Here is a 280,146-nt window from a genome sequence, read left to right on the forward strand (position 1 = left end):
CTGCCCTCACACCCTGCCCTCGGCTCCTACCGGAGGAAGCGATCCTTAAAGGAAGAATCGAGTCAGGAAAGAAGACACTGGACCCAGGAGAAAGGGATCCGACCCAGAGAGACATTGATGGGGGGGGAGGGGGGTTAGTGCTGCACAGGAGGCTCCCAATGGGAGCAGGTCAGAACGTTCCAGAAGAGACTCATTCAAGAAGATAAAATTGAGGGCAGCCTCATACGTTGGACTGTCTTGCGATGTACGCAGCCGTGGGACAGCTGAGTGCGTGCGGTGGCGACCGTGAGGAGAGTGGCACTCCGGAAAACCTGCGGTGGATCTGGAATCCTCACGTGCCGACAGAACATGCCGTTGGAATACTGATCTGACCAACATCCCGGCATAAATGCACCGAGGGGAAGGAGGTAGGTGTGCACTTAGTGTGAGGACGGGCTGCGGGGGTGTGGGTCTAGAGATGAGGAGCCCAGATGTCCGGCGCGCGCGGGTTCAGTGGTGGCTCAAAGGACCTGGTGCGAGTGTCTGTGGAGTTGAAAGGGCGGGGGCGGGGCTGTCCTTGTAACAATCCTGGTAGGAAGGTTTGGCTTGAAATCACGTGGGATGGATCTCCGGTACAAAATACTTAAACATCCTACAAGCCAGTGTTACTGTCTCTCGATAACTCAGTAGGAGAGAGCAAAAGACCAAAGTGGGCAACTCAAGGACAGAAAGTCCCTGCGTCCAGTGAGCGCGTTCGTCCCACCAGTGATAGGGGGAGGGAAGGGAGTGACCCGTGAGGTGCCATCTGGGCACCACGGCGGCCCGTTCAGGGCTCTTCTCTCGGCATGCGTTTACAGCCAGCTCGGAAGGCGACGTGGCAAATCCCAGAAAGCCGGGACACGCGGGCTCCGACCCACCGCTCCCTCCCACTGCACCCTGGCCCGCCCGAGTGCCCACTCCCAGAGGCCGTTTCGGGACTTTGGAGCCACATTGTCCATGGTGGGGCGGGGCCCCTGGGTGTCCACGTGGACCCATGACAACTGGGTGGCACCTCGAGGTCGGGACTGCAGCAGGATGGACGCTGAGAAGAAGGAGGCCGCAGGGATTCCCACCGTAGGTGCTGTTCACACAGACCGACAGTGTGTGAAGGGATGGTGAGGAGGAGGTGCGGGGAAATGGGGGAGCACCGTCACCTCTGGGACAGAGAAGGGAAAGACCTGGCATGAGGGGCCTCGGCTTCCCCTCGGCCGGTGGGCGGGACACATGTGTGAATCACTCTTTATTCCACTCTGTGTGTCCTAGCATCTCGGCGAGGCTTCCTTGCCCCTCCTGCAGCCCCCTCCCCAGAGACCAGGGGCATGGTCCTCCTGCTGGGTCCTCTCCACTGAGCACCCGTGTGTACAGGCGTGGGAACAAACGGAAGGCTGCTTGTGCGCCCCTGCACACCCCGCTTTGCTCCCCACTGGCGTCTCGTGGGGTCTCCCATCCGGGCACTTAGCAGCCTTTGGTTGTAGCAGCTGCACATTGCTTTCACCGCTTTCCTACTGGTGGGCAGTCCCTCATATTCTGCTTTTCCAAGATGAGGTGTCCTCAGTAGACGCCCTATGTGACAAGCCGGCCACCATATTCAAGTATGGATGGAGGTCCTAGCCGCGGCCGTCAGGTAGGAAACAGGAAGCATCCACGTTGGAAAGGAAGAAGCGAAACTCACTATTTTCGGATAACATGATAACCGTATATAGAAAACCCTAAAGTCTACACACGCACGCACGCGCACACACACACACACACACACCCCTGTTAAAGCTAATTAATTTCAGTAAAGTCACAGGATAATAACAAGCTGTCAGGGAAACTAAGAAACTCCCATTTATAATTGCATCACATACATAAATTGTGTAGGAATAAATTTAACCAAGGAAGCAGAAGACCTGTTCACTGCAAATGATAAGACATTGATGAGAGAACTTGAAGACAAATAAGCAGAAAGATACTTTGTCCTCACGGATGGGGTGAATTGCTATTGTTCAGAGGTCCGGACTACCCAAAGCAATCTGCAGATTCAGTGCAGTTCCTACCAAAATTCCAATGGCATTTTTCACAGAAATAGAACAAATCCTAATTTGTATGGAACCTCAAAAGACTAAGGAACCAGCACAATCTTGAGAAAAAAGAATAAAGCTAGAGGCATCGCCCTCCCTGATTTCTAACTATATGACAAAGCTGTAGTAAAACAGTAGGGCATCGGCATAAAAACAGACACATGGATCAATAGAACGCAATAAAGAGCCTAGAAATAAGCCCACAACTTAAATGGTCAATTAGTTTACAACAGAGGGGCTAAGAATACAATACAAAAATGAGAATACAATAGGGGAGGGACCGTCTCTTCAATAAATGGTTTGGGAATACGGGATAGCCTCTGGAGCCCTACCTCACACCATGCACAAAATTAACTCAGAATGGATTAAAGACTTGAAAGTAAAACATGAAACCGTAAAACTAGAAGAAAACACAGGCTGATAAGTCCCTGACATCACTCTTGGTGGGGATTTTTTGGATTTGACACCAAAAGCAAAAGCAAAAAAGTGGGACTACATCAAACAAAAAAGCCTCTGCTCGGCAAAGGAGACCATCAAGAAAAATGAAATGACAGCCTTATCTGATAAGGAGTTAATATCAAAAATATATAAATAACTGAGACAACTTAATAGAAAAAAGTTGCGGGGGGGTGGTGCCTCCTGGGTAGCTCGGTCAGTTAAGTGTCTGACTCTTGATTTCAACTCAGGTCATAATCTCATGGTTCGTGAGTTCAAGCCCCAAGTCAGGCTCTATGCTGACAACACGGAGCCTGCTTGAGATTCTCTCTCTCTCTCTCTCTCTCTCTGCCCCTCCCCTGTTCACACTCTCGCTCTCAAAAAGTAAATAAACATTAAAAAAGGAAAAAATTTTTCATTAAAAAACGGACAGAGGACCTAAATAGCCTTTCTTCCCCAAAGACCTACAGATGGCCAACAGACACGTGAAAAGATGCTCAACGTTACTCATCATCAGGGAAATGCAAATCACAACCACAACAAGAAATCCCTTTACACCTGCCTGAATGGATGTTGTAAAAAAGACCGGAAGTAACCTGTGTTGGCGGGGATGCAGGGAAAAGAGAGCCCTCGTGCACTGTTGGTGGGAATGTAAGTCGGTGCATCTGCTGTGGAAAACAGGATGGAGGTTCCTCAGATCTCAAAAAAGGAAAGAAGAGAGAAAAAGAAAGAAAAAGAAAGAAAGAAAAAGAAAGAAAGAGAAAAAGAAAGAAAGAAAGAAAGAAAGAAAGAAAGAAAGAAAGAAAGAAAGAAAGAAAGAAAGAAAGAAAGAAAGAAAAAGAAAGAAAGAAAGAAAAAGAAAGAACTACCACATGATCCAGCAATGACTCTTCTGGGTATTTATCCAAAGGAAACAAAAACACCAACTCAGATACCTGCCCCCCCATGTCCACTGCAGCATTAGCCCCTGTAGTCGAGGCACAGAAACAACCGAAGCGCTTAAGTGTCCTTTGATGGATGAGTGGGTTAAGATGGTAATGCGTGTGTGCGTGCACACACACACACACACACACACACGAATACCGTTCAACCATGAAAAAGGAAGTCCTGCCATTTGCAACAATGTGGATGGACCTGGAGGCCGTTATGTTAAGCGAAATAAGTCAGAAACGATGGATACCGTATGCTCTCACTCACACGTGGAATCTTGAAGAAACACCGCAGAGCTCATAGGTGCCGGAGGTGGGGCCGGGCACAACGCGTGAAGGGGGTCAAGAGGTACAAAGTTCCAGGTACGCAACGGTGGGGGGACGTGCACAGCACGGGAACCGCAGCTGACAACACTGTGTTGTATCTTTGAAAGTCGCTAAGGGAGGCAAAGGGAAATCTGGTAACTCTGCCGAGGTGGACGGTTAAGGATGGACGCACTGTGGTGACGCTTTCGCGGCACACACAAGTAGCGAAATCCGTGTTGTATCCGAAACAGATGCCAGGTTGTGCGTCCAAGACGATGAGGTCTCCCATCTGACACGGATGTCCCAGAGCTAAGACACTAAACCCAACCCGGCCTCCAGCTGCGCGCGCGATGCCACAGGGCCCCAGCCTGAGCCCGCAAAGGCCAGAGGGCACCCGAGGGCGCGACAGGGAGGTGGGGCAGGCTGCGGGGATCCGGGCCGGGGTCGTCTCTCACCTCTCCACAAAGGCGGGAGCCAGCCCTTCCCGGGCTCGAGTCGGGGTCCCGGTGAAAGTGGCAAACCAAAGCATTAATGGGACTGATCACAGCCGCGGCTTCTACCCAGACCTTTTCCTCCGCCTTCAGACTTCCCCCGACCCCCCTCCTTGGAGGAGGTGGATTCGAGGCTTGCCCCCCAACCGCCACCCCCTTCCCCCTTCACACCCCCTCCCTCCACTCCCGTCTCCTCCTTTGGCTGCCTCTTGAACAAACCCCTTTTCCTGCTGCAAACCTGACGTCTCAGAGATCGTCTCTGCTGTGTTTCCGGCAGATGAAACTTGGGTTCGGCTACACAGGGTCCCCCAAACCCCTCCAGGGCCACACAGTGGCCTGTGTACCTCGCCTTCTGGCAGCTGCAGCCGCTCTGCCGGATTGACCCCAGTCTTGGGCTCTGGCCACTGAGCGCCGTGCAGCCCTTCACGGCTCTGGAAGGACGGGGGGCTGTCCCCCTGCTCTGCTTGTGTGGCCGCCACAGCTGGCTGAGCCCCCCACACTCTGAGGCCTCCTGGGCTGGAGGGCGGTCACCCTTGGCCTTGGCTGAGGCCCTCCGTGCCAAAGCACACCTTCCTCACCCACGCTCATGGTGGCTGAGCCCCTCGGGGAGCTGTGAATGCCTAACACATCCATGACCCTGTTTCAGTGTCACAAAAACACAGCAGCCTTATTTCATTTTGAGTAACAGTGGACCCCAGACACCAACCACTCAAGGTTGCTGGTAAGGCCCAGGACCCCGAGTTGCCTGTCCCAGAGCTGATGTGTGTGGACATCTGAGCCCCTCTCACCCAGAGGGCAACCCCTCACTGCTGGAACCCTGGACCGCGGTGTGCAGGCCACGCTTCCGCTCCCCACCTTGTAATTTGAAAGGGACGTCTACCCCAGAATCTTGTTCAGGGCGTGCTAGTGGGGGCCTCTCAGGCTGACAGCCTGACTTGTTCACGGGATCAACCTTGAGGCCTTGGCATCCCGCCCAGGACATTTGCCCCTACAGGCTCAGGGCTGAGCCTCCTTCCTTCTGCCTTGACTCACAAGCTTCCCCGGCAGTCAGGTGTCAGCTCAGAAGACCGGGCGAGGAAAAGGGTGCTGGTGTTGGGAAACCCACCAACCCGAGGGATCTCAGCTGAGGAGGACATACGGAGTGTCACCCACATGCGCTACCCTTGTACTGGCTGGGCCCTTAGTGGACCAGGGGTGTGGTGGGGGGGAGGGATATGAATGGATGTGGATGAGTGACGAGTGATGGGTAATGGGTGGATAGACGGTGGATGGGTGATGGACAGATGATTGCATGATAGATGGGTGGTTGGTGGACAGAATGGATGGTGGGTGGATGGATGGATGATGGGTGGATGGATGGGAGGCATCTGAGGGGGCTATGGTGGAGACCCTGGTCAGGCAGAACAGAGCCCATCTCATCTCTGAGATGAGGGTCAGAGGGCCCAGCCCGGTGCTTCCCTTTCGTGCCTAAGGAGGAATGTCAGGAAGCCCCGGGAATGTCTGGAAACTTCCCAACACCCAGATGCCCATCGGCCAGTGGAGCCACGACCACCCCCTCCAGCTCTCTGAGCCCTGAAAATGCCACACAACTTCCCCAAGGCCCCAGGAACCACTGGGAGGAAACACCTATGGACGCCCCACCCAGACCCGCCAAGGTGGGGGGTAACCTCGGCCCTGAGCACCTGTGCTGTTTCAAGATGACAGAACCATGTCCAGGGTCAAGCAAAGCTACAGACACAGCACAAGAAAGAAGTCGCCTCATCCTTCAGGAAAATAATGTGCGTATTAAAAATAGAACATTAACAATTTTGAACTATTTACATGACTCACTGTAATGGGTCTTAAGAAGCCGTGCAGTCAGGTGACCACATGTGGGGGCCACGCGGGCAGCCTGACAGGTCTGAAGGTGGAACAGTCCTCCTGCCCCCAGCGCTCATTGGCGCCGTCACCCGGCACGGGACAGGGGTGACGCAGGAGTGGGCGCAGCTGGAGGCTGCTGCAGAGCGGGGGCAACCGGGGGGACGGCAGGATGCTCGGCATAGGCGGGGCCTGGTCTGGCCTTGCTGTGGCTTGGGGACACGTGTTTTCCGAGGACATGTCTGTCATCAGTCGGGTGGCCACCACGCCCGTGGAACGGGGGCAGTTTGCATCCCAGCGCCACGGAAACTGCTGTGCGATCCCCCGGCCCCCTCCGGCTGAGACGCGGCGCCGGCCCAGGTAACCAGCGGCAAGCTGGCACCTGGACGCATGGCCCTTCCTGACCTGCCTGAGCTCCGGCGTGCCTTACGGAGGCTGGGTCTGGGCGCCAGTGACCGCGGGGGCGGGGAGCGCGTGGGGTCGCGGCCAGGAGACCGCCGTCACGGAGCCCAGACCACCGGGGATGCGGCAAAGACGACGGGCCCCCCGCGCCCTCGCCTGCCGCCCGCAGGAGGGAGGCCTGCTCTGCGTGGAGCCGTCCTCACCGCGGGGCCCCCTTCCTCCTCTGCTCCAGCTCGGGCAGCCGCTCCTCCCGGGTCTGCGCGTGCTGGGCCCCCGCCCTGTGGGCCGCCTCGGTGGCCGTGATGTCGATCTGTGCGTAGCGGGAGGCGCCGGCCCCTGAAAGCAGCCCCGGCCTCCGGTCAGCCCCGCGGGGCCCACGCCTCCCGCAGAGGCCTCCGAACCGACGGCCCGGAAGGGGCGATGGGGGGCAGGGGGGCCAAGCTGGGAGGCAGGTGGGGTGACGCCCTCAGGGGACACAGTCAGCAGGAGCGTGGAGTTGGGGGCGTTGGGGGAGGAGCTCCCCCCGGAGGGGAAGGCCCCCCGGGGGGCGGGGGGGGGGGGCGGGTGGGACCCACCTCGGACCCCTGCACCGGCGCCCTGGAGCTCCAGGCCCATGTAGTGCAGCTGCGTCTTGGAGGAGGGGCTGACGGGGATGTTCACGTAGGGGGGCGCCTCGCCCCACGGTCTCTCAGGCCCCGCGGCTCCTGCGGGGAGAAAGGACAGTGAGTCTCCGGGGGCGGCCGAGGGCTGGGCTGACCCGGTAGACTATTCGGCAGAGAGCTCCCCACCCCCCACCCCCGGCACCCCTCCCGTCCTGCGCCCCGCCACCCAGAGAGCTCCCCACCCCCCCGCACCCCTCCCGTTCTGCGCCCCCCCCACCCCGAGAGCTCCCCACCCCCCCTCCGGCACCCCTCCCGTCCTGCGCCCCCCCCCACCCCGAGAGCTCCCCACCCCCCTCCGGCACCCCTCCCGTCCTGCGTCCCCCCACCCCGAGAGCTCCCCACCCCCCCTCCGGCACCCCTCCCGTCCTGCGTCCCCCCACCCCGAGAGCTCCCCACCCCCCTCCGGCACCCCTCCCGTCCTGCGTCCCCCCACCCCGAGAGCTCCCCACCCCCCCTCCGGCACCCCTCCCGTCCTGCGTCCCCCCACCCCGAGAGCTCCCCACCCCCCCTCCGGCACCCCTCCCGTCCTGTGCCCCCCCCACCCTGAGCCTGGGGGACCTCCTGGCCCCCCGTTCCTGGACTCCCCCAGAACTGCCCAGCACCCGCGTCCCTCCGGACCCAGCACCTCCTTTCTCTCTCCTTCACCACTGAGCTGGAAAGGGTGTGCCCCTCTCCCCGCGCCTCTGCACCTGCAGTGGGCTAATCACTGCTGAGTTGCCCCCGTGAATGTCCCCGTGGATGTCCCCGTGGATGCCCCTGTGGCCACTGCAGTCAAGTGACCCATCGTTCTATCTTCAGCCCCCCTGCCACCCACACTCAACCCCCTCGGCTGTCCTCCTGGGTCACTCCCTGGCTCCAGGCTTCAGAGACCCCCCTCTGTACCAGTGCATCTCCACAAAAAAATCCCTCTCCCATCCACAGCGACACTCCTCCGGGATGGCCCCAGCCACTTCAAGTCCTCCCTACCCAAGAATTGTGTCCCTGCTCCTCCCCCATTTCACTCTGCACCGCCGCCCCCCCCCCCCCCCACAGGGTGTTGGAGGGGCTGCGGCATGAGCCAGGGCACAAGGGAGTGCGGCCCCTTAGCGGGCTGCCAAGATGCACTTGACCTGGCCCCACGGCCCTGCACACTGGGCCACAAGGAAGGACCCCAGCCTCAGGGGACCCAGGGTGATGTCCTGTCAGGCTGTTGTCCAGCAGACTCCCCCACACTCCTGGCCTCAGGGTCCCCTCGGGGCACAGACACATGGGGTGGGCCGGCCAGCTCCCTGCTCCTCGGATAAAGGCGGTGGAAAGCCATCCTGTCTCTGAGCTGCTGTCCGCGGGTCAAGGGAGCCAAACCCAGGGCTGGGAGCTTCAGCTGGTAGACCCCGGGTGCCTTTCACCCTCTTGCCCTTTAACCGCCCCAGCAAGGCCAGGGGTGGGGGGCACAATACTGCCTGCTTGCTCCCAGCGGGGAGGTTGGGGCCACAGAGACCCTGAGCTCCGGCCAAGGCCAGGAGCACGTGGTAGCCAGACTGGGCCCAGCTGTGTGGGGTCACTCACCAGACTCCATGAGCCAAAGCAAGTCACACGGTTCCTGCCCCTCCTGGCCCCCCGAGGGTCCCCCCTTCTTGCAGTGCAGGGTGGGACCCCCTCGGGACGCTGCCCCCACTTTACTGATATAAAACACATTAACACTGATGCCCACGGCCCTCCAAGCCCCGAAAACTGCTCCCGTGTTCCTCTCACTGACCCTGCAGGGAGACCTCGGGTCCACACGCAGGTGGGGCTGCCCGTCAGTGCTGATGAGCAGGCCTGGAGGGCTTGGGGCTCCCAGGAGAGGCTCCAGACCCCCATGGAGGCCTGTACGTGGAGGGGGGGGGGCGGTGCGTGCAGGAGACTGGGAGCAGGGATGGGTCCCAGATGAGGAAGACCCACGACCCCGCCGCAGAGAAGGGGAGGGAGGGCCCGAGCATCAGGCAACGGCCATCACTGACTCTGGCTGCACCGAGCTGACCAGGTCCTCGAGGAGGGAAGGCAGGTTCCTGCTGGACGTGGGGTGGCCACCTTCCTGGTTTGGGCAAAGCGGGACGTGTTGATCCCGAGGAACAGGGAGAGGGCCCTCTGCACACTCAGCTTCTAAGCCAGGCTTAGGGCACTTGGTGCCCGGATCCGCTCGGGGCCCAGCGAGGTCATGTCACCAGGCCTGCTCTGTTTGGCGGTTTGAAGAGCGTGTGTGCCCTTATCAAGCGAAGAACGGGCTGTTTTCAGTCCCCGGAAGATCTCAGCTCTGACGTGAGGGGTTCGGTGGCCCTGCTGCATTCGTAGCACACAGAAACTACCACAGGTGAGGAAGCCTCCTCCTAGCAGACGGTGGCCTTGGCAGGTGGCTCAGGGCCAGGGCCCTCTCCCCTCGCGGGCACCAGGGAAGGGCCCAGCCACCCGTGTCCACGCGGGCTCTGCACACCAACAGTGTGGGACTCTCCCCCAGCCAGCCTGGGGGGAGGGGGCTGGCACACAGAGGGTCAGATGCAGACCCTCCCCCACGTAACCCGAGAGGACGGGGGAGACACCTAGACTAGTGAGGCCAGGAGAGATCAGGGCAGGCTGCCTGGAGAAGGAGGCATGTACCGAGGGATAGAGGACAAGAAGGAATAACAGGTGAAAGGCAGAGGCAAAGGCCTGGGTGGAGCTGGGAGAGCCCCTCGGGGGCTGAAAAGGGATCTGAGGGGAGACTAGGCAGGAAGCCCGGCCTCTGCACAGGGGCTCCTCGAAACCAAGAAGGGGGCTGGGCCTTGGCCCGAGGTCACGTGGACAAGTCCCTGAGACTCCGCAGCTACTTTTGGGGTTAGACTCATGTCTTCCCCAGTTCACAGTCTGCTGGGGGTAGGAAGCAGGAGAAGGGTGGAAAGTTCTAGAAAGCCCAGAACTGTTCTAGAAAGTCCTTGGCTGCTCCTTCCTGGCCTCAGCCTCTAACTGGTGTTTGTCAGGGACAGGGGGTGCTGTGCCCTACCCCCCCCCTGCAAACTGTGAGCTCCCCCCTGGTTCCCTGCTGCCCCCCACTCTGCCCCCATCTCATCCCCCTCACCCCCCGCCCCCCTCCTGCTCCTTGTGTTCAAGCCGCTCCCACCATCTCATAATCTCCTTAGATGCTTTCTGGAACAAAGCAGGTCATCAGTGAGTGCTGCCCTGCCCCCCCATCCCCCCGACCACACGGCAGGCCCAGTCCTGCCTGCCCTGGGCGCCCCCGCCGTCACCAAGGCTCTGGCCACACAACCCTGGGCCCAGTTCGTCTCTGTCCCTGCCAGACCCGGGGCCCCAGTCCCCAGCCCCTGGCCTCAGTGGGAAGGGCCCACATCCTCTAGCAGATCCTGACGCCTGTGCCCCCGGCCCCGCCTGCTGCTGCTGTGGGCACACCCTGTGCCTGGGTTACAGGCGGCCACAGGCTCCTATGAGGAGGCGGCTGGACAGCAGGGGAGGTGTCCAGGACGGTCTGTGAGTGGATGTCAGGGGACGGTATGGTCAGAGGTGGCCCCCCAGGACCCTATCCCCGCCCAGGGAGCCCCAAGGCCAGCTGGCGTGGGGCTTTCCCGTGGGCCCTGCTTGCCGATGGCCCTGCCCGCCCCCTCCTGCCCCCAGACGTCCCCTCCGGGTCAGCCTGCAGGCAACGGCCCCAACAGGTGTCCTGTATCTCCAAAGAAGGATGGAGAATCCAGGCTCATTAGGGTCCCCCAGCCCAGAGGCCCTGCCAAGAGCATGAGGTCAGGAGCCCTGACCTCCAGCTACCCCTCCCCACCCTGCCCGAGGCCAACCTTGCCCGAAGTTCAGCTTCCCCCAACTTCCCAGGCCTTTCCCGGAGTTAGAGCCTGTTTCTGCCCAGCGCTCACCTTCTAACTGTGCTTGGGGGACCCCAAGTCTTCCCCTCACTCCCTGCCCGTCACTGGGACCCCTCACCTCTGTTCTCCGTCACCTCAAGGACAGGGCTCCCTCCCGAAGGCTGAGGCTCCAAGGCGGCCGGGGCCTGCCCGCTCCATCCACACACACCCCCCCCCCCCCCCGGGCAATCTGGCCACACTTGGCCACGCCACCCTCCCCTCACTGCCCGGGCCTGCCCCCCGCTGGGGCCAGGGCCCCTTCTGGCTGCTCACTGCTGTCTCACCACCCACAGCCCCCTCCGGCCTGGCTCCCACCACTGCCCCTCTTCCACGTGCTGCCCCGTCGGGTGCGGTTTCTGGCCGGCCGTAGCCACAGCCACCGTGACCCTCACTTCCCCCGTCCCGAGGCGGTGCCAAGCTGGGGCCTACCTGATCGCGTCATCAGAAGCCCAGGGGGTGGGGCAGCCGCTCCCTGGACCAAAGAAAACATGTGTCAGTCTGTCCGTCCGGCTCGCACTCATCCTGCACCCAGCCCGAGAAGCAGGACGCTAACCCAAGTGTGACATGGGGTGCCAGGGTCGGGCCACCTACCGGGGACACAGGCCCAGACTCCTTATCTCCCTGGGACCTCAGCTGGCCCACCAGCCCCGACACCCGCTTGCCCTGTTCTGGGGAGAGGGGTTGGCGACTGTGGCCCCCAGGCCGAGTCCGGGCCGCCTGTTGTGATAAACACAGTCTTGCTTACGGCCTCTGCTCGGGGCTGTGCCGCAGGGCGTGAGGCCACCAGACGCGCAGGGGCTGGGACCCATACCCCCTCCAGACACCACCGGCCGGCTGCCAGCAGCAGCCGCCTGTGGAGGGGCCACGGAGGCCACGGGAGATGAGCCAGATCCCCCAGAACAGCTGAGGGGCCTCTTGGTGGCGCCTCATTCGACATGCGGGCCCGGGGGAGGAAGGGGCTTTGGTGGCCTCGGAGCTGAGGACAGGCTCTGACCGGGAGGGAGGGACAGCGGCCCACGACGGCACATCCATTGCCACCTGGGCTTCAATCTCCGGAAGCCCTCAAGGAACAAGCCCCCGCCAGGGCCAAGGGCAAGGGACCGAAAAGGGTCCAGCATCGCCAGCAGTCTGGGGATCACAACCCGACGGTGGGGCCTGGTGGGCAGCTGCGGATGGGAATGCGGGTGCGGAGGCCCGAAACGCCGCTCCCGGGGACACAGCTGGGTGCCACAGACTCGAGACGCGGCACCCCAACCCTGGTCCTGGGCCAGGCTCGAGGACCCCTGAGCACGCTGAGCTGGTCTGACCTGTCACCTGGTGTTAAGGAACCCTTGTGCAGGCCTGGAGCTTGGGCAGGACGCGTCTGACCTCCAGCACTGCGACGGGAGGCCAGCTGCCCCCCAGGAGTCCCCACACACCGCCCTCCGACGTAGGAGGCCAGCCGTCTGCCCACAGGAGGCCAGGATCAGTGGCTAAGTGCCGACAGCCCCACCCGCGTCCAGGGGCCAGACCCGCAGGTACAGCCTCAAACCCAGCCCCAGGCATGGGCGGGACGCGACGAGCACCGTGGAAAATGAACAAATGACGACCTACCTCCCCCTCCTTGGGGGCCAGGACCCCTCACCCCCTGGTGCACACGGCCCCAGAGAGACCAGGAGAAAGGGCTCCTGGTCCGCATCTGCCCTCTCTGGTTGCTTCCAGCCCCACCGGGTAAGGCCCCTGTGCCCCCACACACAGGACCACCCGGGGTGCGGGGTGGCCGACGCACACGACTGTGGAGGGCCCGGCCCTGCTCCCCGCCCTGCGTCACCCCATCACACCAGATGCCTGAGCCGCCACCGGCCCAGGCCACGCCCCCGGCCAAAGCCCCACCCCTGGGCGACCCGGCTCAGCCTGCCTCTCCTGCCTGGCCCCCCAAACGGATTTCCCCTGAAGTCCCAGCGGTCTCAGTCGAGGAAACCGGAGTCCGGAGCTAGGATGCCCGCAAGGGGCAGGTGTGGTGGGGAGGGGCCGAATCTTTCCACCACTGGGGCCTCTGTCTGTTCTGGGCGGAGGGATGCCTGTCCAGCCTGGCCGTCGGGGGGCAGCAGGCCCGAGCCCGGACGACGAGGGGCCCTGGCAGGAACAGACACCAGTCACAGCCTTATTTGTCCTGCAGCAAGACTGGCCGGGGAGCCTCGGGGGCGGGGGGGACGATGGGGTGTCTGGTGACAGCTCCCCTCAACAGGCACCTACTGCACACTTGTGTCTGTCACCTCGTTGGACCCTCTCCGTGTGCCCAGGGGAGGAGGGACTGTTGTCCCCATCCATGGAGGAGGAAACTGAGGCTCAGAAAGGTGTAGTCACTGGCCTGAGGCGGCCCAGCTGGCGGGGCGGGGTGCCGCTCAGCCCCCAAAGCCTGGCCTTGCTCGCACTGTGGTGCGGCGGGAACCCCGGCCAGAACTCCCAGCTCGGCCTCCACGGGGACCTGGGTCCTCCCGGCTCCCCTCGCGGAGCTGCCCCCCCTCCCCCCGCCAACAGGGTGGTGAGCAAGGGCGGAGATGGGGGTGCCAGAGCAGGGCGTGCAGGCGTGAGATGGGGTCCCCGGAGCTCTGCCACCAAAGGGGGGAGACGGCAGGGGGTGGGGGCCCCAGGCTCGGAGCCGGGACTCACTAGACCAGAAAGCCCTCACTTGGACACAGGGAGCCACTGCCTGAGCCCGCGTGACCACCGAGGCCCTCACTGTGGTCGCGAGTGGACAGAGGAACATGCACACACATCACACAGACCACACCCGTGTGCATCACACATCGCACACAAACATCACACCACACACGACGCATGTGTGCGCGTGAACACACACACGTGCACACGCTCCACACCAGACGTGCAAACGCCATGCACACACACGCATGCAAATGTACGCAGCACACTTACCACACATGCACACGCGCTGCACGTGCACAACACACACACGTGCAAATGCATGCACACACACACACACACACACACAGACGGCTGTCGGGAGCCGCCTTTCCTTTTTCAGGTCTCTGGTGCGTTCAGACTTGAGGCCACTACAAGGCGCGGCCTCATGCTGCTCCCTGTGACCCACAGGCCCCCAGATTTCAGAGCAGGGGCCCCGCCGGGAGGGCCGGGGCGCGAGGTGGAGAGGATGGGCAGACGGAAAAGAACGAGACCGTAAGAAAAGAAAATTTTATTTCCAGTCTAAGGATGTATTACAAACAGCGTCAGATTCAAAAATGTAAAAGAGCGACAAACGTCTTCAGCCGACGGTGAAGGTACAAAGCCACGTATTTACAGGTGAGCTGTTTGCCCCCCGATGGGGGTGACTCCGGACAGCGCGGGACGGCGCCAACCGGAGCCTGGAGCGGCACAGGCCCCGCCTCTCGCAGGCGCACGAAGCCGCAGAGCGATGGGCAAACCAGGCAACGCAGCCGCACCCCATGCAGGCGAGCAGACAGACGCGGAGGGCGCCCACGCGCCCTCCGGATGCCAAGGGACGGGCCCCGGAGGCCCGAGCTCAGCCAGGGGGTGGACGAGCTTCCACAGGGGCCCCCTGGCAAGCTGGCCCTGCCGGGCTAGCCGGTGGAAGGGACATCACCACCCCGCCCCCCTGCTCCAGGGGCTGCGGCCGCGCCCGCCGGCCCAGCCCTCACCCCGGAGGCCGCAGGTTCAGGGAAAGGCTGGCGGGTGAGCCGTGGACACCCAGACCCTACAAGCCCCTGTACCTCCTGAGCCTCAGTTTCCTCCCCTGGTGGACGGGCCAGCAGTGGTGCTGCCTTGCAGAGGAGGGGCGGGGCGGGGCAGATCGGTAAAGCTCTCGTACGCACGACGTGCCGTGCTCCTGGCCCGGCAACCGGGGGTCTGCGGCGGCTGCAGGGGGACCTAACTTTTGTCGGGCGGGGTGACTGTGCACTGGAGGGGACGGATCTGAGGCGTGAGAGTGGCCGTCCAGCAGGCAGGCAGTGGCACAGGCTGGCGAGGGGCGCCCCCAGCCTTGCTCACCCCGAGGGCACGGCTTGAGCCACCTAGGACACAGCACCCTCCTGTGCCCCCAGCACCTGATCCTCGGGCTCTGGGACTCTGCCAGCCCCCGGCCTGCCCCGCTTTTCCAGAACGTACTTCCGGCCGCATCCCGGTCAGTCCCGTGGGCCCCCCCACTGCAGGCCTCACGCCCAGAGAGGAGGCGGCTCTGGGGTTGTCGCCGCTGTGCCCTCCCCACCGCGCCACACAGCGGCTGGCTCCGCCAGCAGCACAAAGGGTGCCCCCTCCCCTCCTGTCGGGAGAGACGAACCAGCCCCCCGCAGCAGCGGGCCTGGGCCACGGCTCTCAGGGAGGGGGGTTTACCTTGAGTCCTCCACAGACGGGACAAGTGGAAAAGAAAGCCGGAGGAAGCCCCGCGTGGGGACTGCCTGCTTCCCAGGCCCCGCCGGGGGCCTCGCTGCCCAGGGCCTCCGCCGCCTGTCCCCGCCGCCTCACGCCCAGCCAGCCGGAGGGACACCCCGCGGACGCCTGGCCACCCAAGTCCCCGGCCCCTCCGTCGTCGGGGCTGCCTTGTGCGGTGGCGGTCTGGTCCCTGGCGTCCCGGCACAGGCTGCGTGGCGTGTCATAATGTGGCCGCAGGGCAGCGGGCACTTGGTACTCGGCCGTCCCTGGCGGGCAGGCGCACAGGCTGGGGTCGGGCACCCCGGCCGCGGGTGGCAGGCTGAGTGAGGACCCGAACTCGTCTCCCGCGCGCCACACGTCCAGGCTGCTGCCCGCGCAGGACGAGAAGCTGCCCGAGTAGGAGGAGTGGCTGCCCGTGGCGATGCCGCTGTCCGACGAGCTCTGGCGGCCGACCTCCTGCAGCTGCCGCGGCCGCAGGGGCTTAGGTGGCGGCCTCGAGGCGCCCGGCGTGGCCTCCCCGGGGGCCTGGGCGGCTGCCAGCCCCGGGCCCTCCTGCGACGTGCCGGCCGAGGACGAGGACTGCTCGGGCCACGCCGTGAGCCGGCTGCCGGCACTGACGTCCGAGTGGCTGGCCTCCGAGGACGAGCTGGACAGGCTGCGGTCATCCCCTGAGACAGAGGGCAGGGGCGGGGCTGTCGAGGCTGCTCCGGGGCTCGGGGCCTGGGGGCGACGGCAGGCAGCACCCCCTCTCCGGGCTCCCCCTCTGCCCGGAGGCTCACGCGGGTCAGGCCGCTGCCCACAACAGGCCCCTCACCTCCTCCAGCCCCCTCTACAACCTGAGCCCTCCTCCCGCCCCCTTGGCCACCACCCTCCGGGAACCGACACGAGCCGCCGTAAGGTCGCTGCTCGGTACAGACTGAGACTCTGCCTCCGGGGGCAGGCCTGGACGGGAAGGGGGGGCCCCGGTCCTCCCGGTGCCCGGCATGGGACTGGCAGCAGTCAGAGAGGACAGACGGGCTCCCCACCCCCACCCCCACCCCCAGGCAGGCCCCTGGCCGGCTGCCAGCCCCTTCTGTCTGTTTTTCCGAAAACCAAGAGTCGCCGGGAGCTGAGAAGGGGCCCTTCTGTCTCAGCACGAATGGTAAAGCTAAGGCAGGAGAGGCCACGGCCTCGTCAGGCCACGTGGCTGGTGGCCGGCAGGGATTCAGACCCAGCTCTCACCGGCTCTCAGGCAGCACCACGCCTCTGCTCAGGGCCCAGGCTGGCAGGTGGTGTGTGTGGCATCACAAGCAAGGAACAAATGAGTGAGCACAGCAGAAGGAATGAATGAATGAATGAGCACAGGGGAGGAACAAACAGGAGCCCGGAGGTCGACCCCTTCCCCGCGGCAGGTGCGGCCCACCTACCTCCGCTCCCCGGCCGGACCACATGGGAGAGGAGGCTGAGCCGCTTCTCCAGCTTCAGGGCCTCCAGGGCCTCCTGGGCCACTCGCTCCTCCGCGGTGGGGGTCCCCCCAGGGCTCGGGTCTGCGGCAGAGGGAGAGTCAGCAGAGACGCGGCTTCAGCCCCATCCCCACGGGACCCCCAGCCGCAGGCTGCACGCTGTCCAGGACATCACGCGGGACCAGCACCGCCGGGGCCACGCTTGTGCTGATTCTGCCCCGAGGCCACAGCAGGGCCACAGGTGACCCCCAGGAGTCCCAGCTTCTCCCTACACCTACTCGCCAGCTACTGGACCCCAGTCTCAGGGCACCCGACCTGCCCCCTCCAGGCCCCCCGGCCACCAGCCTGTGTCCCGTGCCCGGAGCGGGCAGGCCCCTACAGGGGGCATGGGTCCTGGCAACGCCCGGGGCGGGGATGCCTGCGTGTCCTCCTGACCACTTCCTGTCTGGCAGCCATTGGGGCAGCAAGACACTGGCATCAGACGGGCTCCCCGAGCCCCTCGTCCACGTCTGCAAAGTGGGACCGGGCCAGGAACGCGCAGGGTATACTCAGGGTGGGGCGGACCCTGCCCTCCCCTCCCGACTGTCAGCATGAGGAGGCCAGCCTCCCTGGGTCTTGGTGTCCACGTGGCTCCGACCGAGCAGGGTCAAGGCAAGAGGACCCTGGACAGCCCGGAGCCTGAGCTGCGGACACAGTGGAGACTGCATGTCAGGAGAGCCTGGTGATCGCCAGACGCACAGGGCAGACCCCACCGGTCCGTCCACACCACCCGCCCGCACTGTCCTGTGCACACCTCACTGTCCACACCGCCCATCCACACTGTCCTGTCCACACCCTGCTGTCCACACTGCCCGTCCACACTGTCCTGTCTACACTATCCTGTCCACACCGCCCGTCCACACCTCGCTGTCCACACCGCCCGTCCGCACTGTCCTGTCCACACCCCATGTCCACACTGCCCATCCACAGTCCTGTCCACACCCGCCCATCCACATCCATCGTCTACGCCACACCTGTGGTTGCAAGGCAGGAGGGTGCCAGCAGAGGGCGCCACCACACCATCCAGCGGAGCCCAGACTGTGGAGGTTCAGGCCACAGGAGCTACCCCCTGGGTCCCCAGCCCATCCCCGCTGGGCCTGTGTGGGGTGTGGAGGTGGGATGAGGGGCCGCACCCTGGCTGTGCTGCCCACACAAGGAGGCCACAGATGTGAGCTCACTGACCACGTGCTGCACGGCCAGGGGCTGTTGTCTCCCACCTGGACAGCGGGACAAGTGCCACCTCACGGGGCTGCGGGGAGCACCAGCTATCCTGTTTACGTGCCACCCGGTGTGGCCTCGGGGACCAGCCTCTGCCCCTCCCGCGGCAGCTGGGCTCAGGCCTCCACACCGGCCCCGAGGGGAGGGCAGACCTTCCTCCAGTGGGAGAGAGGGGCCAGAACCTAGGGGTCCAGCCCTGCTCTGAGCCCCCCCAGTGCCTGGGGCAGCCTGGCCCTTCTGGGCTCTGGCTCCGCCCCGGCCCAGGGCTCGTGACGAACGCGCCCCAGCCTCACCCCCCCCCCCCCCCGTTGAGACTCCGCACACCAGGCAACCTCACAAAGCAGCCTCCGCTCCAGCTCGGACCCGGCCCGTCCTGACCTCAACCTACAGCACCTACAGCCGTGTGGGGTCAGGCCCCACCCCAGTCTGGCCCGGAAGGGCAGCGGGGATGCGAGCAGTCGCCCTGGGAGTCCGGCAGCATGAGCCCTCCCCGAGGTCAGCCCACCGGACCCGGCGTCCCCCCTCCGACCCAGGCCACCCTCCCACACGCACCTGGGAGAAGCGGCCGCAGCCCAAAGGGGCCCTTGGTCGGGGAGATGCCGCGGACGATACAGTCGAACAGGAAGCTGATCTGCTCTCCCTCGGCTGAGGACAGGAAGAAGACTCCGGCCCCTGCAGGGTGGGGACAGACCCTGCTGGCAGCCGGGCCCAGTGGCCGCCAGGAGGGACGGCGCGGGAGCCTGGAGCAGACCCGCAAGACGGCCACGCGGGGAGGGAGAGCCCCTGCCGGGCCCCGGCCAACCGCGCCCCGTCCTTCAAACCCACACGGCGCGTCCGGGCGGCCCCGGGGAACCTCGCTGCCTCTGTGCGCCCGGTCCCCCCTCTTTCTGCCAGCCTCCACGGGCCAGCAGGGAGAGCTGGGCTGCTTTGGGAGGATGTGGCCGCGGGAGGAAGCCCGTGAGGATGCCCCCGGTCACCGCAGGGGCAGGCGACAGGGCCGCCTGGGGCAGGGTCCACATCCCAGAACGCAGCCAGGAGACCTCCGCCTCGGCAGGTGCCCCCGTCCCGCTCTCCCGACCCAGGGCTGCTCTGAGGGGGAGGAAGATGTGAGAGCTGGGCCCGCCCCACAATCGAGGCGGCCACCGCCGCTGTGGCCGGTGACACGTCCCCCCACCGCACAGGCCCCCTTCCCGGCCGTGTTCTGGGGCAGGAAACCGGGCCACGGCGTGAGGGCTGGGGCTGAGGTCTTGCCCACGGGGCCCCTGCCAGCAGAGGGCAGGCCGCGTGAGTCAGCACAGCCTGCAGCCTAACCCCGCCAGGGTGAATGAAATCCCTCACCACCCGCCCAGTGAATGGGGACAGCGGGCCACGTGGACACTGGGCTGGTGTCACCGCACAGGAATCCCTCAGCCCCGCCCTCTGCCCGCCGCCCAAAGAAAGGCAGGCGTGCCCGTCCCTTGGCTACTGGCAGACCGGGGTGGGCAGGGGGATGCGTGGGCCGCCGGCCACCATCACGGCCTGCCTTCTCGGGCTCCCAGGGACGCAGTCCAGCCCCGACACGTGGCAGGGCCCCCGTGCCCCTCAGAGGCTGCACCAGGGCTGGGGGGGTGGGGGGGGGGGGGTGGGCGGGCAGCGCCCTCCAGCTGTGGGCGCTCCATCCGTCCGACACCCCTGGACCAGGTGACACGCCTGCTTTAACCATGAGGAAACTGAGGCCCAGAGAGGCCGCCGGGCCACCAGGGCACGTGCCGGCACCACGGGGCCTCGGGCCGGACGGATGGGCCCCCGAGCTGGGCCTTGCCAGCCGCCGGCTCGCGCCCCGCCAGTGGCTGAGGGGCCGGGGAGAGGAAGGCCGGGCCGCCGGCGCACAAAGGGCCGGGCCTCTAATCCCGAGCTTACAGTCAGCTGGCAGAGGTCACGGCACAGCCAGTCCCCCGACTATAAAAAACCACGTTACGAGGGGAGCGGAGCCGGCAGCCTTCCACCAGGCGTCTGCTGAGCGTCACGCTCCCCGAGGCGCAGCCGGTGAGGCCCGGGAGCCCGGCCGCTACCCCCACACACGCCAGCGAGCTGACGCCAGAGGTTCCCTGGGGACGGCACACGTCTCCCGCCCCCGAGGGAGGCGAGGCCTCCGGGACACAGCTCGCGGGGCGCGGACCGCTGGCTGGCGCTCGGGCTCCCCTCCCCCGCCCCAGGCTCTGGGACACCCGGAGCTCCCTGAAGTGGACGGCACACCTCCCTGTCCCTCAACACCCCCGGCCCCCTGTAATGCCACCTCACCTGTCGGGACCCTGCGTACCTAACGTTGCCTTTCCGGACCCCTGACCCCAGATCGCTCACTCGGGGCCGCTTTCGGGGAGCACCTCCTCTGGGGCGTCCCCTGTGACACCCCTTATCTGGGTGCCGTCCTGGCCGCCCAGCCTGGTGTCTTGCAGGCAGGGAACACTTCCAAGGCACTGGGCCCCAGTGTCCAGCCCAGGGGACCCCCAGCACTGGGGTGGGGGTGGAAAGAGGGAAGAAGAGGCAAACCGACCCCGCTCCCCCGACCCACGAAAGCGTTGCTTGAATCTCATTTGCTTGCCTGTTTGCAGGGCCGGAGGACGTAGGGCCACTCTGCCACCTGGTCACTACAGAGACAACCCCTGCTCCGCCTTCTGTCCCCATCCACAAAGCCCCACCCGAGGGTCCGTGTCTGCGACCATCCTGGGCCTTCCGGCCAGGGCCGCCCACCGAATGCCACTACCCGAGCGATCTGTCTGCCACACGGAGCAGGGACGAGCCACCCCACCCAGACCCCTGACCCACAGGGTCACCAGCAATGAAAGAACCACCGAGTTCTGGGGTGTCCCTTGCTCTGCAATAATCAACATAGGGAGACGGGGAGGAGAGTCTGCTGAGCGGGAGGCCAGCCCTTTGCTGTGGGCAGACGCTGTGGGCTCCAGAGGCCACAGGCAGACCTCACAGGCTTGGCAAATGCAATCACCCCCAGCCACGATCCCCAGTGGCATGGGTGTTGCACCCCACGGAAAGGGCCACCAGCTCCAAGGGGAAGAAAACACTCTTTCATCCAAACGTGCCATGTTCCCACTTCTGTGGGCTGATGCCCGTTGGAAGTTAGTCCTCAGATGACCTCCCATGTCCTGACTCTGCTAGCGGGTCAGTATCCCAGCTCCGCAGAGACAAGGACCACACGGTGAAGTCCCACCGGGGAGAGAGTGTTGAAAGCATCTGGAGGACTTCCGTGAGGAGAAGGTTCTAGAAAGCTCTGTCCAGGCAGCACCAGACCTGCCTGGAGTTAGACTTTCACCTGTGAGATACCCATGGCCTGTGAGTTTCCTAACAGAGTCAAACCTCTACTGATTAGAATTTCATTTTTCTCTGCCCTTGTTTTGGGAGGAAGGATCAAAGTTCAACTAAAGGAGTTAAGGAGTTCACTTGAAATCAAGTTGTAAAGTTCACCCGGTCATCTTGCCCACTAGGAAGACTGTGATTAAAAACAAAACAAAAACGGGGCGCCTGGGTGGCTCAGTCGGTTGAGCGGCCGACTTCGGCTCAGGTCGTGATCTCACGGTTCGTGGGTTTGAGCCCCGCGTCGGGCTCTGTGCTGACGGCTCAGAGCCTGTTTCAGATTCTGTGTCTCGCTCTCTCTCTGCCTCTCCCCTGCTCATGCTCTGTCTCTCTCTCTCTAAGATAAACATTTTTTAAAAATTTAAAACAGACAAACAAAAAAGAAGAAAACGGGCATTGACGAGGCGGAGTGGGGGACCCGGAAGCCCGTGCACCGCCAGCGGGAATGCACCCGTTTGGTGCAGCCCCTGCAGAAAACGGCGCGGAGGCGCCTCCGGAACTCAAACACAGAACCACCGTCCGGCCCAGCCATCCCACATCTGGGGGCCCCAAAAGGAGCTGCAAGCAGGATGTGAAAGAGGCACCCGACCCCCACGTGCACAGCGGCATTAGTCGCAAGAGACAAGGGAGGAAGAAACCAGCAGTCCACCGACAGAGGAAAGGACACACACGGCGTGGTCCAGCCACACAGTGGGATGTCAGCCTCGAGGAAGGACCCCCTGCCACCTGCCACCGCGGGGATGGGCCTGGAGGTCACGATGCTCACGAAGGCACAGATACCGCGTGGTCCCACTGCCCCGAGGAGGAGCCAGGTCATCGAGACAAAGTGGACGGTGGGCGTCAGGGGCCGGGGGAGGGGACACGGGGGTTAGCGCTCACTGGGGCCAGTGTCAGCCGGGGAAGACAGAAGACTTCTGGGATGGAGGGTGGGGACGGCCGCATGACCCCGAATGTACCTGATGCCTCTGAGCTGTCCACCTAACTATGGTTAAGATGGTAAATTCTGTGCTATGTATATTTTGCCCCAGTAAACAAACAGAACAAACCCCTCCTCCAGGAAGCAGGCTCTGTCCTGCCGGTGCCCAGGAGGCCCCCCGCACCCTCTTCACAGCCACCAGTGCAGGACGGAGCCCACACTGCAGGGCACTTAATGTCCTGGCAGCCACTCCCGCTAAGTGCCCGGCACGTGCCCCGATCACTGTGACAACCCGGCACACGCACATGCGCACACACGCACACACACACACACACGCGCGCACACACACACGTGCACACGCACACGCGCACACCCACATGCACGCACACACCCACGTGCATACATGCGCACACACACGTGCACACAACCACGTGCACATGCACACGCACGCACACCCACATGCATGCACACGCACACACGCACACACCCACGTGCATACATGCGCACACCCACGTGCACACACCCACACACACCCACGTGCATACATGCGCACACACACGTGCACACAACCATGTGCACATGCACACGCACACACGCGCACACCCACATGCATGCACACGCACACATGCACACACCCACGTGCATACATGCGCGCACACACACATGCACACACCCACGTGCATACATGCGCACACCCACGTGCACACACCCACGTGCACATGCACACGCGCACACATGCACACACACGTGCACACACCCACACCCACGTGCATACATGTGCACGCACACGCACATGCACACACGCACACACCCACGTGCACACACCCACGCATACTTGTCCCTGGGGCACAACGGCCCGGGCAGGACCCAGCACCACCTTGGGCAGAGTGTAGGGACATTGCCGGGTGAGCCGCGGCACTGGGCTCCGTCCCCGAGTAGGGGTGGCCTGTCTCCCTCGACGCCCAGCTTCCTGCGAGGTCCAGCTGAGGCCGCTCCTCGGTGACCCACCTTCCTCTCGGGCAGCCAGGCCCCCCTGGCCCCATGGCCACACTGGGTACCCAGGCACTCCCAGCTCAGGTAAGAGGCTCCTCAGGGCAGGTCTGGGATCTTCCACTTCTCTGCGTCTCCCCGGGGCCAGCTGAGGGCTCTGTCCATCAGCCCGTTCTCTTAAATGGTGTCCTGAGTGACCCAGCAGCCAGGAGGCCAGAGGCACCCTCCCAGCCTCCAGAGGCAGCCCCCGTGCCCCAGGTCCGGTGTTCAGGGCTGCTGTGGGAGGGCAGCAGAGGGCGTTGGCCAGCGTCCTCCCCATCCCTGCTGTGGGACACGGAGCTGAGCCGTGGGCCGGGAGCCTCGGGTGGAGACGCCAGCCCAGGCCCTGCTCTTTCCACGGAGCCCAGGGCCTCCCAGAGCCACGCCAAGGCTGGGAGACTCAGATTGACTCTCTGCCACCAGGAACATTGTGTCAACGGTGACCTGCTGACCCAGAGCCATCGGGGAAGGCGGGGCTGGTCCCATCGCCCCAGTCTATGCAGGGGGCCGGTCGGGCTTATCACAGGGATCTCCCCCTGAAAGAGCGGGACTCGGGGTCCCCTCTGGGGTGCTGGAATCTGTGCCCCACCCACAGCCGCCCTGGGGACTGGAAACGTCTCATACCTGTCTCATACGGGCTCTGAGTTCTCCCTGCCTGGCCACGTGCTCCCCAGCCCCAACCCCCACTTGGCTTGGAGAAGCCACCGAACACGTCCCTCCTCTGCCCACATTCCTGAGCTCAGAAACCAGGGTTCCAGCCAGCTCTGCCGGGACCACCCGGCATTCAGACCACCAGATGCCAGGGAGGCCGAGATGACGTATCAGCTGGACAGCACAGGTGCTTTGCAAGAGAGTTTCTCCCGGTTTAAGCCTTCGTCCTTTACTCGCTTGAAAGTCATTTAAAAATGCTCACTGTGCCCCAAGAGGCTGAAGCAGTGAGCTGGACCCAGAGAGCGGGGCAAACGAGCGGAGGAGGGGCAGCACGGACGGAGGACACTCCCAGGACATGGGCTGGGTGTTCCTGAGGGTCACCGTCCACGACGTGCCTCTGCCACAGGCTCGGGGACCTTTCTGCCACCTACTGAATTCCTCAGCTTCCAAGGACCCTGATCCTTTGCAAATGCAGCTGGCTCACGTGGATGTGGAAGTGCCCTCGAGATGCCCTTGACGGGGGTGGGGGCCGCCAATGCAGGGGACAGAGACCTCCTCTGGGCCCCTCCTGGACACTTCCACCGGCCTTCAGGCCCAGCTCTCATGCCCATCCCGGGCTCTGGGTGGCCCCCTTTCTCCCATTCCCTGTCACACCCCTAAGCCCTAACCACACACCGTGGGCCGTCCCCAGAGACAGAGAGGCCACACTGGGAGACCCTGGACTCCCAGCCAACAAGCCCACTCCCATCTGACTCCGAACAGGCCACTGCCCACATGCAGGCCACAGAGAGAAAATGCCCACCTGGAAGGTACCCAGAGCCACACGGAGCCCTCACGTAGCCGGCCTGATGCCCCCCTACGCCTACCAGGCCAGGACCCCACCTCCACACCCTCCAGGGTCCTGACCCCACCCCTGACAGTCACACCAAATGTCTCAGCTCTCTGAGAATTTCCTGCTCTCTGGAGAATTGTCTGTGGCCGAGGGCCAAGGGGGTGTGGTCCTGGGGGGTGCGGGGGCCGGGCTCGGGCTGTACCAGGGGAGGGAGATGATGTGAATTCCTTACACCCCAGACCTCCCAGGACCCCCCCATGATTCCAGCCCAGCTCTCTGTCCTCCAGACCAAATGCGCCCAGGGCCACGGGCCTGTCAGGATCCAAATTCTAAGGCCTTCACATCATGGGTTGAATGGTGTCCCCAAAGGTTAGTTACACCCGAAAATGTGTCACTTGACCCTATTTGAAAAAATGGCCTTTGCAGGCATAACCGAGAGAGGCGAGGCGAGGGCATCCTGGCTTGTCGGGTGGCCCTAAATCCGGTGACTCGTGTCCCATGGAGTCGGAAGAGAAGGCCCCGGGAGATGGCCAAGTGACGACAGAGGAGAGACTGGAGTCACGTGGCCACAAGCCCAGGGCCTCCTGCGGCCTCCAGGGGCCGGAAGAGGCAGGAGGGAGGCTCCCTGGAGCCTCTGGAGGGAGCCAGCCGGGCCCACACCCTGACTTGGGACAGAACTGTGAGGGAACCGTTTCCGTTGCTCTGAGGCTCCGGTTTGGGATAATTCGGTCCGGCGACCCCAGGACACCGACTCACGCCCCGCCCTGGACCTGAACTACCCTCCCTCCCCCCGGGACGCCCGGGCCCGAGTGGCCTGGTGGTCTGAGCACACGTGCAGGGGTGCGCAGTCCCTCTACCCGCAGCCCTGCATCAAGGACAGCGTAAAGCCCAGCTTACGTGGGCAGAGCCGTGAGAACTTGTCCCTGACAACAGAGCCGCACGCGACCTGTCCCCCCAGGCGTTTGGACGGCGGCCTCTGCAGAGCCGGGGGCAGCAGGGAAGCCTGAATCCCCAGAACGTCTGTGCTCCCGGGTCAGCGTCCCGCAGCGGGGCGGGCGTCCGGCCCGCCCGGGAACAGCATCAGGACGGCCCCAGAAGGGCTCCCACTGCATTGCCGGCAGCCCAGGGAAATCACAGCAGCCTCTGCCCACCAGAGCCAAGGCCCGACGTCTGGCGCTGTTGATCGGCAGGAGGGAGCCCACCCCGCTCTGAGGCCTCCGAGGGAAAACGTCAGTGCGTCCTATCACATGGCGGCTGGTCCCCCGGGCGGCGTGCACCCCGTCCTCAAAGCAGCCCCACATATAATGCCCCCTCCTCCAGGGGAGACCCAGCGCACCGTGGCCCCCGGCTCTGACCACCCACACAGCTGGGTGAGGGTCCCCTGCCCCCCGCGCCGCTCTAGACCCCAGAGCGCTGGGACCTCCACTGTGCCAGAACCAGGGGCCCCAAGGGCGCATCCAGCAGGGGGCACCAGCAGGTGTCTCACCCGTCCCCGATGCCGGCCCAGAGGAGGCTCCCCGGCAGCTGGGCCCACCCCGGGGCTGCAGGGGCCACCGCCCAAACTGCCCCAGCCCGCGGACCCGCCACAGCCAGTGACGGACGCCCTGCTGCCCCGAGCGAGGGCTCTGGCCTCACCTGCTCGTTGGTCTTCGAGGCTGACGACTTTTCTCCTGGACACAGGGCCCCGCGGGCCGCCTGCCACACAGGGCCGGCCCCCACCTCGAGACCCGCTGGGACACGGCCCCGGCCAGCCAGGTCCACCCTGCCCGCCCTTTGCAGAACGAGGGCCCAGCCGGCCGGCACGCACACGGCCTCAAGCACAGCCCCTCTACCGGGGGGATCCCGGCAGGACCCAGGTCCCAGAGCCCAGTGGACGCCACCCAAACCTGGCCGAACGCGTGTGCCAGACCCTGCTGTGAGCCCCTGCGGTTGTCACCCTCACGTGAGCCTGTGGGGTGGGGGACTGATACCCCTCTGTGGAGCACGCAAGGGAGCGGGCCCCAATCGCCGTCTGGGGGGGGTCCCAGGCTGAACGGAGATGGGGGCGCACAGCTCCCCCCGCCCCCAGCCCACCCGGCGGCCCTCGGGGCTCTGAGGGGGGCGCATCTGTAACATCGGGACAGCTTTTCACCTGCCCCGCCCCCGGGCATGGTGCGTCCACGGGGCATCCTTGGTCCACACGTGTCCCGGCATACCCCCCCCACACACACACGTTCATTCTTCCCCCCTTTTTGTTTCTCACTCAGTCCGAACACTGTGACTTCAGGCACAAGGCCATGCGTCGTGACAGGCAGGCCTGGCTGCAGGGGTGCGGGTGGGCTGCAGCCGGAGGGGCCGTCCTCCCTCCTCGGTGGCCTCAGCGCTGAGCACTGGGCTGTGAGACACCTGGCCTCGCCCACCACGTTTCCAAGACGCCAGCCAAGCGAGCACACGGGTGGGGCGGGCGGCTCCAGGCTGAGGGTCTTGGGGTGAAGCCGAACTCCGAGCGGCCCCGCATACTTACAGTACCCACACCTGGTCCCGCCTTCGAAGATGAATCCGCTGGGCACAGCCCCGTAGCGCCGGAGGTCAGACAGCTTCCACTGCCCCGTGACAGCCGGAGGGATGTCCCTGGCCAGGACGAGGACGTCGTTGCAGAGGTGAAGGGTGGCGGGGCCGCTCTCCAGCTTGGTGCCTGGAGCCACCGTCACGTGGAACCTGTGCACTGAGGGCAGGGCAGGGGCGAGAGGGCATGGCTGGGAGCAGAGGCCCGGCAGAGGGGGCAGCTCCCAGGCGTCCGTCCTGAAGGCGGGGTGCCCTCAGCTCCTGGCCCGGGCACCCGTCACCACCTCTGTTTGGAGGCAGGCAGGCCCTCGGGGGGGGGGGGGGCCGCCCTGCCCACGCCACTCCCCCCCCCCCCACCCCCGTCCTCACAAGCCGGACTCGGCCTCAGCCGGCTCCCGAGAGAGCCCCCTCCTCGGGCCCCCAATGCTCAGCGGCAGAGGCCAGTGAAACTGTAACGATTATTTTAAGCAAATAAAAATTAACGCAAAAGTCCGTGAGAAGCCAAGTATCAAAGGTTTGAATAAAGACGAGGCTGCTCAGGGTTTCGGGGTTGGGTCAGGAAGGAGGGGGAAGGGCCGTGCAGGCTTGCAACCTGTCCTCCCCCCAGATGTTGGTACTGTGTTCATCACGGGCTTGTGCGAGATCTTGACGTTTCTAAAGGCTGTGCTCCTTGGCGTCCGCTGTGAGGGCCACCCGCCCTCATCCGGGCCCTCCTCTGGGCCCGGCCTGGCCACCCCGCCTCCCTGGCTCAGGCGCCCCCAGCGGGGTGCAGCGGGACGCTGACTGTGGCCTCGCTCCCCCAGAACCTGGCTCCGGGCAGGGGAGGGGCCAAACGGCAGGCCTGTGGAAGCTCCCTCTGCTTGGCCAGCGCCCGCTGATGGGATCGAGTCAGGAGCTCGGAAGGTCCCGGGGCCCCAGCCGCTCCCCCCCCCACGCCCCTCCCCTCACAGGCCCCGAGCGCGACCACAGGCCCCAAGCGCAGAGCCTGGTTGGGGGGGGAGGGGCTGGTGCTCGGCAAACCCTCCCGCATCGCACCCTGGAGTCGCATCGCGGCCCCTGCGGCCTGTGGATGAGGGCCCCACGGGACGCGGGGTCTGTCGCCCTGGCCTCACTCACCCTCACCGAGCGCGTAGCGGATCCGGGCGTCCCAGGCGCACATGGCCTCGCGGCTGTCGAAGCCCAGCATGACGGCCTGGGACAGGCAGACGATGGCCAGCGTGTGGGCCAGGCCCTCGTAGGGCAGGCCGGGCTCCAGGCCGCAGATGTCCTCCAGCATCAGGCTGCTGCGCTCCCGCAGACCCTTGGCTCGCTCAGACTTGTCCTTGTAGGCCAGCATCAGGAGGCAGTCTGCGAGGGCGCCGGACGAGGCACGGTGGGCTGGCAACACCACGCCCCAAGCCCCCGGCGTCCCCCGCCCGGAGAGTCCCGGCTTTGAGGTACGACCCCAAGCGAGCCCCCCAGCCGCCCTGAGGAGGCACAGTCTCTTCATCTTCCAGGGGCGTCGCCCACCCTGCACGGCCCACGGGCCACAGGGGCAGAAGTGGGCCCAGGACATTGGGCCCGGCCCCATCCCCCACCCTGCCCCAGGCTCTGGGACCCACAGGGGCCACCCTCAGGGGCCGCCGGGCCCACGGGAGCTGTGGCCCGAGGCCTGCAGGGACGGGCCCCCTTCCCGTGCACCTCCTGGGTCTCTCGTCCTCCAGGGGGTACGCTGGACTCCAGCCCTCGGGGAGGAAGCCACTGCCCCCTCGGGCCCACTGCCGGACCCCATGCCAGCCCGCCCGCAGGACTGGCAGGTGCCACGCCTCGGTCCTAGAGTCCCCGTTTTCCCTCAGCATCATGGTCGCCGGCCCCGTCATCCCAGCGGGACAGCAAGCCAGAGCCGCTGAGGCCGCACGCGGCCCCGGGCGCAGCCCCCACGCCGTCCACCTGCACCAGTCCAGGCACGCCACAGAGGATCAGATGGCCCTGGGCCCCCCGCGGGCCTGCCTAACGGGGCGTCCCCACCTGTCTGGGCCCCGGCCACCCGTTCTTCTGTGAGGGTGGAGGGCTCGGGGGCCCGACGTGATGCCAAGGCACCTTTCAGTGTGAGACGCCCCAAATCCCACCAGAAAGCTGGAGGAATCAGGCCCCTGGCGAGAGCCAGAGAGGGTGGGGGAGGAAGCTGTGGGGACCCGCGGAAGGGGTGCGGTGACGTTCCCACTCTGGCCTCTGAGAGCAGGGCCCCCCCAACCCACGTGACCACCAAATCCCGCAAGGACTCGACACACACGGATCACTGCAGCCGAATCGGGGACAAGTCACGGTTGTGAGCCACGTGCTTCCTGCCGTGCGAGGCCCGGCAAACCACAGCAACGGCCCCTCCGAGGGCCCACGGGGGTCCACAGACCTCCCTGGTCAGGGCCAGAGGGCAGCGCCAGCCCCCGACGCACCTCTGTCCTTGCGGCATGAAGCGGCCGCAAAGTCGGGGGGACCGCGAGCCGGCTGCCCGTCCCGCTCGCAAACCCGTCCTTCGTGTCTGAGACGCTCACATCAGGAAAAAGCAAACACGTTCCCGTTTTGAGGGGGAAAAGCCCAGAAGCCACAGAAACCCACGTGCTCCCCTGAGCCTTCCGGTGTGTGTTCTCTCCCAGGACCAGCCCGGGAAGAGGCTGTGGCTTCGGCCCACTCCCTTTGGAAGCTCACAGCCGGGCCACAGAGAAATAAGGCACACGGGCTGCAAAGGACACGTGTCCCCTCACGTGTCACCAGAGAAGTCAGGCCCGGGAGCCAAGAAAGAGCCCGGGTAAGGGCCTCCGCACAGGACAAAGGGAGCCAGGGAGGGCTGCAGGGAGGAGGCAGCACATGTCAGGACAGCCCCGCCACCCGGCCCCCCACAGCCCCGCACACAGCGACAAACAGCTGCCACCCGGTCCCTGCAGCAGGCTCCGTGGTCGCTCACAGCACTTTTTCTAGCCAGGTCTGTGCCTTGTCCGTTTGCTGTCCCCACTCCCACCAGCCCCACAGGTGGGCTCTTGAAGGCAGGCCCACTTCTGCTTGTGCACAGTGACATCCCCGGTGCCCCGCATGAGGACTGCGCGGGGTGATCTGTCAAACGAAAGACTCACTTTAGGCCCGGCCCGACCTGCACGGCAGAGCGAGACTGTCACCTCCTTTGTTCTAGGAGTTATGCTCCCAGGAATATAGCCACAAGCAGGGTCAGCACACCTTCCTGTAAAGAGCCAGACAGTAACTGTTTGGCTTCATGGGCCACACAAGGTCCGTCGCGGCGGCCCGACTGTGAGGACAACAGAGTAACACGCGAGTGAGTGGCCGTGTTCCGATACAACTTTACTACAAGCGGCCCGCCGTGGCTCGGGGCTGTGGTTGGCCGACTCCGGGGCTAGAGTCGAGTCGGCTACAAGGGCCACGCCCTCCGGCTGCCTCCCGCGGCCGGGCGGGCGCCCCCATCCCAGACCTGCGCACCCGTGGGACGGGTTTTGGGGGCCCACGTGTGAGCGCCACACGTGTCCCCGAGCCTGTCCAATCTCCTCGGGCCTGAGCAGCCGCCATCCAGTCCCGTACGGACACAACCGCGGGCACCCTTGCCCATCCGCCGGGGGCCGATCAGGCCCCGGAAGACGCGTCCACGCCTGACCCCAGAGCGTGGGAGCACCACCTTATTGGTCAAGTTAAAGACCTCCAGGTGAGGTGGTCCCGGGTCGTCTGGGGAAGCCCAGATCTAACCACGAGTGTCCTCACAAGGCACAGGCCAGAGGACAGACGCAGAGAGGAGGAGGCCACGTGAGGACAGTCGCAAAGTGATGGGGCCGCAGGCGGAGCGCCTCAGCCACCAGGAGCTGGAAGAGGTGGGCGGGAGCCTCCCCAGGGCCTTGCGCGAGGAACGTGGCCCTGCCGACACCTTGATTTTGGACCTCCAGCCCCGGGGACCGTGAGAGAGCGGGTGTCTGCAGCCCAGGAAACTGGGACGTCCTCCAAGTCACTGCTCGCGTTTCTAAATGTGGACGGAAAGGCCGGGTACGGCCACGGCCACGGCCTGGTCTCGGCCAGAGCAGCTCGGGTCCACCCCATGCTTGGTGCTCTGAGCCCCCCAGCAGCTCGCCTGGGACCGTGGGGAGGGGGCTGGGTGGACGCAGTGACTGTGCGGCCCATGGGGCCCTGCGACTGCAGCTGCTCCCGCCACGTCCCCACCACGTCCCCGCCACGTCCCCGGGGGCAATGAGTTGGTCTTATTTTTAAAGCCCGCCCCCGGGGGGGAGTGCACCAGAGGAACAGAAATTCTCCCTTCCTGCCCGTGACAAAGCAGGGTCGGCCGGGGTGGGGGGGGGGCACTGACACTGCCTGCACCCCGCAGACACAGGGCTGAGGAACGTACGCCCCCCGCCAGACAGCCCCACGGGGCACCCCACGGCCGCGCCCCTCACAGGAAGCCCAGAGGGACGGGTCCTGCGGTGAGGCCTCCGGGTCAGCGGCCCAGGGAGCACACCGGGCCACCCACTGGAAGGGCCTCTATCCAGCTCCTGTCCACGCGGGCCGGGTGCACCCTGCTCACAGCAGGAGGGCCGAAGGGTCTCTGTGACGTGGCTCCAGGCGCGGGAGACAGAGCCGTCCACGAGCCAAGAGAGGGCGTGGCCCAGGGCAGCGGGCGGCTCCCTGGAGCATGTGGGGCCATCACGGTGAAAGGAGGCAGAGGAGGCAAGGAGGTAAACCAAGGCACCGAGGGCTGACAGGCGCACACACACGTGCACTCACCCACACAACACACACAGACATCCACGCACGCACACACTTACACGCACACCTCCACGTGACTGCTGTGGCCGCCGGGCCCCTCCCTGTGCACGGCTTCCGGGGTGGGAGGCTGGCTGACCCCGTCCACGACTGTCGACCCACCCCCAGCGCTCAGAGCCCCCGCTTTCCGCCCGCGGGATGGACGCCACCCACCGGGCCCAGGCCAGGTGCTAACACGGCCTCGCCACCCTGCCGGCGAGCTCAGGGTGGCCTGGCAGGGGACCTCAGCGCGGGCCTGGGACAGCCCCACAGCATCACTCGGCACTGGGGAGATGGCTCGCCCCTGGGTCCGCCCCTGTCCTCCAGCAACTTCCGCCTTGCCGGGACCCCTCAGCGCCTTCCCACACCTCCCACCCTGCGCCACAGGCTGGTGCGTCTCCCCAGAAGCCCTCGGCCCAGTTCATTGTGCTTGTGAGCAGACAGGGGACCCCGGGGGACAGAGCCCAGCCCTCACAGAGCTGACACCCAAGAGGGGACAGGGTCAAAGGAGGCCACCATGGGAAGTACTGTTGAGGGGACGGCAGTGGCTGCGGGGGCCCCAACGCGGGGCCGAGACTCTCCCAGAGGGCACAACAAAAATGACTCCCAAGTGATGCAAGGAGCCAGTGCAGCAGCCCTGCAGGGATCAGTGCTGTGCTACAGGGAACAGCCAGTGCAAAGGCCCAGAGGTAGGAACGCAGAGGGCCTGCGGGCAGGAGACGGAGGGAAGAGTGGCCCACGCTGTCTGCTGGTCAGGAGGGCCTGGTGAGCCCTGGGGGCTGTAGGCAATGGGGGCTCAGCCTGGCTGCGCCCGGAGAAGACGCCTGGGGTGAGAGCAGAAGACCCCAGGCTCCTGCGGCTGGTCAGGCAAGAGGTGCTATTGGCCCAGGCTGGGCGGGGAGAGGGGGCCAGGGGCAGGCTCTGCACTAACCATGATGACAGCCTGACGGGACCTTCCCCACAGGACTTCTCCGGGGGCAGGAAGAGCAGGCATCACACTGGATTGGGGGGGGGGGGCAGGGGACGCCCTGGGAGGGGGCTGCGGGGGCGGGGCTTGGGCCACTCCGTCCTGGACACGTGAGCTGGAGAGGCCCATCGGACACCGCACACGCAGGCGGCTGGACGTGGGCGTCTGGAGATGTAAAAATAACTGTGGGGTCATGAGCCCTCAGATGCGCTTGCGGCCAGGGCCGGAGAGCCTCGGGGAGGGCCGGCTGGGGACAGGCAAACCTCCGGGCCTCCAGGCTCAGGGAGAGGCCGGCCCAGAGGGTGGAGACGGAGGTGGACGCCCACGAGACGCGGCAGAAGCGGCTGCTGGATTCAGCCCTCGTGTCACGGTGACCTTGACACGGTGCCTTCAGCACAGCAGCTGGAAGAGCCCAAGGGGACCCCTGCTGAGGGGGCGGCAGCCTGGGGGCAGCTGGGAGCAGCCGGGAATGGGGCCGAAGCCGGGAGGGCCCTCGCTGAGCCTCAGGCGCAGGATGGAGTGTGGGCCCAGCCCGTCTGGGATCCGACCCAGGAAGGAAACAGTTCACGGTGCCGGAGGGGGTGGGGGGGGGGGCGTGCAGGTCTGTGCGGCTCACAAGGACGGGCCGCCCAGAGAGCACAGGCATCAGCGGGGACACGCAGGCTGTCGGTGCTCAGCCCTCCCGCCCGGTGGGCCGCACATGCGCCCTCAGCCGGGAGCACGGCGAGAGCCGCATCTGGACTGGTCCAGGTCACACGGTGCGTGCGGGCGGCACTGAGATCTGAGCTCGGGGTTCCCTAACTCCCGGTCCTGAACCCGGGGCTGTGGGGATCCCAGGCCCCTTCTTCGATGTCCCCACGGGGACAGGAAGGCTGGCCACCACTCACACTCTGTCCTGGGCTGCCTGTCCAGCCTGGGACTGAGCCCATTCCCGTGGGACACAGACCCTCCCTGTCACCAGCACCTGGTGCCTGGCCCACCTCAGAGAAGCTGCCAGCTGCACGGGGCACGTGCCGAGGCCCCGCTCCCGGTGAGTCTGCGTGGCCCCGGGTGTTGCCACGGCAGCTGGGCTCACAGCCCCCACCAGGCTGCCTCTGGCTGGCGATGCGGGGTCCTTGCCATCCAGGACTGCAGGCAGGGGTGGGGGTGGGGGGGGGCCATCCTGGGTTCAGGGACACGAGGTGATAGATGCACGGCTCAGAGGGGCGGGAGGGAGCCTACCTTCCATTGCCCCTAATCCCCTCCCACCCTGCCGGGGCTCAGGGGCTCTCCAACGCAAGGCCCCGCCTGGGGTGTCCTGCCCTCTCTCCTCCCACGGCCCCCCTCAAATCCAGAGCTGGCTCCTCTGCCGGAGGCTCCTCCCTCTCCACATCCTGAGGTGCTCTCCGCACCGGCCCCGCACTTCCTACCGCTCCTATGCACGTGGGAGAGCCCAGGCAAGGCACCATGGACACCAAGTCCTACAGACCCAGATTCTGGATGCCGGGGACCCCTGCACACTCCGCGCAGTGCAGAAGGACCCTCCCTCCTCAGGCAGACCCACGCCAGGCTCCAGCAGGAAGCTCTCTTGGATCCGGAGGTAAAATCCACCACCAGGGGCTGCAAATCACACCCTCCCACGTGAGAGAGGGAGGAAGGCCACAGAGACCACCTGTGGGGCTGCTCCTCAGGTGGGGCCGAGCAGGCCCTCCCTGCTCCTCCCCCATCCCACCAAGCAACCTGCCGCCAGCCCCCCACAGCCACGAGCCTCTTCAACGTTTCCGAGGGCCTCTGCCCCGCTGCCCTCAGCCTGGGCCTGCCTCTCCATTCCCTGCCTTCCAGGGGCCACTCGGTGTCCCCACCCCTATGCCTCCTCTACCGGGCCTCCCTGGAGCTTCCCCTGGACAAGACCCCCGGGGCACTAGGCACAGGGTCTTTGCATGAAGAACTGACTGGCTGTCAGTCAAGCCCAAGACCCCTTGGAGGGGAAGCTGAGGCCCAGGCAGGAAGAGGGTGTCCAGGACCAAAATCAGGCCCTCGTACTGCAACTGTGGGCAGGAGCAGGGCAGGGAAGGGGGAGGGGACCCGGGAGGGGGGACCAGGGAGGGCGCCCGGCCCCCACCCCCTTCCAGGGAAATGGCAGACACCCCAGGCGGCCCGGAAGACATTCCAGCAGTCCCACATGGGGGGAGGCAGCGTGCACTCACACCCCCAGCACCCCACACAGACCCCAGGGTGCTTGGGTCCGCTCCAGGGCACCTGTCTCCCCAGACAGCTGCAGCCACACGGCTGCCGATCCTCCCGAACGCACAAGAATGAGAAGCCCAAGTTCGGGGCTCTCCGCGCGGGCCTGGCCTTCCCCGCCCCCCCCCCCACCCCCAGAGCTGCTCCCCCCAGCCAGGGCAGACTTTTCTTTTCTCGGGCACAGAGGCAACACAGTTCCCACCTGGTGGCCCAGCCTCTGCCCACCTGGGGAAGGTGGGAGCGCCCCCGGGTCAGCGCCGCCGGCAGTGTCCACACTGGGTTCCGCGGCACCACTCGCCCCCCCCCCCCCCAGGGCGCACAAAGCCGGCCCCTCCCCCCCGGGGCTCCCTGCTGCGTGTTGGGGGAGGGGAGAGCACGCCCGCACCGGCACTCGTGACCCCTCCAGCCTCCGCTGCCCCGCAGGCCCCTCCCGGGGAGGTGCGGGCGCCGGCGGGTCCCGGCGTCGGGCAGGAGCAGGCCGAGGCGGCGGCGCTCTCCGGTTACAGCCCGCGCGGCGCCGCCGGCTATTTCGGGCGAGCTGGCCGCGCTCCGGGCCGGCGCCCGAGGCCGCGGCGCCCCGCGTCAGCCCCGCGCCCCGCGCCCGCGCCCCGCGCCCCGCTCACCTGCCACCGGCGACGGCTTGCGCAGCACCAGCCACCTAGTCTTCCACTGCGGGGACAGAGGGAGCGTAAGCGGCCGCCGCGCCCCGCGCCCGCCCCGCGCCCGCCGCGCGCCCCGACCTTCTTGCCGTCCCGCAGCTTGACCTGGCCCTCCACCAGCGCCGCCTCGGTCATCTTCTGTCATGGTTCCCGCGGCGCCCGCCGCGCCTCTCCCCGCCGCCCCGCGGCCGCCCGGCCCAGGGTCACTTTCAAAATAGCTCCGGGCGGGCCGAGCGCCGGGCGGCGGGGGCGGGCCGGCGGGGGCGGGGCGCGGGCGGGGCGCCGGTCTCCCCCTGCGCCGCCGGCCCCGCGGGGCACCTGCGGCCACCTGCGGCCCCGCCCTCCGGAACCCGGCCGCCTGGGTCGGACGCCGCGCCCCCACCGCCCGGATGGGGGCGCGGGGTGGGGGGTGGGGGTGGGGGCGGCTTCTCGTCCAAAAGCAGAGGCCGCGACCTGGCAACCGGAGACACGTTCACGGGGCGTCTTCCCCCCACCTGGCTTCTCCCTCCGGCACCTGCCCCTCCCACCGCCCCAGGGCTGTCACCAGACACCCCTGACAACCCACTGACCTGGGACGACTGGGGCCTAGGAGGCCGCCTCGCCCCCCCCCCCCCCCCCCCCCCCGGCCCTCCAGCCCCCTCGCCTCTCCCAGGCAGGGTAGTGGAGTGGAGGGGGAGTCCATTCAAGCCCCCTGGCGGCATGGACCCCAGTGCAGGTGGGACTGCTGGATTGCTGCGGGGGGAGGGGGGCGTCCGGGTCTCTGTGCGTGGTCTCCCCCACACCCGGCTCTACTGCTTGGTGGGAGACCCACCAGGAGCCCCCTTCACAGCAGGAGGTGGGGGGCTCTGGGCTTCTGGATTTTTCCTCCTCCACCCTGTAAACCCTGTCCAGCTGCCCTTGGTTCTTCCAGAGCCCAGGGAGTTTGGGGGGCTCGGCAGGCCTACACTTTGGACATCTGCCCCCATTTCTAAGATGGCTTCCAATGCCCATGCCTCCAGGAGCATCACAGGATGAGGGGGACAGCAGCAGAGGGGACGGGGCAGTGCCCTGGGAAAGCAAGGAAACGCAGGGTGTTCCCAGCCTCAGGGAGTTTATGTTCTGGCAGGGAGAGTGGGGAGGAATAAACACTGTTCCGTTGACTCCGATCGGCACGGGCAGGGAGGCCGGCGTTTGTGGGGCATGTATGCGAGCCTTCGCCCTGTGCAGGCCCCTTCGGGCTAGGGCCTCTCACTGAGGGGCATCTAATGTCAGAGCGGTGGGCAAGGGGTCTCGTGGCCAGGACTGAGCCGGTCAGCAGAGTCTGTAGCCGAGGGGGGAGTGGCAGGGAGGGCCTGGCAAGCCCTGGTTCGGAGTCCCCACTGAGCAGCCGCCATGCCGGGTGCAGAGAGCCAGGCTCACCCCCTTTGGGCACACGCTCCCGCTGCCCCTGGGGACCTGACAGGGTGGGTCCTCGGTGGGCCACGGGCTCGAATGTGGTGCCGGGGTGCCGTCTGGCTGGGGCCTGATGTGCAGCAGGGTCACACCAGGCCCCGAAGCGGCTCTGTTTCTCCCACGTCCCCCGGCTCCCCCACCCCCACATCACCTGTGCAGCCAGCAGCCGCCCTCTGTGGAGCAGTTGCCTAGCCACAGAGCCCCATTCATGCCCCCACACATCTCAGGCCCCCAGGGGCCGGCGTGGGACAGCCGGCGTGGAGCCGGATGGCGGCTGGGGGCTGTGGCCAGCAACACATCCGCCGCCCCAGGCGCCTGGCACTCGGTCATCCCTGCAGGGAGGGGCAGGGCCCTGCTGCATTCCCAAGCGCTGGCCGAGACCCAGGCTCCTGCCATGCCTGGCAGCTGCACCTGCTCCCGCACCGGCCGGAAAATGCGGGCTGGAGCAGGACAGACAGCCTCCTCCCCTCCACGTGGCCGCCGGGGCTGCAGAAGGGGGGAGAGCTTCCTGCCCGGCTCCTACTCCCAGACTTCGGGCCTCTCTGCTCCTCCGTCCCTGCTGTGGTCCACATGTTTGTGTCCCCCCAGATTCACGTGTTGAAGATCAAACCCCCGCTCGGTGGGATGGAGTTAGGAGGTCGGGCCTTTGGGACACGATTAGGTCATGAGGGTAGAGCTCCCATGACCCAATTACAGATGGTTCGACTTAGGATTTTTCAACTCCAGGACAGGGAGAAAGCAATCCACATCCCGTAGAAGCTGTACTTCAGATTCTGACTTTGGATCTTTTCCCAGGCCAGCAGTCTGTGAGGCACAGTCTGTAAGGCCCGAGGCCCCTGGCCAGCCGCTCCCGGCCAGCCACCCAGTCACCAGGGGAACAATCGGTGCACTGACAACCGTCTACACCCACAGAACCCTTTTCGCTTTCAATGAGACACGTGAGATGGTCGACACTGTTATAAAACAGACTTTGTGCTGGATGATTTTGCCCCACTGTGGGCTGATGTGAGTGTCCTGGGACAGGCAGGCCAGGCTGAGCCACCACGTTCGCTAGGGAGACGTATTCAGTGCATTTTGGACTTCTAGTATTTCCACGGTAAGCTCATCGTAAGTTGGGGAAGATCTGTAGTGTCCTTGTAGTGTCCTTGTAAGAAGAGACGCGAGGAGATGGTCTCTCCCCGCTGTGTGAGCGCGTAGCAGGAAGGCGGCCCTCCGCGGCCAGCAAGCGGCTCTCGCCAGAACCCGACACTGCCTGTGCCCTCATCTCGGACTCCTGGCCTCAGCACTGTGAGAAACAGCCCCCTGGCCTGCGGCATTCTGGTACAGCAGTCCGAGGGGACTGAGACAGTTTCTTCAGCTGCTCCAGCCCCTGTTGCTGGGTGAAACTGACTCTGGCCGCTGGAGCAGGAAGGAATTTGCTGGAAGAATGTCAGGCCTCTAGTAGAACCCAGGGGAGGCTGGAGAGCCAGCAGGAGCTTTGGGAGGCAGGGCGGTAGGGAAGCACAGCCACGTTCCTAACACCAGATGCCGCCCCGGCCCAGCACCACCACACAGCTGGACTCACGGCCACGGGGCATGGCTGGCCCCTCCCAAGAACCCCATGGCCGCTAGTGACGTTAATGACGTGTGGTCATCCCTGACTGACCACACGGCCGGGGGTGCTGCTGCTGGACATCACGGCCAGGGACACTGCCACTGCCACTGCCACAGACTTGGGCCACAGGACCTGGCTCCAGACACTGCACCTGCCACTCACTCACCACCCAAAGGAACTTTAACCGTCACGTGACCTCTCTGGTCTCCGTTTCCTCTTCTTGCCTCATATTATGATGATGAGCCCCTACGTGAGACTGTGTGTGTGAGGGTCTTTGAAAATGATCATGGGTTCACAAACACACAGCGACGATCGGGACCAGGGCCGGGCTGCCTCATCTGGGCTCTCCAGGGGCTCGGAACCGCCTCACAGGGGCAAACACCGTGCCCTGTGTCTACCCTTCCCTTGCGGATAGGTGGGGCTGCACGAAAGGGTCCTGGCCAGTGGAGTCTGGGCAGAAGAGATGAGCCCCACTTCCAGGCCCAGCTGAGGGCACCTGGCACCATCTCCCACACTCTACATTCACCCCACAATGAGGGGGTGTGACATGGCTGAATCATGTCCCCCAAAACACTTGGGTTGAAGCCCGAACCCCCCACGTGGCTGTATTTGGAGATACGGTCTTTACGGAAGCAGTTAAGGTTAAATGAGATCATAAGGGTGGGGTCCCAATCCCACAGGACTGTGGCCTTCCCAGCAGAGGGAGAGACACAGCAATGTCCCCTCTCTCAGAGCACGCGCAGAGCGGGAAGGTGGCCTCTGCAGCCTGGAAGGGAAGCCTCACTAGAAACCGGCCCTGACGGACCTTGATCTAGGACTTCAGCCTCCAGAACTGTGAGAAGTAAGTTCCTGTTGTCTAAGCCCTACCTAGCTGGTGGCAGTCTGAGCTGGGACAGACAATGTGGGAGATCGTTTGAACAAATGGCTGCAGTGACTCCTCCCACCACACCCGCACCCTGGAAGTGTGACCGTATACGTCCTCCCACTGAGGTTGGAATCTGTCTGTCCACCTGGAATATGGCTGGCTTCGACAAATGAAGCACAATGGAAATCCTCACATCCGCTCCTCTTTCTTTTGGAGCCCAGCCTCCACCACGCGAACAAGTCCAGGCTGACCCACTGGATGAGGAGCGACATGTGGCCTAGTCACCCCATGGCAGGAGCCAACAGCCAGGTGACTCCCAGAAGCAGAATAGCCCAAGACTTACTGATGCCTCCAGCTGTGAGAATGAGGCAGCCCCCGCCCAGAGAACCGGCCAGCCCCGCCCATGCCAGGTTGCCAGCCCCGCCCAGAGAGAACCAGCCAGCTCCGCCCACACTAGCCCCACCCAGAGAGCCACCCAGCCCCTCCCAGAAAACTGGTCAGCCCCGCCCAGAAAACTGGTCAGCCCCACCCAGAGAACCGGCCAGCTCCGCCCACACCAACCCCGCCCAGAGAGCCACCCAGCCCCCCCCCGAAAACTGGTCAGCCCCACCCAGAGAACCGGCCAGCCCCGCCCACGCCAGGTGGCCAGCCCCGCCCATGCCAAGTGGCCAGTCCCGCCCAGAGAACCAGCTAGCTCCGCCCACACCAACCCCGCCCAGAGAGCCACCCAGCCCCTCCCAGAAAACTGGTCAGCCCCACCCAGAGAACCGGCCAGCTCCGCCCACACCAACCCCGCCCAGAGAGCCACCCAGCCCCCCCCCGAAAACTGGTCAGCCCCACCCAGAGAACCGGCCAGCCCCGCCCACGCCAGGTGGCCAGCCCCGCCCATGCCAAGTGGCCAGTCCCGCCCAGAGAACCAGCTAGCTCCGCCCACACCAACCCCGCCCAGAGAGCCACCCAGCCCCTCCCAGAAAACTGGTCAGCCCCGCCCAGAAAACTGGTCAGCCCCGCCCAGAGAACCGGCCAGCCCCGCCCACGCCAGGTGGCCAGCCCCGCCCATGCCAAGTGGCCCGTTCCGCCCAGAGAACCAGCTAGCTCCGCCCACACCAGCCCCGCCCAGAGAACCAGCCAGCCCCTCCTAGAAAACTGGTCAGCCCCGCCCAGAGTACCGGCCAGCCCCGCCCACGCCAAGTTACCAGCCCACAGAATGGTGAGCTCAGTACATGACTGTCGGATCAGGACCCTGAGTTTCGAGGTCAGTGGTGACACAGAAAAAGTGTCTGGGGGTGGACTCCAAGCCTCACCGGACACCGGAAGCTCCAGATACAAGGAGGCTGGATCCCTGAGTCACCACCCAGGCAGGGTGCCAGCCACCTTCAAGCTGAGTGAGGTTCCAACAGACAGCAAGCAAGGTAGGAGACAGGGAGGAGCCCCACGTCGGGGAGAAGCCCGACGTCCTAAAAGCCACCAGAGGATGGAGGGCCCTTATGAAAGAACAATTGATGTAAAGCAGATTTCTCGACCTCAGCGCGGGAGGCCAGGAGGCAGCTGACGCAAAGGGTGGGCTCTGGTCCGTCTGAATTAAGTGACTGGGGACACCGTCAGCAACTCCACGGCCACAAATGTGACAATTTAGGCAGACAATTTCATAAAAGTGCAGCCTCCCATAACTGGTGCAAGAAAAAAACAGAATCCTCAGGGCAGCAACTACTGACATACTGAACCAGCAGTAAAGAAAACTCTGGACCCAGGGAATTTTATACAGGATTCTACCAAACTTTCAAAGATAGATCATTCCAGAGTCCTCCAGGGAACGATAAAAGAAGGGATACTCCTGAAGTCATTGTGTGAGTCAAGGAGTGTAAGAAAGGCCGATCTCACTCAGGAGCATAATAAAGTCCTAAAAAAAAAAAAATGAGAGTAAATCCCAAAAAGCTTGTAAAAAGTAAGGCAGCATGGATCAGCCAGGGTCCCAACAGGCTGGCACAGCATTAGGATAATCGGACAGGTGGTGTTGGAGGGGAGCCACCAAGGGTAACTCGGTGGCCCAGGGCTGGACGGGGGTGCGGTGGGGTCGATACTGCCTCTAGGCCAGAGGAAGAGGTCACCCCACGAAGGCAACGGTCATTCCCATCTTTGAAAGGAGCGGTGACCTTCAGTCAAGGGATCTGGGTGTGTCTGTCCTCTAGGGTCCTAGGACAAGGTGCCAGAGACAGGGCTGAAACAGCAGAAATCGATGGTCTCACAATTCTGGAGCCCAGAGTCCAAGATCGAGATAATTGTCAGGGCTGGTTCCTTCCGGGGCTGTGAAGGAGGGCCTGCCCCAAGCCTCTGCCCTTGGCCTGTCGAAGGCCACCTTCCACTGTGGCACTTCTGTGTGTGTGTGTGTATGTGTGTGTGTGTGTGTGTCCACCTTTCCCCTCCTTCTAGGGGCACAGTCATACTGGATCAGGGCCCACCCTGGTGACCTCATTTCTGATTGGTCACCTCTGTAAAGACCCTCCCTCCAAATAAGATCACATTCTGAGGTCCTGGGGGTTAGGACTTCAACATATGAATGTTAGGAGGACACAGTTCAACTTATAACATCGAGGTGGCCCCAAAAGGAGGGAGCCAGGGAAATCGATATCCCAGTCTCACTCTCCTCCCTCCTCTGAGCTGCTGCGGGGGCTCCCCCATGTCCTAAATAACCCAGCGGGCACAGGAGCCCTTTGATGCTGTCCAGGGGATCAGCTTCCTGGGACGGAGCTCCAGGTGGAGAAGGCGGAGAGTGAGTGCACATCTGGGAGTGTGTACAGCAAGCGGGAGATGCTGGCTCGCTCTGACTCAGCACAGTGCCCTCCAGGAATGCAAGGTCGGCTTCGTGCTAGACAGTCTATAATCGAGAGCCACCTCTTTAACAGATCCAGGCCAACACCCACAGGGGAGAAGGGGCGGGGGGGTTATGGTGGGGCGGAGCCAAGCACAGGTGCCGGAGGCCCCACATTCCCCACGCTTGGAGCTCCTGTGGCCGCGGCAACCAGACTCCGCGGCCCTGGGCTGGGACCAACACGTGGGGGCTTCAGCAGGGCACTTCGGCCAGCTGGAGGGGCCGTGGGGAGAGGGGCCAGGGCTCAGGACCGGGCTCTCTTCTCTGGTCTTGCTTAGAGCGGTGCGTGTCCATCGTGATGTGTCTGATCCAGTCATGACAACCCAGTCCCCTGCCGTCCCAGCCTCCTCTGCAGCTACGTGTGGCCTTGGGGCCCCATTCGGGCAAATGAGAGCTTAGCGCGAGAAGTCTCAGGGAAGGGGGCTCTGGGGCGTCTTCCTCTCTCGGTACAGGAACGGATCGCTGGCAAACCAATGTCAGCAAGAGGCCGAGCGCCGGACTGGGTCACAGGAGGAAGACAAAGCTGCCTTTGTTCCCGCTGTATCCGCCTATCCTCGGGACGCAGTCCTGACACAGGCTAAGAGCAGAGGCGGCTGGCAAAGCCCATGTCCTCTGCACCCACGTGCACACGTGAGGACGGGAACGGCTGGGGCAGGACCCGACTAGCCTGGCCTCTCAGGAGCAGCCTCCACGAGTAACCTGAGCTCCACCGAGTGAAAGGGGGAGGGGTGGCCTGGGAGAGAACATTCTAGAAGCAGTGGGAACAGCATGAGTGAGGGCTCCGGTCAGTTGCATGGACAGAGGGAGGCCAGAGTGGCCAGAGCACAGACTGGGGGGCGGGGCGGGGACAGAAGAGGGGTGGGAGGTAGGTGGGGTCAGGCCACAGGGATTAGGGGAGGTTCCGAGGTAGGAGGGCAGTGACATTCAGAAAGCCCTGGCCTGTCACTTCAGAGAGAGGTGGTGAGACCTGGTCCAAGGCGGGGGCTGTGGAGACGACAGGGGAGAAAGAGGCTTCGGGGGTCGAGGAGCAGGAGAGGTGGGTGGGGACTGCGTGGAGGACCGTGTGGAGGCACTGAATGTGGGGCCATCCCCCGGCCTCTCCCCGAGACCAGGGCCCCCGGCTCCCTGAGGCACACGCTGCTGGGCACCAGGGCTATGACGGCAGGGCTATGGGTCTGCTATGGGGCAGACCCAGGTCTCTCCCCCTGGCCACAGAGGTCTTTGCGTGTCCACCCTGCCGAAGCCCCGTCAGGGACCCCAGGGCACACCCCGTACCTCACTGCAGCCCACAGCAGCCCCCCATCCCTGCCTCCTCTGGTCTCCAACCACACTTCCTTATTTTGATTCAAACAAGCCACGTCCCCTGCCTCAGGACCTTTGCAGCTGCCGCTCTCTCTCTCTCTGCCTGGAATCCTGGGCTCTTCCCAGCAACTGTGAATCCTTTCCCAAGGTGTCCTGGCCAGCTGCTGCAGGAGCTTGGCTCCTGGAGGTACCTAGCAGTAGTGGTCCATTGCCCTGGACGCCCTTGGCGGTCTCTGGGCCTGCTGGTCTCCCTCAGAGGGAGTCCCTGGCCTTCCCCCTGGGGACAGCTGCAGTCAGGTTGCCCTCTTGAAGGAAAATGAGGGCCAGCAGCCATTCCAAACGAACCTGTCGTAAGTCTTAAGGTCCCATGCACTATTTGGCTTGGACTCCGCCCTGGGACAACGCGGGGAGCCTGGGCCCCAGCCCTACCTGCCTGGGGGTGGCCTGAGTGGGGTGGCTAGAGACAGCTCGGGCTCTGGACAGGCTCCAGACTAAGTCCCCTGCCCTGACCACCCCCCCACCCCAGGTCTTGGGGCCAGACCCCTCCTGGGGGGTTGCAGGCTTCCTTCTCCACTGAGCAAAGGAAGGTGGGGCCCTGGCTCCGGGAGCCCTGGCCCTCAGCCACGCCATCTACAGATGTGGGCCGGGGGTCAAGGCCCGGGACGGAGGGCTGAGCCGGGGGCAGAGGCACGGGCAGCGTGGGCCAGGTTCGCGGAGACATCTTTATTGCAGGAGTTTGGGAACGGTGAGAGGCGGGACGCCCACGCCAGGGGTGGGGTGCCTCAGGAAGGATCCGCAGGCCGCTTAGGGGGCCGGATGCGGTCGTTGATCCAGTCCACGTAATTGGCCACACGGGTGTAGACACCAGGTTTGTTAAGCCTCCCACAGCCGTCGCCCCAGCTGATGATGCCGTACAGGTAGGCCAGGCCGTTCTTCTCACAGGCCAGGGGTCCGCCTGAGTCCCCCTGCAGCAGAGGCAGGCCGGCTCAGCCCCTCAGCAGCACAGAGGTGCTCCCGTTCCCGCCTCCCGAGCCCCAGCCCCGAGAATGTCTCCAGAGGAGCCTGTGGTGAGGACTCCCGGGAGCTCCCGATGCAGACTTCCTACCGCGTGGGGGACAGAAGACAAGGGTGTTTCAGGTGGAGCACTGTCCCCCCTCCCCCAGCCTCCTAGACACGAGGTCACCGGGTTCCAGGGCCGCTGTGACCGCACCCGTGCCATGGATCCCTCTCAGCCCCACGCCCAGCAGTGGGCTCCTCAGTCGGGCTCCCGAGCCGGCCCGCCAGCACGTGCCCTGCACGGACCGGCGGGGGGGGGGGGGGGGGGTCCCCGTGTTCTGGCTCAGGCTCAGTCCCCCCCTTGAAATGCCCTCCCAGCCACCTGGCAGACTCCTATTCAGTCCTGCAAATGAGTGCAAATGCCCCCTCGTGCAGAAACCCATCCTGACTTCCCCCAAAGCTGCTCGTCCGATCGTGTGGTCCAGTGTCAAGGCCCCCCCACCCTGCCGCTCCTGAGCTGTGTGACCTGGGAAGAGTGACAGGACCTCTCTGAGCCTCAGTTTGTCCGTCTATAAAATGGCAAGTAAAGCTGTTCCTCCGTCTCGGGGTTGACGTGTAGCCTAAACAAGACAGTGCTCGCGGAGCCCTCGATAAATCAGCTCTGGGGACGGGCTCGTCGACTGAGCCCACCTGGAGGAACTCTGGACGAAAAGGGACTTGGCCTTTAGTGTCATGTGCCCACCTGTGGCTGGGCAACTGGGACACGTCCAGGCTTTGAGACCCTGCCCCTCCCTGGGCCTCAGCCTCCCCATCATATGAGAGGGACGCCCAGCCTGGGGGTGCGGGCCACTGACTGGGAGGGGCACGCTCTGCCCGGCTCCCCTGCTGGCTCTTCAAGTCAAGGTCCCTTTCGGGGCGGGGGGCCGGCATCCTTGAGAGCCCCGGCTCACCTGGCAGGCGTCAGACTTGCAGTCGAAGTAGCCAGCGCACAGCATGTGGGGGCTGATGTCGGCCCCATACACCTCGGGGCTGCTGCACTTGTGGTCTGCCACCAGGGGGACCAGCGCCTCCCGCAGGGAGCTGGAGTAGCCACTCACGTCTGCGGACAGGTGCCCTCAGGCTGGGTGACGCTTGCCGGGGCGGGCCGCCACACCCCTGGCCACGATGCTCCCACCCCCACTCACTCTCATCCTGGTGGCCCCAGCCGGCGATCTGGCACTTGTGTCCGGTGGGGAAGGGGCTGCTGGGGTCAGGCAGGCAGATGGGCTGGACAAACTGGGAGCGGACGGCACAGCGGTCCCCCTTCTTCTTCAGCCGGATCAGGACTGGGCAGGAGAGAGACCAGAGGTCAGCCTGGGGCACGGGGGGGCCCTGCCGGACAGAGGGTGGTGCCAGAGACGGAGGGGCCGTGCACTGGGAGACCCGGGTCCTCCTCCCACCAGGCCAAGGCCACTCTGCCGTCCCGGGCACCCTCGCTGCCCTGCACCCGACTCCCCTCCCCTCCCCCCTCCTCTCCCTCCCCTTCTCTCCATGCCCCTCTCCCCAGGTCGGCCTCGTGCCTACCCCTGCCCCTCTCCTGGCTCTGGCCTGTTGCACCCCAACGAGCCCCAAGCCTCACTTACCCAGGTCATGGTCACTGGGGTTGAACACTGAGTACATGGGGTAGGGGATGTACTTCTCGATGCCAAATGTCTGCGTTACGTCTGTTGTCTGGTTGAAGAAGTGTTGGCCTAGGACCACTAAGACACTTTCCCTGCGGGGGCTGTGCGACACGGCTGGTGACAGCAGGACCCGGGCCCTCCCCTCAGGCCCCTGAGGTTGGCTCTCCCCATGACCCATGATGGCTCAAGCATCCTGGAGATCCAGGACTGTGCAGGTCCCCTGCAGCCCTTGGGGGGCTGAGCAGGGGCAGGAGAGTGCTGGGCTCTGGCCACACACACACACACACACACACACAACCTTTAGTAATTCTGGGGACCTCACGCAGACGGGGGCATAGGGGCCGTGCTGATCGGGGCCTGAGTGGGTGGAGACCCCAGCCCTGCCTGGCAGCCCTGACCCAGCTTCTATCTAGCCTGTGGGGACCCCCAGATACAGCCCCTCACTCCTGCTGGGCACAGCCCTGGGCCCCCATGGTCAGCTTCTCGGTCCCCTCTCTGGGCCTCTGTTTTCCCATCTCCTGTGGAAGCGGTTAGCTCTCATGCTGGCTTGGCCCTCCTGCCTTGGACTCCAGCTCCAGGCCACTGTGGGTCCTTGGCCACTAGGCTGTCCCAGGCCGTAGGCCCTTCTGGAAGACGGGCTCCTGTGCCATGGGCAGCCAGCCAGATGCTCAGCACACAGTAGGGCTGGGTGCCTGGCCTCTGGACAAGGCCATCAACCCTATCCAAGGCCAGAGCTGGCCATTCTTGGGTCTTGCTCAGGTGGGCTCTCAGGGTGGATGGCCAGTGAACTGAGGGCTTGGAGCCCCCAGGCCTCCAGGGACAGGAGGAGGACCGGGCTGGCCCAAGTGCAGGGCAGGGAGGAGCGGGCTGTCTGCCAGCTCTGGGTGCCAGGTTCTGCCCTTTGCTAAAGGAGCATGCCCCTCCTGAGGGGCACCTGGGAGTCCAGGAACCCCCCTCTAACACCCCTGTCTACCTCACTGCCCCTGCCTGGCCCCTCCCCAGCCCTGCCATGGATGGGAGGAGTGGACCCCTGCTCTCCTGCCCCAGCTTTTTTTTGTTTTTAACATTTATCATATTGCTGAGAGACAGAGCATGAGCGAGGGAGGTGCAGAGAGAGAGGAAGACACAGAATCTGGACCAGGCTCTAGGATCTGAGCTGTCAGCACAGAGCCCCACACGGGGCTCGAAACCCACAAACCATGAAATCCTGACCTGAGCAGAAGCCGGAGGCTCAACCGACTGAGCCACCCAGGCGCACCCCCTGCCCCAGCCTCTTAAACCCTCGCCTGACTTGAACCCACTGCCCCCGACCCGTGCCATGGTCCCTGGCTGACTGAGGGGGGCTCAGTGCCAGACTCTCACACTGCCAAACCCCCCAGACCTCCCCCAGCCCCTAATCCCCGGGATGCCACCATCAGGCCCATCCCCTCCCACTGGCCTCCCCACCCAGGGGGGAGCCTCCCAGTCTGGACCCCCAGATGGGGAACCTTGTCCCCATCACAGCGGGTGGAAGCTGGGGAGGGGCTGGTCTTTCCCGCTCCTCCGGTGTGTGCCGGTGGGCCCCACGCCCTGGACCCCCACTGCCCAAGCGGCAGCCCGAGCCCCGGCCCGCCTGCAGGCTCACTGAGTGGGCGAGGCCTCCGCGGCCCGGAGGGAGGCGGGGTGGGCGGGGTCTGGGTCGGGGAGGGGCGGGATCTTCACAGAGAACGGCCCCGCCCATCGCCCTCTCGGCACCGGGCCACTCCTCCGAGAGCCGCCCCGCCCCACCCCCGACGCAGGACTGCCGGGGCTCCCCGGGGCGCAGGGGTGGGGCTGGTCTCTGCAGCTTCCACGCCCTGCACCGGGCTGATTGCCGAGTCCCTCCTGGGCCAGTGGGGCGACGGTCAGATGAGGGGCCAGACGTGGGGGTTACACGGGCAGGTGGGGAAACGTGGGGGCACTTGAGCGACGGGCGGCGTCAAGTGGGTGAGGACAGGCAGCCGGGTAGGTGGGAGGATGGGGGGTGAAGGGTGGACGGGCACACGGGCGGCAGCTGGCGAGCGCAGAGGCGTGGATGGACGGTGGCAGGGCGGCCGGGAGGGCGGAGTGTAGATGGTGGGAGGGGGACCGGTGGATGGGATGAAGCATGGAGTGGGGGGTCCTGGCCAGAGGCGCCCACCTGTTGGAGAAGCAGTGGGCCGCAGACACCACCCAGCAGGTGTGGACAAGACTCCCCGCGCAGAAGTCGTTCCCGATGTAGATGGCGGCCAGCCAGGGGTGGGAGCCGGGCAGTGAGGACGAGCCACCAATGATGCGTGGCCGGAGGAAGCTCCTTTTCTTGTGCCTCTTGCCACAGGTCTGGTGTCCCGTGGAGGCAGGCTCAGGCTGGCTCAGCAGGACCTCGGCGGGTAGGGGGTTAATTCTGGCCAGGGATTCTGGGAGCACAGGTCACTGGGTCGCACACCCCCGTCAGGCCCCCAGGCGGTTCCCCCCCGCCTCCCAGCCCACCCCAGGCAGCTCATCTGGAAGAGGGTCCGGGGCTCAGCCCAGCTCCGCCCTCGCAGGCACCCAGCTTTCCTCCTCTGCAGGAAGGGGAAATGACACCCAATCACAGGGTTTTGTGGGAACCAAGGTGGGAGGGAACCTGGCAGGTGTTCCTGTCCCTGCCAGCAGCCTGGGACCTGGGAGCCCAGGAGGGTCAGGCGGCCCTGGGGCACGGGGCCCCGTGCCCACTCCCAGGGGTGCCCGCTGGACCCCCTGTCCACAGTATGCACCCCTGCTCGGCACTTCCCTGTCTCTGGGGGCCACCCTCCCACAGCCCCGTTGAGGCTGAGTGGGAGCCACCCCAGGGGACCTGCTCTGACCCCTGGCCGCATGACCTTGGCCGCGCCCTGCTTCAGTGAGCCTCGGTGTCCCCATCTGCCAGATGGGGCAGTGGTCCTCCAAAGAGGGGAGGCCAGGCACGGGAGGGGAGCAGGGAGGCCCACGGGGGTCTCCACCCTCGCGCACCGCAGACGTCCAGGCGGCAGTACTCCCAGGAGAGCGTGCTGTCCTTCACCACGTAGCACCAGGGCCTCTGGTCCTCGTCTGGGTTTCTGGCGCGTGGAGAGGCGGGTGGGCGGGCGGTGAGGGGGGGTGGGAGGACCCGGCAGGGTGGGGCCCCTGACGCCCCCTCCCCAGCAGCGTTCCGCTTGGGGGTGGGCATAGCGGCCCTGGGCCCCGTGGGCCTGACCTCTGCCCCAGGACAGACCCCACCCACGTCTCATGCGGTGGTGGGGGGTGGGGCAGGCCAGTGCTGACCGGCAGTAGGCGTGGGGGCCCAGGCCGAGCAGGGCGGCGGCGCCCACCGAGTCCACATGCAGCTCCTGGTACAGCAGGTCGGAGTTCCAGGCCAGGCAGCCGAGACCCGAGGCCGCTGTGCTGGCCACGCCTCGGTACTCGGCACCACTCCCCACGAAGCAGTGCTGGCTGGGCACTGTGGGCAGCACGGTGGGCCATGAGCCCGGGGCCCCAGGCCGCGTCACCTCGACGCCGGCCCCGGGGCGCAGGCCACAGGCGGACGCACTCACCGATGTTGCAGAGCCGCCCAGCGTGGCCCGGGGGGCAGGCGCATACGGTGGTCCCGGTGGCCACGATCAGGTGGCAGGTGCCCCCGTTCAGGCACGGGCTGCTCAGGCAAGCTGGGGGGAGGGCTCAGAAGCTAGGCCTCAGGCCTTGAGGACGCTGTCCCTGGGGGACCCGGCGAGCCCCGCCCCCTGCCGTGGCCTACCTGTGTGGCGGGTGCCCTCGCAGCGGGTCTGGCCCCCCGCACACTCACACCGCTCCACTCGGCCCTGGCTCACTCGGGCCCAGCGATCGCCCGCCTCCAAGTGCTCATAGCGCGTCTCATCGAAGCATCTCTCTGGGGGTCGCAGAGTGCCCTGCACCCCACTGCACCCGGGCGGCCACCCTCCCACCGCCAGAAACCCTGGTGGCCCTGCTCACCTGTGCCACAGTTCTTGCCTGTGAAAGCCATGGGGCAGGTGCAGTGGTAGGACTCGGGGTCCTGGGTGTTGGAGCATGAGCCCCCGTTGAGGCATGGGCCAGAGGCACAGGGATCCGGGGCAGCTGGGGGGACGGGGGGAGGTGTAGGGGGCAGGTGTACCCCAAACCCTGTGACCCTCTCTGTTTGCCAAGGACTGCAGGGCCTTCATCGGACCCACCACCTTAAAGGTGCCCTTTCTGGGTTCCTTGGGTGCCCTTGTCCCGGGAAGGGGCGTAGACCTTCCCCCGTCTCCCAGCACCCCTGCCCAGCACTCAGACCCTGGGCAAGCGGGCCTCTGGCCCTGTACCGGTGTCCCGTCAGACAGCACCGTCCCCACCTGTGTGCCCTGGGACCCTTGTGCCCCGTCGACCCTACGGGCCCTCCTTTCTGTCCAGGACTCGGACTGTGCAGCTGCATGGTCCAGCCACACCACCAGGGGGCGCCTTGGTCCCAGCAATGACTGAGGCAGCACCGTGGCTCCGAGAAGGCAGGGTCCTGTCTGGGAGGGGTCCCACCTTCCGCACTCCTGCAGGCCCCTGGGCTGATGACTCCTCTGTCCCCTCCCAGCCCCCCCCCCCCCAGGGCTGCAGCGGGGTCAACCCCGAAGTCCCCTCACGTACTCCAAGCAAGCCCCCAGTTCCAGGTCAGCTCTGTCCCCTTGGCCCCTGCCCCATCGGCACGTTGCCCTAATAATGCTCCCCTGCGCTCACCGTCCCCAGCCCCCTCCTAGCCTGGGCTCAGGACCCCCCACCCCGTTCCCTGGGCACCCACCTGGGTCATCCCTGGGCGCTGAGGCCTGCGCACAGTAGCCCCAGGCCCTGTCGCGGTCATAGTTGTGAGTGGTGGCGCACCTGGGGGAGAGGAGGCACCTGGGTCCCCTGGGCCGGGGATCAGCCCGCCCCAGTGTGATGTCCACAGGGTGGCCCCTCTGACCGCCCTGGGGCTCGTTCCCTACACCTGCTGTGTGCCAGGCTGTCGGGGGGGGGGGGGGTGTGTGGAGGGCGGGAGGGTCTCCGGATTGGACAAGGGGCCGTGGGGACTGGGAGGAGGGGAGGCGGACGGTCTGTGCATGCGGGCCTTGTCCCCAGAGGCGACCCACCACTTTCTGTGGGCGCTCCCCTCCGAGGTGCAGGTGTGCAGCATACGGCCACCGTAGCGGAAGGGGAAACTACAGGGCTGCCCGTCCTCTGTGAGCACTGCAGGGGGAGGCGAGAGGGGTCGAGGGGCTCCCGTGCTGGGCACCTCCTGACCCCACACCGCACACCCCACTCTCCAGCAGTCCCCCGCGCCCCTCCCAGCCCGCCCATCCAGGTGCAGCCTCCCACCTCCGGGAGGTCTCCTGACCCACCTGGGCTCCCAGGGCTGCTGCTGGAGGGAGCCCTGGGCGGGGGGCTCAGCCCCCTACCACGGGGTCCCTGTGTCTCTGGAGCACTCGTGGCCAGGGTCACAGGGGTCACCGAGGTTACGGGGGCCGTGGGGGTCCCCGGGGTCACTGTGGCGTTAGGTTCTGGGGGTTCTGTAAGGTTCTGGGAAGGGCAAAGAGGGCTGAGATCGCGTCGGTGTGGGATGGGCGCCCCTCACACTCAGGCCCTGCTGGCTGGGCTGGTCGCAGTCCCCGGCCTGGTTTCCACATGGCGGCTCTCAAGTTTTAGAGGAGAAACCAAGGGGACACTGGCCGTCCTGAGTTCCTCAGCCCGGCCCCGTCCCCTTCCCTCCTGCCGAGCCCACAGGGTTAGACAGGGTGGGCTCGGCATCTGCCCAGGCTGGGGCACCCCTGCCTTCTGTTCTGGGGGATTAAAGAGCAGCCGTGAGGCCCTGAGAGGTCCCCCACCCAGTCCCCAAACAGTGGGACCCAAAGACAAGGCAGTGGCCCTGATGCCCCCGGGCGGGGGCCCAGCACGTCAGATCCCCAGGCCCCCAGGCCCCCTAGGCCAGCCAGCATGCCACCTCACCCGCCGAAGGCCAGCTTTCACCAAGTTGGAGCCCTCCCACGTTCCACAGCCCACCCCGGCCCCAGGACCCAGGGTGGGCACAGGGAGGCCGCGGCCACCGTGCCACGGGCTCAGCGCTCACCCTGCCAGCCTGGGGCTGGGCCCCGCAGGGCACCAGCAGCAGCAGCAGCAGGAGCAGGGCCATTCCGGGTAGGGGGCAAAGGCTGGGAACCCAGGCCCAGCGCCCTGTGGCTCCTGAGCTGGCGTGAGGGGCAGCGGGAGGCGGAAACAGAGAGGCCAGGGCAGGTGGGGGGTCAAGGCCACCTGGCAATGATTAACCTGGCTGTCTCCAGTGCCGGCCCCACGTGGTCCTCGTGTCTGCTGCCCCGCTCTCCCCACCTGGTCCAGCTGTCCCTCTGGCATCAGCCACGCTAGTCCTGGACCTGACAATATCCTCAGACTCCTGAGACACACAGCCAGCGGGGACCTGAACTCCTGGCCCCAGCATCCAGTCCCCGCCTCTCCGCAGGGCTGGTGGCGGTCTGTTAGTGAACTATCGATAACCAGAGTGGCCTCCAGTGCTGAGCCTCCCAGGCCTGGGGGGGCGGGTGCTAGCCCAGAGGAGGGTGTGTGCGCTGGGCTGAGTGTTGCGGGCAATGAGCCCAGGACAGGGGCCCCTGCTGTCCCCAGCACTCCAGCTTGGCCCCTCCCAGGATAAGCCTGGGGTGGGGGCTCTCATGGGAGTAGAGCTGGGGAGCCGGGCAGCACCAGAGCCGGCAGTCCCCCTGCCCTAACTCTGCAAGCTGCCCGGGGAATGTCTCCTCCCCCGCCTGGCCTGGACCCCCGGGGCACCTCCTCCAGGAAGCCTTCCCACCCCTGGACTCCCTGAGCCCTGGGCTTCCCCTTCACAGCTTAGCTGACGTGACGCTGTCCCCGTTTGTGTCTGGGTCTGCCCCCACCTCATCCTGAGCTCTGGCTGGGGCCAGCTATCTCTGGGTGGCTCAGGTCCCCAGAAGGGCCCCAGCCAGGCACCCAGGGCCCCCCAAGGCCACAGAGACACGGCCTAGGATCCTGCCCAGGTCTGCATGCGCCTCGCGCTCTCCATCGGGACCTGGGGCGGGCTGCCCCCTGGACACCATGGTAGTGGGTCCTCCCCACCCCTACGAGTCCCAGAACGCGTGACTGGAGGGCGCCAGACAGAGCCGCCCCGGGTTCCCTGTAGATTAGCTCAGTGGCCCACATGGGGAGGAGGTGAGGGCTGGCCCTCACTTTGGCCTAGGGATCAGCTGGGCACTGTGGCCACCTCGCTGTGTGCCCCCAGACCACTCTCTCTCTGGGCCCCATTTTGTCATCTGCACAAAAGGAGGGAGAGTGGAAACTGAGTGTGCACCCAGCCTGGTGCATGGTGGGGGTGGGGTTCAGGGGTGGGGGGAGCGTGGTGGGTGCCTGGGGGGGAGGGGAGAGGGGTGAGTGTTGGGGGGTGGGGGGGACATGGTGGGTGCTGGGCCCTGCTCTCCCTTCTGACCCCTCCCAAGGCCCCATCCAGAGCACTGCTCGCTGGGCGCTGCCCCCTACAAGCATCTGGAACCACCCCGGGGGCCTTGCTGAGTACTCGTGAGTTGGGCTCCTCCCAGCAACCCTGGAGGGAGGGGTGCCGGGCCCCTCAGCTGCTCCATGTTGGGGTTCCACTGAGGCAACCTGGGCCGATGACTGTCTCTACCTGCTTCAGCCAGCACCATACGGTGGCCCTGCCCGATGGCCTGGCCTGCCCCCCCCCACCCCCCCCCCCCCCACCCCCCCCATGAGGCTCAAGCCGCTCTGTAACCAAACTCACCACGGCCTCGGGCCGGCTGCGCCCAGGCCTTCTGGGCGGTCAGGTTTCCTCTCGGCGGTTCCTCCGCAGACGGCCCCGCCAGACCACCCCTCTGGGGCCAGGCGCAGGGGTTGAGGCGGGGCCGCCTGAAGAGTCCCCACTGCGCGTGGGAGCCACAGCAGCCCAGTGCCCCACCGTCTGTGGGTCTCCCAGGCTGAGCCCTGCCCCCACCGGTGGTGGCCCCAGAAGGAGCCCCGCACTGACCTGCAGGGCACGGTACAAAGCGGACGTGACCGGGAGCCCTGACCCAGAAGGGTCGCTTCCTCTCACGCTCCGGAGCACCACGACCTTGGGTCCCGTTAGGTTGCCTTCATTCTCTTTGCCCACCCTTGACCTCAGCACCAAGAGCCATTTTCTTCTCAACCCCTCCCCTGATAAGCCCCCGAGGCAAAGGCTTCCCGAGCGCAGGGTCTATGGCCCCCGCACCCAGCATGAGGCTGACACTCGGGCGGTCCCCAAAGTTGATTTATTGAGGGAAGGCCGGAGCCAAGGGGCAGCAGGGGACAGGGTCCGAGGAACCCACTGAGCCAGCTGTGGCCGGCATCCGAGGCCGGGCCCCCCTGCCCTCTCCTGGTTTGGCTCCCGAAGGTGTGGCGGCCAAGGTGGCCCCTCCAAGGCCCTCAAGATGATATGGGGCTGTCCCCACGAGATCATGGGCCTCTGCACACGTGTCCAGGTGGGGAAGCTCAGACGCGGGGTCGGGCCTCGGGGCAGCCTCAGACGAAGGTCGCGCGGTGTGGGCCGGCCTTGGGCTTGGCAGGCCCACCTGGGACGGGGCTCAGGCTAGGGAGGTCCGAGGTCAGGGGCCCACTGGCCCGTGACCTCTGGGGGCCCGTCCGCACCCTGGGGATGCTGCTGCCTGGCCCAGGTGCCAAGCCAGCAACGCGGTCCACGTCGATGATGGTGTTGACTGGGAGGCCCTGGCTGCCTCTCGCTCCGCCTCCTGTCACAGGGAGAAGAGAGAGACTGTCACCAGTCTGCCCTGCCCTGGGCTCTGGAGCCCGGCAGGAACCCAGGGCAGCAGACTGCACCACCCTCGTCACACAGGCACAGGTGATCCGTGACCCTGGGCGCCCTGGGCCTGGGGCAGAAGTGCCGGGAAGGTCTGCCCTGCAGACAGCTGTCTGCAGGGTGCCAACCTCAACCTCTTGTTAAGTAAGCACGCCCCCAGGCCCTCACGGGCCCCCCGCCACCCAGAATGGCGGGGGGCTCTCAGCAGATGTGTCGCATGGTGTGGAGGGCCCAGCCAGGGGGCTTGGGCCTGAGTCATAAGAGGCTGGTGCAGGGGGATGGCAAAGGTGGGGACCCTGGGTCGGGTCACCTGTGCCCTTCAGACACTCCCGTGGCCCTCCCGTGGCCCGACTGTGGCTTGAGAACAGAAGTCAGCTACCTGCCGAGGTCCCCAAACCCCTTAGCCCGAGTGAGTGTGGCCCCCTGATCCCTCCTGCTGGGGCTGTCTGCAGGGCTCACCCTCAGGCCGGGGTGGGTGGGGGGGGTCTCAGGGAAGTGGGGGGTGGGATGGGGCCCTTGGCCATGCAGGGGATTCCGGGCAGCAGCTCTCCCGAGGCTGGTGGGGGGGGGACGCAGCACTGGGTGGGGGCTGTTCCTCAGGCCAGGTGCTCCCGGCCTCCACCTGCGGACCTCAGTATGGGGCTTCTCCGCAGGCTGGGGCTCAGGCCAGAGTCGGGCAGGGGCCCAAGCCTGGCTCCTGGCCACCACCCCCCCCCCCCCCCCCGCCCTAAGCCCTCCCATCCTGGCCACCTGGTTGTCCTCCGGACTGCTGCTTCGGGGACACGTCTTCACCCTCACAAAGTCTGGTCCTTCCCAGCCTCTCCTCCAGGTCCTGGGCACCCCTTGTCACCTTCCTTCCACCCGACCCCTGCCCCCGGGCTGCCTGAAACCACCTCGGAAGCTTCTAGACCCTGGGGGGTGAGGGGGGGAGTCACGTCTCCCAGCAGGGCCACTGGAGGGCAGAAGTGTGTCTTCCGGATGGAGCCCCGGGGACCAGCCTGGGGCGGCCGTGGGTGTGCTTGGCCACACCCTCGGCCCCCCTCACCACGCTCCCGGCTCACCCTCGGGGTGGGACCAGCGGTGCCACCAGGGCTACTCGCGCAGGCAGGACTCTAGGGCCCTCGTCTGCCCAGGGACGGGCGGGAGTGCTGTCCTATCTGCAGGGGTGACCTTGGACCCTCAGGTGCCTGTGGGGGGCAGGGGGAGCCCTAGGCCCCAAGCCCCGGCCCACAGTGGACAGGCTGGAGAAGGAGTACAGCCCCCAGGGACACGGTGTCCTGCTCCACTGACTGCCCGTCCCTGGGCCTCAGTTTCCCCAGCCTTGCCGTGGAGGGGAAGACTGTTCCCTCCCTGGTTCTAAGGCCTACAAGCAAGAGTGGGGATGACTGTGGAGGTCAGGAGTCCGGGCTTACCAGCGGCCCTGTGGCCCCCAGCGTCACCCGACCCCACCGCACCCCACACCTCTGGAGGCGCCTCCGCGCCCCCCACCCTCACCCCGGGGCAAGTCCGGGCTACAGGCAGAGGCACGCACCCCCCCCCCCCCCCCCCACCGTGAGGGCGTCCAGCCCGACCTCTCAGCGACGAGTCAAGGAGGCGGAAGGAGGGCCTTTCACCTGGGCCTCCACGCATATCGGCATCAGGCGCCTGGCCCGCGTGGGTCACCCCCGACCCACAGAGGGCTGTCCAGTGGTGGCAGAGCAGTTGGGGGCCGGTGGAGCTCCAAAAAGCCTGCCCTCCAGAAGGTCCGAGGGTCCACACGCCACAGCCCTTCGGGTGTTCAACAGACACCCTGCCGGGGCCTGCTGGGATCTCCCCGTCCCGGCTCGTCACTGTGTTCCCACAGCCCTAGCACCAGGCTGCAGGGCCCGGGGATGATGAAGTTGCTCTTCTCCTGGGACTGGGGGCGTGCAGAGAGGCAGGGATTTGCCCCCCTTAATCATTTGCCCCCAGTGTGGGCATCTGTCCAGGGCATGAAAGGGCCTGTGGCCCCACACGGGCTCAGGAGCCCAGTCTTCTCCTGTCCGGCCCCATACAGACCCCCTGGGAACACAGGGAGCTTCGGGGGTGGCGGTCAGGTCTTGGCCGCGGGCCCCAGGGCAACTCAGTGGGCTCAGGATGGGGAGGAAGGAGTGACTGGTTCTGGAGACAGGGCAGTGGGGGGGGGGGGGGTGTCCACAGGTCAAGGGCACGAGTGTCACAGGGAGGGTGACAGCCCGCCCTGCTCAGATTTGCTGCCCTGAGGGAGGGGCGGCCCCGGGCCTGTGACTCAGGGCAGGACCCGGGGCCGTGCAGCAGGCTTCCCCGGCAGGGCCAGTGTGAGGACCCCACAGGGCCACACGGCGGCCATTTCCGAAGGGAACCTGGTTCTGCCCCGTGCGCGAGGCCCGCGCTTGGCGAGGCTCATGGAGGTCCTCTGTCCCGTGTCCCTCAAACACCCAACACCTGGTCTCCTGCTCACTCGGGCTGCTCTGCCGACCCCTCCTTTTCTCAGGGCACTGGAGACCCTGCCCCCTGGCTGACCCCTCCGAGCGTGACCCTGCTGGAGCTCCCCCTGCAATCTGGAATGCTGGGAGCTCTCCTGCCCCTCGCGTGCCGTCCGTGGGCCATCCGTCCCTGGGCCACCCCTCCGCTGTCCGCTGGCATTCTCTGTGCCAACAGAGTCAGGTCTGTTCTGATTCTCAAGGCTCTGAGTGAGGACACCGGGACAGCAGAGCCGGGCCCCTCCTCTCGGGGACAGCAGGGCACAGGGCTGTAGAGTGGGGCCGGACCCAGAGGCCTGGCTCGACCCCTCGGCCACCTCCAAGCTCTCCTTCGGGATCCAAGCCCAGCTGCCTGTCCCATGGCCCTCCCTGGCCAAGAGGAATCCTCTCTGTCCTGCAGAGCCTTTGCTGGGACTTCTGGTGCCCGTGCTCTGGATCACCTGTGAGGCTGCCCCCCAGAAGCTCCCACAGCCCGAGGAGGCGTGGGTGCTGCTGAACTAGCAAACTCAGGGGGGAGGGAGGAGACCTTGGCCCCTGGCCCTTCCCAGCCCTCTGCTGGCCCCGGGTTCCCTGTTCCACCACTTTCACAGAGGCTGACTGGGTCCCCAGGCCCACTGGACTACGTGATGTGCTGGGCGGGGAGGGGGTTACTGGTCTAAGGGTCTTCATTTAGCAAAAGCCTGTACCGAGCACCTGCACGTAGCAGCACGCAGTCGGGGGAGGGGATGACTTCAGGGAGAATGGGGGCCGTGCAGTCCCAGGGCCACGTGGGGTGCAGGCGTGGACATGGGGTCCTGGGGGGTGCCGCGGGCAGGTGCTCTGGCTGTGCCAACCCCAGGCGGCCCCTGGCGGCTTGTGGTTCCCACTCAGACCCAGAAGTCACGTGGAGCAGACCTATGCAGGCATGGCGGGAAGGATGCACAGAAAAGGCTGGTCACCGAGCATGGCTGCACCGCGGGGGTCCCAGGGCCATCTCGTCCTCAGCAGCCGGGAGGACGACGGACTTGTCACAGCCTGAGCTGGGGCTTGGGCGGGGGGGGGGGGGGGGGGGGGGGGGTGGGCAAACACAGTCGGCCCTGGGAAGCCTGCGGAGGCTTCCGCCCGGCATCCAGCTGGGGAAGGTCTGCTTGGGCCCACCCCAGCCAGAGCGGGGCCGGAGTGCCAGAATACTCCCCTGGAAAGGGGTGTTCTGGCGAGGTCCCCAGCAGAGGGCTCCCTCCGACTAGTGGCCTGAGGTTGGTGGCAGGCCCCCCGCACCGACGTATCCCTGAGAAAGCCAGTTGCCTCCATGCACGCCACAGTTTGTACTGGGGAGGTCTGGGCTGTCTGCCCCCCCAGGAGGCAGGTGTGCTCAGTGTGGGGGATCCCTTGGTCACCCGGACGGAAGGGACAGGCTTTTGCTGGAGAGAGCATTCAGAAAGAGTAAGCGCAGAGGTGGGGTGGGGTGGCGGGGGGGGGGGGAGGAGGGGGGAGGGTGAGACGGGGGGGGGGGGTGGGCCCTGGGACCATCCCAGGCCATGCCAGGCCTCCCTGTGGCTACCGTGGACACGGCTGGAGTAAGGCAGGGCTTCCACATCACCTGGGACTGAGCAGATGTGACCCATCAGGACTACGGCTGGGGAGGGGGAGGGGTCGACCACCGAGCAGCTATGTGCACACAGGCTCCCGGGGCCTGCAGCCGCGACAAGGGTTGTGGCGACCTTCATTGCCAAGGTCAAGGGCATGCGCCTCCCCCCCCCCCCCCCCCCCCCGCAAGTGCACAAGGCCTCTGATGAACTCTTCAGCTCGTTCCCATGGAAACCACATTACTGGGCCACAGCGACCCCCACTGGATGGGCTACGTGTTGGTGGACCGAGAGCTCCAGGTGTCCGCTGGTAAGTAAGCTGTGGGCCCCTGAGAGCTGTGTGCCTTTGGGGACCCCGGACACTGGAACAGTGGAGCAAGGTGTCCAAGTGAGACACTTGTGCCCCCCAGACTGCTCAGACGCTCACACCTGAGCCCCCCAGACTCCGGGCCGGAATGGCCAAGCAGGGCCCCCTTCCAGGGAGGGGTGCGTAGCCCCACTGGCCGTGCCCGTGTGGTCACCGAGGGGCCCCACAGTTGCTAAGGGCAGCTAGCTGGTGGTGTCCCCGGGAGCCTGGCCTCCTGAAAGGGGCCCGAAGGGGCTCAGCCAGGACCCTGACCCACACCCCCAATGCCAGCACGGCCAGACAGCGATGAGGAGGAAACCTGGGCTCCTCCCGTGACCGCCTGATGCCTGGGTGAGGGGTGGGGGCATGGGGCCCTCCTGGCCCGTCCGTCACTCAGACATGGGGGCAGATAGGGAGAGATTTCTCCCAGCCCAGACCATCAGGGAGCGGCTCCAGACGTCCCCTCGCAAAGACCTCTCCCGAATACCACACGGTCAAGCCCTGTTCCCTGGGGTTCCTGGCCACTGACCCTCTTCTCACGAGCGGACCCCAGCCAAGGGTCCAGCACCACCTGAGGGTGGGGGAGGGCTGAGGAGGGGCTGCTGGGGCTGCCAGTGCCCTGCCGGCTCTGAGCACTCTCACCGAAGATTCACTCCAACAGATCGTTTTGCTGACTAGGAAGCAGGTGCCCCACAGGGCACATCCCGACGCCCTCCATGAGGATGTGGACGTGGGCATCTTCTCAAACCAGCCAGAGGCCGGCACCACCCTGTGCACGGCCACGGAGGGCATACACTTGGAATCTGACTCTCCTGCTGGGACCCGAGGACACACAGCCCCCCGCTGGTCCTCTGCAGGACAGGAAGCGCCCAAGGGCGCCCACGAACTCCCGGGGCGTCTTTGGGAATTAGGCTCAAGGCAACCACAGACTTCATTTTCAGGCTGTGCCCAGGGCAGGGGCGCTTTGCACCGGGCTCCCTTCTCAGTGCACACGTCCTTTTGAACACTTCTATGCTTTGGCCACACAGGCGCGGACAGCCTCTTGGCGCAAGGGTGCTGGGGACTGTGGACCAGGGTGGGCGGGTGGTGTGGTCCTCAGAGGGACACCCCCCTTGCCTGGGGGTGTGTGGCTGGCAGCTGGCCGACCGGCTGGGTGGCCTGGATGTGGCCGTGAGCTGGGGAGCCTGGGCCGCGGGGGCATCAGCACACTCTGCGTCTCCCGCGCGGATCCACAGCGGCCACCGTGTAGCTAAAAGCATGTCACGGCGATTGTTAGAATCTGAGAGCGACTTGAGGCAGAACCTGTCCTCCGAGCTGAGAAAATTCAGTGCTTAGCGAGAGACGCTGTCCGCTCACTTGACGGAGGAATCTCGGGGGCGGGCTTCCTTCCATCGCAACAGGGAGGCGCCCGACACAGGCTTGTCGTGGGGCCGGAGATCCTCATGAACAGACAGCCCACGGACAGCCTAGCTCGGAGGCCCCCACGAGGCTGGCCCTCGTCAAGCTGGGTTGGCACGTGTCGCACAGAAGGAGGCCCGAGCCCCCTCCCGGCTGACAGGCTCATCGGCTCCAGGAAGACACGGGTGGCCGCAGACCCTTCACCACCCCTCGTGGCCCGTGTCCCTGCGGCCAGAGCCCTCCCTCTCAGCGGAGCCAAGAGCCGGGGGGGGGGGGGGGGGTGCTGGGGAGGCCTGGCTCCACAGGCCGGAGGCGCCCAGCACAGGGCAGCTGGGACATCCCGGGGGCCACGTCCGGGGCACGGAGGGCGCTGGCCCGGGTGCACTTCCCGAGCTGATGGTAGTTCTGTGGGAAAACCGCCCCCAGCGGGGCGAACCCTGCGGGCGGGACACCGCGAGGCGGCCTCGGAGCGCACAGCCCCACCCAGGGCCGGCCAGCCGGGCGGGCTCCAGGTGACTGACTACCACACGACGCCCGACTCGCGTCTCCTGGAGGTGACGGCAGACAGGGGAGGCCTCACTACCCACCGATGGCATCGGTGCTCTCGGGGAGAGGAGGCCCCTACCTGTCAGGCCACCGTGTGGCCGGGGAGCGGGGCCGGATCTCCCCGCGCCCGCCCCGAGGGGCCCTCATTCAAACTGCCCCCTCGCCATGCTCACCGCTAAACAGCTGTGTCTGTGGGTATACAGAAGGCGCTCAAGAGAATCGCCTGAGTGAGTGGCATCTTTATAAGCCACTGTACTAAGGCAAACCCACTGAAAGTGGAAAGAAACGTTCAAGAGAAAAAGAAGAGAGCTTTAAACCAGTCCGATGACAAGACCCAGAGTTTATTACTCTTGGAAGAACACAGACTCGGAACAAAGAGCAGAGAGGGAGAGTCAGCCGCAGCGCAGACGTGCGAAGGCGCGACACGGGGAGGGACCGGGCTTCTCCCGGTTTGGCGTCCGTGCGAAGTCCGTGCGAAGTCAGTGGGCAGGTGCCCGGCGAGCCTGCCCACGTGGCACGTGCCCTCCAAAGCGCCCCGATACGTACATATCTACAGAATGCACACGACAAGCGCTTCCCCGGCCCCCTGATCCCGCGGTACAAGTCGGACGGCCGTCGGCAAGGGGCCGGAGCAAAGGTTGGCATTCGTGTCACCCCCAACAGCCGACCGCAGCCCGTGTCCGCGCATCACAGAGCACACAGAGGAGAAAGGACAGCCACCAGTGGCCCTATCCCAGTGTCCACTGAAAAGGCTCCTCATCTACAGCACAGAGACGAGGGACGGGGGCCGGGGGCCGGTGACGCATGCACACACATCGGGACACCGGTTCCGAGCGGGGCGGAGCTGCTCCGAAGGCCAGGAGCCCTGCTTCATACACCTCACACTTGTGGCTCGCGGGCAGCCGTATCGCTCACCTCCACACCCGCTAACTCGAGCATCCGTCCGGAGGACACCTGTGCATGTTCCAGGCCCGGGAACCCCCAGGACTCCCGAGCCCCGGCCCGGCCACGCGGGGCCAGACACGGCTGCAGTCTCACGGCGTCGGGCGAGCGGGTGCAGCCCTCCCTACGGAGGACCTGGATGCCCTTCCGAATCACACGGGGCCTCACCACTTGCTCAAGACAAATGCTATTTGGTTTCCAGTCTCGAGACTAAAACACCAAAAGCGCCCGCTATGTGCGTTTTAAGAACAGCACGTACGTTTTCAGAAACTCCCCGGACCTTGCGCAGAGGCAGCAGGGGACCCGGGAGCGAGGAGGAGGCTGGCGGGAGAGCGCCCCAGGCGGGGGCCCCTCAGATGCATCACCACTTGCGGAGCATCGCGCGGCCTCGCCCGCTCGCCCTGAGCCCCTCCGTGACCCGTCCCGGACACACGCACACGTGCTCCTAAAGAAAAGGCAGAGGCGGCCGGCCCACGGGGACCGTGACGATAGCGGCCACGCCGGAACGCCTCATCAGCTAGAGGACTGGGGTAGAGGGTGACTTACCATAACTGTTTCTTTTTTTATTGGAAACTGAGTGGACAACAGCGGGCGGACAGCGGACTAGCAGAGACTCAAAGGTGAGGGGGGGGGTCAAACCTGGAGGTACCTGGTCTCGGAGGTCCGGCCGAGTCCTGCGGGGTGGGGGTTGGCGGCAATAAAGTGCTGTTGGGGCTGCTGATGTCCCCCTCCCCCGTGAGCGTCAGGTCGGCCACGTGCTCGCCCTCCATGGTCTGGACGCCCCCGGCCTCGGCTTCCTGGGCGTGGGGCGTGGGGGTCTGGGGGGCACTGAAAGGTGGGCTGTCGGCCGAGCTGGGGCTCGTCCCCGGGCTCTCGTGGCAGTCTCGGACGGGCCCCCATGGCTCCTGGGCCCGGGGAGCCTTTTCCTTGCCGTTGCTGGTGAAGCTTCTCTTGCCGAGGCCCTTAGCCGCGGCGGGCGGGGGGAGGGCCAGCTCCAAGGGGCCGGGGGGCAGACGCAGGAACTCGGGAAGAACCAGGTCCTCCTTCCTTAGCAGCCCGCGCTGGTCGTCTGCTCTGTTGCTCTGAGCTTTGGAAATGAGCTCAAAAAACTCTATTGGAAAAGAACCCGACAGCGACCCAGTCTTAGAGAGGTTCAGAGCTGGGCACGCACAGCAAAAAGTTCACCGTCTGGAAAGCTCTGGTCGTGGGCTGTCCCACTGCCCTGAACTCCAGGCCACGGGCTGACCGGGCGCCGCCCTCCATCACCACCTGCACCCTCAGAACTGCGGGGAGGCCCCCTCCCCAAAACTAAGTTGTGTGAAGTCCAGACCCGAACAGACCAAAGCACCTGCTGGACATGCTGTGTGCGGACGGCTTTGGTGATGTGTTTGTCGCCCACACTCTGATCACACTTGGAAGCCCGGACCCTCCTGATGATCGGGGGGTGGGGCACCGGAGGCACGAGTGAGCCCGCGGCCCCCCAAGACGGCAGCGTGTGAAAGCTGGGCCTCGAGGGGTCACCACCTTCTGGCAGAAGGTGGTCTGTCTCCTACCTTCCTGGGGGGGAGGCTGTGGACAGCCTGCCCTTTGCCCCTGGCCTCCTCCAGAGCTCCTGCCCTCTTACCTGGGCCTCCGCCAGCTGTCACTGGAGTTTACCGTTCAAAGTAGACAGAGTCTAAGCTGAGCTTTCTCCAGCATTTAAATTACACTCTTAGTTTTCAAAAAATGACCAGGAGTTTAAAATCTCAAATCGTAGTGACTCTCAGCAGTGAGCAGGCGTATGTCTTACTTCTGTCTCCTCGGTGGCCAATGGAGGCCGGAGGAGGCGGAGCGAGCAGGCTCAGGTTGGCCTTCATGGGGGAGCTAGCTGGGAGCCCAGCTGACTAGGAGGCCCTCCCTGGATCAAACTTCAGGCCGCTGTAACAGCTGTTAGATTTGATTCTGCTGTTACAGGCTTTCAGAAGAAAAAGAAGTTTCCATGAGAGATCACCTCTCCTAGGGTCTCTTGGACCACCCTTTCTCTCCCCTGCAGGCCCAGGGAGTACAGGGCATCCAGCCCAACAGGCTAAGGCACAGCCTTCCTCAGGGGCTCTGACAGGCAAGGTGAGCGAGCCCAGGGCCCTCCCAGCTGCCTCCTCCCCACCTGGCACCCGCCCTGCTGGTGGGGACTCTGGCCGGGGCCCTCTGACACTAGCTGAGCCCTCATACAAGTGGGGAGGGAGGGGTGCAGACAAATCCTGGGGGACCACTTGCTGTGCCCCTCAAGGGCAGTCCCTGGCTCCTCAGGGGCCTGATACTCAGTCTGAAAAGAGGGAAGAGTTACACCGAGAGCCACAGGCTGATGCAGGGGTAAGGCAGGACAGCATCCTTCTGATGTCACTAACTCAGAGAAAGTTCTAACGGTTGCCCTGGAAAACTGACATCGCATTCACTAGAAAACACGGAAGTTTTAAAAAGTACACATACCCTCTGCTTCGTCCAAATTAATTTTCTGATATTTTTTTTTCCCAATCTTTGCAATAGATTCTTCTCTCTTTGAAAGCCGGGGATCCCTAGCATTTTTTCCATTTTCTCCTTTTATTTTAATAGAATTAGACTTGCCTAGTGTTCTCTCCTCTCCCTGCATTAGAAGGAAAGTCAGAGTACACACAACCCATCAGTTAGAGACAGAAAGGACCCCTGAGACACATCGCGTCAACACACGCTTTACGTGCCTTGCGGAAAAAGCAGTCGCAATGATGAAGTTTACAAAAACACCCCACCCCCAACGCAGGGGAACAGAGAGCCGATGGCCCAGGGTCAGGGGGAGCCGGGCACCTGCAGGGGAGCAGGGGTGCGGGGCCGGCCCAAGCAGAGAGCTGGTGGGCATGAACGGGCGACAGACAGAGGGGCGTGAGGGGCCCGACCTGAGCTGCGCCAGCCAGGAGCGAGGTAACCGGGCGGACGAGGGCAGAGGGGAATTACCGTAGCCGAGTGATTTCTGGAACTGGAATTTACAGCTATATTCTGTTTGACTGGTGCACTTTTCTGTTTATCTGTGGATACCGAACACAATGAGATAAGCTTTGTAATTACAGTGAATCGTAAGTCCGCCTGAACGTTTAAACATAATCACATTTATATCTTTTCGAGAGAAAGCTGTCGAGAAGCCAAAGCTATTCAAGATACTTCACTTCGTATGCACACACAGGCCAAAATGCCGGTTCAGAACAAGGGACGAGAGACCACCGTCCCCCACCCACTGCGTCTGGGGCAAGATGGCGGGGTGGGGTGGGGGGCATGGCGGCTCCACCCTACAGTTATGGGGACTTCTTGGACGTGGTGAAAGAAAGGCTCGTTTCAGGTACTGTCTGGCATGAAAATTCTTTAGACAGCAGAAGATTCTCACATTTATGACCTATCTTCAAACATGGCTGTTGCCCCAAGTCAGGGCTACAGGCCAGCCTCTGCCGGCACCAGAGGTCCAAAGCCCACTCCGCTGGCCCGGAATCACCTAGAGGAATAACAGCGCTCCTGCCTGAGAGCAGCTTTGCAAACACGCTGGGTGCACCCGCCTGTAATGCCACCGTCACCCCACCCCACCCCGTCTGGCCACCAGGCCCCCGAAAGAGCGCAGCATTCTCTGGGACGGAGGGTGGGCCCGGAAGATCCCTCCTCCGCCACCAGGGGGCAGAGAGGAGCAGGACACTGCAGTCAGGGAGGCCACCCGGGGTGGGGGACGGAGACCTGTGAGCCCAGCTACATTTCAGAGCAGAACGCGCCCCCGCCGGGTGGGAGCCTAGGAAAGGGAAGACGCAGCCCTGAGTCGCGTCCGGCAGCTCCCTGCAAAGTATCTCTGTGCCCGGGGACTCAGCAGACGGTTCCGGAAAGCCCTCTCCAGGAGGCATGCTTCCTACTGCCCTGCGCCTAGGTGGGGGCTGGGTGTTCTGAGGAGAGCACAGGCCCCTGAGGCGTTGGGGCGAAGCGTGGAGGACTGACTGCTGACCCTGAGGCTGGGCACCCGGCTGTGGGGACCCAGCCTGTGACCCTCGGGCCCAGCACCTCAAGGCCTCCCGGGAGGGAGCACTCTAGCCAAAGCCCCGGACACGGGGCACGTTGGACCTGCGCAGCAATCCTGTGGGGCTCCTGGCAGGCCTGTCACCCGCCCCTCTTACAGCCGAGAGGACGTGTTCAGCTGTGCCAGCAGGCGCGTGGCTCCTAGAACGAGGCCCTCGTGCTCGCGGTCCCTGTTGTTGGCCTCCTGCCCGCGGTCAGGGCTGGACCAGGCTGGGGTTGGATCCTGCCCTGTGAGGCCCTAAATGAGACCACGGGGTAGCAGGGCTGGGGGCTTTCAGGAGGCAGAGCAAAGGGGACCCCAGCAGGCCGGGGACAGGGGCCTCGCTCACCTTTTCCTCTGGAGGGGTCCCTCTCCTCCAAGATGACCCGTTGCCCGTCCAGACTGGATATGGGGGCGCCGAGGTCCAGGGGCTCCTTCTCTCCACTCTAGAAGCAGAGATGGTGCAGGGAGTGACTCACCCGGGTCAGAACTTTTTGGAACGGCTGTGTGTGTTCCAGCCGCTGACGGGAAGGCCGTGCCGGGCCTGCTGGAGTCACGTGCCAGGTGCCCCCAGGCCCTATCACCTGGGCAGGGCTGCCTCAGAGGGCGCTCGGTAGGTGCCCAGCCAGCAACGCAGGGGACCGACCTGGGGCCGGCCACACACTGCCGACGTGGATAACACGGGTTCCGAGCAGTGGCTGGCCTTCGGGGAACACCTGCGGCCCGAGGGATGTGTGTGCACAGGGCTGCTGGCCTACAGCTCGTGGAACAAGATCCAAGATGGGGTGGCGGGGGGGGGGGATGGAGAGCGCTCGGGGAACGCAGCGGACATCTCAGTCCACAGACCCGGCGTCTTACACGTCGCATCCACTCCGCACACCTCTCCTCACCTGATGAGGCGAGCGTCAAAAGCCGCCTCCCTGACCCTCAGAGGCGGTTGGGGGGCGAAGGGCGAGAGCAAACTGTTTCCTCTGCAGACAGGCAGAGGCGACCGCTCGCAGAGCCACTTGAGGTCCCGGGCGGCACCCTCAGCTGTGGCCACGGGGCCCGCCCTTCTCTCCTCGGGGAACCACCCTGCTGCCCAGGCCACACCACTGTTCCAAGAAAGGAATCGGAACTGGCAGTTTGCCTTCCTAAGTTCCGTCGGTCGAGAGGACAATTAAAGTGACCAGATGCCAAGTCGGAGTGACTGGTGCCAGACCTGAGGAAAAGGACCGATGGCTGATGGGTCTGCCCCGCTCTCCATGTTCCCCGCCTAGGTGGCCCTATTCACTGGCGAGGCCACATCTGTCACAAGCCATGCCACAAGAACTGTCCGTGGCCGGAGCCCCAAGGCGGCTGACCCTCTCTTCCCAGTGAGGGTCTCAGCAGCCAGAAAGCAGCTCACCCAGCAAACAGGCCCATTCTACAGACAGGGAGACTGAGGCAGAGAGCAGTGAGGCGCTAGCTCAGGATCTCAGAGTGAGAGCAGGAGGCCGGGTGGCACCCAGTCCAAGTCCCTCTCCGTCCGGCACAGTCTAGACTCCGACGGCGGCCCTCCCTGCCGAGCTGGGGAAGCGGCCCCGGGCTAGCCTCAGGATCCCGGTGAACAACGTAACACGGCCCCCTCGTTCATTTCAAAGCTCTTGAACGATCTGGGGCCCAATTCAGAGACCATTAAAATCCTCAAAATACCCGAAATCGTAGATTGCTCTGATAAAGCTCCTTCTACGAAGCGAGAACACAGGGCAAACACTGTACCGTTAACCACCACGCTTCACGGTAAGCGGGCACAACGCGCCACAACACATCGGTGATTTCGGCACAGACCGGGTGGCGGGAGTGCCAGCCTCCTGCCCTAGGACGTCCCCGCGAAACCGTCTGGTCACAGGGGGAAAGGACCCTGCCCTGGTTCACTCCGGCTTCTTTGTCCCAATACCCCAGGGGCCCCTGCCTGGACACGGCAGATTTTTAGGTCTCAGGAAATGTAAACGAGAGGGCGCACCCAAGGCCGTCTGCCAAAGCCCGGCAGCTGCTCAGGGTGCGGGACGTACCCGTGCCCCTGGCTCCCTGCCAGCCCATCAGATCTGCAGACGGTGGGGAGATTCCAGGGTTTTTAGTGGTTGGTTTCTCATTTTTGTTTCTCTGGACCCAAACCACATCTCAGCTAATCACCCAGAGCTCCCTGGGAACCATCAAGGTGTAAAGAAACAGGGAGCATTTCCACTCACTAGGACACCTGCCCCCCAGGGCCTTGGCGTGCCCCCAGGTCACACACGCACGTACGTGGAGCTCCAGAGGCAGGCCTGCACGCCGCACCCCCTCCCTCCACCCCCCGCCCCAGCCCCAACCAAGGGCTCACACACCCGTGTGACGAGTGCCAGAGGCAAGCCACGGCAGCAAGCAGGCGCCGGGCAAGCCCCGTGGGGAACACAGCCGCAAGCCCCCCCGGGTCACTCACCAGCCTGGCCACCAGCTCATTCAGGTGCAGGCCGTACTTGGCCACCACGGGCCGCAGGACTTCCGTGACGGGCTTGGTGGGCTTGGCCTTGAGTCCCACCGACCGGTTGATCGGGACCAGATCCAGCCTGGTTGGAGGGGGAGGAACACGAACACATCTGCCGCAAATATACACTCAGATGTTCCTTCTCAAGGACGGGATGACGTGGCACCCACAGGCGACCCGCGGCACCTCGGGGCTCAGCAGCTCGTGCCAGGCTGGGGCCGAGGAGCACCCTCAGCACGAGAAGGAAGCCGGGAGGGGCGTCTCCGAGGTTTTCAGTGGGCTGTCATCCCGGGCAAAGAGGGGGCCCATCCTGGCGGATGGCCAGCACTGTGCTGTCCCGCCTGCCCACCCCTGGGGACACCTGTGAGGCAGGACAGACAGTGACCGGCTGCGGGCTCCTGGGGACTCGGTGCGGCCACCACCACCCCACCCTGCCCCGCCCCACAAAGCGGGTGCCTGCCTTCCCTTCCCAGCCGCGCACGCAGGGCTGGCAGGGACGCCCCCGGAGACGGACGTGTGGCCCGGGAACAGCAGCGGCGCTTTTCGTACCGAAACAAAGTCCGCTTTTCCAGCCGCAGGTCCCGAGACTCCAGGATGCTACTGTCTTGGTGCAGCACCAGAGGCTGTGCAACGCGTGGAAAGAACAGAGACCCGAGTCAGAGCGGGGGGCGGGCCAACGCCCCCAGGACGCGCCCCTGCGTCCCATGCGGCCGCTCAGAGAAGGCGGCCCCGCCCACAAGCTAAGTCACTAAGTCAGCGCCACGCGTTCCTGCGACCGGAGGGCCCAGGCGGCTCTGGCCAGCAAGACAGACAGACCCGCCGGCACCCCCGCCCCTGGGCAGACCCCGTGGCGAGGGCCCTGTACCTTGTCCCCGCCCACCAGGAAGAGGTCCACCGCCGCCCCGTTGAGGCTGTGTCGCTCACAGAGCCCAGCCAGGACCTCCTTGATGGACAGCCCCGCCTGGACCGCCACCACGCAGGATGTCCCGTCGGGGAGCTGGACGCTGCAGTGCCTGGCCGCCTTGTCCCGCTCTGGCACCGAGGTCCTGCAGGCGTCCGACTGGGGAGCCGGGAGACGAGCGTCACGACGGGTGCACAGGCACCCCGAGAAGCACCCCGAGAAGCACCCCCCGCCCCCCCCCCCCACCCCCACCCGGCCAGCACCAAGGAGCCGACCGAGTGGGCGGGGCTGCTAAGTACCGCGGGAGAAGGCAGCTGTCTCTCGTCCTTCCCGGCCTGTGACCCACTCACAAGGGCCGAGCTTAACGAGCCGCTGGGCTCTGAACGGGACGGGCCCTTCGCGTGTTGTTTTCAGGGGGCTTGTGTTGGCCCCGGCGCCGGAAGCAGACGGGGCCGCCCTGTGGAGGCCGCTCCTGCCTCGCAGACGGTCGCACTGGGGACCCACCAGGCGGGCCGGATGCACGCGGGGGGCCTGAGGCCCCGCCCGGTCTGGGAGGCCCCTCGGCTGCCCCCCCTTAGCCTTCTGGCCGTTCCCACCTGAGCCCCCACGACCAGAGGCCTCTGCCAGAGGACTGGACTGTGGACTGTGGAGGGCACGGGGGGCCCGGGGCCGGGGCCGGGGCCGGGGCAGGGAGCAGGGCAGCGTGGGCAAAGGCTCGCAGGCAGGAACACGCACCCGAGGGGTGACGACCCCTCCCGCGGACACCGGCCATCGGGTCAGAGAAGCCAGTGAGGGGCGTTGTGTCCTGACAGTCCCACACACTATGCAATGCTCAGCACGGGACGTGCAGGGGGCGGGGCTGTGAGGGGCACCGTAGGAGCCTCGGCTCCACCCTCCGTTAGCGGCTGGCAGATCACCCCTCGCCCCGGGCCAGTGTGAGGGACAGGACCGGGCCTCCTCGGGGGCCCTTTCGCCCAGAGGACGCTCGACACCCTCCCCGGGTGAGGACGTGGCCCCAGCCGGCCTGCCTGGCCCTCGGCAGCGAGACACCGGTGCGGAGGGGGGAGGTCGGGCGGGGAGAGGCGGGCTCCGGGGCACTGCGGGCCGAGGCTTTCGGAAACAGCAGTCTGTGATTTCATCGTCTGCGTTATTCACGGACTAAGTCGGGGGCTCGGGAAATGGCTACTCAGCACTCGGTCCCGGTACCAGGACCCACACCCGGACGTGGGGGCTCCCGAGCGGGCAGGACGTGCACGGGGGGCCAGCCCGTGGCCCTGTTCTCGCGGCAGACCTCAGGTCTATCCGTGACGTCTCCCCTGGTCTCTGCGGGTTAATGGCGCGTCCCGGCCGCCAATGGCTGCTGCGTGTGTCCTTCTACCGTGCCGCCTGCCTCGGCCGCCACTCTCCCGTGGCTGTCTCCTCCTGAAAATCTCTGTGGCCCTGACACCGCTTCAGAAAACGGAGTCCGTAGGTGGTAGGCTGATTATAAAATGGCCCCAGCTACTCCCTTCCCCCGGATGCAGGCGCAGTAAGGAAGGTTCTTTGTTTCTTAAGCTGGAGTTTGGGCGGTTTGCTGGCCCGCAGCAGTTCGCTGGCTCAACCCTCCCAGCTCTAAGTGTGGCACAGTGTCCCTGGAGAGGAGAGGATACTCTGCGAGCACAAGCCGGGAGGCTTTCCACGCCCGCTGTGAGACAAGAGCTGGCGGCCAGCAGGTGCCCCCAGCCGACTGACAGCAGGGTCACGACCAGCAGCCAGCCTGCCACACGGGCCGGGGTGAGGCCGGAGCGGGGGTCCCCTCAGGGTAGCCCCCGCGAGCAGAAGCACAGGTGCAAGGAGGCAGGAGGTGACGGGACGGTCACACGCGAGACCAACGGAAAGCTCTGTTGGCTCTTAGTGGGGCTCACACAACGGGAGCTGGATGAGAACAGACGTCAGCAATAAAGCCAGAAATAATCTAGTGCACAAGCAGCAGCCCTCCCCCGTGTCCCCACGCGCCCAGGAGCCCCGGCCCCACATCAGCGGCACCCGCGTTTGTTCGGCTTCACGAGTGGGGGCTTTGCGTGGCCAAACACGGAGGCGGATTTCACGAATCCGCTGTGGCCTTTGGGAGGGGGGAGGCGGTGACTTACCAGGTCCAGGCTCCCCGCGGAGGACACGGAGCCCTGTGACTCGCGGCGACCCAGGCCTCCGTTGGCGTGCAGGGGTTCTTGATGGGGAAACACAGTGACTCAGCACCGGAGGCCGGCTCTCCCCCTCTGCACGTGATACAGGGCCCGCCTTCCTCGGTCACATCCCCAACCTCACCCTTTCAGGCCAAGCAGACCAGGGACACGGAGAGGCCTCTCAGAGGCACCCCCCTCGGCTAGACTCCGCTCTGCCCTTGGCCGTACCCGGCCCCCAGACACACAAGGACACGCTCCTGGGGCGTGGAATTTTCACTTCGACACGTGGCTTCTGGGCCTAAATGGACAGTGGTAAGCACCCCAACCAGTGACCGCACCTCTACTCACGCCTGACTCCCATCTTCCCGCCAAGAGCTCAAGCGAGCCAACGACCGCCCCATCGCCCCCACCAACTGAACTCGCCGTGACCTCTGGCTAGTCTAGAGATCCCGAGAACTGACACACACCGGCCCCCCTCCCCAGTCACACGGCTGCGCCACAGCCAGCAGCTGCAGGCCAGGGCGCCAGGGGACCGCGGTCCCTGGTCCCACTGCCCTCCTGAACCACTGGCCCACCTGCCAAAGCAGCAGATCCCCAGACGACCAAGTCGGAATGCCTGGGGAGCGCCCTGCAGTCAGGGTTTAGAGGCTGTTCCAGACGGCTCTCTAAAGATCTGCCGGGCGCAGGGACCTCCAGCCTCCTGGGGGGGCAGCCCCTGCTGTCTCTAGGTTCTCAGGGGTCCCTAGCCCCATCTAACTACAGCTCCTGCCCCTGCGACGGTCTCTCGCTGGTTCAGTTCTGCAAGTCTGTCCGCCCACAGCATGACCCCAGGAACACTGGGGAGCCCGGGCCAAGCCCACAACCTTCCCAAGCTGCTGCAGTCTGTCAAATGGGCTCAAGAGGACTCAGTTCGCCGGCTGCTCTGAGAAGGACACAGAACGTACCCTACGCAGGCCGCCTGGCACGGCACGGGCCCCGTCCTGGGAGCTGCCACCGCCTGTCCCTCTCCAGCGCTCCCTGCCTGTGCTCCCTCCATAAACGCTGTTCCAGGGCCTTTCCGCCGCATGCCTGCCCTGCCCGTGTAAACTGTAGACTGCTCTCTGCCTCGTCAGAAGCTGCTTTCAACCCTCTGCCCCGCCTCCCAGGAGGAGCCTGTCCCTCTGTCACTGCTGAGCTACACGTAAGAAAGAAGCCAACGGAGAAAATATCTAGAATGGGCGACCTACAACATCTACAATAATACAGAGTTACAATTTTGAAAATCCGGGATACCCCAACTATGGTACTACATTTTTAAAAATTACAAAGGCTCACACACCCCTACACACACCTAGAAAGCCGCCCAGGCAGGAAACCAAGAGGCTGTCTGGGTGCAGAGAAGGCAGGACACTTGTCTCGTCTCCCCCATTTCCTACCGGGAGGGCCGGAGAGGATGTCACGCCAGGCCCACCCGCAGGGTGCCCTGGCCGAGTGGGGAGTGGGCCGGAACGCACCCTCACCCCCTTTTGCAAACGGCACCGAAGCCACCCTGTTTCACTCCGGCTGGCCTGCCCCCAAAGGGCGACGCCCGCGGACACAGAGCCGCGCTCTGCGTGTGCCCCGGACGTGCCCTTGCACACTGCCGGCAGACCCCGGCCAGGCCACCCCATCCGCCACCACACACCGTTTGCGTGGTCGCCGTGCTCCTTCTTCTTCTGCGACCGCCCGGTGCTCCTGGTCCTGGACCAGGAAAAGAACGCTCCTTTCCGTTTCTTTTCGCTGTCCTCGTCCCCCAGCTCTTCATTCAGGGATCTTCCTGATCTCGATTTTCCACTCAACTATCATCAAACAGAGACGTTAAAACAGCGTAACATTACTTAAACTTTTTAAAATGTGTACTTATCTTTGAGAGAGAGAGAGAGACAGAGACAGAGCATGAGCAGGGGAGGGGCAGAGAGAGGGAGATGCAGAATCCGAAGCAGCTCCAGGCTCTGAGCCATCAGCACAGAGCCCGATGCGGGGCTCGAACTCACGGACCGTGAGATCACGACATGAGCCGAAGTCGGACGCTCAACCGACTGAACCACCCAGGCGCCCCAGCATAACATTGTTTTAACGTTACGTCAAGTGTGCAGGGAAGCTGAAGAGGGCTGTAGGCGGGTCTGTGGGATGGCCCGGACCCTTCGACAGCCGGAGGGCAGCACTACCGCGAATGGAACCCCTGCCCCCTGCCCCCTGCCCCGGGCATAGGATGCATCCCAGGAGGGCTGGGTCCTAGCGATCTAGCGATGCGTGCTACCCCTTTCCCATCCTCCCCCCCCCCCCCCCCCCGGCACTCCCATCCGCCCAGAAGACGCGGCGGGCGCACGGGCACCTTCTTGGGCGTGGACACGCCGGAGTGCTCCGAGCTGACGCTGCCCTTGGAGGCCGGGCTGCTGGGCACCTGCTGTGCGTCCGGGAGCGAGCGGCCTTCCACCTCGGCCAGGATGCACTCTTGGTACAGCTGGGACTTGAGGAAGCGCGTGTAGCTGTCGAACTTCATCAGGTTGAAGATCTATGGAGCACACGCGGCACGCTGTAGCTTGACGAGCCACTGGAGCGCTCGGCCCCCGGGCCCACCTGCCGCGGCCGCCGCACGGGGTGCTCAGGCCACGCCAGCCTCTTCCTCACTCTCCAGCTCCGTGAACCCCAACCACTCATGGGAAGTCGGCACCAGGAGCAGACTCCGGGCATCTCCCGGGCAGTCCTGGACAGGCCCCGCTTTGTTAGATAAGAGTGAAGCCAGATGTAACTGGGAATCTGAAGGAAGCGAGAACTGCCTTGGAAACACTTTCCTTCCTCCACTACTTTCCACGCTATTCATACGATTTAGCAACAGGCGTGCTCCCTGAGGAGGCTGGTGGGTCATGCGCCCTGACAAACAACGTTCGTTATTGTGATAAATGACAGTGCACCCTTTTAACCACAGTGACATCCTGGAACTGAAAAAAACTCGGAACACGCACACACGTCGGCACCCGCGGACCTGAGATGTCACACAAAGGGGTGCGTCCGAGCGACCACAGACAGGGCTCGTGGCCGGTTATTTCACGGCCCCACCGATGCCCCCCACCCGTCCCCCCCAACCGAGACAAGCCTGGTGGGAGACACAGGGCTCCGCCCATCACATCCACCTCCGTGGGCACCCCTCCCCTCGGGCTGGCCGCCCGCTTGTGGGCACGCAGTCCCGCGGAGAGGACCCTGGCGAGGAGTCCCTGCGGGGAACCGAGGCATAGTTACCTGGAGCTGCTGCTCCTTGAACATGTCGGGGTGCGGAGCACTGAGGATGTCATCTGCCAGCTGGGCCTGGCTGTCGATGTTGACGGGGGTGGTGGCTTTGCTGCACAGGAACTTGCTGAAGATCTCGCGGGCCCTGTAGGAGAGCTGACAGGACACGGGTGTGGGCGGGAAGCGCGGGCCGTGGGCTCCCCCGACGTGCAAGCGTGCTGCTGGTCTCCACGTTCCAAACGCCCGACGCGGGCCCAGCGGTGCAGACGCACTTCCCCAGGGCCCAGTAAATACTGCCTGCTTGAGTAAACGAAGGTCAAGCCGGGAGGAAACCTTCCACCGAACAGGCTCCTCCCTGACTTTCTCCAGCGGGCGCTGCTGGGGCCCTGGGGCACCGAGGGGCCGTCCCGCACGTGGCGCTTCGCGCGTGTGGTCTCAGCAAGCGGGGACTCATCCGTGCCACACGGCGTGTGCCGGGCAGATAAGAGGCCTCATCCCCGGCGGGAAGGAGGGCCCCGCGCCGTGGACCAGGGCCGGCGCCCGCGGGGGCTTCTCTGGTGGCAGGTGAGGCGTGGGCAGGGGAGCCGCACGAACACACACGCTCAGGGCGTGCTCCTGCCCGGGGATCTAAGTCCCCTTCCAACACGGGGAGCGGCAGCACGTCCGCGGAAAGAAGTTTCACGGGCGCTTACGTCAACCACGTTCAGGCAAAATTAAACATCACGTGTATTGAGAAAGTTAGGCTGAAAAAGAAGCGTCTCTCAGTAACCCCATGAGAACACAGTCACGTCGACCTCAGACCGCCCTGGGGTCTAGCCCACGGCGAGAGCTTCCCATTCCCCAGGCGTGAGCAAACGTACCTCCTTCTTGTCGTGTGCAGGAACATGGTTAAAGTATTCACAGGCCTGCCAGAATAAAATGTTTTCTTCACTGAATTCCTTCCTTAGGAAATCCTAAGAAAAACACCACCAGTTAGCCTTCACGTGCGACCAGCCCGTCACCGGCATCCGCCCTCCTCCTGAGCTGTCGCCTCGCTCCCGCTCCTCGCTTTGGTTTGCCTTCCACAGACACCGGGGACAGAAGCGTCTCTCCCCAGCCTCCCCGAGGGCCGCGGACCACAGACTGAAAGCTGCCCGCACTTTAGGGACCGTGCTGGTGTTCGCCGCCGTTCCCTCAAAGGCAGGACACCCTTCCCAGCAGCCGCGCTCGCCACGTGGAGCTCCGCTAAGCATTGACAGGAGGCTCCGTGCTCGCCGCTGCGGGGAGACCCTCCACGCAGAGCCAGGGCTGAGCTGGGCAGAGGCCCCCTCCAGCCCCGGTCTCCCGTGCGACGAGCAGGGGGCCGGGGGGAGGCCCCCGCGGGAGGCCGCTCGGCCACTCCACCGCTGCTGACCTTGGGGTGTGCGCCCCAGGTCCTTCTTGAGGAGCCCCCGGCGGAGGGAGCAAACGGCCCCCGGGCCCCGTGACCACCCCCTACTCACAGAGAAGTAGCGGACGCCAAGAGGGTCCTGCAGAAGGCGCTCGAACGACACGGCCCAGCTGGCGGCCCTCCTCTCGCGCAGGCGCCTGCAGCTCTGGACGCTGGGGAGGCTGGCATTGCTGCTGAGGCTGTGGTCGCTCGCGCGGTCCTTCAGGTCGGCGCCGGCCAGCTCTGCGGGACCAGCACAGACCCCACCTGCACATGCATCCTCCACGCCGCCCGGCAGCGCCCGGCCCGGCCTTCCGGGCGGCCGCCAGGGGCTCTCCCCGGGCGTCTGCTCTAAAACACACACTCAGCCAACAAAACGCACCGAGCGCCTACAGTGTGCCCAGCGTTGGCCTGGGCACAGGGCACAGGGCACAGGGCACAGGGCGAGACGAACCCGGCCCTCATGCGGCCACACGCACACACACGGAGTGGGCGCACCAAGCCCACGCCGCAGACACAACAGGGCTCCCGGGCGACCCCGTCCGTGAGTTCGGGAGGTGCCGGGTCACCGTGGGCGAGCAGAGCGCAAGGGGTTCTGTGCCGGGGTGGGGGGGATGCGTGCCGTGGGCAAGCACACGCGTGTGTCCCGTCCTGCACACGGTCTCCCTGTAGACTGTGCGGCCTACCCTCCAAACGCACCATGACTCCGTGACCACGCGTGTTGTCGGGACGGCCAGTGAGAAGACGGCCCGGAGCAGAAAACACCACAGTTCCCGAGCGTCTACAAAGTAGCCCCGAACAGCCTGGGTTCCCTCACGCTTTACGCGAATCCCCGAATAGCCCGCTCCCTTCACAAAGGGCAGGGGAGTGTTTGGGGAGCCCCACGTCACCGTCTCCCACCTCACGTCAGCAGCGGGCTGGGCCTCCCCCCGACCCGGCAGTCCTGGTCGGCAAAACCCGAGGGGGCGGGTGCCGGCTGGCCGGGAGCAGGGCCAGACGCACACTGTGCCGCGGACGTGCTCCCTTCTGTGCGGACGGCTCGCCCCACGGTCCCACGCCGGGCTGCTCCCCCCACCCCCGGTCCCAACACCAAGGAGACCGGAGGCCGGGCCGCAGCCTGTGGACCCCAGATGACGCGGGAAAGGAGGGCACGAAGTCTAGAGGAGCACCCTGACTGATGCAACGGGGTTCGTGCGCTGCGCCCCGTGCCCCTCCCCGTGCTGCTGCGCACAGTCGGCCCCCGGGCTGGCGGCGGGAGGAGCCCAGGGGACCGGCCGGTCGGCTCCGGCTCTAAGCCCAGCAGTGCAAATGTACCTCCTTGCTGCCGAGGGGCCGGACACGGGGAGAGTGAGAGCCGGCGGGGCAGCGGGGAGCCGCCCTGAGTTCTGATGCCCACCGGCGGCCGCACGGGGAGCAGTGGGCACAGGCCGCGCCCGCGGGCGCCACAACACAACTGCAGCCCAGACGGCCTCGAGGAGGCCCAGAGGGCGGAGGGCCAAGAAGGCAACGCCCCGGGGTCGGTCAAATCGGACCCGCTTGGTGGCTCGGGGCCACTGGGGCAGGACATTCAAAGTTGAAGAAGCACCCGGATGGGAAAAGAAAAGAAAAACATAAAGTCAAAGAGTAATAACTTAAACTGCTATAGAAAACACGTCAATGAGATGAGATGGGACAAGGTCGGAAGAAAGACAGCTGGGATACTTCTCCGTGGCTCCGTAGAGCCGCACATGGGACGTGTGAGCCTCGTGGTGCAGTGCACGCACCGCTCTTCCGGACCTGAGGCAGGCCCGGAGCTCGCGTGCGAGACGTGAAGCTCACCCCAGGGCACGTGTGCACCACCTGCTACACTCTTAGCACGGCACGGCCAGCCGCGAGGGGTCCCGGCACGGCCCCCAGAGCACTCGGCAGCTCCACCGTCACCCTGGTAACCAGTCCCCGCGCACAGAACCGCCCCCTCCCCACCCCCACCCCCCCCACACACGCAGAAAACTGGCCGTTTTACACTCACGCGATACAGGCCACATAGACTCGCTGGCTCTGTTTGATTTGAGTCAAGTAACCACAGCGATGAGGGCAAGACCCACACGTGGTAACTCTCCCTAGATTAACATATCACCCCAATACATGTCCCAGTAGACGTTTATTAGAATAGGACAAGCTGAGGGGCGCCTGGGGGGCTCAGTCGGTTGAGCATCTGACTCTTGACTTTGGCTCAGGTCATGGTCTCACTGTTGTTGAGATCGAGCCCCGCCTTGGGCTCTGTGCTGACCACGGATCCTGCTTGGGGTTCTCTCTCTCTCCCCCTGTCCCCCCTGGCCCCTGCTCACACTCTGTCAACAACAACAACAAAAACAACAAAAAACCGAGCCAGATGAACTGAGTGTAAAAGTTCACATGGAAAACTACACGTGAAACGCTGGAAAAACAAACCAAAGCAGGGCCGGGTGGCGGGGCCAGCCCCTCCACCACCCCCGCCCTGCTGGCGGCCACACGGCTCGTCCTGGGACGACTGGAAAACCACCTGAAAAATAATCAAGTCGGATCCCTTCCGGCACACTGAAATCAATCTCACCTGGACCAAAGATTTACGCGTCAGAAAATCAAACTGGAGACACTGTGGACAAGAAGACACAGCCCGGAGTGGCGAGGGACGAGACGCATCCACAGACCGCGCAAAAACCGCGGACTGTGGCGACGGTGACGGGCGGTGAAGGGAGGTGAGGGGTCACAAGGTACAAGCTCCCAGTTACACAACAGTGCTGGGATGTCGTGCACAGCACAACGACCGCAGCTGAGAGCACCACGTTGTATCTCTGAAAGCGGTGAAGAGAGCAGATCTTAAAGGTTCCGTCACAAGAAAAGACTCTGGAACTGCAGGCGGTGACGACACCGTGGTGACCGTGCCACGACCCACGCACATGTGAAGTCACCACGTCGTACGCCTTCAACTACCATAATGTCGTGTGGGCTGGGCCTCGGTAAGAAATGAATGTGAAACAAACACCATAAACTAAGTCAAAAGACAAAGTGTGGGGAAATAGCCGTGATCCACTACACGAAGGACTGATCGTCTTCGTATTTGAGGGCACCTGCACATCAACACGACAAAGGCCAAAAGAGCAAAGAAAACCGGAAGGACCGTGTGGACAGTCACTGCGTAGGGGCTTGAGATGCTCACCACCACGTGCAGACGTGTCTGGTTTCACCCACAAGGGGCTAAAGCTGACGTTAAACCACAAGCCATCTTGTATCTAACTGGTTGGGTCTGAGGCGCCTTTCTGCTATATTTTATGTTCATAAATGAGGTGATTCTCACAAAATGAAGTAATTTTTGAAGCAGTCTAGGGGCGCCTGGGTGGCCCAGTCAGTTGAGCGTCTGACCTCGGCTCAGGTCATGATTTCGCAGTCCGTGAGTTCGAGCCCCGCGTCGGGCTCTGTGCTGACGGCTCGGAGCCTGGAGCCTGTTTCGGATTCTGTGTCTCCCTCTCTCTCTGACCCTCCCCTGTTCATGCTCTCTCTGTCTCTCAAAAATAAACATTAAAAGTTAAAAAAAAAAAACAACATAAGACAGTCTGTTAACGGGGCACCTATGTGGCCCAGGCGGTGAAGTGTCCGACTCTTGATTTCAGCTCAGGTCAGGATCCCAGGGTGGTGGTGAGTGTAGAGCCCGCTTAAGATTCTCTCTCTCGCCCTCCACCCCTCTCCCGCACTCATGCTCTCTCCCTCTCTAAACGATAAATTTTATTTTATTTTATTTTATTTTTTAATTTTTTTTTTCCAACGTTTTTTATTTATTTTTGGGACAGAGAGAGACAGAGCATGAACGGGGGAGGGGCAGAGAGAGAGGGAGACACAGAATCGGAAACAGGCTCCAGGCTCCGAGCCATCAGCCCAGAGCCTGACGCGGGGCTCGAACTCACGGACCGTGAGATCGTGACCTGGCTGAAGTCGGACGCTTAACCGACTGCGCCACCCAGGCGCCCCTAAACGATAAATTTTAAAAAGCCAGTCTGTTAAGTATGAGCACCAAAACACTCTTCCTCCAGCTTTTTTCCTTGAGGCAATAAGGGCTGAACTGGGAACGGAAGGGTGGACAGAGGTAACTGGCCTCAGGGGAGCTGGAAAAGCCTTTTGTGAGGGACCAGATGTGCAAAGGCCCTGGGGCAGAAGAGGCACGGCTCACAGCCCCACAGCTGGTATGTCTGGGCTTAGGGGAAATGTGCGAAGGCCAGGAAAGGCGGTAAGGCCACACAGTGTGAACCATACACCCTAGGGGGCAGTGAAAAATAAGAGAAGGTCAAGAGGGCACTTTTTTCCTTCACAGGTCCGTTGGCCCTGAGCTCGGTCCCTGGGAGGATGCAGGTAAACGGGGTCGTGAGGACAGGGCGGCAAAGAGGCAGACGAGCTGCAAACTGACAGAGCACCCGAACCCCATCCATCAAGGGTGTTGGCGCTTCTGCTCCTCAAATAAAAAAGGTGTCTGGGCTCCAGGCACGCAAGCAGCACTGATTTGGAACACCTGCCTTCCTTGCTCCCCAGACACGCGGACCGCAGGGAGGAGAGACGCCTGTCGCCGCGCCCTGGGCTGGGCTGCGGGCTGAAGGCGAGGGTGAACGAGTGAAGGACACTGCTGAACGAACAGAGTGACAGATGACCCGTATTTTGAGTAAGCTCATTTTTAGGAGACCCGGCCAATCCTCATTTTTTTAAGACTCACAGATCAACGACTGACACTGGAAAAGTCTAGCGGAGAAAGAAACTTGAAAATTAAAGGAAGGAAAATCCTGACGCCTGGCCAGCCCGCGTGTCACGCCCCACGAGGGGCTGGGCCGCTGCCCCGGCACACCTTGGGGTCGCCGGCAAGGACTGTCCCTTGAGAGGGAGGCCGGGAAGACTCATGTGCAGGAAATGAGGGGAAGAGTCATGGTGGCTGAAAACCCACTTCTGCAGGCACGCAGGCCCCGGGCCCCGGCTCTCACAGGACCCCGAAGAGCTGGGGAGAGCCATCCTGCCGCCAGGCTCCCCGCACCGCGGGACCGAAAGCTGAGGCCCCTTCTGTCTGTTCCTCATCGAAACAGCGCAAATGCCCGCTGGGCCTCAGCCCCAGCACCGGTGGAGCTCGGGGAGGGGACACGGGACACCACGACCCTGAAGGACGCTCCCGGTCACCCGCGGGGCAGGCCACATGCCGATGGAGGCCTGGACGTGCCCATTTCTCTCCTGACGGCCCGGTCTCGAGGAACACGCTTGCTCTGCAAAGTGGGGACAACCGCGGGCCACACAGAGCACGTCAAGGCCGAGTTCTCTACCCGAAAGATCTCCCAGAAGCTTGTGAGGAAGGCCGGCTGCGGCAGGAGTGCGCCGAGGCCCGGGGCCGGGGGGTGGGGGTGGGGGGGGCGGTGCCGGCACCCCGGAGCGTGGCCACGTTAGGTGCTGCTCACGCGGGCTGCAGGTGCCCGCACCATCCACGCGTCCCCACCACACAGGGCCAGGCACCTGGCCCTCTGCCTCGCCCTCAGATCGCCCCGGGACCGGTCTCGACACACGGAAAACAGGGCACAGTTCTGAAAGAACCCATCTCGAGAGCTGGCGCGAAAGCCCTGCCAGCCCCGGGCCAGACGGGAGGCGGGCAGAGCCAGCGCCGAACTCCCTGCCGGAGACTCTCTCCACGCTAACCAAAGGAGAAGGCGGGTCCACGGAGCCCCCTCCCCCCCCACCCCCCTCTCCGGGCTGGAGGGTCACGCTGGACAGCGTTTTCCGGGTCTGTTTTGTTTTTGTTTTTGCTGTTTTCCTCTGTCAGTGGACCAGGTGGAGCCGAAGAAACGCTTTCCTGGAGAGAAAGGTCTTTTGAAGTCCGTTTCATGCTGGCCAAAAGCTAGAAAAGCCACCACCTTCAAGCTGGCCGGGCAGTCGTGTCACAAACGGGGTCAACAGTGCCCTCGTACTAAAACTTCGTGGCCCATTCTGCCACACCAGGTTCTGGGAGCCACCTCGCCGCACGCCCGTCCAGACCGCGATCTCACACGCCTTAATGTATGTCCCTCGCAAGTCCGGGTCCGTGTGCGGGGTCACTGCCCCCGGCGACCCAGCCCCCTCCGCAGACATACCTGAAGGCTGTCAGCCAGCCCCCGACAAGAAGCCAAGGCGCGCAGACCAGAGGGACTTTACCTGGGTGGAGTCGATAAGAGCCACTGTGATGCCACTTAACCAAATACTTCCAACCATTCACCGCAAACCACCCCTCCGAATCCATACCAGGGTCAGGCGGCACGGCCCCTGGGGCCCCGGGCAAAGGCTCGGGCCACACACAGAGACATTGCTCCCAGCTCACGCTCCCCCAGGAGGCCGGTCAGCACACTCCCCAGCGACCCCAGGCCGCAGGCCGCAGGCCCACAGGGGCGCCTCTCCCCCTCCAGGCCCACGCAGAGGAAACCAATAGTGTCCTCGCACAAAGCAGCCCGAAGACGCATGCATAATTCACAGCGAGATGTTCGGCCCGCTGCTGCTCGCGGAACGTGAATTATTTAGTCTGCCCGAGCCCGGCTACAGAAGCTGTGTGCTGGGAGGGCCACGTGCCCACGGCAGGGCCCTCCGACAGGCGACAGGCTGCTCTCCTTCCGGGTTTGCGCTCTGTTAAACCGGCGGTGGTAAAGGGAACAAGTACCTGTAGAGTTTTATAATAATCATGAGGCTTTCGAGCTCGTATTTCCCGACGTATCTTGAAAGTTTTGGAAATCCCGTAAACAGACCGATCTTTTAAAAATGGGAAAGCGTTCAGCAAAAACTGCCTGGTACCGGTCGGGGAATGAAGGGCCGCACTTCTGGGTCAGAGCAGAGCGGGACTGCGTCGCTGGAGTTTCATCTGCACGACCCACAGGGGGCGGGACGTGGCTCCGGGCTGTGGTCCGCGGACGCTCCTGCGGATGCACCGGTGCACACACGGTCCCACCACACGGATGTCCAATCCCTCCCGACATCTCCAGGAGGGCACCGAGATGAAGCCTGCCACGGCTCCTGCCTCCCTCTCAACGTCCTTTGTGCCCTCACGTTTCCGAAGCCCATGGGGACGGGGACCGCCACAGCAGCTGGACTCTGCTCCTCTCCGGCCCCCGTGTCTCCGGGCCCCAGGCCCCCGTGTGCACCAGGCCAGCACAAGACGCCAGTGTCACTGAAGCCGCAGCGGGATGGGCCAGGCTCTGAAACTGCCCCTTTCTTAGGGCTCTACGTGCCGTCCTGGGGGGGGGGGGGAAACGTTTTATTTTCCTATAACTTCAAACTTGCACAAGGGTTACAAGAGCACACCCTTTACCCAGATTCACTGGACATCTGTGTACACTCTGCCCGTTTGCTAGATCATCCTGCCTCTCCTCCTTGTGCCCATCCTTTCTCTGAACACACGCACACACACGCACGCGCACACACGCACCCTCCGAGCTGTTGGAGATCCAGGTGGAGACAGCCCTTTACCCCTAACTACTTCAGTGTGAATTTCCAAAGAACAAGGACATTCTCTGTCACAACCACAGTGCAACTATCAACATTGGGAAGTGCGACACGGCCTCTATTCCAATGTCACCAACAGAGTCCTGTGCAGCTGTCTCCCCAGCTAAGGATCGAGTGCAGAACCACACAGCTGTCAGGTCTCTTTAAAAACTCCCAGCCGCCGCGTTTCCAGATCTCCACCGAGGCCAGTTATCTTGTAGGCTGTCCCTCAGTTGGGGCCGTCTGAGGTTTCCCCATCACTTGGCAGAAATCCTCAGGAAGTGACATATGTCCTTCTCGGGACTTCTCATCGGGAAGCACGTAATGTCAGTGTATTGCAACGCGGGTCACGTTTGGTTTGGGCACCAGGTTGCCCACCGCAGGGCTGCGGTCTCCCTTGGGACGAGATGCACACACCTTGTTCCCAGTCCAGCCTGTGGCCACCACCCCTCCCCCACCCCCAGCTGCCAACTCCACAGCAACAAAGAGCTGTCCTCCCCACGTTTACAAATTCATTTATCTCTACGAGTAGGCGTTCCGCGGAGTTTTATCTCATTCAATGACTTATAATCCACAAATATCTGAGTTTTTTTCTTTCCCTTCTCTCTGTCTCTCTTAATTCTCTGCCTCTCTTTAAGCCGGTATCTGTATCTTTCTGCTAAGTCCTCATCAGGAACTCAGTGTTGTTGTTGTTGTTGTTTTTTTAATTTTTTAAAAATGTTTATCCATTTTTGAGAGAGAGAGAGACAGAGACAGAGAGAGAGAGAGTGGGGGAGGGGCAGAGAGACAGAGGGAGTCACAGAATCCGAAGCAGGCTCCAGGCTCCGAGCTGTCGGCACAGAGCCCGATGTGGGGTTCGAACTCACTAACTGTGAGACCATGACCTGAGCCGAGGTCGGACACTTAACCACCCAGGCGCCTCAGCGTTTCCTTATTTTTAAGTCTAAAACAAACTAACAAACAGGGGCGCCTGGGTGACTCATTCGGTTAAGCATCCAACTCTTGATATCGGCTCAGGTCATGATCTCATGGTTCGTGGGTTCTAGCCCTGTGCTGGGCCTTGTGTTGAGTGTGGAACCTGCCTGGGATTCTCTGTCTCCCTCTCTCTCTGCCCCTCCCCTGCTCTCGCTCTCTCAAAATAAATAATATAAATATACTTTACATCAAACAAACAAAACCTTGGGCCAGGCTCACTGTACTTGCCCTGCTCCCGCCCAGCAACTGAGGCTTCGCTTCAAGGATCGCTGGCTCCTGGGGCACCTGGGTGGCTCAGTCGGCTAAGCGTCCGAGTTCAGCTCGAGTCATGATCTCACAGCTCATGGGCTTGAGCCCGCGTCGGCTTCTCTGCCGTCAGTGAGGAGTCCGCTTTAGTTCCTGTCTCCCTCTCTCTGCCCTTCCCCACCAGTCTGTGCTTTCTGTCTGTCTCAAAAATAAATAAAAACATCAAAAAAAAAAAAAAAAAAAAAGGACAGCTGGTTCCCTGTACCGAAGAGTGGTATTTAGGCACCAAGTTCTGCACACGAGGGGTACTCGCTTCCACTGGCAGGCTCACTGCTTCTAGAACTTTGCGGCGGACACACCTAGGGAACGGACCACACCTGCCCACACTGATATACAGGCGTCTCTGCCTTTATCTCTGCACCTATTAAAGCCGTGACTTCATACGGGCACCTCCAACTCTGACCCAACCCCGAGCACACTCTCCTTTCCTACACTTTACATATTTTATATACTATGTTCTATCCTCTCCCCAGCAGCAGGGGCTGGGCTCCCATTGTCCTGGACATATTCCTCATTTGCTCGGGCCCAGAATACACCTGCACTGTCTCTACAAGACAGTTCAAGAACGACTAACTCCTACCAGCGCAAAAACCAAACCCGCTTACTAGGGTCCCTCTTTGTTTGTAATCCTTTTTTACATAAACGATACGTCGAGTCAAATGCACAGTCTCAGGCGTAAGACTCACTGTGTTTTACGATCGGGTCGCCTGCCTTTTAAAGCCTGAGCTTGATCACCAAGTGAACTTGTCCATCTTCAAGCCACCAGGCCTTGAGAACGCCTGCCAGCAGGTCACTTATAACCGTGACATTCAGCTGCAGGGGGAAACCCGGGGGGAGCCTCGGGCCCCAGGACAGTCCTTCCGTCTCTGGGTGGCGGGATGGGGTAGACCGGATGGGCTCAGAGGCCTCTTGATTTTCTCCTTGGGGCAGAAACTAGCATTTGCAGGGTTTGGGGCCAAAGCACAAATCAAGGACTTTGTGTTGTGTATCTAAACATTGAAAACGCAGTGGAGCTGACATACTGTTAAATAAGCTATGTTCTATTAGCCCACTTCCAACAACACAAAAGACCAGCTTGAATTTAGAATTCTGGAACTTGTCTGACCTGTGCACGGAGACGTGGCAGCATGGTGGGGGGCTGCCTGCCTGCCCCCCGCCCTCTCTTCCCACCCTAGCTCCGTCCCCACCAGCCACACACCCCAGTCTGTCACATCATCCCCACCACAACGGCCACCCTGCAGACCTGGGTGTTCACTTCATTCCCCAGTTGCCAACAAATGTAGAGCAGCAGGGCCGTTTTTCTGAAAGAAACCGCATACAGAGTCCTCTTGGGTGGTCTGGCTTGGCCGAGGAAGGGAGAGGGCACAGAGGACAGCAGGTGGGGCAGACCCCAGGTAGGCCCCATTCTGCTCCGCCTGGCACAGCTCCTCTCCTTCAGGAAAACTCCTGCCGGTAACGACTGAGCCCTACTGATAATCAGAATAAAATGTTTCTGGAACCTACAGCGCTTCCTCAAGACATGTCTAGAAATCACTGCTCTAACTCAATCAGCCCATTTTACAAACAGAGTTGCTGAGGTCAGAAGACGCCCCGTGGCCCGCCTGACGGTGGCCGGTGACAGGGCCAAGACCACAGGCATGCCCTCCAACGGCAAGGCCCCCGTGCCTCCACAGCCAGATCGCACAGCCCCGCGATTCTTGTGGAACTTCAGGGGCATGAAGACACGTGGGCCTAGAGCCGAAATCTAAATTCTGAGTCTATCCTGGAGTCAGTACCCGAAGTCGGATTTATCACTTTCTGGCAGAGCAGAGCAGGCACACTTTCCACGTCTGAAATGACACAAGTCCTTCTGGAGAGTGAAATGCCAAGCAGATGGGGGGAAATGCTGGGAGAGCTCACGAGGCCACATGAGCGGGCAGAACAGTAACCGAAAAGGGTCAGTGTGGGAAGTGTGAGGCGACAGGCGGAGACGGGTGCCTCTTGTCACCCGTCACACTGAATTTTCAGGATTCCGGTCTCAGGGCCACCCGCGACGACCACACGTGGCTGGCAGACTGAAGGTGGCATCTGACCACAGGGAGCCTCCAGGACCCCCCAAAAAGGGACACGGGACATTTCCCAAAGATTAGCCCTAATCAAATGCATTTATTCCACTGGTTTCAACCTAAACCCTGTGCCTCACTCACTCACTCACTCGTTAATTCTCTGTGAAAGTAATTCCCTCCGTTCCAACGGGTAAGACACGTACACTGCGCGAAGGCAGCCTTCTCTCTCGCTCGCCCCAACGGCCACACATAAACTGCACACCTCCCGGCCACATCCTGTCCCTGTCTACAGCACACTGCCCAACGCAGAAGCCCAGGGACCCCCAATCTGGAGCTCGGTGAGGAAGACCCAAAATGCTGCTAAACTGTCCCCACAGCCAGGGTAGGGCCGCCCACACGGAATACTAAAGGCACCGCCAGGAGCCCCAAGCCTGCACCAAGGCGGTGCAGGTAGAGATGAGGCGAGGGTACCTCCCCCAACAGGCCTGGGGCTGGAGGGCTGGCCCTCAAGGAAGGAGAAGCCTCCAGCATACACAGTCATGAAGGAGGCTTGAGGCAGGAAATGTCCTTCATCAGAGGCAGCACCTAGGGACCGCTCCTGCGAGAGCAAGGAAGGCCATACGGAGACGAAGGAAACGTCCTACTTCATACGTCAGGCATAAACTGTGCGGCCATAGCTGGGGGTTTCCAGGGCAGTTATGATTTCACATCGCTTTGACGAAGGTGGCATGGCAGACGTGAAACTAAACACAATGTAATAGCCGTGCCTCTTCTATGGTTTCCAAAGAAAACAATCAAATACAATCACGAATGAAAGAGGAGAGATCACAACCACCACCGCAGAAATACGAACAATAATAGGAGAATATTATGGGCAAGTATACGCCAATAAAATGGGCAATCTGGAAGAAACGGACAAATTCCTAGAAACATATAAACTACCAAAACTGAAACAGGAGAAAATGGAAAATTTGAACGGGCCCATATCCAGTAAAGAAACTGAATCAGTAATCAAAACTCTCCCAACAAACACGAGTCGAGGGACGGATGGCTTTCCAGGGGAATTCTACCCAACATTTAAAGAAGAGTTAACACCTATTTTCTTGAAGCTCTTCCAAAAAATAGGAATGGAAGGAAAACTGCCAAACTCTTTCTATGAAGCCGGCATTACCTTGATTCCAAAACCAGACAAAGACCCCAATAAAAAGAAGAACTATAGACCAATATCCCTGATGAATCTTTGTAGATGCAAAAATTCTCAACAAGATACTGGCAAACCGGATCCAATAATACAGTAAAAGAACTATTCCCCACGACCACGTGGGATTTATTCCTGGGATGCAGGGCTGGTTCGATATCTGCAAATCAATCAATGTGATATATCACAGTAATAAAAGAAAGGATAAAAACCACATGATCCTCTCAATAGATGCAGAAAAAGCATTTGACAAAATACAGCATCCTTTCTTGATAAAAACCCTCAAGAAAGTAGGGATAGAAGGAGCATACCTCGAGATCATAAAAGCCATATATGAAAGACCCAATGCTAACATCATCCTCAGTGGGGAAAAACTGAGAGCTTTCCCCCTAAAGTCAGGAACAAGACAGGGATGTCCACTCTCACCACTGTTATTCAACATAGTATTTTTGAATTCTTAGCCTCAGCAATCAGACAACACAAAGAAATAAAAGGCATCCAAATCGGCCAGGAGGAGGTCAAACTTTCACTCTTCGCAGATGACACGATACTCTATGTGGAAAACCCAAAAGGTTCCACCAAAAAACTGCTAGAACTGATTCATGAATTCAGCAAAGTCTCAGGATATAAAATCAATGCACAGAAATCAGTTGCATTCCTATACACCAATAATGAAGCAGCAGAAAGAGAAATCAAGGACTCGATCCCATTTACAATTGCACCAAAACCTAAAATACCTAGGAATAAATCTAACCAAAGAGGTGAAAAATCTACACACTGAGAAGTATAGAAAGCTTATGAAAGAAACTGAAAAAGACACACACACACAAAAAGGAAAAACGTTCCACACTCATGGAATGGAAGAACAAATACCGTTAAAATGTCGATCCTACCCAAAGCAATCTACACATTCAATGTAATCCTTACCAAAGTAACACCAGCATTCTTCACGGAGCTAGAACAAACAATCCTAAAATTTGTATGCAACCAGAAAAGACTCCGAATAGCCAAAGCAATCTCGAAAAAGAAAACCAAAGCAGGAGGCATCACAATCCCAGACTTCAAGCTATACTACAAAGCTGTCATCATCAAGACAGCATGGTACTGGCACAAAAACAGATTAATGGAACAGAAGAGAGAACCCAGAAATGGACCCACAAACGTATGGCCAACTAAACTTTGACAAAGCAGGAATGAATATCCAATGGAATCAAGACAGTCTCCTCAGCAAGTGGTGCTGGGAAAACTGGACAGCGACATGCAGAAGAATGAACCTGGACCACTTTCTCACACCATACACAAAGATAAACTCAAAATGGATGAAAGACCTCAACGTAAGACAGGAAGCCATCAAAACCCTCGAGGAGAAAGCAGGAAAAAGCCTCTTTGATCTTGGTTGTAGCAACTTCTTACTCAACACGTCTCCAGAGGCAAGGGAAACAAAAGCAAACATGAACGGTTGGGACCTCATCAAGATAAAAAGCTTCTGCACAGCGAAGGAAGCAATCAGCAAACAAGGCAACCGACAGAATGGGAGAAGATATTTGCAAACAACACATCAGACAAAGGGTTAATATCCAAAATCTATAAACAACTTATGAAACTCAACACCCAAAAAACAAATAACCCAGTGAAGAAATGGGCCAAAGACATGAACAGACACTTCTCCAAAGAAGACATCCAGATGGCCAACAGACACATGAAAAGATGCTCAACATCATCCATCATCAGTGAACTACAAATCAAAGCCACAATGAGATACCACCTCACACCTGTCAGAATGGCTAACATTCACAACTCAGGCAACAACAGATGTTGGCAAGGATGCGGAGAAAGAGGATCTCTTTTGCACTGCTGGTGGGAATGCAAACTGGAAAACAGTGTGGAGGTTCCTCAAAAGACTAAAAATAGAACTACCCTACGACCCAGCAATTGCACTACTAGGCATTTATCCAAGGGATACAGGTGTGCTGTTTCAAAGGGACACATGCACTCCCATGTTTATAGCAGTGCTATTGACAATAGGCAAAGTATGGAAAGAGCCCAAATGTCCATCAAGAGATGGATAAAGAAGATGTGGTATATATATACAACGGAGTATTGCTCGGCAATCAAAAAGAATGAAATCTTGCCATTTGCAACTGTGGATGTGGATGGAACGGGAGGGTATCATGCTAAGCGAAATAAGTCAGTCAGAGAAAGACGAATACCATATGACTGCACTCATATGAGGAATTTAAGATAAAAAACAGATGAACATAAGGGAAGGGAAGCAAAAATAAGATAAAAACAGGGAGGCGGACGGGGCGCCTGGGTGGCGCAGTCGGTTAAGCGTCCGACTTCAGCCAGGTCACGATCTCGCGGTCCGTGAGTTCGAGCCCCGCGTCAGGCTCTGGGCTGATGGCTCGGAGCCTGGAGCCTGTTTCCGATTCTGTGTCTCCCTCTCTCTCTCTGCCCCTCCCCCGTTCATGCTCTGTCTCTCTCTGTCCCAAAAATAAATAAAAAACGTTGAAAAAAAAAAAAAAAAAAAAAAAAAAAAAAAAAAAACAGGGAGGCGGACAAAACATAAGAGACTCTTAAATACAGAGAAGAAACTGAGGTTGCTGGCGGGGTTGTGGGTGGGGGGATGGGCTAAATGGGGGATGGGCATTAAGGAGGGCGCTTGTTGGGATGAGCACTGGGTTTATATGTAGGGGATGAATCACTAAGTTCTATTCCTGAAATCACTATTACACTATATGTTAACTTGGATTTAAACTTTTTTAAAAAAGAAAAAGAAAACGATCAAACTTAAAAAGTCACTTGTCCAAAACTGCGTTCCCCAAACCCGGTCACCACGCTGGCCCCGTGTTCCCTGGGGGCCTTAGCAAGTCCACGCAGAGAAGGCCGGCGCTCCCCTGCCCCTCCTCCGCAGTAGGGACCGCTGATGGGCAGGGCCCCAGGGCTGCAGCAGCACTCTGTCTTCCAGCGGGTTGTGCTAAAGACTTGAGGGGCCCACCTCGCAGGCCGGCCATAGGGACCCGTGAAGCCTGACCCTCCTACGCAACGAGCAGATGATCAGGGCTCCACCATACGGGAGCCCACACTCTGCATTTTCTTCCCAAAGCCGGGTGGGGACAGCGAAGATGAACAGGAGGTAAATGGGCTGCCCCTGGTTCTCGCTCATTCAATAGATACTCGTTGGAGGCCCATGCTGTGGCAAGCTCTATCCTAGGAGCAGGGGCCTCCGACCCGGCGCCACCTGGCACAGGTGTGGTGGGGCACAGGGTGGTCCCTGGGCTCACGGTGCCCGGTTCCCAGCTTGGGCGAGGTGCTCACCTTGTGTGAAGCTGCGCTGAGAGCCATGTACTGACCGCAGGGATACTGGGAGAACGCCACTGCTGGCCGAGCATCGTGACGAGCAGGACCGGGCGCGCAGGAGGCACTCAGTAATACTGGCTGAATAAGTGGGTCGTGTGTCCCAAATATGAGCCTAGTGCTACGGTACAGGCTAAAAGGCACGTAACTTCCAATTACATACATCTTGCGGTTTTAATGCACGATTGATTTTCTCCTTTAAAAAATTTATAAACATAAATATAAAATCGCTGTTAATCATCACCTAAAATCCTGGGCCTAACTCCCCTCCCCAGAGAAAACCCATCTTATCAATTTGAGGTTGATTCCTCCCAATATTTTTAATGCTTTTACCAACATATACACATCCCCATAGAAACAATGTATATTGTTTAGGAAAGCTACTAGTTTTTATCTCTCTAACAGAAACTAATTCCATTAGTTCTAAAAGGTCTGGCCAAGCACATTGATGTGCTTTGGGTTTTCTAGTTGGATGCTAATATCGTCCGAGAATAATGATCATTTGGTTTCCTCCTCTCCAAGTCTTTTGACTTTATTTCCTCTTCTCGCCTAATCGTGTTGGCCGGAATCCCCAACACAATGCTACATAGTTGCTGAGACAGGGAACATCCTTGCCTTATTCCTGGCTCTAATGGGATGCTTCTGATGTTTAACTGTCAAGTGTAACTTTTAAAAATCCCAGTGGGCAATTCTATCAGATACTCTTCTAGCCTCTATTGTGATAGTCATATGGTTTGACTCCTTCACTCGATTACCACAGCCTACAGCGCGATCTGTTCCTGTGCCTGTGATGTTCCACCACCAAATGTAATTAAGCCCCACGAAGTCAGGGATCTTGTTTTGTTCACAAGTGTGTCCCCAGGGCTCAGAACAGGTCTTAGAGGAAGGCTGGAGAAAGGAAGAGCTCAAAATATAATTGCTAAATGAATGAATGGTTAGTTCTGCCTTATTATTTCCTTCACCTTCATTTCATTTCTTTTCTTTTCTGTTTTCCTCCCTTCTTATGCTGAAAGATTAGCTCCTGTACTTTCTAACTGTTCATTTTTACAATATATACATTTAACGCTAGGAAGTTTTCTCTGAAAACCACTCTGGCTACGTCCCACTGCTGTCAATATGGAGCACCACAATCTCCAGGCGGTTCTAAATTGTATTGTAATTTCCCTTTTAATTTTCTCCTCGACCCATGGATTATCTGGAAGTAAAATTTTGAACTTCCAAGTGTCTGGATTATTTTTTGTTGTCTTTTTGTGATTGACATCTTTTTAATTATACTGCTGTCAGTAGACGTGCTCTGTAGGCTATAAATATTTTTAAAATTCATAGCAACTACATTTCTGGCATAGGACACAGTCAACTTTGGTGACTATTTCACACACCTTCGCAAAAAAAGTATTTTTTTCTATCGGGTATAAAGTTCGACATATGCCCGTTAGATTTTATTTTCCATTTTCTCATTCAAATACTCTGTAGTCTTACTGTTTTGTTTTGTTTTGTTTTTTATTTAATCAGCTTAATCTCGTAGTTTCTAAAGGTATGTTACAGGCGCCCCCCTGGGAGCACTGTCCACTTGTATTGCGGTCCCATCTCAGTTTCCTTTATGAAGGAGATGCCCTATTTGTGGCGCACAGAGCCCCTCTTTGTTCTTCTTATATATTTTTTTCCACCTTGAATCATTTTGTCTGAGATTAATATTGTCATACCAGCTTTTTTCCCCTTAGTATCTGCCTGTTAGATCTTTCATTTAAGTATTTCAATCTGCCAGTGTTGTTTTAAAGGTGGACTTTTAACAAGCTAGGTGGAGAGCGGAGAGTGTGTGCCGTTTGAGGCTTTCTCTCCCACTGATCTCCCATCGTCTTCAGGACCTGTCCGAGGCTCCTCCTCTGCCCGGCCCCTCCGGGCAGTTTTGTCTCCTTCCAATGTTCAATGACCCTGAAATGCGATCCAAACGGCCACAGCAGCACTAACGAAGGCAGCTCCCGATGACACGCCGGGTGCTGCTCTAAGTGAGCCGCGTGCGTTAACTCCCCTGATGCTCACGAGAACTCTGTGAGATTGGTCCCAGGACCCCACTGTGCAGATGGGAGAACTGAGGCACACTGCCAGTGACAGGGGCCCGCTGCCTCTCACCCCTCCAGGCCCCACTCGGCCCAAAGCTTTGAGACCCTTCTTCCCTGCACCATCTTTAATTTTCCAAGCTTACCAAGGCATTCAATTCCACCATCACACCGGTGACCCCCAAATGTGTTTCCAGGCCCAGCTTTCCTGCAGTCTATACTCGCGTATCCAACTGTATACACAACATCTCCCCTTGGAAACTGATGAGCATCTCGAAAACCCCGGGTCCAAAGCAGAACCCTGGTTATCACCACCGCCCCCCCATCCGTTTCTCCCCATCCACTCCTTCCTGTCCCTGCAAATGCCATGGTCATCCCCGCGGGCACCCAAGCGGAAACCCAGGGGTCGGCTTTGGGACCCTCTCACCTCACTCCACTCCCCCTCCACGGTGGTCATTCTCTCAGGTTTCCCGCTGCTCCCAGCTGCCCCTTCTCAGCTTTTCCTGACTCCTCCTGTCTCCCCGAACCTGCACTAGGGCGAAGCCCAATTCAGGTTTCAGGCTCAGCTTTGCTTGGCCACACGACCTCTGGCTGGGCCGGGCCCCACACCCCTGCCTCCCCAACTGGCATCACACCTGACCACAGTTTGCCAGTTACCCAGAGGCAGGTATGGCCTTCCCACCGGCCTTCCTCTGATGTGACAGGTCACCTTACGTGCAAACCCTCGAAAGGTCACGAACATTGCAGACTTCTCCCTCACCTTCTTTTGGACAATGGAATCTATTTGAGGGTGACGCATTAGCCTGAAATCATCTCAATGAATCCTAGCTGTAGATATTCAAAGGGCCAGTCATCTAAAAGAAGTCGTTTTTAAAAGACAAATCAACCAAACCAGATTTAGTATTTATTGCCAGGGCAAAGCAGTAAGTGGCTACGTACTGAAGTTCACAAGTGGATAGTTGCAAAACAATTCTCTTAAGCCCAGCTGTCTTTCAACATTTTTTTTTTTATTTTTTATTTTTTTTTTATTTTTGGGACAGAGAGAGACAGAGCATGAACGGGGGAGGGGCAGAGAGAGAGGGAGACACAGAATCGGAAACAGGCTCCAGGCTCCGAGCCATCGGCCCAGAGCCCGATGCGGGGCTCGAACTCAGGGACCGCGAGATCGTGACCCGGCTGAAGTCGGACGCTTAACCGACTGCGCCACCCAGGCGCCCCAAGCCCAGCTGTCTTAATGTCAACGGCTGTCTGTGGCTTTCCAGTAACATTTCCAGCGAAAGCATCACACACAGACTCCCGAAGTGCTAGGTCCCAACCAGCTCGGACAGAAGTGAAGACGACCCCAAAACCAAGACCGTCAGTGGCTTACAGGTCGGCTCCAAACCCTGCAAGAACATGAGAAGGGCCTGGGAGAGCCACAGCAACCCCAGAGGCACGCAGAGACGAGACTACAACCCAGGTCTCAGAACGCACTGAGACGACAGTAATTACAGCAGGAAGCGTCAACCCAGTGACAGACAAAGAGGCCACTGGAACAAAAGGCAGGGGCCAGAAACGGACTCGCAGATACATGGTTACCTGATAAGGGTGCAGCTTCGGTTCAGTGAGGAGAGGAGCAGCGTGGCCACACGTGGGGCTGGGTCCTCTGAGTCTCGGGCAGGGGAGGAGTGTCGTCCCCTAGCTCGCACTGGGCACAAGGAAGGAACTGGTTCCCGGTGATCCGAGATTTCCGTGTGAAACACTAAAACAATGGTTTTACTCTCATGGTCAGGGGAAGGGCAAAGCCTGCTCTAAAAGGACAGAAAAAGCATCACCAGAAAGGAAAAATGATAAACTGGATATTACGATTAAAAACTTAAAAAATAGTTTTTTTAATTTTAATTTTTATCTATCTTTTTTTTTACATTTATTTATTTTTGAGAGAGAGAGAGAGAGAGAGAGACAGAGCACAAGTGTGGGGGGGGCGGGGCGGAGAGAGAGGGAGACACAGAAACCAAAGCAGGCTCCAGGCTCTGAGCTGTCAGCACAGAGCCCGACGTGGGGCTCGAACCCGCGAACTGTGAGATCATGACCTGAGCTGAAGTCGGACACTTAACCGACTGAGCCACCGAGGCGCCCCAAGATTAAATCCTTCCGGTCAGCGAAAAGACTCCGCTAGGGGAATGATCAGGTGCGTTGTGGAGAGGGGCTTCCCTGCACACGTAAACTCAACACAAAACGTATTTCTAGAATACATTTTTAAAATTTTTCTAGAAATCAATAAGGAAAGGCAGACAACCTGACAGGAGCTTCACAAAGAGGATATCCAAGCGGCCAAAAACGTGAAAGGTGCTCAATTCGTTAGTCACCAGGGAGCCACAAGCAGAAACCAACCCCGATCCGGTGCCTGTATCCCCGTTCAAGGGCTGAAATAAACAACGTGAAGCGTGGCGGGGGGTGGGGGGGAAACACCCAGAACCCCACACGTGCTGGTCAGCACACACGCCATAAAGTCGTCTGGGGACACCGTGTGTCCCGCCTGGTACGCACCAGCACCGCGACCCAGCCTGCCACGACACAAACGCCCCCCACCGCCGGGTGTCATCCGTGAGCCCTGCCCACGCAGGCGCGCCACAGCAGGGCCCCTGGCGGCAGCCAACAGTCAGAACCCGCTCGGGTACCACTGACGGTCCCGTGGGTGCGTGGACAGTGACGTGCTCGTAAGATAGCGCCACGCGGTGAGGAGAGCGCACAGCTATTGACACGCCCAACACGCACAAAACTCACGAACCTCAAGTTCAACGAAAGGAGCCGGGCGCTGGGGAGGGCGCAACGCGGGGATGCGTTGTGTTTAGGTTCAAAACAGGCGACGCTTCCCGAGGGGGCCAGCGGTGGAGCTAATGGTCCGCGCTGGGCACAGGGACTGAAAGGGGGCCCGAGGGGCCTCCGGGTGCTGGTGACACAGTGTGTTCACTTTGTGAAAAGTCCTCAGGCCACGACGCACCTGCAGCATGTGGCTGATTCTCCAACAGAAAGTTCTCACGGCTTAAAGAACAGTTGCCACAGAAACACATCCGAAGCGTCTGAATGAAACGAAATCACGAAGCGGGAGAAGAGAAGGAAAAGCGGACTTTCCCGATTAGTACCATTTAATGCAAAATGTAACTTGGTATGATGAAACAAATGATTCTCATTAGACTCTGTCATCGGCTTTCCTTTCTAGACTTGTTATCTACATTTAATATATTCAAATTGGCCAAGACTGAGTTTTGGGACTTGTTGTTAGGGGGGAAAAAAACGGGGAACTCTCATAGGTGACTGTCCTGTGTTGTGTTCCAAGCGGATGTTATCAGGCGGGGCGGGGGGGGGGGGCAGTAACCGTGCGTCTGTGCTTGGCGTGTCCCCAGCACCGGGGGACGGGACCGGCATACACGATCTGCGGGAGGGGACAGCGGTGCGCCCTGAAACAACACGGGTCTGAGGACGGGGAGGCCAAGCGTGAGCGAAGCTGGCAGAGAGGGCCGAGGGCACACCGGGCGCGGCACAGGGCAGGGGCCCTGGTTCCTCGCCTTCCTCTTCCGGCCAAACCCAACCTGGGGCAGACCCTTTCCTCCCAAATGACGGCCCCTCTCCACAGCGAATTCTTGAAGAGAAGTCACTGCTGCCTCAGTGGCCAGAGCTTGACTAACGTGAGCCAACTCGAAGGGAGGCCTGCGTAGAGCTGGGGAAACAGGACGTCGTGTCAGGACCGTCGGGTTCAGCTGCACTTAAAACATCCACAGGAGCCCGTCAGCACCAACAAACCGGGACAAGCGAGGGGCACACAGATTTGCTTCTAGCGCTAGGGACAGGCCGAGCGCCAACACACCTGAGCCGAAGCTACGGGACAACCCATCACGGGCCTCCTGTCCACACGCTGCTCCGCGGGCAAGTGCGAGCGCGGCCGCCAGACCTCCGCTCAGAGGAAGGGCGCCTCCCAGGGCCTCTGGGGTCCCCTGCGCTAATTCCTGGAGACAACTGGGTGCTGTTGGCCACAAAGGATGTCCCCCAAATGGGCGGCAGAGCCGAGTTATAAGGAGTTAGGACGGCCACAGGGGTCCCGCCGCGGTAGAGCCAGGGCACGGCTTCCTCATTCACGTCACTGGTTCACTCCGGTGCCGCTAAATTCTACCAGAATATTACACGCATGTGAAGCTAGCCAAAGCTTGCTGGATCCCAGAATTAGGTGCTCGCTCATTCACCGGCTGTTCCAAGTGCCCGAGACTGAGCCAGGTATTGGATACACCGGGGACAGGGCTGGGGTGATGACCGCCCGCTCGTTCTGGGTTGTGAGGGCAGCTGTTGCCCTACAGGTAATGGGAAATCACGGAAGTTCCTTGTGCAAGAAAGTGTCATGGTCTGAGTTCTGTTCCGAATTTTTAAGAGACCATCTTAAGAGACCACAGGGCTGGGGGATTTCCGAGTCCCAGCCAGTCCTTGTGGGATGCCTGCCCCTCGAAGGAGACCCCGCCTGTGTTAGGCTTCAGTCGTGTGGCTCACAGAGCCTACCATAAAAGCTACGTTGGACTTGCCCTAAAAAGCCTAAAAAGAGGCCTCAAAGGGATCAAACCAACCCACAAATAGCTTAACTGCCCATTACACAAACTTCCACACTCTTCAAAGGAAGACAACAAAACCCAGCACACAGCTGAAAATCTCTAGACAAGTGAAGACGCAGAAAAATGTGACCTGTAGCCAGGCAACAGGACAGACCTGGGAACGACAGTGATGCTGAGTCAGCAGCCAAGGACGTGAAGACACGTAGCCATATTGCAAACACGCTCAAGGGTGCTAGGAAAGCAGCGAGGAGAGAGATGATGGGCTGTAGGAGGGACAGGGGCGCTGCTGAGGCAAAGACACAGCCTCTGAAGCGGGTGGGTCACGGGATGGCATTAGCGTATATTAGACACCGTGGAAGAAGAGACCAGTGAGCTTAAAGACAGAGCTAAAGAATCTACAAAGGGTGAAGCATCGGAGAGAAAAAGAAGGGCTGAAAATGCACATGTCTCCACGGCAGTAGGAAAAGCTCAAGGGGCCAATGTTCTTCTGATTCAAGTAGGAAATACCTGATCCTCACGAATCCCCAAAAGCAGGTACACAAACAAAGCCAACTCAAGAATTATCCTAGTTAAATTGCTGAAAACCAGTGATAAAGAGAAAATCTTAAAAGCTTTCTAAGTGGTATGCCCAGAACCATACACTTTATATTCTTACAGTTTATCTACCACAGAGATAAGGGTTCTTTTCCCAATTTGCACAAAAACTACTCTACTAGGAGAGCCCCTGGGAAAAGGGCCCTCAGGGTCTACTTAAACTTTTTTTTTTAACGTTTATTATTTTTGAGAGACACAGAGAGACAGAGTGTGAGCAGGGGAGCGGCAGAGAGAGAGGGAGACACAGAATCGGAAGCAGGCTCCAGGCTCTGAGCCGTCAGCCCAGAGCCCGACGCGGGGCTCGAACTCACAAACTGAGATCGTGACCTGAGCCGAAGTTGGATGCTTAACTGACTGAGCGACCCGGGGGCCCCCAAAACTTTCCTCTACATTATTCTAGCGAAATTTCCGACCCAATCTATAAAATACTTTCTCTCAGCAACTTTATAAATATTCTGAGAGTGAGCATACTGGAATTTTTAGACCATTTTGAAAGTCCTTTGGTAAGAGCCCCTCCAGCATGTCAAACAATATTCTTCAGCAGACTCTTTATGAAAGTGTAGCACGCACAGAAAAATGCACAAATCGCAAGCGCACAGCCAGATCTGCACGAGGGAACGCAGCCCCAGCTCCCAGATCAAGAGGCAGAACAGCGGACTCACTGAACCGGTCCGGTCCGTACACTCCACTCTTTTCACACCGCAGATTCCTAAGAGAGGCGTTTTCCACCAAGAATCGAAGTAATCCATTTCCTTGGCGTAGGAAGGACACACGCCTGCTTCCAGGGAGGGCCTCTCGGGGAGGACGAGGAATGGATGGGTTGGGGGGGCGGGGAGGGGGCCTCCCCTGTGATTTTCATGCTTGAGAGAAAAGGTCTAAAGCAAATATGCCCAAATGGTGACATGTATCACTTCGGGGAGGCAGGTAGGTGCTCACTGGCTTTATTAACTTTGAACTTCTGTTCGCTGGGAAAAAAAAAAAAATCACAACAGAAATAATTACTAATAAAAAACGCTCTCCAAACATCTCGCAGAACTGAAGGCAACGAGCACACTGGAAGGCATCTCGGCAGAAAGCAGGTCCCCGTGCTTCCCCGAAACTAAAATCTACTGTCTGACTGGTGCTTACAAATACTTAGTACTTCGTACCCTATAAATACACTCTGTTATTCTGGGTATAATTTTTCAGTTCTAAAACAAACCATAAGGAATGTGATGTATTAAACCAAAATAAAGAACTCTGGTTAAAACAGCCCCTCTCGCACAGCAAATTACAAACTAACATTTCAGCTCTTCTATTTAGCAAACAGTTTTGAAAAATGTGCCATTAGGCTGCACCGCCTTTCTGATGAGGAAAGTGGGAATCCACCGAAACTGGACAAAAACACACGGCATCCCTCTGAAACCTTTTACATCTTTCTCGTCCATCATTTCATAGACCACAGTTCCCCTGGCCACAAACACTCAAGATTCCAGCACTCTGCTCGGAGGTTAGCCCCCAGTCACTCTATCGGCAGGGGTCACCTCCTGTCAGGGCTCGCAAGCAGCCTGACGCTCTGTGCCTGCACAGCGATCCCCCAGACGGCGGAGAAGACAGGACACAGACGGAGGGGACGTGCCCAGAGGGCGGCCTGGGAGCCGTGCGGCTCCACGCGGCAGGAGCCCAGGGAGCACCAGTCATGGGATCCAGACGCGTGTGGAGTTTCACAGAAGGCGCCACTTCTTTCCAGGAACAAGCACAAGCAACAGGGAGTCTGTCTGTGAGTTGCAGGGAGAGGTCAAAGCAGAGGCTCTCCAAATCCCAACACCCGAGACGGGAAGAGTCACTCCTGGACACCAAAGTTTACTATGAATGTGAAGCCGGTGGAACTCAGAGCCTCGAGGAAGAGCCACAAAGGAGAGCTGGAGGAAGGAGAGACCCCAGAGACGGGAAATGGGGGTGCTCCCTTGGGTCTGATCTAGGCCACACCCACCATCGTTCACTGGGTGTCCAGCCGGGATGAAGGAGGGGACAGAGCCTGGAAAGACACGGACAGCCCATGAGCTGTGATCAGCCCTCATCAGGTGTGTTCAAACTGTCAGGAGTGGGTGGGTCCCTCGCTGAGCCCTGGAGACAGAGTGGCCAGACCCAAGTCCCTCAGCACCCGTCCAGGGGAGCAGGTGAGAAGGAGGATTGTAAAACTCTCATCTATAGCAACCTACTTTCCTCTTTCATTTCCTAACTTTGTTCTATAGAACAAAGTTCTACTCAGAAACAAAACAAGCCTGCACAGGGCAGCTCCCCAGGGACGTATGGCACGTGGAACAGGCCCGCAGGCTCCCCTTTCCCACACACCTCCAGGGAGGGGTGGGGCAGCAGATTGAAAATCAGACACAAACTGAACAACAGCAACCAAAGGAGGAGGCAGTCTCCTGCCATGAGCTTCAAACAGGAGAAAGGAAAAAAGAAAAAAAAAAGGAGGGGTAAAAAAGCCAAGGAAAGATTAAAAAAGAAAAAAAAAAACCAAAACACTTGTGACAGGTTCTATGCCTGGCCCACCCTTGAGTGCCTAGCAGTTGTCCTGGGAAAGGAGGTGATTCAACAAGACCCCAAACATTCTCAGTAAGGCAGGATAACGGGGAACCTGGGGAAAGTCGAGCATAAACCGTTGGGGGTGGATTCCTCGCTGGCACCGAGGATCTTGCCTGGGCGGGGGGGGGGGGGGGGGGGGGGGGGGGGGGGCGGGGCGCGGGTAGGATACAGAGACTCAGTGCTGCAGCCTCTCTGGGCTTGAGAACGTCGTTGCCAGAAAACAGCGATCCAGGTCACGGGGGCCTGCTGACCTAAGTAGATGGGAAGATGAATTGACAGATGGGTAAATGGATGGGTGGGTGGAAAAACCAATGGATGGATGATGGATGGCTGAATGGCTGGATGGCTGGATGGATGGAAAGACAGATGGATATACGGGTGGGTGGGTGGATGGATGGAAAGACACATGGATGGCTGAGTGGATGGATGGATGGATGGATGGATGGATGGAAAGACACATGGATGGATGGATGGATGCATGGATGGATGGATGCATGGATGGATGGATGGATGGATGGATGGATGGATGGATGGATGGAAGGATGGAAAGACAGATGGATACACAGGTGGGTGGGTGGATGGATGGATGTGCCCAAGGATGAGGGAAGACATATAACATGCAAGAGACAGAGACAAAGTTTGGTCCGGAAGGAAACACGACCTAAACAATGTTAAAACTCTTCCTGTTCTATGAGAGAACAGAGAGAAAACACCACTGATAAAACAAATTGAGGACAAGAAGATCAAGAAATACTATTATAGAACCAATAAAAAGTAAAAAAGAGAAAAGTTATGCCTGAAAATCAAATTAATGTCATAGGAAAAAAGACTTTTGCAACCAAATTGCCTTTTAAGTATGGTGAGAACAGACTGATTCTCGATGAAGCAGAAACGTGAGGAAAAGAGAGCCTGTGGGCTCAGGAACCTGCCAGTGAGACCCAGTAAAAGAGTGACACTGAGAAGGCTGGGTGAAGGGCTGAGGGTGGGCCTCCTCTCTCCCCGTCCACACGGGACCCTCACTCCTCTCCCCCCCTCCACACGGGACCCTCACACCTCTCCCCCCCCCCCCCCCCGTCCACACAGGACCCTCACTCCTCTCCCCCCCTCCACACGGGACCCTCACTCCTCTCCCCCCCGCCCTGTCCACACAGGACCCTCACTCCTCTCCCCCCCTCCACACGGGACCCTCACACCTCTCCCCCCTCCCCCCTGGGACCCTCACTCCTCTCCCCCCCCCATCCACACACGGGACCCTCACACCTCTCCCCCTTCCCCCCGGGACCCTCACTCCTCTCCCCTCCCCCCCGTCCACACGGGACCCTCACTCCTCTCCCCCCCCCACCCCCGTCCACACGGGACCCTCACTCCTCTCCCCTCACTGTCCAAACGGGACCCTCACTCCTCTCCCCTTCCCCCTCCCCCCGGGACCCTCACTCCTCTCCCTCCTCCCATCCACACGGGACCCTCACTCCTCTCCCCCTGTCCATACAGGATCCACACACAACCGCAGCTCACAGCCACGGGCCCCAATTATGATATTATAGCTACGCATTCTGCCGGCGAAATGTACCCTGGGGCCAGGAACCCAGGAGAGGTGGGAACAGAGGAGGAGGGAGGGAGCTGCTAGCCGCGCCTCCCACGGGGTCTGAGCCACTGAGCAGCCTGAGCGCCCCCCGCCTGGGCCTGCCTGCCTGAAGGCACACCCCGGGAGAGCCCTGATCCGCCCTCGCGTCCTGGCGTGTCTGGCGCCCTGTCCACCTGCCTCAGCTGCTGTCTGTAGGGACACCCGTGGGGACACTCGCCTGTTTCAGGCTTGCCGGGTTTGGGTTGATCTTTCAAAACCGTTTTCTCCTTTGCTTTTCTTTTAATGACTTAACGTATTTATAATACACATGTCTCATTTTACCCCAAAAGGTCGTTTTCCTCAAGGATGGAACATGTAAAAATAAAGTGGGTATTAAATGCCAGGGGCTGGGAGGAGAGATGTGGCGTCGGAGTCGGGTACATCTGCTCCGTGCCGCGCGGCTGCCGTGATCCCACACGCGGTCCTCCCTCTTGGAGCCCCAGCTCTCCCAGCCTCTCCCCTAAATGGGTCGCCGTCTGTTTCCGGGGTCCGGCTTCCCTGGCGGAGCACCACCTGCGGCTCACCGGTGTCGAAGTGTGCAGCCGCAGGGGGGGTGATCTCAGGGCACGCGAGCGACTCACCTGTTCTGATGCACGTTTGCACCTGCCTAATGGGGCGGCCACCAAGACGGAAGCGGAACCGCGTGCACCGTGACAGGCACGGCTGACACACAGCGTGGCTCCCTGGGGACAGGCTCCTCGGCCCTCACCGTGCGCGGCTCCAGCCGGGCCGCCCCCTGGGCTCTTCCAGGCCCCGCGCCTCGCTCAGAAAATGCCAAGGCTGACGGTCTGATCCGCCCGGTGGTGGCCACGTGCTCACGAGCCCCTCCGCAGAAGACTCACAGACCACGGCCGGTAAAGGAGTCACAGCCAAAAAATACACGCAACTCTGGGGCGCCTGGGTGGCGCAGTCGGTTAAGCGTCCGGCTTCAGCCAGGTCACGATCTCGCGGTCCGTGAGTTCGAGCCCCGCGTCAGGCTCTGGGCCGATGGCTCGGAGCCTGGAGCCTGTTTCCGATTCTGTGTCTCCCTCTCTCTCTGCCCCTCCCCCGTTCATGCTCTGTCTCTCTCTGTCCCAAAAATAAAATAAAAAACGTTGAAAAAAAAAAAAATACACGCAACTCACGTGATTCAACAACAAAAGATCCAAACAACCGGAGAAAAAAGGACTTGCACAGACGCTTCTCCAAAGAAGAGCCGCCGACGGCCAACAGGTGCGTGAGAAGGTGCAGGACATCACTCATCATCAGGGAAACGCAAGTCAAAACGACGGCGAGGGATGACCTCACCCCCATCGGAGTGGCTATCATCAAAAAGACCAGAAGCCACAGGGGTCGGCGAGGATGCGGAGAAAGGGGACCCTCTTGCGCTGCCGGGGGGAGCGCGAACCGGTGCGGCCACTGTGGAGGACGGGATGGAGGACCCTCCGGCAATGAACTCTAGAGCCACCCCACCGCTGGGTACTTGTCCGAGGGACTGAAACCGGATGTCCGCGCCCCCACGTTCACTGAAGTGCTGCTCGCCGTGGTCAAGACACGGAAACAACTGTCTGTCCGCAGGCCAACCGCGCCCCTTCGAGGCAGGCGAAGAGATAAGGAAACGCTGGGGCATCCACACGGTGGAACGCCACCCGGCCCTGGAAAAAGAAGGACTTCTGCCTTTGAGACACACGGACGAGCCCAGAGGACATTACGCTGCGTGAGACGAGCCAGACACAGCCGCTGCGCGTTCTCCCTTGTGCGTGGATCTAAAATACAGCCGACGCCTGATGGGGCGCCGGGCTGGCTCAGTCGGTCAGGGGCCCGAGTCCTGGTTTCAGCTCGGGTTGTGAGTTCGAGCCTCACATCGGGCTCTGGGCGGACAGTGTGGAGCCTGTTTGAGATTCTCTCTCTCCCTTTCTCTCTGCCCCTCCCCAGCTTGCTAGCTCTCCAAGTAAACAAATAAACTTAAAAAAAAATAATAACATACACATGATGCTTGAACAGCATGGGGGTTGGGATGCCCTAACCCTAACCCCAATCCCCACATAGTCGAAAATCCGAAAATCCGCGCGTAACTTCCGACTCCTCAAAAAATTAACTAGTGACAGCCTACTGTTGACAGGAAGTCTCACCGATGACATAAACAATACACATTTCATATGTTGTATGTATGAGATGCGTATTCTTACAATAAAGTCAGCCACAGAAAAGAAACTGTTACTAAGAAAATCATAAGGAAGATATGCTCACAGGACTGTACTGTATTTATTGAGAAAAAAAAAACCTGTACCTAAGCAGGCCTGAGCGGTTCAAACCCACGCTGTCCAAGGCCCAGTGGAGTCCGAGGCACAGACATAAAAGGCAGAATGGTGGTGGGTGAGGGGACACGGGAGACGTTGGCCAAGGTTGACAGGGTTTCACTTAAAAGATGAGTAAGTTCTGGGAATCTAAGGCACAGACGGTGACCACACATCACAGGCTCGTATCGTCCACCTGAGAGTTGCTGAGAGAGTCAATCTTACGGTCCTCGCCCCCGCCCCCTGCCTGCCAACACACAGAGGGAACCACGTGAGGTGATGGGCAGGTTAATTATCTCGATTGTAACGGTCATTTCACCACATCGCACACCTTAAACACATACAATTTTTATTTGTCAACCATGCCTCGATAAAGCTGGGAAATATAAAAATGAGATAATTTTGGAAAGAAAAACAAGAAGCCCCTGAGCAGTGTGGGTACTGGTAACAGGGACGTGCCAGAACGCACACAGGCCAGGCACCCAGTGTGGCCGAGGACGTGAGGCCTGGCCTCCTTCCAGACGGCACCCTTCCCAAGGCCCAAGGTCCCTCCCATGTGTAACCCTAGTGACGGGCTAAAAATGGCACCTCTAGGGACGCCTGGGTGGCTCAGTCAGTTGAGGGTCCGAGTTCGGCTCAGGTCACGATCTCGCGGTTCGGGAGTTCGGGCCCTGCGTCGGGCTCTGTGCTGACAGCTCGGGGCCTGGAGCCTGCTTCGGATTCCGTGTCTCCCTCTCTCTGCCCCTCCCCCACTCGTGCTCTGTCTCTCTCTGCCTCTCAAAAATAAAGAAAAATAATAAAAAAAAAATTTTGTAATGGCACCTCTAACCGCACTCCACTCCGATTAGTTACTAAATGATCCTAACCTGCTGCACAGCCTCTTGGCCACCAGTGACAAAGGGACTAACCGGCAGGGGACATCGCCCCGTGTCCCCGCGACTGAGCTCCAAGGACTGAGGCAGGGCAGTTGGCGAAACCAAGGTCCGCGTCCCAGGGCAACAAAGCCCACTCAGTGCCATAGGCTCGGGCCACGTGGGGCCCCTCAGCGGCCTGGTGGCAAGGAGCTCGGTGCTCGGCCTTCCCTGCCACTCCGGGACACACCCGCTACCTTCCTGCTGCCCTATGGCTTGTCTTGCTTGGTGTGTGCTTGAACAGGGCGGACAGCAAAACAGGAAAGAGAGCAGGCTTAAAATCAAAGGCCATCTGCATTCAGAAAGCAAACAAGAATTAAAGATCACATGGCTTTCATCTGGTATTATTTCTGGTTTCAAAAAGGTTCCAGCTTCGATGTTAAGAGAATAACCAAAATTAGCAGAATTAACTGCTATTAGTTTACGGCATGGAGTTTACAAGTGACTTCAAAACTACGTGTCTTTGCGGGGGTGTCCGGGTGGCTCAGACGGTGAAGCGTCTCACTCTTGACTCCGGCTCAGGTCACGATCTCACGGTTCGTGGGATCGAGCCTGCATGGGATTCTCTCTCTCCCTCTCTCTCTCTGACCTTCCCCTGCTCGTGTTCTCTCTCAAAATAAGTAAATAACCTTAAAAAAAAAAAAGTGTGTCTTTGTCAGTAAGGGGTGACGGATGGCAGCTTCTGGACAAGGACAAAGGGGATGGCCCAGACCTGCCCCGTGTGGCCGGCGCCTGGGTAGGAGACGCCCACCAGCGCCAGGGAGGCCACAGCCTCTGCGTTCGCGTCTCTGCGTTCGCGTTCTATCGAACGGGGTTCTCCTGGCTTGTCTGCTTGTGTGACCGGAGGCTTTCGCCACGAAGGGAAAACTCTGAAAGCCACTGTTCCAACCCGGGCTCCGGCCCGCACCCGCGCGTCCTGTGAACGCCTTCCTTCAGACGCCCTCTGCACCGCCCGCCGTGCGTGGCACCGGGCCCACGGCGCGGAGGCCGCACGGTGACACAGGGGAGTGACCGGCACGACGGCCCTCGTCAGCAGTGCCGGGCGGCAAGGAAGCCCAGGCTGGTCTCACGGGGAGGCCGGCAGCGGCCCAGGCCTCTCGGAGGCACTGCCACGGGACCCGGCGTGCGCTGGCATACAAGGGGTCTGAGGGACACGTGAGACCGGGGCGGGAGGACGGGGTCACCACCACCCCAGCTCTGAGCAGGCAGAGAGCGGGGCCAGTGAGGTGTCAGGAGGGGAGCAGCCTCGAAGGGACGGCAGTTTAGGCGAAGGGGGTGCTGCCGCAGCCGCCCGGGGCCGGGATGCAGGGCAGGGACGAGAAGGCGGCAGGGGACATGCCCCCAAGGGGTCTCTGAGACTCTGGGACCAGCACGCTGGGAGAGGGGAGAAGTGGGAGGCTCGCGCCGGTGATGCAGCGAGCGAGTGAGCGAGCCCGCCGCGTGCCCGGGGTGGGGGCGCTCGCACGGCTCCCTCACACGCCGCGCCTCTCCACCGCGAAAGCACGTCTAGGGAGGGCAGAACGCGGTCTGACCTTCTGAGGATGTAGGAGTCGGGTGGGCGGGGACTCCTGGCAAAGCTGCTTGGTACAGAGCGAAAAAGAGAGAGAGAGAAAGCAGGAGAGCGAGCTTCTGTGACAATAAAGCCGCAGGGCTCCGTGGCCCAGGACGGGAGGCCCACGTGCCCCGCTCGCGTCTACACTGGAGGCCCGCGCATTCCCACCGGCCCACGGCCGCCACCTCTGCGCTTCTGCTCCTGGGCCGTGGGCCTCCTCTGTGAGCAAGTGTCTGAATAACTTCCCAAGGGGGGGGGGGGGGGTCATTACATTTTTAAGCCTCTCTTTTTTTTTTTTTTTCAACGTTTTTTTTTTTTTTTTTTTTTTTGGGACAGAGAGAGACAGAGCATGAACGGGGGAGGGGCAGAGAGAGAGGGAGACACAGAATCGGAAACAGGCTCCAGGCTCTGAGCCATCAGCCCAGAGTCCGACGCGGGGCTCGAACTCACGGACCACGAGATCGTGACCCGGCTGAAGTCGGACGTTAAGCCTCTCTTTAATGCTAGAATGTTCTTCCTTTCCTCGAGGCCAAATCTGCCCCCGGACTCACCCCGGGTCCTGGCGTGCCCTCCACGGAGGCTGGCCTCCATCCAGCCCTGCCTTCACAGGGCGGTCTCTGGCTGCCGGCAGCAATGAGCCCCTCTCCTTCCGAGAAAGTGGGTAACACTCAAGTTCCCAAAAGTCGCACAACAGCATTGTCCAACTTCCTCCAAATAAAGCCACACAGCTAGATGGTGAGAGGTTGTAAGACACAGGGAGACGCGGGGACACCGCGGGAGGCGGAAGGCAGCCGCGACTGCCGGTGCTTCCGAGTGAGTGACTCACCCGTCACCAGAGCCACGCGGGGTGTCCACGTGGACACCGTCCTAACCTGTGAACGGGGTGCTTTCCAGACCGGGTCCCCAGTCCCTGCCCCCCTCCCGTGGAGACTGTGGGGCTGGAGCTCCTAGAACTAGCCCGCGAGCGCAATGAGAAACGTTTTCTTCTTACGCTCGGAAGAGAATCGAAGATGGAAAAGTGATAAAAGTATGAAAAACTCAATAAAACACACACAGGCTGTCGGTGCAGTTCCTGAAATTCGGGGCGTGCTCAAGAAGTAGTGGGCCCTTCCCTACCCACCTCTGCCGCAGAGGGCCTCGCGGGGCACAGGGGCCATCCCCAGAGACGCTGGGGCCCACAGGGCCCAGAGAGGGGGCCCCCACCTGCCACCGCCAGGACACTGCTTCCTTAGCAAGGACACACTGGACCCCAAGTCAGGGGTTTCCCCCCGCCCCCCACGTGGGAGGCCTGGCTTCGTAAACACTGAGTGGACTTCAGGGCCCCCACACCCACTGCTCACGGGGGGAAAGTGTCCCAGCCTGATCAGGCCTCGTATTTACGGTTAAACTGAACTTCTCACGTTTGTAAGTTTCCTGCAGAAATGAGCATCTTCTACCGGGAAGGATAAACTGGAACAGCAGAAAGGGAATTTTATAAAAACCACTTTTATCCTGGATTTGGTTACCGGTCCTCTTTCTTTTCATTAAGGAAATGGTTCCCACTCCCAGCTGAAGACCGATTAAATGGCATGACTATCACCGTATGTGAAAAAGGGAACGTAATTCCTTTTATTAAAATGAATCAATCCCCAAACACAACCTTCAGGATCCATGGTCTCCACCTCAGGTATCAGCACGTTTGTAATTCAAGATGTGCTCCGCGTGTGCCCACGACCGGCGGCGGCTCCCGGCCCCACCTGCCCTCCGCGCCAGCAGCCCCGTCCAGGGCCCCCCACCCCACCAAAGCCAGCAGTTGTGGGACAACAGAAAGCGTCGAGAAAACCACGCTCCGTTTCTCTCTCCCGGGCCAAACCGGGGCAACCTCGGGCCCCACGGCCGTCCGGCTCCTGCCGCTCGCGTGCGTCAGACCTACGGCCAGCAAACAGCGAGAACACAGGGCTGAGACCTTTCGATAAGCTATAAATCCAACTCTCCAAAGACAGAAGAATAGATTCCTTAAAACATATAAAACACACACACACGGCTTGTGAGCATAAGGACTTTACGAGTATTACGAGCGACAGGGAACCACCACGGAGCAAAAATGATAAGGTCACAGCAGGGCAACTGCCAGTGGGAGGGGACATGCCCGGCCACCTCCTTTCTGGACGGAACCCGTGACAGAGCTCCCACACACTATTCAGAGGCGGGAAGAGGGCTCTCACCTCCTGTCCAGCCCGCAGGCCTGAACTCACCCACTAGGCTGTTCCTAAGAAGGGAACATATCGCACTTCAGTCTCACCCGAATTTCCAGAATTGCTCAAATTCGGCAAGAGCTTTGAAATCTTCACTTGCTGGTTAAAAAGACGGCGTGTTTTAACTTGTCAGCACAGGTGGGATGAGACGTGCTGCAGCCAACGCCCGGACGGCCGCAAGGGCTCCACCCGCTCAAGGTCAGGTTCCTAACATGTCTCTGCAATAAACGGCTTCCAGAACTCGTGTCTCGGTCACCAGGGAGCCATGGGAAGTTCCCCCAAGTCAGCCCTGACCAAAACCCTCCCCCAGAGGACGGGGAAAAGCAAGGAAAACATCTCTTCTGAGTGAATCAATGGCAAATACACTTTCACAATGTGAACAAACACTTGATAAAAATAATAAAAATATACATCAGAAATTGTGACTTACCACCATCAGATACAGTTGCAGACTGAAAGAAAAGAGAGAGAGACATGAGTTAATGAAGCCTCATGACCAAGTCGGGCAACAGCAGGCCTGTCGTCTGAGGAACAAGCCGCCAGGTCCTCCGGAGGGGCTCCCGGCTCCCAGTGTGGGCGTCCGAGGACGACCAGACACCTCAGTGAGTCAGGAGCTCTGCTCCCACTTCCTGGGTGAACCCCGCCCAAGCCGGGCAGGCCGGGGACACGGGGCTCTGCGGAAGTCATCATCCTTTTCATTCGAAAACAACAAATCCCGGCACGTCTGGCATCATTAATAACACGCTGGAGAAACCCGGTTTGGGAGCCCGTCGGTGTGCATCGCCCACAAGCCACACCGGCCCGCGCCAGGCCGCTCTGGCACCTCCACTTGCCGCGGGGACCGGGCCCCTCCCGGTGACGGTGACAGGTGCCCGGGTGACGGCACGGCAGGGGCCAGGAGGGCGCCCGCAGGGGGTGAGAGCGGAGGAGAGGAGGGGGGCCGCTCAAAGGCACCGGGGAAAAGACCCGACGAGTCGGGCAAGGGCAGAACAGGCCGGTAGGAAGGCAGCAGGAGGCTGTGAGGGGGGGGTCCCGGAACGACAGGCGGTCGGATGAACAGAACGGGCCCGTCGGAGGAGGGCTCCTGGGAGATGCAGGCAGGCGGGGAAGGAGGGAGGCGGGAGGAGCAGCTGAGGAAGGACAGGATCCGGGCGCGCGCGCACTGGAAGCCGGAAGGAGCCGACGAGGGCGGGACCGAGGAGCCCGCGGGGACACCCTACGACCCTGTGGGACGTCCCGGTCACAGCAGGGGCCCAGCTCCGGAGAGCAGGTGCAGGCCAGGCCCCACGGCACTGGTGCTGGGCCTCCCCCGGCCTCCACCACGCGCGGGACCAAACCCCGCAGCTCGGGTTGCGCGGCAGGATGAAGGCCGCACACGCTCCTCTCAGTAGCGGCCGCCGCCCTCCCTGGCTCAGTCCTGGGAGCCCAGCGCGGAGACAGACTTGCACTCGGGTCCTCTCTGCAGAGGCAGCCGAGACCTGAGCGCGGGACTCGAGGAAGCTCTTGCCAAAGGCGCGGCTGACGGCCCATCCCCAGTGCCAGGCCCCCCGAAACCTCACCCCCCAACCCGCGTGCAAGATGGGGGACCCCCTCCCATTCTGAGCCCCTCACCTCGTGGGTCTCAGACCTGGAAGGCTTGAGGGCCCAGCTAAGGGATGGATGGCCTTCTGCCCCAGAAAAAGGGCCTGTCCTCTGACAGCCCGGGGTTTTGGAATAGGGGCTTCTCGCTGTTTCAAACCATCGCGGGTCCTGGGGCAGAAACGCCCCAGAACTGTATCCTGGCACCTTATCGGTACGTTTCCGATAGTAAAACCACACACCGTTGTGTGTCCGGTTTTTACACGTCCGTCTTGCCAGACGGGCAGGCGAGCGCGGACTCTGGCAAACCGGCCTGGGCCGTCAGCCCTCGCCCCCCAAGGGCGTGACCTTCCTCACACAAGCCCCCTTCGCAGGCCGACACACCGCGGAGAGCCGTCCTTCCGTACTCACAGTAAAGCACCAGCAACCACGTCATAAAGGCAAATTATTCCCTTGAGATTATGAGAAGAAAACCACAAGGCCACACATAACGTCGGAAATGCTATCGATAATAATACTGGAAAAACGAATCCTGAAACGTAAACCTCAGAAATATGAAGGCCATGGCTGACTCCACGCTGTGCTCACGATGGAAAGTCAGTTCTGACATTAGCAGATGGAGCAAATGCGCTACAATCTCTACGTCCAGCCCCAAAATGAACTCGAGGCACGTCCCCGAAGCCAGAAGAGGCGGAAGAAGGTTGGACAAGAGAGGGGCGTCACGGAGCGTCGCAGGGCAGTGCGCACGGATCCAGGTAAAGCTCAACCAACGTGCTTTTCACAGAAGTGTATTTTAGGGGCTCCTGGGGGCTCAGTCGGTTGGGCATCCGACTCTGGGTTTCGGCTCAGGTCACGATCCCAGGGTCGTACCCACGGCGTGAAGCCTGCTTGGGATTCTCTCTCTCCCCGTCTCTGCCCCTCCCCTGCTTCCAAAATAAATAAATGCACTTAAAAAATATATACTCTTTTTCCAGAATAATTTTAGATTTACAGAAAAATTGTGCAGACGGTATAGAAACAGACATGCTTTCAACATACTGCTGCTCCGTAAACAGCAAAGGAGCCACTAGGCGGGACCGAGGGGCGGGCCGGGCATCGAGTGCAGGGCGCAGGCCACACGCCCCGGGACTCCTGGGCAAAGACGGCCAGCTCCCAAACCGCCTGGGAGGAGAGCGGCCCAACTGAGGCCCACAGGAGTTCCAAAAAGTGAGCCTGCCCCAGTAAAAGCTCACAATTCAAGAATCCCCCCAAACCCAAGGGAAGAACCCATGAGGAGAAAGAGCTCCCCGAAACAACTAGCAGATCCTCAGACGCTGGGAGGCTCTGACACAGAACGTCGAATAAAGATGAAATCGTGAATCAAAGTGGTGACGGAGGAAAAAGGAAGTGAGGCGGCAGACGTGACCAGTAACCCTTGACGAGATGCTCACAATGAAACTGCACTCGTTGAAACGCGACGCTCGGTGCAGAGATTAGCAGTGGTAGGGCTGAAAAGAAAATCTGGGAATTGGAAGACAGCCCTGGAAAAGGTCACACTTGTGGCAGCTCAGAGACCAGACCGGCCGGGAGGGTGCCACGGGGTGCCACGGGGGTGCCTGGGGGTGCCAGCCTGGACACGGGCCAGCAAAGTCAGAAAGGAGCGCTGTCCTGCGGGTGCGCACCCTCCATCCAGCCTGGAGAGCCACCCCCTCGGGCGCCCCTCGTGCACGTCCTCCGGGAGAGGGGCTCGGGCGCTCCGTGCGTCACCCTTGTTCACCAGGCTCCAGGAGGGACTCAGCATCTCTGAGCCACGGCCTCAAACGTGTGTTTCCTTCCCTTTCCCCAGTTTGGGGAGCTGTGCCCAAAGAGTACTTTCCAAGTTTAAAATGCTAAGGAAAGTTCTAGGCGTCTGGAAAGCCGGGGGCTAGTGGGCTCTGTGTGCTGAGGGTCCTCCCGGAGGGGCCTGTAAGGGCTCAGAGGTCACAGATGTCCCCCGCCCACCCCACATTTCGGAGAAACAGGTGACGACTTTTCCTGACCACATTATTTAATTTGTAAATAATGTACAATTACCATTAACCTAACTCTTCTGTTTACTGTCCAATGTTTATTCTACTTGTAAGCACACACCACCAGGGAGGGGCAGAGCTGGGCCATTACGTCAGCCGATCCCCGCTCGGCACCCCAAGTCCTCAGCCCCTGACATGGACACGGGAGCAGGCTGAGCACGGATCAGGGGCCTTCGCTCCAACAGCGGGGAGAGCCGAAAGAGGTGAAGCGGCCTGCCCACGGCGACAGGTGCCGGCGGGGAGGAGTCTGGGAGGTGCCCTGTGGGGAGCACAGGGCACAGCACTCAGTGCTCCGCATTGTGGGAGGGGGTGGGGAGGCCTAGGCAGACAACCTGCCAACAATGGGGCAGTGGGAAAGACGGGGAACCCCCAAATCATTTCTATTTGCCTCAGGACCATGACACGTCCGATTCTGACCCCTGCTACCCTTTTAAAGCCTGGAGTGCATTTTTTTTTTTTTTAGCACATCATGGCCGCTGGAGGGGGAGAGTAGTCCCAAATGGCAAAGCTTCAGAAACTCCCACAGAACATTCCCAGAGAGCAGCTCCCACAAAGGGGAAGCCAGCTGCTCAGTGTGACTGAAAGTCAGGCTTTCCCGATTTCTCGGCGTACGGAGACCCCGGGCCACCGTAAACATTTTTATGAATTACAACTTAACATTCCCAATGTTTGTTCTGTACAATTTGTGTTAAGAAGTTGATTTCATTTGCCCGCATTTTTGGGTTCTTCCCAAATTCCCATGCCTACATGTGATCCTTACAAAAGAAGCAGAATCGTAAAAAAACAAGCTTCCGGGGAAGAAAGGTCCCGGTAAGTCAGCACTTTTCCGAGTGCTGTGCCGTAATCGTATAGCTCTAAAGAGTTCCAGCACATTCCTGCAAGACTGGAATTCAGTCTGTTTTAAAGAGACTTATGAAGTATTTGAGATACGTGGTTTAAGTTCAAACAATCTCCACTCCTCGGGTCAGTCTCGTAAGCCCGATGGTTCAGTAGAAATCACGTTTATTCCCAGCAGGGAATGTGTCTGGACCACACATGGATATTTCATTTGGAATTAATGGTGTGCCAGTTTTAGACCATTTACACGAAGCATACTGGATGATGAGTCTAGCCTTTACCAAGGTTGAGCCTGCAAGCATTAAACTATATCATTTCCAAATCACTGTGATCTATAGTAACACACAATAACATCCGTTTTTCATGTTGAGTCACTGACAAAATTTCCCGTCTTAGACACAAAAAGCGTTAGACACCTGGTCGTATCTGAGTCCTAAAGAAGAGGCCAGGGCTGCAAGCTGCCCAAAGGCACCAAATGTTCTGAATACAGAGAGAATGTAAATAACCCAAATAATGAAAACCCCGAGGAATTGAACAAGTCTCCTTGCATCTAATATATGTTTATGTGACTTTTTAAAAACTTGATCGTTTCCGTTTTAAGTGAGCCCTCGCCGGGCCGAGTGCAGAGGAGAGCAGGCTCGTGTGGGGCCTGTTGGGCTCATGCCCTGACTCAGCTCCGAGGGCCCAGACGTCTTCACACCCAGCCACGACCCTCGGCGTTATCAGGTCAGGTCAGTGGCCACCAGCCACGGGTGCGGATGACGATGACGACGTAAGATGGACAGGAAAACGTGAAACCCAAGTGCTTCCCGGATCTATGCTGTGCGCGAGCCCGGCGTCAGAGTTGCACGTGTGCGCGCGCGGGTCCTGCCGTGTCTCCCTGACTCTGAGAGCCGCTGTGGGAAGCCCCCAGCCCCTGCTGTCCCCTCCCCTGGCCAGCCCACCTGCACCTTGTCAGGGAGGCCCTCCTCGCCAGGCCCCTGAGTGGGCCCGCACAGCCTCCATGTCGGCCCCTGCAGGCCGGCCCCCAGGTCCCTCGGTGGCGAGACGCCTTTGTGACCTCCCACAGACCTCGCAGCGGCCTGGCGAAAGGGCCAGGCTCAGAGCGCATCCCCTCGTGAGGATTCCATGGCGTTCCATCCCAACCCCGCCCTCTCCGTGCTCACACACGTGAGCACGCAAGCACACCCCCCCCCCCCCCCACACACACACACTACAGCTTTCCAGCAGGTTCCACCAAGAGACACCTGGGCAGAAGGCTCACATAACGGCGGGGGGGGGGGGGGGGGCACAATTTCTAAGGTTCAAACTATCACGTTCACGGTAAAGAAGTTCTGTGACCTAGGAGACAGGGATGACACACGGCACAGGCACTCGGGTGACAAACAGGACAGCTGGACACAGTCATGGGCGAGGGCGAGGGCACAGCCATCACGGCACGGCACACCACAGTTTGTGCAGCCCGACGGGGAGAGGCGCTGCAGCAGTGGGGGACCTTCAGTCGGCTCGCGGCTGAACCCGGGCCTCTCTCTCTAAAGTGTGTCTCAGAGCCACGCGTGTGCACACACATCCTGTGTGCGGGTCCTGATATGCACGTGTGTTTGCACGTGGGCACGTATGCACAGGTGTGTGCGACCCAAAGACTTCCTCGGCCTCCAATGAAATCACAAGAGACCAAATGAGGCCAAACCCACAATGACAGCATCCTCCCAAGGACTCAAGAGCGAATATTCCTGTCAAGCACTTGGTGAAGCCTGACATAGTTCCTTTTGCAAAAACCCTGACGAGCGAGCGGCACGCAGGCTCCACGCTCAGGCTAGGGGATTGATTCGGAGTGCACATCCGACCTCGCACAGAAACCCTCCGACCTTACTGCTGACTGAAGACTGCAAATCCCCCCTCGTGGCCGGCCGGCCCGGCTTAAGGGAGACAGGGTGGGAGGCGGCAGAGGGTCTGGGATGACGGCCACGACTCAGCAGGCCGACAGGACAGCACGGCCAGCGAAGCGGAGGGAAACTCGCCTCTGTGGAATGCTCTGTGGGGGCGGCAGCACTCAGTCTGGCTCTCAGACAGACACCGTCCCCGAGGAGCTCCTTCTGCGGGACTGGGACACGCAGGTACACGCTGGAGACCGGAATCCAAGCCCCACTCTCGGGCGAAGTCGAGGCCCAACCCCAGGGAAGCTCTTTCTCATCAAGGCCGAGATGCCTCAGGGGGTTCTCAAACCTCCACCCAACGGAGCGGAGCGGAGCCTCAAGCTGGAGCCGTCCGTGCATCCTTCCATCCACCCGGGCTAGCTCCATCAGCCCCGGCAGCCCCACCCTCAGGGTCAGGCAGGGCCTGGGAGTGGGGGGGATCCCGCTGAGGTCGCCTGCACTCACTGAACGCCTCCTGCACACGCGGGTGCGTGTGGCACGGCCGCACACCCAGAACGGGCAGCCCCGCCCCCAGGTGCTTATGCTGGGGGCTGGAGGTGAACCCAAGACGTCACGTCCCCGCTGCCTCGGCAAGTCGACATCACGTCCCCGCTGCCTGGGCAAGCCAAGTGCTATGGGAGCGCGTGGCGTGGAGAAGGGCACGCGCGGTGTCCCCTCGGGCTGGAGACGGGCTGACGCAGGGCAGAGCGCGCACCCCCAGGGCTGCAGGCAAGAGAGCGAGGTGGGGGCGAGGAAGTAAGGACGCAGGGACACACTTGGAGGGCTGAGTCCTCGGGCTTTGGCGACACGGGGCTCGAGGGATGGCCAGAGCGAAGGGCAGGGGACACCGAGGGAGAAGCCCGACTGGAACACTACTCCCTACCCGCCTCCTGCACATCCAGAGGGAGCTGGGAGCAGCGGGGTCCCTGCTGCCGCGACAGGCTGGAGGGCTGTCGCTCGGAGGCACCTGGGGAGAGAAGCCAGGGGGCGGGGTCCTGGGGTAACCGGGGTCCCCGGGAAAGCTGGTCAGGATGACCAGCACGACCGACGGGTGGTTCTGGGATGGAGGGTGCCAGGCGCCCCTCTCGGGATCACGGAGAAAGGAGCCCGCGTGCCGGCTGCACCCCAGGACCGAGGGCGGCAGCAGCCAGGGCACACGGTCAACAAGTCACCCAGCTGCCAGTTCAAGGCGACCGACGTCTTCACAGAAGGGAGGGGAGGACGTGCAGACAGAAGCTCGAGTCTCCCTCACACGTACCGGGAGGTCTTCTCACACAGATGGCCAGAACCAGAGCCTCAGAAAGCGAGAGAAGACTGTGCAGCCACCGAGTGGGATACACGCAGACCGCCCCCACGCAGCTGCGGCCCCCCCTCCACCCGCCGTCAGGGTCCAAGGAGGTCCGGGGCGAGGCACACGCGCGCTGAGGGACAGACAGCCCAGCAGGGCCGGCCCCGCGCAGAGGATGGAGCCCGCGTCCCCCCGCGAGTGGCACAGGCTGAGAGCGGAGACAGGCACTGAGCACCAGCCCGCTCGCCTGAGCTAAAGAAGGAAAAACCCAGGCAAAGGCAAAACAATCGCGTGCGGCCCACGCGAGCCAGCCGGGCGTCGGCCCACAGAAGGGCAGGCCTGTGCGCTCGCTCCCGTCCCACGGCCACCCTGGCAGCCGGGCCCGTGGCCGCACCCCGACACTGCCTCCGAGGCCCGCTCAGCCCCCCACGTGCGCCGGCCCGGGCCGAGGGGACCCCGCCCCTGCTCTCGGGTCGCCCCTCGCCGCCTCCGCTGCCCACCCGGCGGGCCCGCCAGGGGACCGGGACCGAGTCCTGGTCTGCGACAGGGGGAAGGAAGACCCGGCTGCCAGAGCTGCGGCCGGCCCTGCCTGTGGGGCCCGCTCTCCCTTCCTCCCCCTGCCTGCACCTCCCCAGGAGCAAACCCGGGGCGGCCCTCCTCACCGCCGGGGTCTGTCTTCCTCCAGCCTGTCCAGGCCTTTCTGCGGGGCTGGCTCGCCCTCCACGCACCTGCCACCGGGCGCTGTCACGGCCAAGTGGAGCCCTGAGTGTGGCCGCCCCCACCGCCGCCCCGAGCGCCTTCAACAGAACACGGGACTCTGTCTTCCCAGCGCAGCCCTTCCTGTTTTCAATCTTGCACGGGGCTCAGTGCACGGAGAGGTGGAAGCCCCTTGGTCTCTGGAAGGTTCTTTCTCTCATACTCTAGCAGCCTGAAGGCAGCTGCCTGGGCAGACAGACCTCACAACACATCTGTGACACGAGACATGCTTCCAGGCCACGGAACCACAGACCTCGGCCGAGCGCAGCCCAGTGCCATCTGTACTTTATGAGCGGGCAGGGGAGGACGAGCCGCAAGGGTGACTAACCTCCCGCGCAGCCCCGCCCATCGGCGTGGAAGCCTGGCGGGGCCGGGCACGGATCCCGTCACTCCTCCCGGACGGCCCGGCCCCGAGAAGGGCCACAGCGGCGGTGGGGTGACGGGTCCACGCGGGAAGCTTGTCGAAGCTTTCTTCTTGTGACAGTTCGCGTTCCTTCTAGGCTGTGGGTCTCCGTGTCTCCCCCCACCGCAGCTCACCAGCACCCACCTCTCACGCCCACCCCGACGCGGTCGGGGCTGATGGCTCGCTTTGTTGTGACAGAGGCGCATACCCACACGTGCAAAGCCTACTTATGCTGAACTTCACTTCGTAAACGACGGGAAGACTGTGATCTGCTCATGCGGCCAGTGGGAGCCTCACACTTTTTCAGGGCCAGCGCCCACCGGCTCTCCTTTGTGCGCCAACGGCCGTGGGAAATAGCTCTCCGCCTCCGGATAAAAGGCGCTCACGGAGCCCACGTGCGCCGCGGGTGGAGGCGGGCCTCCCCGGGCACCCCGCTTACAGGCCAGCAATTAGAGGCGCTAAGACAGCAGAGCTGGTGAGGTGTGGAGCCAGCCTTCCCACACGGTGCCCCCGAGTGTACCCCCTTCACACCGCGTGGCCGCAGGATCGCCCCCTCGCAGTGGCCCTCCTTCTGCCCTCTTCCCCACGGGCCCACTCTGAGCCAGGAAGAGCTGCGGTGCCCCCACCACTCGCCCACCGCCTTCTGACACCACCCTCGGCCCCGGGGAGGAGAGAGCTGCGCATTTTCTGCTGCTTAAAATACAACCCGCACGCCCAGATTTTAACACGCTCACGCGAACAACTTATTTGCCAGTTTGAGCACTTGCAAAAATTGCAAAAGGGATCCAAATCGTTTATACGGGCAAGTACAAAGGCAGCTTTTCAGAGACCTTTCTTCTCGCCCGGCATAAAAGCCAACATTTCCTAAAACTTGCCTTTATAGATCACTGGGATGAGAGCGTGGTGCGCGGGTATGTGCGGGTAACTAACTGGTCGATCGGTCCATTAAGGGCACGGTACACCCCAAATGCACTTTTCCATCAAGGACGAGGAACAGGGTCCTAGGAACACATCGGCGTTTCTGCACCAGGACAGCCGGGGGCGGCCACGCGGCAGGCACGCCCGTAAACATCAAAGCCACCCCCCCCACCCACCCCCCCCCCGGTGAGCTTTAGTAGTGCCTGGGCTTTTCAGACTACACACTGCGTGGTTTTAAAATAGATGAAAACGTGCACCGACCGCGTAAGGTTCCTCCCGGACCGACCCAGCTGACCTATTTCTAGCTTCCATTTAAAAGGGAGGATGAAGCCCCCTTTCCCTCCATTTCACTCCCAAACCGGTCACCTCTGAACCGGCTCGCCTGCAGCCGCCGCCCTGAGGTTCTACTTAGATATCACGAAAACCGCAAAATGAAACAGCCCTCAGAAAAGAACGAATTTAAAACTGGTACCCTGCAATCAGTGACATTTACATCAACACAGCCCAGCCACAAGAGGAAAATAAAAATTATTCTTTTTTTCAATCTCAAACCTTCCTTTTGCCTGGCTCCCCAAACCTTTTTTGAAAAAGTTTCCTAGTAAGTTCAACTTTATAAGCTCAGATAATAATCAATCATTCAATAGGATTACCAGTGGTTCCCCATGTACGCGTATGAAGCAAAATCAGTTCGTTACGTTTTAAAATATTAGATACAAAATAGTAATTTAAAGAAGATGATAGATTTGGATAATCCGGTTGAAACTTAATACTTCCCCCAAATTAGCTCCCTGGCTCCTCTTTAAAAGCTGTTAGAATTACCGCGGGAAGGACAAGATCGCTGCTGCTCTCTGTGGGGCTGACTTACGGCGCGAGCAGCCGGGGTGCCCCGGGGGCTGAGCTGGACCCCCCGCGACCGACCCACCGCCCAGCCTCGCTCCGGGTGTCCTGTGGTCCCAGAGCCGGGCATTCGCCGCCACAGGACTCAATTCAGCTCCATGATGGAGGCACGAGAAGAGCTTTCAAAGTTTACCCTGAAAATCTACCTTTTGCTGAATAGTCTGAAAACAAAGCAATAACTGAGATGCCAAGTTGTCTTAGAAGAATTCTGCCAAATGCCAAGAAACTTACCTGCTGATCGCTTAAAATGTGTGTTTCCTTGGACAACGCTTTGCCCAGATTCATCTTCAGACAAGGAGACTTCTGCCCCACACCAGGCACGCAGATCTAAACTATACGATTTGACCCAGTAGCATGCCTGTGCACGCCAGGGAAGTTTAAAGACATTTCAGATGAAGTTCCACTTGGCTCTCCTTGTAACCCATGGCAACAGGACACTGCAGGAAGCTGTGGTTTGCCAGGGATTCAGACTCCATCTCAATTGTCTCAGATTAAAAAAAAAAAAAAAAAAAAAAAGGCCGTTTACATAAGTCACGCTGTGAGATCATTTTTCAAGTATTTCCTCCACCAAATCAGAAGAATCAAACTTGAGCTGATAGGGGTAATTCTCAGTCAGTCCAACAGCTGCAGAGAATTTGTTTTTTTAGCAGCGTGGCGCAGTTCACAGCCTTAATTACAGTTGCTGACGGTTCTATTATAAGCCTCCATATGCACGAGTCTGTGTGGTGCCAACCTGAGGAATCGGCCGCGTTCCTAAAACCCGTCTCGGGCAGCTATCGCTGTTCTGTCTGCCTTGTCTGCCTTCAGACGCCTGACACAACCTCAAAGCGAGGGAACCGCGGCGGGTCCTCGTACGCACAGGGGGAAGAAGAGAAATAAGACACGGGTTCTAGAACCTAGGTACCACTGCGAAATTACCCGTCAACGTTCTGGAGACTCCAGGGTAAAGTGTTCACCACAAGGTGCTTCTCCACTGCCAAAACTCTACAGCCCTGGAGGTAGGGTCTCACGTGCACGGGCTCCAGCACTCAGCTCACCCTGGACCGTCAGATCGGAGCCGACCCCAGGAAGCAAACGCGATGCCCAAAGGGCCAAGAGGCTGGGACGCTGGCCCTCAGGTTTGGGGTCGGGCCATCAGCCGGCCACACTGACCATGCGGAGCCCATCCTTACTTCTGCTTTTCCGTGGGAGAGACGGGAGCATTCCCTGCGTAAGCGTGCAGTACAGAGAATCCGTAACACGGAGCACGTGACTCTGTGTTTCATGCACGACTGTACAAGACCTGCCCGAAAGGTGAAAATCTTACAGACCATGGGCATCAGCCCAAGCTTCTTCAGACTGCTTTTCTCTAGAGATCCACACACAATAAAAGTATGAACCGACAGCACAGGGCTAGGAAGGGGCAGAAGCCTCCAGGACCGTCCACACCACCACCGAGTGCAGGAAGCGCCTGGCCCGGCGCACGGGAGCCGCCGGGGCCCGCGAGGGAGACAGCACCACCCAGGACTACGGGGAAGGGGGTCCCAGTGAGAGGGGGGGACGGGAGCAGCGGCCTTCAGCCCGGGCCCCCAGGAGGTGGGCAGGGGCGCCCCGGGCTGCCCCACCTCCCCCCTGCTGCATGGGGCGGGGCAGGGGATGAGCCTCGGCCGAGAGAGCTCCCTCCAACCCCCCCACCCAGGGTTTCCTGGGCTCCCGCGGTTGCCCCGCCAAGCCTGGAGGGGCCTCATGTCCAAGTGCCACGGCCTGCCCACTCCACCTGTTCTCCGGGCCACAAGAGCAGGACTCATCGTCTTTCCCAAGCAGGCCAGCCAGCCAGTGTGAGGGAAAGCGGGGACCACGGCCTGCAAACAGGCCCTGCGGGCACACGGATGAGTCGCCTTTCCTGGGTATAAATCAAGTCTGGCAGACAAGGCCAGCAAGCCCACCTCCTTCCCCTGGCGGCCGGGAAGAGAGAAGAAGCCGCGCCCAGAGCACCGTGTGGTACAGACCGCAGGCTGGCAAGGCTGAGACAGGATCTGGCCCGGCCCAGTGGGTACAGGCCACACGCCACCCCCCCAAGCCGGACACGCATACCCTGATGTCACCCTCCAACACGCACACTCACACCCCATACCTGTGCATGCACAGACGCATGCACACACGCACCCATACATGTGCACCCATGCACCCACACGTGTACACACACCTATATATGTGTGCACACACACCCATACACGTGCACCCATACATGTGCACACACGCACACATGCACACACACTTTCAGAGAAAACACACTGGGAGGTTTTCATAGGTGGCCAGGCCAGCCGGTGACTCTGTGACCAGGTTATTGTCCTCACTGATCTCCCAGGGGCCTGTACTACTTGTAGGTTTGGGGAGAGGACAGTGGCCTCCAGGCCAGAGTGCAGGCCAGCAGCACCCGGGCCCGGAAGGCCTGCCAGACCCGGGACGACCACCAGCGACCACCGGAGACCACCGGAGACCGGAGCCGGACCGCGGGACTGGTAGGCCACACCCCAGGGCACGCGGCAGATCCCGAAACCCAGCACCCGGGCGCCGAGTCGTGCACGCCGCCGCTCGGGTGCCGGACCTGTTCTCACTCTCACCGCCTCAGACGGAAGCGCCCATACCCCACCAGAGGAAGCTGACCCCCACTCGTGCATGTGGCCGTCGTGTGTGGCCCACACAGCCGCCCGCCGCCATCCGGCTCCACACGGCACGCGCTCTCGTGTCCCCTTGGGGCCTTCTGTGTCTCCCCGTTTGCTGTCAGCCTGCCCTTCTCTGCCGTCCGCAGGGCAAGGAGAGGGAGGGGACGGGGGCAAGAGCCTGGGGACAACCCCCGCCCGTGCTGCACGGTGCCCTCGGCCCCCAGAGCCCGGCTCACCTCCGAGGGAAAGGAGGGGTTCCTGGCTGTCAAAGTGTCCAAGGGCTCCCGCAGGGCGCCAAACACGCCCGCCATCGCATCCTCCCTATTCTGACGAGCGTGCTGACTCACGGCCAACTGGGGACTAGCCCCTAATAAGACCAAGCGTGGGTCTGGGCACGACGGGAAACCCCGGGTGGCAGTGGCGGTGTGGCCTGGCACTGCACGGGTTGGGCTCGGCAGGACAGGGAGCTGCCCAGAGGCAGTGGGGAGAGGGCCAGCTGAGGTCGGAGCCGTCCTTGGCCCCCAACCCCAGGCCTGCCCGGCCGCGTGAGCTGCCGGCACTGGTCCACCCCAGCGGGAGAGCTGCGGGCCGTGGGGGAGGGTGCTCTGGCCCAGGAAGCCAGACAACAGGAAGCAGGTAGCAAGCAGCTACAGGCACGTCACCGGGCTGGAGGGAGCCCAGAGGGCCTTTGTGCCCTCTGCCCGAGCCTGCCCAGGGGTCTGTCCTGAGCTGAGAACGCAGTGCAAGCACTCGGGGACGGCAGCAGAGGGCCCGTGGGGGGCTGGGTCGGGGCAGCTCAGGGAGCGTGTCCGGGGAGGGTCCAGCCAGAGCACACAGATGGGGGGGGGGGGGGGGGGGAAGCAGCGGGCATCCCGGGGGAACACCGGCAAGCCAGGCAGAGAGGAGCCTCGTTCTCTAGACCCGGCCACCTAGAAAATTCTGGTGAACGAGCCCACCAAAGAGCTCCTCCCGTATCCTGGATCCCCTTGCAGTGGCCGCCGCCTCCCCAGGTGCCTCTCACTGGTTCCTGCCGCAGCCCCAAGCCAGTCTCGGGAGGGCGAGGGGCATCGTCCCCTAAATGCCCCGGACCCGTCATGCCTTCCCTGGTCTTCCGCCCATCCCGGGCACGGCTGGACCCAGAGGGAACACACGCACTCCTCTACAGGTTCAAGCGTGGCAGAGGGAGATGAGCGCAGACAGCAGCCCAGCCTCAGGTGCAGGGGCCGCTCCCACCCCCCACCCCCCACGGAGAAGTCTGGACAAGTTGGGAGGAAAATGCGTGGCCTCGGCGCCCCCTGCTGTCCAGGCCCTGAACTGCCAGTCCCTGCTAACCACAGCTGGGCCCTCTGCCAGCGGCCTTCCCCCCAGCACAGTGCTCCCGGGGGAGTGCGGTGGGGCCGGGGTGTCGTGAGAGCCAGAAGGAGCGGCGGGGAGCTCCCCGCGGGGCTCTGGCTCCAGCCAGAGAGGCCCCAGGGGCAGCAGGGCAGGTGGGCCTGGCTCTCAGCAGGGGGCCTGTCTAGAAAGGCCATGAACTGAAGGACCCCGCAGTCTAGAGAGCAGCCACGTTCCCTCCCCTCCCAGGGCCACAGCGAGCTTGGGCACCGTGGCTGTCACTAGGGTGCAGCCAGCTTGCTCGAGAATAAACATCCAGTCTGTGGGTCACTGTCTGCACCACCCAACTCTGCCACTGTCCCCAATAAAGCTTTACTCACAGGACAAGCCCATGGCCTGAGGGCCACGGGGTGCCGACTCCGGCCCTCACCACGGCCTTTCTGTCCGGCCCAGATCCCTCCCCTCTCCTGTGCCCCAGCTCCCAGGGCTCCTGCAGGGTCCCACCCCCGTGTTCTCCTGTCACTCAGACACTTAGGGGCTTCCTCCTGAAGCCCCCGGAGCTCCTGAGAGCTGGAGCAAGGCTGGGCTCCGTCCCTCCTGCCCTGCCACACGCCACGCCCCTCTCTCCCTCAGCTCCCTGTTGTGAATTTCGCCAGAAGCTTCCACCACACTTAGAATAACACCCAAGTCTCAGGCTGGCCCTCCCTCCCTCCCTTCTGTCCCCAGGGCAGCTGTGCCTGTCTCGAGACCTTCATGTGCGGGCCCCACACGTTGAGGGACTGTGAACATTTCCTCCTGAGAGGGGCCCATCTCTGGCCCACAAACCTATTCCAGCTCCCCCACCGCCATCACCTTGCCACCAATGTGCCGCGGCCACCATGCCTCCTTCCAGGATGTCCCAGTACCACATGCCTCACACCGGGTGCCCCCAAGTCCTTCTTCTTCACCCTACTGACCCTCGAGCCCCTCCCTGGGCCCTGGCCAAGCAGCTCAGTCCAGGAGCCTTCCTGCCATGCCTGCACCAAATCACAGGAACCGACGGTCCCAGAGCCACCTTTCTCCACTGACCTGTGCCCTGGGGGCTCGCGGGCCATGTCCAAGCCCCACCACGACAACTGTCACCGCCGTGCTGGACGAGCACCTTCCCCACGCGCTCTGCGGACCCCACACACTCACCCCCTGTCACACACGCAGTCTTGCACATTCTGTGCCATATAAAACTTCCTGGGTCACCGGTCATCTTGGGACTGTCTCACAAACGCCAACACCGTCGGTCCACTTCCTAAAAACCTAAACACCTGCCTAAACACCTAGAGGGCGGAGACGTCCCCGCTGTCCACGCTGGGCCAACAGTGCTGGCTGTTTTCTCCATGACCCGCCTCTCAGGCCACTGCCTCCTCGGTGACCGTCTGCCACGGTCAAGACTAAAACGGGCACCTTTTCAAAAACATATAAGACTCCCCTCTGACATTCCTATAGCCTGACTCATTCCCTGACCATCCCCCGCCCACCAGGACCTTGCCCCCTTCCCGCCATCTGTCAATAACTCCTCTCCCCGCTCGGAGGACAGGCCCTCCGCCCCTGCCTCCACGCGCCCCGGCTCCTGTCCAGCCTCCTCTCGAGGGCTCACCTGCACAGCCCCGGCCCGGTTCCTGCTGACACACGTCAGTCCTCACTGCAGCCCTCCCGGGGTGTTGACCTCACCACGGCCGTAACTGCACCTCCCTGATGATGAACAGGGCTGGAAACCTTCTCCCGTGTGACGTGCCATCAGGCCGTCTTCTGGTGAAACACCCGCCTGAATCTCCTGCCCACTCTTCTGGTGGGGCCTCCCCCCACCCCCTCCCCCATAATCTAGCAGTGGTGTATCTGCACGCATGAAGGGCCCTGACATTCTCCGGGTCTCAGCATCAGCCTTGGCCTCTATGGCTCACGCCCCAACACCATGAGGCTGTGAGCCCGCACTGCCCTCAGGTAATGCTCTTGTGCTGCCCTCCGCGTTATAGCTGGATTGAGCTGTGTTCGTAGGGCACGAGGACCTTCTTTCTTTCTTTCTTTTCCCGCGTGGATCTCTTATGCCAGCACCACTGAAAAGACCACACTCGGCCCTGCTCTGCACACAGCCCACGTCCACGGGCACGGGGTCTACCTCTGTGCACGCCCTCCTCCTACGGAGGAGGGCCAACACGGACCCTGTTTGGAGTTGCTTCCACTATAAAATGTTTCGACGGCGAATGGCGGACCTCCTCCTACCTATTGTCCTTCAAGAATATCCGGGCTGCTACGGGGCGCCTGGGGGCTCAGTCGGGTGAGCGTCCGACTCTGTTCTGGCTCCGGTCCTGATCTCAGTTTTGTGGGTTTGAGCCCCTTGTCAGGCTCTGTGCTGACAGCACAGACCCTGCTTGGGATTCTCTCTCTCGCCCTCTCTCCGCCCCTCCCCCACTCACGCTAGCTCCGTCTCTCTCCAAAAGAAGTAAATAGACTTGAAAAGTTGCACTGAACCTATATGCTATTTTCTAACCATACCCACAACTGATTATTGTATACCGACTATACCCAGCAACCTTGCTGGGTATTCATTAATTTTAATAATTAACCTCTAGATTCTTTTAGATTTCTTATGAATACCATATCATGTGAAAACAACATTTTCTCTAAAAAAACTTCTTTAAGTTTATTTATTTTGAGAGAAACAGAGACAGCATGAGCGGGGGCTGGGGGCAGAGAGAGAGGGGGAGAGAGAGAGAGAGGGAGAGAGAGAGAGAGAGAGAGAGAGAATCCCAAGCAGGCTCCACACCATCAGCAGAGCCTGATGTGGGGCTCGAACCCACGAAATCAGGAGATCATGACCTGAGCCAAAATCGAGAGGCAGACACTTGGCTGACCGAGCCACCCAGCCGCCCCTGAGGAGAACATTTTCGTCCTTCCTTTGTGGTCGTTAAATATCGATTGTTTTTACTCTCTTAGTAAACTCAGACTGGCAAGAAACATTTGAATAGAAATGGTAACAGCATCCATCCTTCTCTTGCTTCGATCTCGAGGGGAAAGCTTAAGTGTGCTGCCCGCTATGGGGACTTTTATGACCTCATCAGTTAAGGAAGTTCCCTGTAATGCCTATTTTGCTAAGTTTTGTTTTGCTTTGTTTTTGTTTTTCCCATGAACGGATGCCGACTTTTACCAAATGCTTTCCCTGCTTCTGTTGAGAGGATATATCATTTTTCCACTTTACTCTGTTACTGAGGTAAATTATATTGATCTTCAAGCGTTAAAAAAATATCCTGTCCTTGGAATAAACATGAACCTGCGCTCACGTCGTGATGTTAAGTGCTTCACCTGTGCTCACCTGTGGGCAGCCGGCCCCTCTCCTCCCCTCCCCCTCCTCCCCCCTCCTCTCCTCCCCCTCCTCCCCTCCCCCTCCTCCCCACCCTCCCCCTCCCCTCCCCCTCCTCCCCCTCCCCCTCCTCCCCATCCTCCCCTCCCCTCTCCTCTCCTCCTCCTCCCCTCCCCCTCCTCCCCCCTCCTCCCCTCCTCCCCTCTCCTCCCCTCCCCCCCCCTCCTCCCCTCCCCTCTCCTCCTCCTCCCCTCCCCCTCCTCCCCTCCCCCTCCTCCCCTCCCCCTCCTCCCTTCCTCCCCCTCCTCCCTTCCTCCCCCTCCTCCCCTCTCCTCCCCTCCCCCTCCTCTCCTCCTCCTCCCCTCCCCCTCCTCCCTTCCTCCCCTCCCCCTCCTCCCCTCCCCTCCCCCTCCCCTCCCCCTCCTCCCCTCCTCCTCCTCCCCCTCCTCCCCTCCCCCTCCTCCCTCCCCTCCCCCTCCTCCCCTCCCCCTCCTTCCCCTCTCCTCCCCTCCTCCCCCCTCCTCATCCTCCCCCTCCCCCTCCCCCCTCCCCCTCCCCCCTCCCCCTCCTCCCCCTCCCCCTCCTCCCCTCTCCTCCCCTCTCCTCCCCTCCCCCTCCTCCCCTCCCCTCCCCCTCCTCCCCTCCCCTCTCCTCTCTTCTCCTCTCAGTCCGCATCCGGTTTGGGGGTCAAGGTTCAGGGGCCTCATAAATTGAGCTGGGAGGTACCCCTCTTCGCGCATTCCTCTGCCCGTTTGGCCTGTTGGTTTCTGTGTCACCGACTTCTGCTTCTGCCCTCGTTTCTGCCAGCTTCCCCTTCCCGCGTGTCGTCTTTACGGCTCTTCTTCTCACCTCCAGACGACTTTCCACTTCCCTTCCCTTCTCGTACGGGCATCGTGACACCACAAACGTCGCCGCGGGCGCCCCGTACCCGCGCGCCACGGGTCAGAGGGGAGGCCCGCAGCGTCACTCCCGACCCCCACAGTGACTCTCCTTGGAGCGACGGGTCGCGTTCTCCCACATGCACGGGCACCGCCCGCTCGCCGCCGGTTTCTAGTACGCTGGCTGTGGCACAGGACACACTGTTGGAGGGTCCTCCGCGCCTACGCAGACCGGCTTCGTGGCCCAGCACGCGCTCAACGTTCAGACGGTCCGGGAGGGGTAGAGAGCGGGCCATCGGGTGCAACGCCGCACGTCCGTCCGGGAGGCCAAGTTGGGAGTCGTGCTGCTCAGATCCTCTCTCTTCCAGACTTCGATCCCCTGCTCCAGCCGCCAGCTGCGGGGCAGGGAGCGTACGAAACCTCCCGCCGTGTCAAGCAGTCCACTCCTTCTCCCGCTTCTACCCGGTTTTGCTTTAGGTACGTTGAGACCATGTTACTGAATGCACACAAGCTTCAGGACGAGAACCTCTCACTGCCTCTTACGATTCTGAAGGCTCCCTTTTCAGGTCCAGGGATGCTTTTTGCCCGAAAGGCCCCGCTGGCATTAATGCGACTGCCACTGTTCTGATTAGTACTGCTCAGTGTGTCCTTTTCCAGTTTTTTGTTTGCTTTCTGTGTCCTTAACTTTTGGATGTGTCTCTAGTAAAGAAAATAATCAGATTTTACATGCAGTCTGACAATCTTTTCTTTTTAACTGCTGTATCTGATTCATTTAAAATGGGTGTTCTTGGGGCGCCTGGGTGACTCGGTCAGTTGAACGTCCGACTTCGGCTCAGGTCACGATCTCGCAGTCTGTGAGTTCGAGCCCCGCGTCGGGCTCTGTGCTGACGGCTCAGAGCCTGGAGCCTGCTTCTGATTCTGTGTCTCCCTCTCTCTCTGTTCCTCCCCTGCTCTCACTCTCTCTCTCTCTCAAAAATAAAAAAAGATTAGGGGCGCCTGGGTGGCGCAGTCGGTTAAGCGTCCGACTTCAGCCAGGTCACGATCTCGCGGTCCGTGAGTTCGAGCCCCGCGTCAGGCTCTGGGCTGATGGCTCGGAGCCTGGAGCCTGTTTCTGATTCTGTGTCTCCCTCTCTCTCTGCCCCTCCCCCGTTCATGTTCTGTCTCTCTCTGTCCCAAAAATAAATTAAAAAAAAACGTTGAAAAAAAAAAAAAAAATTTAAAAAAAAAAATAAATAAAAATAAAAAAATAAAATAAAATAAAAAATAAAAAAAGATTAAAAAAAATTTTTTTTTCATAAAAAATAAAAGCGACGTTCTTGGGGCATGAGGGTGGCTCAGCTGGTTAAGAGTTCGACTCCTGGTTTTGGCTCAGGTCACGATCTCGCGGTTTTGTGGGTCCAGGCCCCGCGTCGGGCTCTGTGCCGACAGTGCGGGGTCTGTTTGGGATTCTCTCTCTTTCCCTCCCTCTCTGCCCCTTCCCCCCTCGTGCTGTCTCTGCGTTTCTCAAAATAAATAAATGTAAAAAAAAAAAAAATGAAATTGATGTTCCTACTGACATGTGGGGACTTCATCCCACGGCTCTACTCAGTGCTGCCTCCGTGGACAGCCCCCAGCTCTCCGCCCTCCTAGTGTCCCGTCTCTCCAATTTCTACCTTCTGCTGAGTTGACTGGTTTTTAAAATTCCATTTCTCCTCCCTGCGATCTAAAAGCTCTCTTTATTTTACTGTCTCAGGCTACCCTGGGGATGACAGCATGCGTTCTCACCTTATGAAAATCAAGGACGAACCACACCTTCACCCTCTTCCTGAGCACTGACATCACCTGGGGCTTGCAGTCCACTCACCTCCCAGCGCTCACACTCGTGGCCACGCTGTGATTTACTTGTATACATTTTAAACCAAACAAAAAAACAAAACAGTTATTCTCGTTTTATGCAGTCGCCACTCATTCGGACTGACTCACACGCGTACTGTTTCATCACCCCAGTTGACGTGGGTCCCCAGGCCTGCAGAGCTCTCCATCTGAGTCTCCCTCCGGGGAACCCAATCCGAGCTGCTGGTGTCCCGGACGAGGACGCGAGACAGGACTTACGCAGAGGAGCGGGGCTGCTGGTGGCCAGGGGGGCAGGGGCCCCTGGCGGGGTGCAATGAGAAGAGAATGTTCTGAGAGGCCCAGGATGATCAGGCACCACCTGAAGGCTGACGTGAAAGCCGGTGCCTCTGGGGAGGGGACCGTCCGAGGGTGCGAGGACCAAGAGGTCGGGGACGGCCTCCCAGGCTGCCGAGGACACCCGCTAAAGAGTAACAAAGAGAAGTACAGAGAGACAGTGTGTTCAACAAGCTTCCCTTAGAAACAGGCTGACCGGCAATGAGTGTTCAAGAAAGGTATTTGCAGCTTGTACATTTTGAAACCTTTAGGCAAAAAACAAAAAAAAAACCAAAAAAAACCCAAACTTAGCAAAGATTCACTCCTATGTCTCCAAGTGTACCATTTTAACAAAAGCGAGAGGTCCCACACGTGGTAGAAAGACCACGGCTTTGCAGCCTAGCGTGGCCTAGAAGCTGCTGTTGGAAGTCCCTGCGGCTCAGCTTCCTGACCTGTAAGACAGAGAGCACGACGGTCTCCTCGCGGAGCTGACCTGAAGGTCAGAGATCAAAGACTGAGCTGCCCGCTGCCCGCTGCCCTCGATCAAGGGCGCAGACACTGGTGCACACGCGGGCGGCGGGCGGCGGGCGGCAGGAGGGCCCAGCGCTCTCTCCTGGGCGAGGAGAAGTGAGCGGGAGCCACGGAGCCTGGAGGTCTGACCGCGGGCTGCCACCGCGAGCCAGGCTAGGGCCACTTCTCACCCCTGGGAGGCTCAGGCCCCTCCCACGAGCCTTCTCCCAGAAAAATGCAGCCAACGGCTGGCCAACAGGCTGACCCGAGAACGCGGGCTTCGCCGAGACCCCCTTCCCTGGGAGCCACACGGCTCCGAGGGCCCCCGCACTCGGCACACTCACCTCTCTCCTTCCACCCAGCGAGGGGCCGCACCGGAGCCACTTCTGACCGCTGCTGACCCAATGCGGCCTGCTGGCCTGCACTGCCCCCCAGTTACCACGACACCACGGGCAAGGTGGCCCCCCCAGCTCCAGCCTCCAGCCTGCGCCCCCCTCCTGCCTCTGTGACCCACCCCCAGACTCTGACGACCCTCCCACATCCAGCCTAGAAGACAGGGCGGCTTCAAAGACCCCTTCCGCCTCTAACATTCAAGCATCCCGGTTTCACATCAAAACACAAACGAACCTACTACTTGAAGCAACAATCAACCGAGGCCTGTTAGTTCCAGTTTATTGTCAATCAGTCTGTAAGAACTTATCTTATTTAGAATTAATTTTTAAGCTAGAACCAAACAGATGTTTGCATAACCGTGTTCACAGCGCCAAACGGTGGGAGAAACCTAAGTGCGCGTCGTCAGAGGGATGGATAAACACAACGTGCGATGTCCACACGACAGATCACGTGGATAAAAAGGAAGGACGTCTTGACGCCTGCCACGCCGTGGACAAGCCTGGAGGACGTTATGCTCAGTGAAACGCGCCAGACCCGGAAGCAGAGAGCCCATGTGATTCCATTCTCATAAGGACCCAGTGTCGTGAAACACTAGAGACGGAAAGTGTGGGGCTCCAGAGACCAAGGGAGGGGGTGGGGAGCCAGTGTTTCATGGGCACAGAGGTTCAGTGCTGGGGACGAAGGGTGGGCACGGCCACACAACACTGTGAATGTCCTTTTTTTAATGTTTATTTCTTTTGAAAGAGAGGGGGAGAGAGAGAGAGAGAGAGAGCTGGGAAGGAGCAGAAGGAAAGAGAGAGAATCCCAAGCAGCCTCCGTGCTGTCAGCACAGAGTCTCACATGGGGCTCGATCCAACGAACGGTGAGGTCATGACCTGAGCAGAAACTACGAGTCACAGGTGCCCTGACGCCGTGACTGCTCTTAATGGCGCTGAACTGGACACTTAAAAAGGGTGAATTAGACATATGTGTAACGAATGACACCCTGAACAAAGGTGGGAATAAGCCACAAAGATTTTTCCAAAACATTCACTGACAAAGGACTTGTGTCCAGTACACACACACACACACACACACACACACACACATATACGTACATACAAAATCTGAAACTAGGAAAGGATATGAATAGGCTAATGCAAAACGGAGAAAACTCGAACAGCCCAAGAGCCTCCCACAGACCACTCGGCCTCACGCACCATCAGTGAAATGCCGGGTAAGACCAGACGCCATTTCACTGAAATGGAAACTTCCCAGCCCGCCAGCACCAAGGGCGGAGAGGAGGGGTGACGGGCTCACACGCCGGTGACCCCAGCCTGCGTGAGAAGGGTCACCGAGACTGGCGCGTGGCCACGCCTATCACTGGCATTCTATGCCTGGGAAGCTCTCCCTCCCGCATGTGCCCACGGGGCCCCGGGCGCAGGTTTCCAGCTGCCCAGCGGGGGGCCGTCCACGGCGGGGCGGATGCGAGGCCGGGACGCTCACAACAGACGCCACAGCACGACACGACGGGACTAAAGCCTGCGGGTCAGGCGGCGTTTTAAGGGAGGCGGAACAAGACAGCCGGTGCCACGGCCCCTGTGCAGACTGCCAGGCCGAACGCACGGTGAACCGCAGAAGGGTCGGGGCCGCCACGGGTCCAGGGAGAAGGGAGGCGGCCTAGGCGGAGCACAGCGGTTTTCAGGGCCGCGAAACCCCGCCTGTGACACTGTGATGGAGGCGGCGTGACATCACACACCTGTCCACAGCCTGAGAACGGAGAGCACGGAGAGCGGCCTCTCACGCGAGCCGTGAACCTCACAGGGACACGTCCGCCCGGCCCGTCGGCCGACATGCGCCATGCCGGTGAGGGGGGGGAGCAGCCGGGGTCACGGGGGTTGGGGGGGTCGGGGGCTCTGCACCTTTCTGTGGTCCTAAAACCGCTCTGACAGCCAAGTCCATTCATCTCTTTAAGGAATATGGATAAAAGAAAAGAACTCGGTATCTGTGGATCGATACGCTGTCTTTAGAGGGGGGCGACGAGAGGCCCTCCCTCAGGATTCTTGTGAGGCCGAGTCAAGTTCACGTCTACCACGTTTACAGCAAGGCACGGTGATGTCCGCAGACTCGTGGGGCAAGAGGGGCAGCGATGAGACAGGAGACGGTCCGCAGACACGGGCGGGGGGCGGGGGGTGGGGGGGGCAGGGAAGGTCCGGATGTGCAGGAGAGGCCCCCCACACTTGAAGATCAGGGCGACAGCAGAAGAAGGAGGGAGGGGAATGGGTGAGGGTGGGATTCCAGGAAGATTCAGGTGTATCTGCACGACCGACGTTCATTTTTAAAAACCTGATGGAGAAAGAAAATAACTAAAATTCAATTACCTCAAGATCATCAAGGGAGCGAGTGATACTAAATCTCTTGGATCTTCCAAATGATCTCCGAGCAGAAGTGCGCTGAGAAGTCTGAGTGAGTCCAACTCCCCGCCCAAACTTTGAGCCCTAAACACAAAGAAAAAGTACATCACGTTACCTTCTCGGGAAGAGAGGCTGAGTTCTGCCTGACACCCTGCCGTGGAGACGAGAGGGTCGTCCCGGGTTAATCTCATGCTCTGTACGAATGACCCCGATCCAAAACCCAAAGCTGAAAATAAAAGTCACCCCAGGATCTCCACGCATCCGCTCTGCCCCTGAAGCTCGGCGCCCGGAGACAAGCCCCGGCTCACGCCTGCAAACCGCAAGGAGGGTTGTGCCGGCTGACCGGCCGCCAAAGGCTCTCACCAAAAGAGCAAATGAAGAACCACGGACGAATAACTGGGGAAACATAAAGGGTGTGGCCAGAGAAGTAACTATTAATGTAAACGTTATGCTTTTACATAATTTCACAGGCATCCGAGGAAACTGAAGACTCCCCAGATGGTCAGCTGGTGTCTAAAGACCAGACCAACTCAGGTGCACAGGACAACAGGCCATTAACATGTCTTGTTCTTTCTCTGGGAAATGACCAGAATTAATTCACTGTCATTATGGGATTGTCACTTCCCCAAATGCGATCTGGGTCCAACAAAGAAGGCCTCCCATTTTAAAGGTAAAAGGCCTCACAGCTGAAATCTCTGATATCCTGGGTACTCGAAACCCTAAAGTGACCAATTTCAGGCACAGAGGAAGTGAGCGTGTTTTCTGCAAACTGGGAGGCAGGCCCTGACCCCCTCTGCCCTCCTCCTGCACGAGAACCTCGGCCGTCCTGCAGGAAGGCGGCCTCGCCTCACCGCCTCGTACAGCTCTGGGGGCTGTCTCGGCACCAAGCCGTCCCCACACACGCCCTCGCTCCCCCCCGTCCCCGGACTGCACCTGCACCCGGGCCACTCGGCTGCCTAACACCGGGACCGCCGTCACCCGACGTTCCTGACACAGACTCGAGGGGCCCTCCAGCCACAGTGGCCTCCGAGGGGGCAGCGGCCCTGAGGCCACCGAGCCCTGGCTCTCCCTCCTTCCCCTCCCGGCCTCCCCCCGGCTCCTTCCAGCCACTGGCCGCTCCCCTCACGCTGTGCTGTGCTGACACCCAGAACCCGGCTTCTCACCCCTGCCCCCCAATCACTCAGGCCCGAACCAGAGAAACGAGCACCTTATTTTGAATCCTTTCATTTTTATTAAAAAGTCACATAGGTGTCGATAGCAACGGCCTTCATTTCGCCTACTCCGTGTGGCCACGGGGCTCTCCACAAGTGTCTCCAGCACGGTCGCGGGCACAGGAGCACGGGGCGCCCGGGAGGAGCACACGACAGGTCTCGGGCTCCAAGCAACTCCCCGTCTACAGGTCCCCCTGAGAGGCTACCCGTGGCTGCGGGCCACACTCTGGAAGAAACCAGAGGCCCCTGGAGGCTACACTGAGGACAGTGACTGCGGGTCAGGACAGCTGGGAGGCTGAGAAAGGGCCTCACTCCCAGGGAGAAGAGAAGGCCAGGCTGGCAGGAGCAGAGGCCAGGCTGGAACGCAGCGGCGGGACAGGCAGGGCAAGGCCACGCCGCACACGGCACTGGCACGGGACGCTTCAGCAAAGTCGTCCGAAATACAGCGCGTAAGCTCAGGAACCGGCAGCCTGTTGGCCACGGGGAGCAGAAGAACTGACCCAAGAAGCAGCGGCAGAAACAGCAAAACGGGGCAGAAGGGGAGGGAGAGAGAGAGAGAGAGACGGAGAGGGAGGGAGGGTGAGGGAGAGACAGGGAGGGAGGAAGAAAGAGGGAAAGAGGGACAGGGGAGGGAGGGGGAGGGAGGGGAAAGAAGGGAGGGGAGAAGGAGGGGGAAGGAGGGACGGTGGGGGTAGGAGGAAGAGAAAAAGAGGGAAGGGGAAGGACAGGAGTGGGGGAGGGAAGGGAGGAGGGAGGGAGATGGAGAGAAGGAGGGAGGGCAGGAAGGAGGACAGGAAGGAGAGAGAGAGGGAGGGAGGCAGAGGGAGGGAGGGAGGGAGGGACTGTCTCAGGGACAGCATAAAGGGCAGGTGTGAAGAGAAAGGGCAGGACATCCGAGGGTCGCACCTGCAGCCGCCGCCCGGAGTCCTCGGGACGAGTAATACAAGTACCTCGCGAGCCCTAACATCCCACCAAGAGCTCGAGAAGCCGTCTGTCTGCACGCTGTCACAGCAAAGGCACCTCTCCTTCTTCCTGTGCGCATAGCGGATGATGCTGTGCGCGGGGAGCAGGACAGCAGCTAAGTGTAACAAGGGACAACGTGTGCAGGAGCACAGAGAGGTGACCACGACACCCACACCCCCAGAGAGGAGCCCAGGGGACAGCAGGTGGAAAGCCGTCACCCTGAGCGGTTCCCCCGGTGAAGCTGTGCGAGCCGTGACGGGCCTCCCCCGTGGACCGTGCTGGAGCTCAGCCGGGAGCTCCCGCTGAGAAATCAAGTTGCACAGAAGATCCGCTCGTCCCCTGACAGGGCTGGGTGGAAGGCAGAACCCCACGGCCCAGGGTGCCAAACTGCCTCCGCAAGAGTGCAGCCACACTGAACCGTCCCACGGAGCCACCACTGTAAGTGGCTCATTTCAGCACAAGCAGTGACCTAGACCAGCCAGTCCAACCTCCTCAATCTCCCCGCAAGAAGGCGGGAGCCAGTGAGGCACCCGCTCAGGGTCGCCCAGCCGGAGGCCCGGGGTGAGCCGGGGACCTGCCGTGTTTCACTTACGATTACAACTAGAAATTCCGAACCCAGGGTCTAAACGCTAGACCATCAGCCCCAGTGGGGCCAGAGCTGTGTTTGCCCTGCTCGCATAACACCCCCCCACTTCCCACCGGGCCTGGTACACAGCAGGTGTCAGGAAGCACTTACCGAACAAGTAAACTCTCATAAAGGAGACTATTTCTCTTCCGTGTTTTATTTATGTGTTTTTGAGAGAGGGAGAGAAAGCACACAAGCAGAAGAGGGGCAGAAAGAGAGAGACGGAATCCGAAGCAGGCTCCGGGGTCTGAGCTGTCAGCACAAAGCCCAACGCGGGGCTCGAAGTCACAAACTGTGAAATCATGACCTGAGCCGAAGTCGGATGCTCAACCGACAGAGCCCCCCAGGCGTCCCTAAAAAGGAGACTATTTAGTTCAAAATGGAGACCAGATCCTCTGAAGGTTTTTCTAAAAAGAGGGAACATAGAGAATTTGAGAGGTAAGACTTCCAGCTGACATATTTACGGCTCCTGGCATATCAGGCAGCATCTAGGCAGACAGCAAGACCACACCACGTCTTTCAACAGGGACAACTTCATGGAAAGAACCTCTAACCAGGCGTCAGAGACCCGGAAAGGCAGAAAAAGATCCTAAGAGGTCAGGAGACGGCCGCCGTGGGAAAGGACTGCACCCCCAGGGACAGAGGAAGCAGTGATGTAAACTCAGCAGCCAGATGGGGGGAGGGAGGGGAGCGCTGGTGGGGGACCCATACCTCGGATGTGGCCACGTGGTGCCTGAAGGACTATGAGACTGGCCCAGGGGGAAGGGGGAGCTGAAAACTGGTCTCAGAGGCTACAGGAGGAAGAACTGCTGGGCAGGGGTGAGGAGCTGCAGGGAGCAGACAGGAAGGGTCTGGACCTTCCTCCTCCCTCCTGGCCACTCCCCCAGGACCTCTGGAGGCAGAGCCAGAGGGGACCCTGCTGGCCAGGGGAAGGGGACACAGACCCCAGTGTCCCGGAGCTGATTACAGAAAGGAAGCTCTAAAAATAAATCTAATTAAATAAATCTAATTTTTAAAAAAGGGAGTTATAGGGGCGCCTGGGTGGCTCAGTCGGTTAGGCGTCCGACTTCAGCTCAGGTCACGATCTCGCGGTCCGTGGGTTCGAGCCCCGCGTCGGGCTCTGGGCTGACGGCTCAGAGCCTGGAGCCTGCTTCCGATTCTGTGTCTCCCTCTCTCTCTCTGCCCTCCCCCGTTCACGCTCTGTCTCTCTCTGTCTCAAAAATAAATAAAACATTAAAAAATATATATATAAAAAAAGGGAGTTATAAAATTTTACTGAAAGAAAATGAAGCCTAAGTAAATGGAGACAAATACCAATTTCACGGATAGGAAAACTCAACATTCTAAGGATGTCAATTCTCCCATGGGTCTACAGATGAAAATACAATTGCAAAAATACGTCAGTGGCGTTTTGGAGAATTTACAAACTTACTGTAAAATCTTACATGAAACAGCAAGGCTCAGCATAGCCAAGATAAGGTAAGGAGATCTGGCACTTCGGATACAAAGACTCATTACCAAGCCTCAATTTCAAAAGTGAAGTATTGGTGGAGGTACGGACATGGGAAACAGAGCACACGTGAGTAACAGCAGCCCCACAGTCATCCGGAGAGAGAGGAAAAATCAGCTTGCCACCCACCTTATTCCATTCTTAAAGATCACCTCCAAGGGGCGCCTGGGTGGCGCAGTCGGTTAAGCGTCCGACTTCAGCCAGGTCACGATCTCGCGGTCCGTGAGTTCGAGCCCCGCGTCGGGCTCTGGGCTGATGGCTCGGAGCCTGGAGCCTGTTTCCGATTCTGTGTCTCCCTCTCTCTCTGCCCCTCCCCCGTTCATGCTATGTCTCTCTCGGTCCCAAAAATAAATTAAAAATGTTGAAAAAAAAAAAAAAAAAAAAAAAAAGATCACCTCCAAAACAATTTTAAGACAAAAAGAAGAATATTCCTGACCTCGGGATAGCGATGAGGTCAGGAATCAACACTGAAAATCGTGAGAAGACTGACAAGTTGGTTGACATTAAGGTCAAGAGCTTCTGTTCAGCAAGTCCCCACAGAGCAAGCGGAAAACACAAGCCACAAACGGAGTCAGTGTATGTGCGACACAATCGTCGCAGGATTAGCAGCCGGTATCTGTAGCTTCTACAAATCAAGAAAACAGACAACCCAACAGAAGTGGGCACAGGTGTGAGCAGCTCCCTCAGCAACGTCTTCATGGGCAAAGCCACGGTAGAGTGTCATCTCCCATCCACTAGACGGGCAGGAAAGTCAGAAGCCCGGCGGGCGAGTTCCGGCAAGGACGTGGCGCCGTCTGGCGCTCACACTAGCGGCCCGGGACCGTCGGGAAACCGAGCCGGAGAACCTGGACCCACAGTCTCCCGGTCTTGGACTCGGCCGCTAAATTACGAGGGAACAGACAGGGCAAACTCTGGGACAGATTCACCTCCCCGGGGCCAGTCCTTACATCTCAGGGATGAGGTGAGCATATCTGGGGAGGGGCCGGCCGTGTCCCCCTCCCTCCGGACACATCTGTCTACACTGCAAAGCGTAGGAGGGAAAACCCAGAGTCCTCCCTTCTGTCTCCAAGGTCACTTGCTCAAAGAGCCAGGGTCTCTGTCCCCTCTCAGCGTGCGTATAAGCTCCCCGATTCCTGTTTTCAGGTCTCCTCACCTACAGCACAACCCCGGTGCGTGCAGGGCGACACCCGACGTGGCTGCCGTTGCAACGGCCCAGGGGTAAGGATCGAGCGCCAGGAACGAGTGTGGTCGTTGTGAGTCACTTATTAAATCTGTCCCCGCTCCGGAGAGCCGGCGTCTCCTGTCAACGCGAACGAGGGCGGATACTAAAACCTGTGCGAAGGTGAGCAAGCACCGGAACGGCCCCCGGGGGCCTCCTCCGCCCGCACAGCCGGGGACGCAGGCGTGAGCAGGAAGCTCAGCAGCAGCACCGCCACGTCTCCGCCAGCTCAGTGCGCGTGCGAGTGTGTGCACTGCTGCGGTCACGGTGGAGACGAGGGAGCTGCCGACAGCGTCGCGGCTACAGCGGTGGAACGACACCAAACAAGTTGTCACCACTGTTTACAAAGCCCAGAGAGCAGCACAGCTACAAGCTACATAACCACCGCTGCGGGACTCGAACCCTGCTGACTCCCGCAGGAGCGCCGCGGCCGCTGAGCTCTCAAGGCGCTGGCCTTCCCCGGAAACCACATAAAACCACAGCAGGGCGGTAAGCGGTGTCTCTGTCCCTCAGCCCCCGGTCCTGCCTCCCCGAGAAGCTCCCCGGCACCTGACCCGCATCCCCACAGGGCCCCGATCCCCCCCCCCGCGGCGCTCCGCTGCTCCAAAGGGGCTCCTGGCGTGGAAGGGGTGCGCAGACCCGCGGAGGCTCCCCGCACTGTCGGGTTCGTGGGCACCGGCCACCCGCTGACTTTCCCGGCCCATCTGTTTGCTTCCCTTCCCTCCGATTTGGGGCGTTGTTTACACAGGGTAGGTAATGAGCAAAGCCGCTCTTTGCAGAAGGATTTAAATCGCGGAGCCTTAGTTGTGGCCTCTTCAGTATTCTCTGGAACTTTTATTTGCAATCTATTTTAAAACTTCCTCTCGGGGCGCCTGGGTGGCTCAGTCAGTTGAGCGTCCGACTTCGGCTCAGGTCACGATCTCACATGAGTTCGAGCCCCGCGTCGGGCTCTGTGCCGACAGCTCAGGGCCTGGAGCCTGCTTCCGGTTCTGTGTGTCCCTCGCTGTCTGCCCCTCCCCCGCTCACGCTTTGTGTCTCTCTCTCTCTCTCTCAAGTAAATAAACATTAAAAAAAATAAAAAAAACAAACAAAAAAACTTCCTCTCGTGCTGGGAAACTGCACAAGACCTGTCTGTCGGGCCCAGTCCCCTCCTGGCCTGACCCCTGCCGAACCCATCACTGGCTGGGCCACACGAACCCAGCCTCGGGCATCCAGTGCCAGGCCTCACACTCTGTTCTTAGGAAAAGAATGAAGAAAAATCATTTTTTTCTCCAAAGGAATTATTTTTAGCAGGTAAAATATGTTCGTATTCCCGTGATAAAAACTCAAAATAACAGAAGATAAAACAAAAATGTCCTGGACCCATCCCCAGTTTTGCCTTCCACCCCCGAGGTAGCTCCCACTATCGGTTTGGAGCACTTCCTTTGAATGTTTTCCCGTGTATTTATATATAAACATATGTACACTTTATTTTTTTAAACAGATGTATCCTGTAAAACATAGGTTTAGTTGAGGGGTGCTGAATTTTTTACACAAAAATGGGATTATGTTGACTGTGCGTATTTCTGTGGCCTTTTTCACCTCGTGTGCCGGGGGGAAGCCTCCCACAAGGTGATACGTGGACCCACCACGTGGGGCGGACGCCTGACACGCCACGGGAATCTTGCTGAGCGGCTAACGACTACCTTCCAGCCTCCCTGCAGCGGGGCTGTCCCGGGACTCGGCCGACCCACCCGGCACCGTGGGAACAGGAACACACTCCGGCCGTGGCTCCCTGCCCGCCGCAACGTGGGCATGACGCTATTTTTTTTTTTTAATTAATTTATTTATTTGAGAGAGACAGACTGAGTGGAGGAGGGGCAGAGAGAGAGGGAGAGGGGGCGACTCTCGCGAGCACGGGGCTCGAACTCACGACCCGAGATCATGACCGGAGCGGAAATCGAGGTGGATGCTTAACTGACGGAGCCCCCCCAGGTGCCCCCGCATGACACTGTCTTGTACCTGGAGTTTGGGTGAGGGTCACGGGCAGAGGATGGCAACACAACACAGAAGGAATGGGTCCTCGTAAAGGCGCGGCCTCTACGCCAGCGTGGCCTGCCCACACCTCCTCGTCACAGAGGACGCACTCCACACACAGCGTTTAGGACACTGTGACATTAGTCCTGCGGTAACAGTGCTGAAACTCCTATTACTTTAAACACTTTTTTAATGTTTTATTATTTATTTTCAAGAGAGAGAAAAAGACAGCGAGCAGGGGAGGGGCAGAGAGAGAGGGAGACACAGAATCTGAAGCAGCTCCAGGCTCCCGGCTGTCAGCACAGAGCCCAACAAGGGGTTCAAACCCACGAACCATGAGATTACGACCTGAGCCCAAGTCACATCCTTAACCGACAGCCCCCCAGGCACCCCTACTTTTAAATGAATCCATGAAGTTAACAGCATTTTTTTTCAGCATTTTTTCATCTTATTTGATCAGAAAGGTATTTTTTAGGCTCTCACCAACACTGCCAGTTTGGAAGGACTCAGCCCTAGCGGGGCCCTCCTGCAAAGCGGCAAGCCTCTCTGGGGCAGTGGTCCCCAAACACTGTGCTCCCAGGATGCCCCTCATACAAATCACTGAGGCCCCAAGAGCTTTTGTCTCCGTGGGCATCATCTATTGACAATTTCCATATTAAACCGATGTATTTAAAATTTTTTATTAATTCACTTCAAAATAACAACAATAAATCCTTTAGGTAGTATCAAAAAATAACATGTTTTCATTTAAAAATTTTCCAAAATCCATTATGTGCAAAGTTTAACAACGGATTTTGCTACTTAACCAGATACTTTAATTAATGTTAGTCTGAGGATATCAGTTTTCAAAGAAGCAGAATTAAACATCCTTAATTCGAGTTAAATGTAGCTGAATCATTTTGATGACACAGACAGCATTTCAGGGTCTTGGGTTTTCTCTTTCCCGTCAACCCCTCTCTCAGTCACACGTTCCCTTAGTGCATCCTGGCCACGGACACCCAGCAAAAAGAAAATCAGAGTAAACAGAGCGGGAAATCATCTACTTATAAACACCACTTAGCTCTCCCACAGTGTCACCGGCTCAGGCCCCACCTGCCCAGGCCCCACCTGCCCGGTCTGTGCCTCTGCCTCCCCTCTGGCCTCCCCACAGGAGGAAGAGTCAGAGCCCCCGGAGCTGGCACTCCTGCTGTTACCAGGACAGGAAGCCCCTTCCCCGTGGCTTGCTGGCCTCCAGGCTTCCGCTGGGCGGGGGGGGGGGGGGGGGTCCCCCAGGCCTCGAGGGAGGGAGGTGTCACAGTTCCAACAGGAGCTTGCTCTGGTTTTGGACGTCTTCCAGGCAGTGGTGAGCGGTGCTGTGCCGTTTTTCTTGGGGACAGCCACCCAGTCCTGCAGTGGCTCCGACGGGTTTCTACACTGTCTCCTGGGGACAGAGTGCTCGGTCAGCACCCAGAGGCGAGGCCCGGCAGCGTGGCCTTGAGGGGCAGCCTCCCAGCTTGCAGCCTCTCCCCTGCTGGCCTCTGCCTCGCCCCTGCTGTGGGGCCTGCCCCAGGGTCCCCGAGGGCTCTCCCTCCAGGCAGCTCACTGCCTTTGGTCTAGTCAACACTTGTCCACTCTGTTTCCCTGCTCCGATCCTGGTGTGTTTTCTGTCTCCGGGCTGCAGCCTAATTCTGCCAAGAAGCATGGGAGTAACTTGGGGCCCCCTCTGCGCGGCACCCCACTCCCAGCACCTCCCTGCCATTCCCAGTGCGGCTCCCTCTCGTCCCCACTTCCGGGCATGTCCCCATCCCGCCTCCCCCCCCCCCCCCCCCCCCGGCCCCATCCTGACAAGCCTCCAGGAAGGATGCCAGGAGACCGCCTCCCAGCCTCTGGAAGCTTCTGCTGCACAGCAAGGGAGGCTGTGGGATTAGGCTGAGCTAATGAAGGAGAAACCCTTGAGCAAGGTAGAAAGCAACTGATAACCTTCAAGAGATTATGGCAGAACCCAATAAAACACCATCATTAGCACTTATTTTGAGATGAACTGGGTGTCCCATCACCACTGCAGAGGAGACAGGTCACAAACCAGTCTATGCAGGACAGACCGCGAGCAGTCTCAGCGTGAGCACTTATTTGCACTGGAACTTGGGCAAATCCCCTGACGCATAAAAACCTGACTGTCCTTGGGGCGCCTGGGTGGCGCAGTCGGTTAAGCGTCCGACTTCAGCCAGGTCACGATCTCGCGGTCCGTGGGTTCGAGCCCCGCGTCGGGCTCTGGGCCGATGGCTCGGAGCCTGGAGCCTGTTTCCGATTCTGTGTCTCCCTCTCTCTCTGCCCCTCCCCCGTTCATGCTCTGTCTCTCTCTGTCCCAAAAATAAATAAAAAATGTTGAAAAAAAAAAAAAAATTAAAAAAAAAAAAAAACAAAAACCTGACTGTCCTTGTCAGTAAGATTTAAAGATAAAGACACCCAGCCTGACGAGCTCACAGAACCCTTCTCGGGTCAACTGGTGAGCGCCAGACTGTCATTTTCCAACAGGAGAAACACACCGATGCCACTGCGCTCTCTCAGCCTCTCGTCACGGCCCGAGCCACGACAGCCAGCACCTCACTGTCACCACGCTTGTGGTCAACGTGAGACATGGCTACCGAGCAGCCAGAGACCCTCACAGGGACACGCGCGGGTCTTGACAAAGGAGCGAAGGCAGCGGGGTCGACACACAGCGCCAGAACCCTGGGACGTCCACGTGCAGAAAAATGAACGTGGACACAGACCTTCCAGCCTTCGCAGCAATCAACCCCAATGGGGTCATTCACCTAAATGGGAAATAAAAAGCTATAAAACTCGAAGACGACACGGGAGAAAAGCTAGACGACCTTGGGGTGGATGGGGCCTGTTCAGAGACAGCACTGAAGGCACAATCCGTGAGCGAGAGCCGATCAGCTGGGCTGCGTCGAAATGGAAAGGTTCTGCTCTGGGAAAGACCACGTCAAGAGAACGAGACCAGCCTCAGGCTGCAAGCACAAGACAGGGGAGCATGGAGAAGGTGGTCAACGTCTTGGTCACCAAGGAAATGCAAATCAAAGTAACAGCATGACCCCCACTGCACACCCGTCCGAACAGCCAAATCCAGGACTCTACCCCCCCCCCCCCCCACACACACACACACACGTGGCGAGGACACAGAGCGACAGGAGCTGCCGGTCACGGCTGGCGGGAACTCAGAATCGCGGTGCGGCCGCTTCGGGAGATCGGCGGCGGTTCCTCACGGACGTAAACATCCGCCACCGGATCCCGCAATCGCGCTGCTTGGCGTTTACCCAAAGGAGCCGACGGCTTATGTCCACACCAAAAGCTGAGCTCGGGTGTGAAAGGCATCTTTATCCATAATCACCAAAACCCAGGAGTAACTAACGTGGCCTTAGCAGGTGACGGACGAATAAGCCGCGGTCCCTCCAGACGGCGGGATATTACCTGGCACTAGAAAGAGACGAGCCATCAAGCCGGCAAGAGACCCGGAGGAAGTGTGGACGCGCATGACTGAGGGCGAGCGGCCAGTCTGAAAAGGCCGCACGCCGTGTGGCCGACCATCCACGGGACATTCCGGAACAGGCAGGACGGCGGGGACGGTAAGATCAGCGGTGGCCGGGGGCTGGGGGCCGGGGAGGGCAGAACAGGTCGGGGCCCAGGGGTGTCGAGGGCAGTGGACCGCGCCGGGCGAGACCGTAACGGCGCGTCTGCCTGCCATCACACGTGCGTCCGAGCGCACGGAAGGCACACGCCGAGAGGGACCTTGACGCGAACTGGGGACTCTGGGTGATGACGACGCGGGGGTGGAGGTCCGTCAGTCGTAACGAGGCAGCTCTCTGGTGGGGGTGCTCACAGGGGGGAGGCTGTGCACGTGTCAGGGCAGAGGGTATGTGGGAAGTGTCAGCACTTTCTCAATTTTTATCGTAAGACTAAAACTGCTCTAACGACATTAAATCTTAAAAAAAAAAAAAAAAAAGCCCATGGTTTGAATCATGACCCTGCTTCGTCCTGTTAAACCTTAAACCTTAGAGAAGTCACTCAGCCCCTCGAGGACAAGTCACCTCACTTGCGGAACGGGGGCCACAGCACCCCTGCCCCACGGGTTCCCCGAGGTCAGAGCTGCACTGGGAGCGGTCTGAGATGGCGGGAGCTCCACAGCGTGTAGACAGGGCCTTCCCCTCGGACGAAGGGCGGGCGAGGGGGCACCCGGTCCACAGAGAGCCGCACAAATCCCATTTCTGTCCACCCGTGTGATCAGGCGCTGACACACCAGCAGTGGGGCTGGAGAGTGCATGCACTAGTAGGACACGTGCTCCAAGAGGTGCTGACGTGTCTGATTTCGGGAAACGGTTGCCACCTTCCGGGCCTCCGCTTCCCAGCTCACCCCAGCTGACAGGAGGCTCGGGTGGGAGAAGCCCACGCCACAGCCGGCTCGGCGGGGGCAGGTGGGAAGGAGCCGGGCGGGGGCGGCCGCGCCCCGAGAACACAGGCCCCGTGCGGTTCAGCCCCGGGGCGGCGGGGGGACGAGGGATGGGGTGTGCTTGTGGCAGAACCACAAGCGCCCGCAGTTTAGAAACAGGAGTCGAGGGGCACCTGGGTGGCGCCGTCGGTTAAGCGTCCGACTTCAGCCAGGTCACGATCTCGCGGTCCGTGAGTTCGAGCCCCGCGTCGGGCTCTGGGCTGACGGCTCGGAGCCTGGAGCCTGTTTCCGATTCTGTGTCTCCCTCTCTCTCTGCCCCTCCCCCGTTCATGCTCTGTCTCTCTCTGTCCCAAAAATAAAATAAAAAAATGTTGAAAAAAAAAATTTTAAGAAACAGGAGTCGAAAACCCACACGATCACAACTGTTTATAAAAACAAACATCCATCCTTAGATACGTGGAAATGTGGCCATGGCCTCCTGGAGGAGGTAAAGTTGGGGGGGAGTCTGTCCGTTCCTCCCGCTTTCTATTGTCTTTAACGTGTTTTAGGGTGAAAACTACGACACGGGAAGGGTGTGATTGCCAACAGAATATTCGCCAAGCCACCCCTCCCCTTTCCTCTGTCCCGGACCCTGCCCTCACCTGCCAGCCGCCCTCGGAGGGATTCGTTGTGACATTTTCCACTGTTGAGAACCAGGACGCGGACCCAAGCAGAAAAGGAATTTTACAATCACGAAAGTCCTCCGAGGAAAGTGCCTTGGAAACACCGCTCCACGGCTACAGCGACCGCCACACGGTGGCTCGGCCTGTCCCACCAGTGCCGCTGGCCACCCCCCTGCTGAGCAAAGTCCCTCACCTCACGCTGACTCCTGTCCTCGGGCTCCACACCGAGCTCCCGGGGGGGGGGGGGGGGGGGGGGGGCAGAGGGCCCCAAAGGGACACAGGCACGTTCAGGGCAGTGCTGGCCCCGGCGGGTCCCCCTGATGCTCATCTGTGGCGAGCAGGGAGCCGAGCCACCAGCCCACTGCTGAGTTCAGCTGCCACTTTTTTCACAGCAGGATTTTCCAGATGAAGGACACAGAGCAAGGATCCACACCCTGGGAAGCATCCTGTCCTGAAGTCAACAGTCTCTGTGCTTCAAGAATTTTCTCACCTCAGGGGCGCCTGGGTGGCTCAGTCCGTTAAGCATCTGGCTTCTGCTCAGGTCATGATCTCGCAGTTTATGAGTTCGAGCCCCACATCGGGCCTGCTGCTGTCAGCGCAGATCCCGCTTCAGATCCTCTGTCCCCCTCTCTCTGCCCTTCCCCCGCTTACGCTCTCTCTCTCAAAAAAATAAATAAGTGAATAAAACATTAACAACCAAAAAAAAAACAAAAACAAAAAAACTGTGTTCTCACCTCAAAAGGGCGTGCTGCCCGAGCCCACAGATGGCATCGGCTCCGAAGCGGCCAGGGACAGGACCATCCCAGGCACCGGCAGCAGGAAACGGCCCGAAGGAAGGAGGGCCTCAGCCCAGGCTGCGTCACCCGCCCCGCCCAGGTGTCCCGCCCAGGACCCGAGAGAGGGGGGCAGCACCCAGAGGGCTCCCCGGCAGGACAGAGCCTGCAGCACGTGACCAAACACACCCCGTGGTGGCGACAGAGGCACAGGGCAGCCCGACGGAGCCGGGACTGGAGACTCGGCCGTTAACACGCTCCGCTCCACCAGGGACAGACCGCGTCACAAAATCAAGCTCACGTGTGTAGACCGCGCCCAGCGGGCTTACCTTTTTGTCCTCCTTAGTCTTTCTAACTTGTCGATGGGGGCCGAAAAGGTTCTGCACCCCAAAGGCCTTCCTGGGCCAGTCCCTCTTCTGGGTGCTCAGCGGGGCCTGTGCCAAGCTGCCCTCCACCCGGTAGCGGTCCGCGGGAATCTTGCTCATGGGCGGGGGCAGCGTGCCGCAGTTGACGCTGGACCGCCCGTCGGTGGAGTCCGTGTACGACTCCTGGTCACTGGCGTGTCCGCACGGCCACTCCTGCAGGACGTGCACCGGAAGCCACCGCTGGCCATGGCCCGCGGCGCCCCTCTTGGAAGGGGGGACCGAGCTCCGCGAGGAGGCCGGGGGCAGCTCCACGTGAGCGGCGGGCCCTAGGTGCTTACCGAAGTCCCGGCACCTGTCCGCCTGCGGGGCGGCCTCGAACGGGGGGCCCCCCTCGGGGTCGAGGCAGAAGGCCCCGCTCCAGGGGGCGCCCCGGGGCTGGGAGCCCCTCCCGCCCGCGCCCTCCCAGCCGCCGCCGCTGCCGGGGCCGTGCCTGCCGGAGCCGGCACCCAGGTCGACCACCAGCACTCGGCTGCTCCTTTCCTCCTGGTGGAAGTTGCCGATGCCGCTGTCGCTGTTGCTGCTGGTGCTGGTGTTCTGGTGGGCGTCCGCGTCCCCGTCGGCAAAGGCCCGGGCCCGCACGCCCTCGATCAGCTCGCCCATGTCTCTGTACAGGACGGAGATGAACTGGAGGGCCGGCAGGCAGGATGCGGGGAACTCGAGGCAGCCGCCGGTGTCGGGGTCGGCCGTGCACTCCAGCCCAAACCGCCGAGCGATGCCCTGGTGGATCCTGTGATTGAACAGGTCTGGATCCACCATGAACACGTGGCAGGAAGTCCGCAAGGCGCCCTCGTCCTCGTGCGCCAGGCTCCCGTCGTCGCTCGTCTGCATGGTCACGAGCCCGAAGAGCCGCCGGTCGTCTGGGCACACGGCGCTGAAGGCCAACTTCTCGGCCGGGTACTCGGACAGGACGGCAGCCTGGTCGGTGCAGAGCCGCACGCGGTCGTGCAGGACCCTCATGGTCACCAGGGAGTGGATCTTCTGCTCCGCCCGCAGGCGCCGCAGGCAGCCACGGATGGCCTGTAAGCTGTCGGACTCCAGGCTGCAGCTCGTGGAAGGAAGTTCGATGGACCCCAAGTAGCCCACGACCATGGCCACGTTTAAAATACTCGCATCTAACGCAAAATCTTCGTGATTCTCGGGGCCGATACTGAAAACGGAATCGTCATTCATAACTTTTGATATTTCCTCCTTAGAAAGCAGGTTGGGATTCGGGTGATTTACGCTTTCACGTCCAAGGTCGAATCGCGCGGCAGCTGACTCCGAAAGGGATCTTTGTTTCAATTTCAAGGGCTCGGAACTGCTTGCACGGAGACTAGGATTTTCAAAGATCATGTTGAAAATCCCACCAGACTGCATTTCTTCCACGACTCTCTCGGCTCTGTTTATACCTAACGCTTTCGAATCGAGTTTGGGCTTGAGCCAGCCTTTTCCTTCGTAAAATCCAACCTCTTCATCACTGGAACAGGACTCCACGTGGCCGAGGCCCTCGCCAATCACCATGTGCAGGACACCAGAACATTTCCCGATTAATTTCACCACGTCCTCATGGGATGCTTTCTTCACGTTGATTTCGTTGACGGCAAATATCTGGTCTCCGGCCCGGAGGCCCACAAAGTCCGCGGGGCTCCCTCTCAGGACACAGCTGAGCACGCACGGCGCCTGGCCAGAGAGCGTGAAGCCGTACCCTGCCCGTCCTCTGGCCACCTCCACACTCCTCAGGCGAGGGGGCGCCGGCCCGTGAGGCGGACGCTGCACCGCGTCCCCTGCTCTATACATCTCGCCGGGCCTGCGACACCAGGGGCATAGCTCGTTAGTCCAGGGGCCGCGCTCAGGGAATGCCTGAGCCTACCGTGCTGCTTCTTGAAGTGACGCCCTGAGGAAGAGAACAAACGGCCTGTTATTAAACATCCCGTGTTCCCGTTGCTTACCGGTATCTCCTAATACCTGGGAGGTAAGAGTCACAAGAGAACACTTTATTTCTAAAAATGTAGCTCGTGACAAAAGCCACCACAGGAAGAGTCTCTGGTCACCACACAAATGTCCGAGTGAGAGAGAAGCAGCAGCCTGCACAGGGAACCTTCAGGTCAGCCTAAGAAACTTCCCACGAGCAGACAGCGTGTCTCCCGGAAGGGACGCCCGTCCAACCGTTCAGGGCCGAGGAACACAGGGCGGTGGCAGTGCCGCCTGCCCGGATGGGAAGTCCGAGGGCCGCCGCAGGGGAGGCTCCCAGCTCCTGCGCAGGCCCAGGCACCCCTCCCGGCCACCCCGACTGCGTCTTAACCGGAGGGGAGGAGCCAGAGCAAAAGGCAGCGTGGGCCACACACCTGGGGTAGAAAGGCACCTGGGTGACCTGGCCGACCCCCTTTGATCACAGCCCCTCCGTCACGACCAGTTCTCCCTCAGGGAAGAGTCAGCTTGTGTCTCTCATATCCCGCCACCTCCCTCGATTAATTGCCTTCGAACAAGATACCATGTGGGGGAAAATACGTCAGTCTGAAACCACCTCAGTCAACCACAGAGGCCACCAGACAGAACAGGTAAAACAAGAAAAAAGGGAATAGGAACCTTAATCCTTCCAGGGGATGACTTCATCATTAAAAGTACTGGTTGTCACAGAAAACACCTGCGTCAGGGTCCCAGGCCCAGCCCAGACCTGATGCCCCACGAGGAGGACACACAGGACGCGGCACAGTCATGCTCACGGCTGGGATTTACCCCGGTGAAATCGAGGCACAATTGGCACAGGGTGAAGGGGGGCAGGGGGGGCAAGTCCCGAGGAAGCAGGCGCCAGCTGCCCGCATCCTCTCCCGGGGCGTCAGGTGGGGCGCGTTGTGACAACACGTGCGGGGTCTCGGCTGCCAGGGGAGCGCGTTAGAGACGGAGCTGGAGAACAGAAAGGTTTGCTCCGAGGCGGCCCCACGGGCGGACGTGGCGACACAGAGAACGTGGTGTGCGGGACGCGAGTTTGAATAAAATCATCCTGGGAGGTAAGAGTCACAAGAGAACACTTTATTTCTAAATTGCCGTATCGCTTAATACCTAAGTGGCGATAAATTAATCATTTCAGGACTATGGACATCCAACTATTCGCTACTCGTCACTAGAAACGCGTATATTAAAGTTGGCCAAGAATAGTGTCTTAGGGTCTCTCATTGGGCCTCTTTCTTACAGGCCGAATGGTGCTCCCCCACCAGATATGCCCAACCCCCGACGCCCCCCTCCAGGAGCCGCCATCCAGGAGCTTATCCTGGATGATCCGGGCAGGCCCCAGGGTCACAGGGTCCTCACCAGAGGGAGGCAGGAGGCTCAGAGTCAGGGAGAGGCCGAGGTCAGAGCAGCAGGCTGTGAAGGCAGAGGAAGGGCCACAGAGCGCACAAACAGAGCGCCTCTAGAAGCCACAAAAGGTGAGGGGACAGACTCTCCCCTGCGGCCCCAGGACGAAGGGCCCTGCCCGCACTGTGACCGCAGCAGGTGACACTGATTTTGACCGGCCACCCCCAGAACTGAGGGAATAGAGGGAACAGAGTCGTGCCGCGGTCACTGTTCCGCAGCCACAGAGCCTGCGCTAAGGCAACCAGCCTAGTGCTGGGGGAGGGGGGCGCACAGGTGCAGGCAACAGCATGGGGGGGCGTGACCCCTCCCAGGACAGGGGTCAGCGAGCCCCTCCTGCCCTCCTCGGTGACAGAAGACCTCCCGGCCACCCGTCTGTAATCCCTCCACACGCCAGAGTCGTGGCACTGAGACGTGACCCAGGGTGACGGTCCTCTTTGTGGCCTGCCCAGATATTTCTGGTCGACTCGCACTGTCGTGTCCCGCTAACTCCTTCTAATTCATCCAAGTCATGTCTCCGTGCCTGCAACCACACTTTAGAAGCACAGCCTACACGTTAACTTTTCCCTAAACCGCATCAGCTCATAGTAGAACGAGCGGGGCAGACAGTGAAATCCAGAAGAAACCACAGGGCACAGTTGCCAATGCCCACGGGCATTTCTGCCATCTGGGCCACTCAGGTGCCTGTTCTGGGCCCCTTTCCTCCACCAGGAGATTCTGGGTTAGTGAGTCCAGCCGCCTGTTTTGACAAGGTCCCACCCCCACCCCACACACCTTCTGGGTGATTCTGACAGGTGGCAACACCTGGATGGGCTGCTGTGGGCTGAAGGCGTGTCCCCACTTCACAGGGTGTTGAAATGCTACCCCCTGGTGTCCTCGTAAAAGAGGAGAGAGGGACCTCGCCCCTCCCCCCGTGGTCCCTGCTCTCCGCCTCGTGACGACAGGAGAAGGTGACCATCCGGAACCAGGAAGTGTCCCCGCCACACACTGGCTCTGTGAGCACCTGGCCCTTGGTGACAAACAGGCTGTGGTTTAAGCTGCTCCGCACGCGGTGTCCTGCAGCAGGCCGAGCGGACAAAGACACCGTCCAGTCCGGCCTCCTCCTTGCACAGAAAAGGTGATCGAGGCCAGAAAGGAGCGACAGCTTCCCAGCAGCACAGACAGTAGGACACACGGTCCCCTTCTCACTGCGCCCACTACCAGGATCAGTCCCTTCGAGTGACAATGTCACTCCTTTACCGACTCATCCCTCAGACTGGAGGGACCTAGAAGTAAACACACACAGGCTGCCCGGATGTTTCCCCTCCTGCCCCCCAAGGTTGAGGTCGGGATACAACGGTCCCATGTGTGCCCAGCCCGGGCCGGCAGCGTCCCAGACCCAGAAGCCACAGACGGGCCGGGCCCTGAGCAGCCCACAGGCCCCAAGGAGGGAGGCGCAGGAAGAGGCAGACAGTCCCCAGACTGCGCTGTGTGCTCGGCGCCCGCAGGAGGACCAGCAGTCCCTCGCCCCACGGGTCGGCCCCCATCCCTCCCCGTGCAGGGGGGCGTTTTGTGAGGACGGCGCCCCGGCTCACCACGACTGCGCCACCAGAGTCACATTCGCGGTGCGACAGGCACTGAGCTGAGCACGGGGCCGAAAGGCCAAAGCCACACAGCACAGCACCCACGGTGCGCGGCGGCCGGAGGGAGACCGGGAACTACCGGGCGGGAGGAGCGGGGAGCTCGGGCACAGCACCGGGCGCGGAGGAAGCGCTCGCGGTCGGGGGCCTTCCAGGGCTGTTCCCGGGACTTTACACGTAGCAACACGCGTGTCCGCAAGCCACGGCGCCCTGACGTGGGTACGACTGTTCCCATTTTGCAGATGAGCAAATGGACACACGGAAAAGCCGAGTAACTTCCTACGGCTGCACAGCTAGTGAGCGTCACCGGTGGATTTGAACCCAGCTCTCTCCGTCTCCACACAGAGGGGTCCCTAGACGAGGCAGAGGCAGCCCTGGGGCTGGGACAGCAGGCGCTACCTTTACGCACAGCCCCTCCAACGCCCGATCTCTCGATCCCTCCGCGGCGGGAGCCTGGCGGCACCACGCCACGCCCTCCGACTGGGACCCTCCGGACAGCAGACCCCGCCCCTCGTACCCTCCCCCTAAGCCACCTCCAGCCATCGAACACCACCAGGCGCCACCTCCCCGCAACGTGCACGGGGACCCGACGCATCCCCCGCGCAGTCACACACCCCAGGACGCACGCTGACCGTCCCTGCATCCCGGCCTCACCCAGCCTGATCCATCCTCGCGGCCCACCGCCTGACTTCCGGAAAGCTCCCTAGAACCCAGGACACGCTCCCCGCCGTCCCCGAAACCTACACCAACCTGGGATCTGCCCTCCCCGGCACGGCAGGTCCCCAAAACGCCCGAGGATGAGCTGGTGGGGTCCTGGCTCACCAAGACCCCTCCGGGCCGTTAGCAGGCACCAACAACCAACGTCCCCGCTGACCTTTCACCCGTAAGGGGCCCTTCCCGTTGGCCTTGACCTGGCCCACCACCCACCCGATGCCTGTGCACAGCGAGGGCTCCAGCGGGACTGTGGGTGGGACCTGGGCAAGGCCAGGACTGCCACGTGAGGGAACGGGCCCTTCCTTGGAGGACCCCACGGCTCAGGGACAAGGGCACTGGGAGGCGCCCGCGGACTCGCCGGCTGCACACCTGCGGCTCAGGGAGCGCCTCCAAGTGACCCGAGGGCACAGCACACGCGGCAGGGACCCGAGGGCAGTCTCGGCCCCCACCCGCTGTGCCCCACAAAATGGTGCCACCAGCTCCATGCCCCTGTCCCTCCTCCCTCCAGGACCCCTTTCCTCTCTAGCTTCAAAGTCCTCCTCTCGTGGGTGGCCCTAAGGCCTAACAGCTGAGAGCCCTCCCCGCAGCTACAAACCCATTTCCCACACTCGGCCACCCACCACCTCCCTCTGCGCGACAAACACGCCTTTTGCTAGAAACACCTCCTCCCCCTCCCCCATACCCCCCTCCCCCTCCTCCCACTCCTCCTCTTTGGTCCCTGACTTCCACCTACCCCACCCCATCCATCTATGCACCTAGGACCGCACGCCTCCCCTGGGCCCAGGCCGCACCCTCCCCCAACCTACTGCCCCCTGCAGTCCACCAGCTGTGCCACCCCCAGCCCCCGCCATCCCTGGGCCTCCCCACCCCAAAGCCTCCTCCTCCTCGCCCTGGCCAGCCCTCTCAGGGCCACCTGTGTCCCGCCGGCTCCTCTCCGACCGTGGCCTCACCCCTGCTCCCTGGTGACCCCTGCCCTTCCCCCTCGGCCTCCCGTCCACCGGGAAAGAGCCCGCTCAGATCCTCGTCCCCGCTCACATCCTCTGCGCCCACCTGGGGACACCCCACCCCAGAGGAGCTGGCGGCGGGCTTTCTCCACAGCACGTGCTGTGGGGCCACGGTTGCCCGGGGGGCCTGGGCCCCGCCCCGAAGTCACGCTCCTCAGCCCCTGAGGGGTCCTGCTCCGCTCATGAGCACCCAGACCCACCCATCTTCGGCCCCCTGCTGCTCTCCTTTGCAGGGAACAGACAAGTCCCGCCAGCCCAGCGGCCACGCTGGGAGGCCGGTGTGCACAGCCTCCCCCCTCCCCCCCTGCGCACACCCTCCCGCTTCGGGTTGGCTTCTCCGCCTAGGCCTCCCCCCAGGCCCCCACTCTCTCAGGAAGCTGCCACGCCCGCTGCCCTTCTCCCCTGGCGTGACGTGGCTCCCTCTCAAGTGGGCCACCGCACAGCTTCTCACAGTCCCCGAGCCCCTCTGAACTGGAGAGGAGGAAAGCTCTCGCTGGACTCATCTTCCCGCAGCGCCTCTCCTCCCCTCGGCAGCGCCTCCAAGGCTTACCCTCCTGGGGTCTCCGCACCCCGCCTCCCACCCTCGCCCTCCCTCTGCAAACGGGCCTCCGGCCCCTCGTGCCCGCAAACACGCTCGCCTGGCCACCAACGAGCCCAGGGAGCCGCGTCCCACGGACTCTGCTGGGTCTGCATTCCCTGGCTTCTCAACAAACTCAACACGCTGCGCCTCCCCCTTCCGGGTCCTGCTCTGCTTGGCCTCGAGTGTGGGGGTCCCAGCTCGCTCCCTCCGCCCCGAGCGACTGGACCCCTCGAGGCCAGGGTCTCCCACATGCTGATCTCCCACCCACACCCTCCCGCAAGTCTGGGGGCACCTCAAACTTAACGGTCGAAACAAACTCTTCCTCAAAGCTGCTTCTGTCTCAGTGACCAGCCAGACACACGGGCGGAAGCGGACACAAGCGGGCTCCCAAAGAGACTCTCAGAACCCCAACCAGGACGCACACACGTGCACAAAGAGGCGGCCTCGGGAAAAGGCTACCACAAACAGAAGAACAAGTGAACAGAGTCTACAAAACCCCAAACACAGGGCAGCCTCTAGAGGGAGCAGGCGGACCAGGGGGACCAGGGGGACCAGGGGGACCAGGGGGACCAGGGGCAGGATCGGTCCAGAATAGGCTGGAGCAGGAAGCCGCCAAGGGGACAAGCGGGACTGGAGGGGAAGAAAACGTGGATAATTCGGTGATAAGTCTCTCTGTTCGTCTGTCGCTACATCACCCACAGAGGGCAGCCAGAAAGGGTTCCCCAGGTTTGTAGGGTGCATTTGAGTTGTAGGACTTAAATTGTACATTATGTGGAAAACAAAATTCTCTTCAGAGAATCTTGGAGACAGGTCCAGAGATTGGGGGGGGGGCATGGAAGTGATGGATGGATGGAGGGATTGGGGGAGGATAGATGGAGAGATGGATGGATGGATGGGTGGATGGATGGACAGATGGAGGAGGGAGGGAAGGACAGATGGATGGGGAGGGAGGGAGGGGTGGACAGATGGATGGGTGGGTGGGTGGGTGGATGGACAGACTGACTAAATTCATTAGTGGTAGTCAATGTTTACCCAATAAAACCTGGTTGGTTAGTCGGTCCAAAAATTAACGGACTCTTTTCCCGAGCTACAGACAAACGGGAACCTTCAAACAAAGTGGCCACCAAATGCTGCGTAGGCTAAGTGAAATGAGACCCATCAAACTGTCAGAGAGGGGCGCCTGGGGGGCTCAGTCGGTTGAGCGTCCGACTTCGGCTCAGGTCATGATCTCGCCATTTAGGAGTTTGAGCCCCGCGTCGGGCTCTGGGCTGACGGCTGGAAGCCCGGAGCCTGCTTCGGATTCTGTGTCTCCCTCTCTCTGCCCCTCCCCCGCTCATACTCTGTGTCTCACTCTGTCTCTCGAAAAATGAATAAACGTTAAAAAAATAAAATAAAATAAAAACTTTCAGAGAGAGAAGACAGGTCTTGTAGGAAGGAACAGAACCTGCCAGAAAACACCAGGGGACGGCAGAGCCCAGGGAGCTTCTGCGGCTCCCCACAGGCGGGCGGAAGAACAAACACGCGAGCGGGGAGAAGGCGGCTGACCGGCAGGCCCGGGTGTGGCGTCGCGGCAGGGTCACAGCGGCCGTGTCCCCGCGCTGTGTCCACAGGGCGCCCGCGGCCTGGCCACGCTCCCCACGTGCGGCCGCCCCCTCCAGCACTCGTGCGAGCAGCCGAGCCGTAAACCCGTCCCCGAGACTTCAAACCTGTGGCAGCTCCACAAGGGAAGGGTGGCCTGTCCCAACACGTCTGTGAGCGCGACGGTCAACGAACGGCAAGGGAGGCGCCCAACGAGGCATTCTGTGTGTGAGTCTGCCCGTGGCGGCGGCGGTCGCGATGAACTGCATGTCCCTTGTCTGGGAGCAGCCTCCCGTTTGTGCCGTTTGTTGGACTCGCCGGGCGCGTTTCTTTTTATTCACCCGTGGCGCAAGCTTGAGCCGGCGCGGGGCTGCCTTGGGGGGGTCCGGCCGCTGCCCCCACGTCCGCGTCGGCAGAGGCGCAGACCGAACTCACCCGAGCCAGCCGGCCGGGTGCGCGGCGGGCGATGCTCCCAGAGGACCCCACCAGCGTCCACGGCGCGGCCCTGACACGAAGAGCCCGAGAGACACCAGCAGTGCGTCGTCGACGAGCCCCCGGACGTCCTAGAGGGGTGGGCTCGCGCCCCCCACGGACCGGGCAAGGGAGATTTCCCGTGCCCTCCCTAAAAGACATCTTGGACTCGGGGGCGAAAGAAGGACATTCTTCTAAAATGGCTACTGGACGGCAGTACCTTCCGTGTGTACAATCTCACGCTTTCCCCTAAACACCCGAGGCCCTACAACGGCTCTGCTGATACAAAGGAGCAAGCTGGTGCCTGTCCGCATCCGTTCCACAAATACCGGGGACCCAGCCGGGCACCTGCACACCTGCCAGGCAGCACTGACGCACCGAGGACCCCTCGTGCCCTCGCACGCCCTCGTCAGCAGCAGGCGTGTCTGCAGCGGCCGTCCCACGCTCCGCTGTAGGTGGAGGGGCTGAGAGTGGCCTCCCCAGGTCAGGATGGGGAGCAGGGGCGCTCGGGGGGCTGTGCCCGGGAGCGACATCCAGGCCGCCGACCCACGCCTGGAGTCCGTCTACGTGGCGGGACTCGGGACTTGGAGCCGGCGCTGCCGTGGGAGGGTCTCGGGAGGAGTGTTCTGCACGTGGGGGGGACGGGGCTCACTGGGACCGGAGGCTGGACAGTGACAGAGCCCCCTGCCGCCTCTCTGTGTTTGTGATACAAGTCGATGGCACCCTCCTAGTCGTCCCGCCCTCGGCAGTCCCTCCCCATGGGATCCGGGCTGAACTTGGTGCCTCACCCCTAGTAAACAGGGCAGAAGGGAGGAGACGTCACTTCCTAGAGCACTACAGACACTGGTTTTTGTCTTCCTCAGCTTTCCCTCGCTCACGCCGAAGGAAGTCAGCTGCCGGGTCGCGAGCTGCCCTAAGAAGCAGCCCCCACGGCAAAGAACGATGTCTCAGGCCGCCAGCCGGCGAAGTCACGAGGCCTGCCGGTAGCTGTGTCACATCTTCCGGGGCCACCGCCCCCACGAGAGCCGAGCCCGGATGCAGACCGTCCCCCCCCTGCGGCCTGGCCACCACCGCGGGCACAGCCCTGGGACAAAGGACCCAACTAAGCCTCACAGTGCCGACCACAGAAGCTACAAGGTGAGAAACGCGGGTCATCCTCTGCCGCCACGTGCCAGGGACTATCTGTTACGCAGCAGCGGTGATGAGCAAAACCGTGAACGATTTCACTTGACTTGCTCTCACTCCTACTATCGACACAGAGCAGCCTGCATTTGTTTCCAGGCAGCAACGCATGCTTAACGCTCCGAAATACGTTCCCTCAAACCTAATCTGTGATGTGCTGAGTCAGGAAATCGTACCGTGCGCACCTGAGAGAAACGGACGACCGAGCGGAACACGCTGGCTGAGGGAAAGGGCCACCGGATGACTACCTCCCCGCTGGGACCTCGCAGGTCGCGCCAATGAGGAAAGCGAGGCTGCCCAGTCATGACTGAACACACTCGGCTAATTCCGCTTGGGCCCGTCGGCACGCCCCCAGCCGCCTCTCGCTTTGTGTCAGCACGTGAGACGCTGACCTCCCTTGAGGTTTTTCTACCGACAAAATTATTTACCTGGCCCTCAAAGAGTCTGTCTCGGTTCCTCGGTGGCCTCGTCCCCCAATGTGACGCCAATCCAACCTGGGGGGCAGCTCAGCAGCCACGGGGATGATTAGCGTGTGTGCTTGTTGGCTGATTTATAGAAGGCTGAACAGAAGAGCACAACACAGAAAATGCTCCGGCCCGGCATTTTGTGATTATGCAGCCTTTGTGCGTGGGGCTTTTTTTAATGCCGGTTCCTGAGGTTTCAACACTTCACGTCCAAAGAAACCAAGAGGTTTCTTTGGCCAAGAGGCCAAGCCGCAGGGACCTCGGATCTGAGAGCGCGACTTGTCTGCCCTCCTGGCCGGGCTCCCCACTCCCCAGGAAGAGGCTGCCCCTCGCTAAGCAGCCCCCCCAGCCCCCCCCACCCCCACGGGGATCAGCAGGGGAGACCAGAACTCACTCCAACAGCAAAGCAGCTCTCAGATCAGGAAACAGGGCGATTATAAGCAATCAGGAAAGAGGAGAAAGAAATAAGAAAAAGAGAGAAGAGCTTAAACACTGGCAACTTGAAGGTCTCGTCTCTCGGAACACATCAAAAAAACGTATGTACAGTTACTACCTGCAGCCTAATAGCATTAGGAATTCCGAAAACACCGAAAATACCGTGGAGTTGAAAAAAGAGTTATGCTAATGTCATACTGACTACATAAAGAAAGCTTGAGGGGCGCCTGGGTGGCGCAGTCGGTTAAGCGTCCGACTTCAGCCAGGTCACGATCTCGCGGTCCGTGAGTTCGAGCCCCGCGTCAGGCTCTGGGCTGATGGCTCGGAGCCTGGAGCCTGCTTCCGATTCTGTGTCTCCCTCTCTCTCTGCCCCTCCCCCGTTCATGCTCTCTCTCTGTCCCAAAAATAAATAAAAAACGTTGGGGAAAAAAAAAAAAAAAAAAAATTAAAAAAAAAAAAGAAAGCTTGAAACACTAGCCGGAAACTTCCCCAGCCTCCTCCTTCAGGAGAACTTTCGTGGCCCTGAGTGGGCGGTGGTGCGGGTGGGGGTGGGGGGGCGGCTGAGACCCCTCGGTCCCTGCTCCCCAGTCCTAGTCACAGGCCCCAGTCATGGCTCGGTGGCCGCACAGGGAGGCCCGCGACCACCGCAAGTGCCCAAAGCCCTCCAGACACAAGGGCCTGAGGGGACAGGATGGTGCCCAGCGGCACAGGTGTCCCCGGCCGGCTCCCGGTGTCCCACCTACAGGCCCCGGCCGGCTCCCAGCAGCAGTTCTAACCCAGCACTGGCCCCTTTCCTAGCGTGAGGAGGACAAAGTCTACATTCGGCAGAAAGAGTATCATTTAAATTACACAGGTCCGTTTTACTGGCTCAAAAACACTCATATATCTCCTGAGGGATTCTAATCTTTTGGGACATGAAGTTTACATCAAGCAAAATCTGTGGGCGAGCCCATCAAGAGGAGCAAACGTCACATGCTCTCTCATCTCAAAGAGAAATCAACACGTGAGACCTCGACCACTAGGGCAGTGCGCCCTGTCATACGGGGCTCACAGGGGCTCGGGGGTGGGGCAGTCTGCAGCCTGGGACGACACCAGGCATGGGCGTCCACATCCACAACCAGCGTCCCCCGAGCACACGCAGGGGCCCGGTCACTGGCCTGCCCCGCGGACTCTCCCCTGTCGTTCTGCACTCCCTCCGCCGTGCTGGACGGCACAAAGCTACTGAGGCGGGGGCACTGCGACGTGACTTCCTTTATTCACGTCACATGAAGGACGTTTTCCACACAAGAAGGAGTTTAAGAAAGACCTCGATTACGGAAGGAAGCTCGGCAGAAGGGAGGCGAGCCAGACCCCCAGCGCCCCGCAGCAGCCCGCCGTCACCTGGCCTCCGGGGCAGAGCTCAGCCCCGCGCCTTCTCCCGCTCACTCGGCACCTGCCCTGAAGCCACCAGGCTCGCCTCCACCTGCCCGCACCTTCCCTCGGGCTCATCTCCAACCAGTAACGCTGGCCCGCTTCTCTGGGGACCCAGCCTGCCTGCCGAGGCCAGCCCAAACCGCAGTGTGCCTGGCGGGCAGGCCTGTGGTCACCGCCTCAGGACCGTCCCGCGCCTGCCTCACCCGTGGGCGCCTTCATGCGTTCGGCGGCTGCGGACCGGCTCCTTCGGCAGCACAGGAAGACCGTTCTCAACAGTGACGGTGACGGCCTCGCCTCCGTCCCGGTGCCAGCCGCTGCTGGCGGACGGCACGGCCACCCACGGAAGGTCAGGGGGACGCACGGGAGACCACACAGCCCGACTCCTTCGGAGAATTCACTCCTCCCCATCCTTCACCTCTCCCCGGCTCAGCTCGGACCCCACTAACTCCTCCAATGCCCACCGATGCCCCAACTGTCCTGCGGACCGGCGGGCCCCACACGCCAGCCGCGTCTGCTGTCAGCCCAGGGGTGGCACTAGGTCACCTCCGACGTCCTTCTGAGGGAGCGGCACCCACACTCAGATCATGTGTGGGCATCGGGACCTATCTGCGAGCAGGGGAACGCGGGGCCAGGCAGGATCCGGATCCACTCAGGGTCCACCTGCCAGAGGTGAGGACACACCGAGGCCGTGAACTTCAGAAGTCCTAACGGAGGGGAAGCATCACGCCGACCAGGAGCTCAGAGGAGGGCCGGAAGCCGCAGCCCGCCCCCGCCCAGCCCCCACAGCCAGGACCCAGCAGGACCCAAAGGGCAGACTGAGGCCAACCTACCCCCGCAGCCAGCGGGCAGACCTCCCGGGAGCCCGGCTTGCTCTGGGCACCTGCCTGACCACTGCCGAGAGTCAGGAGCAGGCCAAGCGGGAACTGCGACCCTCCAGGATCTGTAGCTGATGGGCCTGGGGGTGCTATTCTCCATTCCAGAAACAAATTCTAGCTCAATATCTTGAAATACGGGGGCTAAGCCATCTCGATTTTCCCTTCCTGTTGTTAATTGACTTTCTTTTTTTAAATATTTATTTATTTACTTATTTCTTTTTAACGTTTTTTTTATTTTTTGAAGGAGAGAGAGAGAGACAGAGAATGAGTGGGGGAGGGGCAGAGAGGGGGGAGACACAGAATCCAAAGCAGGCTTGGGGCACCTGGGGGGCTCAGGCAGTTAAGCCTCCTACTTCAGCTCAGGTCATGATCTCGCGGTCCCTGAGTTTGAGCCCCACATCGGGTTCTGTGTTGACAGCTCAGAGCCTGGAGCCTGCTACGGATTTTGTGTCTCCCTCTCTCTCTGACCCTCCCCCACTCAGAAAAAAATAAACATAAAAAAAAAAAAAATTAAAAAAAAAAAAAAAGAATCCAAAGGAGGCTCCAGGCTCCAGGCTGTCAGCACAGAGCCTGACACGGGGCTCAAACCCACAAACCACGAGATCGTGACCTGAGCCACCCAGGTGCCCCCTGACTTTCCTTTCTTATCTCTACTCAATATTTATTGTTTGTGGTTTTTCAACCCGGGCACAGCGGGACTACGGAGTTGTCGGCTTTAGCGAGTTAAACATACAGGACACCCGGTGAAATGTGAATTTCAGGTAAAAAATGAGTAACTTTTTAGTCTAAATATGTCCCAAATACCGCACGGTGTTTTGTCTGACAAATCTAGCCGAAGGGATGGAGGAGGGGGAGGCCCTCATGGTGACTCAGTAGCCCTTGGTTCCTCTCTGCGGGAGCCCGGCCATCTCCCATTACCAGCACTCGGACTGTCACCTCCGTTCCTGCCCACTTCACCCTCCCCCTTCGCCCCCCTCCCCCCGCACCTCTCCCAACCCCTCACAGCCGCTTCCTTGGGCAGAGTGGACAGCGGCAGGCCAAGGACAGGAGGGGACGAGCCAACCCTGCGTCCACCTGCCCGCCGGCCCCCCTCACTCAATCCCCTGCCCTCACCTGCCTTGCCTCACCCCTGAACACCTATGAAAGGCTGAGAACGATTTTCCTCGTCAACAAATGGGCCTTATGTCAGGCCCCCCACGTGACATTCTCCTGCCCACATATAGTCTCGGCCATTCCCTACAGGAATCTGGAGGAACAGGCAGGGCTGACAGAAATCCTTCTGCTCTCCACATCTTTCTCTGTCACTCCCAGGAAGACAGGACAGGCCACAAACACGCCCAGTCCCGGTGCCCACGTCAGCGTGGGGAAGGCTGGGTCCTGCCCACGGGGAGGCTGAGGGCAGAACCCCATTTGGAAGCAATGGAGGAGGGGTGACCAGAGGGGGTCGCGCGGGCAGGAGGCCCCGCCCCCTGGCGACCCCACCTGGCTCCTCACCTCCCAGGTCCTGGCAGGGCGTCGTGGGCTGATGGTGGCCCCAAAGACATCAGGCCCTAATCCACAGAACTTGGAAACGACCCCCTTTGGAAACAGGGTCTTTGCGGGTGGGCTTACGTTAAGGATTCTGAGACAGGAGATGCTTCTGGATGATCTGGGCAGGCCCCGGACGCCATCCCAAGTGTCCTTATGAGAGGGAGGCGGAGGAGAGGTCCGACGCAGGCAGGGGAGAGGTCACGTGAACACGGAGGCAGAGACGGGGCGGTGTGGCCACAGCCCATGACCACCAGCGGCCCCCAGAAGAGCCCCGAAGGGAGCACAGCGCTGCCACCACCTGGATTTGGACTTCTGGCCCCCAGAACGGCAAGAGAACAAATTCCTGCTACTTGGAGCCCCCGGTTTGTGGGGCTTTGTTACCACAGCCGCAGGAGACTACCACGACAGACGGGCGCAGGGAGCCCTCCTCCCCCTGGGCCCCGGCCGCCCCGGCCTCTCAGCGAGGAAGCCGACGGGCTGCTGAATGCTGAACCTCACAGAACCGGCTGTGACTCTGAATCTGGCTGGACACAGAATCTGGCTGGACTCCAGGCAACTAGGGACGCAGGGCTCTGGGGAGCGGGTGGTCTGGGCACCTGCCCAGTACCTCCCAGGGAACATGTGTCCTGGGCTCAGCTCCTCTGACCGCGTTCAGAGAGGAGCCACAGGGGCGCCTGGTAGCTCGGTCAGTGAAGCGTCCGGCTCTTGATTTCGGTTCAGGGCACGATCTCATGGTTCGTGAGTTCGAGCCCCGCACTGGGCTCTCTGCTGTCAGCTCAGAGCCCACTTCGGATCCTCTGTTCCCCTCTCTCTGCACCCCACCCCGCCCCCCGCTCGTGCTCACTCACACACACTTTCTCTCTCTCTCTCTCTCTCAAAAATAAATGAACATTAAGAAAAAAAAAAAAAGATGTGCTCCACAAGGTCTGAGTCTCCCACCTGGGCACCTCCGGGGCACATCCACTCAGGCAACGACACCGCAAGCCCAGACGTGACGTCACTAACAGTCACCGACAAAAGTCCCCCATGTGAGACACACACACGCTATCCTAGCTAATCCTCACAGAGGCCCCATCCTTCACCTTACCTTCCGACGGAAACTGCGCACGGAAAGCATTTTGCCCCAGGTCTAACTAGACGGTGGGGTGGAGGACACGGTGCCTGAGCCAGTGGTCTGCGTCCTTCCGCTCCGGCCTCAGATGGAGCCCCACGCCCAGGCAACTCAAGCCGGGCCCCGGGGTCGCCAGCCCGAGAGGTCAGAGAAGAGCCAGCCCTGGGCTTTACGATATCCTGGGTTTGTTAAGGAAAAGCTTTTAGACTAGAGGCGCTCACTCCCTGGTTCCTGGATTCTCCTGACGAGAAACAAGTGAACCCAAAGATCGATGCCTGGCTACTCAGCAAAGCACAGGAGGTCTAGCAGTGAAGCAAAGAGCCTCACGCGTTCTCCTATGCTGCTAAATCAAGTTCCGGCCGGTTACAAGATACGAAAGCCAACCATCTGAAGGCACCTGAGAACGTGAAAAGCAGGTGGAAAGCAGAGGGGTCGTCCCCTAAAAGAACGGGTTGCCCTGGGTAAGACACGCGTTCGTACAGATGGCTGGAACTCTGGTGGAAGGCAGCAAGCCTCCTAGCTTCAAGGCCGAGAACAGAGTTTGGGCACGGCTGGAAGTGAGGGGGACACCTTAATGTCTCAGAAAGGAGGCAGCCTGGAAGACAGATAGCCCTGAGGTGGGTCTGTAAACTCGGCCCAGGCCCTCGGCCAGCCCCTGAGCTGCCCCAAGGAGCAGAGGCGAGGAGCTGGTAGGCCAAGTGCGCGAGGCAGAGACGAGAGCGGAGATCTCAGTTTGAGTCAAGACAAATTAACTTCCGGAACAAAACGCAAAACTCTCCAGAAGCGAGAATCACCACAGTGGACCGTCCACAACGCTCAGCACATGATCAAGGATTACCCGATGTTCACAGAAACGGGAGGATGACCCACAGTCAAGAGAAAAACGAGTCCACAGAAATTGATCCTGAGAAACCCAGGGGTTGAAATTAGCAGATAAGACCTTAAGGCAGCTAATATAAAGTGACAACTTTAATGCAAAATATGATCACAATAAACAGATGACATATCTCAGTAGAGAAACAGAAACTATAAATAAAAGTAGGCACCAGGCTGGCTTAGTCAGTACAGCATGTGGCTTGATCTCAGGGTCACGAGTTCAAGCCCCGCACTGGGTGTAAAGCTCACTTTAAAATTTAAAAAAAAAATTTTTTTTTTAAAGCAAGTGGAAATTCTAGAAATAAAAACTGCAGTAACTGAAATGTGGAAACTCACCAGATGGAATTAAGAACACACTGGAGGCAGAAGGAGGGGTGAGTTAACTTGAAGACAGACTAATAGAAACTACCCAATATGAAAACTGGCAAAAATGATTTTTAAAATGGACAGAGCCTGATGCCCAGTGGGACAACATCAAGCACCAACAATAAATGTAATAGGAACACCAAAAGGAGAGAATAAATGAGATAGAAAAAAATACTTGAAGAAACCATGAACGAATTTTCCCCAGACTTGGTGAAAAATTACAAACGTATAGATCCAAGAGGCTCAACAAAGCCAGGGCAGGATGAATACCAAGAAAACCGTCCCACGCATATCGCACTCAAGTGCCGAGAGATAGGGGTGCCGGGGGCTCCGTCAGTTAAACGTCCAGCTTTTGGTTTTGGCTCAGGTCGCGATCTCATGGTTCACGGGTCCGAGCCCTGTGTCGGGCTCGGTGCTGACGGCACGGGGCCTGCTTGGGAGTCTCTCTCCCTCTCAAAATAAATAAATAAACTTCGAAACACGAAACAAAACGGAAGCCCTGAAAGACAAAGACGAGAGCTGGAAAGCAGCATCGCCACCTAACACACGGGGCGCCACGGCTATGACAGGGTTTCATACAAATGCAGCAGCCAGAAGACGCTGGCAACCTGGAATTCTACATCCGGCAAAGAGATCCTTTAACACTGAAGGAAAATAAAGGCATTTCAGATAAATGAAAACCAGGAGGATTTGTCACTGAACAGGCAAGAAATGCTAAAGCGTTTCAAGTGGAAGAGAAAGGATACCGGACAGAGACACAAATCTGCAGGAAGGAAGGAAGCACACCAGAAGCGGTGGACGTGTAAGTAAATATTTTAAAATATTGGTGTTTCCCTCTTAATTTCTTTTCTGATGTTTTCTGTACATTTATTTATTTTTTGAGAGACAGAGGCAGAGCACAAGTCGGGGAGGGACAGAGGGAGAGGGAGACACAGAGTCCGAAGCAGGCTCCAGGCTCCAAGCCACCAGCACAGAGCCCGACGCGGGGCTCGAACTCACGAACTGTGAGATCGTGACCTGAGCTGAAGTCGGTCGCTTAACCGACTGAGCCACCCAGGCGCCCCCCCCCCTTAATTTTTTTCAAATACATGAGTTTTCAAAACAAAAATTATGGGGCACCTGGGTGACTCAGTCAGTTGAGCATCTGACTCTTGATTGCAGCTCAGGCCATGATCTCACAGTTCGTGAGTTCGAGCTGACAGCACAGAGCCTGCTTGGGCTTCTCTCTCTCTCTCTCTCTCTCTCTCTCTCAAAATAAATAAATTAAAAAAAATTTTTTAAGGGTATTCCAAATAGGGGTGCCTTGGTGGCTCTGTCGGCTAAGCGTCCGACTCTTGCTCTCAGCTCAGGTCTTGAGCTCAGGGTCGTGAGTTCAAGCCTCATGTTGGGCTCTGCTCTGGGCGTGAACCCTACTTTAAAAAAAAAAGGAATATTCCCAATATCATTTATTCCCCACCCCCAAGTTGCTTTGGAGGAATTTGTGTTTATTATTTATCAGCTAATAAAAAAATTCTTCAATTTGGGGGAGGGATATTTAAACACTGAAAAATGTAAATGGATAAAATGTTCACATTCAAAAGCCAACACTGTCAAACTGGATACATGATCGGGACTCAACCGTAGGTTTTATAAGAAGCTGACTCTGAACACAAGGACACAAACAGGCTGAGCACAAAAGAACGGAAGAGGTGTGCTGTGCAAACAGTAAGCGTGAGGAAGCTCAGAGGGCTGACTTAATATGAGACTTCAAGCCCCATTCATCAGCACAATCATCACCACAAACGTGTGCCAACTTAATAACAGATTCACACACATGAACCAAGTGTGAAGGAGCAAAAAGCGGAAACAGACAAATGCAGTCAGTGTTGGGAGATGCTGAAAACCTTTCTCAGCAACTGGTGGAAACCCCCCGAGTCCCTCCCACCCAACATCAGTAATGACACAGGACATGTGAACACTACGTGATATTTCTACGCGCCCGGCAGTTTTAGGTGTTTGAGATCAGCCATGAATGCTATTGAGGAAGAAACCCTGGTCTCATGGAAGAGATGGTCTTATGGTCTTAGGAAAAATGGGGGGGTGGGGGGGGAGAAGGAAAAAAGAAAACCAGAATAAAAACTTGAAGTATGTTTACTATCTTCCAGAAAAGAAGGTCCTAAATCTCTGAATAAAGAACAAGATGATATTTTTTTTTTTTAAAGAAAAGGGAAACCAAAACAGAACTCTTGAAAACGGAAAAGGATAATGGCGATAAAGGGACTAACAGAGGGCTGGGAGACAATGGGACACAATCTCCCGAGAGCTGAGCAAACGTCTCCCAGATCAACAAGAGGAGAAAAGAGATCAGGGGATTAGCAGGCCAGCCAGGAGATCCCAATTCCAGATACACGGAGTTCCAGAAAGAACTCAAGATTGAAAGCAGGAAATTCTCACGGGAGTAACAGAAAAGTCAGTTCCCAGGCCGAAGGGCCCCACCCCGTGCCCAGCACAGCGGCACAGCGTTGAGAACAAGCACCATCATGGGCTAGTTCGGGGCACGGGGGGAGCAAGGGAAGCCCCCGTGAGCTTCCTGGGGCCAGATCACAGACGGGACAACTGAAGTCAGAACGGCACCCGTGATGGAAATGGAAGACCACGAAGCTACATCTTCAAAAACCTGAGAAAATAGGGGCACCTGGGTGGCTCAGTCGGTTGAGCGTCCGACTTTGGCTGAGGTCATGATCTCACGGTTCCTGGGTTTGAGCCCCATGTCGGGCTCTGTGCTGACAGCTGGGAGCCTGGAACCTGCTTCTGATTCTGTGTCTCCCTCTCTCTGCCCTTTCCCTGCTCACACTCTGCCTCTCTCTCTTCCTCCCTCTCAAAAATAAATAAACATTAAAAAAAATTTTTTTTAAAAACTGAGAAAATATTTTTCAGTATTTTCAATATTCTATACCCAGCTAAACCAAAAGTAACTGAGGAGTAAAGATATTTTCAGAACCAAAGATGAGAGTAATATCTACGTAATGTCCCTTAGCTATCCAGAATACCTCCTTCAGCAAAACGAGGAGTGAGCCCAGGCGGAGAGAGGGGTCCAGAGTGCGGGGACCGACACAGAGGGACAGTGGCACAGGGGACGCTGGGCGACAGCCGTGCAGGGGCCTTCCCGGGACCAGAACAGACTGGGGCAGGACGCGGGACCCCGGGAGAAGACGCCCCAACAGCAGGCACCGCCACAATGGGGGTGTAAGGCAGGAGAGAGTTCTGGAATAGGCGGGTGGCAGGGCCGGGTGGGAAAGCTGCTGCACTCAGTGTCCTGGCCGGTCGGTGACAAACCATCCCTAGGGTCAGAGGTTTAACCAAAAGCTATGACTGTGGTGGGAGGTGGAGGGAGAGGAAGGGGTGGAGGGGCCTTGGGAGAGCAGAGGTTCCGCTGCACCTGTGGCAAAACGGAAAGCTCAGACGACACTGCAGGAGGCGCGGACAATCTGTCGTCTTGGCCCTTCACCCAGCGTCCTGGAGGGGTGATCACGACCCAGGTTGAGGGACAGCAAGATGCAGAAAAAGGTGAGTAGCACGGTGTGTGTGTGCACGCGTGTCTGGGGGTGCCTCTGTGTCTGTGGGAAGGTGTCTGTGTGTGCCTCTGTGGGGATCTGTGTGTGCGTGTGTACCTCTCAGTATCTGCGTGGGTGTCTTGTGTCTGTGTGGAGGGATAGGTCTGTGCGTGTGCGTCCGTGTGTGGGTGTGCCTGTGTGTGCACATCTGCGTGTGTGCGTGTGTGTCTATCTAGAAATGACCGTGTGAACAGGAACACAGCCGGGGAAGGGTGTACCTCGGGGGTCACCATGGTTAGAGGCTTGGGGACAGCCGAGCCACAGGATGGGAGACGGAAGACGGCCAGAAAGGACAAAGCACCTGTTGTCTGTGGGAAAAGCTCTAACACAAGAGCTCTCCGCCCGGTGCACAGGGACCAACGGATCAGGTGACCTTTTGAACGAGTGAAGCCAGAAATCACGGGTAAAAATCACATGGGCCTGTGTACAGAGAGCGCGTCTCAGGAGAGACTCCAGTTTTCATCAGACGGTCAAGGGAGCAGTGACCACGCCCCACCCCCCAAGCAGTAAGAACAAGTCACCTGAGGCCGATCTTCTGCCCGGGCCACCGGCCCCACCCCAGAAGGTGTGTGAGATGAAAGGTGGTCCTCCCAGACACCGGGTGCGGAGCACGGCGGGGGGCTGGACAGCGGTCCCGAGACTCAGGTCCCAGTTCCCGGACTGGGAACGCCACCGACAGGCAGCAGGGACTTGGAGGTGTGACAACGTGGAGGTGGGAGAGGCCCCGGGTCTGCAATCGCAGGGGCCCTTGTGGGAGGAAGGCAGGGAGCCGGGGAGCCGGGGACGCGGGGCCCAAGGACTGAGGACGGCCCCCAGAAGCTGAGAGGGGACGGAATGGGCTCTCCGGGAGGGAGGTGTCACTCAGTTTCGGCCCAGTGACACCCATCTCGGACTTCTGGCTTCCAATGCGGAAGCCCCGAAGTTTGTGGTGATTTGTTACAGCAGCCACAGGAAACTCTTTCAAGCGCTAATTCGAAAAAGAAATGTTTACAGGACTTCCACCGAGTCAAAGAAAAGGTAAAATGTAACAGGGCACCTGCTGCACCCACCGCCTGCCGCCCCGACACCCTGTTTTCTCCTGCGTCCTCACTGTCTGCCTGGCCCGGTTGGTTCTGACACAGACGGGGCAGGAGACCACACAATCGCAAAGTGAACCCCTGTCGTCTTCCCTGGGAGGGTGGGAGGGACGGCCGCCAGCACGCCTGTCCCTCCCGTCCCTCCCGTCCCTCCCACGTGCGTCCTGCAGCCTCAACCAGCCTCCCCCCTGCCCCTCCCCCCACTCGCCCCCCGGCATCCACAGCCAGCGCCCAGTCCCGGCCCTACAGCCTCATCTGCTCCCCGGCCCTCCCTTCCCAGCAGCCTTCATTCTAGAAAGTGGGAGCGAGGCCTGCCCTTGACCCTGGGGCTGCCAGCACCGGCAGCTGCCCTCTCTCTGCCGCGCAGGCCTGCTCGGTGCCCCTCTCCTCACCCCGACCCGCCCCACGACACAGCCACCACGGCCGCCCCGCACGTCCAGCCCAAGTCCACGGCCTTCCCTCTGGCCACCACAGCCTCCCTCGCCCCGCTGGTCCCCATGGCCCCAGAAGTGCCCACGTCCCTCACTGCCCGTCGGCCAGGGCCCTCGCTGTGGGCACCCAAGCACTGGGCCGTCCACCTGAGGAACGTCCCTCAAGTCCGGGTCCCGTGCCTGCGGTCTCTGGTCGTCAAACCCACCGGGTGGGGTGGCATTTTTATGAAGTTCACACGGTGACAATTATGTTTCCACAGTAAAACTTTAACCACACTCTACCCCCCCTCCCCTCCCCCACTGCCCGTTCCAGACGCCAGGACACCTCCCCGTGCGCTTCACCCCACGGCCAGGGTGGGGGTGCTGCCCCCTCCGCTGCGCCCCTCCTCTCCGGAGCCGGCCCCCTGCGGGACCGCCGGCCTCCCGCGGGCCCCTCCCACAGCACACGGTGACCACGGCATCACTGACACGGGCCGCTCCCAGGGCCCCGGACAGACCCCTCATGGCCAAGAGCGGCCTCCTGGCAGGCCACGTTCCCGAGCCATCCTCTAAGGGGAACTGAGGCACGAGTGGGCGGTCACCTGCCCAAGGCCTCATCCCAGGAAAGTGGCCGGGCGGGTGCCAGGCCAGGAGGCACACTCGGAAACCCCTGTCTGCACCCAACTCTGGGGCTGCTCTCCATCTACACCCTACAACTCTGGGCCGCTCTGTCCACACCCTACAACTCTGGGCCGCTCTGTCCGCACCCCACAACTCTGGGCCGCTCTGTCCGCACCCCACAACTCTGGGCCGCTCTGTCCGCACCCCACAACTCTGGGCCGCTCTGTCCGCACCCCACAACTCTGGGCCGCTCTGTCCGCACCCCACAACTCTGGGCCGCTCTGTCCGCACCCCACAACTCTGGGCCGCTCTGTCCGCACCCCACAACTCTGGGCCGCTCTGTCCGCACCCCACAACTCTGGGCCGCTCTGTCCGCACCCCACAACTCTGGGCCGCTCTGTCCGCACCCCACAACTCTGGGCCGCTCTGTCCGCACCCCACAACTCTGGGCCACTCTGTCCATACCCCACAACTCTGGGCCGCTCTGTCTACACCCCACAACTCTGGACGACTCTCTGTCTACACCCCACAACTCTGGGCTGCTCTGTCCGCACCCCACAACTCTGGACCACTCTCTGTCTATACCCCACAACTCTGGGCCGCTCTGCCTACACCCCACAACTCTGGGCCACTCTGTCCACACCCAACAACTCTGGGCCACTCTGTCCGCACCCCACAACTCTGGGCCGCTCTGTCCGCACCCCACAACTCTGGGCCGCTCTGTCCACACCCCACAACTCTGGGCCACTCTCTCTCTACATCCCACAACTCTGGGCCACTCTCTGTCCATACCCCACAACTCTGGGCCACTCTGTCCACACCCAAAAACTCTGGATCACTCTGTCCACACCCCACAACTCTGGGCCACTCTCTCTCTACATCCCACAACTCTGGGCCACTCTCTATACCCCACAACTCTGGGCCGCTCCGTCTACACCCCACAACTGTGGGCCACTCTGTCCACACCCCACAACTCTGGGCCGCTCTGTCTACACCCCACAACTCTGGACGACTCTCTGTCTACACCCCACAACTCTGGGCTGCTCTGTCCGCACCCCACAACTCTGGACCACTCTCTGTCTATACCCCACAACTCTGGGCCGCTCTGCCTACACCCCACAACTCTGGGCCACTCTGTCCACACCCAACAACTCTGGGCCACTCTGTCCGCACCCCACAACTCTGGGCCGCTCTGTCCGCACCCCACAACTCTGGGCCGCTCTGTCCACACCCCACAACTCTGGGCCACTCTCTCTCTACATCCCACAACTCTGGGCCACTCTCTGTCCATACCCCACAACTCTGGGCCACTCTGTCCACACCCAAAAACTCTGGATCACTCTGTCCACACCCCACAACTCTGGGCCACTCTCTCTCTACATCCCACAACTCTGGGCCACTCTCTATACCCCACAACTCTGGGCCGCTCCGTCTACACCCCACAACTGTGGGCCACTCTGTCCACACCCCACAACTCTGGACTGCTCTGTCAACAGCCCACAACTCTGGACCGCTCTGTCTACACCCCACAACTCTGGGCCGCTCTGTCTACACCCCACAACTCTGGGCCGCTCTGTCCACACCCCACAACTCTGGGCCGCTCTGTCCACACCCCACAACTCTGGGCCGCTCTGTCTACACCCCACAACTCTGGGCCACTCTCTATACCCCACAACTCTGGGCCGCTCTGTCTACACCCCACAACTCTGGAGCACTCTCTGTCTATACCCCACAACTCTGGGCCGCTCTGTCAACACCCCACAACTCTGGGCCGCTCTGTCCACACCCCACAACTCTGGATCACTCTCTGTCCATACCCCACAACTCTGGGCCGCTCTGTCCGCACCCCACAACTCTGGACCACTCTCTGTCCATACCCCACAACTCTGGGCCGCTCTGTCTACACCCCACAACCGGGAAACCCGCCCGGCCGCTGCACTGACGTTGCCACAGTTAATCGCTGGAGTTAGGGTCCCTGGAGACACCTCGACCCAAACAATGCGGCCGCCTGCTGGGGGCGACCAGGAAACTCCAGACCGGACGCAGACACGGGCCCCCGGGCTCCGGCCCAGGTCTGGGCGAGCGCGGTGGGCACGGCGGGCCCCGGTTCTCGGCCCATCCGCCGCCCCCCACCCCGACTCCGGCCCGGGACCCTCGGGTCCTGCCAAGGACCGGTCGGCCCCTCGGAGACCCCACAACCCAGGCTCCGGCGGGGTCCGCCCGCGCGGGCCCACGACAAAGTCCTCGGCGGAGGGCCCAGGAACAAAAGGAGAGCGGCGGGCGGCCGGGCGGCTCGGGGACGCGGGGACCCAGACGAGCGGGACGCCGGCCGCCCCCAGGACCCCTCGACCCTCGGCCTCGCTGGGCGGGGCCGGCGGCCGGGCCGCGGAGCGCGCGAGCGCGCGCCCAGAGAAGAAAGAAACGGAGGCGGGGCGACCCTGCGCCCGGCCCGCAACCTACCGGCCGCTCGCTCCGCCGGCCGCGATCCGCTCCGCCCGCGCGCGCAACGGTCGCTCCGCTGCTGCCGCCCGCCCGGGGGGCGGGAGCCCCGGTGGGCGGGGGACGGAGGGGCGTGGTCTGCGCGGGGGCGGGGCGGGTGGAAGGCGTGGTCTCTAAGGACGTGGGCGGGTCCAAGACCGAGCCAGAATCCTTGGCCTGTGGGGCGGGGCCTCGGTGACGGGGCGGAGCCGCCAGGGGCGGGGCGGGCCTACGGGGGCGGAGTCTACAGGGGTGAGGGACTGGGCGCGCGGCCAGGCTTCCAGGGGACGAGGGTAGAAAGAAATGAGGGGCGGGGCCTCAGCCGGAGGCGGGGCCTGCGCGGCGGATATGGGGGGGCGGAGCCTCCGGACCCGGGACAAGACTTCCGCTGCCCGCGCGGAGGTGGACGGAGACTCCCGCGGTGGAATCCTTCCAGATACCCCGCCCAGTCCTCTCTTTTCTGTAGGCCCCGATCCCCTCCCATTCTGGGGCTTTTCCTGCGCCTCCTCCCCGGGTTCCACCTTACACACCTGCCCAGGTCTCCTCCCATCTCCTCGGCCCCTCCTGCGCCCCCGCCAGGAGTCCCCTCCCGGCCCGCCCACCCGAGTCCCTTCCCATCTCCCCCGCCCCGGTTCCTCCACAGCTCGAGTCTCCTCTCGCGTCCCTGCCCCGGGTCTCCTCCCGACTCCCCCCTTCCCAGCCCGGGTTGCCTCGAGTCTCCTGGGCCCCGTATGCCCCCCAGCCTGGGTTCCCTCCTGCCCCACCACCCGGGTCCTCTCCCGATTCCCGAGTTACCCCCTCAGGGTTCCTTCTTGCCTCCTGGGCCCCCTATCCTCCCCGCCAGCCCGGGGTCCCAACTGCGCCCCCGCCCGGGCCCCCCTCGCGAGACCCCCACTCTGGCCCCGATTCCTCTCCAGCCCGGTTCCTGAAGGCGACTGGACGCTTCCTCCATGCCCCCGCCCAGAGTCTGGGATCCCGCACCCTCTCCAGAGGACCTTGATGTGCATCTAGACTGAATTCCACCTGGAAATAAGGGAGGGGAGCAGATAAGAAGTGTGTTGTCCCCCCAGGAGCACAATCATCCCCTAGTCCTTCCCACAGGTGCGAGAGCCAGGCAGGCTTTGCCCGGTTGCCCTGGAGGTCCCCAGGGGCACTGCTCCAACCCTCCCCTCCTGCCTGAGTCCCCCAGGAGACCCTCCAGGGTTACCTCTCCCCTGCCTCCTGTTGTCTTCTTCCTCAGTAATCACTGTTTCTTTGGAAATTACTTTCTCTGTAGTCATAATGACCAGCTAGAGTACTTTGGGGAAACAGTTCCCTGGGCATTTGCCCTACACTCTAAGTGGGGAAAAAAAATCAAGTGCAGGATTCCTGACTAGTTGGGTCCTGGCTTTCAATTACACAGCCAGCTCTCAGACCTGGCCGAAGCCTGCTGGGTTGTCTATTAAATCATCACGACAAATACACTAGCCATCATGCCTCCAGTCCCTCTGTTGAATGGAAAAACCGGAGAACTAAGCCACGTTTCATATTTCCTCCAGAGCTCCCAAAACGATACCAAGGGGGATTTTCCCCCTACAGCGTATTGTCAGTATGCGTCTTCCCCTTCTTGCAAATAAACCACCTAGCTGGACAGAGTTACAGAATGTGGAGCCGGCATGGTGGACGCGGACGGGCCACCAGGAGAGCTGCCACGGGGCCAGAAATGGGGAGCTCTGAGACGCTGGGGGCCCACTGTCTCCACAGCAGCACTGCCGTGGCCCGTGCGCCTGGGGAACTCATGTTGCGGCCTCGCCCCCAGTGCAGTGGTGTTGGGGATGAGGCCTCTGGGAGGTGATTGGGTCATGAGGGTGGAGCCCCCACAGATGGGATTCGTGCCTTATGAAAGAGACTCCGGTGAGCTCCCTCGTCCTTCGCCACCGGCTGGCTGTGAACCGGTGAAGCTCTCACCAGACACTCAATCTGCCGTTGCCTTGATCTTGGACTTCCAGCCTCAGGAGCTCTGTTGTTGATAAGTGTTCCCCTCACCAGTCTGTAGTATTTTTGTCATAGCAACCCAGGTGGACTGAGACGAGCACCCAAGCCTACCTCTGCTGTATGTGCAGGGACAGGTGCAGGAGAGCAGATGGGCAGTGTTCCGCCCAGTCACAGGCCTCAGCCCCTTCTGATCGTATCACGTATCCCTCCTGCCTCCTGAGATTCTGTCTTCCCTGCCTTGTCTCAGCTGTGTCTCAGCTGCCAGCTTAAGCCAGGGTCCCTTTTTCATCCTCTCGTTTCCTTTCACCAGCGCTGGGGCCCCTGCTCCTTCCGGCTTGCCCTGGACTCCTCCTCTTGTGCCTTCTTTCCCTTTGAAACAGGCCCCTCACTGCCTGTCCGTCCTCCACGCGCTTGTGTCCTGGACCCTGTGCAGCACCGTCCCTTCTCCCGTCTCCCTCTCTTCTGAATGTATCACCTGTCTTGTGTGGCTTCAGAAATACTTGTCTCCCCTCTCCATGCCTCCCCACCGCGTTTTCCTGGTTGGGATCTCCTCCTCATTAGGTCTTGTATTATTTGTTTCGGTCCCAGGAGGAAATTTGAGAAGAGTCTAACAAAGCCCCGGTTGGTAGGAAAGGCAGAGAGTGAGTGCAGAGCCAGGACCCACAGTGTGGAGGGAACAGGTGCCGCCTCCAGGGCTGAGGGAGCGTGGGGACAACCCAGAGAGACAGGGAGAGACGGAGCAGCCAGACAGGACCCAGGGGAATGGCTGCACACAGAGAAAGCTGGGAAATAAGCCCCACCCTCACCCTCCTCCCGCTTTCTCACCTTCTAGGCTCCTGCTGAGTCCCACCAGTGGAGGCTTCCGGAGCAGGGAGGAGGAGTGGAGAGCCGCCCTGGGAGGTGGGTGGTGCAGCAGGTCTCTCATTGCCTTCGTCTTGCTTCTCCGCACGTGTGTGCCGGGTCCACGCAGGCAGGCAGCATGCCTGGGAGAAGGGAGGGTGCTGATGCAGCAGGGGTGGGGCGGGGGAGCTGCTTCCGTGCTGGCCCATCCCTTCGGGGCACTCAGGACCCCTGGAAGTGGGGGAATGTCATGCTGAGAAGGGGCAGAAAAGGAAACTGAGTCTCTATTTGAGAAGACAGGTCTTATCGATCAAGTTCCCTCTACCAGTCAGGTGCTTTACAAGAGCCTCCGGCCAGGGGTGCCTGGGTGGCTCAGTGGGTTGAGCGTCTGACTCTTAATTTCAGATCAGGTCATGATCTCACAGTTCATGAGTTCGAGCCCCACGTCAGGCTCTCTCCGTCTCTGCCTGTTCCTCCCCCACTGTGCTCTCTCTCAAAAGAAATAAATAAGCTTTACAAAAACAGAAAAAAACAAGAATGTCTGGTCTTGGCCCTGGGACGCTGTTCCCACTCCCTGTGAAGCCTGACGCCCGCCTGACACGCCAGAAGTGACGTTTGGCCCGTGTCTGGGGGCCCCGGGATCCAGTCAAGCTGACTTCGAGTTCATCACAGGCACCCCTACGGCTCCGCCTGGCACACACCCGTGGTCTTCATTCTTTACCTGTGTTTTCTTTTTTTTAATGTTTGTTTTTATTTATTTCTGAGAGAGAGGAGGAGGAGCAGGGGGAGGGGCAGAGAGAGAGAGAGAAAGACCGAGAACCCCAAGCCGACTCCACACCATCAGCACAGAGATCAACGTAGGCCTCGACCCCACAAACTATGATATCATGACCTGAGCCGAAACTGAGTCAGACACTCAACCGACTGAGCCACCCTGCCGCCCCTATTTTTTTTTATTTTTTTTAATGTTTGTTTTTGAGACAGAGAGAGACAGAGCACAAGCAGAGGAGGGGCAGAGAGAGGAGGGGGGACAGAGGATCCGAAGCAGGCTTATAAATAGCTCCCCCTTTCTCTCTAGGAGTCCGTTTGGGGCGATAAATTATCTGGTCACCCAGCCTCAGAAATGTCCTCTGAGGAGCGCCTGCCCACAGGCTGTGGGCTGAGGCCCCGGGGGCGCAAGGGGGGAAGTGGGGGGCGCCTGAGTGAGCAGCCGGGTGGGGGCCGGACCGCGGGGCTCTGTGGCAAGCGGGCGCTAGAGGTTGGTTGGCTCCCACGATGGCAGAAGAGGAGAGCTGGTGGGCAGGAGGCTGCGGTGCCCCCCCCACCCCCGCCCCGTGGAAAGCCACGGCCATTTCCGTTCTGTTCCCGGGGCCCAGAGCCTGCCTGAGGGGAGGCGGGACCCCTCGGCGGGAGGACCCCTCATGCCAATGCGGGTCTGTACGGTAGACGTGTCTCCCGCCTCCAGGGTCGCTCTGTCCCCAAAAGAGGGCTGCCCGGACTTCATGAGAACTGTCCCTTTCAGGGTTTGAGCAGACACTGGCTCCAGGCCACCCCAAACCCCGTCCTGCCCTGAGGTTAGAGCCGGGCTGGCATGGAGGGGCCCAGTCCGTAGCACATGCGCCAGTGGGTCCGCAGCCCCCGTGGATGTCCCCCCTCGCCCCTAAATGTAAAATCGTACAGACGCTACCCGGCAGCTGGCGGGACCCCCCCCCCCCCAAGCAGTCCCCGGCCCTGTGGGTTCTGGGACCCCGCGGCTGTCCCCTCAGATGCAAAGCCATCCAGCAGAAGCCGAGCCACACTCCAAAGGACGGCGATGCAATCCGTGGTCCTCGCAGGGACACGGTGGCTGTGTGTGTCACATTCTACCCCTGCTCCCCGCTCTGTGCATTTTCCAATTTCCCGTGTCATTAAAAAGGGGGGCTTTCCTGCACAAAGCGGCTTCTCAGTCACTAAGAACACTGACCTAGGAAAGGAGGCACAGAGCCCTCCCACCCCCAGCTGGGTAGGCCCAGAGCTCGCTCACACCCTCACACCGATGGTCAATGCCACCAGGGGAGGAGGCCCCAAGGCCACCAGTGCGGGGTTTGCTGCGCTCCTGGAACTCACCTGCCAGTGACTACAGGGGAGTCGGGACACCGTTGGGGGGGGGTTCTAGGGGCTGAGTGCTGATCCCCCTTCCCCAGCTGGCCACCAGGCGGCTCACCAGTGGGAGTGACTTCCCGCAGCCTGTGGTCTCTGGGGACACGCCCCCTCCCTCCCCCGCCCCCCACCGCCCCCAGCAGGCATGGACTCCGGAGAGGAGGCCTGGGGCTTGTTCCTGGCCAGGCCCGTGGGTGGCTCCCCCTGGGGGCGGGGTGCCTGCCCCCTCCCCACTGGTCTGTTCCTCCCTGCGGTGGGACTTGCTACTGGGGGGTGGGGAGCGAGCCGCCCGCGTGGTCTCCTGCCAGCAGCGCCCCCCCCCCCCCCCACCGGCCTGCACCTCGCTCACCTTCCTTACTGTCCCCTGGGATGTAGGCAGCGCTGGGTCAACCCAGAGGAGAGGATGTGGCGCTCTGGGTCACCCATCTGGAGCCAGGTGGGCACATCCACCTCACCTGCTCTGAGAGCAGGAAGGATTCGCTGGGAACCCCATTGCCTTCTCCCACTGTCCCCGCACTGTCCCCTCACTGTCCCCCCACTATCTCCCGCCACTGTCGCCCATCACTGTCCTCCCTCACTGCCCCCTCACTGTCCTGCACGGTCCCCTCACTGTCTCATACTGTGACCTCACTGCCCCCTCACTGTCCTCCCTCACTGCCCCCTCACTGTCCCCATCACTGTCCCCCTCACTGTCCCCCCACTATCTCCCGCCACTGTCCCCCATCACTGTCTTCCCTCACTGCCCCCTCACTGCCCCCTCACTGTCCCACACGGTCCCCTCACTGTCTCACACTGTCACCTCAGTGCCCCCTCACTGTCCTGCCCTGCCCACCCCATCCTTCTGTACGTCTGGTCAGTGTGGTCTCTGCTGGTCCTCCCAGCACTCCATGCAGCCCGGTTGCCCCAGCTCCTGGGGCGGGGGTGGGGGGTGGGGGGTGGGTATTCTGTCCTTGACCTAGAAAGGCCTGGCCACATGAGCCCCTCCCTCAGACACACACCTCTGGTGTGGACGTCACCAGGTCAGCTTCCCTGGATCCCACCCTGCCCCTGACACCTGTTCCCCCCCCCTCGCTCCCCTGCACCCACCCCCTGAACCCATTCTGCAGGTGGAGACTGAGGCTGGAGCAGGGGCGGTAGCAAGTCAGGACTGGGTGACGGGGTTGGGATTTGATCCCAAAGCCTGACTCGGCCCCTCCCCTTGAGCCCTGGGCCACCGGCCCGAGGCAGGCCACACACATTGCCTGGTCCTGTTCACAGTCCCACGGCCTCGTCTTCTGCAGGACGAAAGCCGATTGTCCTCAACTGGCCCCTGTGTGCCTTCCAAGAAGTCATGAGACGGGACGTGGGGCCTCACAGCCGAAAGCCCTTGGTGCCAGGAGAGACGAGACTGGACCCGGTGCTTGTGGTCAAGTGCTACTGGACGGACTCAGCCTGGGCCCAGGGTGCCCTCCTCCTCCCCAGCCTGTGCTCCTCCTGCTTTCCTGTCCTCCGTGGGCCTGCTGGCGAGCCGCCCCGGGGGCTTCTTCCTCACCTGCCAGGGATCAACTCACCCCACACGCGCTGCCCGGGTGGAGACGAGGCCCATACACACACCTGTCTCCATCCTGCCATGCTGCACGGGCGTCAAGTTCACGTCTGTCCCACGGCCCCCACCCCGGAGCTCCTGGATAGAAAGGACCACAGCTGGCCATCGGCAGGGACACAATGTCCAGGGCAGGAGAGAGGAGGCTCCAGGAAGTCCAGGTGTGGTGGCCCAGCAGGGCCACTTCGGGAACCACACCCAGCAGGCTGGGCAGATCTGTTCCAGAAGAGCCCTTGGCTGTGTGGAGGAGGGGACAACAAAGGGCAGTGGCAGTCATGCACGGAATGGGGACAGTGGATCTGGGGGCCTGCGGTCAGCGGTGTGGGCCAGGGAGGGGTGCGGACCCCAAAACAAGAACCAAGGGGGCAGGCACGACCAGAGAAGGACAGACCCATGTGGAACCCAGAGGGTTTGGGCAGATGAGGGGTCACCAGGGAGATGGACGTGGGTCTCGGGGCCCCCAACCCAGCTCGACTCACACCCGCCCCCACCTGAAATGCTCTGGCTCCAGGCCCCCTCCTGAGGCCCTCCCTGACCTTCCTGGGGGGAAAGCCGCCCCTTCCCTGAACATCCACAAAACCGACCGGCTGCACCTCTGTGTTTTGGAATTCATTACGGTCAGTGCACAGGGGAAATACGTCAAATGAAGCATAATGGTTTTACCCAGAACACATGAAATTAATTAAATAGAGTACATGGCTACTAAATAGAACTTGTATTAATTAGGGATATTGTTACCAAATAGAACATGCAGTAATTAGATAGACCACATCGTTACCGAACAGAACATACACTAATTAACCGGAACACATTGTTCCTGCATGAAAAGTACTTGATTCTTCCTGGGGCTCCAGGGAGGATCGCGCTGGTGGCCAGGGACAGGGAGGCCCCACAGGCAGGGCAGCGTTGGGCAAGTCCACAAAGCAGGAAAGGGGGTCCCCCACGTGGTGTGAACATCACCCTCTTGTACAGACTCGACTTTGAAATGTCTCTTCCTATTTGGGGGAGATGTAGCTTAGGAGAGTGTCTCCCTTCCTCGGAAAATGAACATGAAATAAATCAGAAAGCATCATCTCAAAATAGGAAAACGACAGTGTAATACATTGCAGGCCTCCCCAGCCTCCCCATCCTCAGCCCGCACGTGCCCATTTACAGGTGTGGAGACTGAGCCCAGGAGACAGGTGCCGGCCGCGGACGTAGCCCTGCCCAGTGTCCTTGAGAGTGTGGCACCCCAACCTGGCCTCCAGCCCTCCCTGCGGCCCCTCTTGCCCCCCTGAGCTGGCTCTGAATGCTGCGGACCCACCGCAGGCCTGCAGTGTCCCCAGAGGAGTAGCCCAGCCAAGCCGTGTGGGCGGAGGAGGGCTGCTGGAGCTGTTAGAGGGGCCACCCGGTCTCGTGTGTGTCCTTCTCCGCCTGGGACCCACGGAGCGCCGAGTCTGGGGCGGGTGGGCAAGCACCGGAGGGCCCGAGCGGGAGACACTGGCCTCTGGAGGGTCAGGCCTCCCTCCCACCTCGGGGGCACAGAGATTGATAGGGTGGCATCGGGGCTCAGGGACCCTGGCGGCAGCACCAGAGACAGAGACAGCGCGGAAGGAGGAAGGAGCCCCCACACCCACCCCAGTGGCTGACCGAGCGGAGCTGAGGGGGCCCTTCCCACGCTTTCTATGGTGACACCTGGGGTACAGCGTGGGGAACCTGTGGGCGCTCCCCTGGTCACCCGGCCTCAGAAACCGGGCAGGACCAGTATGACCCCAATATTAAATGGTGAAAAGGAGCAATGTGTCCCCAACACCCCGCTGTCCCGCAGGCCAGAAGAGCCAGGCCCCCCCCAGCCGACCGTAGCAGGAGGCGGTCCCCCCCCCCCCCCCCCCCGCCCTGTCACTCGCAGAGGGCGAGGAGGGTTTGGGAGTTACTGGGGTGAAAGTGTGACCTTTCCCTTTCGCGGGGACCAACTGTCCCAGTGCCTGGGCCTTGCTGGGTTTTGGCGTGGGAAGTCCTGCATCCTCGGAACCCCCCAGCCGCAGGTCCCCCCACCTCCGGGCACCTGACGTGTAAGCAGGACGCCCGCCCTCCACACTTGAAGGAAGCCAGAACCTCCTCCACACCCCCAGTTCTCCTGCTCTTGGTAACACTGCCCCCACGTGCCACCGATGCGGCCGCCTGAGTGCTGACAGCAGGCCTGGAAGGGGCAGTGCCCTGACGACATTTCCCAGACGGGAACACACGGTCTCTGTGGCAGGAAAGCCCCCTTCTTCCTCCTGAGAGAACAGAGAACTCTACAAAGCCCTGCCCCAGCCCCACGTGCTCCCGAGGGAAGACCCCCAGACACGGTCTACATCACCCCCTTCAGTCCCGCTGTGACAGTGGGGTTCCAAGGATCTGCCCCCGGGCAGCAGGGCGACGCTGGGGCCAGTGCCACAGGAGGGGTGAGGCCTCGTGGCGAGGGCACTGCTGCTCCCTCGCTCAGAATCCACCCACCCAGCCACCCACAGCTCCTCCCAGGAGACCCCCGCTCCCCCTAGGCCTGGTCCCAAACTGAAGAAAGTTTCCAGTAAAATATCGCCCAGACAAAAATTCCTATAAAACAACAAAACTGAAAAGCAGAGGTAAAGCGATGAGGTCTTTCCCCCCATTTTGTTTAACGTAATAAAACAGACACACGAAATCTGCTGTCTCGACCACTGTTACGTGTCCAGTTCAGTGGCATTAAGCACATTCGTAACACACAGCCGAGCCCACCCTGCATCCCGCAACCCTTCGTCCCGCACAACTGAACCTCCCAGCCCACGAACGCCGACTCCCTGCCCCTCCCGCCCCTGGTGCCCCCATCCGCTTCCTGTCCCTGCCGCTTCCCTGCGGGAGGCCTCCTGTGAGCAGCCACCCAGCGTTTGTCCCTCGGTGTCTGGCCCAATTCACCGATCCTAACCTGTGCTCGAGATTCATCTGTGTGGTGGCAGGCGGCAGGATTTCTTTCCTTTTTTAAGGCTGAGTACCATTCCGTTGTGTGGCCGGCCCACGCTGTGTCTATCCGTCCATCGGTCCGCGGACACTGGGTACCTTCCACACTTTCACCATCGCGAACGGTGATGCTGCGAATACAGGTGCATCCGCATCCGCTCTGGTCCCTGCTCCCACTCCGTTGTGGACACACCCGGACGTGGCATTGCTGGAGCATCCGGTAGCTCTGTGTTTAATTTTCTAAGAAGCCTGCACGCTGTTTTCCGCAGTGGCTGCACCAGTTTACGTTCCCACCACAGTGCACAGGCTCCCAGTTTCCCCACATCCTCGCCAACACGCGTTATTTTCTGGGTTTTTTCGAAAGGATCCATCCTTCCAGGTGTGAGGCGGCATATCATTGTGGTTTTGATTTGCATTTCCCTGATGGTTAACGAGGTTGAGCACCTTTTTGTGCACGGACTGGCCATCTGTATGTCTTCTAAAGCTATGCTTTGGAGGTGACCACACAACAGCAGAATACCAAAACCGTTTTGTTGCTTATGTCTAGAGACCGTTAATGGTCAACTGTGACCAGATGGGTAATAACAGACACACAAAATTCGTAACTGCTTACACACTTATTCCAGAAAGTACCTTTTCTTGTGTTCATTTCTGCAACATCTATAATTAGCTTGTTATGATCCAGATTTCCACATAATTTGTGTTGTATTTTCAATTTGGTGAAACTTTCTTCCACGGAGGCAGAAGCCACCAGGGCCATCCATAAAATTCTTAGAGCAAATATTTATAGTGGGAAAAGAATCACAGATTTCATGTATTATGTTCAAACATTGTGATGGGGTTGCATATGAAACGTTATCACAGAAAATAGGGCCAGATACTTTAATTTAATTATAGAAATCACCATAAGAGCAAGATTTTCAGGGTGCCCGGGTGGCTCAGTTAAACATCCGACTTGATTTTGGTGCAGGTGATGATCTCACAGTTCATGAGTTCAAGCCCTGTGTCAGGCTCTGTGCTGATAGCATGGAGCCTGCTTGGGATTCTCTCTCTCTCTCTCTCTCTCTCTCTCTCTCTCTCTCTCTCCCTTCTTCTGTTTGGCTCCTCCCTGGTTCTCTCTCTCTCAAAATAAACACATTTATTTTTTAAAACTTTAAAATTTAAAAAAAAAGCAAGATTTTCACCATACCTTAAAGCAATAGCTAAATTAATGCAGGAGGATTTCTGAAGTTCTTCTTCCAAATTTGTTAACACTGAGACATTATTTCACAAATACCAAAATGTTTTTCAGTTTACTCAAATTTCTCTTCAATCTAGATCATGTCTTCATCTAAACTGACGGTAACTAATCTCTACAGAATTAACGTTATTTTTATATGAATCGACTTCATCTTCGTGCAAATATCTTCATTTCCTTGTTCTGATTTCCTTACATTTACTAGAATGCCATTGTCGTTTATTTCACATGCAAGTGTTTTTTATTTGTTGTGGAGAAAAGCTATTTTCTCTCCAATTAAAAAAAGGCTTAATTTTTTTAACATTTATATATTATTGAGAGATAGAGACAGAGCATGAACAAGGGAGGGGCAGAGAGAGAGGGAGACACAGAATCCGAAGCAGGCTCCAGGCTCTGAGCCGTCAGCACAGGACCTGATGTGGGGCTTGAACCCACGAGCCGCGAGATCATGACCTGAGCCGAGGTCAGACGCTTAACCGGCTGAGCCACCTGGGCGCCCCTACTCTTTTCTTTTTTAGCAAGCTTTCCTAATATTCTCAGCAACCAACACACCAAATGGCTGCAAGAGAGCACACGTGAAATCAGTTTCACTTTCCTCCCAAGACCATGATTCCTCTTTGTCTGAGGATGTTCTATTTCACTTTTCTATGCAGCTTGAGTCTTGTATAAATTAAATCTAATTGTTTTGACAGCATCTAGTTGACATTCTGTTTGCATTTCTGAGGGTGATTATAAGGTCAAATATGATGCATGTTTCATCAGGATGCTCCATCTTTGGGCAGATGCAGAAAATATCAAATGTCATCCTTGAATTATTCCAAAGCGTATCATCACCGCTGGCATCCTCAAAGCCACGTCTCCCGATAACACACTCGGACCCTGTGCCACAGTTGGCACAGAGAAGGCTTCTGGGTTTTCGGCCAAAATTCTGGCTTGTTTCCCTATTCCTTTACCCGCTGTGATGGCATTGGTATTCCAGTCTTCCCTTGATAAAGTATTAAGTAACGGTAACATTGTGTTATTTGACTTTTAAAAATTTAGTGGACTCTTCGTAGGTAAAATGAGTCACAACTTCCATATCCAATGTCCATCTTGCTGCCACTGTTCGGTGGAGGTAGGTCACTCCCATTTGGTCTAACCCAGCACGTATGGGGACAGGAGTGTGAATGTTCAGTTTGCTCCTTGGCTGCCGTGTGAGGCTGTCACCAATGTTCTGCTAATTTCTGAGAACCTCTGCAAACAATCCCAAATAGAAATAGGAAGAAAAGCCAAGACAAATGGCACCATGGGGAAACTGTGTTCAGGATACGAGAATCCACGGCATTTCCTCCACCTGAGAAGAATGGTTTGCGAGTCTGTCAGTCTTTTCCACCAGCCTAAGCACTTTCAATGCAGAGAGTAATAAATAAAAGAACACGGGACCTCTTCTGCCCCCACTGGGGTGGAGCAGGACGCAAAACACTTTCACTCCCGTGGTACAGTGGGCACACCAGGAAAAAAATTATTGTACTTTTCTATCAGGTTAGTAGGCAGAACATGCAAGGAAATTTTAATGAGCTGAGTTCCGGAGAAAGGTGAGCTCTTCCGAGAGAATAGGGTGTGGTAGCAACGTCCATGCCTGGAACAGAAGTCTGGTTCTCACACTGGCAAAAGGAGGAGGGCTGGTGAAGAGAAAAGACACGGTCTTGAATGATGAGCCAGCCCCAGAAGTCTACCCTCTCCCACCCTGACTCAAATTTTGCAAGGAAAGTGATAAGAAAGTGTGGGAAGCAAAGTGAGAGCATTTACTCGTCCACGTTCTCACAGTGCGGGGATCCCAGGGCCATGCCAGGGTTGAATCCAAGATGAACCACATGGATCTGAAACTGTAGCGGGACTCCTAGATCGAACTCTGACAATACGGAAAAGGCTGCAGAGGAAGGGAGGGAGAGGGGTGGGGTGCACACGGGTGAACTCAATACATTTAAAGCTGTGTCACAGTTCTGGAGTCAACTTGACTCTTGGGGGAATCTGACTGGTAAGTCCCTCACCCAAACTGACGAAATGGTTTGCGTTTGGGGGAAATAAGAAGAACAGAATAAAAACAAAACATTACACAGCAGTCTCCACCGCTGATTTGTGTCTGGAATGGAATAAAAAAAATTACAAGACATGCGAAGAAGTAGAGAGATGTGACACGTCAAGAGAAAACACAATCAAAACCTGTAGAGCCTAGATGTCCAGTAACTGAAATTAGCAGGCATATAATGCAAAAAGAATAATACGAATTTGTGGAAGAATTTGTAGATAAGGATAGATATAACGGATAAAGAGATGTGGTATTTGGAAAGATAGATGGAAACTCTAAAATCTCAAAGGAAGTTCAAGAACTGAGAATTACAATATTACAGTATCCGAAATAAAAATGTACTGGTTAGGGGCGCCTGGGTGGCTCGGTCGGTTGAGCGTCCGGCTTTGGCTCAGGTCATGATCTCACAGTCCATGAGTTCGAGCCCCGCGTCGGGCTCTGTGCTGACAGCTCAGAGCCTGGAGCCCGCTTCAGATTCTGTGTCTCCCTGTCTCTCTGCCCCTCCCCCGTTCATGCTCTGTCTCTCTCTGTCTCAAAAATAAATAAAAATATTTAAAAAAAAATTAAAAAGAAATGTACTGGCTAGGCTTCTGGTCACTGCAAAAGAAACTTCCAGCGAACTTGAAGACAGATCAATGTGAATAATTCAAACTAAATTACAGAGAAGAAGAAAAGATTGAATAAAATAAAAAGAGCACTCTTGACCTGTAGGATAACATCAGGTAATGTGACATATGTGTGACTGGAGCCCCAGAAAGATAATGTGGCGAAAATGTATGGAAGAAAGAGTGGCCAGAGTTTTCTCAAATTTTATTTAAAAAATAACCCCACAGATCCCCAAATTCAACAAAGCCAAGCAGGATAAAGACAAAGAAAACACACTTGGGCACAGATTGTTGAAGCATCCAGAGGAGAGAGATACATTACATACATTACTTAGCACAATAATAAAAATGGCTGAGTTTTTTTATTTATTTATTTATTTATTTATTTATTTATTTATTTATTTTGGGGACAGAGAGAGACAGAGCATGAACGGGGGAGGGGCAGAGAGAGAGGGAGACACAGAGTCGGAAACAGGCTCCAGGCTCCGAGCCGTCGGCCCAGAGCCCGACGCGGGGCTCGGACCCACGGACCGCGAGATCGTGACCTGGCTGAAGTCGGACGCTTAACCGACTGCGCCACCCAGGCGCCCCAAAAATGGCTGAGTTTTTATCAGAAACAATGGAGAACCAAAGACAAAGGAACAACATCTCTAAAGGACTGGGAAGAAAAACTGTCAACTGAGAATTCTATATCCAGTGAAAACACACTTGAAAAGGAAAGGCGAAATAAAGGCATTTACAGATGAAAGCTTGGTGAACCCATTGCTAGTACACTCGGGCTGTAAGAAATGCTAGAAGGAGTTGTTTAGGCTGAAAGGAAATGATGCCAGGTGGAGACTTGGACCTACACAAAGGAACGCAGAACACGAGAGATGGTCAATGTCTGCAAATATGAGAGACGACACTTCTATTTTCTTCATTTCTTTAAAGACAATTGAACATTTAAAGCAAAAATAATAACAACGTATTTGAGGCTGGGGGGCGTGGGTGGCTCAGTCAGTTGAGCGTCTGGCTCTTGATTTCAGCTCAGGTCATGATTTCACAGTTTGTGAGGTCGAGTCCCATGTTGGGCTCCGTGTTGACAATGTGGAGCCTGCTTGGGATTGTCTCTCTCCCTCTCCTTATGCCCCTCCCCCACTCTCTCTCTCAAAATAAATAAAAATGCAAACAATGTATTTGAGGTTTATTTTATTTTATTTTAATTATGAAATTTATTGTCAGATTGGTTTCCATACAGCACCCAGTACTCATCCCAACAGGTGCCTTCAATACCCATCACCCACCCATCCCCCCCACCCCCCTTGAGGTTTATTTTATAGGTACATGTAAATTATATGCAACAAAAGCACAGAAGATAGAAAGGAAATGGAACTATGTGTTAAAAGGTCTTTACCTTACACACGAAGAAGCATGATGTGATTTCAAAGTATTCTGAGGTAAACGAGGATCCATATTGGAATCCCCAGAGCAAACTCTAGAAAATAACAAAAGGGTATTGTAGATGAAAACACAACAGAGTAGATAAAATTTTTAAATTTTAAAATCAGTTAATCTAAAAGAAACAGGAAAGGAGGAACAAAAGAGCAAACAGGACAAGGAGAAAACAACTAGCAAGATTATAAGTAGATGTTAACCTAACTGTATCAATTATTATATTAAATATAAATGGGCTAAACACTCATCAAAAGGCAGAGCATGTCAGGCTGGATTAAAACAAACAGCTATAATTTGCTTAACAGAGACACACTTTAAATAGAAAAACACATTTATACTGAAAGTAAAAGGTTAGAGGGGCACCTGGGTGGCTCAGCCGGTTGGGCCTCTGACTCTTGATTTTGGTTCAGGTCATGATCTGACTGTTCGTGAATTGGAGCCCCACATCAGGTCCTGTGCTGACAGTGTGGAGCCTGCCTGGGATTCTCTGTCTCTCTCTCTCAATAATAAATAAATGAACATTTAAACAAAGAAGAAAGTAAAAGGATAGAAAAAGCCTGATGCGGGGCTCAAACCCAGGAACTGTGAGGTCATGACCTGAGCCGAAGTCAGACACTTAACCAACTGAGCCACCCCAGTGTCCCCAGTGACTTTGTTTTTAAGTTTATTTATTTATTCATTTTGAGAGAGACAGAGCACGAATGTGGGAGGGGCAGAGAGAAGGAGAGAGGGAGAATCCCGAGCAGGCTCTGAGCGGTCAGTGCACAGACCCAACACGGGGCTCAAAGCTATGAAACTGCGAGATCATGACCTGAGCTGAAATCAAGAGACAGACGCTTGACCGACTGAGCTCCCCAGGCGCCCCTCAGCGAACTGCTTTCTGACGACAGCTCTGGAAAAGCTCAACGAGGGAAAGGGAAGACTTGTAACCAATGGTGCCAGAGTCACTGGGGACTCACCGGGAAGCAACGGCCCTGGACACCTAACTCACATCGTGCACAAGCCTCAAGTCGAGACGGATCAAAGACCCAGACACAAGCACATCCTCCAGAATCCGATATGAAAACACCCTCTGGCCCTTGGTCAGGATTTCTCAGGATGCAGGAAGTTCCAGCCACAGAGGAAAAATAAACTTTTGATTTTCTCAAAAGCAAAATCTCCACCCACCAAAAGGCACCATCAATGTCCACTTCACACCGTGGGGTCTCACCCCCCCCGACCACTTCACGCTGAAGATCGGACAAAACGTATGACAGGGCTGTTTTCGGACGCGGGACTGTCCATCTGAGAGGAGAGACAGCAGGGTGGCGAGCCTCGTGAGCCCCTGGCTCTCTGTGAGGCAGGCACAGCCCCAGGCGTGGTGGGGACACACCAGACCTGCCATCCCGCTCAGAAGAAGCCTTCTGCGGGTGCAGGCCGTGGGGACCTAGGGTGGGAGGGCTCCAGCTGGGGAGGGGAGATCTCAGATCCAAGCAGGGAGGCTGTGGGCAGGCTGCATTTCCAGGGGGAGACGCCTGAACTTGGGCTCCAAAGCCTGGGATGCAGGACCTGCTCCATGGGACTGATGAGTCCCAAGGCCCCCAAATCTCACTCCCCCCACCCCCGGGCCCCACAGAATGTTCAGCTGCGGCCTGTCCCCCACCCACACCCCCGCTCCTCCCAGAGGCCAGCGCTGCGCGAGGCTCCTGGGTCCAGGCTGGGCACAGCGTTACTATTCTTGGCTGTAACCTAAGCAGCTGCCCATTAAAATTCCATTAGTTTCGAAGGCTTGAGCTGCAGTTGATATTCCTAATTATTGTGAAATTAAAATTGTCCCTGTAATTTAAGTATAATTGCAGGCAGTGCCAGCTGGCACCCCAGGGAGCCACGCTGTTCCCAAGCAGAACTTGGAAAGTCTCTGGAAAGTTCTCTGAACAGGCGTTTCTGAAAACGAGGGGCGGGGGGGGGGGGGGCGGTTAGGCACATAGTTGGAGTCTGAATTTCAACGTTAACGGGTTCTGGCGATCTAGCCCCCCGCCCCCTCCCCGCAGCAGGCAGGCTTCTCCCAGACCTTAGCTGTGGCGCCCGGAAGAAGGAGGGGCTAGACCCTAGGTTGGTACGGACCGTGACCCTGGGGGTTAAGGAACACAAGTCCGGGGCTGGCAGACCCTTGTGGGGTGAGGTGGCAGCAGGAACAGGAGGGGCGGATGTCTGGATGCCCACCCCTCACACTGCTCCCCTGCCCAGGTGGGGGCCAGCACCGCCTCTGCCCTCCCCTGGAACAAGGCCTCGGGAGGTGCTACCACTGACCGTGGCCGCTGCACCCAGCCCCAGCCCCAGCTCCAGAAGGACAGAGCCCGGGAGGGGGCAGGGCTGGCTGTGTCCCACCCCTCAACCCTCCAGCAGGCACAGAGCTAACCTGGAGCCCCAGGCGCCTTGGCTTCTCTCCTCCTCCGATTCAGGGGTCGTGCACACATGGTGGGGGCGGGGGCGGGACATCAGCCATCACACCCTGCACACCTCCCAGCTCCTGTCCCCCTGTTGGGTCCTGACCTCTCCCGAGCACCCCAGAGAGCCAAGCTGGAGGTGCAGGGAAGGCCTGGGCCTCAGGCTCGCACTCACTGCCTCCTGACACGCCCAGCATCCCTGCCATCCAGCCCCTCCCATGCTGGTCGCTAGCTGGTTCCTTGAGGGCAGGGCTGTGTCCCTGGAGGTCAGCCCCCCTCGGGGGCCCAGTGCAGCTTTGAGAGATAGCAGGTGGTGACAGAGCTCCAGGGCTGGACATGCCTTAGGATGAGGGCTGTAATTCTGGGGGCCGCTCCGCAGAGCCCCAGGAGGGCCCTGGGGCTGCCTGAGCGGCAGGGGCGCGGGGAGCCCTCCCCTGGATGCCAGGGTGTCCTACCCTCCCTGCAGCAGGCTGGGGGCTCCCTCCACCTTCATTCTCCCCTTGCAGACTTTGCTCCAAGCGCCAGACAGGGCCGGCACCAATCAGACTTGTGAACGATTCCCAGCCATTTCCCCTAACGCTGCTGCCTCGATCTGTTTGGTCGGCCTGCCAAGGTGGGCTTTGACCACACGGTGCCCATGACGTGACAGAGGCCACCAGCTTTCCAGCCAGCGATGGGCAGGTCCTCACCATCCCCCCGCCCCCCAATCACCTGCCTCCACTTAGCACCCCTGCCTTGCCGGTACTAAGTTCTCTGTGGAAAACTGAGTTCGGCTGCAAATAACAGAGGCTGGAAATAACACGGGACGGAATCTTATTTCTCCCTCACACACGAGGAGCCAGGCCCAGGCAGTGGCCCAGAGGTGTGGTCAGATCGGAGCTGCTGTGTTCCCGCTCTGGCGGGCTGCACCCTTCCTCCTCAACCTTGCCTCGTAGTGCTGGAGAGCTGCCGGAGAGCCACACATCTCCTCCCTCTCCTCTGTTGCTGGACAGGAGATAAGGAAAAGCAGGAGGATGTCAAGAAAACCCCGTATGCCTGCCTGCCCCTTTCTTAAGGACGATTCCCAGATTTTGCACCCAACTGCCACTGCTGTCTTGTGTGAGTGAGGTGGCCTCTGGAAAGCCCCTGAGGATGGGGGCTGGGGGAGGAACCGACCATGTGACTGGAGGGTCTCCCCCTCCCACCCCTGCACCCCGGAGGGAACAGGGGCTGGAGACAGACCCCTCGGCCAGGGCCAGTGATCCGTCAGTCGGGCCAGGGTCATGAAGCCTCCGGGACCCACCCCCCAGCCGACCCCGGGGCCGCGTGGGAGGGCTTCCAGGGCGGTGAACGCGGAGCCGCGGAGGCCACGGGCCGGGGGAGGGCGGGGAGCTCCGCACCTTCCTGTGCACCTGCCCCACGCATCTCTCCCGTCCGCTCTTCCAGTGACAGACATCCTCTCATCATAAACCAGAGATCCAGTGCGCGACACGTTCGCCCGAGTGCTGCGAGCCGCCCCGGCCAACGATCCAAGCCGAGGAGGGGGTCGTGGGACCCTCTGCTCCACAGCCAGTCGTCCTGCAGCCCGAAGGGGAGGGGGCGGCCCTGGGGACTGAGCCCCCGCCCGCGGGGTCTGACGCCATCTCCAGGGAGCCAGAGTCGGGACCGAGTCAGATCTGGGGGACGCTCAGCTGGTGTTAGACAATAGATGATGTCAACGGGAAAACACACCCATCAGAACTGGGTCCTGGCTGCCTGGGTGGCTCAGTCGATTAAGTGTCTGACTTCAACTCAGGCAATGGTTTCACTGTTCTTGAGTTCCAGCTCCGGGTCAGGCTCTGTGCTGACTGCATGGAGCCCTCTTCAGATCCTCTGTCTCCCTCTCTTTTTGCCCCTCCCCTGCTCCCTCTCTCTCTCTCTCTCTCTCTCTCTCTCAAAATTAATAACTATTAAAATTTTTCTAAAAAAAGAATTGAGTGTGGAATGGTGCGCTGACACCCCTGACCTCACACCCTTGACCTCTAGCCTGACCACCCAGATCCCTGACCACCCACAGGCCTAACCGCCCAGAGCCCTGAACACTCGCACCCCAACTACGCATAGCCTTCAGAGCACCATGGCGTCTCCATCACTTCTGCCTCCCAAGCCTCACACAACCTCACCTTCAATTCCATCCACCCGGAACTGTGCAGGGGAAGGGTCCTGGAAAAGGTGGCTCCCAGCACAGAGAGCATGGATAGAATAGTCCAGAACACAGTGTCAGAAATCCACCTTGGGCCTTAGAGGGCGCTGCTGCAGGAGGTGGAGGGACCTGGGAGAGGTGGTGCCAGCTGCTCTTTGGGGGGGGCAGAGGCAACCCTGGGGGCTGGGGAGGAAGTCCAGCCTTGCCTGGGGTGGGCGGGGCTTCAGGGGCACAGCTAACAGCCCCCCCACACACACACCGCGGCCTTCTCCCTGGCACCCTTCACCCCCCTGACCTGGCCGGGCCCCAGCGCCCAGCCCCGTGCACACTCAAGCTTCCCCGTCGAGAGCTTCTCGTAGGGAAGTCCCGGGTCCCAAGTCCCACCTCCCATAGGCTTTGCGCGTCTCCAGTTTTTAAGGCTTTTTGCTGCCACCGCAAATTAGGCCATTTTTTCCTTTTATGATTTGTCTCCTCAGAGAGGTCTTGGCCCCAGGGTCACACGTGCTTCCAAAATTTCTTCTAGAAGCTTCCCACTTTTCACATTTAAATCTTCAATCCACCTGAAATCAACCCGGTAGAAGGTTATGAGAGATTTGTCCCTGTTCCCTGGCCTGTTACATGCAACCGCTCATCACCGAACATTGGACGTGTGGGTCTCCTGTCTGTCAGATCCCAAGTCCCGAGGGAGTTGGCCTGTTCTGGATCTTTGCCCACCAAGGCTGGTCTCTCTCCAAGGCAAGTCCACGTGGCCCCGTGTGCTTGGTGCTATCTATGAAAAAACAAAACTCAACTGAGTACATCTGAAGAGCTAGTCGGCTTTACGTGATGATTCATGAATCGGGCAGCATCTCATCTCAGAAAGGAGTCCAAGCACTGCACAAGATGGAATGACTTCCCTTCGTGTGCACGAGTGGGGAGACAAAGAACGTGTCGTTTCAGGCAAGATTCCCCACAGGGACATCTCCCCTCCGGATGTCCTCCCCACAAGGATGTCTTACCCCTCCAGGGACATCCTCCCCCCAGGGAAGTCCACTCCCCCCAGGGACATCCCACCAGGGATGTCCTCATCCCCAAATGTCCTTCCCCCCTAGGCACATCCCCCCAGAGATGTCCTTCCCCCAAGGGTGTCCTTCCCCCCAGGGACATCCTCCCTGCCCAAGGATGTCTTAACCCCCAGGGACATTCCCCCCAATAGGGACATCCTACCCCCCGCAGGGACGTCTCACCCAGGGACATCCTCATGCCAAGACTGTCTTCCCTCCCAGGGACATCCTCCAGGGATGTCCTCCCCTCCATCAGGATGTTCTCCCCCCTCCAAGAACATACCTCCCCCCCAGAATCCTCCCCCCTAAGGGACATCCCCCCCGCAGAGACATCCCCCCTCCAGAGACCTCCTTTCCCCCAGGGACATCCTCCCCCACAAGGGACATCCCCCCTCAGAGACATCCTTTTCCCCAGAGATTCCCTCCACCCAGGGATGCAGTTCCACACCTTTGTTCAGGTGTCCTTTCTATTCTTTAATGTGACTAGAGTCCTCTCCGGTTTCATTTATTCATGAGCATTTCATAGCTTTTGTTGTTATGAGTGGGAGTCTTCCCATTTCTAACTGGTTATTGATAATATAGAGAAAGGAATTTTATGTATTAATTTTATATACTTGTCTCTTATTAATCTAGCAGTGTTTTTTTTTTTCTTTCAGGTTTCTTGGTTTTACAATCATGTCATTAGCAAAAAGAGAGAATCATTGCCTCTCCTTTTCCAGCATTTGCACCGTGACTTTGTCCTTGGCTGATGCTGACCCACAGTGACAGTCCTACTGGGTGTAGCTGTCTCTCCTTTGCTGGTTGGGGTGGTCTCGTCATCTGTGTCCGTCTTCCAGCAGGTCCTGGTATGCGGGGAGCTTTTCAAGGTGCCGTCTTCATGATGCAATCCGCTGACCTCCCCCATGCTGATTCGGTGGGTTTGGTGAATTCTGTGGGCGGTTCTCTGACAGCAAAGTGCCCCACTTTCCTGAAAGAAGGCGTACTCGGTGGTGCGTGTCTTATGTTTGCTAATATTTTACTTAGAATTTTCACTTTATCTTCCTGTTTTGTATTATGATTTTTTTAAATCAGGTTGATATTAAGGCTTTGGTTGGTTCAGACACGGACAGGGACGTTTTCATCTTTTTTAGGGTTTGACAGAGTTCAGATAGCATCTTGTGAAGGCATTTTGGACAATTCCTGTCCTTTTGATCCTGCAATGTCACGCATAGGAATTTATTGCATAAAAATACTTGCTAGCTACAGCTGAATTGAAAACACAATCGAATTAAAAAATGGGCAGGAGGGGCGCCTGGGTGGCTCGGTCGGTTAAGTGTCCGACTTCGGCTCAGGTCATGATCTCGCGGTTCGTGGGTTCCAGCCCCACGTCAGGCTCTGTGCCGACAGCTCAGAGCCAGGAGCCTTTTTCAGATTCTGTGTCTCCCTCTCTCTGACCCTCCCCTGTTCACGCTCTGTCTCTCTCTGTCTCAAAAATAAATTAACGTTAAAAAAATTTTTTTTTAAAATGGGCAGGAAATCTGGGCAGATATTTTTCCAAAGAAGACACACAGATGGCCAACATGAGAAGATGCTCGACATCACTAATCTCAGGGAAATGCCAATCAAAACCACAATGAGATGCCACCTCACCCGTCAGAATGGCTATCCTCAAAAAGATAAGAAAGCAGCCGTGTTGGTGAGGACGTGGAGAAAAGGGAGACTCGTGCACTGTGTGTGGGGGGGAATCCAAACTGGTGCACCTGCTGAGCGAAACAAGTCAGACACATAAGTACAGACACCGTACGACCATGCTCACAGGAAGCCCCCCGAGGAGTCAGCTTCCCAGACGGGAAGTAGGGCGCAGGGTGTCAGGGGCTGGGAGAGAAGGGGAAGGTGTTGTTCAGTGGGGACAGGGTGTCAGTCAGGGAAGGCTCTGTAGGCGGAGGCTGAGGATGCTCCCAGCAACGGGAATGTACTTCCTGCCACTGCACTGGACACCTAACATGGCCAAAACAGGTTTTATCTTATGTGCATTTTGCTACACTTAAAAAATCACGTGGAAATGCTAAGGACTCAAAATATCCAGTTTATAGAAAGAACAGCACAGCCGAAAGATTTATTGTATCAGAGCTCAAGACTTACAGTGGTTAAGACAGTATGTGTTGCCACAAAAATAGAAATCACTGATAATGGACGGAACACAGACTGGAGATGTAGACACATGCGTTTTGGGGCAATTTATTTGCTCGTTTTTGAAGTTTGTTTGTTTATTTATTTACTTATTTATTTATTTAACTTTTAGCAGTCTCTACACCCAACGTGGGGCTTGAACTCACGAGCTGGAGATCGCGAGCCACACACTGTACCGACTGAGCCAGCCTGGCGCCCCTGGGCGATTTGCCGTTAAGAAAGATTCCAAGAGTAGCAGTGGAGGGACAGGCTTGCCCACGCATGGCGCTGTGACACGGCTCTGCGTGGGAGACGTGAACCGGGCCCCTCCCTCGCATGGGAGCCATGGAGCAGAATGTGGGGGCTTTTGTGCTCGACTTGTCCCCCCCTCAAGTTAACTATCTTGTCTGACTTAAAAACTGCGTGCTAGGGTGCACAAGCACACTCGGGGACACCCCCCGCGCCACTGCCTACAGAAAGCCTGGAACAGGACGATCAGCGGTGACCCGTGAAGCCACGGCCGCCACCCACGGACCATGGTGCTGCCCTTACAGGGGAGGAGGGCGCTCGTCTGCGGTAACACGGGGCTCCTGTGAGCATGTGCTGTGACCCTGAACAGGACGGTTCGGAGCTGTGTTGAGGGACAAAGGCTGGATGGGGACAGACATGCTGTGCAGGCCAGCTCCTCACTCCGACCACGTCACACACACGTCAGGTGACGAAGAAGAGTTCACTGGAGACCAGCAGTAGTTCCGAGGGCCACACGAGGGTCAGAAACTCTGGCTCAGAGGGACACGCACAAGAGCTGTGTCCAAAGGAGAACAGTAAGCTTCCAAGGACGGTGTGGCCACTTCCTGAAGCACAGGGCCTCCTCTGCCACGTCCTGGAGTGGGTCGGCCACGACTCCTCTCAGCTGTGGTCGGAACGTCCGAAGGATGTAGAATGAGGGGCGTGTGGCTGCCCAACCCCACAGAGGGTCAACGCACCCCGTGCCCTCACCCCAGCGAGTGGCTGTTGCTCTGGAGGGCCCTCCTGACGTGGCCCGGGCCACGGACGCCCCACAAGCCCCTGGGGAGATGGCCCTGCACCCTCCCAGGTTCTCTCCTCCCTCCTCTTCCGACGTGCACGTGTGGTTCCACGAGAGGTCCGTGCACCCGGCCCCTCCTCTTCCCCTGCTCTGACGGGTGGATGACAAGATGGGGGAGGTCCCTGGAGACGGAAGTGGCAGGGGCAGGGGACAGACACTGCCTGGGAGGAAAGTGCGGGCTGTGGGCTGCTGACCTGCTCCAGTCAACAGGCCTCACGTGCAACAGCAGCTGCAAAGGGTGCCTCCACCTGACGGAGCTGACAGAGCCCCCTGTCGTCCTCGAGACTCATCTGCCTCTGAAACTGAACGGAGACGCTCCAGGGATCCACACTCCCGCACCGGTCGGGGCTTCAGTTTTGGAAAGTAAGGTGGTTCTGGGGCCACTGGGGGATTGGGCCTGTTCTTTGGCCCAAAGAACCTTCAGGAAGTGGGTAGGTGACCTCGGCTGGGTGCGGGGTCCCACTGGGCCCACCCGAGAGGGGCCTGGGCCAGGTCTGGGTGTAACACCGCCCCTCACGAGCCCCGCCAGGTGTCTCGGCCGCGCTCGCTCAGCCTGGAGACAGCAGCTGACTCAGAGCCGGTGCCTGGGGGTCCCCGCCCAGCCAGTCAGCGTGGGGACTCCCGACGGGGACCTGACTCCCAGTGGAAACCAGGACAGCACGTCGACCCTGCTTCCCTGGCGGGAAAATGTGGGCTCCAGCCTCACCGAACTCCTGCCCCAGCCTGGCTCGCTGCACGCAGGCTTTCTCTCTGCCGGTGCATTGCGATCCAGAAGCCCCTCGGGGGCTATTTCTCTCTCAGGCGCTGACCATTTTGTCTGCTGAGGGCGCCCCCCCCTCCACCTCCCGCCGTAAAGCCTGTAAGAACAGGGATTTTGATCTGATTTACACCCAACTACTCCCCTGCTCCTGGCACACAGCAGTCAGAAGCGCTCTTAGGTAGAAGGGAGCAGGGCCTCCTTCTGAGCACTCTCAGGGGACCAGCCCACCCACGGGGACTTTCAGGTATGGGGAGAACACACACACACTGGCCGCGGCCCACCTCCTCACCCCTGCCCCAGCTGTGCGACACTCAGGAGCATCCTAGGATGCGATCCGGCACATATTCTCGTCCCGGTGGCCTCGCGCCCACTCCGGCCTCCCTAGGGCAGTTCTCGATCTGTGGCCTGTGGACCCCCGGGTGTCCCTGAGGCCCGGATTATTCTCCATTATCACGAAAGAAAAATGTCCCACGCTGTTTTCAGCATGTTGGCATTGGCAGCGTGGGTCCAATGGCTGGGTCCTCAGCAAGAATCAGGGCGGGCACCTCCCTCCCGCCACATGCTCTCCACAGAAAATGCCAATTTCCCTGAAGAGTGACCCTGGTGAGGCAGTAAGAAATTACTCAATTTTATTAAATCTGGATCCTTTTAATATTCCTTGTGACACATGGATAGTACGTGTAACACACTCCTGTCCACCCCTGTGTCGACGTCTGGGAGAAGCACCTGCGGAATGTTCCAGCTGCCAGCTGAAATATAGCTGAAAACATTTCTCACTGGAACTCAACTTTCGCCTGAGAGAAGGACGCGGGCACCTGGTGGACATTCTCTTGGAAGTGAGAAAGGGAGCTGTCCCTTCAAAAGGAAACCAACTCACATGGTGACCGATGGAAATGTCTAGCTTTCACACCAAGGCCAGAAAGACTTGCATCCACCACCATGAGCTTAACGTCCCACAGGAAAGGCTTCGCTGTGAGCGTGACCCCGCCAGTGACAAAAGTGAGTTTTCGAGGATGTTTAATGCACTGGGTCGGCGAAGAAGATGGGCATAACTCGGTGAACCAGTATTTTCCAAATGCCTAACGCACGGTGTTCCAGAAGCACGGCGAATGACAATCCGCCAAAGCGCGAGACGGACGGATGGCTGCTGCTGCGACACAGCTCTGCCGGCTCGTGGTAGGCTGATTCCACATCTCAACAAGCCCGTGGGGGTCCTGCCGGGAAAGAATGTCCGCGTGATCCATACACGTTATTAGAAGATCCGTCGTTTTTATTGGTCGCCTGGGGGGCTCAGCCAGTTGAGCGTCTGACTTTTGGTTTCGGCTCAGGTCATGATCTCACGGTTTGTGGGTTCGAGCCCCGATCGGGCTCTGCGCGGACAGCGCAGGGCCTGCTTGCGATTCTCTCTCTCTGCCCCTCCTCTACTCATGCTCTCTCTCTCTCTCTCAAAATAAGTAAACTTACAAAAAAAAAAAGAACCAAGAAGAAGATCTCTTGCTTTTTCAAACACCTATCCGTGTGACCCTGGATTTTGCACAGACACTCGCACACTTACAGCCGAGCGACTGAGTGTGGAGCTGGCTTCTCTCAGGCCGGATATTTGAGGGTATGTGACACAACGCCACTCTTCTCGCTAAAACCTTTTGTTTTGGAAAATACATTTTTCCCGCGATTGTTATTTATGTTAGCATGTCATGGGGTTTATTGTTATCTTGAAAGGACTAAGATCTTTTAAGTCTCAGGTCTAATTTCTAATCAGGTCATCTACGGGGTGTTAATGCTGGCGGTTAGAAGGCACGCGGACAGAAGCTCTGAGGCCTTCAATCACTGGCGTGCGTGGAGGGCCCCCGAGAGCGCTGGGGCCGCGGCAGGCCTGCGTGGCCTCAGCTGTGCGGGGTGAGGCCCAGCTGCTCCCGAGCATTTGTACCAATTCCCACTGCCCCTGCCAGGGTGTGCGTTTCCACGTCCCCACGTTTTTCCAGCTTCAACCACTAATGGAAGGCTCACTCCGGTTTTATTGCGCATTACCTGGCGCTACATGAGGCCGAGCACGCCTCCTCACCGTCTTTGGCCTCAGGCCCTTTGCCCCTCTCGGTTTTCGTATGAACTCAAAACTATTTTCTTCCATTTCAAAACAAAGAGAAAACCACAACGTTATTGAAAATATAGTTGGAATTATACTAACAAAGTGATGACACTTTATTCTGGAACTTGGAGGAGTATGCCGTTTCCCCACATGCTCAGGAACGGTTTCAGATTTAACAATAAATCGCAGTTTTCTTCCTGTCGATCCTGCACCTTTCTGGTTAAACTCACTCACAGATTCCCTGTAGTTCTCAGTCATGACCGTGCATGGAATGCTCCAGTCTCGGATGCCACAGGGTCAGGGTAGTTTACAGAGCTCCTGATCTGTATGTTTGGCTTTCTGGGCATACAAAGATCTCACCTGAAAATAAGGTAACTTTCATTTCTTCGTTTCATCTCTCATCCTGCCCATTTGTCTTAATGCATCAGCTATCAACGTCAACGCTAACTAATAACAGTTAGTTATTAGTTCCTGGTTCCTGACTTGTTTTCAGTGTTAACATGTTGTTTCGCTGAATCTTATCAAATAGCTTAGCGTTTACCGACACGGCCACTTTCCCCCCCTTCACGGACCAGTAACTACAGAACAAATCAGAAACTCGCCGAGGACACGCTGTCCAGGAAGGGCGCGGCCCAGGCGGTCCTACAGCTGAGTTCCGCTGACCGTCCGGATTCCGCTCCAGCCCACGGGACAGGTGGGCAGTGCCCACTCGGCAAGACACAGAAACAGCACTGACCCCCCACTCAGAGAGGGAGCTGGGAAAAAGTGCAAATCATCTCTAAACACAAATGCAAAACTGCGCCTGCTGCCCCGCAGTTACCCACACGCTGACACGCCACAACCACGGTGCCAGCAAAGCAAAGGCGTGTAAGGGGAGGGACCTCCCGCCTAACTTTGTGGCCACCTCGGGCGCCCCTCTGGCACGGCCGCTCTGACGGGGTTCTGTCCTCGGTGTTTGCGAAACAGCTGAGTTCTTGCGGCAGGATCTCGTCTCAGAGACTGGTGGGTTCCGGTGGGCATGCCCCCCACTCAGGTCTTCAGCATGAGACCCCCCAGGTTCTCCTCTGCCGCGGGGTGCCGGGGCCTGTTCTGTGCGGATCTCTCCCACGTGGGTCCAGCGACGTCACGCCGGTAGCCGAAGCGGCCTTGGTGGGAACGCAGACACCGTGCGAACTGGCAAGTCTGCGCTTCAGCAGAGCCGCCTGTGAACGTTCGCCAGACCGCTGCCTTCAGTACCAAAGCAGTATGGTTTGAGTCCACGGCACGCGCACTCCGGGGAGGTCCCCGAGGCGGCTGAGCAGGGGGCGTCCTGCCAGTCTGGCTCTGCCCTCTGGGCTCCACAGAACAGCCAGCGTCTCCCTCACCACAGCCAGGCCGAGGGCTGGCCTCTGCACCACGCGGGCGGCCACGGGCGGCTGACTTCAGATAAGCTGGTCACTGTCACACTAAAATCATGGTGACAGCCTCCTGGCAGGACCTCTGCTTTCGGCCCCCACCCCCACCCGTCTGCCCAGGAGCAGCCAGAAGGAGATTTTCTAGACCGTGAGGGAAACCACGGCCCTTGCCCTAACCCACCTGCCACATCTCCTCAGAGCCCTGTTGTGTGGGCAGCGACAGGCTGGTCCCAGGGGTGAACCAGACGGTCCTGTGCCCAGCACCCTGTGCAGCCAGGGACCAAAAGCCCAAGGAGCCAACAAGACTTAGGAGCAATTCAGCAGAGAAGCGTCTGGACAGGTTCTCCTGCTGGTGAAAGGGCAGAAGCAGGGGAGGTGGGCCCTACGTTGCAGCTCTGGACCCCGCCACCCCCAGCTCGTCCCTGCACCGCGGGTCCGGACCCAGAGCACCACAGCCAGCACGGCACGCGAAAGCTCCGCGTGCCTCGGCGGCCCAGTCGCGCGGTCCGGGGCTCCTGGAATCTGGTTGCTCCCGCTGGTGGTTGGGGCGCCACCGCTCCTCGCGCTCGGGGCCGGCCTTTCCCGTCCAGCGCTGACCACAACCCGCTCTCCCGTCCTTCCCGTCTTCACTCGTTTGCCTCCCCGGCTGGAGCGCGAGTGCCTGAGGCCCCCGGGGCTCTGCCCTGTCAGCACGACATCCCCGGGCCTGGAAAACCGGGCGGCGTGGTGCACGTGGACCGCCGGCATTGCTTCGCCGGCGTCCTCACGGGGAGGCCTGACGCCCGGGGGAAGAGGGATGCAGCGGCCGTCTGGGGTCGGCTCCACCGTCGGAGCCCATCCTAGGAGGCGGGCGGCAGACCCCGTGAGCGCGAGGACAGCCGTCGCCCCTTGGAGAGTTTCCGTCCCGGGCACAAAGCCGCCACTGAGCCGCTTCCCTTTGCTTCTGTTTTGCAGTCGACCGGCCTGGCGTGCTCCCGAGACCCCACGTGTAATACCCAAAGCCGTGTCAAGGGCCACCGACAGTGACTGTACGGGAGGACAGCCTCCGGGAGGTTCTCCCCGGGGGGGTGGGGGGGGGGGCCGGCCCGCGTCCGGCCGAGCCAGGGGCAGCCCCGGGGCGCTCCCCGCGGGCCGGGCGGCCTAGACGCCGGACTTGGCGATCATCTTCTCCAGCAGGCTCATCATGCGCTCCTGCAGCTGTAGGCCCTGCACCTGCAGCAGGTTCTGGCGGTCCAGCACGCGGCGCACCTCCTGGCACGCGTCCTCCACGGCGCGGCTCAGCCGGCGCTGCTCCTCCAGCATGGCCTCCAGCAGCCGCAGCTTCTTCTTCCGCAGGTGGCAGTTCTGCACCTTGCGCTTCTTCCCGGGCCGCGCGTCCGACCTGGAGGGACGGCGCCAGCGTGTGGACGGTGGGCCGCGCGCGCTCCGGGCACCAGGGGCCCCGCCCGCCCCTCCCCCCCCCCCCCCACCGCCTCGCGCGGACAGGCGGGCCACGGAGGAGGCCCCGGCGGGGGCCGAGCCGCGCACCCGCCTGGGGCCGCCCCGCGCAGCTCACGAGGAGGGGCCGGAGCCCGCCCGCCGGGACAGCAAGGGGCCGTGGGCACAGCCAGTGACCCGAGTCCCAGCCTGGGTGGGTGGGGGGTGCGGGCCTGGTATGGGGCCCAGGGGTAGAGGCCACACGGGGTGGCCGGGGGGGGGGGGGCGACAGACGAGAAAGGCAGGGCCGGAGGGGGTGCGGGCAGGGTGGCTTCTCCTGGGAAGCCTGGCACTGGAGCCTCCAGCGCACAGGGAGGTGAAGGTGACCACGGCCGTGCCCTGTGCCCTCCGCCAGGGGAGGCAAGCATCCCTGGCTGAACTGGCCCAATCCCACCCGTCCCTAGGGCCTTGCTGGTCCCCTAGCCGGGGCCCCATGCTCCTCAGCAGAGCGATGCCCCAGCAGACCTCAGGGGCGAGGAAGCGGTCCCCATGTCCCAGCCCTAATTAGAAATTAGGGGCAGTGTCTGGGGCAGTAGGGAATCTGGGAACTGGGGTTATTCCGTGGAAACATGGGCCAAAAATCTCAGGTTTCCCAACTGATTCTGTCTGGCTATCCACAAAGGCGTTTTTGTCTGGGGTCTTTGCTGAGAAGCTCCCTCCAGGGAAGGGACCCCGGACCAACTGAAGAGTTGCCTCCTCCCATCACCCCTGATGGGCAGACCTGAAGGCCAAGGCCAGGGCTGAGGGGAGAGGCAGGGCCATAACTCAAACCTACACTCCTCCTGTTTTCTTCCCCAACTGGCCAACTCCTATCCACTCGTGAGAGCCCACCCCAACCAAATGTCCCCTCCTCTGATCCCCCAGCCTCCTGTGGGCATCTCGAGGGCAGGCTCACGTGGCCAGTGCTGGCCTAGCAGGAAGTCTGTGATGGACAGCAGAGGGGACAGGCATGCCCGCTGAACCAGCTTCTGAGCACATTCTGGAGGCTCAGCCCAATACCCCTCCCTGGTTCTGAGAAGACCAGCCAGCCTGGCGAGGATAGGGAGGAGACCCCAGGGCAGGGTCTGCTTGGGGGTGAGGGAAAGCCCGGAAGCCAGAAACTGGAGGGCACTTGGTCTCCCTCCATGTGCCAGGCCCCACACCCGAATCTGTTCTCTCTTCTGACACTCACAGCCATCCTCGGAGAAAGTACTGATTTATCCCCATTTTACAAAGGGAGACTGAGGCCCAGAGAGGTCAAGGACTTTCCACACAGCTAGAAATTGATGGAGCCAGATGAACCCAGACTATGGACAGGACGGCCTGTACTTCAGTACCAACTGCCTCCCTGTCTGACACTTCCCTGTGTGAGGCCTCCTGTCTGAGGCCAGCCTGGTCTGAGGCCTCCCCATCTAAGGCCTCCCCATCTGAGGCTGGCCTGGTCTGAAGCCTCTCTGGTCTGAGGCTTCCCCGTCTGAGGTCAGCCTCCCTGCTGGAGTCCTCCCCATCTGAGCCCTCCCCATCTGAGGTCAGCCTCCCCGTCTGGGGCCAGCCTCCCCGTCTGAGGCCAGCCTCCCTGTTGAGGCCTCCCTGTCTGAGGCCAGGCTCCTTGTCTGAGGCCTCCCCGTCTGAGGCCAGCTTCCCTGTCTGAGTCCTCCCCATTGGAGGCCAGCCTCTCTGCCTGAGTCCTCCCCATCTGAGCCCTCCCTGCCTGAGGCTTCCCCATCTGAGGCCAGCCTCCCCGTCTGAGGCTAGCCTCCCTGCCTGAGTCCTCCCCGTCTGAGGACAGCCTCCCCATCTGATGCCAGCCTCCCCATCTGAGGCCAGCCTACCCGTCTGAGGCCAGCCTCCCTGTCTGAGGCCAGCCTCCCCGTCTGATGCCAGCCTCCCCGTCTGATGCCAGCCTCCCCATCTGAGGCCAGCCTCCCCGTCTGAGGTCAGCCTCCCTGTCTGAGGCCTCCCTGTCTGAGGCCAGCCTCCCTGTCTGAGGCCTCCCCGTCTGAGGCCAGCCTCCCTGTCTGAGGCCAGCCTCCCTGTCTGAGGTCAGCCTCCCCATCTGATGCCAGCCTCCCCGTTGAGGCCTCCCCGTCTGAGGTCAGCCTCTCCATCTGAGGCCAGCCTCCCCGTCTGATGCCAGCCTCCCTGTCTGAGGCCAGCTTCCTTGTCTGAGGTCTGCCTCCCCGTCTGAGGCCAGCCTCCTTGCCTGAGTCCTCCCCATCTGAGGCCAGCCTCCCCGTCTTAGGTCAGCCTCCCTGTCTGAGGCCAGCCTCCCCGTCTGAGGCCAGCCTCCCTGCCTGAGGCCTCCCCATCTGAGGCCAGCCTCCTTGCCTGAGTCCTCCCCATCTGAGGCCAGCCTCCCTGTCTTAGGTCAGCCTCCCCGTCTGAGGTCAGCCTCCCTGTCTGAGGCCTCCCCGTCTGAGGTCAGCCTGTCTGAGGCCAGCCTCCCCGTCTGATGCCAGCCTCCCCGTCTGAGGCCAGCCTCCCTGCCTGAGGCCTTCCCGTCTGAGGTCAGCCTCCCTGTCTGAGGCCAGCCTCCTTGCCTGAGTCCTCCCCGTCTGAGTCCAGCCTCCCCATCTTAGGTCAGCCTCCCCGTCTGAGGCCAGCCTCCCTGCCTGAGGCCAGCCTCCCTGTCTGAGGCCAGCCTCCTTGCCTGAGTCCTCCCCATCTGAGGCCAGCCTCCCCGTCTTAGGTCAGCCTCCCCGTCTGAGGTCAGCCTCCCTGTCTGAGGCCTCCCCGTCTGAGGTCAGCCTGTCTGAGGCCAGCCTCCCCGTCTGATGCCAGCCTCCCTGTCTGAGGCCAGCCTCCCCGTCTGAGGCCAGCCTCCCTGCCTGAGGCCTTCCCGTCTGAGGTCAGCCTCCCCGTCTGATGCCAGCCTCCCCGTCTGAGGCCAGCCTCCCCGTCTGAGGCCAGCCTCCCTGCCTGAGGCCTTCCCGTCTGAGGTCAGCCTCCCCGTCTGAGGCCAGCCTCCCCGTCTGATGCCAGCCTCCCCGTCTGAGGCCAGCCTCCCCGTCTGAGGCCAGCCTCCTTGCCTGAGTCCTCCCCGTCTGAGGCCAGCCTCCCCATCTTAGGTCAGCCTCCCCGTCTGAGGCCAGCCTCCCTGCCTGAGGCCAGCCTCCCTGTCTGAGGCCAGCCTCCTTGCCTGAGTCCTCCCCATCTGAGGCCAGCCTCCCCGTCTTAGGTCAGCCTCCCCGTCTGAGGTCAGCCTCCCTGTCTGAGGCCTCCCCGTCTGAGGTCAGCCTGTCTGAGGCCAGCCTCCCCGTCTGATGCCAGCCTCCCCGTCTGAGGCCAGCCTCCCCGTCTGAGGCCAGCCTCCCTGCCTGAGGCCTTCCCGTCTGAGGTCAGCCTCCCCGTCTGAGGCCAGCCTCCTTGCCTGAGTCCTCCCCGTCTGAGGCCAGCCTCCTTGCCTGAGTCCTCCCCATCTGAGGCCAGCCTCCCCGTCTTAGGTCAGCCTCCCCGTCTGAGGTCAGCCTCCCTGTCTGAGGCCTCCCCGTCTGAGGTCAGCCTGTCTGAGGCCAGCCTCCCCGTCTGATGCCAGCCTCCCCGTCTGAGGCCAGCCTCCCCGTCTGAGGCCAGCCTCCTTGCCTGAGTCCTCCCCGTCTGAGGCCAGCCTCCCCGTCTGAGGCCAGCCTCTCTGCCTGAGTCCTCCCCATCTGAGCCCTCCCTGCCTGAGGCCTCCCTGTCTAAGGCCAGCCTGGTCTGAAGCCTCTCTGGCCCGGGAGGCACTTGCATACCACCTAGTCCTCTGCGGCGGAAGATCAGCCGGCCCTCACGGCACCCGGCCCCTTCTCTGGCCCCTGCTGGTGGTGGGGGCGGGGAAGGAAGACACACACTACCTGAACTTAAGGGACAGTAAGCTGGAGGAGGTGTCGGAGCGATCATCCTGGAAGCGGCCTTCGTAGGAGCACTGGTTATACGGTAAGTACAGAGGGGTGGATTTAGCAGACGGCGACAGGGACGCCTCGGTCTGGGACGTGGAGGGCCCCGGCTGCTGGCTGTCCGGCAGTTTGCCATCACAGGACTCGGGGACCTTGGCCAGAATCCTATCAATGGCTAGGTAATAGGGCCAGTCGGGCGGGACGGACTCGCTATCTGTCATGCATTTTAATTTCCTGAAACGAGAGACACAAGAGCCAAGGGTGAGAAACGGAGCTGCGGCCCCCGACAGAGGGGTGCTCGGGGGGCGCTGGGGCCCCGGGGGCCACGGGGCATGAGGGGGAGCCACTCGTGGCCAGACAGCCTCCCCAGAAAAACTGGCCAGGCTCCAGGGCCAAGGAGACATTAGCCTTGGAGAGAAGGCAGGCCGGGGACTACCCTGCCGTGGGTGCTAACAGGAAGCACGCGCCCCAGATGTAAGCGAGGTCGTGTGAGTGCTGGGGCCTTGGGCTGTTTGGTACCGTTCCTCTCCCTGCGCTTCTGTAGTTTCTACGCTCCCTACAGTGAACAAATGCTGTTCTTAAGTAGTTAGCCTGCGCGAGATAATAAAGTATGCAAACATAGGAACAAAGTGTCATATAATATAAACGTAAAACATCATGACGTGAGACGCGTGTGTTCCTAAAGAGAACGCCTCAGAAGGGGGAACCGGAGAGCACATAGACCTGAGCTGCGTCTCATCTCCACCACTCTGCAGTGTGACCTTGGGCAGGTCCATTAACCTCTCTGAGCCTCCATTTTCACATCAGTAAGATGGGGATGAGCAAAGTAAACTCCTCACAAGCTGTAGGGAGGATTTAATAAGGAAATGCCCAGCTCCTGGCAAACAGCAAGCCGACTAGATAACATTCTTGGCTGAAGATATCAGGGGGCAGGAGGGCTGGGCCTGGCACCCCCCAACCCTACTTAGACCCCAGGCCCAAGGGTGTGCACAGCACAGCTCTGCCTACCATGGGCTGGAGCCCTGCCCAGCCCTGCGTCCTATCCTTTCCTGCAGATAGGCCTTGCAGGTCCCCAGGCCTTGGCTGAATTCTGGGAGGTCAGGGATGGGGAGGCACAGCTGCACGAGAGCTGGGCAGCCTTGGCCAGGCCAGGAAGGAGTCCATAACTTGGGAGGGGGTGGGGGGGAGGTGTTCCTGTCTGCCCCATCAGACCCAGCCTTAGTCTGTGGCCCCCACGTTCCTACCCCATGCTCCTCCCAAGTAGGGAGGCCCTCAGGCTACAGGGACCTCTGTAGCCAGATGGTTCCTGTCTCCTGACATAGGGTTCCTGCCAGGTTGTGGTCCCCGGTCACACTGGTCTTTGAAATAGAGCTGACCCTCTGAACGAGCTGCCTGCAGCAAATAGGCACAGTGGGACACGGCCAGGGGGTCTGTGGCTCAGGGCGGCGAGCAGAGCCCAGCTACAGGAGGTGGCCTTGGGAGCAGCATACAGAATGTCCTGGGTAGAAAGCCAGGGACAGGCCACCGAGGGAGGCATGGCTGCTCCGTCTCCCAACCCCAGGACTACCGTCCATCACCCTGGAGGCCTGCACAGACTCCAGGTGCAGGAAGTGGAGAACTGTGCTTGGGCCCACACCCAGCCTCTAGCCCATCTGGAAGCCCCCCTATGCTTGTTCTGACCACTCAAGCCAGGCTGCTCCTTGGAGCAATGAGGGAAGGCCTGCCCCCGCCCCGCACAGGAGGCCCCTGAATGGTATTCCAAGAGACCATGCTCCATGGAACCCAGGCACCCCCTCGGGCTTCCTTAGCCTGACAACCTTAATATGCAAAGAGCTACAGTGAAAAAATAAGAGAAGACTTTGGTAGGGGAGGCTCTTTGGGTAGGGGTAAGAGGAGACAGATAAAGAACTAGTCAACCAACCAAAGCATCAGCCTATTAAGGGCTGTGTGGCCTTGGGCAAGTCCCCTCTCTGCTCTAGGCCTCAGTTTCCCCCTCAGGGAACAGGAAACTGAAGTGTCACATGTGCAGCCCTCGCTCAGGAACAGACGGCAGCGTCTGCAGGGAAGCCCCGCTGGAGGGCCCAGGCTCCTGCTCCGCTGCCTCATCTCTCGTGGCCTCCCTGCCCTCCCCCCCCCCCCCCTCCCAGGAATGGAAAGGAATGCCTCCCCTGGGACTCCGAAGAAGGCTTTCAGGATAAATAATGAATGAGTCGGCCAGACACCAATCAGAGCCCATGGATTACTGAGTCAGATGGGAAGCTGGTAAAACAGCCGGCTTCACCTCTGCAGCCCCCTCACAGGCACGGAGGGATGCACTGTGTGAACGGAGGAGGCAGGGACAGACAGACACACACACACACACGTCTACAGACAACTCAGCCCTCTCACGCCACGAGCTGGTGGCTGGAATTTATCATCGTTTATGTTGTGACGGATGCCTTCAGACCCTTAGCGGCTGCCTCATTTCTGGCCCCTGGGCCTGCCTGGGAGCTGGGGCTGTGGGCAGAAATGCACCTTCAGACAGACCCAGGCTCTGGACCCCCTCCTCCAAGGGCCACGAGAAGTTGTTGGGGGCCCTGTGGGGCCTCTGCACGTCCCAGGCTCCAGACGGGCTGGGAGCTGCAGGCCAGGAGGGCAGGGGTTGGCTCCTTGCCGACTGTTGGGAGCGAGGATCCTCTCGAGGTGCCCAAGGCAAACCCAGGCCCCGTCTGCACCCAGCATAGCCTGCACCTCTGCTCCCCTGCTCATAGCAGCCACGAGGAGTGCCAGGAGGAGGCCAAGGCTGGGAGCAGCTTGGTGCACTCCAAGTTTTCCTGGGACAGGGCCCCTTCCAGGGTCATTGACAGGCCCACCCCCACCCAATATGCCTGACGCCCACCCCCCTCACTGCTACTCTCCACCCATGGCTCCCAGTTCCAGGTTGACCTTCACCCCGGAGACCCTAGACTGCCCACGACCCTCACCTTGACCATGACCGACTCCACACCTGTGACCTTAGCCTCACCCAAGAAGGCCCTCTGCATGGCTGTGACCTCTGCCCTGCCCATGGCCATCTGCACGCAGTGACTGATGTGCTCCCACCCTGGATGCCAGAGCTCCTCCCCTGCCCAGGAACCCTGTCTGTGGCCCTGACTCAGCAACTCCCTTCTGGCTGCCAGGGCAGGGTGGCTACAGTGGGGTAGGGCCAGGCCTGGGTCCCCGCTGCTTCTTTCCACAAGTGAGGGCCCTCCCACAGGTGAGGCCCTTCTGGGGGCTCCAGGGCTCCAACATCGGCCCTACTACGCACCCTGCTCCCTGACCGCGGCCAGCCGCCGGCTGCTGGAAACGACCGAGTGTCAGCACCAGGCAGGACTTGCAGGCCTGGGAGCCGAGCCTCCTTCTCACCTCCGGCCTTGGTTTCCCTGTCTGTACGGCAGGCACCCTAGTTAGCAGAGCCACGCCTGGGCAGCCGGCCTGCATTCTCCCTCCCGGCGGGAGGGTGCGTGTGGGCCAAGCGGGAGCCGCCTGCACGTGGCACCCAAGGCAGGGGCCTGGGGGATGCTGCGAATTGTGCCAGCCCTGCCCTCGCTGGGCCTCAGTTTCCCACCTCCGACGGGAGGCTGCGCACACGGCTTGTGCAGGCCCCATCTCGCTGGTTGGGCTCTGCCCACACGAGGCCTTCCCGACTCAGCTCCGAGGGGCTCCCCGCGGCCCCCAGCGGCCAGCGCCGGGCAGGGAGCACGGGGGGGGGGGGGGGGCGCGCAGGCGTGCGGCACGTGGGGCCCACCTGTACTGGAAGGTCATGTTGGTGATCTTGATCTTGATCTCCTCGCCCAGCCGGCGCTCCCCCGTCATCTCCAGCAGCTTGCTGGCCATCTTCTCGTACACCTTGGCGTTGCGTTTGGTCTGCTTCAGCTCGTCGAAGAACTCCTCCCAGACGAGCATGAGGCCGCGCATCTCGGCGTCCGTCCAGTTGCGGGCTCGCCGGTGCTTCTCCGTCTGCGGGGACACGAGGTAGCCGGGCACCTCGGCCGCCGCCATGCTGGAGGCACCTGCGGGGTTAAAAGAGCTCAGCCGGGGCCTGGGGCCTGCGCACAGGGCGGGAGCCCCACTCCTGGAAGGCAGCTCCGCGCTCAAAATGGGGCCTACATCTGACAGGCAGGAATTTAGTTAAAAGCTTTTAAACGGGAAACGTCATTTTGATGTCACGTTTCCATAGCAACAGAGCAACTGCATAAGCTACAACAACAGAAACCTTTTAACTGAAAGCGCAGGAATCAGGGCTGCCCTGACGGGCCATCAATATTGCAGCGAGCGGGCCGGACCCAACCCCGGTGGCCCAGGCGCCGGCCGTGCCTCCCGCCCCAGCCCAGCCCGCAGACCCCGCTGCCGGGAGCCCCGTGTGCGGCGGGCCGACGGGGCTGACCGCACGCTCCAGGCGTGGGCTCCAGGCCTCGGCCCCCGCCTCAGCCCCGCCCCACGCACACGGGGCCGAGGCGCCAGGCGCCAGGGAGAGCCGGAGACAAGGGAGTCAGGGTGGGACGGAAGGAGGGCCCGGCGCCACTGAGAGGGGGGTGGGCGGTGAAGGGGGGAGAGCGCAGAGGTGCACGCAGAGGGGGACACAGCTCGAGCAGCAGGTGCCCGCGAGGACCCGCCAACACTCGCCTCCCTGTGACGTGCTCCACGCACAGCGTCCTCCTGGCCAACGTGCTCACATTTTATGGGGAGAAATGTAAACGCATCAGTACAGGCTGGGCAGCAGTGGGGCTTTGCCCCGTCTGACCACCTGTCTCCCCTCTTTGTGGTGGGACTGGTTGCCAGCCTGGGTGACGTGGGCTGGGCAGAGAAGCCGGGGCAGTTCTTGGGGCCAGAGGGCAACGGGCACAGGCGGGCAGTGTGTGTGTCCCTCCCGCCCTGGGCAGCCCCACCACAGCCCTAACCACCCTGCTCAGCACCGTCTGTCCCTAGACCCGTTTCTACCTGGCTAGTGGGGTGCTCTTTGTATCCCCGGAACCCCACAGGAAAGGGTTTGCTAAAGGCTTGCTGAGTAAAGAAATGAAGAAATGAAGGGACCAGTCTTAAGTAGCCCCTCTCTCTTCTCAATAGATCCCCTAGGCTTTGCCTTTGGACTTACTGGCAAACTCCTATTCATTCTTTAAAGCCCTATTCTGACATCACCTCCCGTCTGAAGTCTTCCTACCCCACTTTGGTCCTTCTTCCCTTTTTCCCTCGATTGGACCTGTGTGACCCTGGGTAAAGAACACTGGCAAAAGTGAGCGAATAAGAATTTGAGTATTCACGGAAAGCCAGGCACTGTTTTCAAGACTATATACAAGCATTTTCTACTTTGATCCTCATGGAACTCTTGTAAAAGAAGCTGGCACTGTTACTCCCATTTTTCAAATAAAAAGTCCAAGGGTGTACAGAGGCGAGGTCACCCTGTGGGCAAAGGGCTGGGCCAGGCTTTGAAAGCCGGTGGCTTGAAGCCGAATCTGACCCCGTGCTGTGCTGCCTCTGGAAGGAGCACTGGCTGGCAGGGTCCCAGTAAAGGACACCTGTCACCCCTCCCGTGCCTATGGTCCTCGGCAGAGCACACAAGACGTAGCCAATGCAAACTGCCCACCGTTTCTGGGGTCTCCTGGGAGGCCCCCAACGCCCACCCTGGACAAGATGGCTGCTGGCATGGCTGGGGTCCTTGGCTGGGGGACCCTCACCCTCTCTCAGCGGGTCTTTTCCAGGGCTTGACGGAGGCTCATCCATCTCAAGGTCTCAAGGGCCAGGGCCGCGGGTCGCCAGCAGGGCTGGGAAGGTACCGCAGGACAACGGTGAACTCTGCACCCAGACGAGGGGAACCGGCCTGGATCCCCAGGAAGGCAGGGGGCGCTGCCCGCAAGAAGCAGCCCCACAGTGGCAGCAAGGCTGGTGCGGCCGGAGCACAGGGGACGGGGCAGTGACAGACAGCGTGACTGTCCCTGGGGGGGTGGTCAGAAAGGAGGGCTTGAGAGCCAGGCTGGGGTTGGGCTGCAGTGCCCCCTGGGGCTGGCCAGCAGAGGTCAGCAGCAGGAGGGTCAGCCAGGGCAGGACACCAGGGCCGTGGGAGCCGTGAGGCCTATGGAGAGAACTAAAGGCATCACTAAAGGCATCAACATTCAAAATTACAAGACAAAACTCACACGGTTTATCAGTAAGAGCCCATCACACCTGCTGGACAGGCCCCAGTCCTGCCTGCCTGCCGGCTAGGCCCAGACGCCCAGCCAGGCCGTGGCATCCACGGGCCGTCAGTGAGCCTGCCTGGCCTTCGTGGGTCCCTGGCGGTGGCCTAAACCGGGGGTGAGGGACTCACGAAGTTCAGGCTGAAAATCACCATGGCTAACAGAGGGTCCTCCTCTGACCTGACCACGGAGAGAAAAGTCTCACTCCAAGCCACCCCAGATTGGGACAGCTGAGCCTGGAGCGCGGAGGTGGGGGTGGGGAGGTGTCCCTGAATCTCCGCCCAGGCCCTCAGGTGCAAGAGCAGCAGGGACATGTGTGGGCACTCGGAAGGGCCCCTTGTCCCTTCAGTGGGTTCTTGGTTCAAGACCTGGGCCCCATCAGCTCCCCGTAGGAGCCCCTTCCTCTCCGGGCCCACGCAGCACCCCCCAGGAAGGCTCAGGGCTGCTGTACTCCTCTGGGCCTGGGTGCCTGGCACGATGTGCTCGGGATGTTTGCAGCGTGAATGAGTGACTGAAAGGTCCCCCAGAAAGCCCGCAGTCCTCAGGCAAAGGACCTGACCCCAGGGCCCTAGTGCCAGCTCTCAGCCTCACCGGAGGGCCTTTCTGCAACCACAGCTCCAGGGGCTGCCCCTGGCCCAGCACGTGGGGGGAGGCCCAAGGGAGAGGTAAAGGACACCTGCCACCCATCCTGTGCCTGTGGTCCTCAGCAGGGCACACAGGACGTAGCCAATGCAAACCACCGTGTGCCTGGAGAATGCTCCCTACCACGTGCGTGGCCTTGCAGCTTCTGGAGAGGGCAGAGGCTGGCTGGTGATGGTAAACACTCCTCAGGAAGAGCTGCTGCCCCGGGGCCCCCGGGCTGGGGACCCTCAGGCTAGCCGAGGCCCCTGCCTCCAGGAGGCAGCCGCCGGCCTGTGGACATCACTCTGCGCTCAGGGCCCTGGCAAACTGGTGGCCCCAGAGGAGGTGTCTACGCCTCTTGCCTCCCCTCCAGCCAGCACGTCCAGGGGAGTCAGGGTGCAAGGCTGGACTCCAAACGTCTTCTCAGGTGTCAGTGGGCACGGGAAACCCCCAGAGCTTCCGGAAGCAGAGCCCTGAGGTCGGGCCTCCGAGGACAAGCACGAGCTAGGTGGGAGGGCCCTGTCTGTCCTTGCTGGGGAGGGGCTCCATACCTTGGCACAGCTGCTTGGCCTGCGGGGACCCTCAATCTCTGTGGGACGGGGAGGCAGAGGGCCGGGGGCTGGGTATCCAGCGGTACCTGCAGGGAGAAGGGGCAGTTAAGCCCCGGCAGGAGGCCGGGGGACACCTGTGCGGCCACACCCTGTAGACCTGTCTCCCACCGCGTCTGAAACCAACACGGGGTCTGAGATACTTAGGTGTGCTGGCCCTACCCAGCCGACACGGAGCCCCAGGTGGGAAGCGGGGATCCCATCGAGGAGTCTCTGGCACCTTCCGGGGGCAGACGCCAGTGAGCAGAGCCTGTCACAGTGGGTGGGAAAGTTTGGCAGCGGAAATGCTCCAGTCTGGGCGAAGGCGGGGAAGCACATGGCGTGTGGCGGGGTCACAGGGAGGGCTATTCCCGTGGAAGGGGGCGGCGATCATCCCAGCTTGGACGGGCTCACAGTGGAAGGAGGCTTGAAGCAGCCCAGCGCTGCAGGGGTCGTGGGTGCTGTAGGGCCCAGCTCACTGTGCTGGCACCACCACCCTTTTCCCCACATCCGCGGGGAGCTCAGACTGTGACTTTCGGCCTCCGCCTCAGTGGGCAGACCCCAACCCCGACGGCCCCGCCCATGCCCCAAGAGACCCTCAGGCCCGTGGGGGGGTGAAGGCCTGAGGACCTCGGGGCCCCTAGGGCACGTGGCCACGAGTGGCCTTCGGTTTCCTGCTTGGGAGGCCGGTGGGGTAGTGCCATCCAACCAGGTGGAGGGGCTGGGCCGGTAAGGCTCCCAAACCAGGGGGAACCACAGGGGATGCTCATGGCTGCCCAGAGTCTTGGGCGACACCACCAAGCAGGCCCACCTCTGGGCCCATGGGCACCGGCAGAACGCTTCATCCAGCAGCGCTCCGACTACCGCCAAGCTGCCTGGGGGGCAAGGCACAGCCCTCCACCCCACACCTAGAAGGGCCTCAGGGGCTTCTTCTCAAGGAAAGCAGGGTCTCACCCTCTCCTGAGGGTCCCTCTGCCGTAGCGGCAGGAGGGCGAGCGGGGGACATGAGCAGCAGGGGCTCTGGGCCCTTTTCTTTCTGGAAGTTAACAGGGAGACCACGTGTGCTCAGGCGCACCAGGCAGGGTCTGGCTGTCCGTGCTGGGACCAGGAAGGGGGAGACAGCCTTGGTCGCTCCGAGGTACCATCAGAGGCCCTGGAATTGCATCACAGAGGAGACAAATTCGGGGAGATGAAGTCACCCCCATCAAATGTCTAGAACACCTGACGTGAGGACGAAGGCCCACCCCTGTGCAGGGACAGGGGGCCCTGTGGCACCCGAGGGCCCGTGCACAGAGCTGCTGCACAGCCCCGGAAGCCGGAAGCCCATGTGCCTGGTCACACGGCCGCAGCCCAGGGGCAGGGGCCAAGCTGCGCGAGCGCACTTATCTGGCACCCGCCACGGCGTGGGCTCCGAGGCCGCCCTGCTGAGGGACCGGGCGGGCCACTCCCCCCAACTGACGGGAACCCATGGCACTAGGGGTGCTGTCTGTGCAGGCTGCCGGGTAAAGCAGCTGCACCCCGACATTACCAGACACCGACTCGCCACGGCTCCCAAGGAGGGGCCGAACCAGGGCTAAGGAGGACGGTGCCCCCTTCTGCTGACTAGGCAAGCCTTTGGGGGGCGGCGAGTCCTTGAAGCCAGAACAACTTACACACTCAAACGCGTGCGCCAGGAGCCCAGGAGCCCGCGGGGCGTGGGGGAGCCCCAAGGCCGAGGCACGGCCCCCTGTGAACACTCCAGCCCTGGGCTGCCCTCACCACCCTCCAAGGCCCCGGAACCCTTCACCCCAGCAGCTCACGTCTGCGGGGACCTCCTGGGTGCCCAGGGACGTGCCCAGCCCCCCCTCCCCGGGCGCGGGCCAGTGTGGCGGCCACCCCGCCTCCCCGGAGAGGCTCTCCACAAGCAAGCACGCCTCGTACAGCAGCGCGTGGTGTCATTTCCCTTTAATTCAGATACACAATGTTCGCGGAAGTTTAAAAAACTTAAACACACGTCGCTTGTCAGTCCTTCCCTCTCCTCTTGGGAGCGGACGGTCAGGTCCAGGCCAGGGCTCCGGGACGTGCCCCTCACAGCCTCGCTGGCTCCCAGCAGGCGGGGATGGAGGTGGCGGGGCGTCTCGAGCTCACACCCGCGAGCACGAGGCAGCGTGTACGGACAGGCGGCCCCGCTTCGCCCAGAGCCAAGCCACTTGCTGCCGGTCGACGAGGCCACGGTCCTCCAGTGCCAGTGGCCGCCACCCAGTCTGCACCAGGAAACGGCAGTGACTGTCCAGGGCCAGGTGCTCCCAGAAGCGCTTGTGGGGAGGGGGTTCCTTCGACGCCATGAAAAGTGACAGGTGCACGGGGGAACGGGACCCCTGACCCCTCCAGGCCACTTTCACTGGTCACCGCCGTCTGAGCGGCCCACTCCCCGCTGAGGCCGCGCCCGGGCCGGCAGCACCAGCTGAGCCCTCCTGAGCTTGCCAGCGGGGTTGGGCGGCTTGCTCACACCGCTCCCCTGCCCCTGCCCATTGCCCCACAGACAGAACCGCCCCACTGTCCCCCTGGTCGGTAGCCACGGCTTCGAGGGCTCACCACAGAGGGAAGGACAAACACCAAAGCGAGGATGTATGCTAGGAAGGACGCTCGTGGCATTGAGAGGAAATGGATTCCACTCCCCCCAAACCACAGAGCCCCCCGCAGCCGCCGCAGAAGGAAGCATTGCCTGCACGATGGCCGAGAGCAGTTACCGCTGTTCAGAGTCCGTTCCGATGGAACCAGCCACAGGGCTCACCGCGGCTGCCCGGGAGAAGCCGCCCCCGGCCCTGGGGACTTGGAAGTGACAGCCGGCAACGGAGGGGTGCCTGGGTGCGGCGGGGGTCCTTTAAGAGGCAAGGCCTCGTGACGCTGCCCTGCGGGTGTCTGAAGGGGTCAGCCTCGTTCATCCTCTGTGAAGGATCCATTTGCTGACAAAAACGTGATGGGGCAGGAGGAGCGGGCTCTGGCAGCCGGGGGTCACCTGCAGCCCTCAGTGGGGCGGTGGGGGAGGGAGGCACGTTTCTGGAGAAGACACGCTTAAGTGCATTGCCAACCAATTCTGCCCTGGTTTCGTTCAAGTCCATCCTGATATTATCAGCAGGAAAACAAAAACAGCCCCCGCCCCCACTCCCCACAAACCTGCCAAATTGGTATTTTCAACAAAATTTGGATTGATGACATGATCGCTGCTTGCTATAGACTTCTAGTAAGCTGATAAAGTCCTAACTTCTTGTGCAGAGAGCTGGCCAGGTGGACCCTCTCCTCAGCAGGATTTTAACGAGCAATGACACCGCTCCCAGACACCTCCGTCACGCAGCCAACTCCACAGGGCACGTCTAAGGAACAGAACTTCTACAAAGAACTTACGCGGCCAATCTCGTAGCCTTGCGCGTCTGTGTACTGCGATGTACGCAGAATTACAGACTCGCACCTATGCACACACATACACGCTCACCCGTGGCCAAAAGGACTTCACTCACTGACTCCTCTCCATCTCCCAAGCACACAGGCCGGTCTCTTGGGTGGCACCTGTGGCCAGAGCCGGGCTCCGGGCCCCTGTGAAGAACCGACTATTTCATGGCAATCAAGGCAAAGCCAGTTACACTTCAGGTGAGCCCAGTGGCATGGACTCTAAGGGGAACAGTTCCAAACTTTACATTCACAGTGTTACTTCCTACAGACGCAAACTCCTCAGCAGGAACAGCATCAGGCCTGGGTGCTCCCATCTCCAAGCCGCCGAGGCGACAGGTGGGAGACAGCAGGTGCTGAGCACTTTCCTGCCGTTCCAGCCGACTTATGGGAAAAGGCAGGAGGAGAAACGGGAGCCCAGAGGGAGTGAGGGACAACGCTGACCTCCTTTCTGTTAAAGTGCCCTCATGGTCCTACGCATCAAACACGTGACCCAATTCGATCGCTCGTGCCCTGGCGCGGTGGGGCCTCCGCGGGGCCTGGTGGGAAAACCCCACACCCCAGCAGGCCCCAAACTGTTGTTGCGGGAAAGGGCTGGAAAGAAACAGAGCTCTGGGGCAGTGGGGGGCAGCTCGGGGGTCTCCAGGCCCTGCAGCTCGCTGTGTGGCCTGCAGTGGGACGTCAGGCCTACACTCAGACACAAGGGTCGCTAACCACATACCGAGACTCGTTCTCTTTCTTCTCTGCAGACTCTGGAAAATAGCTTCCAAATCATCTCCGCTTACCACGTGAAATACCCAAAACGCTGTCTGCACTTAAACTCAAGACCAAACTGAGCAGCCTGGCATTCACCACATGACTGGCCTCCCTCTGGGGGCCGAGGGCAAGCACAGCCCCACCTGTAGGCACGCGAGCTCCTAAGCCAAGGTCGACCCAAATGTCCAGGCCTCGTTTGCATTGAACGACTTGACTGCTTTGGGGCTGGAAACAGAGCTGGTCCAGTGACCTGGGTCTGAGGGGCCATGGGCTGGCCAGTCGCTGCCCTACCCTGTCTCCTTCCTGCCCCTTCCCCCGAATGAGCCCCACCACGGCTCCAGGGGCATAGGTCTACACCCTCCCGGGCTGGAAGGAGGCCTAGCAGATGTGCTGAGCTGGAAAAGGGGCCAAGGAGCTGCTGGGGCCTTTCCCTAATGGTTGCCAAGAAGCCAAGCTTTGCTCACGACCAAGGCGTGCAGACAAATGTAGCTCCATCACACGCCTGGGCCCTAACAACACAAGAGGGGCCACGTGGGAAGCAGATCCCGGCAGCGGCCAGACAGCCCTGGGCAGCCATACTCGGCTTGGGGACAGGAGCTGGAGGGCACGAGAGCTGGAGACAGGCTGCCCGCACCCAGGCAGGCTGGCCTTGTCAGCTAGGTGCCGGCACGGCTGTCCTTCGCTGCTGAGTGGGGGCTCTGGAGCCGTCCTACGGATGAGGGCGCCGCGGGCAGGCACAGGACAGAGGAGTGGGCACTTTCCGGTCCCCAGCGTGTGGCTGTGTGAATTATGATGCAGACGTCGGATCAGCAAACGTCTCTATGCTCTTATCAGACGTGAACGGCGTAAGGAAGGACGGACGGAGCACGCCGCAGAGCCCACCGGCTGTTACGGGGAGGACAAGGACCGCCTGGGGCGGCTCGGCAAGGGCTGTCACATGCAGCACAGACTTGCGATGCACATACTCTACACGGGCATAAAACGTTACCTTAAAATTAATCTCTTTACTGATATAATTAAATTTTCAATCCTGAGAAGAAAACAGAGAAAGGGAAGCACGGCGCTGGGGGTCGCGCTCCCAGCCCCCCACCCGCACACACCAGTGCTCGGTGAGGCCCGACCCCGGCTGAGCCGCGGAGAGCGCTCTCGAAAGCCTGATGGCGCCCCCTTCTGCCTATGGGACAGCAGAGAGGCCGACAGCCAACCTGCAGGACGGAGGACATTCGTCCCAGACGCGAGAGCAACCACGAGCAGGCCGGGCAGCGGGAGGAGGGGACACCTGGGCGGCTGGCACGTGACACGAGTGCAGCACAGAGGGTTAGTGACACACAGCTGCTCCCGCTCCCCGCGAGGACTCGGGCGCGGCCCCACGCTGCTGCACGTGTTCCCCGCACGCAGCCTTGCCGCCAGGGAGCCCTTCTGCCACAGGGCAGAGACGGACACCGCCTGCCCGGCCACGGGGCCGCTCGAGGGGGGCCCGTGTGTGGAGCCACGCCGGCGCGGGCAGGCCCCCGGGCTCTGCTGCTGCCCCACGTGGGCACTCAGCACGAGGCGACTTTGTGGACGTTCCGCAAACAAGTCAACAGTCGATGGTATGGGTTTCCCGGAGCCGCGACCACCTCGAACACGGACTGGAAGGCCCGGCGGTCCAGCTCCTCCTCTATCTGGTGTCTGTAAAAGTCTGTGGCCACCAGGCAGAAGAGGTTAACGTCCACTCGCTCCAGCTTGCCCATCCTGCTGATGACGTGGGGAAGGCTGGCAGGGGAGTTAAGGGAGCAAGGCTCGAGTGAGGGAAGAGGGGTCTCCCAGGTGCGCCTCCCCGTCCTCACCAGGCTGTCCTCGCCCGGCACAGGTCGGCGCCCAGGAGTCCCGAGAGCCACCGGAGCAGCGGCCAGCAGACCCGGATGGCACGGCTGGAGCTGCCTCCCGCCTCAGCTCCCACCGGCTACGCGGGCAAGGCTAAAGGACGCTGCCCTGCTCCGGCTGGGGGAGCTCCAGGGAGAGGGTGCTCCGGTCCACAGCACTTACCTGGCCCGGCTCCCTGCTCGGCGCTGGCCGCGGCCGCTCCCACAGGCCCCGCTCCCGCTCGGTGAGAGCAGAGCCATGCCCCCCCTCCGGCCCGGGCCCTCCCGGCAACACTGAGCGAGGCCGGCCACCAGCAGCAGGACAGCCGTCTGCTCAGAGGCTCTGGTCTGTCTTGGGGGAAGGCTGCTGAAGGAGAACATCCCCTTTTGGCAGCCAGCGTTCTTGGGGGTGGGAACCAGATCTTCACTGAAGCCTTTTACCCGAGAGGATGACACGGGGCACGATGACAAGGAATAATGAGAAGCAGCATCAGCCGCCACCCCAGCTGCACGGGGCCCTCGACTGGGGACTGGGCGGGCGGGAGGGAGGTCCACAGGGAGCTGGTGCCACCCTCCCACCCCTCCAGGCAGTCCTGGTCAGTGTGGCAAACGTTTCCTTATCAAGGCTGCAGCCCCCTCAGGCTTAAGGTATATGTCATTTTGACACCTGAGCTTCTGGCAAAGGTTAGGTTCCAAAAACTTGAACAGGAAGCATCAACCCAGACACAGACAGAAGAGACCACAGGACTGGTAAACGGGCCCCGGCCCGGACCCGGAAGGATACACGGCGGAGACCCAGGGGCTAGTGGAAGCACTGACGAAGAAGCAGGAGAGGCTCCACACAGCCATGGCCACCGGGCTCCTCTGGGTGAAGTTGGAGAGGGACAGCATGACCCAGTCCCGGACCATGGACGACTGCCCACTGCTGTGCAGGGTCTGGAAAACCTGAGAGGACGAGAGGCCCAGAGGGTCAGGGGCCACAGCTCTACCGAGCAGGGGTGCGGGGTAAGGGGCGCTGCAGTTTGCAGGGTGAGGAGTGGGGCCCACCAGCACCTGCACCAGGTCAGCGCATCCAGGTGTTAAAAGGCATTCGGTCCGGAAAGTCGGGGCTTCCCCTGGCCCGTGACCCCGTGCCCTCACCTTGTACACAACGGTGGCCATGAACTGTGGGTATGGCTGCTGGTTGGACAGAAATTCCCCAATGACTTTGTTCATGACATCCTGGGGTGGGAAGAAGTCATCTAAAAACTGAGGAAGGATCCGTGCCACCACTCTGGCTTCACAGGGGAATCCTTTCCTGACCCTAAAAGGAGGGGACACAGGTCAGAGTCTGGCCCCACCTCAAGAGGGCCTCATGTCTGATGCCAGCTGGGAGGCGCCCTGGGTCCCAGTATGTTACAAACATGTTGCAAACAGGCAACCCCCTCCTTACTGGCCTCACCAGGCACCTGCAGGTGAAGGCACGGCTCGCGGCCCCCCAACCCGTGTGTGGGCTGAGGCCTCAGAAAGGGGTTTCAAAGTCATGTCAAGTTGTAAGCAACAGGGGTTTGAGACGGTGACATTAGAGATAAAAAAAGTTCATAAGGAGAACACCATCCACATTCCGTTCGGTTTCCATCCATGTCCAAATGCTGTGGGTGTCTCAGCACCCCGTTCTGATGCCAGACCTCTGCAGTCAGCAAGGACCCTTCTTACCTGACCCCTACCCGCACACTCTCCTGCTGATGCCCTCCACGCCCTGCTGCCCCAGATACTACAGTGAGCACCTCGAGCGATGCCTTCTGGCCAGGTTCCTCCATTTGTGCCCACAGAGGAGCCATACGCCGCTGAAAAGTGCCGGAACGGCCCCAGAAACGGGGCCCTTGCCTCCTAGGCATGCCCAGACCCCCCGCCTGCATGCCAGCTCTGGCCCAGCAAGGGGCGAGGCTGCTGCTCTGGACGACACCCACAATCAAAAGCTACCTCCCGTCAACTCAGTGTCCCCCCCGCCCGACGTCTGGAGAGTGACCACACTGCATGCCTGACAGCACTCGCTAAAATGTTGGTGTATTTTGTTAGCACTGGGATGCAAGGTCCACGAAGGCAGGGACCCAAGTGTGGGCTCCCCTGCCCGTCACCCGGCTGTGGTCAGGCTCGACAGATCTGTGTGGAACAGAAGATGGCTATAAACACTCATTTTAAATTTCAACACAGAAACAGACTGCAATGCTTGGCTTTCCTGAACACCTCATGTGGACCGAGCGGACGCAGGGAAAGCCTTGGCTCAGCGTGCTCTTGTGAGAAAAAGCCAGAAGCCTCCTGCTGACTGGGCCAGAGGGACAGGCCAGGCTGAGTGGTGCAGAATGGGCCTCCCAAGGCTGCAGACGCATCGCGTAGTCTGCACTGGGAGGCCTGGGGCAAGGCCTAGGGCAAAACGCAGGGTGCGGTCCTGGGGAAAGAGCCTGACAAGGTGCCCAACCCATTTTCCAGAGCTGGCAAACTGAGCCTACTCTGGACACAAGTGCACACAGTGGGGGGGGGTGGGGGGGGGTGGAGGTGGCGGGGATTAATTACCAAGCTCTCAGAGATACTTTCCTTTGCTGTTTAAATCTTTATCCCGGTCTACCGAGCACGACTCCTGCAAGCCGCTGTTAATGGTGCTCCGGGGCTGTGCTCCCCAGGCCCGGGGCGGGGAGCGGTGCGGGGGGGGGGGGGGGGGGGCGCGGGCCAAGCCTGCTTTGATGGTGAGGCTCCCCGCCCAAAGGCAGCAGTGTCCCACAGACATCTCCATTACTGCTCAGAACTCCACGTGCCTGTCCGGTTCACATGCCCCACTCGAGGCCTCCACACTGACAGGGGCTGCCCCCAACCTTCACGGGAGAGGGACACCCCAAGCTCCCAGGTGCTGAGGCCCAAGGACTGGCCGCTCCCGCAGAGCCAAGTGAGGCGTGTGTGCAGTCAGGGGGAGAGCGGGGAAACCGCGGGCCACGGGGCTGAGAAGGGAGCAGGTGCGTGCGAAGGCAGCTGCTCCCGGCGAGCGTCCCAGGGCAGCTCAGGGCAAAGGCAGGCGTTTCTCACCTGTCGAAAAGAACGGACACACGCTCCATAGCCACGATCACGGACTCGCTGTCTGGGGCGGCGGGGCTGGGGTCTGAGGTTCTGCCTGGGCTGATTTTCTCCTTCCCTGGAACAAATCATTCTGTACTGTTACTTGCTCTGAAGACCACGCCTTGAAGCCACAAGGGAGTTCAACGAAGCCTGAGAGGTCATGTGAAATCAAGTGACAGGAGAGCTCAGCCGCCAAGGGCCTGGCCCCCCCGTGGGTACATGGGGTGCAGTGGTCAGTCTGCAGACCTGCTCCCTGGGCTGGGCTCTGAAGCCTACACAGCAATGTGGCCTTGAGCCAGTAACCGCAAGCCCCTGCTCTACGATCTTCCTGAAGTGCAGTGGGGTCGTGTGGTCTGTGTCCAAGAATGAACATGCTTCTCGCTCACTTGGACAGCAGATCCGTATGGTCTGGAGTTCGGTGGCACTGAGCTGGCAGGCACAGGTGGGCCCGGGCCAGTCTCTGGGGCCCCGTACCCCACACCCCGCACCTGTGTACATGCAGGTGAGCATCAGGCCCAGGGCAGCCATGGCCCGGTGCGGGCTGTGCACGTTCACTCTGTCCACACTCAGCTTGACCAGGGACTCAGCATCCAGCCGGCACAGCTGTTCGGAGAGCAGAAGACGCTCCAGGCCCCGCAGGACGCAGTGGTAAATGATGGACGGAGTGGACTCCTCACTCCCGGACAGCATCACCCCACACATCTGAACACAAGGAAGACTTCTGGGTCAGGCCCCCGCCGCTCGCGCTTGCTCCTCTGAGAGTACCACCCGCAGGGGACAGAGCGTGCACACATGTCCGTTCCAGAGGAAGGCGCCCAAGGCCGCTCACCTGAATTACTGACGCAGAGAATTCTGGACCTACGTCCAGGGGATAGTTCTCAATCAGGTAGAAGGCGGTGGCACACATCACCAGCACGTGCTGTTGGCTATGAACATTCACGCAGCTGAAACCAGGAGATACGGGCTGGTCTGACGGTACGTGTTATGTCGCCAGGACCTCCGCCCCCGTCCCCACGGAAGGGGGCCCACCTGGGCCCCAGGACCTGGTGTACGACCCCGCCCTTCCCCCGGTCCACGCCAAGACCCCCACGCAGCCACTGCCACTCACTGGGCTGCCCCTTTGAGGTTGGACAGGAGGTAGTCGCTGATGACAGGGACAAGCTGCTTCGCTGTCTCATCCAGGAGGTCACACTCCAGCACGTAGAGGGCGCCATGCAGGGCCCCGACCCTGCTGGGCAGGTGGCTGCTCCTCAGTGTGCTCTCCAGCAGCCGGCTGACGGGCTCGGCCACGGCCTTGTCCTAGAGCACAGGCACAGGAGCAGAGGCTTGCCCACGACGGGTCGGGAGAGGCCAACGAGGGGCTGACCTAAGCTACAGAGGAAGACTGGGTGCAGGAGCTCCGGCAGCAGGCCCCCCAGAGGCCCCTGAGCGGGCGTCCGGGCACCCGGCTGGCGGGAGCGTCCCCGGCTCCCCCGCTGACCAGAGCAGCCCCTGTGTCTCACCCGGTCACGCCAACGCCGTGTCCCCACAGACACCTTCCTCCCAGGGGCCTGCGGTTTGGGCCGCGCCAGGGAGAGTGGCCCGAGGGACCGGCCGCCGGCGGGAGCCCTGCTCTGTGTCTCTAATGCGCTCCCCTGGCGGCCGAGACCCCACACGTGTTGTCACAATGCACCCCACCTGACGCCCCGGGAGAGGATGCGGGCAGCTGGCGCCTGCTTCCTCGGGACTTGCCCCCCCCCCCCCCCCCCCCCCGCTTTACCCTGTGCCGATTGTGCTTTGTTTTCACCGGGGTAAATCCCAGCCATGAGTATACGTGAATCCTCCCAGAAAAACGCAGGGTGGTCTTGGGGACCCCTAACAGTCGTCTGCACTGACCTGAACCAAAATACTACCCGTGGCTGTTAGCACCCTCGACACAGTAGGGCGCAGTGGAACCCTCGCGCTCCATGCCACATGCCTCCCTCAAGACGCTCCTTTTAGAGCAGAGGCAGCCACAGGAAACGGTGTGGAAGTGGGGGTGACCCCAGGGCTCCACAAGCCACCCCACTTTGGGAAGGTGGCTACTGGCACCTGAGGGTCCCTGCAGGCCCCGCCAAGAGCAGACGCACACGCACCACGGCGGTGCGACGCCTTCCTAAGGACGGTTCCGCCGTGCATCCAGCCCCTGCCTCTGGAAGCACCGCCAGGACGTGCAGCGAGGGATGCACACTTCCTGACACCACGTAAGTGTCTCAGGAGGAAAAGACAAGCTTCGGAGCGCGGCTGCCTGCACAGAGGCCCATGCATGCACGTCAGGGTGGGGAGTCTGTGTCCATGCAGCAAGGCTTGCCTTAGGGTCTTCTTAGAAAATGATGATTGTTTATTTGATTTATTGACAACACAACATTTGTCTAGGGGGACCTGGGCCTGAGCACAAAAACACAATTACAATGAAAACGAACCCAGCAGCTGAAATCCCCCACAAAGACAAAAGGACCCCTTCAAGTCCAGCTGCTTTGACATGTCTCTCGACGCCCAGAGGGCACACACTTTGAAGTGATGTGCTCACAGAAGGCAGGCCAACGGATTCATTGTTTCTGTTCCCTGATGGTGGCACCAGGGCTCTGGCCACCCAGGATGGATGATACCTGCCTGGGCACTTCGGGTCAGAGGGATGAATCCTACAGGGGAGCAAAGCCAGGAAGGGGCTAGAGTCAGGGCTCTGGGCCACAGACATGGACTCAGACCTCTGCCATGTCCCATGTGACCTGGTCTCAGCTTCCGGGGGCCCAGATGAAACAAGAGCTCACCTTTGTGAGACTGGGCGACGAGACCTGTTCTCGTGGTCACTGTCAGGACAGACAGGACTGAGGGGGAACACGGGGGGGGGGGGGGGCAGAGGGACAGCACCACCGCGCCCCACACAGGGACCCAAGCCCCTGGCCGTGGCAGCCCCCACATGCTTGGTGGATGAATGAGTCTCCACCACCAACGTGAAGATGGGACTCCAGGAAACAGGGAGCAGAGGCCCCACAGATCCCGGGTAAAGGCTACGTAGCAAAGAGCAAGCACACGCCAAACCCGCACAGCCTGGAGTCCAGCCGTTTCCTTCCAACGGCGGAGGTTCTGTCCTTCCCTACGCTGACCAGAGCAGGCCCCGTGCAAACGCCTTCATGTGCTCACATCACGTCCAGTTAGCCTGGACCGCGTGGTGACGGACGCACAGAAGAACGGGTGCATGCCGCGTCGGCTGAGCTCTGATTGACTGGGCGCAGAATAAGGAAGAACGCAAAAGCAGGTAGTCTGCCCTCCCGCTAACAACAGACAATGGCATCCGGACATGGGGGCCAAATGCAGGGTTTCTGGGGTAAAATGGCCCCCGGGAGGGAGGTCTGTTGGCAGGAAGCACGGAAGCCGGCAGCTCTTCAGCAAAGGGGCGTGGGGGGAGGCGGGGGGCCGTGGGCAACTGAGGAGGACGGGCCGGTCGTGTTCGCGCTACCCACACCGTGATGACCCAGAGCCAAGGGGTACAAGAGCCCTAATCCAAGGCTCGCCCTCCATAACACGCTTCACGGTGACCTACAGAAAGGCAGGGATGTTAGAGCCGAGCCCTCCCGCTCTCCTTCCGGGTCAGGCCTTCCAAGGCCGAGGCTCCCCACGGCCACAACATGCAGCCAGTACGAGGTGGCCTCCGCACCGCCTGGGGCTTACCATTCCGAGGACGGCAGCCGCCTTGCAGGTGGCAGGCACCAGGTACTGAATGAGAATCTCGTCTTCTGCAGGGTGCGCCCTCCTCAGCTCGGTCAGCGTCAGGTACATCATCTCAAACTGGGTGCGCTCAGTGAACAAGTCTGAGACCACTAGGAGCTGGGGACGCAGAGCATTCAGACAGGAAGTAAGCCACAAAGTCCAAAATACATGTGCCAACATCCCCGAGACATTTAAATATGGGAACTGACGGGGGCCCTGACTGGAGACGTACAATCCAATGGGAACAGGTAACGTGAAGAGCGGGCCACCCAGTCTCTTCTTCAAATCCCCCTGCATCTGTGCGGCCCACCGAGGGCGAGCGCCCGGATCTTAGTCACGACCGCGGCGGGACTGCTGAGAAGCCCTCTAGCTGTTATTCTGCAAGATACTAGGTCTCTGGGCAGCAGAGGGGACGGGCTCTCCAAAGCCCCGGGACAGAGGAAGGGGCAGCTGTTTCAGAAACAAAAGCTTGGCAACTCAGTCTCCCCAAAATGTTCAGTTCTCTGTTGTTCACTCTTCACATGACACCACCTACGCATAAGCGTCACTGAGGCGAGTGCGTGTCTGCTCTTTAGGGACGCTGCCCCTCCTCAGAGGCCTCGGAGGACAGCGGGGCTCAGCAAGTCGCCACAGCAGCCCTTCTGAAGGTGGACGTGGTGGACCCTGGAGGACCTCCCGGGTTTCTCAAGGTCAGAACCACTTTTGTGGTAACATCAAGACCCTTATCCGGGGGCGCCTGGGTGGCTCAGTCGGTTAAGCATCCGACTTCGGCTCAGGTCACGATCTCACAGTCTGTGGGTTCGAGCCCCGCGTCAGGCTCTGTGCTGACAGCTCAGAACCTGGAGCCTGTTTCATATTCTGTGTCTCCCTCTCTGTCTCTGACCCACCCCTGTTCATGCTCTGTCTCTCTCTGTCTCAAAAATCAATAAACGTTTAAAAAAAAAAAAAAGACCCTTATCCACCTTTTCACCTCTGTTCTCCTCTGACCACAGGGCGGTGTTTTCTCAAAGTCCTTTCGTAGTACTATCAGGCTGAATGCGGAGCAGACAGCCTAGAGCCTGCTTCAGATTCTATGTCTCCTCTCTCTGCCCCTCCCTGGTTCAATCTTTCTCTCAAAATTAAATAAACGTAAAAAAAAAAAAAAAAACAAAAAAACCCAAACCTCAAAAATTATCACTGTTATTTCAAATGGATTAATAACTTACAAAAAGGCCTGTGTTACAGGTGCTTGTAATTTATTGATTAAAAAAAATCAAACTGTAAACGTTTATTACAAATTAAAAATGAAATTATTAAAACTCTCAACTTGACCAAATGGAAAATAACTTAAGAGCCTTAGAAGGTGCGAACTGAGAACAGCCAGGCTCAAAACTCCCGCCTGCAGGTACCGGGCAGAGGTGCCACCGAGGCCTAGGTGAGGGAAACCCGTGCCGCAGAGACCGCGCAGATGGTGGGCGGTAGCTGGTCAATGGGCAGGAAACAGGGACCCAGGGTCTTCAGCTTCAGACTCCTGCTTGCTTCTCGCCAGACGATGGTAAAAATGCTGACGCGGCGTCTCACGAGGAGCCGTGTGCAAACCCCACAGATTTCACTTCCGCTACCGTAAACACTGACGGGTGTGACCCACTCTCTGGGGTCCCCACGCGTGCGGCAGCCTTGGTCCGCAGTTGACGACGGCTCCACAGCAGAGCCTCTCAAAGGGGGTGTGGTGGTGGCACTGTCTGCACAACTCTCTTCTGACAAACCCGACATTTAAGAAACAGACCCTTGTGGAGACAAACGTGGCTACGTAACGTGGCCTTGAGAGCCGTGGTACGATGGGACACTCCTACACTACTTCCACTGTACCGAAAAGGGCATCGATGGGCCACGGACTGGAAACTCGGAAACGGCCGCTCCACTGGCTGGAGAGCTGCTACAGGATCACCCTGCATCTGTGAAACCCTGAGAGCTCCTTCCCGGGTTCCCAGAGACCGCGAACTCTGCGTGAGCGTGCAGTGTCCGTACTGGTGTGTACGTGCGAACACCCGTGCCTGTGTGTGTGCCGTCACGAGCCCCGTGCGCAGGTGCAGGGGCAACGGGGGAGGCAGACTTACAGATCGGACCACTTCGCTGATCAGGATGATGGGGGTCCTTCTGGCTGACCCTGACGGCAGGATCCAGCGACTGTACAATTCAAGCAAAAACTGGGAACAGGAATGGATATCGACTCCAGCCCGGTGCTTCCTGCAAAGTACGCAAGATGAAAGGCCTGTTTCAAGGGGTACCCCAATCACATCAAATGACTGATGGGAAATTTCAAATCGCTTGAAATGAACGGCAGATAAGAAACCTGGAGTTGACCGGCGATGTGGGTGGTGATGCAGACGTAGGGACGTCGGCCTCCTCCTCCTCCTCCTCCTCCCACTCTTCCTCTCTCAGGGGCGTGATGCTGTTCCCCAGCCACACGGAGTGAATGGACACCTTCAGGAGACAAGGACACAGGGCTCAGTGGTCAGGGCACGGGTGTCGGTCCCCTGAGCTGCAGACCCCCGTGCCCTTCCCGTGCTTGTTCTGGGGATGGCGGCAGCGGTGCTGGGAACAGGAGTCGATCTGTCCACCGGGGTGCCCCTCCCCCCCCCCCCCCCCGGCAGGGCAGCATGCTCCCACGTCTGCTCTGTTCACGAGGGGGCCCTCGGGCACGTGGCATGGCATCCACACTGCCAGCGAGCGTGTGCTGCATTCCCACCACCATCCGGACACCGGCCCCAATTCCCACTCTGCATGGACAGCCATCTCCCCTTCCGACCCCACCCACCGTGGGGGACTGGCAACAGGAGGGCAGGCTGGAGGTGGCCACCATAGACGGACTAGGGGCTGCAAGGCCTCAAGCAATCTTTAAGCTCTGAGAGAGGGTGGCCCCCTGCTCCCCTCATTCCCCAACAGCCAGTGACGGCTCAGCATGGAGGGATTCGGGAGCCAACTGGCCTGTCAGCAGGGCAGGGTGGGTTCAGGGCTCAGCCCCAGGTGAACGCACTACACTCAATTCTCGGCGGCTAGACGTGAACACAGGTGCCGAAGAAAGGACCCAGCCGGGCAAACGTCAGCGCACCAGAATAAGGCCAGGTGCCACCCCAAGAGCCAACGTTGCTCACTCATAGCCTGCTCCTCAGAAACACTCCCGTAGAAATGACACTGAGCTCCATCACCTCGACTTGTCTCAGGGACAGAAGCTTCTCTGCAGGGACAGAGCTCGGACGGCCTGCCTGTGACTCCTTGATCATAGAGGAACGTGCGTGGGCAGGAAAGGGTGGGACAGAGCAGGCCTGGGGTCTCTGCTGCAAGCCTGTGCCCCGAAGGGACGGGGCTGCCCTCGGGACAGACCAGTATTTCCAAACCCTGCTCTGACCAGTGTCCTCCGCGACAACAGCTAATAAGAAAACAGCCCCGCATACCTGCTAAGTAACCCAGTGAGGTTTGAGAGGACACGGCGGGGACAGAGCAGCCATCAGGCTGCCACACCGAGTCCTTCCGCCCAGCACACACCCCCTCACAGCTCCAGGGGCCACGTCCCTGTTCCCCAGCTCCTCCAACCTCACTGGCATATGCGTGACTGTCCTGTTTTTCTGACGGGAAAACCGAGTATACTTCAAGGTGACCCACCCAGTAAGCTGTCACCTGGGGCCCAGAGCCAGCCCATCCGCCACACTGCACTATGGGACCACACTTCCCTCTGAGCTGGCAGCTGGGACACTCGTGGCGAAACTGGTGGCCCATCAGAACACGGGCCCCTCTCTGTGTTCGCCCCACGCGTGCCGCTCTCGCCTGTGTGACGCCCCGGACCTAAGTCGAACTCACACCATCTCGCTACCTTTGCACACGCTTACACCAGTACGTGCACGAGACCCTTTAAATCCTCCTCGGAGTAGAGCATATAGGAACAGATAAAAGAAAAACGCTCCTTTCATTTAAAAACCACACGTAACCTTTTCCTCTGGATGTACTAAATGGCCCGAACCCAAGGCTGACAAGGGACGGCGAGGAGAGCTGGGGGACATGACCGGCCACGCGGGTGTGACTGACCTGGCCGAGCTTGTAGCTCATGTTCCCCAGCTCCCGCTCAGGGTTGATCTGCAGCAGAAGCTTGTCATGGCCGATGAGGGCACCTGCGGGCGAGAACACCGTGACTGCTGCCCTGCGTGGCGTCGGCCCGGCAGCGCCCGCCCAGACCCGCTGGCAGGATGGCACAGCTCTGTAGAGCCCGGAGGGTCTCTGGGGTTTTCTCTGCCATTTTATAGCCCATTAAGCTGGGAGAGCCAGCGGGGCAATAGTGAATGATCACTTTTTCTCTGGAACAAACCAGCTTAGGACTCTGCAGGGAAACTGGCTGGGGCCTGAGCTGCAAAAACCAGTTAGCAGCTGCAGATGGGGCGACGGCCCAGCAGGCGGGCGCTCTGCTCTGGGGGCCGGACCACGTCAGTGGGCAACAATTCCCAGGACCCTGCTTTGGTGCCCAGGCTGTCCAGCTGTGCCCACCAGAGTGGGGTGCGGGCAGAAGCCCCTACTAAACCGACCCATCTTTTCCACAATCAGTCTTTTACACCCTCCACACCCCAGAACAAACGACCCCTGCCCCTGGCTAACCCCTAGTTAACCCTTTGCCAGATCGAGCATCAACACGCCGTCTTCCAAGAGGCTTCCTGTGCCCCTTGCCCTGGAAGCACGTGCTCTGCTCAGGGCTCCTGGAGCGCTGGCACTCCTCCTGGCACCTACTCTCTCCTGCTTCCTGTGACACCGGGTGAGGCCACTTCTTTCTCCTGGTGGGCATGACCCTCACTGGATCTATGGCCACCCAAGTTCACAATCCTGACTTTAATTCAATGCCCCGGTAAGTACACTTCTACACAGAACATTTTCTGGGTAAAGCGTTTAAGGTGCTTAAAATCGCAGGATCTAACAATTCCTAAAATAAACTAACTAGGGGATCACAAACATGCTGCGCTAAAATACCATTTTTCAACAGAAAACGTGTGCACACAAAATTCTCGTCTTGTAAGCCAGGGTGACAAACTCGAGCGCCCACTTCAGGGGCAGGCACACGGCCTGCGGTGCAGACAAAGCGGGCGCAGCGCTGGGGGAGGGGACGGCAGCCGGGGACGGAGAGCTCGGGCTCAGGGGCGCCCGGCCCCAAGGGGCCCTCGGAGAGTGCGGCCTGCCCTTGCCACGGTGCTCTCTCCCAAGAAGCTGGAGGTTCACGGGGATCACTGATGGACTCTGATTTTTCACGTAAGTGACCAGTTCTGCTTCCAATGGCCTGACTGGGGAGAGACACGACTCCGGTTTAGTACCAGACTCGAGCTCCGCAAGGCTGATAAAATTCCCTGGTCCTGAGCAACACTCGTGGTCATGAATTAGGGCAGCACATTTAGTATCGCAGCCCCCTCTTTAGTATTTCGGGCACATTCTCATCCCGGCCCGGGGACGAATGGCCTGTCCTCCCACAGGTACCTGTAGTAGCTGGAGAGAGAGAAGGGACGGGGTCCCACGCTTGGTACAAGTGATGGGTGGCGACATTCTCTCTCTTCGAAACCATCGCTTGGATCTCTTGCTCCACAATTCCTCTGATAATGCTCAGCTTCCTCCCAAACCTGAAGTTCAGAACAAAGGTTAAAGACAGTATTTTCCTTCCATCGAAACCTCAAAAGCCAAAAACCTCGGGGCTTCCTCCAGCTTTGCCTAAAGGAAACACAGGCGCCGATACAGCAAATGGCACTTCCTTTGAGGCGATTCCTGTCCACGTGCCCTGGGCTAGCCCTCGCTCTGCCAGGGTCCGTCCTGAACACACAGGCCTCACTGCCGCGGGTCACCAGATCACCTCTGGATTTGCACCTCTTGCAGCAAGCAACACGCACAAGTGTTGTGTTTGTAATTCTGGCAACAAGGGCAAGGGCCCGGGGAGGAGGTGCCGGTCACTCTGTGTGCCTCGCTGGCCTCACCTGGTGTCAAGAGCTTTCAGGGGCTTGTTCCGGGGCTGCTGCTCCAGGCAGCTCACGGCCGGGTTGCCGGCCACGGGCACAGTCATCGCACTCAGCACCAGCGAGGTGATGGCCTGCACGGCCAGGACGTTGATCTGGGTCCTCTCCGTGTCTTCCTAGAAGGAGAGTCCACGCTTTACCAAGTCACGAGCGGCCAGACACCCACCTGCCCACAGAGCCCGGAGGCCATGGTTCTCAGGCCACGTGGTCTTGCGGGGAAGAGCCCCGAGCGCTAGGGGGCACACACCTCCCTGAGGCCGCAGCCTACACGCATCTGTGACTTGAAACGAATCTAATGGGCAAATGTCCACCTTTCAAAACAAGGTCTCTTATAGATACAAATCTCCAAACACATATTACCTCTTAAGAAATTGCCCTGAAATTTCCTCACTAATTTTAGGGACTTTGCATATGACAACCTGTTAATTCTACACATGAATTTAAAGACAATCTGGTGGCACCTGGGTGGCTCAGTCAGTTAAGCGTCCGACTTCAGCTCAGGTCACGATCTCACGGTTCATGAGCTCGAGCCCCGCACTGGGCTCTGTGCTGACAGCCCAGGGCCTGGAGCCTGCTTCGGATTCTGGGTCTCCCTCCCTCTCTCTGCCCCTCCCCAGCTCGTGCTCTGTCTCTCAAAAATAAATAAATGTTTAAAAACAAAAAAAAAACAAAAACAAAAAAAAAAAGACAATCTGGATTTCTGACATACGTCTACTCTTTGAACATCCATTTCTACAAGTTTGCACCACACCTTCTAGCAGAATTAGGGACTTCTATCCCGTGACTTTCAATCTCAGGCTTTGCCTTATCAGAACATGGCTTTTGCTAACATTATAGTAACATAAGGTCCCCTGACATTCCAAGGCGCTTGATAAATCTCTGCAAATGACGCAGGTACACATGCGTACGTGGTCTTTATAACGGGCCTTTTCATTTGATTCAACCTCCACACTGCACCTGAATACTGATAAACAGAACTCACAAATATTTTCAAGAAAGGGTGTAACCTTACTGACCCTTCACATGTAATGCACTACGATGAACTGTACTCCACCCACTGGGAACCCAGGCCACTCAGACTTTGGTGGGGGGGGGGGGGTTGCTCCTGTTGTGCAACACCAGTCTAGTATGAACTGGCTAGTCTTCTACAGACAGGACCAAGAAAACGAGCGTGCAGCCCTTCTTTAGGCCACCACAAACAATCCGTCAGCTGTTGTAACTGCCCTTGTGGCAACCAGTGGACGCACGGGCCTGCACGCGGCCTTACTTCCGGCGGGCTCTCCTCCTGCTCCATCACGAGGGGCTGAGTCACCAGGACACCGAGGAGGGTGGCCCACGTTTCCTCAAACTGGGTGCGGCTGGTCCACCCTAGGAATGTAAACGTCGCGTGAGACGGAGGGTTACCCGCTCCCCAGACTCCTAGATGTGAAGGGGCAGCTGGGCCTGACCAGACGCTGCCCTGGGGCACCACGTACAGCAGCCCCCTTGCCGCACACGCCAATTCCAAAATGCCGCCACACCGCCAGCTCCACGCCACCAGCGAGGACACGGAGGCGCACGTCTGCGGCACTGGAGGCCTTGGGCCCAGGCACCCTCTCGGCCCTCCGCTGTGGAGATGTGGGGACGTCCCAGCGGGCTACCCTGGTCGGATTCAGAACTGCCTCTGCCCTGCTTACGGAGGGCTGACAAGTCTTCCACAAAGTCAGACCAGCGCCCTGGGCCACGGGCTGCGTGACCCCGTACGAACGGCAGACGGCCGACCGCACGCTGTGAGTGGGTGAAGCGCGTACTCTGCGATTCCATCTCAATGAAGCTGCTCAAAGTAAAAACGTAGAAGCAGTGGTTGCTCTGACCCCACCTCAGAAGAGCGGCAGATTAAAAAAGGATGGAACGTTGCCGGGGCGCCGCATCTGGCGGGCCGCCCGCACGCGGCATCGCCACCGGCGGCCCTCGCGGAGCGCGTGAGGAGTGCTCGTGTCCGAGAGCCGAGCGCCGCCTGTTCCCGCTCGTGACCCGCCAGGTGGGGGTGGCCGTGCTGCTGGTGGTGGGGCCACAAGTGACGGGGAGGGGGTGCTGAGGGCAGGAAAACCAGAGCATCAACCTCCAGGATCCCCTTGGTAGAAGTGGATACAGAGGGAGACGGGGTGACTCAGAGGGGCAGCGGAGGCAGCCAGCCTGACCTGGTGAGGCTGCTGGAGATACAGAGGCCTATGCCGTCGATTTACGGGAAAGGAACAGGAAGCACACAAAAAAAGGCATGAGCAAAGGCCACATCAGGAAGAGACCGTGGACCTGTCTGGGGTCTGAGTGACAGTTCGGGCACGAAGATGCCTGAGTGAGAAAAGGAACGGATGTCACACAGGGTGGCCAGGAGGCTGCCTGGTAACCACCTCCAAGGAGAGGAAAGAAACCGAGCTTCCCACGGCTCTGCTCTTGGGTCACCGCTGGGTTTCACTCTGGACAGGGTCACGAACTGTCCACTTCACTAAAACCAAAGTAGAGGCGAGAGGGTATCGGCTGCCTGAACCTTCTGGGATCAGAAGCAGCACAAAGTGCGCAGAAGCCGGAGACAAAGGGCTGGCCCATCGCGCAGGCAGATGTCCACGCCCGCCTCAAAAGACAAACACTCCAGATCTACCAATTACGACCCTCCCACCAGACCACACGTCGAGCCGCACAATGGGGACAAAAACGTAACTTGCACCGTGCTGCAGAAAGCGGGCAGGAACCCTGACCGGGAAAGTACTGATACGATTTACTGAGTTTCTAGGAGTGTCTCTCTTAGTTTCCGAATCCGTCGTGACACCGTGGATGACAAAGCCAGGGGTCCCGGAGGTGGAGGTGACCTGCCCCCTTCACCCAGAGTCCCGTGCTGTCTGACACAACGCAGTCTACCTTCCCCCTGCTCGGCCGTGCTGGCTCCACCCCGCCCCGCCTGCTCGCCCTGCACCGGAGAGAAGGGCATCAGTGACCACACAAGAGCACACGGGAGATAAAACCGCCCCCGCCAGGCAGGACAGCAGCGCGGGGCACGGACCGAACTGGGCCGCACATCATCTATCACCAGGCGCCGGTCCTGACTCCCAAGAAGCCTGGTGTATGAAAACTTGGCGTTTAACCTTCCCCCCGCCCCCCGCCCGCCACACCCAATACCACACCAACCTGGCAAGAATTTTTCATCGTGACAGTTTTATACACACTGCAGGATGCACTATTCACACACGATCACATCCTGCCCCAGCTCCTTACGGAATAACCGAGAAGAAACGGGCAAGAACGCGCCTTGAGGTCTACCGTTTCTGAAAGAGAAATCTGGACTACCTAGAGTGTTGATGCGATAGATGAACTCTTTAAAGACCTCCTTCTCCTGGAGGAACTCCACTGGGATCTCAGGAAACGCTGTACCAAAATCCCCTCCCGGTTTGGGGGACCATCCAAGTTTCCAAACCTGAAAGATGAAAAAGAAAGGGACCCCAGTCAAGTCAGGACAGCCATGCTGCGAGGACACCATGAAGTACAATCTCTCTAAGCACGGTCTCCCTCCAGAGGCCAGCGGCCCCCTGACCGCGTGTGCACACATTCCCGAAAGCGAGCGCACCGCCTTCCTGGGAAAACAGCTCCCGTGCTTTGTCTGAGGATCTCCTTCCCCGTCGTGTGCCCCTTATCCGCTCTGACCGCCCCTTCCCCAACCTGCCTGCTCCCCAACCTGACCCAGCCCCTTCCCCCTAACAGCTGCCACCCCACCGCTCCCCAGGCTGGCAGCTCGGGAAGTCAGGTTCCAGAGGGCCCGAGTTGGCAGTGCCCGGGTCATCATCACATGCGGGCGGGGGCCCCCTCCCCCCCAGAGCTGGTGTGTGAGATAAAGAAGTTAGTTATCAGGCTGCACGTAGAATGTTCACCGGCGAGCAGCCGCAAGAAGCCATGCCATTCGTACTTCTAAACTCCACGAACGGAAGGTGGGCCCGAGGTTGACCTGAGGCAGTCCTGGCAGCGGGAGCGGCCAAGCCCCCCGCCAGCTGAGCTGACCGCTCCGGCAAAGCCGAAGAGCACTTGGGGCGCCCAGGCCGAGGGCTCAGCTCCGGATTCCTCAGGCCCACCCGTGGGGGCCTCAGAGACACAGCCAGCCCTTGTCGGCTCTGGTGCCTCGTGTTCACCTCGGGAAGACGCCGGGTCTCTCTCCCCCGCGTCTCGCTAAGTTGCTCGCTGCACCCTCCTCACCACCACTCCCTGTGGGTTCAGGGCCCTGCCCGAAGAGCCCCCCTACAGCACAGGATCCGTGCCGGCACACTGTGGCTTCTACTCCAGACACAGTGACCTCTGGGACTGCGCCTCCCACAGTGTCCCCCGTTCCTGTCCAGACGTGCGGCTGTCTCAAGACCTACGGTAACGTCCTGCGTGCAGAGCACAGGCCGCCGGTGGGGGGGGGTGGGGGGGGGCCAGCTCCCCTTCCCTCCGTGTGCTCCCTCGGTGCAGCGTACCCAGAATCCCTCCCTCGCACACACACGCACTAGGCCGTGCCCCACTGGCACAAGCTCCTTCTGGGCAGAGACCTTTCCTCTGCCGAGAAAGCGCCTTTCCTCTCGGTCCTCCCGGCTCACCCTGACCTGCCGTGTTCACCCCGTCACCCAACTCCTTATCTGGGCAGGCTGTGAGGGCCAAGGCAGCTTCCCCAGGGAGAGGCCATGTGGCCACCACCAACCCTCAACTGCTCACACTAAGCCCTTCCTATTCCACGGGACAGAGTCCCTGTTAAAACCGACTCGAAACTGATCCTGAGGACAACGTGGCATGAGGAGACCCAAAAGCGGCTGTGCCGAAACAGCTGAGTAACACCAGACGGGGACTGCTTCTAAAGGGAAGTACCCGAGGGGTAGCACTTCTGGTCTACCGTGAAACAAAGGAGTCTAGTTCCCTGCCAATCACATCCAACACGAAGTACCGACTGGTGGGAGATGAAGTCTTACTGCTCGAAGTCATGCCTCACCCCATTTTGGAAAACCCAGCATTTCTGCCACCGACTGCTGGACACCACGCCCAAGGAAATCAGATAGGCGCCTTGAGCGCACGCCACGAAAGGCTCTGTGCCACAGAGGAAGCACCTGAGGGGTCCACGTCTGCTCTCACCCCCCAGGGGCCCCCAGCCAGGGGCTTGCCCACGCATCTCGTTAACTTTGGTTTTCCGCCAAGGAGTGACCAGACTCACCAGGGGGGGGACGCGCGTGTAGCTGTTGACGAGGGGTAAGCGAGCCAGGCTGATGATGATGTTCCTGAGCACCGATGTGAGAAACGCTGGGGTGCTGCTATTCCTCTTATGGCCCAAGGCCAACACCGATGGCAAAGCCTCCACCATTTCTGCCACCATCCCACAGGCTGCGGTAATATAGGCCGGGTCTAAACAAACACCGTGGTTCAGAGGGCTGTTCTGTCAAAACACATCCCAAACCCACACCTCCACTCCTGACTCTCCCGCCCCCCCACCGCACAAGGCACGACCCTACAGCCAGCTGCTCAAGCCACAGACGCAGAGCCTGCTAGGCCTCCAGTCGCTCGCTGAAGGTCTACAGGTGTTACCTTCTTCAAATCTGTCTAAACGTGCAAGCCTGCACACGACTGCCAGGACCGTCGTCTTGAACCTGTCTCCTGCTCCCGGTCCCAGCCCGCCTGCCCACCCTGCACTTACGCGGCCGTGTCGGCCGGCTGACATCCGGGGGAGCCGCCCCTCCCTGGTGCTTGCACTCCTCTCCCAGCTGGTGTGCAAGGAACCATGATGTAAATCATGACGCACAACATCAGGGCTTCTCCCGGGCTGGTGGGGGGTATTCTGATGGGATGCCAAGTCCCACCCTAGAACCCCCAAGGCAGAATGCTGAGGCAGACCCCACGGCCTGAGGTAAGGACCACGGCACCTCGAGGGCAGGCAGTTTCTCGTTCACTTTGAGTCTGGCACAGAGTATGTGCCAAAAAATCATCTGCTGAGTTGATGAATGTTTGGGGCTGTCCGTGAACATAACCCATGGTTTTGAGGCTGGAAAGGCTAAGCAACTTCCTCATATGGAGAAGAAGGGATTCTTACTGGGCTTATGGATTATGGAGTCAAGTGCCAAGCTAAGAGAGACAAAGCTGTCTTTAGTAATACTTTTTTAAAAAAGTAAATAAACTCTATGCCCAACATGGGGCTCAAACTCACTAACCCGAGATCAAGAGTCGCACGCTCTACTGACTGAGCCAGCTGGGCGTCCCTGACCAGCAGTCCCTTAAGAGGCATCATCCTGTCATTCTTCCTCTGGCCAGGACGAGTGTAAGCGGCCTAAACAGGGCCATGGAGAACGGGCACAATGGCCACAAACTAAGCATGCTCCAGCCCACGGGCCTGTGTGCTCTGACTCGACCCCCTGAAGTGCCTGAAGTATTCTGAGGAATGGAAATTCACGTGGTGAAGAAAAGTATGGTGCCATTTGCTGAGCACTTATAACAAGACTGGCGCTTATTCTGGGTGCTGTTAACATGGGTTAACTCATTTCATCCTCACACCAACCCCGAGGGTAGTGTCATCCGTACCCTCGCTGCGGAAGCACTGGATAATAACTGGTCAAGGTCACTCAGCTAGGAAGCGGCTGAGCAGGGAAGTGAGTGTCTGCAGACCCCTCACATTATCAACAGGAAATCATGAAATCCCAGACAGCTGACAGAACTGTAGAGCTTTGAGGTAAACACTTGGAGAAGAGCTTGGCTGTGTACTGAAACACCGTTGTTTCTGGACGGTTAGACAATTACAAAGCCTTGAACAGGTAACTAGAAAACCAGCATGCTCAAAACTAATGACAGGAAAATGCCGTCATTACCTGGGATTGCACAAAAGCTGGCAATAAGAAAGCATTTATGTACTTGCTCTGAAGTACATAATGTTTTTTCTTTAATGTTTATTTTTCTTTGAGCGAGAGCAAGAGAGAGAGACAGAGCGTGAGCAGCGGGGAGGGGCAGAGAGAGAGAGGGAGACCCAGAATCTGAAGTAGGCTCCAGGCTCCCGGCTGTCAGCACAGAGCCCGACGCGGGGCTCGAACCCACGAACCGCAGGATCATGACCTGAGCCGAAGTCGGGCGCTTAACTCACTTGGGCCACCCAGGTGCCCCTCTGAAAAAAACAGGTTTCTTAAGCCGCCAGAATATGGCTAAGACTCTCGTACTCCAAGGGAGAGTGTTCCACGAAAGGGGCAGACAAGAACCAGCAGCCGGGGCATCTGCTTCCCATCTCTGTGCAGGGGCTGCAGGCCCGCATTCCAGTCACAGCCTCTGGGTGAAGAGCCGGCCCAGCCCCAGGAGCATGGAGGTCCCCCCAGCGACAAGCCGTCGCTCAGCCTAGAGCTTTCCTCCCAATCTGTCTCGCCACATTTCAAAGAGTGAGAGATGAATCAAGAGATGAGAACGGTCCCATGTAAATCTAGAAAAGCTGTATAAATAAATGGGATGTGGACATGTTTTTTGTAGGAAGAGCAGTCAATTTCATTTAAAAATCCACCACAACACACGGCTGAAATAGACACTCCGGTCACCTATCATTCACGTGGGTATTTCCACTAACTTCGAGCTTCTCAGCAATTCCACTTACTCATTCATTACTCAGGGAACATCTGTCGAGCGTTGACAAAGGCGAGCACACAGAGAGGGAACAGAGCCCCTGCCCTGAGGGAGCTCAGAGTCTAGGTGAGAGACCAGAGCAGGAGGCCCTGCAGGGGACGGAGGCGCTAGGTGGGGAGGAGTGGCTGTGGGGACCCCGGAGGGCTTCCCTGGGGGGTGGCGCCCCAGCTGAGTCTGGGGGACCAAGGAGGCCAGATGGACGGAGCCAGCATGCCAGCAGGGGAAAGAGCACACGCGAGGTGAAGCCGCAAACTACGCTCCAGAGAGAAGCAACAGAGTGCAGCTCAACCAAGTAACGTTTTAAGAGTCCACACTTACCATTTTAAAAGTCTCTTTTATTCATGAATTTCAAGACCCCAAAGAAACAGGGAGGAAAAAATGTGGGTCCGAGACTTACTTTGTGTGTTTGAATCTACTTCGTCCTCTCTGGCAGCCTTTGGGGTGTTCATCCTTCGGTCTGGACTAAGAAGCTGGTCCCCAGGCTGCACCACAACTAAAATCACAAGAGAACAAACTTTACTCTTTCTTTTCATTCAAGATGTCACATTCGCATAGTTTCACAACATCTCAAGGTGAGAGACTAAGTCAAACGAGGCCTAGATTTTCGACAGTACCAGCCTTGGGTGTTATGAGCCTCTGGGCTAGCCTACAACGCTCGGGACTCGACTTCTACGTGGAGATTTCTAAGTCTGCCACCTCTCGCCCTGAAGGTTTTTATCAGACAGCTCGTGATTCATTACTGCTAAGAGCATCACTGCAATCCCCAAGAAGTCTGGCTTTGAAAAACTGCTCCCTAGATCTTTGTTTTCAAGTTGACTACAAATGCACAGATGAAAACAATTTAAACAATGAAACTTCAAAACACCCTCTAACATGTAAACTATAATGTCCAATTTTTAAGAAACTCTGGGTAATGACCCTTGTTAAGGACACTGTTCCTTGAAAAGAATAAGTCACTTTTATTTTATAATATATTAGTATTACAATGCATTATAGAAACAAGCATTTTGACTATAACAGAAAACAATCTTTCTAATGTAATCTTATTAAATCTTATGGTCATCTGGGACTGAAAGCATGAAACAGTCAGCTAGGACCAGAGATCAAAGGGACATAAAATTGGAAATATTTTTTTTATGAAACTTGGAACTCTAAAATCTAAACAAAATGACTACAAAAGCAAATTCCAGTTTAATTCTAGTGCAGAATCCAAGACACTGGAGATTAACACCAGGCTCATATTTTATTCACCAATTCACCCCCAATTCCTTGCTTAGCACCTGGTAAACAGGTGGTACCAAATAAATGTCTGCGACTCGATCTGCAGAGCTGATGACTGGTTCAAGTGAGAAAGGAGAGAAAGCCCTTGTGGCCACAGACTCACTGGCTTCCAGGATGAAGCGGACACAGTGGATGAGAGAACAGGCGTGGGTCACCATCTCTGGGGAGGAGAGTGCGCTCCAGACGCTGGGCAGCTGCAGGGCCAGGCAACAGCAGTCCAGGCCCGCCTGAAGGTCCAGACTCAGCGGGATCTGCTCATGGATCAAATGCCACGACAGGGCCTACAGGGGAGGGTCAGTGTTACAGACGGCTCAGACCTGCTTCCTTCCTGTCTCCGGGCTGTCAGGGAGCAAACGACCCCCAGCTCTCAGAGAACTGTCCAAAGCGCCAGAGGCAGCAGGTCGTGACACCCTTCCAGAGGAATGGGCCCCCGTCGCCCAGTCCCTTACATTCGTGCCTGACCACCTGCTCCCAAAAGTGCCTGGGGCTCTCCTCTGCCGAAATGGCCACCCTGATCTCGCTGCTCCTCTTTCCGTCATCTCTGTAGGCTTCTCTAGAAATCCTTCCCTGGCCAGGGCGCCTGGGTGGCTCAGTCGGTTAAGTGTCCGACTCCAGCTCAGGTCATGATCTCACGGTTTGTGGGTTCAAGCTCTGTGCTGACACATCAGGCTCTGTGCTGACAGCTCAGAGCCTGGAGCCTGCTTGGGATTCCGAGTCTCCCTTTCTCAGTGTCCCCCTCCCCCACTTGTGCTGTGTCTCTCTCCGTCTCTCAAAAATGAATAAATGTTAAAAACAAAAACAAAACCAAAAACTCAAAAAAGAAAGAAAGAAATCTTTTGCTGGCTACATGGCCTCCAGGCCAAGGTCTTCTTACTCGGGGCTCCCAGGGCACAGGCAGGCCTTGCCCGTGTCGTAGTCAGAGGCTGAATCTGAGAGCATGGGTCTCGGACATGGCCAGGCTTGGGTTCAAATGTCTACTGGCTACCTCCTAATGGGTAAACCTGGGCGAGCCGCCCAACTTCTCTAAGCCTTGCCCTCCTCGTCTGCAAAATGGGAATAACAGAGCCCATGTCCCAGAACTGCAGTAAGGCCTGAATGAGTGGACGCGTGGAAGCATTTCGCCCTGTATGCAGCAGGCACAGGACTGCGGTGGCCAGCGATCACTCTGCACTGAGACGTATTGCCTGTCGGCCTGCTCGCCACACTGAGACCAGAGGACAGGGATCAGCAGCCATGTGACTCAGCCTGCCTCTAAGCGGGTGCTTGCTCACCCCTTCACGAACGACCGCACGGTGCCTTCCTGACACCTCTCTCTCTCCCTGCTGTGAGTGGCAGGCGGAGTTGACGCTGGGTCAGCCGTGTCCTGCTTCGGCTGAGAGACACAGCTCAGGTCTCTGGCTGCAAGGATGTAGGCTAGACTATTTTCCAGAAATTGTATGGAAAGGTAACACACCCACATCATGTACACATTTTAGGGGTGACTGTAAGTGCCAACACAGAGTGTTTAATTCCCCGTGGCTGAAATGTCCACGTTTATTTCTCAATTTATTTATTTTTTTAAAATTTTTTTTTTTTCAACGTTTTTTATTTATTTTTGGGACAGAGAGAGACAGAGCATGAACGGGGGAGGGGCAGAGAGAGAGGGAGACACAGAATCGGAAGCAGGCTCCAGGCTCCGAGCCATCAGCCCAGAGCCCGACGCGGGGCTCGAACTCACGGACCGCGAGATCGTGACCTGGCTGAAGTCGGACGCTTAACCGACTGCGCCACCCAGGCGCCCCTATTTCTCAATTTAAAGCATAATAATTTTCCCAGACTATTTTTCTTTGATTATGTAAATTAGGATCCACACTACATCAGTGGTGCTTCCTTTTCCCTAGAAAAATAAATTTAGTGGCTATCTGTCGTGAAATGAGAGGCATCTTAGAATCAAGCAAAGAGGTCTACACACAAGCACGTGACTTCCAACACTGTTTGGGAGATCCCTGAGAGGTTTCTGCCCATCTCTCCAGTGACCCTTGCTTCTCCCCACCAGACCCTCCTCTATGACCTGCGCCCTCGCCCCAGACACGCAGGGGGAGACAGCTGTGGGTGCAAGTCCAGGTCCCAGGCCCAGCTCTCCAGGGCCGGCTCTAAGGTAGGGACAGGAAGCACCGTGCTGCCAATCTCCCAAGGCACCTGGGAGAAAGCAGCACGATCGGGGGATGTGAACGTGCTCTAAGCAGGTGACAGGTGTGATGCTTCACCACCTGTAGTTAGTGTCTCTGTGAGAAGGGGAGCCTGCCTGACGGCACAGCTCCCAGGTTATAGACAAAACTGCCTTCCCGACTTCTCTAGTGACAGTCCCTCAGCACGGAAACAATGACTTCCCCGGCTGCCTCTTACCTCGAGGGTCATGACCACAAACTTCACCGTGTCCCTCTCCTTCTCAGGAGGAAGGTGCAAGTGGCCGGGCAGTTTGGAGAATACCAGCAGGTACTGGGCCAGAGCCCGGGCCAGAGTGGTCAAGGAGCGATACAACACAGCATCCCCTAAAACACAAGATTGGGGGTGAGCGCAACTCCAGCAGAGGCTCGTGAACGGCAGTGAGGCCGTTCTCTGAGAATCTGCAGGCACCCGCAGCTCAGAAGCACATCCGCACCCACACCTAACTCCACGCGTGACTCGGGATGCACCTTCCTCAGAGCCTGTCTCAGCGCCCCTCCAGGGCTGGGCCAAGGATCGGCAAACATGCCGAGACACCCAGAGCTAGGGGTCCCAGCACTGTTTCTCAAGTCACCTCTGTGCGTGCTCTCAGTTTATTAGATCAACGGTATTTACCGTATCGTGACTCAGTGCAAAGCACAGTACTGGCTCTGCAGCACGTTTAAGAAATAAAAGAAGTTTCTATTTTAACTACCAAATAGATCATTCAACTTGTTCCAGTAGGCGGTGGGCTCTGCGGGCAGGAACGGCTGGAAAACGTGGTGGGCGGCAGGGAGCTGCTGCACCAGGCCGGTCACACGGTCCAGAGTCGCCAGGCGAGCTGCTTCGAAAAGTGGACTCCTCTGGCCTCCGGAGACTTCGCGCACGCCAAGGCCCAGGCACGGCGCCAACAGGCTTAAGTTGAATTCCTGAATCAGGACGTTAAAGGTTCAGTAACAACAACTACACACTTTCAAGCAGGCAAGAAAAACACACAGAAGAAAGGACGATGCGAACGTTTCTGAGAGAACACCCTCGAGCGCCCCATAAAAAATATCTTAAAGAGTAGTCTACTTGCCGTAATAAGTACCATATGCTCGGTGAAGTTTATTTCTGATCTCTTTGGGGTACTTTATTATCAAAGAAATATTTTACATCATTTATACCTTCAGATTTGTTTGAAATAAAAAATTTAACACATATAATTTTTAATTGATAAAAATACAAAACGAAGCTGACAAGGCACCCAAGAAATCCAGTGAAACACCACACATTCACCAAGTTTGAAAAAGGTATGTTCAAAAGGAGGTGAAATAAGTCAAAACAGCCATGATGGTGGTTGAAAAATAGCATTTCTTATGACCATGTATCAATTTGTACTGTTTTGCCAATTTTTAAAAACCATTTAAGGATCTTAGGGGCCAATTTTCAGGCAGAATATTCATCTTATTTTAGGTAACATTCAGAAAAGCTAGGTCATCATCAGTGACCAAAATTGAAATTTCTGCTATAGCTAGAACCTTTAAAGCTATTAAAAGTCCAATTACTGAATTGGAAAATTCAATAAATAGATCATCAAATTTATTCAGCAAATCAGCTTTCACTGAATGGAGCTTAAAATGATTTCAGCCAATTGATTGGAGCCAATTCTGTTTTTTCAATGTAGCACCTACTGTCAGACTAATGAAAAATCAGCACTTGGTCAAAGACTGCTGTGTGGCCTCTACCCTGAGTCTCTTCCTCCTCACCCAGCCCATCCTTTGCTGCCCCCCACCCTCCTCCACGCAGCCGCCCTGCCGGCCCCCCAGGCCCCCCACCCTGCACGCAGCCGCCCTGCCGGCCCCCCAGGCCCCTGCTGCTCTGCATTCCCATCTGGTACATGTTGAGGGAGCACCGAAACACCTAGGTTTAGTCAGTTGCTTGCCCCAGGAAGTCTGGGAAGGAAGCAAAGGCTGTGGATGGCACAGAAGGGGAAGGCTCCACTCCTCACAGGACCTGCCCAAGAGCTGGGACGGGGACTCGGATGCTTTGCAAGGGCCTCCTGGGTCGGCTCTGCCTGCATGCCTACATGACATCAAGGGTGGGGACGGGGACCTCGTGACATCTAGTGAGGGGCTGGGGAATGCCTGACTACAAGTAACGGAGGGACCTCACTGTATGTAGGAGAGGTACAAGGCCCTCACTATAAGTAGTGGGGGCGAGAGGACCTCACTACATAACATAAGGGGAGGGGCCTTACTGAAGATCAATTTCCGGAATGCCATGAGAGTCAGTTAAATCATGTACTATATACCATTTCAATACCTTTCCTCGTGACTATGAGAATATGCAATGGGAACAGACAATAATCTAAGAGAACCTATTTCCTTCAAGTGCATGAAAAGTTGAATTAAACACAATTTACTTCCTTTTGGATTCTAATGTGGCTGAAACAGTGTCCTGCCCGTCCGGGTCAGAGTCTCTCCTTGTCCTGCGCCCCCCACCCCCGGGTCAGAGCCTCCCCTCGTCATGCCCCGTCTGGGTTAGAGTCTCGCCTCGTCCTGCCCCGTCTGGATTAATGTCTCCCTAATTTCTCCCCGGAATGGGTTAGTCTCTCCATGTCCCGTCCCACCTAGACCAGAGACTCCCATGCTCCATCCTGTCTGGATCAGAGTCTCTGCCATTAAGGCAGAAGAGTGAGTGGCACACGTCCTAAGTCAGTCGCGTGACAGTGAAGCCAGTCCAGCATGCTGCTGGCGTCCTGCTGCTCTCCACCGTACCGAGTTCATCATGAACGTGCTCATGTCACTGGGAGGAATCCGATTCACCAGTTCTGCCCCTTCCAGCAGCGCAGAATCTGACCTAGTCCAGCACTGGGATTTGACTAGACGTAGGTACCAGTCCTGGGAAGAAGAAAAAGGATAACGCCATGCAGTTGGGCAGGGGCTTCAACTCTATTGAACATGCGCTGTTTCTGTGATCACTGCCCCTCACATCCTGTGGCCCCAGACCAAAGGACAGGGGGCCCCAGATGGACCGTGAATGCAGCTTCAGTAAAACCGGATTCTAGGTGGCCGTGCGGCTGCTCACCAAACCACAGGCCTTTTCCACGGGAACTGCTACAAGGCTGTCTTTGGACTTGCCGTTACCTACTGGACAGCCTCTCCTCCCTTACCCGGTGAACATTCCAGTGCCCTCCTAACAGCTCAAGTGTGGGGCCAGCAGGCCCTCCTCCCTGTGCCCTCACCCACTGTCCACCCCTCGCCTGGGGATGCTCTGATCACCTTCTACTGGGGTGTCTGCCTCGCTCCTTCCTCTCCAAGGCCAGTGCAGCAGAGGCTCCGAACAAATCGAATCTGAGTGTAGAGGCCTGAACTTTGCCACTCTGTGCCTGGGCTACGAGTTTTCAAAATCCAAGTTCACATCTACGCTGACCTCCCTCCAGAAAACAGAGTACCAAGGATCTGCCGAGGCCCCAAATGGTCCCCGGCTCTGCAGTTTGAGTACTAAGGGTGACGGCAAGGACCAGGGTCCTTGGGACGGTGAGCTCAGCACGTAGGTCGGCAGGTTTAAGGAGAGGGAGACAGGCCAGGGGGGCAGACACTTTGGGCTACGCGGGCCACGGCCACTCCTCCCCTGCCTCCCATTTGCTAACTGTGCCGATGCCCCTCTGCTTGACGCCAGAAGTGTCCCAAATCAGCGTTTCCTCTCTCACCCCACACTTCCTGCTGATGACCTGGGCTGGACCTCAGGCATCCTGTCAGTGATGGGACCCCGCCCACTGCCAGCAAGAAGCAGGACGGGCAGAGAGCCCTCGAGAGCCACGCCACGTTTCAGGACGCCCCGCTGCCTGAGCCGCCCCGCTGCACCCTCTGGATTTGCCAAAGGCTCACGGGAGCACGGAGTGCCCGGGCCCTGTGTGTCACACACACACACACACACACACACACACACACACACACACACACACGGGCCAGACGCTTACTTTGTCTGGAATGACTGTCTCCAGTGCCAGGGGCCCATCCCCGTCCAGCGGGTGGGACGTGACTGGAGGAGAAGGGCCACGGGAGCCCGGTGCGGTAGCAAGACGAAGCCTGTCCAGCAGGGAGTACAGCCTCTGGTGTCTGGAATAGGACCACACGTGGGGTTAGAGCACAGCTTCACGGGTAAGAAGTAACGGCGGCTTCCTAAAGCGGGATGCGACACATGTGCCCCGTTTTCTTCAGAGCCGCCTCGACGATGCTCAGACAGGTGGTGATGCAGCTTCAGGCTCTGGCTTATGTTTAACAGCACGGCTCGTGCCCCACCAACGTTTTGCAGACGTTTCATCTATACTCGAACATCGTGACAGGCAATACATGGTTCAACAGCTAATAAAAGCATTCTTTACAAATGCAAAATAGATCATCTATTCTAAGACCCAAGTGCACAAAATCTCCCACTGATTCTCCCAACACGATAAAATTTATACCAATTTATGTTCACTTCATAGAAGCAGCACCTCACCTTGAACAAGATATGTATATAATCTTCCTCATCTGGTCTGAAATCTAAATCTAGAACCAAAAAATGATGGTTTGACCTTCCGCTATCTGCTAACAGAGCAACGACTTCATGATGCAAATGACAGTATGACCGGCCCAGCAAACTGCACGTCCGTCCAAACCGTGTGCTGTCTACCCGGTTAGGCCCCTTCCCCAGGGAAGACACCGGCAACGATCCACAGCACAGGCATTCTACCCCGTTCTCCCTCCCGCTCTCCCTCTCTGGCTGTCTCCCTGTCTCTCTCTCTGTCTCTGTCCCTCTTGCACACACACACACACACACACACACACACACACACACGCGTGCACGCACGCGCTCACAGGCACACGCCTTCCCCCCTGTGGAGGGCAAAAGGTAAAATCTAAAGGTGAAACATTTTATTTATTTAGTTGAAGAAATCTTTAACAGATGTCAGGATTTCTGATAAGGCTTCTAAAAGACTATGCAACAAAATCAGGTGATAAATACCACACAGAGGTAACATTTTAGCAAGACGCAAATATCATTCTTGCGCGCCGAAAACTGGGTAACGTCTTTCAGACAGGCCCGCTCTTGCGCAGCAGTTGGGTTACACGCTGCGGTTTTGCGAAGATAAGGCGGGTAACCCTGTCCTCCGTCACAGCCTGGTGAACACGTACAACCTCTCAGGCAGCCAAGGGGACGCAGGCGTATCTGCTCCGACGGCAGACACAGTGCTGTCTGTTCATCTCCCTTTTTATAAAGTGAGTCCCATTCCGTGTCACTTAGGAAGGCCTTCTCTCAAGGCCCTTCTGCAGTAAACTCACCTACAAGGCACATCGACCTCTCGTCCTGAGCTTATCCCCTTACAGATCGAAGCCTTTATATCCAAAAGCAAGGAACGCCTGGTTGTCGCATTACCTCTGAGCCAGCCCGCTGCTCTGAAGGTATTCCTGGATTCTGGTTAGTTCCTCCGCCGGCAACTGGGCCGTGCTGCTCTGCAGTGGACAATAACACGTCAGCACGTAATGAATCCAAATAACCTTGCGCTGATTTCAAAAGCAAAGAGTAACGTGTACAGTTTGCGAGCAGAAAGTACAGGCAGCACTCGTATCAGGCACACAAGGAATTTACACATCTTGTACATGTTTCCCTCAGCGGCCATGTGAAGACTACGCCTGTGGAGGAAAAAACCAGCCAACTGCTCTGCCTGCTCTGCTAACTTCTCAGTAAAAATCAGTCTCAGTGTCTTTGTCGTACCTGCAAATTCGCGGCCAAAAGCATCTCCACGCGGCGACAGGCAAGGGTGTCGACCGTGCGAGCCAGCACTCGGAACGGGGTGCACAAAAGCTTGTCCACATACAGTGTTAACACGGCGCCCGACTGGCTGAGGTGGATCCCTTCCAAGCACTGAAGCGTCTTCTTCAGGGTGGTGGGCTGGAGGTGGGGAGAAGGAAAGCAGCAAGGGCACAGGATTTTGCCAGCTGGAAAGCAGCAGTTTCAAAGTTCCGACGGTACGTGTTTAAGGCAGAGAAGAAAACTGACCGGCAACAGTCGTCACTAGAGAGACTTACGGCTGAAAGGTTCTCACAACGAGACTGAATTGCCTGGATGAAGAGGCCGCTGGCGGCGGAGTTCCGGTGAACAGCACTAATGAGATCCTGCACGGGAGGCTCATGGGACAGACTGATCAGGTCCTGGATATGATTCACGATGAGCCACGTTAAGTGCTCCGAATCATGTAGGTTCTGACACTGGGGGAAAAAAGACAGTGAAAGACGCGTTTCCAAGTAGACAAGCACAGAACGGATACCGATGCCACAGAAAAGGCCCCAAGACGTAGGAAGGGGAAAATAAATTCCGAATTATGATCTTCACTGAAAATGTCCAGTGTCTGACCACCGATGATCATCAGGGGCGGAGCTCACTTCACAGACTCCGTTGCCTTCAACCCTACGATGTGGCCAAAGCTGTTGGATGTCAGACCCCGCCAGGGAAATGTGACACTCCGGCACAGCTCCGAGGGACACCGGCCAAGGGGTAGGGGGAGAGAGGAGCAAGGCCCAGGGCTACAGGGGTCGACGGGCGCCTGCCATGGACCAGTGACCCCAGGGCAGCGGGCACAGCAGGGCCGACATCGCCCTGCCCTCAGGTGACTGGACCGAGCCGTGATGCAGGAGACCAGGTGACAGACACTCCCATGCACGGCAGGCCCTGCTCTGTCCGGGCTTCCATCTGGCCCAACGAGAGTGAGAGTGTTCTCCGCTTCTCCTTCTCCAATCCTGTGACAGGTCACTGGAGAAAAAGGGCTCCCACAACTGTCACAGTTTTGACAGAACGCCTGAATCCAAAATATGAACAAATTCCACATGGACATTAAGGGGTGAAACTTAAGATTTGTAAGGAAATAAATATCCATCTTTATTTTTTTATTATTATTTTTTTAAGGTTTATTTATTTATTTATTTATTATTATTTTTTTTTTTTAATTTTTTTTAATGTTTATTTATTTTTGAGACAGAGAGAGACAGAGCATGAACGGGGAGGGTCAGAGAGAGAGGGAGACACAGAATCTGAAGCAGGTTCCAGGCTCTGAGCTGTCGGCACAGAGCCCGACGCGGGGCTCGAACCCACGGACCGTGAGATCATGACCTGAGCCGAAGTCAGACGCTTAACCGACTGAGCCACCCAGGCGCCCCAAGGTTTATTTATTTTTGAGAGAGAGAGAGAGAGAGAGAGAGACAGTGTGAGCAGGAGAGGGTCAGAGAGAGAGGCAGACACAGAATCCAAAGCAGGCTCCAGGCTCTGAGTTGTCAGCACAGTGCCTGATGTGGGGCTCGAACTCACGAACGGTGACATCAGACCTGAGCCGAAGCCAGACACTTAACTGGCTGAGCCACTTCGGCGCCCGCCCCCCCTCCTTTTTCTTCCCCATCTTTAATTTTTTTTTTTTTTTTTTTTTCAACGTTTATTTTATTTTTTTGGGACAGAGAGAGACAGAGCATGAACGGGGGAGGGACAGAGAGAGAGGGAGACACAGAATTGGAAACAGGCTCCAGGCTCTGAGCCATCAGCCCAGAGCCTGACGCGGGGCTCGAACTCACGGACCGTGAGATCGTGACCTGGCTGAAGTCGGACGCTTAACCGACTGCGCCACCCAGGCGCCCCTCTTCCCCATCTTTAAATATGTATGTTGCTTTTTCAACTTAATTCATAATCCTCCTGGGCAGAAACTGTAAAATAAGAACAATTCTTTGACATGGTTACTGATAAATATTTTCTATGGGGGATAACTTGATAGCATTAGTTTATAAAACTTGTATTTTTCTTACATTTCTGTGAAAGCGTTATATAATTATTTCTCAAAAGTAGAAAAAGATAGAAAAGCTATGTCAATGTAAAGAATGTAAGTAAAAAAAGTGAGTAGCAATGAAAAATCTCTCTGATGACAACTAGTTCCTTGAAAGAGTCCCCTTCCTTTCCGACTGAGAATGTCATGCCCTCTGCTGTGTGAAAACAGCACGTGCATGGTGCCATGTTAGTGCCAAAGACGTGCACATGCTCTGTACTGGGAGAGAAAAAGCACCAAATTCCAGCCCAAATGCCACAACAGGTTTTTTGAGTAACGCAATTACAAGGAGATGGTATCTTCTTCTGTTTATTGGTTTTTGTTAATTTTCTTCTTTTTTCTTCACGTTTATTTTGAGAGAAAGTGTGCACGAGGGGGAGAGGAGCAGAGAAAGAGGGAGAGAGAATCCCAAGTAGGCTCCATGCTGTCAGCACAGATCCTGACAAGGTGCTCAATCCCATGAATTGTGAGAACGTGACCTGAGCCAAAATCAAGAGTCAGACGCTCAACTGAGACACCCAGGCACCCCTGGTTTTTATCAATTTTCTCTATGAAACACGTGACGCTCATTTGACGGCCAACAACTCCGCAAATGTTATCTTTTTGAAAAGGACGGCATATGGGGCACCCGGGTGGCTCAGTCGGCTAAGCATCCGACTCTTGGTTTCGGCTCAGGTCATCATCTCACGATTGGTGAGTTTGAGCCTCGCACTGGGCTTTGCGCTGACAGCGTGGAGCCTGCTTGGGATTTCTCTCTCCCCCTCTCTCTGCCCCTCCCCAACTCATGCTGTCTCTGTGTCTCTCAAAATCAATAAACTCAAAAACAACATAATATCGTAACGTAATATAAAAATAAAGTAAAATAAAAGATAAGATAAAATAAAATAAAACGGATGGCATTTAGCCAGGAAATTTTTAACTTAAAAATTTTTTTTAACATTTATTTATTTTTGAAAGAGAGAGAGACAGAGTGTGAGCCGGGGAGGGGCAGAGAGAGAGGGGGACACAGAATCCGAAGCAGCTCCAGGCTCCGAGCTGTCAGCACAGGGCCCGACAAGGGGCTCGAACCCACAAACCGTGAGATCGTGACCTAAGCCGAACTCGGAGGCCCAACTGACTGAGCCCCCCAGGCGCCCCAGGAAGCGACTTTAAAATGAAGCAACGGGTACCTAAGGCCCTTCCCACAGATGACGAACCTCGTAGGAGAGCCACACTCAAAAGTCACACTCTCGGCTCGTTCCTATCACACAGGCAGGCCAACCAGGTGCCAGAGGCACGGGACCTGCAGACAAACCTTCCTTCCGCGACCAGCCGGAGCAGGACCCAACGCTCACTGCGGTCCACGGTCCTGTGGTCTCCGAGCTGGTGGCTGGGTGGCAGGAGGTGGCTCCGCGGAAGCTGCCCCTGCCCCACCACACCCCTCGTTTCCCGACTTACGACATAATCGCAGAAGAGAATGAGAGCTCCCCGCCGCACTATTTCTCTGTTGCACATTCCGGGTTTACTGGCCGCGTCGGAGTCCCCCTCCTCTCCGGACATCTGGGGGCTGAGTGACTTCGTACTGGACAGACTACGTCTCCTGGAAGGAGGAACAGGCGTGCTGACGCCTCTGGGACAGCCACGCCCACCGCATGTGTGACGTGCGCTCTTAGCCACTGGCCTCTGAGCTACGGCAGCGCATGCGTGGAAAACGAAAGAAAGAAGAGGGTCTCACAGGCAAACCGCCAAATGCTTGACCTAAAGGCCAAGGCCGGCCCGAGGCTGCAGGTGGATGGGCACTCAGGCGCCGAGGCTCTCGGCTACTGCGCCGGACAAGGCAGCCGCCGTGGGGACCCCAGCGCCGGCACGCACACGAGCTGCCTACCGTGTTTCACAAGTCACCAGGGAAGCGCGCACTCACCGAGGCCCCGGCAGAGAGCAGGTCTGCAAAATTCACCCCCTCTAGGGAAGCCGGTCTTTTTCTTTCTCAGCCCAGGGGAATCACACACTCGGAACCCTCGATTCCGCCACAACCCTTCACACACTTGTTGCCACTCCCACAAACTTGCCCCGGCCTAAGTGTGAGGACAATCTCCTTCCCTCGGCGGCAAAGAGCTTAGTGGAGACAGAGGTCACACGAGGACGAGAACATTCTGGAATGTGTCAACTTTTCCTTTGACACTTCAGGATTTACAAGGGAACCGGTCTAAAATATTCTACAGGTTAGAAACCCGTTCAAACTGCAATTTGCCTTTTCTCACCTGGTGAATGGACGAGCCAGCTGTTGTCACCCAGACAAGGGAATACTACCCGCTAATCCCAAGAACAAATCACGGTACATGCACGCCAGCGCCATAAAAGACCTTTAAATACAGTGCGCTAAATGACAAAGCCAGACCGAAGAAGCGCGGACCGTGTGACTCCATCCAAATGGCACCGTGCAACAGGCTACACACAAGCACAGAGCATGGGCCAGTGGCAGGGTATGGGGGTGACCACGAAGGACGCAGGGAATCTTCTGAGGTGACAGCACTGATCTGTATCGTGACTGTGGTGGCATTCACCTGACACTTGGTACAAGAGTGGGTTGTCCTGTATCGTAAGTCGTAAGTCAATTTAAAACCGACAAACAGAAACGTCTCCTCTTCTCAGCCCTCCTGCCAGCCCCAGAAAACAATTCCCAGATGCAGAGGTTTCTGACGTAACATCAGAGTAAACAAAGGCACACGCAACAAAAAAGGAGCGGGCGGTCTGAACAGGGCATCCCAGAGTTGATGGAGACACTTAGCGGGTTAACTCCCACCAACACAAAAAGAGCCAAACACACGCCACACAAATACCACACACTCGCCGTGCACAGACCGTACGCACACCACAAACACAACACACATAACCACGCATACACTGCCCCCGCCCACACACACACAAGCGCCTAACGCTAATGGAAAGAGACCGGCAAGGATCCAGCACGGCAGACCGGAGGAGCGTGACTCTTCCTGCACACCCAGCTGGTCGAAGGGGCCCTGTGGCCATGGCGGGTGCTCCACCTACACAGCTCCCCAAAGCAAAAGGGACGCCTGCAGCCTCCGACAGTGACCGGCTCTCGAGGTTGCTCGGATTTTTCAAGCATTTAAGTCTACTGACTAAATCTGCTTTTGTCTTCTCTGGGGCCCCCGGTTGGCTCTGTTGCGGAGCACGTGACTCTTGGGTCTCGGGGTTGTGAGTCTGAGCCCCACGTTAGGGATACAGATTACTTAAAACAACAAATTTTTTAAAAAGGGAAGCGAAACACTGCGATTAATAACACCTCTGCAGTTTCCGTGTCTTAAATGCCATCAAGTGGCGAAGTCCATCTCTTCCACCGCCCTGGACAGCAAGTGGACAGGAGCCGTTACGGAAGTGGCACCCGTGGACCCCACGAGAAACACACACACAGGAGGCCAGACTTGTGTGGAGGGCCTGGTCAGTGTCCTGAAGCAGAAGAGAGGAAAGGAGGAACGCAAGTGGGGAAGGAAGAAGTGGAAAGTCTCCACCTGGAGGTGACATGTGTGTGTGCACAGAGAGGCCTCCTGGGGCCCCCGCGTGAGTCGGGCCAGGTCTCGGGACGTGAAGTCAGTACACAAAACCACTTGCATTTCCAGAAGCTAGCGGCACACCACGTAAAACAAAACACTTCTGAAAGCAGCACTTGACACACCATCCCAGATGAAGCGCAGAAACAATTCAGAAACACGCGTGACCCCTGTACGCCAGACACTAGGAGACAGGTGTGGCACACGAAGCACCTAACCCAGCAGAGAGAGAGGCCAAGTTCGAAGACGGGAAGACTGGATGCTGGACATGGGCTCTCCAGATCACTCTCCAGACCGGCTGCAAGCTCAGTCAAACCCCCGCCGCTGGCTTGTCTGCATTCACAACCGGATTCGAAGACATACAGGTGGAAATGCAAAGAACGTAAAAGAGCCAAAGCCATGCTGAACGTGAAGGGAAGCTGGGGGAGCGGCAGGGCGGCCGAGGGACGCAGTGGCGGTGCCGGGAGCGCGGAGTGACGGCCGTGAGCAGGGCCCAGAGGCAGGTCCGCACACCGGTGCCCACTGGGTTCTGAGGCAGGTGCCACGGGGACTCAACAGAGGCGGGACGGCCTTTTCCACACGCAATGCTGACCGAAGCACCCCGCACGTTTCATCACACACAAATGTTAGCTCGTGGCGCTGAGCACCAACGCTATGGAAGTTCCAGAAGAAGCCACAGGAGACAATCTTGGTGCTCTTGGGGGAGGCACACATTTCTTGGGTTGGACAGAAAAAGAATGAACCAGAATAACTGACAAACTTGATTTCATAGAATTTTAACATTTCTGCTCAAATGAAATCATGAAAATAAAACAGCAAACCACAGAACGAGAGAGAACTTTTACGTTACCTCTGACAAAGAGCTTACATCCAGAATATAAAAAATTGACAGCCCAGTAACAAGACAATAGACAGCCAAATCTTAAAAAACAGCAAACATCTGAATGTGTACTTTACAACAGAAGGTATACAAATGGCCAACAGGCATGTGAAAACACGACTGACTTTCTAAGTCATGAGAGAAACACGAATGAAAACTGTAATGACGCCGCCCTGCACCCGCTCCGAGGCCTAGAAGGGGAAGCGCCCGTAACGTCCCGGGTGGGGAGGATTTGGAGCCGTTCGAACTCACAGCCGCTTCCCACGTGTCTCCCTCTGGAGCAAACCTCCTGTGAGCCGTCCAGAGCCAGGCGGTCTCAAATGTCCCGACTTCCTAGATCTGTTTTCCTGAACTTTCACTCCGAAGACTTTCCAACCAACAGAAAAGCTGAAAGGTTAATTCAACGAGTAGTCACACACCCTTCACCTAGATTCAACCACCAGTATGTGGTCACCTTGTGTGCACACACACGTGCCCTCCACACACACGCCCTCACACACGTACGTGCTCTACGCACACGCACAAACCCTACGGGCACACACACTCTACACACGCACACACGTGCACTCCACGCGTTCTCTACACGCACGCACAGTCCGGGTCTCTGGCACGAGCCCCCGGCGGCTCTCAGGCCCACTCCTCAGGGACTCAGGGCCTCGCCCGGCGTGTGCTCCGCGGACCAGAGCATCACTCCACCCGGGAGCCTGGCGGAAGAGCAGAGTCCCAGGCCCCGCCAGTGACCTGGTGAACCAACCCTGGTTCTAATAAGCCTGCCAGCTGCCTGGTGTGTGCACTGAGGAAGCACCGACGCGGAAGACACTCATTCTCTGTCCCTGACTCTTACCGTCGGTCGTCATCGTGACAAACTTAACAATGTTCTCGAAGCCTTTCAAATGTTTCCAGTAGCCTGTCTTCCCCAACTAAACCGTGAGCACGCTGAGGGCCGGAAACAGGTGTTGTTGTTCCTTTGCGTCTTCCACAACACACAGCACACAAGCGGATAGTGAGTGACGCCTGCCAACACTGGATTTTCCAGCTGAAAGCAACGGTGCGGCCCAAATGGGACCCCAGGCCTCCCAGAGCTCAGCCTGTCCACACTGAGCAGAGAGGAGCCGACCCGGGCCCTGCAGCCCCCGCCATCTCTAATTTCTGGGGCTTTCTCTGCTCACCACGGGCTCTCGAGCCTTCCAGAAACACCACGCTGAGGACCCAGCTTGGGGGACGGGTGGCAAAGCTTCATTCCCACGTGTGTGCAAATGCCCAGAAATCAAGGCTTACGCCTGAAAACTCTTTGCACAAAGGGGGTCACCCCCAATCAGATACTTAGTAAGTCTTCTCGAATGGTAAAAAAGAGGGCATTTCCAAGTACTTCTGAAATGCTGCTCAGTAATTACTTCACTATCTAAGAATAACCAGAACCACATTTAACTTACAATGAAGTTAAGACATTGCAACACGTCTGGCTCTGGAACCAATTTAAGGACGAGAGCCCAGCAAGAGGGACACGGCATGAGCAGAATGAACCACAAGAGGGACAGTGTCGAAGAACTTGTCAAAGAAACCACACTTAAAAAGCAGCAGCTGTTGTCAATGCCTCTGGTCCGACCACGTTCCTCCCCACGAGAGGAAGACGGACAGAGAGCGGAGTCTGCACAAAGCCTCACGGACACGGGGCCAGACCTGCCGCTGGCCGCTGTCCCGGCCCACGGGGGCGGGCGTACCTGGGGGTCTGCTGCACCTCTGCCCACCAGCGGTGGTCGGTGTGGCCGACGAGCAGCAGGATCTGGCACCAGAGCAGCACGAGCGCCGGATGCGTGGGCACCATGGCGCGCACCTGCGCGTTCAGCCTGTCCAGGCCGTAGAAGCTGCTGTCGCTGCTGTCCACCGTGAGCAGTCTGGAGGCGGCTGCTGTGATCCTACGGAACATTCCTAGAAACAAGCCAAAAGTAGAACTGAGAGGGAAATGTCTTGGCGGCTCACTGGGGCCCAACGCTCTGTGGCCACAGGAAGACTTTACACAAAAGGTACACCCTCAGCTTTCTCCTGTACTTACACAAAGCATTTGGCACTTAGAAAACTGGGCTTTTGAAGCAAAACCCAGACATGCTGCTTATCTAACGGAGCAGCCACGGGAGCTGACGCCTTATTCGCCGGGCCTTCTCTTCCGCCCCTGTCAGCAAGTTCCCCAGGAGCCCCGCGCCAAGAGCCGCGCCTGCGCCGTGACAGCGGACCCGGCTCCACCGAGGAGCAGGTGGCCCACACCGGGTGCCACAGGTTACTGCCCCTGGGACAGCAAGGCCACTCTGGTAGGAGCGGCAGGACCCTCGCGACACCCCACTCACAACGTAATAAATGTCTCCTTGTTTGCAAAGAAGCCTCAGGAGCCCGTGGTGAGCAGAGAAAGCCCCAGAAATTAGAGATGGCAGGGGCTGGAGGGCCCGGGTCGGCTCCTCTCTGCTCAGTGTGGAAAGGCTGAGCTCTGGGAGGCCTGGGGTCCCATTTGGGCTGCACCACGGCAAGTGCCCACGCCAGACCCCAGCCCACGCTCCACAGACTGCTGAGAGCACAGGGCCAGCACGGGCCCTCCTGGGGCGGGGCCACCACGCAGCCAGCCACCTGCTCCGCTTGGGCACGTCAGCGGCACGCCCGGTGGCACTCTGCCCACAAGCCTGTCCACGGCATCGCCCTCAAGGCCTGGACAAATCCCCTCCGGGAATTAGCGATTTCATTCTGTCCCCTCCTTTAGACAGATACAAAGTCAGCTCAAGACGCCTCCCGTGCCATCTGCCCGGGCTCCACACGAGCTGGCCCTCGCCCCAAGGACCAGCAGACACGCACGCGCTGCAAGCCCAGCAGGAAGACCTAACACAGGTGGGGGCTGCCAACGGCTCCCTGCCTTCTGTATCTCGAGTCTCCTGGCGCCACGGCTGGGGAGTCAAAGTCTTATTTCCGGTTTAGGTTCTACAACATCCCAAGTGCAAAGGGGCCCTAACATGGGCAAACACAGACAGACTACGCTTTGTGTATTTGTTCCCTACTACTTTGTGACTGTTGCGCCTCTGACCTGAGGCAGAGAAAGAGAACTAACCGAAGCAGGAGAGTCACAGCACAGGACACCGGGCTGGCCTCCTGGGGCACCCAGGGAGCACGGCAGACATACTCAGAAGGTCAGTTCCAGCGAGACGTCCAGCGCTCGTCTTGTCTCCGGCTCCGTTTCCAGGGTTTTCTCTGGGTGCTGCGTGGACAGCATCACCCACCTCCGGCCCACTCAGCCCGGGCCCGGTCCTTCTCCGTGCCCTCCATTATTGCACGGGCTCCTTGAGGGCCAGTGGACACGAGGGAAGAGGCAGGCGCTGTCCTGAAGGAATAGGGGAGCCAGGCCGGAGAGCACAGGGAGTGACAGACCACGGAGGAGGGGGTTCACGGAACAGGGGCAGGAACCACAGTCAGAGCTGTGTTCCAGGTGCCCGGGATGCAGTGCAGGCTCTGGAATCAGACCACGGCTCCCCCACTTACCTGGCCCTGGCTGCACATCACCCGGGTCTCAGCTTTCTCATTTGCAAAATGGAATTGGGAGCAGCAGCTGCTCAGAGCATCAAACAGTAAAACCTGAGTGAAGGGCTCAGCAAGGCACGGGCCAGAACAAATGACCAGCAAGCAGGGCTGCTAGGAAGGTTCTCACGGCCTCTGGGGGCGGGGGGTTCGTCAGCAGAGAGGGCGAAGTGGACGGGAGAGCAGAGGAAGTCAGGCGGCTCGTTGGGGCGGGGAGGAGTCAGCAGCAACGCTGAGGTCTGAGCATCTCCCACGGTGAGGACGGACCAAAGTGGGAAAAAGGAGCCAGGGTAAAGCAGCTATGCCAGGGGACGAGTTCAATTTTTATCCTAAGTGTGACGTGCTGGCAAGACACCAAGTCACACAGCTACGAGGAGGACGGACACGAGAGATCGAGGCAGTCAAGTCCGTGGGGCGACCCAGACTATGTAGACAGTGATGAGTCATCTCTGCAGCAATGACCAAGCCAGGTCACAAAGGGGACAGTCCTACTTGAGAGTGAGGTGGGAGACAGAGACAGAGACAGGGAGTGTAAGAGAAACAGAGGAGGAGAGACAGAGATATCAGGAGAGAGAGAAGAGAGACCAAGGATAGGAACCAGGAACAAGAATACCCAAAGGAGAAAAGACTCCTCTTTGCTAAATGGTGTGAGGAAAACTGGCTATTCACAGGTAAAGAAGAAAACTGGATCCCCACCTTATACCACTCACAAAAATGAACTCGAAATCAATTAGACTTAAATGTAGAACCTGAAACCGCAGAACTCCTAGACGAAAACAGGGGAAAGCTTATTGACTTGGGTCTTGGCAACAATTTTTTGGACGTGCCGCCTAAACCACAAGCAACAAAATAAAAAATTAAACAGGTGCCGGGGCGTCTGGGTGGCTCAGTCAGTTGAGCGTCCGACTTCGGCTCAGGTCACGATCTCACGGTTCGTGAGTTCGAGCCTCGCGTCGGGCTCTGTGGTGGCAGCTCAGAGCCTGGAGCCTGTTTCAGATTCTGTGTCTCCCTCTCTCTCTGCTCCTCCCTGGCTCATGCTCTGTCTCTCTCTCCTTCAAAAATAAATTAAAAAATTTAAAAAAATAAAAAATAAAAATAAAAAAATTTAAAAATAAATAAACAGGTGAGACCACACCAAACCGAAAGCTTCTGCACAGCAAACGACCAACAAAATGAAAAGGCAACCTACAGAATTGAAGAAAATATGTGCAAACAACACATCTCGCGAGAGGCTAATGTCCAAAAAATATAAGGGACTAATACAACTCAATAGCAGACAACCGAAGAATCTGGTTAATAAGTGGGCAAGAGGCATTTTTTCCCTAGACACACAGACGGCCAACAGGCGCATGAGGAGACGCTCCACGTCCGCCACGGTCAGGGAAACGGCAATCAAACCCACTACGAGCTCGCGCCTCCCCCCTGCTAGGATGGCTGCTACCAAAAAGGCAAGCGTTGGCGAGGATGTGGACAAAGGGGAGCCCTCGTGCAAACTGCTGCAGCCGCTGTGGAAAACAGCACAGATGTTCCTCCAGAAACTAAAAATAAAATTGCCACGCGGTCCAGCGATCCCACCTCTGAGCATTTATCTGAAGGAAACAAAACCGCTATCTCGGAGGTACCTGCATCCCCACATTTACTGCAGTGTTACAACACCCAAGACGTGGAAACGACACCAGCATCCGTCAAGAGATGAAGGAGTAAAGAAGGTGTGGTATACATACACAGTGGTCATGAAAAAAGGAGATCCTGTCATTTGTGACAACATGGACGGATCCTGAGGGCGTTATGCTAAATGAATGAAATAAGACAGACTGGGGCTCCCGGGGGGCTCGGTCGGTTGAGCACCTGACTCTGGATTTCGGCTCAGGTCACGATCCCAGGGTCATGGGATCAAGCCCTGCGTTAGGCTCCACGTTGAGTGTGGAGACTGCTTGGGATATTCTCTCTCTCGCTCTCTCTGCCCCTCCCCCACTCGTGCTCGCTCTAAAATAGAAACAAATAAAATACAATGAAATAAGTCACAAATAAAGACTAAAACCACATGATCTCACTTACGTGTGGAATCTGAAATACCGAACTCAGATGCCAAGAACAGACTGGTAGCTGCCAGAGGCAGGGGTGAGGGTGGGAGAATCGGGCGAAGAGGGTCAAAAGCACAAATCCCCGTTATTCACCCCAAGCTGTAACGTACCACATGGGATTCTAGATAACACTGCCGTGTGGTGGACTTAAAAGTCGCTAAGAAAGCACATCTTAGGAAAATAAAGTGCGTAACTGCGTGAAGTGATGGACGGTGCCAGAACTCCCCGCGGCCATCACGCCACAGCGTCCTCGCACATCTAGTCAGTGCGCTGTACCCGTCAGCAGGAAAGTGTTACGAAGTCGCTTCCATCTCGGGAACGCTGGCGTGGGAGGAGACAGAAGCCAGGAACACGTACAATTAAGAGGCTGGAAAGAAAGCGTCATGAAGGAAGGCGGGTGGCGGGGGATCCGTCCCGCAGACCTAGGAGGAGCACACGAGGCCTCTGCGCAGATGCCCCTGGTCACACGGCTACAAGTGGAGAAACCAGAGTGCGAGAAGTGCGACGTTTACTGTGAAAAGCCGTGAAGTGAGTAGAGAGAGAGGACAGGGGAGGAAGCCACAGAACAAAGAAGGGGTCGGTTTGTATTTTGGTTCTTCTGTTTTTATTTTTTTTACGTTTATTTATTTTTTTGAGAGACACAGAGCCCGAGTGGGGGAGGGGCAGAGAGAGAAGGAGACAGGGAAGCCGAAGCAGGCTCCAGGCTCCGAGCTGTCCGCACAGAGCCTGATGTGGGGCTCGAACTCCTGAACCGTGAGATCATGGCCTGAGCCGAAATCAGACGCTCAACCGACTGAGCCCCCCAGGTGCCCCAGGGTCGGTCTGTTTTTAGCCAGAGGCGCGGTTCTCAGCACAGCCACAGGCAAGAGGAAAAGACAACATGTGTGTTACTGCATGCTGCACGACGGGGACGGGCGAACGTGTGCGCGAGACTCGGGACACACAAGGGGCAGGAGTGAGAGGAGCAGAGGGAAGAGGAGATGGGAGGAAGGGACTGCAGGGCTGTGTCTCTTTGTCCGGAGATGAGCCGACCCGAGGGGAGGGTGGGACACACATGCACTGGTAAAAGCTCTAGAAAGCCCCCTGGTCTGTCTGGAGCCCTTGGCAGGTGGCCGATGGGGCTGCTGGTCCTGCCGTGACGCCCACCTCTGATGTTTGTCACCTGGGAAATGCCTGGTTTCCCTCTCCGTCAGGTGGCAGCCTGCGCCCCGAGGCCTGTCTCCCCTCCGGGAAGCAGTCCCCCACCGGGGCGAGCAAGCCCCTGTAAAGGGTGGGGGCTGCTAAGAGCTGTACCAGAGAAACACAGGAAAAAGGATGCAGCTCGCTTCCAGCCTAAGGCAGTCTTGTCTACCTTCCCTCTGCGCTTCCTCAGCCAGCAAGGCCAGGGTGCTGACCCTCACGAAGGTCAGGGGCCCGGGCTCCGGTCTCCACAGGGAGAAGAGCCCCCAGGGAGCAGGAACACCATCCTGCACGGGCACACAGACGAGAACGGCCCTCTGCCGTGTGAGCCATGGAAATGCTGCTTGCTTGTTACAGCAGCTATGTGACCTCCACACAAGAGGAGTGCGAGTACCTGACCCGGGTTAGAAGATGCCCTGGGTGGGGCCTCCCTCCCCAGTCCCTAGCAGCGACCACTGGCAGAGACAGAGGGAAAGAAGGCCGGGCCCAGGGCACAATGTCCCGCGTGGCCGGGGGGGCAAGGGAAGCCAGGTGGGCCTGAGGACCCGGGAGAAGGGCCAGGGCCTGGGGCCCGGCGACAGTGACAAAGGACTGAAGGGCACCCTGAGGCAGGAGGGCAGACAGAGGCTGTGCACAGAGCAGACCCCCCCTTGTCCTGTCCTCTCGGAACTGAAAGAGAGGTCTGTCCAGGAGCACTGCAGGCAGGGCTGGGGCAGGTGGGAGAAGCGGGCTTGGGAGGCAGGGGCTCCGCATTATTGGACCCCGAGGGTGGCGGGAAGTGCTATCAGCAACCCAGACAGCGCGGTGTAAGACAGAGGACAAAGGACCAGAAAAAATGAATGGGTTTTCCTTCTGGGTTTTACCATATGACCTTTCGGAGCCTCAACTCTCTCATCAGTAAAAAGGGGGATCTCACAGAGCCGCTCTAAGGACTGATGGGGCACCGCCTGTGAAAGGCAGCACCACCCCACCCGCACACACCGTCGTCCCGGCAGGGCGGCCATCCGCAGGCCTTGACACCGGCCCGAGTGAATCTGGATCAACGTCCATCTTGTTACTGCAGGAGGAACCATGTTCTCCCTCTTCCAGTGTTCCTGCGTGCAGTGGAACACTGACCCTTCCAGAAGCACCAAGAGGGAGCTCTGCCAGCCTTCCTGCTCCGCCCACAAGGAGGGAAGCGAGCACGCGGTGCTCGCCTTCTGCCGGCCCCGGCCCTGCTTCCAGGAGGGTCTCTCAGCTGCTGCTGCCCTTGGCAGAGTGGGCATCTGGACCAGACTGTGGTGCGGAAGGGCACGCGATGTGGACTTGAATCCAACACAGTAAGCAGCTTGGACTTACTGTGGCCACAGGCCAGAGGGCTTCAACCCAGCCGCACCAGCAACACAGCGACGTCACTCTCAGCCTGTGCCTTGTGTTCTAGCACCTGCTTCTAACTGGCTCATCTCGGCAGAGAGGACAGGGTGTTAGATACCCAGGTTTGTAGAAGGAGGCCAAGTGTATTTCTTGGCTATGTGTTAAAGTTGGTTTGAATATGAAACAGGCAAACTATTTTGGGATTCTTATCCCCTTCTCTAAGGGACCGGAGTAAGACAAAACCAGAGGTCAAGGCCATTATTCAGACTAGTTCCCATTTTGAGAAATAATACCTGAAATGGACAGATTTGAAGGTCTCAATTTTTAGTGGTGGAGTGGAAGTCACTGCCTTTGTTTAATCAAAACATAAATAAAAATTACCAACTTTCTATGTGAAGTGCACCTTATTTATATAAAAGTGCAAGATTATTTATTTAAACTTCATCTCAGAACCAATGAAATACGGTGATTCTGTCCCCCAGTATCTTTAAAAGAAACGCAAAGTAAAACAGATGGAGACAGAAATTTATATACACACAGACACCTTATTCGCAAATACTGAACCAACGAACAGCATCCAAGACAAGGCGGGAAAGTCCACGTGCCCGGCACCGAGTCCGAAGCTCTTCAGTAGAACACGTCGCGCCGCGCCCCGCGCCCCGCCCCCCGCCGCCCCAACACCCTGTCCTGATACAGCGGCCACTAGCCACATGGGGCTGTTCTAACTTAAGTCAATTAAACTTAAATAAAATTAAAAACAGCTCCTTAATCACACTAGCCACATTTCAAGTGCCCAAAAGCCACAAATGGCTGGAGGCAACTGTATCAGTGCAGACGGAATGTTCCCACGATGCAGGAAGCTCTACTGGACGGCCCCGCGGTGGACTGCTGAGGAAAGGAAGAGCGGGAAGGGAGAGCGGTGAGCTGGCATACACCTGGAATGGCACAGAACTCCACGTGACGTGCGGAACACAGGACGGGTCACTCTTACCCCAAGAGGGTTAGAAAGTAGCATTCGGAGATGAACTGCTGTCCTTCTGGTATCAGACCCAAACCAATCGGTGGCCAAATATCAAAATGACCAACATACTCAAAATAACCTATTCTTCATGTGGCATAATTATTTTCTTGACTTTAAACTATTACAGTGCGTCAGTGAAGCATAAATCAAAAGATCTTCAAAACAAAAATTCTTTCAACGTTAGTAACGAGGAGGGTTTGAAACTCGAGTCCGCTGGATAATTGAATCCTGGCCGTGCCTCTGTCTGAGGGCAACAGCAATTAAATGAAGCAGCCATGAAGACGCCGCCTTCTCCGCGACCCCGGCCCCCGCCTGCCTCCCCAGTGCCGCTGTGACCCTCACCCCTGCGCTCCCAGCGGTCTTCGGGCCTTAGCCGAACAGAGCCTCTCGGAGACCCCATCCTCCCTCCTCACACCAGCTTCGCCTACCGCCGCACTACCCGCGTCCCTCCCCGGAAACAGCCAGACTTGTGCTTCTCTGTGTACTGTCCTTCCCACTGCCCTGTGAAAGCCACGCTGGCCTAGCTGACCGCCACGCACCCAGAGCGCAGCCTGGCCGGGCGGACTGGGCGCATCCCTGCCAAATGAAGGAAGGCTGAGAACGACAGCCATCTCTTGCTGTGAGGTATGTACTTGACACGCGTTTTAACTTGTACTAAAGCAGCACGTGCGCGACGTAAAACTCCAGTAACAGAGAGGGGCTCTGACCGTACGAGCGCCCTGCCCCGTCCTCTTCAGGCAACTACTTGCGTCTCCTGTCTCTAGCTCTCACGGTTGCCTCCAATATTCCACTCGACACGCTATATTGCTTGTGGCAGACCAACGACTGTGTGTCCGTGCCTCTGGCCTTCCCGTTAGGAAGTAACCCTCGCTCCCTCTCGATGAACGCCGTCCTATCTGTCACCTGCCCACGTTGGCCAGAGCGCCGGGGGCTCACGCACACTCACAGGACTCGTGCCAGGGCTGAAACCACAGGCGGCCAGGGGCTCTCCTTCCGGCCACGAGGAAGAAGCCCACCAGATGACAGAGGCAACACAGAAATCAGAGTCGAAGCGTGAAATAACTCAACGAGGCAAGAGAATTAGAACGCCCGAGGTGCTCGTTCCTAAAGACAACAGTGACCCCTGTACTTGCAGGAGCTCAAGCCAGTAACTCCTTTTCTTACTCTACTGTAGGAAAGAGTCCTGCCCCGGCAACTGAAACTGCCGATTAGTGGAGTCATGCTGAGTAGTGGTTACAGACTCTCTCCTATGAGAGATGAGATGTAGGTCACTCATGCTGTCTGTCAGTTTAAGTCATTAAGTTTTTAGTTCCCTTGCCTCCATGGCCTCTATTTTTTGTTGTGTCAACTGTGTAATTTTTTTAAATGTTCACTTATTTTTGAGAAACAGAGAGAGAGAGACAGAATGAGTGGGGAAGGGGCAGAGAGAGGAAGAGAGAGAATCCCAAGCAGGTTCCATGCTGCCAGCACAAAGCCCAATGCAGGGCTCGAACTCACAAACCGTGAGATCATGACCTGAACCTACACCAAGAGTCAGATGCTCAAATGACTGTGGCACCCAGGCTCCCCTTGTTGTGTGGTAGGGTCCCCTCCCTAAGCAAAGAGAAAACACCTCAAGACAACCTGACTAGACATGTACATGACAACATCCTTTACGACCTTGTAACATGAGACCAGCTAATCAGACTACATGTTTATGTGTGACCATATATGGAAAACAAAGAAGTAAAAAAATATATATATACATAAAAAACTACATCATGCAGTGTTCGGGGCTCAGTTCTTTGGATACGAACCTAACTGAGCGGTGCCGGCAGGAATAAAGTTGCTTCCTGGAAAGAAAAGCCTCGGTGTCACAACTCTCTGTGTGAGAATCCGGCTACATTACTTGGGGGCTCGTCTGGGATTCGGAGATGGTGCTTTTCCACCTCCTTTGCCACCGGGGACGCGAACCTTGGGGCACCAGGAGAGGAGCCCTTGCCAGGCGCCAGCGGACCGCTTGATCCACAGCAGACTAGCCCTCCCAGCGCACCAGGGCGAGGACCCCACGTGCACCAACGGAACCCGTGAGGCCCAGGAACCAGCTCAGGGAGACTGAAGCGGGTTGGAGTCGCCGTGTGACTGTGTGTGGGGACTTGTCTCTCGTTCATTCCCTGGGTCAATGACTGTGACAATCAGAGCCAACTGTCTCTGGATATTCTACCTCAGAACGGGGACTGTAAGGAATATTCCCAAGCAGCTGCCAAAACTCCTTTCGCTTCGGGGAAATTCCCCATCTTCTCCGGACTGACACGCACTGCCTAATCCCACTGGTGGAGAACAAAACAGAAGAATCCTAGAGTCTGTCCCTGTCTGAGCTGACAAGAATTAAAACTGGGAATTCTCTTTCTCTGCCTTCTGCTGGCACCTCCTCTCTTCTGCCTCCCCCCGCCACCCAACCGCTCCACCTGGGGGTCGGCCTGCAGAACTGGCTGCTTGAGCATCATCAGCCCCTCCTCCCACGCCAGAGGTCGGGAGCGGAAGACCACGGAAGCCAGAGTTCCCCACTGGTGCCCCAGGCAAAAACAGACAGTGGGGAACAAATTGATTAACTCTTAAATGGACACAGATGGAACATATTTGGCATTTAAGTGGATTTAAGTTTGTTGGTTTACAATAGACATATCTTTAGAGTTATCAGCATTAAATACACAAAACTTTTTCCTTCCTAAGGTTTTCTAAAGGTCAAATAATCTGCCATCTCTGTTGCAATTTGTCAGCAAAAAGGTGACTTAAAATGATGGTTAATTTTGTCTGTCTCAAAGTTTTCACGGGTAAATGTTAAGATAGCTTTCAAAGTCTTTGGTAACCTAAAACGTTAAAGTTTTGCTTCCATGATACATTAAGATTAAATTAATTACATATCTCACGAGATAAGAGGCTAAAGCACTAATGACTAGATGCAGGTTTGTGCTTCTGACTTGTTGCAGAGAAAACTAAGGACATTTGGATCTGTGGGAAAACATCCTTTATGCTTAGTGGATTCATAAGTTTGCCATCTAAAAAATTCTGATATAACAAGAGTTCACAACCGATTACTAGTTTTCACTGGAGACTAAGGTTTCTAAGAGTTAAAAATCTGCTAAATGTAGTTAAAACTGATAAAAACAAGAAAAGCCAACTCTGTATGTGAAAAAGTAGGAGATACAGAGGCGCCTGGGTGGCTCAGTCAGTTAAGCATCTGACTTCGGCGCAGGTCATGATCTCACAGTCCGTGAGTTCGAGCCCCGCATCGGGCTCTGTGCTGACAGCTCGGAGCCTGGAGCCTGCTTCAGATTCTGCGTCTCCCTCTCTCTGACCCTCCCCCGTTCATGCTCTTTCTCTGTCTCAAAAATAAATAAATATTTTAAAAAATTAAAAAAAAAAAGTAGAAGATATAAAAAAAGTTATAAAAAATAAAAAAAAATATTTTTGTTACAGGTAAGAGAAAGCAATTTTGTCCTAAATGAGACTGGTTATTTGGAGAAGAACGGCTAGGGACAAAATCTAATACAAAGAAAAGTCGTAGAAGGTTTGTGAAGGGAAATCTTTAAAAAGAAATTTTATGTGTGGCCAAGACGGACTCAGGTTAAAATAAAAGGATTTTAAAAGTACGCTGGGTTAAGATTAAAATTCCCCCTCCTTTGATCCAGAAGCTGAGAAGGTGATGGCAGTACCCTCGGTGCCGGCCTCCAAATCTTCCACATTTGTGCTGTTCCTGTTCAGCAGAGGATTGGGTGCCTCTGCCACCTCCCTAGGAGGGAGGGAGGATGTATGAAGGGCTTTCACTAAGATACATGGGAGCCATTTTACCTGGCCCACTGTATGCCAAAGAGGGATGTCCACATAGCTGAAACCTATTTATGTCGGTATTGTTGAGAAAGGCAAGGAAATAGGCCTGGACTGTGGCCCTTTAACCCCCTGCCTCAACAGCCAATAATCAATATGTAAGTTACCGCTGGGCCAAAATAAAACTAGCGCATCCTACGAGAACCATGAGAAGTCTTGCTCGGTCACAGTCCTTACCCCCAAGGTCCTGCAGGCGGGAAACGGAGGGGTAAGGAAAAACCAGGGAAGACCAAGCCAGCTCTCAGACCTGGGGTCAAGCATGGGTTAAGAATGACTACTCCCGGCACCTCGCAAGATCGATAGGGCTTCTGGCTGCCAGTCGCATAGCCAGCCAAAACATGGGGCCAGGAGATGAGGTTTCTCTGGCCAGCTGTAGAAAACTGAGATGAGGGACAACTTTCTTCCTTTTTCCTATAGGTGGGTAATTCCCCAACCAAGGCATTACTAAGCAACGTAAGGTGGATCCTAGTTTACTGGCAACCCTTTCTAAAGTCCAGCAATCAGGAGGGGACACAATTAAGGGCCCCTTACCTGTATCCAAAACAGACCTACACAAGGAGGGAGGGAAGTCTCCCACCTCAACCTCCTCCTCCTCCTCGGATCCTCAATTTCTTTATATATGTATATAAAAAAATACAATTCTGCTCCCTGCTACCCACCTTATCCAGGACCTCCCCGTAATGTAACAGCCACGTTTCCCCTACAAAGAGCTAGAATGCCAGAAGAAAAAACCTTTACATTACAAGGTTTTAGACAGATAACAGGAGATCCAGGTAAATTTTCTGATCGGATAAGCATATAAAGACTTTTCAAAATATTACGTTTGTTTTTGAGTTGACCTAGAAAGATATAATGCTTTTGTTAAATCAGACCCTTAATGAGATGGATGTTTTGAAAAAAAGTTAAGGAAATCTAAGATTTAGCCCTTAAGTGATGCTAACATTAGCCAGTATTTTGCAAACACAAAATGAGAGCCCGATGGCCTTCTTGGAGAGGTTGAGGGAGGCTCTCACTAAATATATGGCTATCTCCCCTGACACCTGTAAGGCTGAGATGATTTTAAAGGACAAATTTGTCACTCAATCAGCCCTAGATATTCAGAAAAAATGCAAAAATTGGCTGTTGGCCTTGAAGGGACCCTGGAGGAGCTCTTACAAGCTGCCAAGCGGATATATTACAACCAAGATCAAGAGAAAAATAAGAATAAAAAATAAAACAAGACAAACAAACAAAAACAGAAAAGGAGGCTTAAAAAAAAAACTCTGAGGCCTTAGTTGTGGCCTAACGTACTATGTCAGACCGGACATCCCGAGGTCCTGGTACCAAGTGCCATTTATATGGCCATTTGGAGCACTAAAATGAGAATGTCCTCCGAGGGGACAACCAAAATGAAAATCCCATAAGCCACGCCCCTTATGTGGAGACAATCACTGGAAATCTGAATGCCCTCGGGGACCTCTCTCTGTGAGGGCTCAGATAACCAATGTCCCTGGGAGGGACTGACCGGGGCCTGGGGATCTTCATGGTGGCTCCCCAAAACCAACTGTCCATCAGAAACCCAGAGCCTCAGGTAACTCTAAATATAGAAAGAAAACTGTTTGATTTCCTTCTTGACACCAGGACTACCTTTTCTGTCGTCCTTTCCACTCCAGGCCAACCATCCAAACACAGCAGGACAATTAGAGGCTTCTCCAGAAAACTTCTAACTAAATTTTTCTCTCAGTACCTGGGGGGTATATGGGGAAACTTGATTTTTTCTCATTCTTTCCTGATAACGCCAGAGAGCCTTGCTCCCTTGCTAGAAAGAGACATTATAACTAAATTAGAGACTATGGTGCTACCAACTCCAGGACAGATAAACAATTAGGTGAGTTGTGGAAATTACTGGATATTGTAGGTTGTAGATACCAGGGTTCAGGAAAACAGTTTGCCGGCTATATCAACGAGTAAGGGAGACTCAATCCCACCTACTCCCCCCTCCAAAAAAACTGGGGTCTGACTCCTAGACACTCTCTCCGGCCCTTGGGATGGTTACAAACGGAGCAGGGCAATCACTATTACCAAGCTCACCGAGCTAAAAGATGATTAAAACACAGCATCAGGCCTTTCATTTAGGGAGGGACAAAACTTATCAAATGGCCCAAAGGAGGTTTACTGAAAAAAATCTGTCAAGGACAGTTCTGCAAATGGTATCAGCCTGTGAAGTGTGGCTTAGAAACAATCCTTTCAACCACAAACTTGCTCTCCCAGGCAGTCAAGGAACTGGAGGCCATCCAGGAAAGACTAACAATTAGGTTTCATTCCTATGCCAAGGTCAAAGCAATTCCAACATCTGTTGGTATGGATTGATACTTTTACTAATGAGTAAAGACCTTCCTCTGCAAGACAAGAAAGACACAAAAAGTAATAAAAGTTCTGTTTTCTAGAGTAATACCCAGGTTTGGCTTGCCTAAACTTTTGCAAATTAATAATGGTAAATGGCTGCTTTGACTCTTTCTTTGGTAGAACTCCTGGCTCTTAAAAAGTTTTATACCTCGGGCGCCTGGGTGGCGCAGTCGGTTAAGCGTCCGACTTCAGCCAGGTCACGATCTCGCGGTCCGTGAGTTCGAGCCCCGCGTCAGGCTCTGGGCCGATGGCTCGGAGCCTGGAGCCTGTTTCCGATTCTGTGTCTCCCTCTCTCTCTGCCCCTCCCCCGTTCATGCTCTGTCTCTCTCTGTCCCAAAAATAAATAAAAAACGTTGGAAAAAAAAAATTAAAAAAAAAAAAAAAAAAGTTTTATACCTCAAAATAAAGCAGACTGTCTGCTTATACTCAGCAAAACTTTAAATAAGTCCTCACAAGCATTAGATGCTTAAAAAAAATTTTTTTTTAATTAAATTAGGACCAAACTCTTGGAAATACAGCCACCATTGATTACTTTTACTGCGCTCCTGCTTCTCTATCACCTAGGTTATGAACGATTCCCTGACATACGTTGTTTACAAAGTCAGGGTCTCTCCTAGATTGTTTGACAGGTTTGAAAACTGTAGACGTTATCTTAAGATGCCATCTTGTTGGTCAGTATAATCTTTACCCTGGGTTTTCCTCTTTGTGTCTGCTAGTGTTTATGCCGCCTCATGCCTGCCAGCCTTCCTGTGAGACCATGCTGTGGGCCACTGAACTGACCCTTGGGTAGACTCTAACTGCTGTACCCCTACACTGTCCCTTACCAGCTTGAAGAAGCCAGAGTGGTCACCGACCCTGCTCTCTAACAGCAGTTACAGGCGCTGTTCCAGCGGAGAAATAAATAGGGAAAGGGTTAACGTTAGGCAGGGAGAGAGAAGGGACCTTCAGGAAGGCAGACTGCAGCTGCAGGCGGGAGGCTGAAGGAGCAGATGGGGTTCTCCCCTTATGAAATCCTGTATGGGCACCCTCCCCCATTATCAAGGGCATCAGGGGGCATCTAAATGAGATAGACAATCTAACCGTAAGACAACAGATGTGGACCATTGGCTCTACCCTAACCACCTTACACCATCGGGTCGGGGAGCGATTACCTGTGAGCTGACCGCAGACGCTCACCCCTTTAAGCCAGGAGATACAATATGGATAAAGGAGTGGAAGGGCCAACCCCTAAAATCCCTCTGGAGGGTCCCGTTCACTGCCATTGTGTCCGCCCCTACTGCAGTAAAGGTAGCTGACGTGGGCCCCTGGATTCACTACAGCAGAGTGAAGCCAGCGTCTCGAAACTGGGAACGCCTTCCTGATCCATCAGTGCTATGCAAGCCGACCATACGGAAGGAGCAGTCGGCAACTCCAGAGCCTCCGGGAGACTGCGGCCCTGCTTCAGCCACTCCAAGAGCTGACTGATCTACGCACGGCGGAAGCCTGAGGAATCGACGGTCCGATGCAACAACAGACTGTCCTTCTTTTCTGCGTGTTTCCTTGCTGCGAGGCACGGCCACGCCTTGTTTCTCACCAGTACTGAGATTCTTGTTCTACTCGCTGCCGCCGAAGTGGCTGCAGAAGCCCCAGCTGGCTGGAAACGTGGGGAGAGGTTTCTGTTAACACTCGCCGTCCTTTTGTGGACAGGGTACCGACACGGGAAAACAATGGTGATAAGAGACTAGAAAATCAGGTCCCCACAAACCTTATAGTAAAACAAAATATCCCAGTCCTACTACCGGGGTTTGGCTTCTCAAAAGCTCAATTATTGGAAAAAAACTGTCTTGCCTAGTGGGAAAAAAGTTCATCGTCATCTCTGTTAAAAACCTAACATGCCTCGGCCAAAGATTTTATAATTCAACTGCCCAAAAAAACTCAATGGTGGGGGACCCCAGATCACCTTGAACCAGATCCCCACCCCTTATCTAACTTCTCTCATCTCCGAGAGGCCGGAGACCATGTCAACGCAGCCATCAAATGGCGGGTCCAGGTGGACTACACTAGATACGTGGAAGGACAGCCTACATAGTACTTCCCTCAGGCTGGTCAGGGTCATGTGTGCTGGAAACTCTTCGTCCATCTTTCTTCCTGCTCCCACCTACCAGAGGGAGACATCAGGGAGTCCAAGTGCACGGCAACAGGGAAACAAAGGAAGCGGCGTGCCTTACACCTTGACAACCAGAAAAATGATGGCCTCCTGAGCCTATAATCCAATATCATGGCCCTGCCACCTGGGCAGAAGATGCGTCCTGGGGCTACCACGCTCCCATTTACATGCTAAACCGCATAATCAGACTACAAGCAGTTAACCAATAAAACCGCCAGAGCTCTAAACTTACTTGCCGAACAAGAAACCAAAATGGGCCATGCTATCAAAATCGCTTGGTCTTAGATTACCTGCTTCCTTCTGAGAAAAAAGTCTGTAAAACGTTTAACCTAAGCAACCGCCGCCTACACGTAGATAATGAGAAAAAAGTCATAAAAGAAATCACAAATCAAATAAAAAGGATTGCTCGTGTCCCTGCCCAGACCTGGAATGGTTAAAACCCCAGGGAGTTATTTGGAGAATGGTTTCCAACTTTCAGGGGATTCAGAACTCTCATAGAAATTATCCTCCTAATTCTGAGAGGTTGCTTAAGCCTACCCTGCTTAGCTCCCCTGGTTGTACGGTCTGCCTCCAGTCTCATTGAGGCCATAATTTAAAAAAAAAAAAAAAAAAAAAAAAAAAAAGACGGCCACTCGTGTTAACGATGTTATGAAAATATAAACCTCCAAACCAAGATGATGCTCTTTGACCCAAAATAGAGGGATCCAGGCACCAAAGGGGGGAATACGGTAGGGCCCCTCCCTAAAGAAAGAAAAAAGACCTCAAGGCAACCTGACTATACGCCTACGTGACCAACATCCCTCACGACCTTGTAACATGAGACCGCTTAATCAGACCACATGTTTATGTGTTACCACATATGGGAGATAAAGAAGTAAAAAATATATAAAAAACTATGCCACGTGGCATTCGGGACTCAATTCTTTGGGTGCAAACTCAACTGAGCGGTGCCAGCAGGAATGAAGTTGCTTCCTGAAGAAAAAAAAAAAAAAAGCCTCACTGTCACGACTCTGCGAGAATCCTGCTACAGTTGGGTCAACTTTAGACATGACTGTATAACCCCAACAATGTGAGAGGAGATTAGTGACCCTTCCATCCCTCCACCTCGTCCTTCCACTCCCAAATTACGTTAGTTTCCCTTTTATTTTTCTCAGAAATAAAAACATTTTCATTCTGTTCTGAAACTACAGTTAAGTAAGTTTTCAATGTTTTACTCATACATTGACTATAAAACTGAAAACTGAGAAAAACCAATTTGACGATAAATTTCATATTAAAAAAAAACAAACCTGAAAACTGAAACAGCATTTATGTTATGATTGATGACGTGACTATAGTCCCCAACAAGGCCAAGAAACCTAAAAGGATGACATTTCTTTTTATAGGTCCTGGTCATGTTACTTATGTTTCCTAGAGATCACAATTGCCTCTTGTTTTCCCTGCTAAGAGAAGAAAGACATGGCGGTACCCTGTAACTCGAGTGTTCCAGCTTCCCACTCATTCAATCTAAATCAAGGCATCCTTCGTGAAAACACCCATTCTCTCTTGGAGCACGCTGACTGTCCTACTATGGATCGGCTGCTTCCTCTGCAAACTGCATGGCTGCCATCTTGTGACTTCTCTCTTGGGGTCATTGTCCTTTTTACTTCACAATCGTACATAAAGGTACAAAAAGATCTCGGGCCTCCAAGTTTTTAAAAGAGGAGGAAGCCCTCTGGTTTATTTTTTTCACCAACCAAACACCTTCCAGTGCACAGTGAGCAGGGCAGAGCTTGCACCGGGCAGCCAAGTTCCTGCCCCCGAGAGTGCCCGGCGCAGGACAGGGACCGCACAGATGCTCTGCGAAGGTCGGTCTGAGGCACCTACCAGACTTGAAGATGTGGATGAGACACATCAGCAGAGTGCCCAGTTCTTGGCAGTAGAAAGTATGTTGCTGTTCACTCATTTCCACTTTGAGCTGCTTTGTAACAATATCCTCCAAAAGAATGCCAACTAGTTGTAGTAGAAATCTTCAAAGAAAGGGGAAAATGTGATGGTGAATTAGGTGACTGTTACAGGGCACTTACGTGACATCCAGTAGACATGGGGGGGGGGGGGTGGTAAAGACAGAAGTGAAGTGAACAAAGTAACATTTAGTACCATCCCTTTGGATTAAGTCACCTTCCCTCTCTGCACATCACCTTCCTCATTTATGAGATGGCAGTACCCATATACAACTTCAGGACTGTTAGGATAAAATGACGTGCAGTGTTTCTTTAAAGCTTTGCAAACCAGAAAGTATCACAGAAATAGAAGCCGGCAACCTGCTGTAGCAATTTAACGTTTCATCCATTTTAGCCACCTGCTTAAACGTAGCAGAGGGAGCCACAGGCCACCTGGTTGAACCTGCAACCAAGTGGGTGTCGAGCGGGTTTACTGGATTTACCTCCGCAAACGCACCGGCATCTCCGCCGACGACCAGTGAAGGGGCAGCTAAATGGATGTTACGAGGACCTGCCTCGAAGGAGCACGTCAGCACAAACCACGCTCACTGGACGTCTTGCCAGCTCTACCTTACTGAGCACCCGCAATCCAGAAAAAGTGGACACACGCTTATCTAGATAACATGCGTTACTGGCCCTGACTTGTGATCACTGCCCTCAAGGAGGTTCCAAATAATCTGTGAGGGTAGACACGATGCCACAAGTACAACAAGGGGAGTACGTGGGACGGTCACGCTGCCAGGAAGGAGGATTTTATGACTGTGTTTAGAATGGCCAACACACGAGAATAAAAAGGAGACTGACTTTCAGTGGGTCTTCTTAGCTTTTTAAATTCTCTTCAGGCAACACCCACCCTCACTGCCAGCACAGGGGGCAGGCGGGCCCTCAGTGCCCACCGCCATGGTGAGCCACAGTGTGGTCTTTAACGAGGACATGAGACGGGATGGGACCGAGATGCGGGAGAGACATGGACCCAGGGCCACAGATGAGGCACAAGGGCCAGAGCAAGCACACCCACACAGACCTCTTTACCCCACTCGCAGCGCTGAAGTGAGACCAGGAGTGACCGAAGACTTATGGATGGGCCATAGGCCGCGGGCTGGTTAAAGGCACAGACAGAGAGCATACCTTGAAAATGTTTCTTCCGGCAAGCTCTTCATTTGTCTCCCTTCACTGTGTTCTTCTGGTGTCGAAGTACTGTCCCCCTCTCTTAGCCTATTAATTATTGGACAGGAGATTAAATATGGAGAGAAAGAGAGCTCCTGAATACGAGAAAGAACAATGTCTTCAGTTGACTGGGAAATGAGAACCCTCAAAATGGCTAGGATTCCAGATATCCACAGCTGAACAGTGCTCACAGGTGCCTAAAAGAAAGAAAATAAGTTATAAAGGAAAAAGAAAATTACATTTTTCCTAATTGCCAGTTTCATGAATTAAAATCACCCCTGTTTACCATTCTATCAATAAAGCTAATAAATTATCATTAGTTCCAAAGTGCGGTCCCAGATAAGAGCATCAACACCATCTGGGAACCTGTTTAAAATGCAAATTCTTGGCCCCGCCACGGCCCCACAGGGCCCGCAGGCAGCTGACGAACCACCGTGCCACACGGTGACGAATGAATCTAAGACGCCGTCACGACGCGGGCTACTCACCATTGTGTCTGGAGTGACGAACATACTCCGTAAAAGCATGTCCACGGGACGGAGGGAGGAAGGGGCCAGAATCTCAAATAAAGTATTTAACACGCCAAGGGCTTCGTGAGAATCAATGTGCATCTGTTGCAATCAAACATCACAAAAGTTTTCCCGTAAGCCAACAAAAATGTTAACATTTCTAGTTCAAGTTAGGTACCTCAAGGTCAAATGCCCTTACCACCCCTGCACTTACATACATCCTCACGTTAGACGTGAAGCAAGCAAACAGCTTTTAGAACACTGCAGCTGCTGAAGTTTTTTCACAAGGGCAACCTTTTCATTTAGGTCTTTATTACATAAACAACGTACATTTTCTGTAAACATTCAAAGATTTAAAAGTATGGAAAAGCCGGCCAGAACTGCACCACTCTGGGACAATCCCCGCCCGCGTTCTGGGACGAGTCTCCAGTGCGGCTCTCTGTGCACACGTCATTTAGCGAAGTGGGGTGTCACACACGCTCTCTTTCCTTCTTTGCTTTACCTGCACCTCATCCCTACTCGGCCAGCTGTAACGAACTTTAACAAGCTGGTGTACAGTTAACTTTTGAACAACACAGGGGTCAAACGCACCCACCCCCAACACTGTTGAAAATTCGTGTGTAACTTCCGACTCCCCCAAAACTTAACTACTAACAGCCTGCTGCTGACCAGAAGGCTGGCCAATAACAAAAACAGTTGAGTGGCACGTACTGTATACACGTATTACATGTGGTATTCTCACAATACAGTAAGATAAGACAAAATGTTATTAGGAAAACCACAAGGAAGACGAAACACATCTACAGTATTGTCCTGTATTCAGAGAAACACATCCGTGTGGAAGTGGACCTGGGCAGCTCAAATCCGTGCTGTCCAGGGGTCAACTGTACGTACTTCTCTTTAACTTCCCCCATGTTCCTACGATCACGTATCCACACACACCTAGAGATCTTTAAGTGGTTTTGAAAAATCATGTTATAAATGTCTCGGCTTTTTCCCCTTAAAATCGTAACGGAAAACTCCCGAGGCAACAGGTTTTAAAATCTAACATTTTTAACGGATGCAAAATATTCCAAGCTAAGGTTCTACCAAAACGTGTTCAACCGCTGCCTTCCTAATGCTCATCACGAAGAGCGTGTCTAGACCCAGTAAACATGGCTGCAGACACGCGCTGTTCTCACATGCCCCCCCCCCCCCCCCCCGGTAGGGAGACCATCCTGAGAGCTTCTGCAACCCCCATTCCTTCCACCAGGCCTGCACCTGCTGCCAGCTCCTTCTCTTCTGGGTCCTCAGGAGGAGTGCGCTGGGCCCACACCAGGCGACCCCAGTGTGCC

The 280,146-nt window shown here is 58.8% G+C and overlaps 6 protein-coding genes across 18 annotated transcripts in view; 1 reads left to right on the plus strand and 5 right to left on the minus strand.

The window, feature by feature from the left end:
- Positions 1 to 14,198: 14,198 nt before the first annotated feature.
- DOK7 (docking protein 7) lies at positions 14,199 to 36,354 on the minus strand. 6 transcript variants are annotated; one of them, XM_058719657.1, is made up of 7 exons: positions 36,150 to 36,330; positions 36,009 to 36,054; positions 28,542 to 28,772; positions 27,385 to 27,585; positions 18,658 to 18,777; positions 16,813 to 16,932; positions 14,199 to 16,074 (listed from the first exon to the last, which is right to left on the minus strand). In XM_058719657.1, the coding sequence occupies exons 1-7, from the start codon at positions 36,177 to 36,179 to the stop codon at positions 15,350 to 15,352; spliced, it is 1,473 nt and encodes a 490-aa protein (XP_058575640.1). In that variant the 5' UTR covers positions 36,180 to 36,330; the 3' UTR covers positions 14,199 to 15,349. The 6 variants fall into 6 exon arrangements, with proteins under 6 accessions (XP_058575640.1, XP_058575639.1, XP_058575642.1 ...); XM_058719656.1 differs by having other exon boundaries at positions 36,126 to 36,326; XM_058719661.1 differs by having other exon boundaries at positions 15,966 to 16,074; positions 27,396 to 27,585; positions 36,126 to 36,325.
- An 8,459-nt stretch (positions 36,355 to 44,813) lies between these two features.
- HGFAC (HGF activator) lies at positions 44,814 to 53,024 on the minus strand (the record flags this gene model as incomplete). The annotated part of the gene is made up of 14 exons (XM_058723345.1): positions 44,814 to 45,070; positions 46,052 to 46,200; positions 46,286 to 46,426; positions 46,724 to 46,863; positions 48,921 to 49,176; positions 49,751 to 49,836; positions 50,042 to 50,216; positions 50,311 to 50,421; positions 50,511 to 50,642; positions 50,726 to 50,848; positions 51,537 to 51,616; positions 51,865 to 51,961; positions 52,114 to 52,291; positions 52,839 to 53,024. Coding segments are annotated over 14 exons (2,037 nt in total), but the record flags the coding sequence as incomplete, so codon positions are not given.
- A 1,997-nt stretch (positions 53,025 to 55,021) lies between these two features.
- Positions 55,022 to 174,766, minus strand: RGS12 (regulator of G protein signaling 12). Of its 6 annotated transcripts, XM_058719615.1 has the most exons (18): positions 174,661 to 174,766; positions 148,857 to 150,825; positions 135,090 to 135,206; positions 111,285 to 111,306; positions 77,169 to 77,338; positions 76,548 to 76,640; positions 75,700 to 75,843; positions 74,795 to 74,974; positions 74,105 to 74,258; positions 72,409 to 72,485; positions 70,244 to 70,438; positions 69,928 to 70,001; positions 69,334 to 69,460; positions 67,243 to 67,339; positions 65,822 to 65,892; positions 65,324 to 65,477; positions 63,507 to 63,968; positions 55,022 to 55,512 (listed from the first exon to the last, which is right to left on the minus strand). In XM_058719615.1, exons 2-18 carry the CDS (start codon positions 150,726 to 150,728, stop codon positions 55,286 to 55,288), a joined length of 4,236 nt encoding a protein of 1,411 aa, XP_058575598.1. In that variant the 5' UTR covers positions 150,729 to 150,825; positions 174,661 to 174,766; the 3' UTR covers positions 55,022 to 55,285. The 6 variants fall into 6 exon arrangements, with proteins under 6 accessions (XP_058575598.1, XP_058575599.1, XP_058575603.1 ...); XM_058719616.1 differs by lacking the exons at positions 135,090 to 135,206; positions 174,661 to 174,766; XM_058719620.1 differs by lacking the exons at positions 135,090 to 135,206; positions 148,857 to 150,825; positions 174,661 to 174,766 and adding an exon at positions 121,727 to 121,958.
- A 138-nt stretch (positions 174,767 to 174,904) lies between these two features.
- On the plus strand, positions 174,905 to 181,324 carry LOC131506036 (uncharacterized). The gene is made up of 3 exons (XM_058719681.1): positions 174,905 to 175,140; positions 177,485 to 177,552; positions 180,912 to 181,324. Exons 1-3 carry the CDS (start codon positions 174,982 to 174,984, stop codon positions 181,300 to 181,302), a joined length of 618 nt encoding a protein of 205 aa, XP_058575664.1. The 5' UTR covers positions 174,905 to 174,981; the 3' UTR covers positions 181,303 to 181,324.
- Positions 181,325 to 203,712: 22,388 nt separating this feature from the next.
- On the minus strand, positions 203,713 to 217,194 carry MSANTD1 (Myb/SANT DNA binding domain containing 1). The gene is made up of 5 exons (XM_058719680.1): positions 216,304 to 217,194; positions 213,644 to 215,399; positions 211,717 to 211,981; positions 207,909 to 208,184; positions 203,713 to 204,001 (listed from the first exon to the last, which is right to left on the minus strand). The coding sequence occupies exons 2-5, from the start codon at positions 213,687 to 213,689 to the stop codon at positions 203,761 to 203,763; spliced, it is 828 nt and encodes a 275-aa protein (XP_058575663.1). The 5' UTR covers positions 213,690 to 215,399; positions 216,304 to 217,194; the 3' UTR covers positions 203,713 to 203,760.
- An 83-nt stretch (positions 217,195 to 217,277) lies between these two features.
- Positions 217,278 to 280,146, minus strand: part of HTT (huntingtin) — a 151,034-nt gene continuing 88,165 nt past the window's right edge. For 2 of the 3 annotated variants that reach the window (XM_058719605.1, XM_058719606.1), the window contains 30 exons: positions 278,792 to 278,914; positions 278,265 to 278,500; positions 277,021 to 277,163; positions 259,289 to 259,496; positions 254,574 to 254,715; positions 251,362 to 251,541; positions 251,048 to 251,224; positions 250,709 to 250,785; positions 249,270 to 249,408; positions 248,065 to 248,187; positions 246,021 to 246,234; positions 245,507 to 245,652; positions 243,225 to 243,402; positions 242,238 to 242,333; positions 239,409 to 239,596; positions 237,527 to 237,653; positions 235,473 to 235,573; positions 234,167 to 234,321; positions 233,679 to 233,818; positions 232,254 to 232,336; positions 230,524 to 230,654; positions 230,288 to 230,417; positions 228,153 to 228,308; positions 225,571 to 225,761; positions 225,292 to 225,406; positions 224,951 to 225,164; positions 224,433 to 224,538; positions 222,516 to 222,678; positions 222,160 to 222,320; positions 217,278 to 221,286 (listed from right to left, as the gene is read on the minus strand). In XM_058719605.1, coding sequence (XP_058575588.1) covers positions 221,073 to 221,286; positions 222,160 to 222,320; positions 222,516 to 222,678; positions 224,433 to 224,538; positions 224,951 to 225,164; positions 225,292 to 225,406; positions 225,571 to 225,761; positions 228,153 to 228,308; positions 230,288 to 230,417; positions 230,524 to 230,654; positions 232,254 to 232,336; positions 233,679 to 233,818; positions 234,167 to 234,321; positions 235,473 to 235,573; positions 237,527 to 237,653; positions 239,409 to 239,596; positions 242,238 to 242,333; positions 243,225 to 243,402; positions 245,507 to 245,652; positions 246,021 to 246,234; positions 248,065 to 248,187; positions 249,270 to 249,408; positions 250,709 to 250,785; positions 251,048 to 251,224; positions 251,362 to 251,541; positions 254,574 to 254,715; positions 259,289 to 259,496; positions 277,021 to 277,163; positions 278,265 to 278,500; positions 278,792 to 278,914 — 4,557 coding nt within the window. In that variant the 3' untranslated portion in view covers positions 217,278 to 221,072. Of the gene's footprint in view, positions 221,287 to 222,159; positions 222,321 to 222,515; positions 222,679 to 224,432; positions 224,539 to 224,950; positions 225,165 to 225,291; positions 225,407 to 225,570; positions 225,762 to 227,554; positions 228,021 to 228,152; positions 228,309 to 230,287; positions 230,418 to 230,523; positions 230,655 to 232,253; positions 232,337 to 233,678; positions 233,819 to 234,166; positions 234,322 to 235,472; positions 235,574 to 237,526; positions 237,654 to 239,408; positions 239,597 to 242,237; positions 242,334 to 243,224; positions 243,403 to 245,506; positions 245,653 to 246,020; positions 246,235 to 248,064; positions 248,188 to 249,269; positions 249,409 to 250,708; positions 250,786 to 251,047; positions 251,225 to 251,361; positions 251,542 to 254,573; positions 254,716 to 259,288; positions 259,497 to 277,020; positions 277,164 to 278,264; positions 278,501 to 278,791; positions 278,915 to 280,146 lie in introns of those variants that run through there. The other variant, XM_058719607.1, reaches the window with a different exon arrangement.

The sequence above is a fragment of the Neofelis nebulosa genome, chromosome 3 (genome assembly GCF_028018385.1).
Source record: "Neofelis nebulosa isolate mNeoNeb1 chromosome 3, mNeoNeb1.pri, whole genome shotgun sequence".
Taxonomy (NCBI): Eukaryota; Metazoa; Chordata; class Mammalia; order Carnivora; family Felidae; genus Neofelis; species Neofelis nebulosa.

Coding starts and splice junctions, on each gene's coding strand:
- MSANTD1 (XM_058719680.1), bottom strand. CDS start 213,689: ATGGATGAGCCTCCGTCAAGCCCTGGAAAAGACCCGCTGAGAGAGG. Junction 211,982..213,643: donor AAAAGACCCGCTGAGAGAGG/GTGAGGGTCCCC, acceptor TTAACCCCGCAG/GTGCCTCCAGCATGGCGGCG. Junction 208,185..211,716: donor AACATGACCTTCCAGTACAG/GTGGGCCCCACG, acceptor CTCTCGTTTCAG/GAAATTAAAATGCATGACAG.
- RGS12 (XM_058719615.1), bottom strand. CDS start 150,728: ATGTATAGAGCAGGGGACGCGGTGCAGCGTCCGCCTCACGGGCCGGCG. Junction 111,307..135,089: donor GCTCCCTTGATGATCTTGAG/GTAATTGAATTT, acceptor CTTTTCTTTCAG/TCTGCAACTGTATCTGATGG. Junction 67,340..69,333: donor ATGAGCTGGTGGCCAGGCTG/GTGAGTGACCCG, acceptor CTCTGCTTCTAG/AGTGGAGAGAAGGAGCCCCT.
- DOK7 (XM_058719656.1), bottom strand. CDS start 36,179: ATGACCGAGGCGGCGCTGGTGGAGGGCCAGGTCAAGCTGCGGGACGGC. Junction 18,778..27,384: donor CGGGACCAGGTGTGGGTACT/GTAAGTATGCGG, acceptor CCCACCCTGCAG/GGGCCGGAGTCTTCTTCCTG. Junction 16,075..16,812: donor GGTCCGGCCGGGGAGCGGAG/GTAGGTGGGCCG, acceptor CCTCTGTCTCAG/GGGATGACCGCAGCCTGTCC.
- LOC131506036 (XM_058719681.1), top strand. CDS start 174,982: ATGAGGGGCGGGGCCTCAGCCGGAGGCGGGGCCTGCGCGGCGGATATG. Junction 175,141..177,484: donor CGCCCAGTCCTCTCTTTTCT/GTAGGCCCCGAT, acceptor CTCACCTTCTAG/GCTCCTGCTGAGTCCCACCA. Junction 177,553..180,911: donor GTGGAGAGCCGCCCTGGGAG/GTGGGTGGTGCA, acceptor CGTCTTCTGCAG/GACGAAAGCCGATTGTCCTC.